This window comes from Nycticebus coucang, chromosome 1, assembly GCF_027406575.1.
Source record: "Nycticebus coucang isolate mNycCou1 chromosome 1, mNycCou1.pri, whole genome shotgun sequence".
Taxonomy (NCBI): domain Eukaryota; kingdom Metazoa; phylum Chordata; class Mammalia; order Primates; family Lorisidae; genus Nycticebus; species Nycticebus coucang.
In genome coordinates this window covers 182,187,424-182,475,781 of record NC_069780.1, presented here as the reverse complement: position 1 = coordinate 182,475,781, position 288,358 = coordinate 182,187,424, and the positions used below count along the sequence as shown (strand labels likewise).

Here is a 288,358-nt window from a genome sequence, read left to right as displayed (position 1 = left end):
AGCAGCTATTGAGGTGGAGCTTTAAATGAAGGAAGAGAAACCCGGGGTCGTGAATTACACAGGTCCTGAGTCTTATCTTCAGATCTGTTGTTGGCAGAACCGACAACAAAAACCACAATTCAAGAAGGCACCCTTGAATTGTCCTTTTCACACAAGTCTAAGTATTCATGTCTCTGCCTCCTAAATATTCCTCAAATCCATCCACTTCGCTCTCTCCTCTGTTTTCTGCACCTGTAACACCCCCACTCCCGTTACTCCTCAAAGCAGTCAAACTCACAAGAACATTTAGAAATCACAATGGTGATGATTTATCTGTTGTTTTACATCATGAGAATGAACCACATCTGATACTTGCTTAGGACATCCTCTCCTAGTAGGCAAGAGATCAAGAGGTTATTTCATAACAACAGAATTAAATTTAAAAGGGTTAGATGTATTAAGGTAGCAGTCCCCAATCTTTTTGGTACCAGGGACAGGTTTCACAGGAGAGGATTTTTCCATGGATGAGGATGTAGAGGGTAACATTACATTCTCATCAGGAGCACACAGCCTAGATGCCTCCCATGTGTCCTTTGGGGCTCCTATGAGAATCTAATGCTGCCCCTGATCGGACAGGAGGTAGAGCTGAGGCAGGAATGCCAGTGCTGTAGAGCAGCTGTAAATACAGATGAAGCTTCACTTGCTGGCCCACGGCCCACCCCTTGCTGTGCAGCCTACATTCTAACAGGCCATGGACCAGTACTGATCAGTGGTCTGGGGGGTGGGGACTGAAGTTTTAAGGGTTATAAGGGATACCTCCATCAATCCAGAGTCACTGGATGCCTTGTAGTCCCCTTGCTATCTATTTATAACTGAGGAAAATCGAGGAGGACCTATGGCAGGAGATTGTTCTGATCTAGATATATCCTAAGACGTAAACAGACTTCCATATTGCTCCTCAATGCTCAGTCCTTTGAGGAAGGATGTTTGTTTATGGTCAATGATTGAGCCACAGTTTCCTATTCGGCAAAGCAAGAGGTTAAGCTATAGGCTCTCTAAAATCTTTTAGACTAAGCAACCTTTCAAAAGTAAAAGAAACTAAAAGTTGGATAAAAATAATAACCTTTACCACTAAAGAATGCATTAATATATTCCTGTCCATAACCAGAACTAAAAGTCCTATAACTAGGAGTCTTTCTTCTTTCTGTGGTTTTCTATATACTCGAGGATGGTCAATGGGAGTGTCTTAATTGTTCTAATTAGAAGCCAGAGTATCAAGAGGCAAAATACAATATTCTTACTTTTAGGTTTAAGCATTGATTGTAACGTATCATTTTTCTAGAAAATTAAAAAAAAACAAAAAAACAACTTTTCCCTAAATGCTTACAGTGACCTTTTCCTTCTCTCTGAATGTCCAAAGCTAAAATATGACCTGGTAGACAAAAGAAGTTGGCCTTGCTTGTTGAGCAATTTTCTTTTCTTTTTGTAATATAATCAAGTATCTGGAATGATAAAGGAAAATGCTTCCCTTTATTATACGGGGAGATGAATTTGGTGGGAGAATTCTCTAGAACGTAGACGCCTACATTACGTGTTCCGTCTTTCTTCCTCTGCCTCTACTGTGTCAACAACAAGGGCTGATCTCAGAATGTAGCCAGACCAAGGAAACCCACCTAAGTAGGTTTCCTTAGGAAACCTTCTTCCTTAAGGAAGAAGAAATTAGCTTAAAGATAGAGCAGATTTCAGGAGGGCATAAGGAAACACACACGATCATTGCCATGATGAAATATTGAAATAGGCTAATCAGAGTTCATGAAGTTTCTACACAGTATCTTTAAGGAGTTTCCTATAAAGATTTAAAATATTTTCTGCACAGGGTCTTTCACTCATTCATTCATTATTTTGATAGGAATGACTAATTACCTAAAGATGTACAAAGCATATTTCTCAGCCCAAAGGCAGGAATCAGCATCATTTTAGTCTCCTTAAGTTTGTGATGCTTCTTAAATGTTATGAAGTGTTCATGAATGTGAATATGGAGAGAAAGGCTAAGAGAAGATTATCCACAGAAATATTTTTTAAGCAAAGAGAAACTAATCCTGTTGTTGACTATCATGTGGCTCTTTGTGATAAAGAACATACTTCTGAGAAATGACTGTAGGTTGTTCTGTGTAATTTACTTCAGAGGGGGGAATGGCCTCCAGGGTAGTCAGCATTTCATTATCAAACTCATCCAAAAATTGCATGATTATCTGTCAAATGCATACTAGCTCATATTTTTGTTTGAGGAGAAGACCTGTGAAGGGTGCCTTCTGTGAAAACAAAACCACTGGCCAAAAGGCAAGTAGCCATATTAATTGGAAACATCCTAAAAGATAGATAATGAGTTAGGCCCATTACTACATGTGCACGTACACACACACAATCAGAAAACAATTAAGCTCATTTCCAAAGTACTAGTTTGATTTCTATTTTTAATTGTGGAAAGTCATGCCAAGTTTGTGGGGGTTGTTTAAATTGCATATTGTTATGGGGTTACATACATTTTGGTTACATAGTTTGCATCTATGTGGATAAAGTCAGAGTTGTGTGTCCTTGTCCCAGAAAATGTGCAATCTACCCCTGCAGTGTACCTGTTGGGTGGGAAGTTACCCGTCCCCTTTTCCCACTGTCCAGTACTCGAATTTCATTGAGTTTTGCTTCCATATGAACTTACGGGTGTGATGGACTAGTTCCAATTTAGTATTGAGTATATGCCGTGTTTGTTTTTCCATTCTTGCGATACTTTGTATTTAAGGACCTTGAAGAGGAGATCATAATACTAGGAGTGGTAGTCAACAACTTCTATGGCACAGGCACCAGCTACTCAGAATGTCCTACAGCAAGGTCTAGTAGCCCTTTGTTATGCCAGAAGCTGACCCTTATTTTCTGGGTCTGGGACATCCAAGGATGCCTAAGAGGAGAATCAAAAAAACTGGGTACAGGATAACTGAGAAGAGTTGGGGACTTTTATTCACTAATTGGTTCAGAAGTATTTTCCTATTTTAACAAGCATTACTACAAAAATTGAAGACTCTGGGTTAGTGGTCAGTCTTGGAAACAACTACTCAGGTGAATCTAGGCATTGCCACAACACTGTCCTTCTTGTCTGACAGCAAGTTTGATGAGGACTAAAGGAGAGAGGTGATCTCTTTTGACTTATCTGTTTTCTTCCTTCTGTTCTGAGTGACATGGCATTAACAAATGGGGATACAACACACAAGGCCCTACACCTTGGTAGGGAAGATGTGGTTGGAGGCTCACATACAAAGCGGGTTTTCCATGACTCCAGGAACAGAAGAAACTGAGAAACAGCACCTCACAGGAGTTTGTTTTAAGACTGCTGATGTTTACCTAATTATCAGTTCTATCTCACATTATACAGTAATGTCTCCAATAATTGGCAATATGACAGATGCTGGAAAAATAGTTTGAATTAGAGGTTAAATAAAGTATGAATTAGGAGTTGCAGGGAAGTGTCAACTTTTTGAAAGACTGACATAAGTTCAAGTATCATTATCCACTTCGAAAAAGGCAAGAATGAAAAAAGTACCATACAATAGAGTTACTACATTAGGTAAAGGGAAATGTACAAGATATTGCTAATTTTTGTGGAGCTAACATATCAATGTCTTTATACTTATCATCCCAACTTCATCCATTTCCTCATCTGTTTCCTCACAAATATACCCTTTAACCCTTTAAAAAAATACTTGCAGAAGTCTTCTGTAAGCTGCAAAGCACCATGTTGATGTTTGTGTGATTACTACAATCCATTGATCCTGCTTGGAGGGAAAAAATTGTCTTCTAGCTTTCTACAAAACTAATTTTAATTACACGGGTAACAATAAATACATTCCTGTTTTTAAAAAACAACAGAAAATCCCTGAACATAAAGAAAAAGTATAGTGTCCATATGATTTATTATCCAAACTAGGACACTCTTGAGAGTGAATGGACAGACAATTAATAGACTACTGGGACCTTAGGCATAAGCTGGGATGGGCCAGACAAATTGGGACACTTGGTAACTGTACAGATAAGGACCATAAAGCCTCTTGAGAACATGATACCTCTCCCCAAAATCTAGCCCTTCCAACTCTTTCTAAAGACAACTAGTATTACTATTTGGGAAGGATGATAGTTAGAAAGCATTTAAATTTCGCAGGACACATCATAGAAAGCCAGAGAACTTTTGTGGCATCAGGAAAGATAAAGTTAGAGAAGGAAAACACCAGTGAAAGTCCTTCCGGAGTGTGACGCATCTTCAGTTCACAGTTTTCCTGGGAGATGGCTCTGACGCTCACTCCTACCCTTCTAAGTTTGAAGCACCTCCTTCTAGCAATTTTAGCTCTACCTACATGTGTCTGATTCTCATCACTTGGCCTCAAGAGATTTTTGGCAAAAGAGATTCTCCTATCCATGGGCAATCTCACAGAAATTTCCCTGACCAATTCTTTGCCTTCCATGGTGTTGATGGACTGTTATTTCTCATTTCTGAAATAAGCCACTCAAGATAGCTCTCCATCAGGATGGTATTTAATTGTATTAGATTAGAGATTCACCTAAATTTGGGGGAAAATATTTGATTTCTAACTACTTAATGTTCTCAAAAGAGCCCAGAACATGCATCCGGCATCCCAGAGGGAAAATGAATGGGGACAACGGCTCTCCGCCCTTCACTCATTCTCCCCTTGGGAGGAGAGAATATCTGGTAGGTGAGATCCAGAGATAGCAGAAGTGAGGCCAGGTCAGCCACTTCAGAGGCAAGGTCACCTTCTGCAAAGTAGACCTTCCTGTCAGCTGAGGAGAAGGTGCTCACCTGGGGTTGTTCTGCTGGGCCCAGGACAGCATAGCAAGTCTTTTTGAATTCAGGGGGAGTATTACTAAACCCATTTGGCCCACCTTTAAAGCCATGTCTTTCCATCAGCTTCATCAATAACAAAAGTGACTTCCTTTTTATCCCCCATCTCTCCACTGGCTCCAAAATCTGGAGAGAAAGATTAAGCATCATTTCTTAGAGTTCCACATGTTGCTCTGATTGATGAGATTCCATAACAACTCCTTCCTATTGGCAGAATCCTGTCGAAGAGAGATGATAGGAGATCCTGACTCGTTATACCATTTTCCCGTGTTCTTCTGTGACTAATCACACACATTTGCATGCAGTCTTCAAGGTTAATTGTAAGGCCTATGATTACAAGACAGAGTTTTTTCTATTTACAGCTAATAGCCATGGAGAGAGTGGAAATTTATAATCTTGGATTTTTTTAGCGTCACGTACTACTGCATTGGTTCCCAACATTTTTAGAGACATAGACTATTTAGATTATCATGTAGATATGAAAACCTACTCAAGGAAAATATAGCTATTACCATATTTTAAAAGTTTGGCATCTAATTTGACCAGCTTCTTGAATTCCCTGAAATAAATGGTTAACACATCCTGAAGCCTGCTCAGATGAGTGTATGATCCAGCTGTTTCACCCAGAACTAGTTGGCAGAAAAAGAAAAAATCTAGACTCTTAGGTAGAGCTCATTAGAGCCAACTTCTCGTTTTAGGCTAAGAAAACAGAGCTAGAATAACATTTAAGGTTGTGACATGCAAATCCCTTTAAGCTCCTTGGGAGCGTTAATATTTTAAGTGCGTGAGGCCTGTTTTCCCTTGGACAGAAGCCCCGACAGTCTTTCTATCCTAAAGCTGTATCTTTTCTGATGTAGGTCACTGTTTTAAAACAAAAAGAAACTAAATGTGAAAAGTTTTAAAAAATATATTGAACACAGTGCCAGAGTTCAGGAGATACTCAGTAAATGATAATTATCTGGCAATGAAAGAAAGCGATGCATTAAAAATAAAAAAGAAACAAAAGGTGGTCCACCATTGTTTGCATTTGTTACAATTACATTATGTAAAGACAACTTTACATGCAAATCAGTGGCAACCCTGAGACTCTGGGCAGGTAGCCAAAGTGACTCTACACCACATAGTCCAGATATCTGTCTCCTGACTCCACACGCCAGACAGGAACAGTAAATCACCTTGTCACATCTCGCCTCTTCTTGCTGTTATTTCTTTCCTTCCTTACTCGGCAGAAATTAATCCTTCCTAGCTTTCTATTAATTCTTCCACGACCACAAAAATTGATCTTCCCTTCCAGGGTTTCTCAATCTTGTCACTCTTGACTTTGGGGGCCAGATCAGTCTTTGATGTGGAGACCATTGTGTACCTTTGAGCATATTAGCAACATCACTGACCTCACTGAATGCCAGTGTCCCCTCTTCCCTCCCCAGTTGTGACCAAGATGTCTCCAGACATTGTCAAATGTGTCCTGGGCAAAAGTCACTCTCAGCCCAAGTTGAAAACCCCTACTTTAAAGGAATCAGTTCGAAATCAAAAACCCAAATCAAATGTTAATGTCAGGAAGTGTGTGAGAGTTGAAGGGCCATCAGAGGACTCCTTCTCAAGGTAGGAGACGTCAAAAACACCCACAAAAGATGCTGCCTGTTCCTCCCCACTGATTTCCTCAAGAAGCTGGTAAAATTAGATACCAATTTTACCTGCCAGGCTACCTCACACGCCGTTCTCTGCAAGTTCTTCCTTATGACCCTCTAACCTTGTTTCTTTGCCTTAGGGCTGTTTCTTCCTGTGGTATCCCAGGCTACCCACTCTAGTTCTAATCTATTTTGTAATAGAAGCACTCAATGTTCATAGGGAACACAAAATTTATTTCATTCAGACAAATAATCAATGGTGGGGTTTTCATAATGAAGGCAGATGAGGGTGACTGGCAAGGGAATGGGAAAGCGGCTTAAGTAAATATGCCTGGTCAACATTAATCTACATGTTTGGCATAGTTGTTGGCCAAGGATTCTAGAAAGTTCTTTGCAAAGTTGGGTAACTTGGAGATAGCCCACAGGATGCCAACCGTTTGTTCATGGACTCAGAATCCAACCAAATGAAATGTGGGGAAGAGGTTTCCAGCATGTCTGCCTCTGCAATCCTCTCATTCAAATTCCCTCCATCTCACTAATTTATGGCAAAGCTCCACACGACTCCAGAGCCAAGACACAATAATGCAGCTCATTAATAGCCACCAGGGAGTATTTGAGAAACATGCAAAAGGAACAGTTCCTTTATTTCCTTTCCCTAGAGCCTTATTTCTAGTCTAAGTTTTCCTCCATTTCTTCCAGTTTGAACAACTACAAATTGGCTTGGAAAAACTTGCCACTACAATTCATCTCTGCTTTAGTTTTTCTTTTAACTTTTATGTTTCCTGATTCAGTTCCAATTCCAAATTCCAAGTGAGCAAAATGAACTCATACTTTTCATCTGCCATTAAATAATTCATTTCTCTCATTCTAAAGCATCCAATTCACATAATCAAGTTGACAGGAATTCATCTAGTGTATTCATTAGAATCCACCTTTCTTTCTCCCTCCTCACTTACGATGTTGCCTTCCATAATTTCGGTAGTCGTTTCAGAGTGTGCTGAACAGACACAATCAATACCTCATTAAGGTATTTCAAATTGCAGAACTACAGCTGTTTCAGAGCATGAACATGAAATACAGTTTCATCAATAGAAACCCAGGCTCTGTATACCCAAAGACAAAACAATTGGGTAATTTAGTCAATTTCAAAATAAATAAATAAATAAATATGTTGTTTGTATGCTAAACAATAATTTGCCCAATTTTTAAAATTATTTATTATTATTATTATTATTGGTCAGGTACACAGGCTATAAAACTGATAGAAACTATCATAATTTTCCTAGTTCATTTCTTTGATTTATGCCTATAATTAGAAGCATGCCTATTTTTTCTTTAAATCCTTAAATGCTACAAAAAAAAAAAAAAATCCTTGTCAATTGTCCACAATCAGTCTCTTTCTGTATCTCACCAAAGCATGAAAGTGACTGGCAATTCTCAGTGGAAACTGAACACTCACTGTATGTAAAGTCCAAGGTTAGAGAATTTTTGGAAAGATTTTATTTATTTATTTATTTATTATTAAATCATAGCTGTGTACATTAATGTGATCATGGGGCACCATACACTGGTTTTATAGACCGTTTGACGCATTTTCATCACACTGGTTAACATAGCCTTCCTGGCATTTTCTTAGTTATTGTGTTAAGACCTTATATTCTACATTTACTAAGTTTCACATGTACCCTTGTAAGATGCACCGCAGGTAATAGGTAATAGGTGATAGGTAATCCCACCTATCACCCTCCCTTCACCCATCCTCCCCCCTCCCTCCCCTCCCTTTCCCCCTTCCCCCTATTCTTAGGTTATAACTGGGTTATAGCTTTCATGTGAAAGCCTGAAAAGATTTTAAGACATGAATCCTGCATTCAAGTAGTTTATGGCCTAGATGGGGAGTCAAGACTAGCACACATGGGGAAAAAACAAAACTTGCCAACCCCTCAAGGCAAAACATAACTTATTGATAAACACTATGGATTTGGGGCTAATATAAGAAGAGTTCCAAGAAAAAAGGAAGTCATCAAAGGCTAGCAACATTTTTTTAAAACTTGTTAGTTAATAAACTTTTTACCTACATTCCCGATTAGTCATGTGGTACATGCTATATCTAAAGCAGTATTTTTATACAATAGGAGAATGCGTTCACTTGTTAGTGAATTAGTCTAAGTATCACAAATGAAATGTATGCATCTAAGATAATGTGCTATCTAGAGATAGAAACGAATTCACAACTGTAATATAAAATCATCCAAAAACCAGAAAAGGTCAAAGACTTGACCAGTTTGGGTTGAAGTAGTAAAAAATAATTTATACCTGAATGTGTATTTACTTCAATGAAAAGAGCATTTTAAAAATAATATTTTAAAAATAATTTTAAAATAAATTATTCTAATTCTTTTAATACAAATAAAGGTAGGTTTTATACTCAACAACAGTAGAAAACTGCCAAAGCCCAGACTGAAGATGAATCTATAAAATGTTATTAAAAGTTACAGGTGATATCAAAGAGCCCTCCCACAGCATTATCTGGGATCTCAGGTCCCTACTGGGCAAATACTACCCTCCAGGACTAGTTTTCCTTTGTGCTACTCCACTATTTCTATTCCTTTTTTAATGTTGATATTTCTTCCTATCTTATTTTTCTTTTCTTTCAATTATTTTTACAATGTTCTTTTCATTGATGTCAATATACATTCAGAAAAAGTATATGAATATTAGCAAAGAAATCAGTTAATTTTAAAACATAAAGTGAACACAGCATATTACAGAGGAGGAAAAATAATTTTCTTTCTACTCTTCTGAGTTCTTAGCTGAGATGTTTGTAACAAAACAAAGATTAAAACAAAATTTAAAACTTAAAACAAATCCACATATTTACAGTCAATTGATTTTGGATAAAGTTGCCATGAATGAACAATGGGGAAAAGACTATCTTTTCAATAAATATTGCTGGAACAACAAGATATCCACATGCAGAAGAATGAAAGTAGAGTCTTAGCTCACACCATATATGATAATCAACTCAAAATGGATTATTTCTTAAACATAAGATCTGAAACTACAAAACTACTAGTATAAAACCTTGGAGAAAATCTCTATGACATTGGTCTGGGCAATGATATTTTCTGGATACAACCCCAAAGACCCAGGAAACAAAAGTAAAAATTGCCAATTGGGATTATGTCAAACTAAAAAGCTTCAGTGCAGCAAAGTAAACAATCAGTGGAGTGAAAAGATAACCTATAGAATGACAGAAAATATTTGCAAGCCATGTATTTGATAAGGAGTTAATACCCAGAATATATTAGGCACTCAAACAACTTAACAGTAAGAAAACAAATACCAAGTAACCTAATTTTTAAAATGGGTGAAGGACTTGAGTTGCCATTTCTCAAAAAAGACACACAAGGACGGCGACTATGCCTCAGTGAGTTGGGCATCAGCCCCATATACCAAGGGTGACGGGTTCGAACCTGGCCCTGGCCAAACTGCAACAAAAAATACCCAGGTGTTGTGGCAGGTGCCTGTAGTCCCAGCTACTTGGGAGGCTAAGACAAGAGAATCACCTAAACTCACAAGCTGGAGGTTGCTGTGAGCTATGATGCCACGACCCTCTACCGATGGCAACAAAGTGAGACTCTGTCTCAAAAAAAAAAAAAAAAAAAGACATACAAATGGTCAACAGATACATAAAAAATACTTAACATCACTAATCATCATGAAAATGCAAATCAGAAACCACAGTGAAATGTCACCTGACAACTGTTAGAATGTCTGTTATCAACAAGACAAGGGGTGATTTTTTATGAAGATATGGAGAAAGGGAATACTTGCCCATTACTGGTGGGAATGTAGATTTGTACAACCGTTGTGGAAAATAGTATGGAGGCTCCCAATTAAAAAAAGAACTACCATATGATTAGTAATCTCACTTCTGGCTATGCAGCCAAAGGAAATAAATCAGTATGCCAAATATATGTCTGCACTCTCATGGTTATTGCAGAATTCACAACAGCCAATATTTGAAGTCAATCTGTGTCCATTTGCAGGTAAATAGAGAAAATGTGATAGATACACAGAATGGAATATTGTTCAGCATGAAAAAAGCAGGAAATCTTGTCATTTGTGACAACATATATGGACCTGAAGGACATTATGGAAAGGGAAATAAGCCAGGCAGACAACCTCCTTGCTGTGGTTTGAATGTTTCCCCCAATGTTCATATGTTGGAAATTTAATATGGGGATTAAATTTCCAATATGTGTTGGTGGGGGGGGGACTTTAAGAGGTTACTAGGTCACAAAGGTTCTGCCCTTATGGATAGATTAATGTCAGTATTGAGGGAGTTATTTAGTTATCATGGGAGTGGGTTCCTAATAAACAGATGAGTTAGGCCCCCTCCACTGCCCTCTTTCTCTCCCCACAATCTCTCTCCTTTCTAGTCTCCACCATGAGATGGCAAGAAGCCTTTTCCAGAGTCAGTGCCCTTGACCCTGGAATTCCCATCTCCAGAACTATAAGAAATAAATCTCTGTTTTTGGTAAATTACTAGTCTCAGGTATTCTGTTTTAGTAACACAAAATAGCCTAAAACATATGTGATCTCACTTACATGTGAAATCTAGAAAAGTTAAATTCATGGAAGCAGACACCAGAATGGTGGTTACCAGGGGCTGGAGGTGGCTATGAAAGGGAGGTTTTCGGGGAGATGGAGGTCAAAAGATACAAAACAACTTTACTTTGAAGAAATAAGTTCAAGAGATATAGTGTACAACACAGTGACTATAGTTAATAACAATGAATTGCATACGTGAAAATTGCCAAGAGATTAGATTTTAAGTGTTTCCTCCACCAAAAATAAATAAATAAATAAGGTAATTCCTATGTTAATTATCTCAATTTAGCCATTCTATAATGCATATATATTTTTTCAAAACCATATTGTTGTATACCATAAATATATACAATTTTCCCTTCTCAATTAAAAATTAAGTAATTTTAAACAGAAAAAGCAAAAAGAACAGATTAATAAGATAAAATAAATAGAATTTTATTAACATATATTTCATATAGACAATGAAGAAAATTAGGGAAAGTGTAACTCTCAAAAATGTGGTTTAGAATTCCAGCTTATATAACATCTTTAATAAAGAATATATTTGGACAGAGCAATCAAGCAAAAGAAAAGGATGTTGGGTCTCTAGGGGTGGCAAATTGTGGGAAGGCAAATCCACAGGAAGCTAATGGTAGGTGGGGGCTAATTAGGAAAGAGAGCTATGTAGATTCCTCTGGTGCCTTCTACAGGCTGATAAGAGCCCAAGGTCATCTCTGATGATCAACTGTTGCCCTTTCTGGCACAGAGGGGAAGAGGGACATCTTTGTAAATTTATGTCCTGATTCGAGGCAAATAGGGGGAGAGCAGAGAGCTTTTCTTCTTTCTACTTCTCAATTGACTTCAGCTCAAAACATTCCTCATGTCAAAGTGGAATATTTTGCTCTCTTCGTAACCAAAACCCATGTATCAAGAAAGAGAACATTGCCAGCACCAGAAAAACCCTTTAGTACTTCCACTCGGTCACCACACTGACTTTTAAGAACAGAGGTTAGTTTTGCACTTACAGTGATGGAATGTATCCACGTTGCTGTGTATAACGGTAGTTTGTACAGACACATTGTTGTTTAGTATCCCATTGTATGAATACACCATAATACATGCATTCATTCTACTGCTGCTGAATATTTGGGCTGTTTCTAATTTGAGATTTTGCAAAGAGCTTTGCTATAAGTACTCTTGTTAAGCACATGGCCATATTTCTATTAGGTGGTCTCTCTGAGTGGAATTGTTGGTTCACAGGTACAAAGGTCACTATGACCGTTTTTTTGAGACATATTATGTTGTGGTTCCTTATTTCATTTCCAAGAAATGCAGACAACAGGGTTCTTTCTGATTCACCCAAATTTGCTCAGCTTATTGGTGTTACTGCACAGATTTTACATTTCTTCATTTTTATGTATCTCAACACTTTCCTAATGATCCATGTATGCCTTATTTCAGCTTTAGCAGATCTTGTCAAAGAGTTTCCAGGAATGGTTGTATCAATTTATTCTTCCAACAACAGTCTGTGAGAATTGCAGTTTCTAAAATCTTCATCACCACTTGGCCTTGTCAGTCTTCTTAATTGCACTGTTCTCGGGATATACAGTGGTATCTCACTCCAGTTTTAATTTCCATATATCAAAAAACAATGGTGTTACCACTATTCTATATATTTTTTTTGTTGTTGTTGTCTTAATGTATTTAAGACATGGCTGGTGAAAGCATAAAGACCTTTACAGAGACACTGCGCTGCAGAGGGAAATCAAACAAAATCAAACACAAAAGACTGAAAAGAATACATGCCACGTATCAGTAAGCAAAGCTTAATCTTCACACAGTTCTTGGAAATCACAAGGTATCCAAATGCGTGCAAGGTTTTAAATAAATTGTAGAGAAAACAGGGTCTTGCCAGCTTCAATTTTCTTGTAAGTGAAATCCACCACAGGGTGCTAAAGGAAACTGTTCCATGCTTTCCTTCATATATTGGCCACTTCGTTAATGTTTGTTTGGTTGTTTTTTTTTTTTTTTTCCTTTCCAGAATGATGAAAACTTAATCCCGTGCTCTCTGGAGATGTGCTTGTCAGTGCTTGCTATTTGATAGACTTTTGCCATAACTATTGTTTTTCCCAAAGGCCCGCATGCTTTCTCCAGCTTCCGGTTGCAATCTCACATTTGGGACGGTAAAAATAGAAGACATATCCGTCAGTTCCCATAGCCGTGGGGGCAGGTCACTGAAATACTCATGGCTCAAGGCAGCCTGTGCAGATAGTCTGTTCTTTGGGGAACACTGTAGGAGCTTGGAGGCCAGATCCTCTGCATGATTCACATAGCTGAGCTTATTCCACGCTTGTCTAAGGTTCTTAGAGCTGTACAGGGTAAAGCGTTCCGGCTTAAAATGTGGTAAAGAATGAACTCCAGGCCACGTGTCCTCATTTGGCGTTCCAAGAACGAGGAATATTCGTTCAAGTTGATCTTGAATGTCTTTCATTCCTGGAAAAGCAGCAACCCCTTGGATCATTTCAACGAAGATGCAGCCAACTCCCCACATGTCAAGGCAGGTAGAATATTCTGTCGAGCCTAGGAGGACATCTGGAGGTCTGTACCACAAGGTAACCACTTCATTGGAGTATGTGTGGCTAGGGACGGATTTTGCTCTTGCAAGACCGAAATCTGCCAGCTTTAACTCCCCCGTGTCACTGATCAGAAGGTTCTGTGGTTTCAGGTCTCTGTGCAAAATATAACGCTGGTGGATGTAAGACAGCCCTCGCAGCAACTGAAATAAAAACAACTTCACATTATCTGGATGCAGCCCCCCGGGGTGCTTGTCCATGTACTGACATAAATCAGTGTGCACATATTCAAACACAAGTGTCAGCGTCTCCTTGGTATGAATGATGTCATGAAGTAGCACTATGTTAGCGTGTTTTAGTCCTTTTAAAAGAGAAGCTTCCCTTATAGCTGTGAAAGGTGTACCTTCTTCTTCTTGCAGCCTGATCACCTTCAGGGCTACCAACTTCCCATTTACCTTGCTTTTCCCTTTGTATACTGTAGCATAAGATCCTTCCCCTAACTTTTCCAGTTTTTCATATGAGTCAGCTTTTCCAAATTTCGGACTTGTTGGCGAGCTGGGGCTGGAGTGCCGCCTAACTTTAGGGGACTCTTTGCCAGCAGAGGAGGTCTTAAAGTTAATACAAGCATTATTCTCAGAATGCACCCTCTTTACTTGGTTCGCTGGCTTCTCAAATGGGTCAAAAGTGCTCTGCGTCCTCTGAACTCTGACTTTTTTATCCTCAGGAATTGTGTCCAGGGGTTTGATCACTGAGTCCATTCCCTGGCAGTTCCGTGTAGACATCTTTGTGACACATATCTCGTCAAAGGTGGTGTCGTCTTTTTTCAAAGCGATGCGGCTGAAACTCTCCGACAAAGTTCTCCGCAACTTCTTCATCTTGCCGATCTTCTCCACTATTCTATATTTTTATATCAACTTGGATATGTGATTGTGTAACTGCCTATTCAAAGTCTTCTATTTATTTTTTATATCTCTTTTTCGAACTGACTTATGAGAGTTCTCTATAGTCTTTGCTGGAACTATATTCTCCTATACCTCAGCCACCTTTTTACTCTTGTAATGATGACTTTTGCACAAGATAAATTTAAAATTTGAATGCCTTTTTATTCATTCTTTTGCTTTATGACTATTATTTTCTGTGTCCTGTGTAGTAAATCTTTGTCTACCCCAAAGTCATAACAATATTCTTCTATTTTCTTTCTAAAAGCTTCATGATTTCATCTTTCCATTCACACCTATACTCCATCTAGAACTGATTTTTATATGTGGCATGAGATAGAGGTCAGTGTTCAGTTTTCTCTGTGGATGTCCAATTGCCCCAACACCAGTTATTTCAATGGTTTTTAAAGTTTTGTTGAATCAGCTCAGCGTCCGTTGCTTAGTGGTTAGGGTGCTGGCCACATACACTGGGGCTGGCAGATTTGAACCCGGCTCTGGCCTGCTACACAATAATGACAACTATATCAACAATAACAAAAAAAAAATAGCTGGGCATTGTGGCAGGCTCAACAATGCCCGTCTCTTGGGAGACTGAGGTAAGAGAATCACTTAAGCTCAAGAGTTTGAGCTTGCTGTAAGCTGTGATGCCATGGCATTCTACTAAGGGTGACATAGTGAGACTCTGTCTCAATAAATAAATAAAGTTTTATTGAATCAAGGACAAAAATTTTAAGTTATGTTTTAATAATTAAACCAAACACCAGAGTCTTTATAGCATGTTACTCTTTCCTATTGAAAACAATGGTGATTCTTTTGCTCAGGGTTAAGACTACATAATAATTCATACATAAAAATTATTTTCAGCATTAATGTCCATTTCTTTTATCCAATTGAATATCTCAACTTTGAAAGAGGAAAGAAGATATTAGAAATAACGAATTATGTCGATGGTGGCACACACAGAAAAGTAGCACTATTTTTCTGAATTATGTTTTGGGATTTAAAAAATAATATACTACTGGCAGGTGAATCCCACAAAAAGGTGAAAGAATATGTTTAACAGGAACCTTTCTAATCTAACTGTATCAGTTGGGATATTTTGAGATTTATAGAATTATTGTTAAATAATAGGACACTGTTATTGCTACAAACTTTACTATTATCATTTATTTCTATTTCTTCCGAGTAATTGGAGCTTGTTGTCTAAAATAATAAATAACGAAATAATGAAAAGTCAGAAGTAAGCAGTTACAGGTTGATTTACAGTCAGATGCTTACCAGTGTCAGCTTCTCTGTAGTCTCCTGATTTTTCCTTCATGGTTTCAGGATGGCTGCCACAGTGCCAACCATGACAACCTCTCAGAAAAATATCCCAAAATAAGAAGGACGGAGGAAGATGGCTTATCCTTGCACATCTATTTCCTTCTATCTAGGAAGCAATCTTCTCAGAACACCCTCCACCCTCCACAGACTTGTCCTGAGTTTCATGAGCCAGATCTGAGTCATAAGCCCACCCTGAAACCAGTCACTCACAATGAGGAGTGGGAATCCTATGATTGCCTTAGGACAACCCTTATATAGCCCCTGGGCCTGGAGAAGGGCTGGCACATCATGTTGTGTCAAGTTCCTGAGTGAAACTGGTATTGTGTGATCGAGAGAGAAGAAAAAAAGAGAAAATGGCTGTTGGCTAGGCAACCAACCACATCTACTCCCTTACCAAGTGGACTTCAACGGAAAATTTGAGAGTAAAATGGAGATAAAAAATAGCCATTAACAACTTTAAATTGAGTTTCAAATTTAATTTTAATTTTAATTAGAAAACATAATGGAATGTTCAAGGTATTTATTTGTATGTAAAAGTAACAAGGATTTTGGCTTAGAAATAAATCTGTAGCTCAGATATCTCTGACATACAGGGTATGAATTTAAATGACTTTGCAAATATTCATATGAAAGAGGCAAATACAGTCACAGAGATAGTGGTGGGTCTTGGTATGATTTCACTGTAGTGATAGAAAAAACCACCTGATTAATTGTAAATTACTAAAGAATAAAATTATTGGGGAATAGTAGTCATCTGTATTAATACCAGTACTGTGCAATTATAGACACCTTGACCTTTTTGCATAGAGGTCTCACACATATTTTCTCATTTAAACCTCTTAACAGCTCTGTCATGTAGACAGAGAAAATGCTATTATTTTCATGTTTGTAAATGGTGAGATTAAGAAAGAAATCAACAAAGAGAAATGAAATTGACAAATGAAGAAAATTTATTTTTTAAAACCACAGAGTTGTTTCACACCAATGACTAGAACTCAGGTCTTCATTTCATAGACCACTTACCAATCTACTACATCCTTCTATTTATCAATTCATCTACTGACATATGTAATAGCTACAGCTCATTATGATAAACAGATTGGTGCTAAGACAGCTCTTATTCTTCCACCTTGCAGTAGAGATTTAAAAAAAAAAAGTTGGACACCTCGGCTCTACTAAAAAATGTTTTTAAAAACTGAGGAAGGAAAGAAAATGGAATCATATGTAATGCTCAAGAAAAAACATAAAAGACCAGATATAGATATATAAAATAAAGAATAAGGCAACAAAATGAAAACAGTAACAAATATGGTAGATATTAATCCAACTATATCAATAATCACTTTAAATGCCAGTGGTTTAAATACACCAAATGGAAGATAGAGATTGTCAGAGTGGATAAAAAAGCAACACCTAAGTATTCTGTCAAAACCTGCCTGATATGATCCATTTACTTGTACATAATGTGGGATATTGGAGGTAAGAAACACATAGAATTGGAAAGAGAGCCACATTCTCTTCTGCTTTACATCAGAGCTTAGTAGAACTTTGAAAGCATATTGAGGAACAGAGTTTCAGTGGTCGACAGTGCTATATCAGATGTGGGGTAGACATTGTGGCTCTAGGCTTCATGATAGTGATCCCAAATTTTTCATCTCCTCACCAGATTCTTGGTTTCAGGAATGAAGCAGAAGTGATAGAGGATAGTTTATTAGAAGGTAGGAAAACTTCCAAAACAATTGAAGTGGTCCCCAAAGGGTTGCTGTTGCCGCTGTGCTGGCTTTGGGCATTTATGCCTTGTCTGCCCTCCTAAACATACTGGCAAACGCTGACTGGATCCTTTAAACCTAGCTGGCTTTCATTGACTGGTTTATTTAAACCTTAACCCACTGGCTTCTGTTGATTGGCTCTTTATTTCTGTAGCTGCTTTTACTGCCCAGTCCCCAAAGGAAGTCCCTCCCTCCCCTGGCATTCCCTGCCTAGCAATAGCCAGTGACCAATGGATACACAGGTCACCCTAAAGGAGTCCTTCCCTTCTCTTTTCCATGCCCGTTTCCCAGTCCCTGTTTAAAGCCTTCTAACTCCCATCATTAGGGCCAGACAGATGCGATGTTCCCAGCAGATATGACAGTAGTACCCATTAGGAGTTCTAATCCAGCAGAAGCAGCTCAGTGTCCCACTGACATGGAGGTGTGCTATGGACAGAACTGTATACCTCAAAATGTATATGTTCTATTCATCCATTAAAAAAGATGGAGACGTCACATCTTTTGTAATATTTTGGATGGAGTTGAAATACATTCTTCTTAGTAAAATATCACAAGAAAAGAAAAGCAAACACCCATTCTACTCAATACTAATGTGAAGCCAGTAGCCTATCCAATGCATGCCTATATAGGAGAAAAACTTATTTCAATTCAAGTTGGGGGGAGGGATAACGATGAGTGGGAAAGGTTGGGGTGGTCTCACTGAATGGGCAAGGATTGGGGAGGTTGGCACACCTTTTCTGTGTGGGACATAACAAGATGAACTCTAACCTAACTAAATCAAATATTTTGACCTGCTTTTCCTTCACATTAATCTGAAATAAATTTACTTTAAAAAAAAAAAATGTGCCCAGCTACTCGGGAGGCTGAGGCAAGAGAATCGCTTAAGCCCAGGAGTTGGAGGTTGCTCTGAGCTGTGTGAGGCCACAGCACTCTACCAAGGGCCATAAAGTGAGACTCTGTCTCTACAAAAAAAAAAAAAATGTGTATGTTGAAGCTCTAACCTACAGTATGATTGTATTTGGAGCCTTTGGGAGGTAATTAGGGTTAGATGAAGTCATGAGCATGGTACTCTTCTGTTGAGATTAGTGCTTTATAAGAAGAGAGAAATAAAGAGATCACTTTTTCTCTTTGCCATGCTCATACAAAGTGAGAAGGCAAACCTGTGCAAGCCAGCAAAGGAGCCCCACCAGAAACTGAACCCTGCTATACTTTGACCTTGGACTTCCCAGCCTCCAGAATTGTGACAAATAATGTCTGTTGCTGAAGCCACTCAGTCTTTGGAATTTTGTTATAGCAGCCCAAGATGATTAAAGCAAAGTACGAAGGAAGAGGAAAGCAAATCATGAAGACCAGCCAGGCACAGTGGCTCACACCTGTAATCCCACCACTCAGGGAGGCTGAGGTGAGTGGATTGCCTAACCTAATAAGTTCAAGACCAGCCCAAGCCAGAGTGAGACCTCATCTGTAAAAATAGCCATATATTGTGGGAGCTTGTAGTCCCAGCACCTGGGAGGCTGAGGCAAGAGAATCGGTTGAGCCCAAGAGTTTGAGGTTGTTGTGAGCTATACGTCATGGCACTCTACCAAAGGCAACATAGTGAGACTGTCTCAAATCATGAAAGACCAGATACTGAAAATTCTTGCCCCTGGGTAGTTAAGATGATATCCAGAACACTGAGAAATACTTTAGGTCAACTGTGCAGGGAAATGAGATTCTACGTTGTAAGAGGAGAGTCAAAACCCAATAATACAGAAGTTAATAAAGACAACATCAGCAGTAGATAACACATTTTTCTTGCCCTATGTCAGGCATTTGTCTAACAGTTTTACCTGTGCCAACTCATTCAATCCTCACAACAACCCTCTGTGAGAGATACTATTATTTTTTCCATTTAATTGATCAAGAAATCAAGGCACAAGATGGTAGAGAAATTTTCCTAAATATCCATAGCTATCGGTAGCAGTACTGGCCTTTGAATCTAGACAATGTGATTCTATTTTGCTCTTAATTCTGATGCTCACCTATGTCTCTGAGTTACTAAAAATAGCTTAGGACATGAGTCCTGGCAGCCAGATTATACTCACCTCTGGCTGCCCACCGGTTGACTTGGAGTTGTTAAGTAGATAAGGAGGGATTCTGGCTTTCCTGGGGACAAAGGTGGCTGCCCCCCCTTTGGGTGGTGGGTGCCCCATCTTTGTGCTGCTTTGAGCAATTGACACATCCAGGAAAGAAGAAAAGGATGTCTGCCCAGTCTTGCTTGATCCTGCCCCAAGCAACTGACACACCTGGAGGAAGAAGGAGTGCTTGCCCATCTTCAAACAAGTACAAGGAAGTCCCCAGCCCAAGGGCAAGGCAGCCCAGAAACAATAGGATCTGAAAAGTAACCCAGAGTAACCTGAGGTTAATTATCATGTCATTAACTGTCCATCAAAGTGGTTAAATGAAGATGTTTGAACCAGGAGGTGGGCCCAACCTAGACAGTATAAAACAGGACCTCAGATTCTAACCAGAGCCCCTTGTTATGATAGGGGACCAATTTGTCCTCTGTGTACACATATCTTGCTCTTACTCTATAAGCCTATATTGCTCTTCCTCAATAAACTTTGCTTTGTGCTTGCCTCGCTTTTGGTGTGTACAGTTATTCTTCAGGCAAAAGCACACCAAGAACAGAGAACAGACAACTGTTGACCTGACAGAGTCACAATTCCCTGAAAACCTGCCTGCCCCTTTCTCTGAAGTATCCTGCAGAGGTGAGTCTCGTTTTAGTTATCAAGAGCCGAACTTCAGACATATCCACATTTGGCACTTAAATCATCAGAAACATACTACTTGTCCTAATGCTGAGGCTCAGAAAATGATGTTCTAAAACATGGGGCTTTGGACTTCACACTGAGAACACCTTGGGAGCAGCAAATTCAGGGAAAGACTTCCTCAATATTCCCTTATCTGACTAAGGAAAGTTCCTTCAGAAGGAATGAAATTTTCCTGAGCCTCCTTCCCATAATCTTACCTAACAGGTGTGGTAAATTCACAGGAAAGGAGAGGATTCCTATCTGAGAGACTTAGTCTGCATGAGAAAACAGCTTTTGTTCCAGGCATTTCCTCCTCTCAACCTTCCATAACTTGTCACCACCTCCCCTTAGAAACTGTAAGTCCCTATTTCTTTCCTTAGTTCATGATTCTATAAAATCTTCAGTCATCTGGCCCTCCTTTTGAGTTTCAGTTTTAGTTTTTTAGTTTTAGTTTTTTTAGTTTTTAGTTTTAGTTTTTTAGACTCTCACAGGTATGCATGTAATAAATCTGTATGCCTTTTCTCCTGTTAATATATCTACTGTCTGTTTATTCCAGAGACTCAAATTATTGAACCTCAAGGAGTAGAAGGAAAGTTCCTTTCATCCCTACACAAACATAACCTTCTTTTAAAAATTTAGCTTCATGAAGTTGAGTTTAGTTTCATCTAGTTTCTTGAAGTATCTCTAGGAAAATTGGTGTCCCATCTGATTTTCAGTTATTCATCCAACAAATATTATTGGGCACCTGCTAATAATGAAATGAAACTCATCTCTGACAATGAAACTCATCCTGGAAAAAGTGCTACATATCTCATTGCTGAATATCACTATGGTCATCTTTGAAATACTCCCCTTGGGAAGCTACTTACTGACACCAGTGTCTAGACCAGGCGTCCTCAAACTTTTTAAACAGGGGGCCGGTTCATTGTCCCTCAGACCATTGGAAGGCCAGACTATAGTTTAAAAAAAAAAAAAAAAACTATGAACAAATTCCTATGCACACTGCATATACCTTATTTTGAAGTAAAAAACAAAATGGGAACAAATACAATTCACACTGCTTCATGTGGCCCGTGAGCCACAGTTTGAGGACGCCTGGTCTAGACCATCCTTCAAATCAAGTTGGACTCTTTTTCTGGAATGACCATCAGAGCTGTCGTTATCTTATGAGATCAGGCAATAAAATTTGTGTACTTGCCAATGTGTGCTTATGTTGGCAGCACTGTACAAACAACTCAGTAAGGTTTCATAACCTTGGTGTATCAGTGTTCGTGTGGCTGTATGGTGGTGTGTTACTGAATGGCAATCAGTATTATTGTTGCATGTTTTTGTGTGCTGTATAATGATGACTCTGATGGTCATTCCAAAATTGCTTTAAAGGGTGGACTAGGCACTCTCTTCAGTGTATACTTTCCTAAGGGGAGGACTTTGAAGGTGATTGTAGTGATATTCAGCAATGAGGCATGTAGTACTTTTTCTAGGATGAGTTTGCAAATTTAATTTTCAGAACTTGCATACTATAGACTAACATATATACCAATCTCTGTTCCAGGCACAGGAATTCTAGAAACAATAGAATAGAAGTCCTGCTCTCATGGACTCACATTCTAATTGCAGGACTTTACTTTTCAGAGGAGAAATATACAATAAACAAATACATACATGTCAGGAGAACATATGAACCAAGGAGAAAAATGAAGGAAAGAGTATTTATGACCAGAGATTAAATGCAGGTGCAAGACAAGCTTTCCATATTTGACATTTTCCAGAGTTATATAAGAAAGGGCAAGTAATAAAATCCCAAGTTACATAATTAAACTTTGGTACAATGTTACTATAGATTCAGAAATTTCTCAGATCAAATCATGACCACTGTAAAAGCCTGCATACAAGAGGTAGCCCATACTACCTCATAAGGAGATGTTATTCCCACATAAAATCAGTATGAAGCCATAGCACATAAAAATAATTATAGCAAGTATGCATACTATTTCCAAGTGTTTATTGTATATAAAATTTGTATTTATCGGAGGGGGGAGGTGGGCAGAGGAAGGGTAATTGGTGGGATTACACCTGTGGTGCATCTTACAAGGGTATATGTGAAACTTAGTAAATGTAGAATGTAAATGTCTTAACACAATAACTAAGAAAATGCCAGGAAGGCTATGTTAACCAGTGTGATGAAAATGTGTCAAACGGTCTATAAAACCAGTGTATGGTGCCCCATGATCACATTAATGTACATAGCTATGATTTAATAAAAAAATTAACTAATTAATTAATTAATACTTTGTATTTATCATGGAAGACTTAATTGAAAAGAAGCGTAGGTCCTTGTATTTTGAATCCATGGTGGCCTTCATATAAAAAAGTTATTTGAAAAATCTACTGGCTAATTAGTCACACACACACACAAAAAAAAAACTCTTAAAAATATTAAAATAGTGGCTCGGCCCCTGTAGCTCAGGGGCTAGGGAGCTAGGCCATACACCGGAGCTAGTGGAGCAGGCCTGCCAAACAACAATGACAACTATAATCAAAAATTACCTGGGCGTTGTGATGGGCACCTGTAGTCCCAGCTACTTGGGAGGCTGAGGCAAGAGAATGGCTTAAGCCCAAGAGTTTGAGGTTGCTGTGAGCTGTGACATAATGAGACTCTATCTCAAAAAAAAGAAAGAAAGAAAGAGAGAGAGAGAAGGACAGGACAGGACAGGACAGGAAAGGAAAGGAAAGGAAAGGAAAGGAAAGGAAAGGAAAGGAAAGGAAAGGAAAGGAAAGGAAAGGAAAGGAAAGGAAAGGAAAGCTCAGCACCTGTAGCACATGTGCTTACCAGCCCATACACCAAGGGTGGCAGGTTCAATCCTGGCCCAGGCCAGCTAAACAACAATGACAACTGCAAGATAAAATAGCAGGGGGTTGTGGCAGGCACCTGTAGTCCTAGCTTAGGGAGGCTGAGGCAAGAGAATTGCCTAAGCCCAAGAGTTTGAGGTTGCTGTGAGCTATGATGCCATAGCACTCTACCAACGGTGACACAGTGAGACTCTGTCTCAAGAAAAAAAAATTAAAATAATTACAAAAGCTTGAACTGAAGTTTTTTACAAGTAGAAATTGCTCTTAAAAAAAGCTTTGCAACAAAATCTCTCCACAAATGTGTTATTTTTTCTTATTTTTTTTCTTAGAGTCTCATTATGTCACCCTCGGTAGAGTGCCATGCCATCACAGCTCACAACAACCTCAAACCATTGGGCTTAAGTGATTCTCTTGCCTCAGCCTCCCAAGTAACTGGGACTACAGTTGCCTGTCACAACACCTGGCTATTTTTTTTTTTGTAGTTGTCATTGTTGTTTAGCAGGCCTGGTCTGAGTTTGAACCTGCCAACCTTGGTGTATGTGGCCGACACCCTAAACACTGAGCTACAGGCCCTGAGCCAACACACTTGTTTTTTTACATGAATAGGCATCTCTGGTTTCTGTGTCCATTAGGCTGAAGAGTGCTGTGTACTTTTAATACCCTCACTGAATTTCTAGGCAGAATTTCTTAGAAGGCACCCCATGATTCCACATTCTAATGCCCCAGAACCTGGGAACATGATATTGCTCTTTTTTTTTTTTTTTTGAAACAGCGTCTCAGTTTGTTGCCCTGGGTAGAGTGCTATGGCATCATAGCTCACAGCACCCTCAATCTCTTGGGCATGAGCCATTGTCTTGCCTCACCTCTGGAATAGCTTGGACTGCAGGTGCCCACCACAACATGTGGCTATTTTTTAAAGACTGGGTCTTGTTCTGGCTCAGGCTGGTCTTGAATTTGTGAGCTCAAGCAATCTATCTGCCTCAACCTCCCAGTGTGCTAGGATTGCAGGTGTGAGCCACCGTGACTGTCCAATATCAATCAGTCTCTTGATTGTGTGATATTACATGGTACAATTAAAGGAAGAGAGATTATTTGGGTGAGCTTAATCCAATCACATTAGCCTTTAAAAGCAGAGAACTTTCTTCTGATGGTGCCACAGGAGGAAGGCAGAAGACAGAAGGGGAAATCAGAGAGATTGAGGTATGAGAGGAACTCAACACACCATGTTTGGCCGAAGATGCAGGGGCCCCATAAAAGGGGTATCAGTCCTACAGCTGAGGGAACTGGATCCTGCCAGCAACCTAAAGGATTTTTACCCAGAACCTCTGAAAAAACACATGACCCAGCTATGTTGCTGACCTTCCTTATGAGAGTCTGCAGCAGAGAATCCAGCCAAGCCCCCAAGACTTCTAACCAACAGAACCAAGAACTAATGAAATAGGTGTTATTCCAAGGCCTTAAGTTTATGGCAATTTGTTGACACAGCATTAAAAATAATAACAAAATAATTTTAAAAACCTAATACACCCACTTATTCCATGTCATGGCAGATATCTCTAAGCAGTTTCCTATTCTGTTGCAATTATTGTTTCACTGGGTTCACTGATGTGTTTGTCATAGTATTTAAAGCACAATGTTGTCTCTTCATATTATTCTGACCTCGTCTGTCTTTTCTGTGGCAGTGTTGTTTTGTTAGTTGTGCTGGTTCAACATCCATTAATTAGTGACAGACATTTACTTGGGGTCACTCTACGCTCTGCGCTATCTGGTTCCTTGTAAGTTGTGTTATTTGAGGATGCTTGAAATTTTGTTAGCCTGGTCTATCATTCCTTTAGCCATCTTTGCCTGTATCTACAGTTCCACCATTTTAAGCTAAATGTGATATACCAAAGTCGTAGAACTACCAATGAAATTGTAATTTATTGTTTTATTTTTATTTATTTTTATTTTTTTTAGAGACAGAGTCTCACTTTCTCTCCCTTCAGTAGAGTGCTGTGGCATCACACCTTACAGCAATCTCCAGCTCTTGGGCTTAGGCAATTCTCTTGCCTCAGGCTCCCGAGTAGCTGGGACTACAGGCCACCACCACAATGCCCGGCTATTTTTTATTGCAGTTTGGCCGGGGCCGGGTTCGAACCCGCCACCTTCCGTATATGGGGCAGGTGCCCTACTCACTGAGCCACAGACACCACCTTTGTAATTTATTATTTTAATTGTACAATTAGCTGTTGTTTTGATATCTGGTAGGTTGTGTGTCAACTGGTTGAAGAAAAATGTTTGCCTTACCGATCGTTATTGGAATCTGGTAGCCTTGTTGCTATAACACATCAATTACCTCTCCGTTGTGCTAAAGTATGAAAATGTTAGTTCTTTTCCAAAGTTGGGTCATGATTTATTAACTGGACTAGGTAAAAATTGCCTCTTCTTTCCAAACAGAGTGACCAGGCCTCCTAGAACTACAAACTCCACTTATGATACTTTTGTAAAAAGACCTTAAACTCCAAAAAGGAAATTATCGTAACTGGACAGGACAAGAAGTGGATGCCTATGGAGTAGATAAGGATGTGTAGGAAAGGAGAACTAGCAAATTAAAATGAGGAGGGATAAAAACGAAGGTGTGCAAATGAAAGAAAACCTTACACACAAAGTCCCACCAAAACAGTTTGAAGATAAGGAATGCAGCCTCTAAGTCTGGAGAAAGTTGGACAGAAAGTTTTCAAGATGTCAAATAAAGGAAAAAATGGAGGGGCCCATTGTCACATTAAAAGGAAATGAGGAATGGTTTTTAAAGCAGAGCAGGCAAGTATCTGGCTACAAAGATGGTTTAAAACAGAAATACAGTAGAACCTCCATCATTGACCACCTCCCTACACTGACCACCTCCTTAAGTTGACCTAATTTTCATAGACTGAACATGCACCCCACACGTACATACCAGTACCGTAGACCTAGTTCCTTATGTTGACCACCTCTGTATGTTAACCAGTTTGTTGTTGTCCCTTGGGTGGCCAACTTACGGAGTTTCTACTGTAATTTTAAAAGTCAGTAGCATTTTTAGAAATTTTTCTTAAAAAGTAAAATTATGCCAAAATGTATATATGAGAATTTCTGTCCCAGCTTTGCTTATACTCTAGAAAAATACTGCAAACAAGCTAAATGTTGAATAAGAGAAATATCCTATTCTCCCTCTTAGCATATCAGGGGGCTCTCAAATATGAAAGTGTGGACCTATGTCTATCTAGAAAATAATGGAAGACAGCTGTGACCCATTGCCAAGTGAGAAGTAGAATAATGGTGACATTTTAAAAAATGTCACCAGTGCCAAGTGGGTGCTAGTTACTGTGCTTTTCTCATTTTAATCCCTGCAACAAGCCTCCAGGGCAGCAGTTCTCAACCTGTGAGTCCCGACCCTTTTTTTTTTTGCAGATTTTGGCCAGGTCGGGGCTTGAACCCACCACCTCCAGCAAAAGGGGCCAGCGCCCTACTCCATTGAGCCACAGGTGCCGCCCGAGTCCCAACCCCTTTTTAACAATGAAAATACATTGCAGCATTAGGAAGGTTGAGAACTGCTCTAGGGTGTCATGCTATTGATACCTAATTTCAAATGAGGAAACGGAGCCATGCAGTGGGTAAGTACTTTGTAAAAAGCGAAGCTGTGGTTCAAACGTAGGTTGTCCAATCCAAAATTCATGCTCTAAATCACTTTATAGAAAAGCATACAGAATATGATCCTTTTTTTTTAGGAGAAAAATATAAAATATAAAGTAGATTCATATGTATATCATGGAGTATTAGCCATTAAAAAAACTGGTCATCGGGCGGCACCTGTGGCTCAAAGGAGTAGGGCGCCAGCCCCATATGCCAGAAGTGGTGGGTTCAAACTCAGCCCCCGCCAAAAACTGCAAAAAAAAATAATAATTGGTTATCTAGTATCTTTTGTAACAATGTAGACAGATATGGAAAACATTCTTCTGAAAGAAGTATTGCAAGAATGAAAAAACAAACACCACATATATTCAATACCAAATTGGAACTAACTGATTATCACCAACTTGTGCATACGGAAGTAAATACTCACAGCCAGGCAGGAGGGGATGGGTAAGTTCACACTTAATGGGTATAAATGCACACTTTCTGGGTGAAGGGCACACTTTTACCTATGACTTAAAATGTACAAAAGCAAACTATGTAACTAAAATTTGTGTACCCTCATAATATTCTGAAATAATTGTATAAAAATATAGTCAAAGTAAATTATTTCATCTTTTCTAGGATGATTTTTTTTTCTAATTTGTTTGCATCTTACAATCAAGTGTGCCCTATGATTGCTGACAGCCTGGAGTAAAGAGGTTGAATCCTTCCAGAGAGGATTTGGAATTGCTTCTGTTAGCTTTTTAATTAAATTAAATTATCTTCTTTAACATTTTTTGGACCACATGGGAGCTGTAAATTCAGACCACAAACCTGCATATAGGTACCAGCGTGTGATACAAATTCTCAAGGCAGAATGTTTTTTCTTCCTCTACCCAGCATTAACTTAAGAATAAAAGTTTCCTTCTGTTCTTTTCTTCATGGTGTTTAAGGAGATTTTGTGTCCAGATTTATTTGGGAGACACGGCTATTAGTCTCCCTACTTGGTTGTTTTTAATCTCTCTTTGTGGTATATCTTATATTCAATGCCTTTTTAAATTAGATAAAGTGGTAACAGTGATTATTACAAGTAGTTTTCTTTTGCTAATTCTGTTTCCAAAGTTTTCTGCATAAAAAAATTGTATTTTAGGGCAGTGCCTGTGGCTCAGTGAGCAGGGCGCCGGCCCCATATACCAAGGGTGGCGCGTTCAAACCCAGCCCCGGCCAAACTGCAACCAAAAAATAGCTGGGCATTGTGGCGGGCGCCTGTAGTCCCAGCTACTAGGGAGGCTGAGGCAGGAGAATCACCTAAGCCCAGGAGTTGGAGGTTTCTGTGAGCTGTGTGACGCCACGGCACTCTACTGAGGGCAATAAAGTGAAACTCTGTCTCTACAAAAAAAAAATTAAAAAAAAATTGTATTTTAAAGAATATTTAAAAAATGAGCCAATATATTGTAATACTGAAGAAAAACAACTGATGTAGCTGTATTCTCTCATAACAAACATCAGATAAATAAGAGAGAAGCATACAGATTTATTTCGCATATGTTTTATGTGACATAGGAGCTGTCATAAAGAAATGAAAACTTAAAGAAAGAGTTAAACCTGAGTGTTTTTATACTAGGTTTAATGAAGGAAGAGTATAAAGTCGTAGAAAGGTATGATCAGATATATCAGGACATCAGCCCGGAGGAGTAACCCAGGGGAGATTTAGGCAGTCCGTGTAGTCCAGCTCCTCTCGGTCACTCTCCTTCTTCAGGGACGATGATGCTTTTATCCTGTGAACCTAGGGACGACACCTCTCATGTAGCGATCCGAGTATGAGTGACGTGAGGCTAGTTGACATAGGTATAAGCTTTTCTCCAAGGTTCTTGTACCCAGGGGTTGAAACTGAGAAATGGCATGATGGCTGTTCTCCAAGGGTGGAAGTTAGCAGATCAAGTGTGTTCCTCTTCCCCCGCCCATCCCCAGTCTCCGTGACCACTGTTCTTTCTGCTTCTGTAATGGCAGCTGTTTTTGTTTTAGATTCCGTGTTTAAAGTGAGATTATGCAGTATTTCTCTTTCTGTGCCGGGTTTATTTCATTTACCATGCTGTCTTCCAGTTCCACCCACGTTGTCACAAATGACCGGCTTTCGTTCTTTTTTTTATGGCTGAATGGGATTCCATTGTGCACATAACCACAGTTTCCTTATCCATCCATCCACTGGTGGACACTTGGGCTGATTCCATATCCTGACCGTTGTAAATAGCACTGCAATAAACATGGGAATGTATATATCTCTTTGATAAGATTTTATTTCTTTTGGATATATACCCATTAGTGGATTGCTGTATCATATGAAAGCTACTTCTAAATTTTTGAGGGAACTCCATACAGTTTTCCAGAGTGGCTGTTCTAATTTACCAATAAGACACAATGGAGAAAAGATAGCCTCTTCAATCAATGGTGATGCAAACGTTGGATTTCCTCATACAGAAGATTAGACTCTTACCTCTCATCTTGTACCAATATCAACACAAAATGGACTAAAGGCTTAAATTAAAAGCCCCAAGCTATGAAAATATTAGAAGAAAACATAGGAGAAATGCTTGAAGCCAGGATTTTAACCCAAACCTTTCTGAATCGGAAGATTCCCCACATCCTGTGTAAAGGCTGAGTAACCAGTATGTTGCAGGCACCCAAGGGCTGCTGCAAGAGATGTGCAAATGGGCACAGATAATGTGGATTCTTGATGTCCCTTTCCAGAGAGAGAAGAACTCTAATGCCAAAGGTGCCAAGAGACTTCAGTGGCTTCAACTGATGAATCCTGCTTCTCAGGATGCTCCTAGCACAATGTGATACTAGTTGACGCCTTAATAAAACTTAGTATCCCCCCCCCCAAAAAAAAAAACCCCAACTGCACACCTGTGCAGCAAATCACCTCCAAAATCAAACATCATTCTCCTTTTCTGGAAGATTCTGACAATCTCCTCTTTTTCCAGCTCTTATCTCGTTTCCTGCTGCTCTTGGGCATTTTAGAAGAGTCCGGTGCCTTATCTTCAGATGTGGTGCCCTTCTTCAGAATCAGGCCATTCAACCAAAAGCTGAGCTCTGAGACTTCAACAGCTATTCTTCTATTCAGCTGGTGGCAGGATAAATACCTCAGTGTCTGGCTGAATAGTCAAGTGCTTGACTTTCTTCTTCACTCTACAGGATGTTCTACTCTGCCGCCGTCTTCTGTCTAACTCAGGCTTTGTCTCATTCCACACGAGGAAAACGCTTGAAAAATACAGAAACTCTCAAAATGGCAAATATGTACTTATGGGGCTGAAATGGGGGTATCCAGTTATAATTGTGTCATGCTGTGAGTCCTGTACTTTGGCTTAATAGCTGATTCTCTTTCTCAAAGACATTATTAAAAAAAAATCAATTTTGTGGAAGTTGTTTTGTACGTGGAATTCAATAGACAGTTACCTCTTGCTTTCAGTGGAGTTAACTATTCTTATGCCATTAGATTAGAGGCGGTGTATGGTCAGAACATACAAAAGACAAAAACAGCCTAAAGTTTACAACAAAGTGAGCTGTTTAATGCAGCTGCAGACACACATTTCATGTGCTCTTATTTGACACTGGAAGCAGGAAAATTGACTACCTTTCCAACTATGGCAAAAATGAAAGCTCCCCCCCCCCCACCAAAATACAGTGAAAGTTTATCACACAAAGTCAAGAAGTTTAAGATCCATTTTTAAATGTATCTCAACTGTAGATTTTTATATAACCACCAAGTTCATCCAAAAATTATAAGCAGAAAATGATCTTTAGATGTAGAGATTCTCTAGTGCTCCCCACCCCACAAACAGAAGATAAGTGCAAACAAGCCCCTTTATTTTTCTGTTGCAAGGTCTCTCCAACTGCCTTGGTTTTGTAGCCCCCAGGAGGGAGACACTCCTACTCTCATGGACCACACCTGCTGTGAACCAGCTTTCTCAGGAAGTTTAAGGGATTTGGGAACTGAGCAAAGAAAAGCTACATAACCACTATAGCAGTAGTGCACACAAGCCTTATCTGAGTGTCACTGTGACAAGTTTCCAGGCAGGATGAGACTGTTCAGAGGGTATGGTACGAGGGCCACTTTCCAGGAGCTGGGTGGGTGAGGGAACTCCCATGGGAGAAGACAACGGAGAGGGGCTTACACATATGGGTGATGTCACTCAGTAGCACAGCAGGGCGTCTCTGGGTTAGAGAGTGCCAAGGGGCAGCAAGCGGGAGCTGGGGGTCTGTATAGCCCCAGGGTTTATCTTGTGCATGGCGGGCAGATAGATGTTGGGCACAGTTTCGAGGGGTATGCAATACAGGCAGTTTCTCAATGACTAAAATTCTGCTTAACAATCGGGTGTGTAAAACTTTGAGTTTGGCACTAGCAGTCTTTTGAACACTAATGATCATTCCTCTGCGGTGAATAAGAACACAGTCTAAGAGTCAATCCACCGCAGCTATTGTTGATGTGGTGATGCAACACCATCTTTTTCTGACACATTCTCTCTCTACATGGAGCTGCAGTTCCCACTCAGCGGCACCTCATCCCAGCCAGCTCTCGGGCTGGGCTACCACCATGTGGCAGGCCCAGCCCAGCCCCCTCCTAGCCTGTCATTCCTGGGTAATGGTCATGTTCTGCCTGGGCTCCTGTCCTTATATCCAGCAACCTGGCTCTTCCCTCTTCGTTCCTTTTTCGTCTGCCTTTACACACTTATCTCAGTCTTGTTTGTTACCTGCATTCTCCCCTTTTCTCCACTAGGTAATGAGCCTTATGAAAACACACACCTCACCAGCTTTGCTCACCCCTGTATCCCAGAACAGTGCCAACACATTGCAGGTGTAGAGCTGTTGGATGAAGGAAGGCATGGCCTACCTCATGGCCATGTAGTGTAAACCTCTGAGGAACAAAGTCTATGAACTCAAAGCCACTTATTTAAAGCATCCATATTCATGCATGAGTTTGTTTTAAAACAAGTTGATTATTGAAGTCTCTTCTTCCCTACATTTAAATAGCTAATCTTCATGCAGTGATCACTTTATGATTTAGCTTCGGTTTAGGGTGAGAGTTGCTCATACCAGTGACTGTCCAAGAACAGTTATCATATCATGAAGGTTTATGAATCATCTATTTTTTGGATATACAACTTTAAAGATAGGTAGGCATTGCTTATGTTTCACTTATTAAAAAATTATTTTTCTTTCATTTTAATTGACACCTTTATTGAGGTATAATTGATATATAAAAACTGCACATAATGGGAGGCGGAGCAAGATGGTGGCCGAGTAACAGCTTCCTTGCATCTGGGCACCGTGAGTCTGGGGAGATAGGACTCCAGGCATCTCTGGCTGGTGGGATCTGTCTATCATCACCCCTGTGAGGATACAGGGAGTCAGCGAGAGACTTCTGGACCCCAAGAGGAGGACTAAAACAGTGGAAAACCGGCAAGTGGTTGCGTGTGTTCAATCCGTCTAAACCCGCCCGCAACTGTAAGTTCAGTAGCAGCGAGACTGCAAACCAGAAAGGCCTTACCTGTGAACTGTTTTGGTGTCTTTGGACTTGGCACTCAGTTGAACTGCCTTGGGGAGAGCCTGAGTGGGAGTGCGGAGAACTTTGGCCATTGTCTAGGGCCCCAGTCTGAGCCGCTGAGCTGACGGAGCTAATAGTGTTTGGCTGTGGGTCACAGGGAGCCATTGTGAGCGATCTGCCTGGCAAGCTCCGCCCTCAGGGTTGCAGAGCTAGAATGGGGTGGGAGCTGGTAACCCAGCGACCGAGTAGCCTTAGGGTGGGGTCTGAGCCGCCTTGCAACCCCACTCAGCCCACTCAGGGGCAGAGTGAGACTGGTTTTGGCACACTGGGTAAGTGGATAGCCACTTCAGCAGTGATCCCAGTGACAAGCACTTTCCTGGGAAAGCTTCTGCTCAGCAAGTTTACAAGTTCAAAGTGCCTTTTAAGTGGGCTGAAGAGAGATTTAGGGTGTCTACCTGCTGGGGTTTGAGAAATCAGCAGCCTCCAGTCGTATCAGAACTGTGATTAACATCTCATACCCCAGAAGACCATGTGTTGCCCAGACAATATTCAATAACATATACATACTGCTTTGTTTTTGGTTGTGTTTTTTTTTTTTTTTGGTTTGGTTGTTTTTTTTGTTTATTTTGATGTTGTTGATGTCGTTTTGTTTTTTAATTTCAACATTTTCCATACAGATCCTTTTTCTTTCTCAATTTTTCTAGTTTAATTATAATTTCCCATTGCTGCCTTTTTCAATAACTAGAACTTCATTTTTGCTAGTGTTTCTACTGCTATTATTTGGTTTTTCACCCAATTTTATCCTGTAAAGTTTTCTGTTTGCTTCTTTTGGTTTGATTTATAGCATTTTTGTCTTTCCTCTAACTTGGTGGAGGTGGGGTACTGTGGCTGATCAGGTTAGCAAAGAGCTGCTGACCTCAAGGGAACCACCCAACTGGGCACCCCCAGAAGGTGGGTTTTTTTTAAGGTTGTGTCAAAGTACCCTACTGTACACCTATATTGCTCTGTCTCCCTCTTTCTGTGCCTCTCTTCTTTTTGTCAATATTCCTTTTACCCACCCCCTCTCCTTTCTCTATTTTTCTTATCACTCAGTCCTCCTTTCTTTCATCCCTTTCTTGCTCTTCAACCTTCTCACCCTTCTGGTCCTGTAACCCTTAGTCCACAGGCACGAGAACTTAAAGAGCAAGAGGAAGTGAAAGTAAAATTAGGGCAAGGAAACAGATAAAAGAAATCACTCATGAGGAAGAATCAGCAGAAAACTCCAGGCAACATGAAAAACCAGTCCAGAACAAACCCGCCAAGGGACCATGAGGTAGCTACTGAAGAGGATTCCACCTATACATAAATGTTAGGAATGACAGAAAGAGAATTTAGAATACACATGTTGAAAACAATGAAAGAAATGATGGAAACAATGATGGAAACTGCTAATAAAGTGGAAAATAACCAAAAGGAAATCCAAAAACAGAATCAAATCAGAGATGAACGATATGAAGAATATAAAAAGGATATAGCAGAGCTGAAGAAACTGAAACAGTCAATTAGGGAACTTAAAGATGCAATGGAAAATATCAGCAACAGGTTAGACCATGCAGAAGAGAGAATTTCAGAGGTAGAAGACAAAGTTCTTGAGATAACTCAGATAGTAAAAGAGGCAGAAAAGAAGAGAGAGAAAGCAGAACGTTCACTGTCAGAATTATGGGACTTTATGAAGCGTTCTAACATACGAGTTATAGGAATTCCAGAAGGGGAAGAAGAATGCCCTAGAGGAATGGAAGCCATACTAGAGAATATTATAAAAGAAAATTTCCCAAATATCACCAAAGATTCTGACACACTGCTTTCAGAGGGCTATCGGACCCCAGGTCGCCTCAACTCTAACCAAGCTTCTCCAAGACACATTGTGATGAACCTGTCCAAAGTCAAGACAAAAGAAAAGATTCTGCAAGCTGCCAGGAATAAGCGCCAGTTGACCTACAGGGGCAAATCCATCAGAGTGACCGCAGACTTCTCTAATGAAACTTTCTAAGCAAGAAGACAATGGTCATCTACCTTTAATCTACTTAAACAGAACAATTTTCAGCCCAGAATTCTGTACCCTGCTAAGCTAAGCTTAAAAATTGATGGAGAAATCAAATCATTTATGGATATACAAACATTGAGGAAATTCGCCACAACAAGACCAGCTCTACAGGAAATACTTCAACCTGTTCTGCACACTGACCACCACAATGGATCAGCAGCAAAGTAAGAACTCAGAAATTAAAGGACAGAACCTAACATTCACACTGACGCAAAAGATAAAACTAAGCAATGGACTCTTACAAAATAAGACGAATAAAATACTACCACACTTATCAATTATCTCAATAAATGTTAATGGCTTGAATTCCCCATTGAAGAGACATAGATTGGCTGACTGGATTAAAAAACACAAGCCATCCATTTGCTGTCTGCAAGAAACACACCTGGCTTCACAAGACAAATTAAAGCTCCGAGTCAAGGGTTGGAAGACAATTTTTCAGGCAAATACAACTCAGAAGAAAAGAGGAGTTGCAATCTTATTTTCAGATACATGTGGATTTAAAGCAACTAAAGTCAAAAAAGACAAAGATGGTCACTTTATATTGGTCAAGGGAAAAATACAACAAGAAGACATTTCAATTCTAAATATTTATGCACCCAATTTAAATGCTACCACATTCTTAAAGCAGACCTTACTCAGTCTGAGCAATATGATATCTGATAATACCATCATAACAGGGGACTTTAACACTCCTCTTACAGAGCTGGACAGATCCTCTAAACAGAAATTAAACAAAGATATAGGAGATTTAAATGAGACCCTAGAACAACTGTGCTTGACAGATGCATATAGAACACTCCATCCCAAAGATAAAGAATATACATTCTTCTCATCACCCCATGGAACATTCTCCAAAATTGATCATATCCTGGTACACAAAACAAATATCAACAGAATCAAAAGAATTGAATTTTTACCTTGTATCTTCTCAGACCATAAGGCACTAAAGGTGGAACTCAACTCTAACAAAAATGCTCCACCCCACCCAAAGGCATGGAAATTAAACAATCTTCTGTTGAATAACAGATGGGTGCAGGAAGAAATAAAACAGGAAATCATTAACTTCCTTGAGCATAACAACAATGAAGACACAAGCTACCAAAACCTGTGGGATACTGCAAAAGCAGTTTGGAGAGGAAAATTCATCGCTTTAGATGCCTACATTCGAAAAACAGAAAGAGAGCACATCAACAATCTCACAAGAGATCTTATGGGATTGGAAAAAGAAGAACAATCTAAGCCTAAACTCAGTAGAAGAAAAGAAATGTCCAAAATCAAATCAGAGATCAATGAAATTGAAAACAAAAGAATCATTCAGAAAATTAATGAAACAAGGAGTTGGTTTTTTGAAAAAATAAATAAAATAGATAAACCATTGGTCAGACTAATGAGGAATAGAAAAGTAAAATCTCTAGTAACCTCAATCAGAAATGATACAGGGGAAATAATAACTGATCCCACAGAGATACAAGAGATCATCTCTGAATACTACCAGAAACTCTATGCCCAGAAATTGGACAATATGAAGGAAATGGATCAATATTTGGAATCACACCCTCTCCCTAGACTCAGCCAGGAAGAAATAGAGCTCCTGAACAGACCAATTTCAAGCACTGAGATCAAAGAAACAATAAAAAATCTTCCAACCAAAAAATGCCCTGGTCCAGATGGCTTCACTCCAGAATTCTCTCAAACCTTCAAGGAAGTGCTTATTCCTGTACTGCAGAAATTATTCCAAAAAACTGAGGAAGAAGGAATCTTCCCCAACACATTCTATGAAGCAAACATCACCCTGATATCAAAACCAGGAAAAGACCCAAACAAAAAGGAGAATTTCAGACCAATCTCACTCATTAATATAGACACAAAAATTCTCAACAAAATCCTAGCCAATAGATTACAGTTTATCATCAAAAAAATCATTCATCATGATCAAGTAGGCTTCATCCCAGGGATGCAAGGCTGGTTTTACATACGCAAGTCCATAAACATTATCCACCATATTAACAGAGGCAAAAATAAAGATCACATGATCCTCTCAATGGATGCAGAAAAAGCATTTGATAAAATCCAGCATCCTTTTCTAATTAGAACACTGAAGACTATAGGCATAGGTGGCACATTTCTAAAACTGATTGAGGCTATCTATGACAAACCCACAGCCAATATTTTACTGAATGGAGTAAAACTCAAAGCTTTTCCTCTTAGAACTGGAACCAGACAAGGTTGTCCTCTGTCACTTTTATTATTCAACATAGTGCTGGAAGTTCTAGCCAATACAATTAGGCAAGATAAGGAAATAAAGGGAATCCAAATGGGAGCAGAGGAGGTCAAACTCTCCCTCTATGCTGATGACATGATCTTATACTTAGAGAACCCCAAAGACTCAACCACAAGACTCCTAGAAGTCATCAAAAAATACAGTAATGTTTCAGGATATAAAATTAATGTCCACAAGTCAGTAGCCTTTGTATACACCAATAACAGTCAAGATGAGAAGCTAATTAAGGACACAACTCCCTTCACCATAGTTTCAAAGAAAATGAAATACCTAGGAATATACCTAACGAAGGAGGTGAGGGACCTCTATAAAGAAAACTATGAAATCCTCAGAAAGGAAATACCAGAGGATATTAACAAATGGAAGAACATACCATGCTCATGGACGGGAAGAATCAACATTGTTAAAATGTCTATACTTCCCAAAGCAATCTACCTATTCAATGCCATTCCTATCAAAATACCAACATCGTACTTTCAAGATTTGGAAAAAATTGTTCTGCTTTGTATGGAACCGGAAAGAAACCCCGTATAGCTAAGGCAGTTCTTAGTAATAAAAATAAAGCTGGGGGCATCAGCATACCAGATTTTAGTCTGTATTACAAAGCCATAGTGCTCAAGACAGCATGGTACTGGCACAAAAACAGAAACATAGACACTTGGAATTGAATTGAAAACCAAGAAATGAAACTAACATCTTACAACCACCTAATCTTCAATTAACCAAACAAGAACATACCTTGGGGGAAAGACTCCCTATTCAATAAATGGTGTTGGGAGAACTGGATGTCTACATGTAAAAGACTGAACTGGACCCACACCTTTCCCCACTCACAAAAATTGATTCAAGATGGATAAAGGACTTAAATTTAAGGCATGAAACAATAAAAATCCTCCAAGAAAGCATAGGAAAATCACTGGAAGATATTGGCCTGGGGAAAGACTTCATGAAGAAGACTGCCATGCAATTGCAACAACAACAAAAATAAACAAATGGAACTTCATTAAACTGAAAAGCTTCTGTACAGCTAAGGAGACAATAACCAAAGCAAAGAGACAACCTACACAATGAGAAAGGATATTTGCATATTTTCAATCAGACAAAAGCTTGATAACTAGGATCTATAGAGAACTCAAATTAATCCACATGAAAAAAGCTAACAATCCCATATATCAATGGGCAAGAGACATGAATAGAACTTTCTCTAAAGACGACAGACGAATGGCTAACAAACACATGAAAAAATGTTCATCATCTCTATATATTAGAGAAATGCAAATCAAAACAACCCTGAGATATCATCTAACCCCAGTGAGAATGGCCCACATCACAAAATCTCAAAACTGCAGATGCTGGCGTGGATGTGGAGAGAAGGGAACACTTTTACACTGCTGGTGGGACTGCAAACTAGTACAACCTTTCTGGAAGGAAGTATGGAGAAACCTCAAAGCACTCAAGCTAGACCTCCCATTTGATCCTGCAATCCCATTACTGGGCATCTACCCAGAAGGAAAAAAATTCTTTTATCATAAGGACACTTGCACTAGACTGTTTATTGCAGCTCAATTTACAATCGCCAAAACGTGGAAACAGCCTAAATGCCCATCAACCCAGGAATGGATTAACAAGCTGTGGTATGTGTATACCATGGAATACTATTCAGCCATTAAAAAAAATGGAGACTTTACATCCTTCGTATTAACCTGGATGGAAGTGGAAGACATTATTCTTAGTAAAGCATCACAAGAATGGAGAAGCATGAATCCTATGTACTCAATTTTGATATGAGGACAATTAATGACAATTAAGGTTATGAGGGGGGGAGCAGAAAGAGAGATGGAGGGAGGGGGGTGGGGCCTTGGTGTGTGTCACACTTTATAGGGGCAAGACATGATTGCAAGAGGGACTTTACCTAACAATTGCAATCAGTGTAACCTGGCTTATTGTACCCTCAATGAATCCCCAACAATAAAAAACAAAACAAAACAAAAAAAAAAACTGCACATAATGGCTTAGTCCTTTTGTGTTGCTGTAGCAAAATACCTGAGACTGGGTAACTTAGAATTAATAAAATTTTTTTCTTGCAGTTGTGGAGGCTACTCGGAGATCAAGATTCCAGCAAGTTCCATTCGGGTAAGGGCTGCTCTCTGCTTCCAAGATGATGCTTTGAATGCACTTTCTCCAGAGGGGATGAATGCTGTGTCCATGGTAGAATGGACAGAAGAGTCAAACTGGCCCCCTCAGGCCCTTTTATAAGGCATTTATCCCACCCATGAGGGCAGAGAAAGGGCCTCATCTCATAATACTGTTGCACTGGGGAGTAAGTTTCAATGTGAACTTTGACGGGAACCTGAACATTCAAACCACAGCAACATGTGCAACGTATATACAATTTGATGACTACAGACATGTCTGTGTATAGACACTAGAGACACCATCGCGACAACCAAGGAAATACACTTATGCATCACCTCTGAAAGTTTCTTCATGTCCCTTGGTTTGTTTTATGTGATCAGAAGACTTAACATGAGATATGGGGTCGCCATAAAGTTTGTGTGCAATTTAAAATAGACACAACTCTATGGCCACCCTGTATATCCAACCCATCCACTTGATAAATTTTTAACTGCACGATGCAGTATTAACTATGGCCACTATGATGTGTAGTAGATCTGTAGAAGTTACTCATTTAATAAATATTTGTTGAGCACCTAATATGTGCCAGGTGCTGGCTAAGTCTTAAAAACAAAAAGGTAAAGCAAAACAGATAAAATGTGAACTATGGTATTTTCTATGCCAAGATTCCCCAAAAAGTGTTTCGAACAACAGACCACAAAAGTTATGTATTTTAAGAAAGGTAATGTCTCCTACGGTCAGAAAGGTTTGGGAAGCTATGCCTGCCAGGCCTCTTCGTGAAGGCCCATGCAGATAAGAATGGAAGTGGTTGGCTTGGCGCCTGTAGCTCACGGGCTAGGGCTCCAGCCTCATACACTGGAGCTGGTGGGTTTGAACCCAGTCCAGGCCTGCCAAACAACAATGAGAACTACAACCAAAAAATGGCCAAACGTTCTGGTGGGCACCAGTAGTCCCAGCTATTTAAGAGGCTGAGGCAGAAGAATTGCTTAGACCCAGGACTTTGAGGTTGCTGTGAGCTGTGATGCCACAGCACTCTATCAAGGGTGACATAGTGAGACTCTGCCTCAAAAAAAAAAAAATGGAAGTGGCTTTGAGCAGTCATGTCATTTAGCAGCAATTCTTACCCAGGATTTTTCAGACTTGTGTTTGACTATGGAAGTCTTAGTAATAGCCATCAGAAATACTCTTTGGCAAAATATGTCACCCTCAGTAGAGTGCTGTGGCATCACAACTCACAGAAGCCTCAAACTCTTGGGCTTACACGATTCTCTTGCCTCAGCCTCCCAAGTAGCTGGAACTATGGGTGCCTGCCACAAAACCTGGCTGTTTTTTTGTTGCAGTTGTCATTGTTGTTTTAGCTGGCCTGGGCTGGGTTTGAGCCCACCAACCTTGGTGCATGTGGCTGGCACCGTAACCACTGAGCTGCAAAATACTTGTTGAAAAACATACTTCTCGCTAGCTCTATTGTAAATAAGCATATACCAGTCAGGGCAACTGGACATATGAGAAACTTAAGTTTCAATACAGGGAATAATAGTAGTAAGATTCTGAGGAACCTCCAGGTAGTCAGTAGAACAGTTTTGTAGCATTTATGTTTTTGCACATTTGTAATGGGTTTTTTTAGTATAATCACCTCCACTAGCTTATCAGAAGCTGCCCTTGTCATTTCATTAATTCCAGTAATAAGTTTGTGTTGCAGTTGTTTTATTTTTATAGCACACAAGAGTAGGCAAAGTATGTGGCTTACCAGGAGTTACGTAAAGCTCCAATGGTTTGAGAGATTGAAAACTCACCAGTGCAGCCATGTTTGAGATTTGCAGCTAATGTTTGAGATTTTACTATGTGCTGATGTCTTTACCTAAATTATTTCTTAATCCTAAAAAAAAATCCATGTAGAGTGATTACAAAGATTATTTCCAGCTGACATGAAGAGAGTAACACAGCTAGAGGCCTCTGTGTGTGTATAAAATGATCTAAATTCCAATCCAGGCAATCTGACCCACAGCCTACTTAATCCTGATACTAATTATATAAATGATCTCTTCAGATTCACACTGTCCAAATTCAGTAGCCTCTAATTCCATGTAACTATCATGCACTTGTATGAATTAAGATGTGCTAGGAGTGTCAAATACCTGCTGAATTGTGCAGATGCAGGATGGCACGTTAGGTTAAGTAGTTAAAATTAATTAGTGTTAATTTTAATCTCAAAGTAATCTCAATCGCTTCTCGGCCTTTTGGCTAAGATCAAGTGTAAAATTAATCTCATGTATGCTCGGTTTATTTTTTAATGTGGCTACTAAAATTTTTTTTTAATTATATATGGGCTTCACATTGTAATTCTATAGGACAGTGTACCCACGCATTCATTCAACAAATATTTCTCAGGTGCTTACCAGGTGGCTGACATACAATAGTGAATGAGAAAAACAAAACACCTCTTGTCAAGCAGTTTATATTTTAATAGCAGAGACAAAAATTCATCAGAGTGAATTAACCAAATAAATATTTGGGAAATAGTGACAGTGATTCAGGGAAAAAAACAAGTAGGCAAAAGGGATATTTAGTATGGAAAGTTCAATATGGTTTGTGGTGAGAAAATGGTATTTATGTAAAACCTTAAGGAATTTGGGGAGCAAGCCATGACTATGTAAAGGAAGAAGGAATAGCGAGGACAAGGGCAGTGGGCAGAAGAACGCTGGCCTAAGAGAACACAGTGGGGCCGATACAACAGGAGAGGCGTTCTCCCATGGAGGGAAGTGGTGACGGAGGGGTGCTGGGGAGGTCAGAGGGAGGGTTTTAATTTTTACTCTGGGTGATATGGGAAGTTTTGAGATGACTTATAACAGCAGAGTGACACAACATGACCTACATTTTAACATAACCCCTCTGGCTGCCATGTTGACAAGAGACTCTTTCAAGTGAGCAAGAGTGGTGAGGCTGCCCAACTATCCAAGGAAGAGAGGACGGTGGCGCTGGCTGTGAGAAGCAGCCAGATTCTCTGTGTAATTAGAGAAGCCACCAGGGTTTGGCCCCGGATCAGATTCAGGTTCTGAGACTGCAGGGTGTGTGATCTTAACACCCGGAGTGGTGGAAATGGAAAACAGGAAGGCTAAAGACAGAGCGGTCTGGGGAGGGCAACATTTCTGAAAGGTTAAACCCCTTGGAGAGAGGGTGGGGACCTGCAAAACCTGCATAAAGATGAAATAAATGTGAGGCACTGACCCACTGACCACGTGGGCTCTGAACAGGGCCACAAAGGTAATTTTCCTCGTTGTACAGGGCAACAACATAGAATAGCCAAGTATCTGATCTGGAGCAAGTGTGAGGTGCTTGTTAGTTATCTAGCTGAGGGGTCCAAAACTGGATAGACAAGTTCAGAGGCCAGGGCAGAGGTCTGGCACGCAGATCCAAATGCAGTTGATACCCCCATATCAACAGATTATGAGTTATTAACATAGGTGAGTCTGTGACCCCATAGGTACTCAGAGGGCATGGAAACTTAGAAGAGGAAACGAGTTACATCTTTATTAACCACTATTTGAAATGTAGCATCCCCCTTTCCTTTGTGAAACTAGGCATAAATCCCATCTATTAAAAGAGTCTGTGACTCTGGCACTGACAGAAATCACTGGTGTCTTCATATTACATTACAGCCGTTATCATTTCTTGCAATATCAATTATGCTAATTATGCATTCAAAATTACTAGGGTTATTTAGATCTTGCTACTCAATGTGTTGATAAAGCATACATATTAGTACTGAACCTTATAAAAACGATTTGGATAAAAAACATATTATAATTATTATATAATTATAATATATAATTCTACATATTGTATTATCAATATATTTTTAAATGTTATTCTGAGAAGGGGGTTCATAAGCTTTTACCAGTTTGCCAACTGGCTCCATTGTATAAAAAAAGGTAAACGTCCCTGAGAGAGGTAACATTTTAAACCACGAAACATGGGGAAATCACCCAAGTGGCAAGTACATGTAGAAAAGCTAAGTCCCAGGACCGGGCCTAAGGGGACTTCCATATTCAGAGTTGAAAGATGAAGATCCTGGGCGGCGCCTGTGGCTCAAAGGGGTAGGACGCTTGTCCCATATGCCGGAGGTGGCTGGTTCAAACCCAGCCCTGGCCAAAAAAAAAACAAAAGAACAAAAAAACAAAAGATCCTGAGAAGGAGGGGAGCAGGCAAGTGGGGTGTCCTGGATACCACTGGACTTAGTAATGGGGATGTTATCGATGACTTTGGTAGGAGTCATTTGTGTACCATCCTAGGGGTGAAAAACCTGGCTGAGGTCCGTTCAATGGGAGAAGAAAAATTGGAGATGGAGAACATAGACGAAATTTTGCTTCTCTTTAGGGAAGGAGAGAAATGAGGCAATAGTTGGAAGATGAAATGGGATCAAAAGCTTCTTTTTTTTTTTTTAATAAAGAAATAAGGACAGCTTGTATGCTGACAGGTGTGACCCAAAGAACAGCCCGTGTATTAGAGAAGGGTTTAAATTCCTGGGGCAATGTCCAGAGCAGACACCATTGAATGGGTTTTTCACAGTTTGTGTCTGATAAGGGGAGAAAAGATTACACGGGTGCAGACACAGGTGTGGCGTGGGAGCTTCTGACAATTCTCTGCTAATCATTCAAGCTTTTCATGAAAATAGGAAGAAGGTCATTGTAGAGGACACCAAGAGCCAGCCGACCTCTGAGCAAGATGATTTGCAGCTGGAGAACGGACCCTCGGGCAATTCAACCGCAGGTGTTCCTTGCGGAGAAAGAGCCTGACTTTACCTAACAATTGCAATCAGTGTAAGCTGGCTTATTGTACCCTCAATGAATCCCCAACAATAAATAAATAAATAAATAAATAAATAAATAAATAAATAAATAAATAAGCACAAAAAAAACCCCAAGGAAATAAATCACCCATTTTAAGTAACAGAAAAAAAAAAAAAGAGAAAGAGCCTGAGCCCTTGGCGATCCTAAGGTATGAATTCATTGTCTAACACTCCCCTCACCTGTCTTGTGCTGTGTCAATAAAAGGCTACTGCAGAGGTTGCTCAGGCGATCCTGCAAATTAGGTTAGCACGCCTCCTACAAGCGTGTACTTCTAATCCGCGTCACGCCTGGTTCCTTTCTGCAGTGATAGAGTCCAGGGCCATAGGGGCCAGTAAGGGCTGTGACATCTGGCATAGTTGGCAGGATCCAGCAGGGACAACAGGACACCAGGGATGTGGACCACAGTGGAAAGTGACACTCAGAAGTAAGTGAACGCTTTGGTAGACAGTGGAAGGAAGTCCAAAGGGAAACTCCGCTCAGGGCAAGTGGGACCTTTGGCCAGTCTAGAATCTAGGGAACCTCACTCAGAATAAGTGAGCCAAGGCATTTAGAGAAAACAATGGGTAACTTCCCGTTTGAGGAGTCGCGAGAATTAGAAACTAAGGAAGAAAGTGATGTTCAAACAGAATTTGAAAGTGAGGAGAATAGTGAGGTTCAGAGGGAAGCTGGACCTAAGGAGAACTGGGAATCAAGAGCATATGATACAGACACAAATAAGCAAGGAATTACCTCTATGGCCAGTATGGCTGCTCGGATCAGACAATTGGAAGACAGGTTAAATAGTCTCACAGTTAAAAATGCTAACATAGCCCTCAACACAAGGGTTTGTCCCAGCATGTACATGAGTGCACACCTGGCGCCCAGAGCGCCTTGAGTCAGGTCTGTCTGTCGGACCCACCATGGGCCGTCCTCCCCTCTCCCGCCTGCAGGCGGTGGGAAGCGTGTATGGGGAGCAGCGGCAGTGGCAGAGTGTGAACCGGGACTGGTGGGTGGCCTCCCTGCCTGTGTTCCTTGAACTCGGGGACCCGCCGCCTCCTCACATCCCAGCCAGGACCAGGGGCTGTGGTGAGTGGCAGCGTCTACTGAGCCGCTGGGTCTGCAGCCACCCCTAGTCCCAGGGATGGTGCAGGCTGGTCCAGGAGTGCCAACCTCGGCGGGGTGGGCAGGCACCCTACTCTCAAAAAAAATAATAATAAAATAAAAATAGTTAAAAATGTTAACATAAATCACTCAACATTCCCCTCAGTATGTCCCTGTGTAGATGATCCGTCTGTGACTTCTGTATGAAGGCTGTGTTAGAAGGGCATAAAACTGGTGACTTTTCAGTGGGAAGACACTTTGGGGCTTTTTCGGGTTACAGTCACTGATATTCCTCCTGATCCACAACACCCTCAAGGGGGCCAACGTTTTGATCACCGTATGATCACCTTTGTGGTTATGAGAGATTTGAAACAGGCCGTAGCACAGTATGGTACGCAATCCCCGTTTTCTAGAGGTCTGTTACCAGGGGCTTGCACAAGAGCAGTGGCTCATTCCTTATGACTGGGACATGATAGCCAGAACTGTTCTTGAGTCTGGACAGTGTTTACAGTTCAAAACCTGGTGAGAGGAGGAGGCTGACCTGATGAGTTGCCAATACCAGCAGAGAGGAGTCCCCATAACATCAGAACAGCTCACGGATTCTGACCAGTGGCTGGGAATTTCCAATCAACTTCAGTACGATGACATAGCCGTAGTCCAGACAAAGTTGTGCTGTCTTAGGGCCTGGGAAAAGGTTCAGGCTCCTGGAGATAGCTCTAAATCTTTTATTAAGATAATGCAGTCGGGGAATGAACCCTATACTGACTTTCTAGCCTGACTAAAAACTGCAGTCAATAAGGCCGTTGCCCAGCCAGAGCTAAGAGACATGCTATTCCAAACTTTAGCATTTGAGAATGCTAACTCTGAGTGTCAAAAGGCCTTGTGACCTTTGAGAGCACAAAATGCTCCTTTAGAGGAATTTATATGGGCATGTGCTGATACAGGAACGGAATTCCACAAGGCTAATTTGCTTGCTGCCACTTTAAAAGAAGGGGTCAGTCCATACTGTCCTAAATGTCATAACTGGAAAATTGGGACATAGGAGAAAAGCTCAATATTCTGAATCTTAGCAACGATGGAAAGACAACTGCAGAACGCCATTGGACATCTCTCATCATCCACCATCCTCTCCAACACAACAACCTATTTTTTTATAGAAAACCTGACATGTCAGTGGAAGCCTGGTTATGTACTGCACTGGGGTCAAGGTTTAGCCCATATTATTACAGAACACCAAGAGAAGCAGTGGATACCAGCCCGCTGGATTAAGCTTCGACACGATCAGGACACCTTGCCAGCACCTTAACAAATTTGTTTTCACTAACTTTTCTTTTATTCACAGGATTTTTGGAGGCTAGGTAATTTCATAATAGAGAAACCCTGGATCAATCTCTGTGGGAACTGTAGCTGCCTCTCCCATATCACCATCCATCTTCAGCAGGAAGCAGTTAAGAGCAGTCAGTGTCCTATTTCCCTAAGAGGCAGTTGGAGCTTCTATGCAGAGTGGGAAGATTGATTCAGGATTTTATCATTTTGCGCTGAATAACAAGCCCCAGGTAAGCTTAGTGTGCATCTTCTAATCCTTTGAAGGGTAAGACAACAAAGACCTCGAGCAGGAGGCTTGGAGGTAATGGTAAATACTGGTATTGGCTAAGGTAAGAGAATTTCACTTGTTGGATTTATATCTGTTTCAGTTGGGCATCTGATCTTTAAGTTATACTGTTCTTTGGAAAGGGTCTGAGTCTGATACAGCTCTTTCCACACCTAACGTTAACTTCGGGTGGTGGTTAATACTTCTATGGAAGCATTATAGGCCCTATGGGTGAGCCCGTAGCACATAGTTGGGTGGTGATTAGCACAAAGGGGACATGTTTTCCCCTATGACTAGTTTGGCTAAAATAGTTTCCCTTATGCTGGAATTCCTTCCGTTGGGGTAATTCTGTGTTCTGCTTATATGCCCTTTTGTTTCTTTTACTTAGCAGGAAGGAAAGTTCCTCAGTGAGGAGAACTGAAATAACCAACGACAGATTTTCTCCATGGCCTATCCAGAAATGTCTTTAATACACTAGAGGGGGGAAATGTAGAGGACGCCAAGAGCCAGCCGACCTCTGAGCAAGATGATTTGCAGCTGGGGACGGACCCTCAGGTGATTTGTCTGCAGGTGTTCCTTGTGGAGAAAGAGCCCAAGCCCTTGGCGATCCTTAGGCATGCAGTCATTGTCTAACACCCCCCTCACCTGTCTTGTACTGTCTCAATAAAAGGCTACTGCGGCGGTTGCTTGTGGCTATCCTGCAAATAAGGTTAGTCCGCCTCCTACAAGCTTGTATTTCTAATCCGCATCAGGCCTGGTTCCTTTCTGCGGTGATAAAGTCCAGAGCCATAGGGGCCGGTAAAGGCTGCGACAGGTCATCAGCTGAGATTTGGAGGTCTGAGGAGAAAGGATGAAACTGTCCACTGGATAGCGAGAAGCTGATGACCTTGGGAAAAAGCACAATTGCCAAGCAGCACTTGTGGGCTGATTTAATGTTAGTAAATGTGGTGTTAGAGTGAGACCAGTCCACATCACTGGGTTTTCCATCTGTGTCCAGGAAACCAAGGAAAGGTTTCTACTCAAGACAGGGAAAAGGGCGCTGAAGATGGAGGCCAGGACGTGATTTTAATGATGGACCTTAGAAGAAACAAAGTGAGGACATGAGAGAAGTGAGGGGTAGTGAGATGATGGTAGGACCTTTGTGGATAGGGAGGTTGATTGTTCTCTGATTTTGACAATCAGAATAGCGAAGAGTTATAAAGGTAGGAGGGCGGTGAGATGCAGAGTCTGTAGTTACCAAATGACAGCAAGAAGGGGGGGGGGGCTGAGAGGGAGGTGGCTAAGGTCCCTAGCAAGTGAAAGTTACGGTCCTTTGAGGGCACATAGGTACTGAAATCCTCAAGAATTCAGTCAGAATAGTATGGGACAGAATGGGCCAGAGCCAAAATCTTTAAGGAAGGGGAAAGAGTGATGCCGTGATGAGGACAGGGACCTGGCCAGCTGCCCCAGAGGACCATCATTGGGTTGGTTCAGCTGCTGGATCTGCCGTCAGAGTTAAAGTCGGGAGACGTGACCGACCCAACCACTTGATTCAGCCACATGGCAGCCAGCTGTTCCCTCTGTGTGTACATGACCTTGGGGATTGAAACAATGAGAGTTCATCCAGCAAATCTGCATAGAGGGCTGCCTGCAGCCTGTAAAATCCCAACTGCCAAAAGCACTCTATAATGTTGCCTTCCACTTAGTTCACAAACACATCCACAAAGCCTCTGAGTAAAATGAACAACTCGATCATCTGTCATTCTTGGGGGAAGAACATAGTCTTTCCCCAAACCCTCTGAAGCAGTTTCACAAGCCAGATCTTTAAATGCTCGACAGTAATTGGAGAAAAGTGTTATTTTAAGTATTTTCACATGAAACATTTTCTTTTCTTTCCTTTTTTTTTTTTTTGAGACAGTCTCACTATGTCACCATTGGTAGAGTGTCCTGGCGTCACAGCTCACAGCAACCTCAAACTCTTGGGCTTAAGCAATTGATTCTCTTGCCTCAGCCCCCAAAGTAGGTGGGACTATAGGCACCCGCCACAACGCCCGGCTGTTTTTGTTATTGTCATTGTTGTTTAGTAGGCCTGGGCTGTGTTTGAACCGCCAGCCCTGGTGTTTGTGGCTGGCACCCTACCCGTTGAGCTATGGGCACCGAGCCCACGTGAAAGATTTTCAAAACGTCTTCATGGGATTGCTGTAACATAGGTACATAAAGGTATAAAAGCCCATAATTGTAGCCTTTAATTATTCATCTTTTTGTTTCAGTTACAAGCTTTCTCCGGGCAAGACGATGCCAACATTCCCAACTACCACTTCCCTCTCCAAATTTGGGATATACATTTCTCAAGCCCTGGAACACCATGCTTACTAAAATTAATGGTCAATGGAACAAGAACTCAAAATCAAGAAGCAATTTAATTCCACGTGTTCAATACCCGAGAGAGTTATTTTGAAAAGGCATTCTCAAGAGTAAAGAGTAAATCACACACTCTTTATTAAGAAACACCCATCATGTTCTCTCCTGGAAGTCTTTGTACATGTTCGGTCTCCCTGGAGCCTTCATCCCTCAGACACCTGCTTAGCTCATTTCTTACTTCATGCCGGTCACCAGTCTAATGTTGTGTCATCACAAAGTCCTGTCTGAAATGCCTTCCTTACCCAATGCTCCTACCACCAATCAAACCACTCAATTTTATTTTTCTTTATCAGACACCTGCTACCGTGTCTGCTGTGGTCCCTAGTGAGCACCCAGGGCCTATGACCTGGATCTGGGACAAGGAAGCCACTCAATAAATATTTATTGAATGAGGGAACAGATGAACACAAATAATGTCATCCTGGGGAAAGAAAAGTTTCAGAAATGTTTTCAGTTCATAGTAAGAAAGCAGTAGTTTCAAATATACTTTCCGTAAGCTTAAATCATTAAACTATAGTAATGTCACAAAAGGGGCTAAAATGGAACTTTCTGTTCAGGAGAGAATTCCACTTAGACGGGAAAATGAAAGGAAGAAATGTCAGCCCAGAGGATAATTTTATTTGAAAGGTAAGTACTCAAAAACAAAGTCTTTAATGGAAACGTTTCATCAGGAGTACTGCACGCTTGACAAAGCAGTTTCATTAGTGTGATTTATGCCATGGTGGGTTTGAGCACGTCAAGATACGCACATATTAAACGTAACAACTACACAAAAAATGTACACATATATTCTTCATATCTAGTTCTGAGAAATAGGTGAGTCCTACTTCTGGCTGATTATCACATTGATATTTATGGGAATTGCTGTGTTAAGTTCTATGAAGGATTCCTTGCCAAAGGATCAATTTAATGTTCTGCCCTAAGGAGCATCAATCGTCTGAATAATTTCCTCCTTATAGATTCAGGCAATGTGAGACAGCATTTTCAGATATTCTTGGCCAAATTCCAACCCAGTGTTCACAAAGTCATTGATTTGGTTGGAGCAATAAGAGAGGAGGTTGAGATGGGGGAGGGGAGATGGAGAGGCGCAGATGCCAAAGTGAAGTATCTGAAATGCTACTTCCATTTGTTGCTCAGACCTACAAATAAAATACAACTATAGCTCCATCTCAGAAACTGCACTCCCTCACTTTGCTTATTTTCCATTTTACCTTTTAAAGAAAGAAACCCTGCTAGCATGGAGATATTATATATAGAAATTTGTTTATTCATTTGTAAATATATATAATTCACTCAGACCCAAAATACTATTGAATTCCTTTATTGCATCTATTTAAGCAGAAATCCACAAATGGAATTTGGACTTCTGGAATTCTTGTTTGGACAACCTAAAAGGTAAATTTCATAAAAGTCAGAGGGAAGAAATAGTCACATCTCTTCAAGACATTACACCCAATCAGCCTCCTGAGTTAAGGCATTTATACTCTTTCATTAAAATATCTATTTCTTAAAACACTTATAATTTGCTTTCCGGAGTTTAATCCGCATTCCTGATACAAAGCCCTGTGGTGAACTCCTAACCTTACCCAAGTAGGGAGGAGCTGCACACACAATTTTAATCTGGTAGAACTTGGATTTGACTCTCTTCTGTCTCAAACACAGTGCACAGTCTTCTAAGACTAAGAGCTTCAGAACAAAAAGAAGTTGAAATATGTGTTTAACATTTGGACACTCTCATGCTCTGTGCTGGGAAATTTCCCTTATATACACTGAAAGTTGCCACTAGCTTTCATTCATTAACTGACAACATTCACGTCTCATTGATCAATTTTTTGTTGGTACCTGCTAATAAGGGGGTGTACCAAGTGCTCAGAGAGCACCGTCTTCAGGGATGACTCCTGACTATGTGATTTGTCCAGCATTTCATATTCACCTAGTCAGGTTCTCAGAGATGTCATCAGCTAACTGGAAGAAGCAGATGGTTCTTTGCGATTATTACACAAGTGGATGCATATTAGTCTCTTGAGGAAGATGCTGTCTTTATTTTCTAGGGTATTTCAGGATGTCTATGTAAGATACTGAACATATTCAAAGAATCTTGATGGGCTCATTTCATTATGCTATGCTGGACCCAGGAAATGCTTCCTCTCAAGAGGGTCAGATCGGATGTACTACAGAGTCTGATGTTTTCTTTACCTTCCACCATGAATAATTTATCAAAAAGCATTCTCAAATTCTGAACAACACAAATACAGAATGAATTATTAACACGAGCTTCCCCAACCTAATCATTTTCTCTTCCTTTTCAACTTCATCCTCTTTGCCCCTCTCGTCATGACTCAGTAGAAAAGTCCCTGCTCTGGGCTCTTCTGTCAAACAGCTGTGCACTCAAAATGTTTGCATCTTCCTCCAGTATCTGTAAAATGAAGCGTTGGATTAAATGATTTTATGGCCTGTCAGCTCTGATAGTTTGTCATTTTTATATCAAGATTTAGGAGAAGGAGTGATTCTTTTTCACCCAGTCCAAGCCAGCTGCTTCTCTGAATGAGGATTTGAGAAACCACCCAGCTTTTGGCAGAGATCAATGCCTAGAATGGGAGCATAACTTTTTCACTGGCTGATAGCATAATAATGTATCCAAGTCATTGGTAGCACTTGCTTGAAATTGGGAAAAGATAAGGAGAAAATCAAAAAGAATAGGGAAATTATGGTTTGCTCATCAGAGAATTCTCTGCCAGATTCTTCCAGAGCACCCCCAGTGGCTGCAGGCTTCTCCCTTCATGTCACAAGTTCTAAGCTGGTTGACATCCATTACTGTTTCTTCCTTCTTGCTATTTTCCATCTTCATTACTCCTCTCTCCTCCCCACACTCTCTCCACTCTTCTTTTTCTTTCACTCTACCAACCAATCACGATTTTATACCATCTAAATTGGAGCTAAAAGACAGTGGAGAAAGAGAAAGATCAACATTGTCTGGTAGAGAAATACAATTAAGAGCAGAGGTACATTTATATCCCCAGCTTCTCCTCATTCCTGGTATGAGAACTTTTTATTCAATTAATGTGTACTCTGAGTCCCCTGGGCATAAATGAAACCTGATATCAATGGTGATGGCAGATGTCTAGCCTCAGTGCATCCTGGAGTGAGTGAGTTGTCTAGCAGGATGTTGTGCCTCCAGGGACACTGGGTGGCTGCTGCAAAGTCAGCAATCTGACAAAGCAACTGGGGTAGGGAGAGGAGGGGTGAGACGGAAAGAGCAGGAGAGGGAGATAAGGGGAGGAGAGGGTGTGCATGGGGCTCGGAAAGAATTTGTATATAGCTCAGTACCTATCAAAACCCAGGAATATTTGGCTTGCTCTAAGGGTAGATGACACATCAAATTTCAAAATTGTTATTGTTTTTTTTTTTGAATCCCTTTAAAAAAAAAAAAGAGCCACATCCAAAAACACTGTATTTACAGTCAAATTGGATCCTGAATGACGGAGTGGTATATTGTAAAATGGAAAATACATTATGCACCACTGGGAAACGTTATATCTGATGTATAAAAAGTCTCACAGATGATTTCTTAGAGATTTTTAAATTTTAGATTAAACCTTTTTCATTTGGGTTCAACATTTATTGTGTGTAAACCTATCCTGCACCATGGCTTGGGGGAAATAAAGGATAAAGACATGATTCCTACCCTTGAGAAGCTTATCATTCTATAGGATAGGGTATCAGTCAATAGAAACTACTCTGGTGATTTTCAACAAAAAGGTAGTTCTTCAGAAAGTTACTGAGTAGCTCAAAGAATCAGCAGAACAGCAGAACACGCATAGCAGAACTAAGAGAGACTATCCTTGACAAAGGTATGTTGAGAAGCAATCTTGCTGGGCCACTTCTGTGTCAGAATTGGTGCCTGGACACCGTTACAGTGGTCTTCACTAGCTGCCACTGTCATCACCTCACCACCACCACCAATGGAGAGCAGATGAATTTTGAGCTCTCACTATGACTTTTTATTAGTCTACTAAAAGCTCCATGTCCAACCTAGTGATTTTATGTTTCTAGGACTTCATCGAACTTATACAGAGTTGTTAGCTCTGGCAGAGGACGAACAGGTGGCAAATAAATGGCTAAGGGCAGAGAGTGGGAACCAAATTTTAGCTAGGAACCAAATTGCAGCTGGGAATTGTTCCCTAATGGGAACATACATAGTAAAGGGTTCCTAATGACCTTTAACCGACCTGCAGCTCATTACCATCTAATTAGCATAGCATGAGTAGAGCTTTAGTAAGCAACTCTGGTGAAGAGCATGTAAAGAAGGGGAAACTGTTATGTAACCCATTATGTAATCTGTTATGTAACTCCAATCTACCAATCACCTCAAAGGCAGGGAATGACAGCCAATCCTGTCAGGAGAAAGGTGGGGCAAACTAGTGAACAGATGAAAGGCAGGATGTGTTCAGACTTCCAGGACTTTCTCCACTCGTGGAGACTGACCCCTTCTTCTCTCTGGAACTATTTTCACTTTGGGTCACTTTGTGTAGCTTCCTTCTTCCCTTTCATGTCTCATACTTTCTTTTTCCTGTAATAAACCATTTGTGTGGGATTGTTCTATGTCTGTTATCACACAGTCATCAGCTGGACTTGGTACCAGGACTCAGTCTTGACACTGGGAACCTGGGGGCCAGGAAACAACCAGACAGACCTAACAGTGAAGTTTACTTCCCACATAGAAAGGGGAAATGGACACTGCCAGGAAAAACAACAAAAATGGATGAAAATGCACTGAGTGGATATAAAGTCATTTGGTATATAGTGGATGGCACTATAACAGCAAAAGAGAGTCTGCTGGCCAAGAAGAAAGTTTCTAAGGAGAAGCTAAGCTTAAATGACCAGGTGGAGATTAGAAGAGGAACGATACACAGGCATGGAACCAGATGGTAAATTGGACGAGAGCAGAAGTTTCCAATCTTAGCTTCTCATTAGAAGTCACTCAGAGGTGGCGGTGTGGGGGGTAGCTCTGGCAACCTCCAGACCACTCACATCAGAACCTTGGGTGGTAGGGCTAAGGTTGAGATGCAGAGATAAGACCAAAAGTGCTTCTCTCCTGCAGGTGGAAAGGGACTTCTCCCTACATCTCACATAAAAGCTCTTATCCATCACCACCACCACCATCTTGTTCTGGGATATTTTGTTTTTCTTGTTTTTTTTCCCCCATGAGGAAAGTCAAACCCAATCCCACTGAAGGTGTAATTATGGAAGTAAGCAAAAGGGACAACAAAATTAATTGATTTTGAAATGCAATTCACTTCGGAATTGTAAAGGATTCTTAGGAGCAAAGAGAGTATATTAGCAAGACTTTTTAATTGACATGTATGAAGACCCAGTAAACAAGCAAGAAGTGATACCAACTCATGAAAAGAATTCTACATAATAACAATTTAAAAGTTGGGTTGGAGATCCATGAGCTTTATCAATTTTTAAAGAATATTTTATTAAATTCTGCATAGGAAGATAAATTATGCTTTCTTGTCATGGAGTTGTCTAAAGACAAGATTAAAAATTGTCACAAGAAAATATCTGCCTACACTGTGAAAATACACTAAGAACGAGTGTGAGTCATTCAGTCACACATCACCATAAAGAAAACAAATTGGCAATGAAATCTGCATATTTAAGAGCAGCCAATACACAGCCACTGATAGCGTGTCTTTTGGTGACCAACCAGCCTGGTTTTCCCAGGACTGAGGGGTTCCTGGGAAGCATGATGGTCTGAGCAAACCAAGATGGACTGGCTGTCCATTTCCTGAGCTTCTCCTGCTCTGCTCCTAGGAAAGAAGAAAAAGAAACCTGGGACCTCATCTGACATTTGTTCAATGGCTTCATCCCTAGTCCGTGTTAGAAGCAGTTGACTTGTACAATTGCCAGCACCTGTTGCCTTGCTGACCCACAGGACTCTCCAACCCTTTTAGGGTGTTTCTGAGGGGTGGCCGATGTCATAGCACAGAGAACCATGTGTCAGTGGTTCTTCAACACTAACTTACAGATTTCAGTAGAATGTCTCCAAGACAACATTTCAAATGGCCTTTCTGTGGTGCTGGTGTTTGCTTTTCACTCTTTTGAACCTCTGAAGAGAAGAATACTGAAGAGGGGATGGCTTTGGTCATCCTCTGAGCTCATGGCAGCCACGTGCCTTTCTGCAAGCAACCTCTTCCCTTCTTCCCGCAGGGTGATTGGGGTATATTTCTCAGAGTTTAGGAATATGCATCTCTTCTCGGTACTCATCCTACCTTGATCCTGTCTCCATCCAGATTTTTCACTATCTGGAGATGGTAGAAAAAGTACCTTCTGAGAGCATAAAATGAACATCTATGTCCTGAAGTCCGGCCAGCACCCAAACCCTGCTGGAAGGCTTCCAAGAGCATTATGCTCATAGTCGGCATCCATGGTTCCCAAAATTTATGGGTGTGGAGGTTTGGAAACTGTCCCCTCAACTCTGCATCTGGTGAAGGACCAAAAAGCAAGAAGCCTTCTTTGTCATCTGTTGTTGAAGGATTTCAGTGAGTTTTCACTTATTCCAGCAACACTACCATTACTTAAAAATGTTTAGCGTTCAGGGGCCCAGCAGGAAGAATATGGCTCACTCAAAGATGGCGCATTGGAAGAATTTAGCAAAGGGACTGTTTACAAAGAGGGGCCCGGCAGGAAGAATATGGCTCACTCAAAGATGGCGCATTGGAAGAATTTAGCAAAGGGACTGTTTACAAAGATGGGGGCAGAGTTTATGGAAACCAACAAGGGCCAGTGCTGTAGCACTCTAAGACCTAAAAGACGAGGAAGGAAGTAACAAAGGCCACCTGCCACGAATGGTGACCTTCAGTAGGGAGATACAAAAACTCCTTGTGACTTGGCAGGGACAGAGCTGAAGGAATAAATGCTTGGTCCCTCTCTCTCCTTCTACCATTTCCATCCTTAGCAATGCCCACGTACTATTCGTCAAAGCAACCCAGAAGCCAGTGGACAGAGGACCAGTGATGCAGCCCACACGGATCACTTTCCTGGGTGCAGAAAAGGGTACAGTGGTCCTGCAAGGGCAAAGCAATCCACACAGTTAGTCTTATTCCTATTGCCACTCTGGGAAGCCTGAAGAGTTGAACTTCCCCACTCTTGACATGCAAGAAGCAGTCTGAGGGTCAACTCAGTCCAATCACATTAACTAAAATGAAAGCTCAGGAGGGCAAAACCTGTGTCAAGTCTTGTTCTTGCTCTATCCCCCCTCCCTAGGATAATGCCTGGCACATAATAAGTGCTCAATTCATATTTGCTGACTGAATGGTTAACATCACAGCACTAATTAGTGTCAACCTGGAGGAAAATCCAGATGTCCCAACTCTCTCCTTTTATTCCTTTTGTGACTCTAGCATAGATTTTGAGCAGTTTTTCCCAATTATTGAAGGATTTGTGTGAACCCGTTCATATTATTTGCCCCGATTTCCTTTGAGACAATGATAGGCCTCTCTTATTTATTATTTATTCTCCCTAAACCTTCTTGTCCAATGACTTCAACTCTCACTTCTATGCAACCAACTCCCACATGTTCCTCTCTAGCCCTTAGATTTCTCGGGGGCATCAATACCTGAATTTTCCTCCATTGCAGAGGTTTTCACCCCTGACTGCACATTGCAACCATTGTAGCAAAATACCAGCCCCCCTGGCTTTACCCCAGAAATACTGATTTAGTAGGTCTGGGTGGGACACAAGCATCTAAACTTTTTAACAACTTAGGGGATTCCACTGGGCCCCAGAGTCAGGAAACATTAGCTACAGTCTCTTGGACTCTGCATGCCTGCAATGGAATCCCCACGAATCAGGGTTATTTTTCCCGATTTCCCTGTTTCTGTTATAAATGTACTATTTGCCAGCTGCCCCTAAGCAGAACCTTGGTGTTTTCTTTGACTTCTTTTCTCACCCTCTTTTAAGCAACTATTTGCCAAATCATGAAGCTTTACCCTTGAAAGATTCCTCCAATCCTTTCCCCATCTCCCATCTCCATGGTGGGTCCCCAGTTCAGACCAGCAGCAGCACAAAGTGGAGCCTCCCTCGGCCTCCTCAGGTGCCCAGACCCTGGCCATGGCACATGTAGATATGAGGAGGGTGTTATCAGTACTCACCCCTACCCCCATTCATTGTCAAACAATATTGATTCCATTTTCTGCACCTTTGCTAGGATATTATTACCCTTGTTTTATTTATAAGCTTCCCATGTGAAATAATGGTAAAAATCAAGTTGTTTTCCTGAGGCAACAGAATCATGGGTAATTCTTTTCCTCCATTGTTTCCCCCTTGTTGACATTAAACTATTGTTTTTTCATATAAAAAAGAATAAAGTCAGTAGGAAACTCAAGGACTTATCCCATCCATCCCAACTGTTAAAGCAATAGAGGAGAAATTTTTAATTATAACCCCAGGACTCTGAATATAAAACCCCAGAAATATTGTCCACAATAGCCTCCAGGTCATCACCTCTGCCAAGAAAGCAAACAAATTATTGAGGTCAGATCTTGCCAGACACCTTTACAGTGACCTACAAGGTTCTCTAAGACTCTTCTCCATCACCCTCTTTATTTCATAATCTCCCATCTCCCTCTGCAGCCATATTGGTCTCTAGCTGGATTTTTCAAAATGCCTAAATGACCTCTGAGCAAGAATTTTTACCTTTGCACCTTCCTCTAGATGGTGGGCTCTTCCCCGGGCATTACTCAAGTTTTAGACCTCCTCGGGCTTTTCTCCAATCTGCCCTTCTCAAGGAGACCTTCCCAGATGGCTCCATCTGAAACTTCAACCATATTCTCTCCTTCCCCACCTTTGTCCTTTCATTTCTCTTTAGAGAACTTACCAGCGTGTACCATGACGGAATCCTAGCACAGCCTTCTAGAAGGTTCATTACTTGCTGGGCCTGTTTTAAGAGCTTTACATATGCTGTCTCATATAACCTTCAAGGCAGCAAAGCAGAATGGGTCCACTATTATTACATTTCACAGATGAGGAAACTGAGCCACAGAGAAGTTAAGTAGCTTGCCCGAGATTACAAAGTAACTAACTGGTGGAGTCAAGATTTAATCACCAGGAGTCTGGCTGTAGAACCCCCAGACTCATCTGCTGTGCTTTCATTACTTAACCTATTTTTTGTTTGTTTGCTTGCTTATTTTGAGTCTCTCCTTTTATAGTGTGAGCTCCACAAGGTCAGGAATTTTGGCTTTGAAAAAAAATTGCTATATCCCTATACTTAGCACAATGCCTGACTCGGAGTGGGTGTCTAATGTATTTGCCTAATTCATCAATTTGTTAATTAATGTACATCCCTGTTACCCACTTCAAATCAGCTGCTGGTAAATTCCTGCATATCCTGAATATCAGTGCCAAGTGATTTTTTTATTTTTTTTCAGTTTTTGGCCGGGGCTGGGTTTGAACCCACCACCTCCGGCATATGGGGCCCACGCCCTACTCCTTTGAGCCACAGGCGCCGCCACCAAGTAATATTTTTTAGCATGAAGTAAATCCCCAAGGTACATTTCCTTCACCATTTACCCCATTCCCCTGCTCTGGGAGGAAGCACGTACCCGGATGATAGAACAGAGCTCTTTTTGCCTGTTGTCCAGAGTCCCAGAGGCCAGGAACACAACGGTCAGTGCCCAGCACCCCTACCCCAGGTGTATGGCCAGTAGCCCAGGATAAGCGAAAAAGGATTGAGGCTCCTTCCCGAGGGCAGACAAACACAGGAGGCCATGGGAGACCTGGGTTCTACTCTGACGTCTGGTAGACTTCTCTCTACTCCAGAAACCAAAGTGACAGGACAGGCTGGTTCTGAGAGATGCGCGTCATCTTTCTGCTCTTTCATGGGGTCAGGCCTGAAAAAACAGGCAAGAGCCTCTTCTCAGCGCTTAGCCTCAGAGGAGTGCAACTGTCTCAGCCTGGGAGCTGGGAAGCCCGCATGACCGGGAGGCACCTCCTTCCTCACCTTCCGCACGCACTCCAGGGTCACACTCTGCTCCTCCAAACACCTTTCCCTTAACCCAGTTGGCCAGAAAGCCATCTGAGCTGAAGGTCTAGGCCCCCCATCGTCTCCATGAAACAAACCCATGCTCTTCAGTCCTCACCCTGCAGACAACACCTAACATGAAATGAAGCTGATGCTCCCTCTGTTTGTCCACAGGACATGAACCTGCTTTGAAGGCACTCTGGTTCACACTCACCCTTGATCTCGGCCAGCCTCACCCAGGCCCTGGGGATAGACTATGACACCCACCCCTAACAAAGACTGAATCACGATGAAGACCACAGTCACTTTTCTGCAATGCCTGCCACCCCTTGGAATTGAGCAAGGTCAAACCCTAAATCATAATGCCTCCAATCCTCTTCATTAACATGTTTGGTTAGCCACCAGATACTTCAGCCATGCAGCCTCTAACCTTTGCAGAAGAGCTCAGGTTAAATACCTGGGCAGCCTGCCCTTCCCCAGCACAGCCCTCTAGATGCAAGTCTTCATCTTTGGGCAGCTGCCCACCTGCCTCACCATTTGTCAGGCTGGCCCTCTGCCCACGAGGGATAAGGAACCTGTGGTTTATTGCACCAGTAAAAGCTCCCAGGAAGGCTGGGCTTTGCTAGGCCAGAGACATTGCCTTTTCACATTCCGGCCCTCTTGCAGGAAACCTTTCCTGATCACACTTGTTGCCAACTGTACTTGTGGGAGAATCTGGACATCTCACAGTATAAGAAAGTGCCTGCCAACAAGGAGGTAGCTACAGCAATTGCTCCTAATGGCAGCCTCCACGATTATTCTGCGCCTGATACCTTCTGAAGGTGAGGCTTCAGAAGCTCAGCTCCATTTGTGTAGTCCAATTGGACCAAGCTGACCTGGTCGCCTCCTTGCAAGCTCTGGCAGCATATCTGAATAATGGAACTAAATAGAACACAATGTCAGCTACAGGACTGTGTGGTTGCTTTAATTGCCAATTTGCTTCTTGTGTAACTGCTGGAGTGTGGGAAAATCAGTGTATGGAAATGACGCTGCCCAATTAGCCACGTTGCTGTCAACATGGTTTCTGTCTCAGGGCAGAATGTTTGCCATTCTGTGAAAGGAGGGGCCTTGGAGGTAAGAGGGGAAAATAGGGATAAAGAAAGGATAATTAATTAAACAGAACAATTTGCAATCAAACAGGGAGGATGATGAGCCTGTTCCTATGCACCACTGAATAAGAGAAGAGGGAAATGTACATTTTGTGGGATACCTTAGATCCTCAATGGAACACCCATGGTGGGCACTGCAACCGTATCTAGACAGGCAGGCAGTGTTTAGAACATGGGATAGAAATTTACACTCTCCCACAGTTGGAGAGGAAAGAGTCAAGTAGCATCAGAGTCATTCTTACAAAAACACATAGTACCAACTCAGAGGTGTGGAAACAGTCCACCAACGGGTCACTCCAGTCACACACACTCCCTTGTAGGGGGAGACTGCAGTGAACCTGGTTTGGCAGATTTAGGGTCCCACCTAAGGGCCTCTGAGAGCAGCCCTTCTGGAAGACTAGGGAGGCCCCAGGTAGGTTGTTGGCCTTGCTCTATTCTGGGGCCACAGGAAGTAACTCACACCCCAGCCAATTCTCTGTGAATTTCCACTCCCACCTTGTAGGAGGATTAGCAAAGTGAGTACCAGAAATCACTCTCCATAACCTCCTTCCAAAACACTGGTGGGTCAGTGGAATTGGCGTCTGTACAAATAGCCCATATTATTTTTAGGGGAACACCAGGGACCAGAGAAGATCTGATTCAACGCTTGCATTATCCAAACCACTGTACTATAGAGCACTCTTGATCTTGCAGCAATTTTCTACTTCCTTTTCCTGTTATATACTTTCAAGATACTAATTTATTTATTCGTGCTTCAGTGAGACTTATTCTTATGATGGTCAATAAACGGACATTGCTGTAAAAGGCCGCAGGGCTCACAGGGGGAGCATTGCCAGGCTGGGGAGAGAGCGCTCCTTTCTCACAGCCCAGGGATGCTTTTCCCGTTCCATGCATGAGTCCCCAGTCACAAGCTTAATTGTGTATGGCACAGACTACTGTCCACAGTTTGCTGAGTCAAGACCATGCAATTTACTTTTCTCTGGGTTTCTGAGAAATCTAAAACGATGACATTACAGGCCACTAAGCATATTTCCACCCATTCTGTACACCAGGAAATCATTTATTTCTTTCACTGAACTTCTCTACACAAATTGAAATACTCACAAAGTGGGCATAACTGTAAATTATGAAATAGTATCGACTTTCCAACTTTAGTTTACCTACTTGAAAACATGTTCATTCTCAAACATAAGTGATGGATCATTGAAATATCATGTTGTGGTCTCTTTTTCTCTTTACAAGAAATGGGTCCTCCATCACTGGCAAACTTTCTGTGTGGTCAGAGAATTTGTGATAAGGCTATGATTTTAAAGATCTTGGATGTAAGAGGGAATATTACAATGGGAAGGAAATGGCTGTATAGAGCTAGGAAATGGCTTCTTTCCAAAACACCTGCTCCCGTAGCCCTATGATTCTGAATTCTTCAGTGTAACTTAGCTGTCCCTACAGTACCAAACTTCTCCAGAGGAACCTCCTAAAATAGTCTTCTTTATTCTGACCACATTCACTGCTTTGCTCTCTTGCCATACCCTTAAATAACCCAGCTCCCAAACATTTCTCCCGTCCCATTCTTCCTTGCTCTGATCATTAAGGCTTCCAGCTTCTGGAGAGCATGTCAGATGAGCCCTTCTACACTGTCCTCCCTGCATCTCCTGCCCAAACCCAGCATGTAGGAATACAAAGCAGAGACTCGGGACTTTGGATTATTCTTGTGTCTGTAAATACTACAAATGTTACAAAATATCAACAACAGAATTCTTGAATCTATAGATCTCATTGGGAAAACTATCTCTCTGCCTCTCTTTCTCTCTGTCTCTCAGAGACACAGTACTTTGGGTAATTCTGTTGTCCTTGCTGTGCATACACTTGGCGGGGGGGTGTCCTAACTCAGGCAACTTTACCAAATACCACACACTGGGTGGCTCAGAAATTTATTTCTCACAGAGACTGGGAAGTTCTAGACCAAGGAGACAGCAGATTCAGTGCCTGGTGAGAACCCACGTCCTGGTTTGTAGATGGGTGGTCTATTCTTTCTGTGTCCTCTGGGGGTGAAGGGCCAGGCAACTCTCTGAGGTTCCTTTAATAAAGGCACTAATCCCACCCATGTGGGCTCTGCCCTCATGACCTCATCACTTTCCAAAGACTCCACCCCCTAATACTGTCTAATACCATGCCCTGAGGGTTAGGATTTCAACATGTGAATTTGGCAGAGAGCCATAGCTCTCTCTGTGTGTGTATGTTTGTGTGTGTGTGTGAGAGAGAGAGAGACAGAGAGGTGTTTTCCCAATGAGGCCTACAGATTCAAGAATTCTGTTGTTTATACTTTATGTCTCTGCTGGCCAACGGCCTCTCAGACAGTGAATGACCTTGCTTGTTGGATGAAGGGAGATGCCCTCATAAAATTTTAAAAGTCAGGTCCAGAGCCATCTCTCTCCTAAAACTCATACAAAAACATGGAAGTTAAATAACCTTATGCTGAATGATAGCTGGGTCAGAGATGAGATTAAGAAGGAAATTGCTGAATTTTTGGAACAAAACGACAATGAAGACACAAATTATCAGAACCTCTGGGATACTGCAAAGGCAGTCCTAAGAGGAAATTTTATAGCACTGCAAGCCTTCCTCAAGAGAATGGAAAGAGAGGAAGTCAACAACTTAATGGGACATGTCAAGCAACTGGAAAAGGAAGAACATTCCAACCCCAAACCCAGTAAAATAAAAGAAATAACCAAAATTAGAACAGAATTAAATGACATTGAAAACAAAAGAATTATACAACAGATCAATAAATCAAAAAGTTGTTTTTTTTTTTGAAATGGTCAATAAAATAGATAAACCTTTGGCTAACCTAACCAGGAAAAAAAAAGAGTAAAATCTCTAATCTCATCAATCAAACAACAAACACGAAATAACAACAGACTCCTCAGAAATTCAAAAAATCCTTAATGAATATTACAAGAAACTTTATTCTCAGAAACATCAAAATATGAAGGAAATTGACCAATACTTGGAAGCACGTCACCTTCCAAGACTTAGCCAGAATCAAGTGGAAATGTTGAACAGGCCCATATCAAGTTCTGAAATAGCATCAACCATACAAAATCTCCCTAAAAAGAAAAGCCCAGGACCAGATGGCTTCACGTCAGAATTCTACCAAACTTTTAAAAAGGAATTAGTACCTATATTACTCAACCTCTTCCAAAATGTAGAAAAAGAAGGAAGACTACCCAACACGGTCTATGAAGCAAACATCACCTTGATCCCCAAACCAGGAAAAGACCCAACAAGAAAAGAAAATTATAGACCAATGTCACTAATGAATATAGATGCAAAAATATTCAACAAGATCCTAGCAAACAGAATCCAGCAACACATCAAACAAATTATACATCACGACCAAGTCGGTTTTATACCAGGGTCTCAAGGCTAGTTCAATATATGTAAATCTGTAAGTATAATTCAGCACATAAACTAATTAAAAAACAAAGACCATATGATTCTCTCAATTGATGCAGAAAAGCTTTTGATAATATCCAGCATCCCTTCATGATCACAACACTTAAGAAAATTGGTATAGAAGGGACATTTCTTAAACTGATTGAGGCCATTTACAGCAAACCCACAGCCAATATCGTACTGAATGGAGTTAAATTGAAATCATTTCCACTCAGATCAGGAACCAGACAAGGCTGCCCATTGTCTCCACTGCTCTTTAACATTGTAATGGAAATTTTAGCCACTGCAATTAGAGAAGAAAAGGCGATCAAGGGTATCTATATAGGGTCAGAAGAGATCAAACTTTCGTTCTTTTCAGATGATATGATTGTGTATCTGGAAAACACCAAGGATTCTACTATAAAACTCTTAGAAGTGACCAAGGAATACAGCAGCATCTCAGGTTACAAAATCAACATTCATAAATTGGTAGCCTTTATATATACCAACAATAATCAAGGTGAAAAAACAGTTTAAGACTCTATTCCGTTCACAGTAGTGCCAAAGAAGATGAAATATTTGGGAATTTACCTAACAAAAGATGTGAAAGATCTCTATAAAGAGAACTATGAAACTCTAAGAAAAGAAATAGCTGAAAATGTTAACAAATTGAAAAACATACCATGCTCATGCCTGGGAAGAATCAACATCGTTAAAATGTCCATACTACCCAAAGCAATATACAATTTTAATCCAATGCCTATTAAAGCTCCACTGTCATACTTTAAAGAGCTTGAAAAAATAATACTTCATTTTATATGGAATCAGAAAAAACCTCGAATAGCCAAGACATTACTCAGAAATAAAAACAAAGCAGGAGGAATCACGCTACCAGAGCTCAGACTATACTGTACATCAATAGTGATCAAAACAGCATGGTACTGGCACCAAAACAGAGAATTAGATGTCTGGAACAGAATGGAGAACCAAGAGATGAATCCAGCTACTTACCATTATCTGATCTTTGACAAGCCAATTAAAAACATTCAGTGGGGAAAAGATTCCCTATTTAACAAATGGTGCTGGGTGAACTGGCTGGCAACCTGTAGAAGACTGAAACTGGACCCACACCTTTCACCATTAACTAAGATAGACTCTCACTGGATCAAAGATTTAAACTTAAGACATGAAACTATAAAAATACTAGAAGAGAGTACAGGGAAAACCCTTGAAGAAATCGGTGTGGGCAAGTATTTTATGAGGAGGACCCCCCGGGAAATTGAAGCAGCTTCAAAAATACACTACTGGGACCTGATCAAACTAAAAAGCTTCTGCACAGCCAAGAACACAGTAAGTAAAGCAAGCAGACAGCCCTCAGAATGGGAGAAGATATTTGCAGGTTATGTCTCCGACAAAGGTTTAATAACCAGAATCCACAAAGAACTCAAATGTATAAGCAAGAAAAGAACAAGTGATTCCATCTCACGCTGGGCAAGGGACTTGAAGAGAAACTTCTCTGAAGAAGAAAGGCGCACGGCCTACAGACATATGAAAAAGTGTTCATCATCTTTAATCATCAGAGAAATGCAAATCAAAACTACTTTGAGATATCATCTAACTCCAGTAAGATTAGCCTATATCACAAAATCCCAAGACCAGAGATGTTGGCGTGGATGTGGAGAAAAGGGAACACTTCTACACTGCTGGTGGGAATGCCCACTAATACGTTCCTTCTGGAAGGATGTTTGGAGAATACTTAGAGACCTAAAAATAGACCTACCATTTGATCCTATAATTCCTTTACTAGGTTTATACCCAGAAGACCAAAAGTCACAATATAACAAAGACATCTGCACCAGAATGTTTATTGCAGCCCAATTCATAATCGCTAAGTCATGGAAGAAGCCCAAGTGCCCATCGACCCACGAATGGACTAGCAAATTGTGGTACATGTATACCATGGAATACTGTGCAGCCTTAAAGAAAGATGGAGACTTTACCTCTTTCATGTTTACATGGATGGAGCTGGAACATATTCTTCTTAGGAAAGTGTCTCAGGAATGGAAGAAAAAGTATCCAATGTACTCGGCCCTACTATGAAGCTAAATTATAGCTTTCACATGAAGACTATAACCCAACTATAGCACAAGACTATGGGGAAAGGGCTAAGGAAGGGGAAGGGAGGGGGGAGGTTTTGGTCGAGGGAGGGTAATGGGTGGGGCCACATCTATGGTGCATCTTAGAATGGGTACAGGCGATTGCACTAATGTACACAGCTATGATTTAACAATTAAAAAAAAAAAAACTTCTATCTCAGTTTCTCTTAGTTGTTTTCTTGCCTTTTTTCAATATATTTTAAAAATTATTTAATTAAATTAAATATTTTAATAATAAAATATTTGTTAAAATAAATTAAATAATTATTTAATTAAAAATTATTTAATCTAAAAAAAAAGAAAAGGGAACACTTCTACACTGCTGGTGGGAATGCAAATTAATACATGCCTTTTGGAAAGATGTTTGGAGAACGCTTAGAGATCTAAAAATAGATCTGCCATTCAATCCTATAATTCCTCTACTAGATATATACCTAGAAGACCAAAAATCACAACATAACAAAGATATTTGTACCGGAATGTTTATTGCAGCCCAATTCATAATTGCTAAGTCATGGAAAAAGCCCAAGTGCCCATCGATCCATGAATGTATTAATAAATTGTGGTGTATGTACACCATGGAATATTATACAGCCTTAAAGAAAGATGGAGACTTTACCTCTTTCATGTGTACATGGATGGAGCTGGAACATGTTCTTCTTAGTAAAGTATCTCAAGAATGGAAGAAAAAGTATCCAATGTACTCAGCCCTACTATGAAACTAATTTATGGCTTTCACATGAAAGCTATAACCCAGTTATAACCTAAGAATAGGGGGAAGGGGAAAGGGAGGGGAGGGAGGGGAAGGGGAGGAAGGGGCGGGAGGGGTGGAGGGAGGGTGATTGGTGGGATTACACCTGCGGTGCATCTTACAAGGGTACATGTGAAACTTAGTAAATGTAGAATATAAATGCCTTACCACAATAACTAAGAAAATGCCAGGAAGGCTATGTTAACCAGTGTGATGAAAATGTGTCAAACGGTCTATAAAACCAGTGTATGGTGCCGCATGATTGCATTAATGTACACAGCTATGATTTAATAAAAAAAAAAACAAAACAGTAACATGGTATTTTTGTTGCTGTTATTGACACTTGCACTGATGGTGCAAAAGCAAGGGTAGGTAAACTCCTGGCTCTTAGCACAAATCAAGGCACGGCACTATCAGGGTTCAGGACACACTGTCCCCAAATGTAGTCACTTGGCATTTGAGAAGATAGCAGAAACAAGAGAGGAGGTTCTCTCTGACCTCCTCTCAGCCTCCTTCCCTAAAGCAAGCCAAAAATTTAGAGTCTCTGACCTTCTTATAAGGCAGACAGCCTCCCGTACCTAGAGGACAGGTACATTCTTACCTCTGAAGACACAAGGACACAGAGAAGTTGGACAGGCCGTGCTAAGTCACCACAGTTTACTACTGTTGGATCACACCCCTTTTATTCAATCATAATTCTCCATGACTACCCATCTCCTCATCAAACTTTGCATAAAAGTACACAGGTGTCCCTGTTTCTTCAGGTCTTCATTTCCTTATGAAGGCTCTCATGTCACATAAAGTAAAACTTATTAAATAAATTCGTATATTTTCCTTTTGTGAACCTGTCTTGTGTTATAGGAACACCAGCCATGAGCCTTGAGATGGCCAAGGGAAAGGCATTCCCTTCTCTCTCCAGCAGCACCCAACTGTACTAGCAATCACTGAATTCCTCACCACAGTGCCTCGGGGCAAGTGCTACAACACATCTGTGGGTGGTTTTGGAGTAAGGAGTTATTCCCCTGTGGCTCTTAGTCCTTCTCTCCTGGAAGTGTCCAGAAAGCCTGGGTTCTCTTCCATCCCAGCCCCCAGGGAATGATTAGTGGAAGAGTCTGTCTAATTCTCAAATTCAGAATTAGGATGTCAACTTGATCACAGATACAAGCCACCTTCTCCAAAATCATCCCACTGGAAACCCATAAGAAAAAGGGGTAATATGCCACTTTTTTTTTGCACTCACACAAAAAAATTTAAAGCCACTTTCACTTAAGAATGTCCTTGATGAAACTATAAAAAAAATTAATTTTATTAAATCTCATCCATTAAGTACATGTCATTTTAATATTTTATATGTCAAAATGGGAAATTCACACAGACTACTTTTGCAGTTTACCAAAATTAAAAGATTGTTTTGAGGGCAAGCACTGTGCCATTACTTGGAATAAGAGCTGAATTCATCTTTTTTTTTTTCTTTTGTTTTTAAATGAATATCTTTTCTACTTAAAGGAACCAAGTTGATAATTATGGAAACTTGGGTACTTGACAACTATTTGCTCCAAAATGAATAAGGAGAGCCTGTCAGTTCCAAGAAAAAAGCTGACAATAATTGTTGCCAATAACAAAATTCAAGCATTCAAGTGAAAATTCAAACTTCAAAAAGTGTACTGCCACACCATGAGCTTGACAGTTCCCAATACTTAAAGACCTTTCTGAAGAGATGTGTGGTGATATTAATAAATGTGATTTTTCAATATTATATAATGAAATGTGTCACCATTTGTGAGATCAGCTTAACTCAGTGACTCAAATATTTTCCAACATCTCCAAGGTTAACAAAATTATACATGGGTAAGACATATTTTCAAAATGTGAGATACTTCAATGGACTTTAATGTAGTAAAAAGTAGGAAAAGTTCACTCGTATAATTTCAGATTCGACATTGCAAGTAACCTTTAAGACTTTACCACTGGCCAAGTACCAGCATAATATTGAAGAAGAAAATCAGTAATTACCTAAACCAAGTATAAAATACACCTCCCTTTACCAATAGCATATCTGAGTGAGGCTAAATATTCTTCAGATTCTTCAGCTGAAATAACATATTGCAACAGATTGAATGCAAAAACAGAATACAGCTGTCTTCTGTTACACCAAACATGGAAAAGATTTGCAAACATGTAAAATAAGTGGCTTTTTCATTATATGTTTAATCTATTTTAATTGACAAATGATGACTATATATTTATAGGGCACAACATGATGTGTTTATACAGACGGTGCTATTTTTAAGACAGGAAAATACTGTGTTAAATTTATAACACTCAAGTTACATTTGACTTCTACAATTACAGAAGGTGTTCAACATGACTTGTGTTCATCTTTTTCATTATTATATATTGAGTATTATAATTTCTTTTTTTTTTTTTGAGACAGAGTCTCACTGTGTGCCCTGAGTAGACTACTGTGGCATCACAGCTCACAGCAACCTCAAACTCCTGACTCTTGTCTCAGTCTCCCAAGTAGCTGGGACTACAGGTGCCCACCACTACACCCAGCTAATTTTTTTTCATTTTTCAGTAAAGAGGAGGTCTTGCTCTTGCTCAGGCTGGTCTTAAACTCCTGAGCTCAGGCAATCCTCCCAGAGTATTAAGATTACAGGTGTAAGCCACCGTGCCTGGCCATATTACAGTTTTAATACAGTTTTTTCCCTTATTACAATGTGTATACTTTTTTAGCATGCTCTGTTATATGCCTGTATAGTGGAATGATTAAATCTAGCTGATTAACATATCCATCACCCCACCTATTTAACATTTTTTATATTAAGAACACTTTAAATCTCCTCTTTTCATAATTTTGAAATATATAATACATTATCATTATAACTATAGTCACTATGCTGTGTGATAATTGACCACTAAAATTTGTCATGTCTAATACTTTGTACAATTGACCAGCCTCGCTCCTTACCTCATTTCATACTGTTAGGTATGTTAAATTGTGGTGGGTTTATTTTGTTTTGTTTAAATCAAAAAATATTTTTAAATGTCTCTGTTTTAATTTATAATATAATAAATATTAATAAGTACTTTGGTATTCTCAATAATTATTCAGAGTTTAACAAAATCCTGAGTTTACAAAGTTTGGAAACTGCTGACACAGACAATGAGAACCCTCTGGCTAAAACAGTCAGAACAAGAAATTGAGGGAGGAGGGGACTGTTGTCTTTGCATTTTTAACACATGCAAAAAATAGAATTTGCTTCCAAATGTTAATTCCTGTGTGTGTTTAAACTTTAGTCTACAAGGGGATTTAATCGTTCAACTCTAATCTCTTGCTGGGAAATATATAATGGGACAGGGTTTGGAGTTAAATTTGAAATATCTTTGTCATTATACTATATCATTGTACTTTACTGTTATGTTGTCATTTAATTTCATCTCAAAATCTCTCAATTAGAGACCCCAGAATGAGCTGAACTGGTCAGTATGGCTAATGATAGTTTAAAATAGAAATAGAAGAAGTATTGCATTTTCATTGTTGGGTTTGTATTTACTGATTTCACAGTGGCTTTGGCTTTGATTTCACTAATCCACCATTCTGACTCATTCCAGAAACTTCTTTGCACAAAATCTACACTTTCCTGGAGAGGGCAGTTGTTATGGGAGCAGCATCAGAAGCATGAGAGTGGGTGGCGCCCAAGAACCAGCAGTAGAGAATGACCACACCCCTGCTGGGCTCCGGGGCCAAATGCTCCTTCTCCACTCCTGGAGTTTCCCTTCCTGAAGTCAAACTGCCCTTAGCACACACTCTGCCCTCCATCACCCTAGTATTCGCTATGCCTCGGGGCAGGTGCTATAACACATCTGTTGGTGTTTTAGAGTAAGCACTTGTTCTGTTGTGGCACCTAGTCCTTCCTGCCTGGGAGTGCCCAGAAAGCATGGGTTCTCTTCTATCCCAGCCCCCAAGGAGTGATTAGTGATTAGTGTAAGAGTCCAATTCTCAAGTTAAGTATTAGAATGTCAACTTGTTTGTGGATATAAGCTACTTTCTCCAAAATCATCACAGTAGTAATCCATCAATAAAAGTGTGACATACTGGCTCCCACACATTGTCCCACTATTTTGTCTTAACTCTCAGAAGGCCAGGTAGGGAAACAGAAGTTATTTACTGGGTTGCCTCAAAGCTATAAGACGGCAGTCTACAACCTCTTTGATGCCAGGGGACAGTTTCATGGAAGACAATTTTCCACAGATGAGGATCTGGGAGTTTGGCAGGGGGTGGTGGTTTCCAGATATGTAAGCTCATCACATCTCCACCTCAGATCATCAGGCATCAGATTCTCATAAGGACCCCACAACCTGGATCCTTCACATGCAGTTTACTGCAGTGTTCATGCTCCTGTGGGAATCTAATGCTACAGCTGGTCTGACAGGAGGAGAAGCTCAGGCAGTGATGCCAGCAATGGAGTGGCTGTAAATACAGATGAAGCTTTGCTCACTCACCTACTGTTGTGCAGTTGGGTTCCTATCAGGCCACAGACTGGTATCAGTCCACTGCCCAGGGGTTGGGGATGCTGCTATAAGAGACTGAACTTAAGTCTATTGGACTCTACCATGCTCTTTCCACTTCATCACTCTGATTTTTCCATAGAGCTAGGACAGCACCTTTCACTAATGAATACACATGAGATGTGTGATGGTGGCGTGAGTGAACTAACTGGTGAAGAGACACTCCCTAGCACTGCACCATCTCCCACTGTGTGGATTGGTATTCAAAATCAGGCAGAGTATTTCTTTCTGATTTCAAGTGATGATCAGCTTATAAAGGAAATGCTTGGATTTATTAAAACTTAGTGGCTTTCTTTACATTAAGAAGTGTATAATCTTGAGAAGCAGGAAAACATAACATACTGGGACAGAGTAAGAGTAGGTATGGGAACCACATGACCTCCCCCAAATTCATTAACTTCATTTAAAAAAATATCTCTAATAGGAAACTCATCACTGTCCACAGACCATCTGAATCCTACATCTGCTGTTGACCATAGCAGTGCACCTTTCTTCTTCAGCTGCAATTCAAAGAAAACAAAGCCTTACCGCAGCTATTTCACAGGTAATTAGATCACTACATGCATGTTTCTTATATTAAAAAACATATTTAGTGTTTATTTCCTATATGCAAAGATATATACTGAGATACACAGCAAAATACGGTAGCTGCTAGATGGACTTGAACATATGAATTTGCGGAGGGTGGGAGGGGGACACAATTCAACCCATATGAATGGTTAAGTGAATACTGGTGATTATTTGGGTATGGGAGTAGAATTGGTTTGGAAGGAAAGGTGAAGTTTACATTTTTACCCTGCCCACTTCTGTATGTCTGCAGGACTTATGATGGTTCTCATCACAGGAACCACTTCATGAGGCTGTTTCAGTGTCCTCATGACATATCAGCAGACTTCCCCAAGAGCAAGAGGCTGGAACCACAATGTCTTTTATGATGTGGGCTTTGAAGTCACATAGTCATTTTCACAACATCCTATTGATTACATAGGTCATCCCATTTAATACAGGAGAGAACTACACAAGGAATAAATAATAAGGGTGGACATCACTTGGAGCCATTTGAATACTTGTTACAATAGTTCTTATCACTTTCTCTAGTTTTATCATGAAGAAAAATGAACCTTGTGAAAAGTCAGTAAGTAATATGCGGCAATAATACATGAGGTGGGCTTGGCACCTGTACTTTAGTGAGAAGGGTGCTGGCCACTGAAGCTGGTGGGTTCAATCCCGGCCTGGGTCTGCTAAACAATAATGACAACTACAACCAAAAAATAGCCAGATGTGTGGCGAGTGCCTATAGTCTCAGTTACTTGGGAGACTGAGGCAAGAGAATCGCTTACGCCCAAGAATTAGAGGTTGCTGTGAGCTGTGACAGCACAGCACTCTACCGAGGGCAACACAGCAAGACTCTGTCTCAAAAAAATAATAATAATACGTAAAGTGTCAAATGTCAGGGTCTGTCTTTTCTGAACTTGGTTGGTGCATTACAGGCACTTTGGGAACGTCCAGGGTTTGAAGGTCAACTAAATCCTCAGAAAAGATTAATTGAAGAAGGTCCCACTCTCAGGTCATTGTGTCTCAGAAGAAGGGTGATAATTTATCCATTGAGCAAAATTCATTGACCTCTTAATAAGTGCTGGGTACCAGACCGGCTCTCTTGACCCTTAGATAAGCATGGGTCTCACAGGACAGTGAGGAGATCAAACAGTGAACACATAACTGTAGTATAATTTGCTAGGACACCGACAGAATTGTATGCCACCTGCTTGAAAGGACTGAGGGGCCTCCTAATTCAATAGGAAATGGGAGTATCAGAAAAGATTTCCAAGAAGAAGTGATATCTAATCTCAGTTTCAAATGATAACTTAGAATTAGCCAAGCATCAAGTCAGAAGAGACAGCATTAGAAAAGGTATAAAGATGAAAGAGTCATGATGTGTAAGAGACTGAAATTGCAGTGTTGATGAAGGCAGGAATTTGTAGGATGGAGTTAAGGAAGTAGAGCCAGTAGTCGTGTCCCTTCAATTATAGGCTATGGGGAACCTTTGATTTTTTTTTTTTTTTTTATCAAGAGGTTCAGTGAGCAGGGCGCCGGCCCCATATACCAAGGGTGGTGGGTTCAAACCCAGCCCCGGCCAAACTGCAACAAAAAAATAGCCAGGCTTTGTGGCGGGCGCCTGTAGTCCCAGCTACTAGGGAGGCTGAGAATCGCGTAAGCCCAGGAGTTGGAGGTTGCTGTGAGCTGTGTGAGGCCACAGCACTCTACCAAGGGCAATAAAGTGAAATTCTGTCTCTACAAAAAAAAAACAAGAGGAATAGTATGGTCAGATCTTCATTTGAGATAGATCATTCTAATAACTTTGTATAGAAAGAACTTGAGCCAAACAGGACTAGAGAGAAAGACCAATTAGAAATCACTTTCTGAAAATATAAAGGGGGTGGTGAGGGCCATAACTGGGGCAATGGAAATAGGAAAGGCAATGAAAGGACGTATTTGTTAATAATGGATCCAGCACAAAGGACATCCAGCTACAGACAACAGGCACCATTTCCAGTAAAGGGAAAGTACAATGAGTATGATAAAGTGAGGAAGAGGAAATTATCCTGGTGATGTGTGCACAGATTCCAAGAGTAAAAGAAGGGACAGTGCAGAGGTTGTTCCATTTCTGCTATAGCAGGTCCAGTTTGAAGGAATGAGTCCAGTGGTGATTACCTAGACTCTTAGTTACCACTAAGGAGGAGAGAGAACTTTCTTGACAATAAACACCAAGCCACAAAACATCTGTGGACTGCCTCTTAGAGTAAGTCAAGTATCAGGATGTATTTTTTCATTGACTTCCCTGATTTGCCTATTTCCCCTGAAGAGAAGGCAGACATATAAATGTATACAGGGAGATCACGAATTCTCCTTCATGTGGCCAGATGCCCTTAACACCGAGGCTCTGTGTATGGCAGCTCTGCTCTCCAGTTTTAATAGTATTTTTATTATCAGAAAGTATATGAGGTTTCTTATTAAACCCACCTAGTACACTTCATTCTATTTTCAATATTTTTTAAAAACATATCAAACATACTTTATATTCTATTTCTTATTTTTGTGTCTGTTGGCTTTGCAAGGCTACTTATGTACTCTGGTTTTTTGCTGCTGACTTTTGTTTATGATGGCTAGTTTTTGCTTAATTTTTAAAACCCAGTTTCTTTGAAAGTTTATCTATAGGAAACTCTTAAGGCCATAGATGAAAGTGTGTTTGTTCATTTGGAGAGTATTTGCATTTGCTTCTTCCAGCCTTCTGGGAGTGCTATCAACACAAGACTGGAGTAAATTAAATCTACAAACAAACAGGCAGAAAGATTTTGGTCCCAAACACTGCAATTGCAGGCCTGTGGTTAGAAATAAATGGGAAATCTTTTTCCTCCAGTTCTCTGACCCAAGAATGAGGCAATCTGGTGTATATCTCCAATGTCTGTATCAGCACGGCAAGTATTTTTCCTATTTGTCCACGTTACACGTGCTAGATTTATATGGGAACTCTGATATGATGCCACTTTCCCAGTTGGGGCCCAGGCTTTTGTCTCCTGTCCCTGTGCACTTGTCCCACTAACAACCAGAAAACAGGTGCCAGGTTTTCCTAAATACCCCTGGGGCAAACACTGGCTTCACTGCTACCTTGCTCTTTTAGATTTGTGTTTTCATGAAGTCTCCCGGATCCTGTGAAATTCCTTTACTTTTACTCATATTTTAAAAGACGGGAGAGGTTGTTTTTTTAATATTGCATTTTTAGGTGCACCGTATGGGGAAAGTTCTCTCTGAACATCTAAACTGCCACTTTGTAGAAATTGGGAGTTGGAGCTAATCTTGTATTATGTAGCAAGGAAGACAAGTCATTTACTTATGTCTTATGCTTGAGATTCAACCAATAAAGAAGATGGCTGGAATAAAGACTCAAGAAGACCAAATTGTCTCTTGTTCCACATGGTTTACTAAAAAGGGAGTTAGAGGAAGGCAAAATGAGCATGAGGAAGTCAATACCTGAGTACAATTAAGAAGCAATAAAGTGTTGAAGGATGAGACCATTCCTCAATGTCTTAAACAACAAAATACCCACAAAACTGAATTTATTACTTAAGTGACAAAGAGTTTTGCTGGATGGAACAATCTCTCAGAAGAGAATAGGTACCTGATCTTATATAGGGTGTTTGGAAAGTGTGGGATCCAGGGATTGGTGGGCTGCTGAGGAAAGGCTCACTTTTAGAAGCCTGTTTATTAGAATGAGTCCATTACTGTTGGACTTCCCAAGGCAAAAGGCTGATGTGGATTAGCCAGCTTTCAGAAGTACATTCATTGAGAGGAGTTGTTGGCTGATTTAATAGGTTCAAAACTAGTTCTGATGCTATAAAATTGTCTTTTTAAAAAAAAAAAATAGGCAGGTTTAAAATTCATTTTGGTGGTTACTTGTTACCATGGCTACAGAATAATTAAGTCTTCTCCTAAGAGTATGAGTACTTTTTTGTTGGCAAAAGAAAAGTCATCAAAAAAAAAAAAGCAATAATTTGTAGAATTAAATCTCAACCAAAGTTCTATATTTTTAGATAGGACTAAAATCTTCAAATTCGATTAACTGCCTATGTGCATATAGATACAAATTCATTCTATGGGAAGAAGGCAATGGTGGGATCGTTTGGCTGGTTGGTTGCCAGAAGGTTTATTTAGGCTTTCACACCTACAGTGATGACACTGCTGTACAATTCAAAGTAATACTCAGAGTTGTTCAGAGGTCATAAAACACAGTTCCCAATCATAAAAAAATATTTCAGTCATTGTAGCAAAGTCTATATTATAAAGGATGAAGGGATTCATGCAGCCTAGGATATTTTCAAGCAAAGTATGAAATCAAAAATATTAGGCTTGATAATGAATTAGAAAAAAAATGAACTGAGACATCTAATTTTCTCATTACTTTAATTAACATCAGTTACATAGAAGTTAAAATACAGTGAGATAACAAGCATTGGTACTGCATTTTATTCAAAGTACACTGCTATGCAGTAGTCAAGAGTGTAGCCTCAGAGTCTGACTGCCTAGAATCACACCTCAGCTCTCTAACACCTGTTCCCTCATCTGCTGTTATAGACTGAATTATGTCCCCACCCCAATTCATACGTTGAAGCTCTAACTGTGACTTTATTTGGAAGTAGGGTGAATTTAAGATTAATTGAGATTACAGTGGAATATGACTAGTTTCCTTACATGTAGAAGAGATTAGGACACAGACAGACCACCAGGTGAGGACCCAGCAAGAGGGTAACCATCTTCAAGCCAAGAAGAGAAGCCTCAGAAGAAACCAGTTCTTCTGATATTCATCTCTTGGGGTGTCCAGCTGCCAAAGCCATGACAAAATCAACTTCTATTGTTCAGGGTACCCAGTTTGTGGTATGGCAGTGCATGCAAACTATCACATCTATTAAATGGGGTGAAAGGCAACTCATGTCATAGGGTAACTGTGAGGTAGTGTGTTTTGTGTTGCTATAAAGGGATACCTGAAGTTGGGTCGCTTATACGGAAAAAAAAAAAGTTTATTTTGCCCAGGACCCTGATGGCTGAAAAGTTCAAAACTGGGTGTCTGCATTTGGGGAGGACCTTGTGGCAGAAGGCAAAGGGGAACCAGCATGTTCAGAGATCACATAGCGGGAGAGGAAGCAAGAGTGACAGAGAGGCAGGTGCCAGGCTCTTTTTAACAATCAGTTCCCTCAGGAAATAATATAGTAAAACACGCTCACCATGCATTAATCTTGCATGAGGGATCTGCCCCCATGACCCAACCACCTCCCATTAGGCCCCGCCTCCAACACTAGGGATCAAATTTCAACATGACGTTTAGAAGAGACAAAACATCCGAGTCGTAGCATGAAACTGACAAGTGCAAAGTAATAATAGGGGCTAACATTTAGTGACTACTAACCATACGTCCTACACTATGATCAACACCTGGCACACAGCTGCTGCTCAATCAATGCATTTACTGGGTATTTTTATTATTTTTCTTTTTAATTAGTATTTGCTCAGTGAGAACAGAATGCAATTCTAACTATAATTTTGGATTTGGATTTTTTTTTATTTTTTTGTAGAGACAGAGTCTCACTTTATGGCCCTCGGTAGAGTGCCGTGGCATCACAGCTCACAGCAACCTCCAACTCCTGGTCTTAGGTGATTCTCTTGCCTAAGCCTCCCAAGTAGCTGGGACTACAGGCACCCGCCACAACGCCCAGCTATTTTTTTGTTGCAGTTTGCCAGGGCCGGGTTTGAACCTGCCACCCTTGGTATATGGGGCCAGCGCCCTACTCACTGAGCCACAGGCGCCGCCCAGGATTTGGTTTTAAATATTAACTATTCATGCTCACTTGGGAAAAACCCTCGTACTCTATTATGGGCAGCCGGTGTGTGTAGTTCTTCATTAGCACATGCCTAAATTGCAGGTCAAGGAGTGAAAATAATTCATTTAAACACATCCAGTCTATGATATCAAGTAAGAGCAGAGAAACTTATGCTATTTTAGGTGTCAGGCAATGATTCACTATAGTAAATGAGATTATCAGTTTTGACCTGCTTTTTTCCTCTTCAAAGGTCGTAACCTAACTCTCCCTTTACTTTATGCTTTGTGGAGTGGCAGGGAGTTGGATATAAATTTTTAAGCGCTGTCAGAAAAGACATACATTTCAGTGGGAGGTAGAGGCAGCTAGAATAAAAGCATCATTAAGGAGGATGCAGAAAGGAAGCAGGGAGAGCAGCTCATGAATTTGCCAGGATTGAACAGAGAATGAAGACAGGCAGATGGCTACGCTGAGCGCCTGAATGCAGGTTGTGACACAATCATAAATGAGCACGTTTGGGGGAGTGTTTTGAGCATCAGTGTGTAAGAACAACTGAGAGTTAAATAGCCTCCAAGTTGATTCTAGAAAGCCTGGACCATTCCTGCAATGATGGTGAAGGAGTCACTGGGCAGATTCACTAGCAACTTCTTCTGGAGCTGTAGAAAGACATTGTGGAACCCAGAACTCCATGGAAGATGGAGGTGGGAGGGTCACCTGAGCCCAGGAAGTGGAGGGAGTAGTGAGCTGCGAGTGTGCTGTTGCACTCCAGCCTGGAAGACAGTAAAAAACCCTGTCAGAAGAAAAAAAGAAAAGAAGAGGAAAAAAGAAGGAAGGGAGGAAGGAAGGAAGGAGGGAGGAAAGAAGGAAGAAAAAGAGGGAGGAAGGGAAAAAGAGGAAAAGGGAAGAAGGAAGGAAGGAAGGAAAGAAGGAAAAGAAAGCTCCAATACAGTTGTGAAAGTAACTTTCATTTTGACTTGCACATAAAACCAAAATGATAAAGACATCCCCTTTACAGTCACATAAAGAAGAAGTTTGTACCTATTGGATACAGTGAACACTACTCTGGTGACTACACCAAAAGCCTTGACTTAAACATTATACCAGGTATCTATGTAACAAAAATACTTGTACACCCTTAAATAATATTTTGAAATTTTAAAGAAGAACAACTTGATGATTTGCAAACTTAATTAAATTAGCTGAGTTGAACTTTAAAATGCATCAAACCAATTGTTTTACTGAATTGACTGTTGATTTAGAATATGAGTGAGTTAGCCCTGTATGTCGAATTTTAATTGCTTCTCTAACACGTCGTTGCTTTCTAAGATAGGTACCATAGGCCTGCTACTCATTCGTGGTTACAATTTCTATTTGCATGCTCTCTGATCCATCTCCGACAAGCCGTGTAAACCACATGTAATCAATGAGGAATCATTGTGTTGTAATCAGTAGTAATGTCAGAAACTGTTATGAGACACTGCAACCAGCCCTCTCAGGATGGGAATGGAAAATGAAAATAGGGAAATAAAGGTGTCAGTTTCCAGACGGTAAGGGAGGCCTCTCTATTGTCTCTGCTCAATGATGGAAATTGTTATTACCCAGATGGATATTAACAAACAGCAGGAAAGTTGGCCTGCCTTACTACAATTAATGGATACAGTGACTTAGAGTGTTAATTTGTAATCAACGTAACTGCATCAAAGTTAACATAATTTCCTCTGACAAGTGACTCATTCTAGGAAAAATACAACGAAGTCTCTGCAGCTAGTTATCAATAAGCTGTTTTCTTCCTTCTCCTACCCAATATGCAGGTATTCCAGGCTGACTGAAGAACACAATGGCATACAAAGGGAAGGCTGTGATTTACTGAGACATACCCTCTGGTATAAATAAGGCAAGGTTCATTATCACTTCTAGAAATTGTCTCCAACAGAGGTGACAACTCATGTTATAAATAGTGCTTTCTAAAGATACAGAAACAAAATGAGCTGGGCTTGGGATTTGAAAACACACTGAAGACAGACCAGAGCGAATTAGTATGCACCGCGGAATTATCTCAGCCTCCTAATGATGCTAACATTTATTTTTACTTAATCGCAGAGAATGATAACGAGGAGTGGAAGACAGTTAAGTATAAAAGGATAAAATCTGCCAGATAGAATTCAACATCCTGCCCAATTTCAGCATCTCCTGGGAGACCTTTGTGCCAGCACTTAAAAGAAGGAGGAAGGCACCCTCTTCCTTCTATGCTTTTGTTGATCCATTTGCTTGCTGCCTGGGCCTCAGACTAATCCATGAGTCATCCTTCCCAGAGAGGGAGGATGGCGGTGGGAGGAGCGGAAATGGAAGCAGTCCTCTCTTATCTATTTGAAGGGCTTTATTTGAAAAAGGCTAAATATAATTGAAGCTAATATTATTAGCATGCATCAACTCTCGGATTTTTTTAAAGATCCATTTGTTTGATACATTCATTTTCATAAAAGCTTTTGCATGAGTTGATGCTTTTAACTTCCACTCTATTAACTGAAAGTGGTCAGGAAGAAAATGAATATTCCATAACAGCAGTGGGATCTTGTTTACAGGTCTCCACCAAATCTGTGCCGTATACCACTAGTACCCCTTGCTGTTTGTGGGGGGTGCTGAACACGTAACCCTTAGAAGGATGCCCCTCCTCAATGCCCTACATTTAGAAATGGAGAAGGGGCTTGGCCATTTTAAAAGTGTTTACTGTCAATCTACCAACAGTTAAGCATCTGCCTTAATATTTCTGGAAACTTCTTTACTTGAAAGCAGCAGGTGGCATGTCTCACCAGCAGAGCAACTGGGTTTCACACAAACACATGTCTTCTGCCAAATTTAGTTGTTGAACAGAGGAGAAAAGAAATGAAGACAGTCATCCCTTTCAGGAAGGAGATAAAGGAAAGGATTTGGGGGGTGGGGCGGTGCTGAGGATGTGTTTTCAAATAAGCCAAGTGCTCAGGACACGGAGGTAGCATATTTTTGAAGTCAAATGAATGTAAGCTATCTGCAACTGCTGCTTTTTTGAGGCCAGGAGATTTTTAAGGATAAAATCTGGCCCTCTGCTTTTCATCCTTAACTCTCACCTTTACTTCGGCTACAGACACAAATTTAAAACAACATGATGGGAACCTAAAGTCCAAGACCCTGGGGGAAGATAAACATTTTTTTCAAATAGTTGGAAAATTGTCAGTATTTCTAACCCTGTTTTCACACCAGAATTGCATCACCACTAGACTAATGCTACAAGGACATATGACCTAACCTATACTCTAATGCTGGTTTGGACCCTGGGGCACTCTACGTGGGAGCAAACATCTCTTTCCTAACTTAGCAATGTCACTCTCAAAACATTTTGAATATGTGAGTTGCACAAATTCAAACGTGAACTTAGAAGTTCCAACTCATAGTCAGGTTCAGGGAACTGTTAAAATAAAGCCCATGTCTGTATTTGTCAAACATTTGTACTCTCAGGCTCATTTCTAAATGTGTTCTTTAGCTATTATACTCTGTAAAAAAAAAAAAAAAAAAAAAAGAGGGTCTGTGCCTGTTGGGCTGGAATATGGGGGAGAGCATAAGATTTTGAAAAGAAAGTCTTGCCTGAGGACAGAGAAGAGAAAAGGAGAAAAAGCTAAGAGATTCTTAGATTCCCATAAGGGACCTACCTGTCCCTTCTACTGGCTGAGAGGGAAGAAAGAGGCTGTCATTGATATCACAAGGCTACAGAAAGAAGAGGACAAGAAAAAAAGAGCAACAAAGACAGAGAAAGGGCAGGTGCTCCAGGGGAACATATCAGTGATGCCCCAGCATTACCCATGGACGTGCCACCTGTCCCCTGGCCTTTCTCCCTCCTTCCCTTCCACAAGCATCGTTAAGCCCCTACTAGAGTCCAGACAATGCCAGGCACTCCGGGTAATCACGGTGAGTAAAGGGAAGCTCTGGTTTTCTTCAATTCCAGCAACTACACAACACTGATACATTTGGATACTCTCTTAAGAAAAATCCCATGGTTGGGCGGCGCCTGTGGCTCAGTCAGTAAGGCGCCGGCCCCATATACCGAGGGTGGCGGGTTCAAACCCGGCCCCGGCCGAACTGCAACCAGAAAATAGCCAGGCATTGTGGCGGGCACCTGTAGTCCCAGCTACTCGGGAGGCTGAGGCAAGAGAATCGCTTAAGCCCAGGAGTTGGAGGTTTCTGTGAGCTGTGTGAGGCCACGGCACTCTACCGAGGGCCATAAAGTGAGACTCTGTCTCTACAAAAAAAAAAAAAGAAAAAAGAAAAATCCCATTGTATCAACCAGGGTCTAGAATCCTACTGGCAACAATTATGTTCCTTTCTTTTTTTTATTATTTATTTATTTTTTTTGTAGAGACAGAGTCTCGCTTTACCGCCCTCAGTAGAGTGTCATAACATCACGGATTCACAGCAACCTCCAGCTCTTGGGCTTAGGCAATTCTCTTGCCTCCGTCTCCCGAGCAGCTGGGACTACAGGTACCCGCCACAACACCCGGCTATATTTTTTGTTGTTGTTGCAGTTTGGCCGGGTCTGGGTTTGAACCTGCCACCCTCGGTATATGGGGCCGGCGCCCTACTCACTGAGCCACCCTGTTCCTAACTTTCAAGCTCCTTGAGGGCAATGATGATTCTCCAGACATGAAGCCAAGTGCCTCTCACATAGCACATGCTGACAATATATTGTGAATAAATAATGTTTGAAATGGACATCTCAATGTATAATTTTTTAATATTTTGTATTTTAAAAATATAACTCGAGAGTCTATATAATACTATATAATTTACATGTAAATATATATAAATTCTTTATAGTATTTATTATATACAGACTCTTGATGAGTCTATATATCATATACACATCTCTATATTTTTTAAGACTCTGTTGCCTTGGGTAGAGTGCTGTGGAGTCATTATGCTCACAGCAACCTCAAACACTTGGGCTTAAAAGATCCTCTTGGCTCAGCTGTGACTACAGGAACCCACCACCATCAGGCTGGTCTTGAACTCCTAAGCTTAAGCAGTCCACCTGCCTCTGCCTCCCACAGTGTTAAAATTACAGGCATGAGCCTCTGCTTCTGGCCAAAGAATTTATATTTATTTATTATATTTATTATTTAAGAAGAATAATACTATGACAAATAGTTGAGATTCAGTTAAAGAAAGGACTTTCCCAAGTCTTTGAAGCCCTTCATGTGCATTTCCCAAATTACCCCTCCAAGTCTACCAGCCCACACTGCAATAACTAACATCATGAATTTGGTGTTTATCATTTCCTTGCTTTTATTTATAGTTTTACCACAGAGAGTTGACCATTATTTGGAAATTCAATATTTGTGAATTTGTCTACTCTCTAAAATTTATTTGTAATCCCAAGATCAATACTTGTGGCTCTTTCTGGATCATTTGCAAACATGTGCAAAGTGGCAAAAATTTTGAGCCATGCAATGTGATGCCCTTGCCCCAGCGAGGCTGAGCTCTGTTTCCCGTTCTAGCTCCCACGCTGCACGCTGGTGTCCTTTCTGTGGTCTTTAGTGCTGTAAATTTCACAACTTTGGACTGTTTCTTTTTTTTTTTTTTTTGGCATTTTCATTGTTTAAAATGGCCTGTAAATGTGACGCTGCAGTATTATCTAGTGTTCCTGAGTCCAAGAAGGTTATGAGGGGCCCTTCTGGCAAAAGTATATGCATTAGACAAGCTTCATTCAGGCAGTAGTGTGCTGCCAGTGCATGTGATGTTAGTGACAGGCAGACCCAGGAGATGCTGCAGTTCAGCCCCAGACCACCACAATGAAGCAAAGATCACAATGAAGTGAGTCCATCTCATAATCTAACATGGGCATAGTTTGTGGCGCCCCAAAACAGTTACAATAGTAGCATCAATGATCACTGATATCAAATCACCATAAAAGATGTAAAAATAATTAAAAAGTTAGAAATATTGTGAGAACTACCAACACGTGACACAGAGATGTGAGTGGCACCAATGGAGGTGTTCCACACGGGGTTATCAGAACCCTTCAACTGGTGAAAAACACAGTATCTGTGAAGTTCAATGCAGCAAAGCATTATACTAGGGATGCTTGTACATTATACATGGGGTTTTAAAGAGAAACACATCTAAGACAGAGTTATATATAGCCCAACTGACAAAAATGTTGTGACCAGAGGCTCACGGGAACAGAATTCTTTATTTTCCCTAGGAACGATGGTGCAATGTATTTTAATCCAGTGTTTCTGTGATTTATCGACCATAACTATGGCAAATAATGAGAATCAATTCTAATTATACAGCCCTGAGCATTACATTTTTTAGTTTCATACATTTCTCAATGTATATGAAATTATTTTAAAATAGGTATGTACATTTCAATATACAACTATGCTTCATCTTTTTTCACAGTCTTGGCCGTGAAATTAATCTATGTTGATGTACATAACTACAGTTCATTTATTTTCACATACCTTGGTATATCCCAACATATGAATATACCATCACTGTTCAGCCCAACTTTTTTTGTTTGTCATGATCTTATCTGCATTTTTTTACTATTATTAAATCAGAGCTGTGTACATTAATGCAATTGTGGGGTACAATGTGCTGGTTTTATATACCATTTGAAATATTTTCATCAAACTGGTTAACATAGCCTTCCCCGCCTTTTCTTAGTTATTGTGTTAAGACATTTATATTCTACATTTAGTAAATTTAACATGTACCCTTGTAAAATGCACTCAGCCAACTTTTGTGTAGTTTTTGCTTTGAAGGGCAGACATCTGTACTTGTGTGCACTTATCCACATAAGCTGTGTGTTGCCTGGAAGTACTCTTAGCAAGTCATTGAATTATTGGTTCTTGAGTGCAGCATATTATCACGTTTACTAGACTATGCCACACTGTTTTCCAGTTAGATCACACCAGTATATGCTTCCGTTGATACATAATTGATGATATTGACCACCTTCTTGCAATTCCTGATATTGTTAGAATAATTTTTACCAGTTTGGTAGGTGGAAAAAATGGTATCCCACTGCATTCACATTTCCTTGATTACTAGTGACAATAAGTAATGTTTCAGAAATCTACTGGTCCCTTTTGTTTCTTCTGTGAATTATCTTTTTCGTTTTTTTCCTTTGCCCATTTTTCTACTGAGTAAATAAAAATATTTGGACAGAAATTATTGTCTGTACAATTATTGTCCAAATATTTAACAGGAAATGCATTTTTCTTCAGAAGTATTTTTCTCTTTGGTGGTATTTTTCTTATGTCTCACTGTTAGATATTTTTCAGGTATGAATTCTTTATCAGATTATGTGTGCTTAAAATATCTCTTCCCTAATGATAGCTTATTTTTTAGCTTCCTTTTTTAAGAACAGAAATTCTATAATTAATATAGCCTGTTTACCAATCTTTTGAGGTATCTTTAGATATAAACTCCTACCTAAAGTTCATAAAGATATTCTTCAATACTTTTTTCCTAGAAGTTCTAATTTTGATTTCTCTAAACCTGAATCCAAATGAAATTGATTTTTACATGACGTGAAATACTTTCTTTTACTTCCCTATTTTTCTTATAGCTAATCAATTGTCTTAGCACCATTTGCATTGTTCCTCCTTTAAAATGTGATAGTCAATGTTTTCATAGGTGTAAGTCTTTCTTGGGTTCTTAATTCTGTTTTATTGCCCAACACTGTCCCAAACTTCATTTAAATAACTAGAATCTTTCTAAGTCTTGACATCTGGTAAAGCAAATCCCTCAAATCTTAGTTACCCACGGCCCTTTGCACTTTCATAAAAATTCTATAAGTAACTCATCAAGTCTACCACAAATGCTATTGAGATTTCGATGAGAACTACATGAAATTCATAAATCAATTCTCTAAGAAGCAGCCACCATGAATATGGTATATCTCTTCAATTATGTCTTGTTTAAAATCTTTAAATAAACTCTTAATAATTGATTCACAAATGTTTTTTAATTCCTTTATCAGTTTTAGTTTTAGGTACCTTATATATTTTTGTTAGTATAAATGATGCTTTTCTAACTTCCTATTACTGATATATAAAAACATAATTTTTTGGTTTAATATTCTATCATATTCTAATCATTTGTCTTTTGTGTTTTTGAAATTGCTATCTACAAATAATAACAGATTGTTTTCTCTTCTTCTTTTTTTTTTTTCCTCATACGTAATTTTCCCCCTAATCTTTTGTCCTTTGGCTAGAACCTCTAGGACAATGTTGTATGTAAGCAGTGGTATGGGCATCCTTGATTCGATGTAGATTTTTCTCACAGTTAACCAGACTCCTTTGGGAGTCACCCTGTGCTCCACCATTGTACAACTCAGTGACTCTAAGGCAAAGATGCCTTTATGAGAAGGCACAGGAAGAACCTGTGTGGTATATCCTGTATTGAGTCCAACCATTTTTTTTATCCTTTCCCAAATTCTATTGTCAAACAATAAGATTACATCTCCTAACTGCCAGTGTTCACCTACGTACTCTGACTAAATTTCAAACTTGTTATACTTAGAATATAAATTATCATCTCCTCTTCCAAAGGAATAAAACAGTCTTTCAGGCTAACTGGTCATTGCCTAAAACCTTCGTATCATTTTAGACTCCTTCATCTGCTTTACTCCCAAATCTGCATGGCTTCTCAATCTGATCCTGATGGTAGAAATGTAACCCCTCCTCCAAAGGACACATCCATGTCTCTATTTTCACCTCCCACTTTCTCCCCTAGATTATTGCATCTACCCAATTAACCACCTATTTTTTTAATTCACATTTTACTATTGAAATGAATCTTTACTATGGTTTAATGTATGTGAAAGTGAGAAAAGTTCTGTGTTTGCTTAAACACATTTCTAGGTTGTTGATATCATACTGGCCTTTTCTCCTGGGTACGTACAGCACACAAAGGAAAAGTGACAATAGACTTCACATTTCCCTTCATTAGTTTGTACAAATTAAACCTGTTGGCCATATGTCAACCACTGTTATTGATCTTGTTAGTACAGGGCACTGGGTGAGGAGACGAGGGGATATAAAGATGTGTAAACGAGAACCTTGTAGTATAAAGCTGACACAATCAATTAGTTCCATTGGTTGAAATAGTGACTATTTGAAATCCTTGTTACATTTATAGAGACTGGCAGCCAAAATTGTTAATCCTCAGATCATCTCTCTTACCTTTAGTCCTTTCACTGGACTTACTGATCCACTACGCACACCCAGTTCATAAATCTTAGTCACAGATACAGTCATTTTTGTATCTTCATTCAAGAGATGTTTTCTTTCATTCCACTTCTAACTTTAAATATAACATAACAGATAGCAAAGGAACACCTTGAGAACCACCCTAAATGCTTTCTCCTAACCTCCTTAAGCACGTCACATATGCCCAAGGATAATGATTTTACCAACTATTGAAAGGAAAAACTTTGAAATTTTTGCTCTCAAAATATGTTGACACATTCCATAGTCAAATGAAATGTTAAGAATCATACTTTTTTATGTTGAAAATACACTATTTTGTAAAGCTAAAAGTAAATAATTTTAATGTACTAAGAGTGATGGGGCCATTTGGTTCTCTTGCATTACTAGGGAACAGGTAATGAGGAACAGTGAGATTATTACTGGTTGGGGAGTAGTCTTGGAGAGGGAATAAATTATGCAAATGTGCTTGGTCTCCAAGGCTGGTGCTAGTCCACCTGGAGACAAGTGTGGCATGTCTGCTTCTCAGGGTGTGTAGGAGCTCACAGTTGTGTCACCTGATAAAAAAAATTAGGCCTTTTCATTTCTTACTACATAGTCACCAAAAAGAATGAGTCATCACTAATGGTATATCCACTAGAAAAAAAAGTAAGGGGTATAAGAGGTGAAGACTAATCAGAGCAATCAAAATTTTGGAATGCTTTTTGCATCCAAGACCACCTTTATGTGTCTTCTATTTCTTACTGTGTTCAATGGGGCTTTTTGTTTTTGTTGTTAAGGCAAATATTTCTGACTTGGAGGCTAATTTGTAACTAAAAGAGAAGAGCTTTGGGGAGTGCAGTCTACTAAGAAATATAAACTGGGGGGCGGTGTCTGTGGCTCAGTGAGTAGGGCGCCGGCCCCATATGCCGAGGGTGGCGGGTTCAAACCCAGCCCCGGCCAAACTGCAACAATAACAAAAAAATAGCTGGGCGTTGTGGCGGGCACCTGTAGTCCCAGCTACTCGGGAGGCTGAGGCAAGAGAATCACGTAAGCCCAAGAGTTAGAGGTTGCTGTGAGCCGTATGATGCCACGGCACTCTACCCGAGGGCGGTACAGTGAGACTCTGTCTCTACAAAAAAAAAAAAAAAAGAAATATAAACTGGTTGTGCTTGGTAATCTCATGCCTGTAATCTTAGCACTTTGGTGGGCAAAGGCAAGAGGATCACTTGAGGTCAGAAGTTTGAGATCACCTAAAATGACATGGCAAGGCTCTGTATCTACAAAAAGAAAGTTAAAAATTATTCAGGCACGGTGTGATGAGCCTGTAGTTCCAGATACTCCGGAGACTGAGATAGGAGGATGGCTTAAGCCTAGGTGTTTGAGTTTGCAGTGAGCTATAATGATAACAACTGCATTCTAGCTTAACCAACGGAGTAATCCCTTATCTCAAAAACAAAAGAATAAAAAATGTGCTGGGTGCAGTGGCTCACATCTCTAATCCTAGCACATTGGGAGGCTGTGGTGGGTGGATCGCTTGAACTCACAAGTTCAAGACCAGCCTGAGCAAAAGCGAGACCCTGTCTCTACTAAAAATAGAAAAACTGAAGCAAGAGGATTGCTTGAGCCCAAGAGTTGGAGGTTGCTGTGAGCTGTGGCGCCATAGCTCTCTACCCAGGGTGACAGCTTAAGACTCTGTCTCCAAAAACAAATAAATAAATAAAAGATGCAAATTGATTATAGTTTCCCTTGCATGAGATTTTCTCAGCTTTGGCACTAAAAGTTTCATATTCCAGAAAACCCCTCTGTCCTAGGAAAACCAGGTTAGAGTCATATTAAGAGGTATAGATCACCAGTTTGATACGAGAATTCGAAATTGTATATAAAATCAGCACATTGTACCCCATAAATGTATTATTAATATACACAGTTATGATTTAATAAAAAAAATGAAGAGTTAAAAAAGTATACTTAAAAAAAAAAGAAATACACTTTCTTTTTGGAAAAAAAGAGGTATAGATCAGAACTTAGAGGCTCAGTGACTCAGGGTTGAATTGATTGCTTTTTCCTCTTTTCTTTTTAACTGATAAATAATTGTGTATATTTATGGGGTACAATGTGATGTTGTGATATACATAGAATAATTAAATCAGGGTAATTAACATATCCATCACCTCACATACTTATCATTTCATTATCTTGAGAACATTTAAAATCTCCTGTTTTTACCAATTTTGAAATATATAGTCCGTTATTATTAACTACCACCACAATAGATCACTAAAACCTATTATTCCTGTCTACATGAAACTCTGTATCCTTTCAGCAATCTCCCCTGGATGAAGGTGAGGACATTATGCTAAGTGAATCAAGTCAGGTACAGAAAGACAAATACTACATGATCTCACTTACATGTGAATCTAAAAAAGTTGAACTTAAAAAAATAGAGAACTTCTTCCTTGTAAAGTGAAATCAAAGGGTAACTTTACAAAGTGTAGAGAAATTAATTTGGTAAATGAATTTAGTGTTCATTCATCAACTTCCTTAGCAGATCCAGAATGACTTCTCTCAAACAATCTGATCTGAAGCAAAGCTGTGGTCAGACCACCTATGATGGAACTGACACGGTGGGAATGTGGCGTGGAAGTTCTACAAAGAGTTCGCCTCTGTGGAGGAGATGAGGCTTTTCTGACTTAGTTCACATACGCGTCTGTTGAATATTCCAGCCTTTGTGATTGAGCCCAGCACTGCCATTTATTTTTCTTCTCCGAAAAAGTTCTTTAAGGACTATTTCCTTGACCGTTGAGCAATTAATCAGTTGCCTTTCAGTCACCACATGGCCTATGTGAGTCAGGGTTCTCCAGAAGAACAGAACCAATGGAATGTGTATAAAGAAGTTTATTTTGGGGACTCTCATGTGATGGTGGAGACTGGCACATCACAAATCTGCAGGGTAGACTGGCAGGTTTGGAGACCCAAGGTAGGATGGCAGCCTAAGTCCGAAGCCTGCCCACTGACAGAACTCCCTGCCACCCCAGGGAGGTCAGTCTTTTTCTAGTACAGCCTTTGACTAATAGGATGAGGCCAACCCACCAACTTTGGAAGGTAATTGGGTTTACTCAAAGTTTGTTGATTTAAATGTTAATTCTATTTAAGAATAACTTCACAGAAACATCTAAAACAAAGTTTGGCCAAATATCTGGGTACCATAGCCTACCCAAGTTGACACATAATATTAACCATCCTAAGCCACGGGGCTTAAGCTCTCATTGGGAGACATTTATTCAAGGTTCCAGGAACAATGGCTGAAAACATAGCATCCTGCCAATACCGTGACTGCATCCAGGTATCTGTCTTCAGTGAAGACACTGTTATCATCTTTATGTGGGTCGCTGCTTCCAAAATAGTGTGACCCTAAGTCCCAGGAGGACCTTGAGTAGGAGCTGTGAATCTTCGATCAATATCAACTCTTCTCAACTCAGTCTACTTTTCCAGAAATTATACTCGACTTGATATTAGCCAATGACAGGCAGAAAACTTCTGCTTTGTTTCCTTAATTTTATCTTATCATATTATAACAGAGGAATATTACGGCTTGCAATGCAAACTTGCATGCATTTTTAAGATAGAATAAGAGACTTCAAGGAAAAATCTTTCCTTCCATAATCTCTTTTGGAGTATGTATCCCAGTCTTTCTCAGTGATAATTCTTCTTAAACTAACAGATAGAAAAGTTCAAGAGGAATTGCATTAGGTAGAAAAGTTCAAGAGGAATTGCAGTGACAGCTTCAAGTTGGTCATCGTAGAGTCCTTAACCACCTTGAATAGGAAATTTTCCACTGGCTATCCCAAGGAAGCTGAACTTCAGCCTGAGTACTTGGTGTTGCTAGGACAAGACAGTTGGAATTCCCTTTAGTGAAGAAAACAGGGGTGCAGTTGGGCTAATTCATTCTAACCTCTGCTCTCTGTTTCTCTTCCTGGTCACTGGAAGACAACAGACACGGACATGAGGAAGCCTGCATAGCAATTTGTCACTGATAAACAAGCTTAGGGCAAGCACACTCAGCAGCAGGAATCGTTCAATGGATATTTCCACCAAAAACAAACAAACAACAACAACAACAACAACAAAAAAAACAGCCTAGGACATTTATTCATTCAACAAACATTCACAGACCACTAACTATGTATTGATAGCCCTCCTCAAAGCACCTCGGCTGGGTGGTGATTCTTGTTTGGCTCTTACCCTCAAGAGGTTTGTTGGCTTTCAAGCAAACACAGAGCACAGGAAAGAAGCATCAGCTTCATCCTAAGTACATTTGTTACATAATTGAATTTGATCATCCATTTTAAGGCTTAGCGAAAACACAATTGTTAGAAAACCTGTCATTTAAAATGGAAAAACTCAGTGATTTCCTCCAACTGGAAATTTACAGGGGAAAAAAACTTATTATCTAATAAATTATCTGCATTAAAAATACATTAGTAATCAATCTTCATAACATCTGGTGACAGCTACATTGCTTATTGAAAAACCACAATCTGTTTCTCTAGGCAGGTTTTTGTGGTTCTTCTGAAAGAAACTTATTAAATGTAACCATGGAAGAAAGTAAACTGCTTTACAATAAATTAGTATATTATGAATAAAGGAAGGCCTAGCATAATATTTTAATTGCTGTTTTAATTTAAGGTTTAATATATTGCTGCACAAAATGTCTATTTTTGTAGAAAACTGGAGAATATAGTTTTTGCTATTGGTAAATGAACCCTAAAAAGAAGACTAGACACAAAATTTATGTTTCCCATTCTTCGAATTGAACAAGAGATAGTAAAGTGCTCCATGGACTCACCATAGCAAATGCCATTTTCCTTCTGCTTTTGAGAGCTCAGTGAGCCTGGCTGTCCTAGAATCTCTATCACACACAGTTGCATTGGCCATTATAAATATATATTGATAATGTGAAATTTTATTCTTTCAGAGAGCTCTACATGTTTCTAAGGTTCTCAGCACAAAGTATCAAGAGATCCAAAAAGTATCAGAAAAACTAATTAGTTATAGATTTGTTTTGCCTAGTTTCAAACAAATGGGTCATTTCTATATTTGGCTGCTGAAGAGGCATTATTTGTCAAATGGAAGATGCCAATACCCCACAAAGCAATTCATAACCCTGCCCAGAAGCCAAAAGTTCATGTTACTCTCTGAGTGCCCAAAGGAACAGAGTTGGGAAAAAGTCCAAGTACCAAGACGGTGATGTCCAGCCAAGCGACAAGAAGGCTGTGAAATGGGTTTGAGGATAACAAATGACTTAGGGCTTTTGGGGAAGAAGGATGATTTCATACAGTTGGGAAGATGGAACTCAGAGGAAGGATGAGTTAAGGAAGTAAGTGATATTTGTGGAAATAATAAGTTATGAATAAGTGAACTTAAGCAAAGAAAACAAGAGAATTTTCTCTCGTTTTAATAACTTTCTCTCTTTCCACCATGCTATGGTTTGAATGTGAAGCCTTCAAAATTCATGTTGAAACATAATTCCTGCGGTGGTGTTAAGAGGCGGGCCTCTGGGAAGTGGTTAAGTCCTGAGGGCTCTGCCCGCACCAGAGCCTTACCAGGGGGCTGGAGGGACAGCACTGAGGTGCCTTGTGCCCTTCCACCTCCGACCATGTGGAAGGCCCTTGGTGAGGGATGGGAAGGGGCCTCGGGGAAGTAGGAGAAAAGTCTGGCCTCCTAGATAAGAAGGCTGAACGGGCCCTGCAACAAACAATGAGTTATGGGAATACTGTGACTCAATTGACCAAGCAAGTCCTGTTCTCCACAAAATACAGTTCCCGGCATGCAACACGGAGTGGAGTCATGGTCACAGTTACAAAACAGTGCACACAGCAGATGTCACAACCAGCACACCACGCTCAGGAAAATAGCAGGGAGCAATTACGGTTAAAAGTGAAGGAAAATGGGCCCATGTGGCAACTGAGGTGAGCTGTGACCAGTGAGAAGAAGACAAGAACACCTAAAGACCTAGGGGACCAAGAAAAGCTTTATAGGTGCCTGGAGGAAGAGCTAAGATAAGATCCTGACATCAGTCTCCTCCCACTCACCAGGAGGACCCGTTCCTAGTCCCTCGGGAAAACTCCACGCTTCGCTTCAAATAAATTGGGCTTTTTTTTTTTTTTTCTTTTTCCTGCTACGTTGGTATCCCAGCCACTTTATTTCCACTCTGCTTTATCTTACTTTCAGTTTAACTTGGCTGAACCTGCTAGCTCTGCCGAGTGACCAGACCGGGTCAACTAGACAGCTCAAGGCTCTCAGAGACCCCTGACAGCCCTGATTTGGGACTTTTTGAGTCTCCAGAATAGAACCATGAGAAAATAAGTTTCTACTGTTTATAAATGACACAGTCTGTGATATTTTGTCTTAGCAGCCCCGACTATGACGCCCCGCATTGCGCTCATTCTAACCAACCCCAGTGAATCCTTCCCTTCTTTCTTCTCTCCTCTCCACTTGCTGTGTTCTCTGAGTGCACACAGTCAGTCCCCCGTTGACGTTTGAGGTCACCCTCACATAGTTACTGGCTAAATAAAAACCTGAGTCCACTTCCCATTTCCACCACTTACTGGGCTGTGATCTTGAGCAAATCTATTACCCTCCGTGCACCTTTCATCATGTGTGAAACAAGGGCACCAGCACAGACCTCGTACGATGGGTATAGATAATAATTTCCCCGGATTGCTGACATCAGCCCACCATGGAGTAAGCCTGTCATTTCTCGAGAAATTACATTGCCAAGGAATGGAGTTCACATCCTTGACCCCTGATCCTGGGGGACCTGACTGCCTGTCAACCTCAATACATTCACCACCTGGCCCACGCCTTTCTGTCAACACTGACACTGCTCATTTCTGAAGTTTCCAAACCTGTCTGGTCATCAGAATCACCTGGAAATCTTTCTAAAAACATAAATTTCAGGGACTGATTAAGGTAGAATTTCTCAAACTACTGAATAGGAATTTCAGGTGTAAGAGTGGGATAGGGCTCAGAGTGTTTGTATGTTTTTTTTTTTTTTTTTTTTACAAAAGTTCTCCTTCCAATAATTCTGATATATTATCAGGCTTGGCCAGTATTCATTTCTATTTCCCTGGGTAAAAACTGGCCCAAGTCAATGCTAGCTTTCTGCAGCGAAACCTTTGGGGGACCAGTGCTGTTCTGGAAGCCCGCCTTGGTGATCCTTCTCACACTAGAGTTGAGCAAGTTCTCTTCTTTCACATTACTCTGGTCTCAAGCCTGCTCCCAGCTGTGCCCTTCCTCTGCATTTAACTCTCCCAAGTCCAGCTTTCACATAAGTCAAAATAACTCCAGCATCTTACATATGATCACCATCTGATGTCCTAACGTCCAGAGCACATGTCTGACGATGTCTGGTGGGCCTGTGCTTAGCTCTTCCTCCAATATCATGTGGTTAGTTTCTCCCAAAGCTTCTGCCCTTTGCACACCATCAAGGAGTCCTTCTGATAGTCAAAGAAACCCAGAGTAGTGGTTTCCTTTTCCTGGCCCCACTGTAAATGCCCCCATCCTTCATCACAAACCCACTATTTGGGCATTTATAGTCTTAGAAAGTAAATCTGAGCTGTTCTGGGTTTTCCTACTAGTGTTGAGTCAGTGGAGTGCAGATGCTCCTGTGGGAAATGCCTCAAAGAAAGCACAAATGACCACTGGCCAGAGATAGGCTGCTACCCACGTGGCCATGGAGCATTCCTGCCACTTGAAACTTTTATCTTTTATTCCTTTCATCAATATTCCCTGTTCACTTAAAAATATATCACACATACAAATACACACAGAGAGAGAACTAAAGAAGTGCATCAAGGGATTGTGTGTGTACACCTGCATGTGTGTGCACAGGCACACAGCTTTTAAGCCTGGTGTCAAAAGAAGCATGCCTGGTACTAGGTCAGTGTTTTCGTGGAGGGCACATCTCCAGGGATGATGCGTGTCCAGGGGAGGTGGAGGCAAGCCTATATCAGGACACTTTCACCAGCAGATTAGCAAGTACCAAATTCAAAAGTAGCTCAAAGCAAGAGGACCATAGAAAGGGTAATTAGTTAGATCAGGCTGCTACAACAGAAATACCTCACTCTGTGTGGCTTAAGCACCAGATATTTATTTCTCATAGTTGTGGAGGCTGGGAACTAAAATCATGGTGTGAGCATGGTCAGATTCCGGGGGAGGGTCCTCTTCATGGCTTGCAATAGTCATCTCCTTGCTGTGTCCTAAAATAGCTGGAAGAGAGCTAGCCAGCTTTCTGCCTTCTTCTTAGAAGGGCACTAATCCCATTCATAAGGACCCCATCCTCATGAACTGATCACCTCCCAAAGGTACCATCTCCTATATTATCAAACTAGGGATAAGCATTTCAATAGATAAACTTGAGGAGGACACAAACATCCAGTCAATAGCAAGGCCAAAGTAGAATGAGAAGACGAAATAGCTAGGTATGGCCCAGATCATGGTGAGTGGGCAGCATCCACCAAGCACACCGAGTGGCATCTGGGGCTCACCTGGGTTTCTACTGAGGGCAGCTGAAACTAAAGAAAGTGAATTAAGGCATCAACCATTAAAGAAATTAATTTCAATCTAGTGCTTGTAAAGTCTGCAAATTTGTGGATAAGTAGAATTAACAAGGATCATCAGCTAGTAATGGCTAGAGCAGGGACTTAGAAGTCAGAGTGTGGGCTTGAGTCTAGATCCTGGCCATGGATCACAGTGCAATCTTGGACAAGGCTCTCTGGGTGGTGTGAGGCTGCCACAGCATCCTGTACACAGCATAGGGCATGTTCTGAGCCATCAGTGAGAGGAAACAGAGATTACTCACAAACAGAGGGCACTGACACACCAGGCAGCTCCAAAGTTGGGACTATTATAATGCTTGCTGGCACTAGTGACAACTAGGCAAGACACTGTAATGTTTGGCTGTTCTACAAACTTCCACAGCAGCGCTACCTCCATGGAGAAGAGAAGGGACCCTCTGGATGTTTCCCACTAATTTTTCTCCCTCCTGCTCAGCCTTCATGTACCCAGTAACTGTATGGGGTCTGGGTCCCTCATCTTGAACGCTCAGGCCCTAAAGAACTTTGCCTCCTTGGGACTGTCTTCTGTGCCCTGCCTGTTCTCTAGTCTTTGCCCCTCATCAAAACCTACCTCCCCTATATACCATTATTCCTGGAACCAAGAGGTCACCTGAATGCTGCCAGGAGAGGTGCTACGCATGGATTCAGGTCAAGAAGTGACTCACAGCTTCTCCCCTCCCCATCTCCCATGTGGCCTTTTTGCTTTGCAGGGATCTTCTGTGTCTACCTGTGGGAAACTGAAACATGGGAAGACGTCTACTATCCTTGAAATCATTGGCCTGTTCTGCCTGTGGCTAAGGCGAGATTTCTCTTGCAAACCTGTCATCCCTTTGCATCAGAGGCAGCAAAGTGGATGAAAGGCTGGCTCTGAGATCAGAGCCCCTGCATTCAAATCCTGGCACTTTAGTCTATTTTGTGCTTCTCTAACAGAATACCATAGACTGGGCAACACATAATGAATAGAAGTTTATTTGGTTGATGGTTCTGGAAATTGGGAGGCAGATGGAGGTGCTGTATCTGGTAAGGGCCTTCTTGCTATGTCACAACCTGATGAATGTGTGCAGGAGAATGAGAAAAAAAAAAAAATCCCGTGCTCTCTCTTCCTCAAACACACACTTCTGATAACACATTCATTCATTCATGAAGGCAGAGCCCTCCTAACTTAATCACCTCTTAAAGGTCCCACATCTCAACACTGTTGCACTGGCATTTAAGTTTTCAGCTCCTGGACTCTGGGAAACACTTTCGAACTATAGCACTGGTTCTACCACTTGCTGGCTGTGTAAACTGACAAGTTATTTAACATTTCTGCACCTAAATGCTCACTCGAGAAAGAAACAGAGATGGTGGGGGGAACGTTGATAATAAAGACTTCACTGGGTTGATGAGAGGTTTTAATGGGTGTTATGGATCAAATGTTTGTTCACTCCCCAACCCCCAAATTCATATGCCAAAGTCTTAAACCCAGTGTGTACTATTTAGGCATGGTTAGATTTAAATGAGACTCCGAGAATACAGCCCCCATGATGAGATTAGTGTCCTCGCCAGAGGAAGAGACACCAGAGCTGTCCATCTCCACCAGGAGAGGACACAGCAAGCAGAGGGCTGTCTTGAAGTGAGAAAGAGAGCCCTCACCAGAACCAGCCATGCCAGCATCCTGATCTTGGACTTCTAGCCTTGAGAACTGGGAGGAGAAAACATTTTGTCTATTGTGTAAGCCACCCAGTCTGTCAGATTTTGCTGTGGCAGTCAAGCTAACAGAGGTGATGAGTTAGTGCAGAAATAGAACAGAATAATGTGGGGAAAGTGTGTATATAGGCTCCGAGTGGTGCTAAGTCTTTATTGGTGATAACAAGAGGGACAGAGTTTGCTAATTTCATTTTTTAAAATAAAGCAACTAAATATGATTCCTGAGCTTGTTGAAACCTCCTTCAGTTTTGTTCCTAACAAAGTGCCTTTCTCAGCTCACCTACTCCCAGCCCTGGTTACCACTCCCTGATAGTCAGTGCTCAAGGACAGTTACTGGTTATTTAGGGAGCAGCAACTTCAGGACAAAAATATATTTAATAATGACATTTTTACAAAGAATTTTATTGGTGTTTGTTTTCTAATTGGTCTGGTGAGAAAATCTATTTACGGATCCCTTTCCTGGTGTTTCTGGGTTGTTGCTTTGCACTGTGGTTTATGAACAGGTCAGAATGCAATTAAAAAAAAAAAAAAGCTCAAGTTGTGCCACAACCTGACCCAGAAAAACATATGACCCATAGTAATGTACCAGCCTATATTCAGGTGGAAAAGGCTTTGCCAGGTCATCGAACTCTGTCCAGGTTGGTCTGAAGTACAGAATATGTTCAGCCTGGTTCTTTGTGTTGCTGAGTCCCATCTGCCAATGTTAGGGATGACTCCTTCCCTCGTTTGCATTGGAAAAACTTCTCACCCACAATAGACACCCCACTGAATGTGAGGGGTACTACAATAAACATTACCAAAAATATTTCTCCATATGCCACCCCCCCCACCCCCCCAGTTCTGATTTCTATACCCTCTTTCTTTCAGGGAGATTAAATCACTTTCTAACCTCCACCTACCTTTACAGCGTTCCTGTACACCAGGCAAGGGGAGACAGTATCTCTTCCACTCGGTAAGTGCCGGTGTGGGCAAAGCAAACTCACACTTCACCTAATCCCTGAATCATGAAGCAGTCCAAGCAATTTTCTGAAGCCATGATTCTTGGTTTGTTTGTTTTTTCATTCATCCCTCAAGTCCATTTTCCTTTTCTTACTGGGATTTGAGTATTCAGAGTTCAGTTAAATCTTTAGCAAAAACAGAACCAAACATGTATAAACTAGGGATCCCATTCCTATTCCTCATGTTGATTCCACAGTGGGTAGAACTCTTCCCAGAAGGTGTGAATCTTTATGTGATACTCATGACACCATGACCATCACCACTGTGAGGTCATGAGGTTACATGAGTAGTTTTAAGACAAAGTTCATTGCCCCTGGTAGCATCTTATAAGAACCTTTCAAATAGAAAGTGTCAAGGGTTGTTAGGTAGGACTTAGAATCTTGAGTTATGGTTAGACCCTTTTATTTTTGGACTGGGCTTTAAGACAGTTTTTGAAATAGGCATGTGTTCTTGCGTAAGTGGCCAGCTGTCCTGTATGCTGCTATCTGTCCTGTATGACTCACATAGTAAGCTAAGGTCTGAAAATATTTCTTGTGTTATTAGTTCCAGTTACCAGGAAAACGATGTGTGAGAGCCGTCCCTCATGGCCAAGGGTTTCACACGAGTGACTCCATCTTGATTCTGATAATATTCACAGTACAGTTGAACCCTTGAACAACATGGATTTGGGGCACTGACCCTCCAAGCAGTTGAAAATCCACATACAAAATTTGATTCAACAAAAATTCAACTACTGTTAGCCTACAGTAGACCAGAAGCCTTACCAATAACATAAATGGCCAATCAACACATATTTTGTATACGTATTACATACTATATTCTTATAGCTGGAGAAAAAACATTCTTGAGAAGGTGATAGAAAAGAGAAAATGTTTTCACTATTTATTAAGTGGAAGTAGATCATCATGAAGGTCTCTGTCCCATCATCTTCACATTCAGTAGGCTGAGGCGGATGAGGAGGAAGAGGAGGGATTGGCTTTATCATCTCAGGGGGAGCAGAGATGGAAGAAAATCTGCATATAAATGGGTGCCTGAAGTTTAAACCTGGTTGTTCAAGGTTCAATTGCACTTTAGACCTTTACAGAGGGCTGTTGCCACCTTATTTTATTTTATTCTTATAACAAGAGTCAGATAATAACTATTTGCAAAATGAAGACTAAAACTGAGCTGCAGAGAAGTCAGCTGAACTTTTCTGACGTGACCCTGGGTGTCTGCTGGTGGTCCAGAGTCTACCCACCTTGGTCTCCTGACTTCCACTTCGCTAAGACTCCTTTCCCAGAAGAATAAAAGCACCACATGGCTGTTAGCCACCACCCACCAGGTCCATATATTATTTTTAATCCCTCTGCTCTAGCAGATAATGGTTCCAAATTCCAGGACTGGAGCGACAACGGCTTAGCCAGATGCCGTTTCACATGCCTGGAGCTGCCGATAACTGATAGACTCCAGTGCTCCTGCTAAATTTAACTTCCCCTGCCTGCGCCTGCTCTGTCCCGTCACCTTCAGGAGGATGGTGTCCAGACAGCCCACCTTGGTTCTGATGAGCTTCATCTTGTCCTCCTGATTAACATTCCATTAGTATGCAAATATGCACTTGGCTTCGTTGCTCCCTAATTAATCACCACGATAAATCAGAGCCCTTGTCTTCGGAATCCAGGGAGTTATGGAATATAAAGGGTGGAAATGACTTTACAGAATCAGAATTCAAACTTCTTCATTTTAAAGATGAGGAAACTAGGGTTAGGAGTGACCAACTGGATTTCCCAGAGGTGTATTGCTAGTAAGTGCAGCCAGACCAGAAATTTGGATCACCAAAGCCCAAAAGTCTCTACACTATAACCCCAATTCAGCTGGAAAAAGAAAGAACAGTTGCAGATTACTGATTACTATCAATTATGCCGTACGCATGTACATGTGTGTGTCAGAGACACACACACCTCCCAAAACAGAGTGGGTCTTTCCGAACTGTGGGACTCACCTATTTAGAGATTGTGCTCAGTAAATAAATGTAGCCCATCAATGAACTTCTATTTTATAAATAAAAGATTTTTTAGTGAATGTATATATGTACATTATTGACTATTCTTATTTGGTGAATAGTTTCATCAACTGGTGCTAAAAAGTACAAACATATTATCAAATGAATGACCAAGAAAAATTTTAATGTAAAAAGAGAGAGAACTTCAAGATAAAGAAGATTGAGGGAAAGGCTGTAAGTCAAAAAGTATCTCAGTTGGGGATGAAAAGGATGGGAATGAGAACCACAATTGCTTAATAAAAAAGTAAAGCACTGTAACGGACAGCCATCTCTCCAAAGTAATGGCAAATTAGCCATGGATCTGACCCCCCCACACACACATACACTAGGGAAGGACAGAACATACCTAGGGACAAAACCCAAGAGATGTAGCCCAGCCACAGGACAGAGAGAACAGAAGTACCCACGGCACTCCCCTATATTGGAGATTCAAGAGTTCTGCTGCTGTGGGGATAATACCCACCAACACTCAGGGTGAGTTGTTACATAGTTCTTCTGGAGGGGAATAGCCTTTTGAGGCATAGCTGGTGAATGTTGGGCTCAGGTACCCTGCAGAAAAACTGACTAAACAGCTGAGAATATGTGTAGCTTGATCATCTTTACCCCAAGCTTGGGAGTCAGTTTGATGATCATGGCAACATGTTCAGAAGCGACAAGATGGCTTTTTTTGGGTGAAAGGCCCAAAAGGCTGTCAGTGGATGTGCAATAGGCCTGCAGAGGCCACCTCATGGAAGCCAACAGTGCTTCACAGGGACCTAGTGAGGCCCAGCTGGGTTCACACATGCAGTTTGCAGAACTGTGACCCCTGCGAGCACCCAGGTCCATAAGTGACATGCCTGGGAGCTTTCAAATGTTCTGGTGTCAGCATGAGGAGGGGAACTTTGGGTGTTCAAAAGCAAGAGAGGAGGGAGAGCTTGGGACACCCTGCAGTTGTCGATGCCGACCTGCTTACCCATCTGTCCCACACAGACTAGATTTAAGCCCCAGGAAGAGGTCTTAGGTCAAAATGTGGAGTAGCAATGTTTAAGGACTTGGACAAGGTAGAGGGGATTCTTATACAAAAAATACCTTTCTAATCACTTCACACTCATGATATCACTTAATTTTCACTACAATCCAATGAAGTAGGTACTACTATTATCCATATTTTACAGATGTGGAAGCCAAGCCACAGAGAGGGTAAGCAGTCCCCCCAAAAGCACACAGTAAAAGGTAGAGCCAGGATTCTAGGGAGATGTCAAGTGTTAACCATTGAGCGATACTGCCTCAGCTATGCAGGCAAAGATGCTTCTGGAGTCTAGATAACAGAAGAGTATCTCATATCTTTCCAACCCACCCTTCCTGGAAGCTGAAGGCTGCTCTGCCCCTTAGGAGCTAGGAGGTAAACAGCCTTCACTATGTGGAGAGGGGCAGGATCTCACAGAGGTCTCAGGGCAGGGCCTATGGGTTCCCTGAACCAGGAGTGTGGAGCAGACATGGTGGACTGGTGCCCCACCCAGACACACCCATACCACACACCCAAGGTGGTTTTAGGTGGATCAGCCAGCTACCCAGGAATGCCCTGGAGACATAAGTGCTAGTGTCAAAGGAACTCATGTGGACTCCAAGCTCTTGAAGGGATGGCTAAGAAGGGGAAAAAGAGAAACCTCACAGTATTCTTTCTGCCTTCCATCTTCCTTCGTGCCCAGACGTGGCCCAGTCCAGCCCTGGGATAATGCCAATGTCCTCAACATTCAAATTATGGGCATTCAGTGGAAGGACTTAGCTGTTCTTATGAACCAAGTTAACTACTTGATGTCAAAAACCTATCTGGAATAACTACCAACTTCACTGACCCCCAGGGACTTAGAAATATCCTTTTGGCTCCCAAGCTCAAGTAGGAAAACTGGGCATTAGGTAGAATGGGAGGCATAAGTTGTGAAATCATAGGTTGCATGTGCTATTACAAAGGCAAAGCCACTGGCGCAGTGTGCCTCTCCTGGAGCCTGGGGTTTCTACCAGGTGTGTCCATCAGCAGATTATAAAGTCTTCTGGCAGAGGTAGCTGGATGGAGGTGCCACCAGGGCCCAACAGCCTAGCTCTGCTCCCCCTGTGGACCCATAACAATGCTGTCCGAATCTTGCTTCAATTAGGAGAGATGAACTCCTGACTGCGGTCTTCTTTGTGTCCGCAAAGAAAACCAGCACATTACTATTCCTCTGTCATCCTCCAAGTTGCTGAGCCTTGAAAGCTCAGGCAGAGGCAGCTGCTGGAAGGTGGCTGCGGGGGCAATGCCACATTTAATTGCTTCACACGTGAATGCCCATTTATGGGGCCTTCGCTCTGCATTTAACATCGCAGAAGCTGATGGACTTTCGCTGTTGGAAAGCATGGCCTGGTCCTCTGTGCACTGTTTTAGAACTGATGGGGGAAGATGCCCTTTCATTTGGTAAATTGTTATCTGGCCTTTCCAGCCCAGTAGCCATTAATGTTTGTTCTCATCCAATGGGCAGATTCAAAAGAAATACAGTTCTCATTAGCTCCTGCTCAATTAAGAAAAATGCTCATCTGCCCTCATGACTCAAGCTCTGCTACCAAGCTGGAGCTGTCTCAGTTGCATAGCTGGAAAGACTATCCAGCCCATTTCCCTTGCTTCAGCCCTCAGGCCCAAGGACAACCAGACTGCTAATCTCCTCCTGCCCTGCCACCCCACCCATGCCATTCCTAATGAACAAGAATGACAATAGACTTTGCCGGGTACTCACCTAAACAACACACCTAGTTAGCTCACTTAGGTACAGTTACAAACCTACAGTTCCCAGGGTCACAAGAACTCTCTATAGTAGAATGTAAATTCTACTCCCAATACCCATGAGCCGAGTAAACTTGAGAAAGTCACAAACAAGAGATCTATTATATTTTTGTACTTGAACCAGGTCCCAATATTAATAAGGTGAATCTATGTGCCAGTGCCTCCATGAGCAAGCTGCCTCACTTTGTTGCCTTCCTTTAGACTGAACCCAGCCAGCCAACTTCCAGTACTGGCAAATGGCCACGAGGAGCATGAGGGAAAAGGAGAGAATGGATCACCAAATCCATCAAGATCATTGAAAATAATGCCACGGGATGTTGTGTCTGCATATCTCTAAGTGAAGCTAAAGATAACCAGTGATAGGTGTCTCAACTCCAACAATCTCCAAGGAGCACAATATGCTGATATGTCGAAATTTCATATGGACATGGCCCTTGACCTAACAATTCTACTTCAAGGAATTTTTCCTAAAAGGGGGGGATGGGGGGAAGTGTATGTACAAGGATGTTTATGCCCATATTGTCCTACTGGCATAAGCCTGGAAATAATCCAGATGGGGACTAAGTAAATTATGGTATACAGTAGACTCTCTGTAAGTTGACCACCCAAGGAACTATAACATACTTGTCAACATAAGGAACTAAGCCTATTGTACAGATGTGTACATGTGGAGCATATCCAATCTATGAAAATCAGGTCAATTTAAGGAGGTGGTTAACCATGGAGGCTCTACTGTATTTGTACAATGGAATATTATACAGCCATAAAAATGCAACTTTCAGTAAAGTCAAATGAAACAATCTCAAACATGCTTTGTTAAGTGAAAAACAGCAAAGTGTTATTGGTCTGTGTTTTAAAAAGTACTTATGCTCAATTGCTTATGTATTACAAGATAATATCTCTAAAACCAAATCAGTAATATAATAATAATAGCTGTTCCCTCTGGGGAGGAACTTTAGGTGGCTTGAAGTCAGGTGTGAGATACTGAGTTTCATTGTATACCCTTGTACCACAGGAATGAATTACATATTTAAGAAGGAAGTAATATGTAATTAAAAGAGAAAATACTCATGTAAGTAATTAGAGAAAATGCCTGTGTTTTTAAAAGGAGAGAGAGAAAAAATAATCAATTACAAACGATGAATCTGCAGAGGACAAAGAAAAACTAATAAGGTAAACATGCAGAGAAAGGAAGCTGTATCTCTAAGGCGGTGAGGCCAGGACTACACCAATCATATTCCCTGGAGCCTCTGGGGGGAGTTCTGTCCCTCTGCTCAACAGGTACTCACCTAAACAACACACATGGTCAGCTCACTTAGGTACAGTTAGATAGATGTGGCAGATAGATGTGTACTCACTGCTGGGGAAGAGGTCAGTGTGGATCACTTCCACAGGATAGCCTCCTCATTTCTGATGTGCAGTTGATTCAGATACTTTGGGAGCAAATAAGCACCCAAATTTTCAGGCTTCTCTGAATATTGGTTTATCTCCTAACTAGCATCTCCCTGTGAAGTAGCTCCCTGATTGTGATAATTAATTTTATATGTCAACTTGGCTAGACCGTGGTGTCTGGATGTCTGGTTGAACACCAGTCCAGAAGTTTCTGGGAAGGCAGTGATTAGATGAGACTAACATTTAAATCAGTAGACTTTAAGTAAAGCAGATTCACCCTTCCTCATCTGGGAGGCCTCATCCAGTCAGTAGAAGGCCTTAAGAGAAAAAGACTGAGGTTCTCTGAAGAAGGAGTTCTAGCTGGTGGCTCACACCAATAATCCTAGATCTCTGGGAGGCCAAGGCAGGTGGATTGTTTCAGCAGAGACCAGCCTGAGCAAGAATGAGACCCTATCTCTACTAAAAATAGAAAAAGTAGAGTTGCAGGTGCCTTCTCTGCATATTGGCCTATAGTAGTCCCAGCTACTCTGAGGCAAGAGGATCACTTGAGTCCAAGAGTTTGAGGTTATAAACTGTGATAGCTGTGAGCTATGATGACAGCATGGCACTCTACCCAAGAGCAACAGAGTGAGACTCTGTCTCAAAATAAAAGAAAAATGGATATAAAAACAAAGAAAAAAGGAAGGAATTCTCTAGATTTCCAGCCTGATGGTCTGACCTGCAGATTTTAGACTTGCCAGCTTCTACAATTGCAAAAGCCAATTCCTCAAACCCATCTCTTTTGAGAGAAAGAGAGAGGGGAGAGAGAGAGATCCTATTGATTCTGTTTCTTTGGAGAACCCTGTCTAATCCACCACTCGTGGGAATGGCTCCCCTCCACACATCACACACTCGGTGTAGGCTCTGCTATCGTCTCATTTACCAGTGTCCTTATGTCCAGTCCCGCTAGCCAGGCTACAAGGTCTTCATGAGCCAGCACTATGTCTCCATCACCAATGAACTTCTAACATTCGACAGATAACCTTCCCCAAGAATAAGTGCTCAACCAAGCTGTGTTGTGGAATGAAGCTGCAGTGTCAGGGACAACGGTCCTGATGCTGAACGCTGGGCTTTGGCTACAGATCAGTATCCAAATCACCTAATCAATTAGGAAGAACATGAAGGAAAAAAAAAAAAACCAATCTCACAGTTCTCAGTTATCAGAACACTTTATTTTATAGGCTGCTTCTTACACAGCCACCGGAAGACCTATCAGTGGCAATTCATTGTGCAGAACTACTCAGGCAGGCCACAGTGGTCAAGTCCCCACAATATAGGTCTTGGCCTACATGTTTTCAAAATGAAAACCAAGAATTATCTTTTGAAATAAGATATATTCAAATAAAAAAGTATCTAAAGGAAAGAATTATTCACAAATATCAGTCTCTCTTACTCTCCAAATGCATGTTGAATTTTATAGTCCATTTCAAGAGGATATTATGACCTTTGATCAGAATTAAAGTACCATTTCTGAAAATTAGATTGAATCCTAGATTAGAAACTCCTGCAGACATCTTCCACAAAAGTTTTTATTATTGTTTCCCATATTTTTAAAAGATTATAAGATGAATCAATCTTTGACAAGACAATATGAATCCTTGAGTGAATAAAGAACTACTTGGTTTAGTTTTGTGATCAATAGACTATTTTCAGTGAGCACCCAACACCACAATTCTATGCCATAGGAAAACTAATTTATAATTACGTCAGAGATTTTTATTTTACCCTGCCTTCAGCTATCAACCAAGAACTCAGAGGCTCTCCCCAGGGAGCAAGGAGGCAGAGCAGTGTGAGGCCTTCAGAGGTCAGCCCAGCCTTGCAAACAGGAAACACTCAGCTTTGACCTGGCCTATCAAAATCAATACAACATGGCATAGAGAAAGGAAGCAGATGGCAGAGTACAGTTACATCAATATTTTTCTTTATTATATAATTTGCATTAAATTCTGCTAAAGGACAAGTGAATTAAGTTGACCATGAGAAACACAAAAGCAGTACGTGATGAATTCAAATCTCAAATGAATTTTAATCAACACTAGGATTTGCAGTAGAGGCATATTTTTCTTTTCTTAAGTTATCTTATTTCTTGCCATTCTATGAGATGTGGAAATGTACAGTATGAGACATAAAGAAGAGAAACAGAACCTGTAGCTTCCCCATTAAAAGATGCCACCATTAACATTTTAACATATTTGATCATAATGATTCTTCAGTGCATTTTACAGTATTGTGAATCCTGCTTTTTGTACTTAAAGTAAAATAATTTTCTATGTCACCATAACTTTTTCCTAATAGCAGTTTCTATTATCATCAATTTGTGAGATTAACCCTTTTCCAAGACCTCAAAGCTAGTAAGCAACAGAGCTGGGCTCTACCCCTGATCTGCCTGCCTTCAAAGCCCATATTCTGTCCATAGTGTCAAACTACCTTAAAAATAGTTATTCCTTTTGACCCAGCAAATCATCCTTTGGGCATCTATATAGAATCTGAAATGTACAAGATGAGTTTGGGATGAGATATCTTCAGATGTATAAAAGCAAAAAGCTATCAAAGATTAAATAGGTCAGGTCAAAAGGAAGCCAACTTGAAAAAGACCCCACTAAGCCAAAATGATAGTGTGAATATCAGAAAGAATAATAATAAAATACTCTATTAAAATATTGAGTACAAAATTATTCAGTTCATAATGATACTTTTTAAAAAACTTACATTACTCTGAAATTGATAATAGAATCAAGCATTTGTCCTATCTTTCTTGTACAAACTATTATTTCAAGACAGCCAAATAATTGATGAGGATAAATTTTCTTTATAGAAGAATTATGGCTAATGCAGAGGGAAGGACAGAATAAAAATGAAACACTGGATCTAGGCGATAGTTGTCAGTAAAGGCTAAAACCACAGGTGCAATGTTCCTGGGAGATTTGCGGAGCATGGAACATTCTAACAGCACTTGGACTGATTACTGGCATTAAAGAAAGTGGAGAAAATAGACATCACTAACTCATGGTGTGACTCCACAGGAAGTGCACAGCATAGGAAATATCATGATGTAAAAAACATTTGAACCTTAATTAAATCAAGGGCTCAAATCTAACTATCAGTTTATAAGAAATACAGAAAACAAAGGAACAAGTTTAAAATATCACAAAGAAACAATCAAATGAATCTAGAATATAGGACCTAAAAGATAAACAGTCTTATTTCCCCAACAAATTCAATGGCATGAGTACATTGGAGGAGAGGAGAGGAGAAAGAGCGTAGACTAAAATAGTTAGGAGACATGAGGGTTTTATTGGTCCTTATGATTTGAGTAGGCCAATTGTAAAAGGAACAACTTTAAGACTACTAGAGAAATTTGAATATAGAATGAGTATAGAATATCTTAGATACTGTTATTTTGGGGGTAGGAGAATACCTAGGTAGCTTTTTGTAATCTTACTTCTTAAATGCATATACAGGATTTATGAGGAAAATTATAAGATCTTTAGTATTTACCTCAAATATCTTATGTGTGCATATGTGGGGGCTGTAATGAATGTGGTGGGGGGAGGGAGAAGGTGGAAGTGGGTGATGAAACAAGAGTTGCAAAATGTTGATAGTCATTGAAGTCCTAAGATGGGTACATGAAGCCTCCTTATACCATTCTCTCTACTTTTGTGTATATTTGGAATATTCCTTAATTTAAAAAATTTAACATTACAAAACAATGCTCACACGGGCATTAAAACATGTAGTAGTGGAATTCCATACATGCCACAGACAGAAACGACGTGGAATAAATAACTGAAAGAAAATCTATCAGAAAAACCTACTCCACATGCTGATTTCTTATCTATGTTTGAAATGAAAGTTTTTAAAAAATATTTTAAAAACTCAAATATTATCTTCATCTTGAAATTGATGATGAAAAAGAAATTAAACACTACTACCTTCCTTTGGCCACTAACACTATCACCAATTTAAACAGAAGGAAAACTAATACTACCCATCTAAAAAAGAAATTTAATGAATTAAAAGGTCACTTGAGGTCAGATGGGAGGATCACACCTATGGTGCATAATGGAAGGGTACTTGTCGGATCTATTAAGTATAGAGTATAAATGTCTTAACACAGTAATTAAGTAAACAAGATGAGGTATATATTAACCAGTGTGATGTAAACACTCCTAATTCTATATGAAATCAGCACATTGTACCCCCCAAATGCATTAATGTATACATGATCTATGTGTTTATGATTTAATAAAAAAAAAAGGTCTCTGTTATGCTCAAGGAGTATGTCTTTTCCGTGGCAAAGAAATAACTTGTAGATGGAAAGATGATATAAATTCCGACAATCAGTTTTCTGTGATCCTCTTTAACAGAGTTAAGGTGGTAATTTGGTGTTTCAAAAATCTGATGCCATGACTTAGATAATGAAACAAAATTAGTTGTGAGTAAAGGGAGGAAAAGATCACTTATAATGACACTTCTTTTCCAGGGATACTGTAAAGCGAGCTAATAGCATTCGGGGGTAAAAATAAGTCCACTCACCATATGCCCACACACATTCCATATAATGACAGATGGAGAGCTAATTTTAAAAACATACTACATCTAAAAAAATACTTCAGAAACATCTATATAAACAATGGATTAGAATTTGATTAAAAAATAAATAATTGAAACTCCAAAAGCTCATTAATGGAAAGATGCTATGTGGAGATGCCTTCGGACAGAAACAAAACCCTTTGTGTCCAACAAAAGGTTTTCTGCTGAATAAAACTACTGAATTTTTTTTATTATTATTAAATCATAGCTGTGTACATTAATGCAATCATGGGGTGCTATGCACTGGTTTTATATACAATTTGAAATATTTTCATCAAACTGGTTAACATAGCCTTCCTGGCATTTTCTTAGTTATTGTGTTAAGACATCTATATTCTACATTTAGTAAGTTTCACATGTACCCTTGTAAGATGCACCGTAGGTGTGGTCCTACCAATTACCGTCCCTCCACCCCTCTTCCCCTCTCCCCCACCTCCCTTTTCCCATATTCTTAGGTTATAATTGGGTTATAGCTTTCATATGAAAGCTATAAATTAGTTTCATAGTAGGGCTGAGTACATTGGATACTTCTTCTTCCATTCTTGAGATACTTTACTAAGAAGAATATGTTCCAGCTCCATCCATGTAAACATGAAAGAGGTAAAGTCTCCATCTTTCTTTAAGGCTGCATAATACTCCATAGTGTACATATACCACAATTTAGCAATCCATTCGTGGGTGGATGGGCACTTGGGCTTCTTCCATGATTTAGCAAATATGAATTGAAAAACTACTGAATATTTTAATTTTCACCTTGTAAGGGAAAAATTAATTGCTCTTAATCATTAATTACAACAAATAGGAGAATCAGGGCATTTATAAGATGCTTAGCCCAGAGCACACTCTTGCTGGGAGTCAGGCTCTGAGGTGGAAGGTCGCCTGCAAGAATGTTACTGAGGAGTATTCTCAGAAATGTCACCTGAGAAGGGTGAGGAAAGCAGGACTGGGTGCAGAGAACTGCGGAACTGTGATGCAGTTGCAACAGGCCTGAGAAAACACTGCAGGGAGGCCTTAGTTGAAAGGCCCTTCTGTTTTCCCAACTGAGGCAAAGGGGCCAGGCCTTTGTATCCTCACATAAACCCAGCAGTGGATGCCAGTGGAAATGGGCATTGGGCAAGGTAGCACATTTTGGCCGAAGAGCCATTCCCAAGTGAGCCTCACTGAGGGTGAAGAGTCCCTTTGTAACTCTTCTTACTGCTTGGGAAATGCACACTTTGATTGAAGAGGGGAGATTTGGGGAGCATACCTCCCCTTCTATCACAGCCCACCCCTGGAGCCTCCTGGATCTATTTCCTTCACCAGAGAAAGTTAATCTCATCTTAGACTAGCTCCATGTGGTTCTAGACGATATCTTTTTTATGATCTTCCTCTTCTGCTATCCCATCTAATAGCACAACTGCTTGTCTGGGTGGCTTACCTGGTGGAGTGACCCAGATTCCTATCCTTGAGGACTTGAGTCACTATGAGGGCACAGCTGGGGTGGTAAGTGGCCAACTTCAAGCTGTGGCTACTGCACTTGCTCATTTACCATCAAGATCTGGCAAAGGAGCAGCAAGAGACTTTTGTGAAACAGAACAGGGAAGGAAAAGTAACTTGAGTGGGAATGGTGGGAAAAGAGAAAGAAAGACAAGAGACGAAAGATGGGATTAGGAGGTCTGGTGCAGCAGATGACTACAGCCAGCACTGAACTGTGGAAGCAGATTTATATAGTATCTTTAACCAGGTAAATCTAAATACCTGGGGTAAAAGATTAACTTTAAGGAGGAAAAGCTGTGTGCTTGCCAATTATAAGGGAAGTATGCATGGGCTATGTGACTTCTGGCAGGTGAAAAGAATGTTTGATGTTGAAGGAGACGAGCTGCACCAGTCCTTCCGATCCCATCTTTTGTCTCTTGTGTCTGTCTGTCTTTCTCATTTCCCACCATTCCCACTCAGGTTATTTCTCCTTCGTGCTGGTTTGCGAAATCATCCTGTCCCTTACAACACTGTGTTCTAGTAAACATCTTCATAGCTCTATAGGGGAGAACCCACTCCAACCTTGCCACTCATCCTAATGATTGCATCCTCCTTGTTTCTGCTACCTAAACCTAAGTTCTGCCACTTGGCCTCTATCACTCTCAGATCTTATCATCCTTATGGCCTTTAGGGAGCCCAGTCTTACAACACACCATGTGTAGCATGAGCCTTGCCCCACGGAGGACAGCCACCAGCGAGCTTCTCAGTGATGCTCTCACCTGCTCCTTCCTCATAGCTTTGGTCACAGTATATCTTCTGGGTGCCTCTGTGAGACATGGTGAACTGGTACATTTCCCAATCTTCTAGAGTAGAGAATACATTCCAAGAGCCACCCCCAAGCCCCTTGCCATGGGTGGATGTCTGAAACCTTGAATACTAAACCCCATATATATGATGTTGTCCCCTCTGTAGGCACTGTGGCTGTAACTTCTGAAGTCTGAGGATACGACAGCAAAACCAGCACACAATTATCCTCCTTCACAACTGTAGACATAAAAGACTTTTTCTTAACACAGATCTTAGAAACCTCAGTGTAGACTGTTTTTCTTAAGTCAAGAACTTTCACCTTTTCACTTAACAGAAGCACTTCACAGCTTCTCTTCAGCATATCCAAATTGCCAGCACTGCTTCTCCTGCACATTGGGTTCATTATTGAGGAACATGAGGGTGACCCAAATACACACACTGCAGTACCTTGACAGTCAATCTGATCGCTGAGATGGCTAAGTGACTAACAGCTTGGTAGCAAAGACAGCAAGGATCTGCTAGGAAAAGGGATGTTCACGTCATGGGCAGGACAGAGCATGATGGTGTGAGACTTCACTGAAATACTCAGAACGATGAAAAATTTTAAACTTATGAATTATTTCTGGCATTTCCCATTTAATATTTCTGATCTGTGAGCAACTTAAAGTGTGAAAAGCAAAACTGTGGCTAAGGTGGGGACTACTGTACAGTTGTCCCTCAGTATCTACGGGGAATTGGTTCCAGAACCTGCCTTGGATATCCAATCTGCACATACTCAAATTCCTGATATAAAATGGCTTAGTATTCACATTTAACCTATCCACATCCTCCCCTAGATCATTTATGATACCAAATACAATGCAAATGCTTTGTAAATAGTTGTTATACTATATCATGTAAGGAATAATGACCCAAAAGAAACCATACCTGTTCGGTACAGATGCAGGTTTTTTTTGAATACTGTATTTTCAATTCCCAGTGGCTGAATCCATGTGCTATGTGTATGTCCACCCTGGCCTACTTGCTTCTCTGAGTCTTTTGATCTTGTTCTTCACTGTCTGCTGAGGCATTTCTCACATCCCTCCTTCCACTGGTCATTGCTTTTCTAAAAAAGGAAAACTAAGAGACTCTAAGAATTAAACAAGCAGAGTGCTAAGTCCTCTCTCAGGAGAGTGTTCCTGGGTAGATAAACTCTCCATCATCCAACTGAATATCCCATCCTTCTTAATCCAGACTCCTCGGGATTCAATCCCACACACATAGTTCCAGCCCTATCAGCACTTGCTTGCTCAGTCTTGCATCTTCTTTGGTGTTTCCCTTTTCTTCCTTATCAGGACCTGCACTTCTCCTGCTAGGTTTTATTATAGCTCTATTCTAGTTCAGGGTCAGCAAACTTTGCCTGTAAAGAGGCAGAGAGAGTAAATATTTTAGGTTTTGTGGGCCATATGGCCTTTGTCATGACTACTCCATTTCCCCCTTGTAGCATGAGGGCAGCCACAGAGAATTTGTGTCACTGAATTGGCATAACTGTCTTCCAGTAAAACATTATTTACAAAACAGACCACAGGCTGGACTTGGCCAGGGGACTCCAAGTTCTGTCCCCATTCTAGAGCCTAGTCTGATGCCCAGGAAGGGAGCCACAACTGATCCTAAGTTGGGAACATGCAGTTTTGCAAGGCACAGGCTTGTGCCCATCTTCAAGCAAGGGGTCAGCAGTAGCTTTTAATAGGGAGAAGGGTTCCAGGGAACCAAGGATTCAAGATTTTGGGTGCATGGAAAAGTGTGTCCCCATCTCAAGTCTCAGCATCTCATTCCTTTCCAGTCAGGACTCTGACCTTGGCACAGTACACTTGCCAGAGTTGAAAATTTAACCTTCTCTGGAGCTCTGCTGCCCTATTAATTAAGTCTAAGGCTCAACTCTGGCTTCTATCTGCTCTGGCTACAGGAGATGAGCGTCTCTTCATAAACTGCCATAGGTTCACTGGCTTTCATGCTTAGCCTTAAATTGGTGATTAATAGCTGCAACCTTTCAGTGCCTTCCTTTAATTCATTTTATAGTACCCAGCAACAGCCTTCCACTTCCATTGCACTTACAATTACCACTTCCCCTAAACCTCTCTAAAACCCGCCAAGGCATCCCCTTCCAGCAGTCACACTATGAAAGTGAAAGTTGCAACAATTACACGGCTATGGCCTGCCAGGGCTATCCTCTCTAAGGGCTGGCAAGCTGGTGACCCAGCTGCAGACCCCATTTCAGAGTGTCTCTCCTCAGACCATTGTTGGCATGCAATGGTTTAGGTGTGCCTCCCTGAGAAAGAAGCTCTCAAGTGGAGATTTACACGCAGTGCTTTTACTGGGGGGATCAATACCTATAAAGAAGTAAGAGCAAAAGGATTCCACAGAGGAGAAGTTGAGCTATAATCCGGTTGCAGGAAAGGCCTGAGGCAGGTCTATGGGTTGCTGCCAGAGTTGTTTGTTTAGTTGTAACGGACCGCCCTGTCGGTGGCCTTCAGTCCGAGGGAGTGCAGGGAGAAGGAACGAGGAAAGTTGAGAGGTCGGCGCAGGAAAGACAGTCTGACACACTACGGGTTGGAGTATGCAGCTGTGAATTTATTGGGTACACATGTTGGTATTTATACATTTTTACAGAGCTTACATAATGCAATCTTTTTGCTTACGTGTGCGGGTTATCTTTGCGTTTACAAGTGTGATTTATCATGCATTGTTATGTTTTAACGTTCTGCTTCCGGAGGGTGGCGGTTATTAGTCAACTCTGCCCACTTTCTCCTATCTCAGTTTCTTATTATCTTTTTAGAACAGCTTGACATCTTCTTTATGTTAATGCTTGACTAATTCTACATTTACTATTTGATCTTATTGTTATTGATAATTATAATTTTGATTTAGAGTAAATTCCTTGACAAGTATTATTTTTCCTATTGATTTTTATTATGCGTGACAATTGGTGAAACAAGATGTTCTGAACAGGACTTTATGGTGGGTGGATGTGTTTCAGTGACTTTGTAACTTATGTAGATAATTTGTATTTCATGTCCTTGGGCTTATCGTCTTAGCTCACTGGTGGGAAAACATCTTTATGTGCTCATTGTTGGTGCCACTGAGTTTAGCAGCTCACAAGGCTGTGTTCTATCTGGATTAGTAGTGCATTGTGCTCATTCTTAGGAAAGTACATATTGACAATTTATCAGAACAAACAGACTTCTGGTACAGGATGACAAACACATGAGTAGACGCCACAATCTTTAAACTTAAGCGGGTAACCGAGCATGCTAGACAACATTTCTGATGCTGTGCATACTGGGGGCGCTGGGGGCAAAGCTCCGGGGAGCACAAACCACCTTCCCGTCGTTCTATAACGCGGACAGCACTGCCTCACTACGGCTATATGCCGTGGGCGCGGCATTTCCCCCTTTTTTGTTTTTAAACCGTAGTTCAAAGACTTCTTGGCGTATAGAGTTAATAGAGGAAAACAGATACTGTATGAGACATGGTAACAACAACACAACACAAAATGACAAACAACTAATAATGGTTATGAGTACAATATACTGGATCCAGTTAAGAGGATTGAGTGTTCTAAATCCATTAGTTAAAGATTGAGCTAATGTGTTAAGAGAAGTTATTGGTAAATGAGCTTGACTCATGGCTGTAATATCTTGTTGTAAGTTGTGTAAATTATGTGTTATATTATTGTTTCTCTAGACATCTTGAAGATGTGCTTGTACTTTGTTCTATGAGTTAGATACATTATATGGTAAAGGTGTAATGTAAATGGCTTGAAATGCTGAGTGACATTTTGTTTGTAGTTTCTGTTGTATGTACTTAATGTTCTGACCTAAAGTTAAGACTATCCTTTTTAACACATTTAATTTAGTTTTAAGCTTGTGTCATTAATGTTAAAGTTATATTATTGCTAAGAGTATTGATATAGTATGTTGTATGCATTTGTTGCACTAAAGCTGTAGTAGCTACAGCAAAAGTAGTGATTATAGAAATTAAAGTTGCAATGCCTAAAATTAAAGCTGTTACAAATTTTTTAGGTTTAATTAATTCATTAAGTGTTTTTAACACTTGTAATGTTGTATTATCATACTATGGATTGCTTTGTAGATTTACAGGTAACATCACATAAGAAGGTTTTTTTATAATTAACATAACATTTACTTGTTTATCATGTTGAATATTAAAGGACGCAATACAATTAGTTATTTTTACAAGTTAAAAGATTTTAAAGGAAATACATAGTTAACTGGATCACATGTAAATTCTTTCATAAATTCTCTTTTATGAGTTTCATTTAACCTGCACAGACCATCTACAAACATTCTAAACTTTCTTGAACTTTTGCCCTGCCTTTTACTTTCTTACATAACTATTCTGTTTCAGGACAAAATTTATCACACAAGATTCTTTCTTTACACAATGTCATTCTCCTTTCTGTTTAATTTCTCTTACTCTCAAAAACTCACTTTCCACCAAACAGGATCCTAGTTTACTATGAAGTCACTTATTCACTCAGCTAAACTGATAATTAGAAGGTTTAAAAGGCAAGAATTTTATCCGTTGACAAAGATTCAGTTTGTAAAAATATTTTTCTTATTTATACAAATTACTAGTGGCAAAGGGTCAATAATAAAGGTTCTAAATCTCACCCTTGGGATTCTGCCAGTGCTGCTGTCTGGGGGCTGTAACACTTGGGAGGCAGGCCCGCCCCACGAAGGGCAGGGGGGCCCCCAGCTTCCTTCTCTGCTGGGCTTTTTCAGCTGTCTTGGAGCCAGTGGAAATGCGCCTGGTGGTTTTGTTTGCTATCGGCGAGTGTACTTTCATTTTCTTCAAGCGGCGGGTGAGATCTTGCAGCAGCTGCTGGCGCCTCCTTCTGCGTTGTTTTTTCCGAATCTGAGTTAACTACTCCTGGAATAACTTCAAAGTTTTTAGTATAATTTGAACTTCTACTAATTGTAATTCCAACCGTTCCAGGTAAAAGTTGCCTTTTCATTGCAGTGGGGATTAAAGTAACACCGTCCTATTTGGATAATAAGACATTCTTTTCATTTGCTAAATTTAAACCTGCACTTTCAGGAGTGCCCCGTGAAAGGTCATGAATAGTAAATTCAGGGGCTTGAGGATTCAATGTAGATAAAGGCTGTGTGTTACAAGCTACAGCCTGTTCTCCCTTGGGGCCTGGGCTGTGTTTCAGTGACTTTGTAACTTATGTAGATAATTTGTATTTCATGTCCTTGGGCTTATCGTCTTAGCTCACTGGTGGGAAAACATCTTTATGTGCTCATTGTTGGTGCCACTGAGTTTAGCAGCTCACAAGGCTGTGTTCTATCTGGATTAGTAGTGCATTGTGCTCATTCTTAGGAAAGTACATATTGACAATTTATCAGAACAAACAGACTTCTGGTACAGGATGACAAACACATGAGTAGACGCCACAATCTTTAAACTTAAGCGGGTAACTGAGCATGCTAGACAACATTTCTGATGCTGTGCATACTGGGGGCGCTGGGGGCAAAGCTCCGGGGAGCACAAACCACCTTCCCGTCGTTCTATAACGCGGACAGCACTGCCTCACTACGGCTATATGCCGTGGGCGCGGCATTTAGTCAGGGCAATGGGGCAGCCACACGATACATACTGCCCCTCCCTTCGAACTGCAGAGCCGTGTAGACTTGGCCAAGGCAGGATCCTCCACTGGCAGGATCCCCAGAACTCCTCTGTGAACACTCCTGGCATCTGGGGGAATAATGCTCGAGTCCTGGGAGGACACAGGAGCTGTACACCACCCCATTCACTATGAGCACATATGGAGTTGTGGAGCTCATGTATCCACAGTAGGCAGATCACATGGGCACCCAAGAGCCTACCATCAATCCAAATTACTAGGAATCGTGGGGGACACCCTGGGGAAAGAAAGAAGGGAAGGGAGGATGGGAGGAAGAGAGTGACGGATGGAGGAAGGAAAGAGGAAAAAAGAAAGGAACAAAAAAAGAGAAAAAGAGAAAAATCAAGTACTCCCCACACTAGAACAGCTGTATCTATTTACCTGGACACAGGTATTATAAAAAGTTGGGCTATTTCCTTGCCTTTAAACAAACATTTCCTGCTTTTTGCCACAGACGTCTGAAGTATCATGATGTGCAATGTATGACAATGGCACAGGTCTACGACAATTTTAAAATACAGAGTGGACATAAAGTTTGTGTGCAATTTACTATGTTAAACTACTTTAAATTGCACATGAACTTTATGTCCACCCTGCATATACGTATTTAAGCTGGAATCAACAAAGAGCCTATATGTATAGATGTCCAAATAAGTGTAATTTATTTGTCAGAATAATAGTGTAGGTACAGTTGAAAGATCATTTTAAATTATTTTACCTTTAATACTGCAAATTATTATAAAATCCCACAAAAACCAATAGGTGAAACGGTTTCTCAAGATCCTCAAGCATTGTCATAATACTTGCGTAATTTGAAATTCTGATGAATTCTACAGAAGTTTACTTCCAAGTACCTGTAATCCCTTCATATTATTCAACATTAACTCATAGCCAGGACTTTTATTTTCAACCAACTTTAGGGTTTATTTCTCTGTGAAATTTTGTAGGTTGGAGATTATAAACATGAGACAATCAGTGTGGGCTCCTGTTTATAGATTTTGAAATGTTGCCATGTGGTCAATTTATATTCCTATGAATGTAGTAGATAATGGATCTTATTGGTATCCAAAATCTATCATCTCACCTTATATTTATTCTTCAGGAAATTAGGCTTCTGGCTAAGTAGTTTTTTAACAAGCTAAATATATACTCATTCTGCATTCATTAAGACACTATTGGCTTCACTTTGAAACACGCAAACAAGTACAATCCAACTGTCTATTTCCCACACACACACCAAATAAATGTTTGTACATTAAATTGCAGGCAACAGCCACAAGCAGAGAGTCAGAGGTGCTGCTCCAAACCTGAAATCTGTACAGCCGACTGAAGGGCAAAAATTAGGTCAAGATGTTTCTGGATCCTTAGATGATCTGCTTCTTGTCATGGAGCTGAGGAGGAAATGAAGTAGTGTGGGCACAGTCCCTAGCTTGGTGCAGGCGCATTCTACAAGGTCCACAGTCCCTCACCTATAAACCCCAATCCCAGAGCCCTGAACACTGAAACATATTTTGGTGTATCCTTTGGCATCAAACCCTGGCCTGAACAAAGAGGAAACTATTTCTAGGCCAGGTGTTGAGTGGAATGTGTTCCTCTCTAGAAGTATGAATGTCTTTGATTATCAAGTGGTCTTCCAGGTCCAAACGAGGTCACATTCTATATAGTATATGCACCAGAGCAAATAAAACCCAAATACCTACCTCTCTGAGCACATCTGGTTTTAAAGGTTTATCGATAAGAGTGCATGGACCTGTCTTTGCTGGCTCTCTCCTTCCTTGGGCTGGTCATGGCCTTTCTCCTTCCTCCCCTGGCCATCACTAGCCCATCTGAAATAAAAGCCACTATTGATCAGATGCCCTTTATGCATCAGCACCTGTCAGGCACCTTCTCATGTGTTCTTGGGAAACCTGCAATGACCCTTCAAGGGATTGGTGAGGAGCCTTAATTTAAAGATGAAGAATCTGAGACAGACAGAAATTAAGTAACTTGGTGAAGGTCAAAAACTCTCAAGTGCAGAACTTGGCTTGCATCCCCATCTTTGACTACTCAGTCTCTAATCATTCTACCAAAGCAGGTTGGGATTTACTTGGAGAAACAATGTTTCCTAAGAAGCATTACTCAGCCAAGCCGTTTTGCCCAGGTATCTAGAGATAATAAAGCATAGTGCAGTAGTCCCCAATGTGTGATCAGAGACCTCTGGATGTCCCCAAGACCCTTTCAGAGGGTTTGCCAGGCCATAGGAATGAAAATAACATCTAGGATGTTATTTCACTCTGTTTTCCCACGAGGGAATGGGGGAGTTCCCAGAGTTAACGTGACATGTATTACACAACAGATCAGATGTGGAAACGGAGAAGAGAATCCCATTGTTTTCCATTAAGCTGGCTATTAAAGAGATTTGCAAAAATGTAAAACAAACCCTCATTTCACTATAGTTTTTGAAAGGAAAATAATTATTTTTCATAAAAGTATACTGATATTCACACAAAATAATTTTGTTACTTTTAAATGAGTGCAGAAACCTTTTAAAATTTTCTCAATGTTAATTTCTAATAGGGTGTATATCGATAGATGTAACGAACAACAACAACCAAAACCCAGAAGATCTTCAGAGTCCTCAATACTTTTTCAAAGTGTGAAGAGGACTTGAGACCAAAAAATGTAAGAACTGTAAGAACTGCAAAGGCAGTGCTAAGAGTAGAAACTCTGGATCCAAACTACCTGGATTCATACCCCCGTTTTAACACTTGCTCACCAGGGTAGCATCTTGTGCCTCAGTTTTCCCACCTAGAAAATGGAAATAGTATATTACTTACCTCAGAGAGTTGATGTGAGGACATTAAAAGTTAACACATGTAAATCACATACATCTGTCATTTTAAAACACTTTGTTTTTGCTGTTACTATTACTGAATTTGTACATACTCTGAATATCAAAACAATTTATGTGTTTATTTCCAGGAATTCCCCCTCCACACACACACACAAGTTTCAAGATGAATAAAGTACTAAATTGTCCAAATAGATTTCTTTTACTTGAATTAGAAATAGGAAAGATAGCTTAGTACCAGAGCCATGTTTCAAGCATAAATGTTAAAATTGTTTCCATTTACTCCATTTACAATCAATTTAATATTCTCATTCTTTGGAGCTAAACATAAAAATCTCAGAAAAGCTAAAACCCATGACTTTTATAAATAGTGTCTTATTTTCTATATTTGCAGATGCTGTGTTAGAAAATGGGTAAACTAGGGCAGGCCACATAGCTGGGACACATTACCGCAGGTGAAAATGGTATACAAGATTGGAATGCCAAATTGGTGATTACTAACAAAACATAGTGCCTTCAATTCAGAATTCAGGGGTCTTATTCCATAAAATAAAAATTGTAGATTTCTTTAAGAAGCATAGATTTGGTGTTAATATAGTTTTAATGCTTTTAATATAGGTTTAGGTATATGCTAAAGACAGATGTGTTATTTTCCTCTGTAGAAATGCATCATGCTGACTCAGTGTCTCAGTTCATTTTGTGCTGCTATAAAGAAATGCCTGGCCAGGCGGCACCTGTGGCTCAGTGAGTAGGGCGCCAGCCCCATATACCAAGGGTGGTGGGTTCAAACCTGACCCCAGCCAAACTGCAACACACATACACACACATGAAAAAAAATAGCAGGACATTGTGGCCGGCGACTGTAGTCCCAGCTATTCAGGAGGCTGAAGCAAGAGAATCACCTAAGCCCAAGAGCAGGAGGTTGCTGTGAGCTGTGACACTACCGCACTCTACTGAGGGTGACAAAGTGAGACTCTTGTCTCTAAAATAAATAAATAAATAAATGCCTGGCCAGGCACCTTGGCTCACGGCTGTAATCCTAGCGCTCTGGGAGGCCAAGGTGGAAGGATCCTTTGAGCTCAGGAAGTCAAGGCTAGCCTGAAGAAAGTGAGACCCTGTCTCTACTAAAAATAGAAGAATTAGGCAGTGTAGTGGGTTCTTTGTAGTCCCAGCTACTCAGGAGACTGAGGTGCAGGAGGATCACTTGAACCCAGGAATATGACGTTGCAGTGAGCTAGGCCGACACAATAGCACTCTCGCCTGGGCAACGAAGTGAACTAGGGCAGTCCACGTAGCGACACATTACCGCAGGTGAAAATGGTATGCAAGATTGGAATGCCAAATGCAGCTATTATTCAAGAAGAAAAGAAATGCCTGAGATGGGGTAATTTATAACGAAAAGAGGTCTATTTGACTCACGGTTCTGTATGAGAAGGATCATGTCATCATCTGCTTCTGGGCCTCTGGTGAGGGGTTCAGAGAGCTTCCAATCAAGGTGGAAGGTGAAGGGGGAGCAGGTGTGTCACACGAAGAGCTCAGGAGCAAGCAAGGGGGAGCCCGCAGTGCCAGGCTCCTTTAAATAACCAACTCTTGTGAGAACTAAGGAGTGAGACTCATTGTGGAGGGAGGACACCTGGCCTTCTATGAGGGATCCGCCCCCACGACCCAAACACCTCCCACCAGGCCCCATCTCCAGCAGTGGGGTTAAATTTCAACATGCAATTTGCAGAGGCCAAATGTCTACACTGTATCAGGAAATAATAGTTTATACTAAATTATTTTTTGAAGTAGTTGAAAATAATATGACTTTGCAGAGTAGCAGAGTGACTAAAACACTACATTTTGGGAGAAATGTTTTTCCTTGCTTCTCAATTAACAACACAGACCATGGATGAATTATGTTAAACCATCCTGAGCACCCAGATTCTAGTATGTCACCACACTGGGAGGGAACTGGTCTAGATCGGAGTGTCAGCAATGTCTCCAATTCTATGACTGCAGAAGGCTCTCATTTTCCAGCCTAAACAAGAGAGTATTGTCATTGAGAGCAGTGTGACCTTGCGCTGTTATGCAGAGTAAAAAGGGAATAATAATTGTATCTACTTCTTAAGAGTGTCGTGAAGATTAAATAAGGTAATATAATGTATATAAAGCCCTTTCCCTTAAAACAATATTGGTAGGAAAACACCCCAAGGTGGTAAGTAGAATCCAAAAAATTCAACCATGCGAAGAATGTGATGATGTAATGGTGAGGCATTCCAGTTACTGCTGCTGTGTAAACTTAGTGGTGTGAAACTATTCTAATATGCTCACGGACTCTGTGGGTCAAGAATTTTGGAAGGCCTCACCTCAGTGCTTGCTTGGGGCTACCATGGGGTTGCAGTCAGATGTTGGAGGGCCCGCAGTTATTGGAAGGCTCAACTGGACTGGCCATGTAAGCTGCTGCTCTCAGTTGGTGCTGGCTGGTGATCGAGACTTCAGCTGGGACATCAAACAGACCACCTTCTGTGACCTCCCCAACTACGAGTGGCCTGGGATCTCCCGCAGTGGGTCTCCTCTCCTCAGGGCAGTCAAAATTCTTACAATGTTAAGAGTCCAAGGAAGCAGGGTTGGAGGTGAGTTGCATTTTGTAACTATGCTGGGAAGTCAGCAGCATCACTCTTTCTGCGTTTTATTGGTTATGAGCCAGTAATTAAGGCCCACCAGCATCAAGGGGCGACAGACCCTATCTCACCAGGGAAGGAGTGTTAAAGAATTAGCTGGCATCTTGTAAAGTTGCCACCTGAAGTTAATGAAAACGATTACTTTTCAGTCTGAATTGTCTCCAAAAAAATTTTAAAAAGAAAATATTGAAACTACTGACTTGCGAAAGTCCCAAATGATAACTGTCCCCAAATCCAACCTTGTGTAAGAATTTAGCCTATGTGTATGAGAACATGGGCAAAGGAGAAGATAATAGCAGCTTCTGAGAATTCCATCTCAAATTTGCATCATGCCAGGTCACAGCAGCATTATGTGGGTTTTCACTCTAGTATAAGCTCGGTTACTGTCACTGAAATGCCAAAACACCAGGGCTTCGATTTATTTCATGTAACAGTCCAACCAGCTTGGGTTGGCAGGTGAGCTCTACCCGCTAACGTCATTTAACCACCCAGGCTATTGCTCTGCCATCTCCTACTGATGTCCTTATGTGCACAGGTAATGCTGACACACCTCACTTCCAGCTCCAGAAGAGATAGAGGCTGAGTCTAGAAAAGTAGCTTGTTTCAGAGCCACTCATCCATCACCTCTGTGCCCACCCACTGCCCAGATTTAGTCATAAGACATCTTGCTGGAGGGGAGACTGGGAATACAGTTTCTGGCTGGGAAGCCACATGGGAGGAAGGAGACAACTGATTAGGGGAACAGCAGTCTGCCCCACAGACGACCGGTAAATTATTATTCTAACATTCAATTGTTTGCAATATTCACAAGCTAATCAAATCTTCTTAATCTCCATCAATCTCAGTGTCATAAATAATTAAGGTGTCAATTGCAAGTGAATTTGAATTAAACGACATGTATTCTTCAAAGCACTGACAAATTTCTTTAGGACTGCCAGCAATTCTCTTGCAAAAATCTCTGCACATGGAGAGTTGGCAACACAGTTCTTACCTGGACTCCTGCATATCTATTACTCTGACGTCCAAGGTAACACATCCAATGAAATCTTAACAGAGCTTAGAAATGATAATCAAGGTAGAAGAATCCAGAGATAATCAAAATTAGCTGATGGCAAAATTCATTCACATTCAAGGGAAAAGGTGGTATTTTCTTTTATTAATGTAAACATTAGATTGTATGTATTTCTAGATTTAGAGATTATTTTTCACAGCTGCTACAAATTTAATGAACTTTTAGTTTTTATATTTTGACCACCTCCCTCTGACCTCATCTGTGTCCCTTCGGATGGGATGATGCTAAAGACAGAACACAAGTGTGTTGCAATATTAAGATTCTGGACAAGAAATCATCTCTAGGTTCCCTCTGCGTCTCCTTAAAAAAGTTATTGAAATTCTCTGAGTCTACTTCCTCATCTGTAAAATAGGAATACCACCTACGTCTAATGGTGGAGCATAAAATGGCGCTTTTTACTCAGTAAAACACAAATTCATACTGTGCAAAGCAGAAACAACATGCTGGTGAAGTGTCTAGCCTGTCGATGGGCAGCATGCGTGGAGAGGGACAAGACTTCTCTCTCACTTTCAATCTCAGTCTTGATGTTGTAAGCTAAAGACACAAAACAACTTGCCAGGGCCATCTGGTTGTGGGATGACTCCCAGGAGGAAAGATCCCACATAGGTCACTGGTGGCCAGATGCAGCAGACAGGGCCCACTCAGTCCTGAGCAAGATCCTTTACCATGATGACTCTGGTGACCCCTGTTTAGACAACTGTCTTTAAAAACAACAGGTATTGATGGGACATACCGATAAAGATTGGACTAGCTTTTCCAATCAAAAAACAAAATGTGGAGTATAAAAATTTGGAGAAAGAAAACCACACTGTCAACGCTGTATTATAAACAGGTAAGTTTAAGGGTGTAAGCATTCTGTAGGCCTTAGGCTTGTAGCTTTGTCTGGCAGGTCTGTCTGTACGCGTGTGCTCACGTCTTCAATGATACAGGCAGGAGACACCATGAAGGGAACACATAGTTATGAAAAAAGTCCAGGAGCGGGAGAACCAACAGTAAATTACTATGTGAGAAAGGAATCCTAATACAAAGGACGCAGTGGGGAACAAAGTGTACCTAGAGGAAGAAAAATAAACACCAATGGAATAGTAAGCAAATAAGCTATCAAAGACATTTCTACACTTTCCTAGGCAATACCAGGTAGCAGTCAGAAGCAATGATTCAGACACTATTAGATGTTGAGTGTAAAAAGGTTGGAATGAAAAAGGAAACCAAGAGCTATGGCTCAATATCATGTACAGGTAAGTATAAATTAAAAACATGCCGCACTCAAAGCACTATACCATTTTCTCAGGATACAGATTAAAGACATGTCAAACACAAGAGGTTGGGAACTTATATGGGGAGAAAAGACAGAAAAAAGAATGAAGGAGCAAAATTAAAACCATAGCATCCTCCATTGTTGGGTAATAGTGAACCTAATTATCAAGAGACTGTAATCCAACTCTGTGTTCCAAGTTTTAAAGAAAAAGATGTGTCTCTAGCAAACAGGGGCTGGTTAATACATGGGAATGGCAACCACATTCTGGGATCTTGAACCCACTACTCAGAACACTGTGTTGCCTAGAACATCGGTCTTATTGCTGGTAGCATCTCTTTGCTCTGTACAAACTGTAAGCACTAACTTTGCTTACAGAGACCCAGTGAGGGATGGCTCCTTTGACAGCTTTATTTAGCCCCCACAACCACCTTTGAGACAATAAACACCAAGTCGTGTTTCCAAAGTCACACAGGTCAACAGATTTAGACTACATGTTTAGCTTCATTTCCAACATATAAGTACTGTTCCCTAAGGAAATACACTGACACTCTCTTCCAAGATTAACCCTCAGGTAATCTATCCTTCCAAAATGATGTCTTAGCCTTTTACTTCCTTCCCAAGCTAACTACTCCTTTTAAAGCAGTACGGGGTCTGAGTGCACAGCACTGTCACCCCGCATGTGTTCACATCTGGAAATAAAAAGCCTTCACCACAAGCCACTGACATGCTCTTCAACTTTGCCTGTCTTTAATGAAATTGCCCACACATTCAGCACTCCGAACCATGAGACGTTGAAAGAGCAACATTCAATTTTGCTATCATATAAGCCTCAAAGCCTCCATACGTAGGTGCCAGTGCCGTGGCGCGGTAGGCAGTTGTGAAAGCAGACAAGTCACTCCTGAGTTTCCCACATTATTCAACAGCCATAAGTCATTTAAAAGCTGAAGCAATGAAGCAGCTGCCAAGCAGCAGAGTGGGTCACAGGGCCCAGGAGAGTTACTCACTTGGTGAAAACATAACCTTCAAACACTGTTCAAAAATGGTATCTGAAAACCAATATGATTCTGATTTTTTTTATTAGGTCAGAACAAATGAAATAGCAGCAAAGGGGCCCATCACACAATCTGGAGGTCACTCGTCCTCTGACAAGGAGGAAACGTGAGCAAAAGAGTGATCATTCCACAGCGCAGATGCTCAGAATCTCACTTGAGCCCTAAAGTGCATCTGCTTGGTGGCGTTGTTCTTCATTCCCGTCTTCAGCATCCACTTGGATTTCATCCTTTGCACATACTGCATGTCTCGCTCTCGCATCAGAGCTGCTCCTGTGGTTGCAAGGGGGTTAGGAAATGAGGCACAGTCAGTTATTTGTGATCAGAGAATACCTAATCTTGGCAGAGAATCTGAAAGTCAGTTTGTGGTAACTGGTTCTTTTATTTAAAAAGGAGTTGCTAACCTGCGGTCTAAGAAGTGGGCCTAGGGATCTCTGTGCCTGTCAGAACCGCATGCTAGAACTTTTGTACATATACATTTTTCTGGGATGAACATCTTTAGTTTTTATCATCTGGAAGACTGTTAAGTCCAAAAGGTGAAGTTCCACTCATTTAAGGGGAAAGAGAAAGGCAGAACTGAGTCAGGCAATTATTCCTGACAAGAATCAGGTGACATCAGTCTCTGCCAGATTCAGCTGGCCAATGAGTAGTCAGAATGACGGAAACCACATATAAATCCAGTGGTATTTAAAATGGATTTCAGTCACCAGAGCTTTTCAGGCCATCAGAAGGCAGATCCCTCTTATGCTCTCCATAGTTCCCTAATAAGATGGATGTTTTCCCTGAAGATCGAAGGGTAACCTGCATCACACAGCAAAAACATCAGAATAGATTTAAATAATATCACAGTGATGAGGTTTCAGAGCATAAGTTTCAGTGGCCTACTTTACTCTTCTGACCCTAAGCTGTCTGTGGGAAAACTATAAAGACGACGACTGACGGCTGACCTTCACGTGTGTACGCACGCATCACACACATCATGTACCTGTGCTGCCAGTCCATCCCAGGGCCCTGTACTGCTGAAGGACACGGCCCACAGCCTTCCGATTTTTAGCAACTGCCACAGCTCTTGACAAGCCAAATCGCTGTTTGTAGTATCTCATCAAGGAACGATGACCCACTCTGGCACCTGATTTTCAAAAGGGCAATATTTAAACCACTGGATAGTTTTTTTTCAAGGCAAAGCTACGAGGCAAGGGCTTTTCAAATCACATCTTTAAGTATATTTACTAGATGGAAAAGGATATGCAGAGAACCAGCATTCTCCTACTAAAGAAAAATGAAGCAGCAAAATAAAAGTGAAAAAGTAAAAGAAAGCCAGAAAGAAAAAGAAAACCAAAGAAGAGACAGATTTTGGCTCAGTGGGTAGGGCGCTGGCCCCATATGCTGAGGGTAATGGGTTCAAGCCCGGCCCCAGCCAAACTGCAACAAAAAAATAGCCGGGTGTTGTGGTGGGAGCGTGTAGTCCCAGTGACTTGGGAGGCTGAGGCAAGAGAATCGCCTAAACTCAGGAGTTGGAGGTTGCTGTGAGCTGTGATGTCACAGCACTCTACTGAGGGTAACAAAGTGAGACTCTGTCTCTACAAAAAAAAAAAAAAAAGAGGAAAATGTCAAGTCACTGTTGTTAAGTGAAAAACAGCATCATGTACTTACGATATGCCTCTCAAATAGCACCCCTATTAATACAGACAAAAGGGCCCCCTGGGACATAAGGACGTTTTAGGCTTTTTTTCCCCAATATTAAACACAGAATAGTCCTAATGTGTAGGTCCACAAGCCACAGTCATTGTCTAAAATAGAAATCAATCCACCCTTCCTTTGCTTAAATTCTCTATTGCAGTGATTCTCCAAGGGGAGTGGGGGATTTTACCCCGCTGGGGACATATGGCACTAATGAGAGACATTTTTGGTGATTATAACTGCAGGGGTACTACTGGCATCTAGTGGATGGAGGTCAGAGATGCTACTAAACATCTTAAAATGCACAGGATAGCCCTCCATAAAAAGAACAATCTGGCCCAAGCTGAAAAATTCTGCCCTATTGCTTCCTGAATCATGGAAGTCACCTGGTGAACTAGAATATAAAAAGATGACTAAGTTGAATTTTTTTCTATAGCTTTTGCTTATTAAGAAGAATTTGGCAAAACTATGAACTTCTAATTTTAATTCTAACACATTCTGATTCCAACATATTGTATATAACCATTCATGCAAAGGCCCATTATCAACTTGTAACATAGTGGAAAAAAGAGACCCTGTACATTTCAAGTAAAAAAACTATGGGACATAGATACTGTCCACCAAATACATTGGAACTTCCATAGAACAGCTAAGAAAAACCCAAGATAAGACATTTACTAGAGGAACAATCCAAGGTTCCTCTATAAGGGTGAGGCAAATCTGGTATGTGAATAAAGTGGTGGCAAACTACAGCCAGAGGACCAAATCTGGCCAACGGGCCTATTTTTTTTTATTACTTTTACTGGAACATAGCGATGCCCATCTGTATAGGCATCAACCTATATAGGTATAGGTTGATGTACAGGTATCAACCCTGGCTGTTTCTGTGCTATAAGGGCAGAGGTGAGTAGCTGCTGCAGAGAATAGCGGGCTCAAAGTCGAAATGATTGGCTTGCTGGCCCTTTCTAGCTTTCAATGTCCCCCCTCTGTGTCTTGGTTTCACAGCAGAGGAAGTGAAGGGAGCAGGCCCCAGGCATGACTAACTTCAGGCTCCATGAGAGCAGTGGCTCTCAAAATGTGGCCCCCGGGCCCCTGGCATCAGCATCACTTAAGAGCTTATTAAATATAAGCTGTGCTTTCACAAAAATATTCACTAGGATATAAATAATCAAATACCTTCCCAGACATAAACATGTAGATATTTAACAGCAGCATACACACAAGGCATCAAACAGTCATTTCCAGTGAAAATGAATAAAGGAAATATGGCTATGAAACCCTATGTATAGTTTCCAGGGAAGTTTTACATTTACATATATAAAACCATTTCTCTCAGAAACTTTAGTCTAAAAAGATGAACATGATACTATAAATACTATGGAAGGCTCTACTTGCTTTTAAGATCTATACCTTTAATTTATATGAGAAAATGCTGTCAGGTTATTTTCAGTCTTTATACCTGGCAAGACACCTGGAAAATAATTTACTTGGTACATGAATATAGAAAAGCAGTTATTTTCAGTTGCTTATTTTGTTATCATACTCAAGAAATGACAAATTCAATTCAAAGATACGGTCTTTGGATACCAATATGGATAAAAATCATGGTTCCTCAAACCTGACAGTTCTGGCAGCATACAAGTTAACAAAGCTTCTTGCCCACAAGAAGTAAGTGAGATGGAGCTGATGGATAAAGACACAAGCTTAAATGGAGGCTCTAGCAGGAAACCCTAGCATTGATAAAAGTCATTTTCTATGTATAATATTAGGTCTAAATGCTTCAGGTTTACAAGGACCAAACCATGAAATGGTAATACTGGTCATTAATACATAATAAATCAATATATGTATGTATGTGTGTGTATATATATATATATATATAGTCGGCAAAATCTGGAAATACATCTTACTAAAGGTTGGCCTTTTAAAACATCCCTGAAAAGACTTCATTGCTCAATGCCAAGGTTTCTGACAGCTCACAAGGGAGAATGGAAAACAGTGTTTTAGAGCTATTCCTGCCCTATGTCAATGAGTGACCATCTGACATTAACACCAGGTATAATGTGTTCCATTTGAAGGTCATCATCAGGGAAAAATATCTTGTAGAGAAGCATGACTGCCCAATAAGAAACCAGTTATGTCTGAATCATGGTGAAGCATACAGCCTGTCCACAGCTTTCACCACGCAATAACTGCTTATGTAACTGTCCACACTTTCTTAACAAATAGCTTTACAATTTATGACATCAGGTACTGGAAAAGAAAATATCTTGAACTATAATTTTCCAGAGAAGATTAATTATGTATCTCTTGTGGATCCACCAACAGTTTTGTCTGGCTTGACAGCAGCTAACTGAATGGGTCTCTCACTGCAAGTTCCTCCATATGAGCTGAAGAGCAATGAAGGAAAGACAAAGAATTGAGCCAGACCACAATCTTCAGAATAAATGACTACGGTGCCCTCTGGCGGATGCTTTTTGTCATTGGCTTTGAGATAATCAACTTGAAGATTTTACTAAAGTCCAATCTGATTCAGGGTATCAAAACGTCTGCTTTGAAACCAGTTTAAAGCAGATTCCAAGCGTAGTTGATTACATATCACTAAGCTGTACACATCCTTTCCAAATTAGTTACAAGCTAATATTCATCCTAACCCAGTCATAAAAAAAGCACAATCAAAGAGGTTTGTGAATGGCAAATTTGTTCAGATATAAACAAGTGATTAAATATGACAATGGTATATTTTTATATAGTGTTTGTTCAGAGGCCTCTCATTTTCTTGGTCATCATAAACCCCCCACACCCAGTATTGAGCACAGGTACAAACCAACAGACTGTCATGTCTTGTGGTAAACATGACTGATTAACAAAATATGGGTTTTAAAATCTAAGATGGTAAAAGTATGGGTGACATTAGAAGATACAAGACATTTCAGAACACTGATAGATTTTTTATTCCTCTGAATCTGTTTGTTGCCATTTAAACACATTCTACTGTAAGGTCTCAGTCATCTGTGATGATAGTGATAATCCCAGAAGGGAGTAAATAATTTGGATTTGAATATTTTTATGAGTGGGCTCTTAATCTTCTCCAGGTCACAGATGCTTTAAGAAACTATGCCTTTTCCTTCCAAAAATATCCATTCCCACAGAAAAAATATGTGCATGACAATGTTCATGACCTAGTTCAGAGTCCCTGGAGTAAGATCTGGCTGGTTGTTGGTTAGGTCCTTCCTGAGTCTACCTGGAAGTACAGCATTTTGCAGTACCTGTTTCCTCACTGCTTCCAAATCTATGTCAAAGACGTGTCCTGAAGTTACTATCCAATCCTTTCAAATAACCTGACTCAGTAATTATACCTGTGGCGGTGAGCAAGGCAACTCAGGCTTTAAGAGAAAAATGGACCTTTGATCTAATTGCAGGCCACTTTCTTCTCTGACCATATATGATAGTGGCAAAGCAATCTTCTTCATGGACTTAGAAGGGTACTGTAGGCAAAAAAGATTCCAAGCCCCCAAGAACCGCTCTGCTCTCCTTTTCCTTTATTGCACAGGCACAAGGGAAGCAGCCTTGCCTGCCTTTTACAAGTCACCTCCACCTACTCAGCCTTGTATGTCTGAGACCCTGTAATGCAAGGGTCCTCAAACTATGGCCTGCAGGCCACATGAGGCAGTGTGATTGTATTTGTTCCCGTTTTGTTTTTTTACTTCAAAATAAGATATGTGCAGTGTGCATAGGAATTTGTTCATAGTTTTTATTTTAAACGATAGTCCGACCCTCCAATGGTCTGAGAGACAGTGAACTGGTCCCCTGTTTAAAATGTTTGAGGACCCCTGCAAAGGAGATGAAGAGAAAAAGAACCGGTCTTTCTTTTCAAAGTAATGGAGGAAGCCAGGCAACTAAGTCAACAATCGCAAAGGAGTAAGGTCAACGTCCTAATAGATAAGCAAGTGTCCTGGGTGCAGAAGAGACACTAATCACCTTAGCAAAAGGACTGGAGATAAGTTTAGAAAGGGCTTCCCAGAGGGCTGAGCCCAAGCAAACTACGTGCTACTGGAGCAGTAGGAGTAACAGAGAGGCAGCACACACGCAGAGGCCCAGAGGAGGAGAACTCCAGGTGGGTGCGGAAAGGAACAGCACAAGACACCTAAGGCAACGTTCCCACTGAAGAATTCCAGAGGGTAAAGAAAATATCCTGGCATTTAGAATGTCCTGGTGGCATGTGGAAACCAGATTAGAGAGGGCCAGACAGGACGTTGTAATGGTGATACAGACAAATAAATAAAGAGGGAGCAAAAAAAATATTCAAAAGACACTTATGAACTGCCAGATCATCTTAACGTGGGAGGTGAAGGGAGTATTCTGAGAAAATACCTAGTTTTGACTTTGGCTAACATTAGAACACTCAATCACCAGAGGAAAATGTGTTTTCTACATAGATTTTCTATGTAGCAGAAGAGTCTTTCTTTTAAAAGTTTTAAAAGTTTAAAGTACAGATGAAAACTTCTCTCAAATATACTGTATTTCTTAAATAGTATATGTTTAGTATGCACACTTTAGTGATATAATGTACTAAAGTAGATGCAAAGTAAAGCAAACATTAGAGTGATCCTATTACATGACAGACACTGCTTTACGAGGATTATCTTATTCAACTTATTTAAAGTCCGTCATTATTTCAACCAAAAGTTAAGAAGTGGAAGCTAATGAGACAACAGGCTAAACAAGCAGCCCTGGAAAATAAGTCATCAAATATATTTCTGATGTTCTATATTGGTACCTTCACCAGAGAAAGACTAGTTTTCTGTGACTGCATTTAGGTTTTACCATGGTGTTTTACACAGGCCACGGTATCGAGCTGCATTGTAACTTTATTAATCAATGTAGGAAAAACTGCATCTTCAAAACAGGTTTGTCTGCCCTTTCCTTCTACTGTCACACTCTAAAAGCTGCTTTTAGCCTTCACGGGTTAGTGTTCTCAGTTAAGGACAGCTGTCTGTCCTAAGCGGGGATATTCTACATGGAAAGCCCTGTAAGAGGCTTGTTCCAAGCAGACATCTCTGTTGACAGGGTATTCCTAGCTGCACCATTACTACAAATCTCCTGAGAAAGTGTAGGAAAGAGAGGAAAAGGATTAACTGAGTAAGTTACTCAACCTCTCTGAGCTTCACACCTAAAATGAAGATGTTAAATCTAACATACAGGTTTGCTGTAAAGATAAAATATCTGCCTGAATATGCTAACTGCTCAGAAAATACCATGTATTATTAGCATTTTATCATCTCTACTTTTGTATTCTCTTTCAGATCTCAAATAATGTCTTCTGCAGCTTCTCCTAATCCTATCAGCTAATTGTAACAATTCTTTCTTTCCACACAATAAATAACAGTGGGTGTTTTATTTATATTCATAGTTATTCTTCACCTTTTCATACCTAAGAAAAATTTCCACCATGAGTCAGATACACCCAGGCCAGACTACCATCTGGAAGTCTAAGCAACATAAAGAAATAGAAATCAGTTCAAATCACTGATTGATAGGATAAGATTGACAAGAAAAAACTAGATGGGAAAAAAAAAAAAAAAAAAAGACTAGAAAAGGTCTATTTAAAAAAAAGAAGAAAATTGCCTGATCAAAACATTCTGAGTCATAACGGAGCAAAAACACTGATCCAATTTAAACAAAACAGGCAACTGAGAGTTAAATGGTAACTTTCAGATTTTATTATATACATGAGAACACAAACATACACTTTTAGTTTTATGATCTGTTTCCCTCAGTATGGAAGGTAATTGAGGGGGATATGCCTCCCACTAACCCCACTGGCATTAAGCTACTTATTTCTGACAAATATACTTACCAGAAGGCAGAACCAGCTCCATGGTTTCATCATCATATTCCAAGTTCTTTTCCAAGGGCAGCTCCTCAGACTCATTGGCATCCTCCCCTCCCTTGTGATCTGGGTAGCTACTCCTGTTAACAGTGAAATGGCACTAATAAGTTCACTAATACCACAAATTGAACTAAAGAAACATACACTGTATTTGCAAATGTGGCAACCCCAATAACTACCTAAAGGAACCAGCTGAAAGGTTTTGAGAAGAAAATAACTTATTAGCATTTTCTCTAAAGTAAAAGTGAACAAACGACTTATAATAAAATTCTTTCTCCTATTTTTTTGTCCTTAGGAAGGCTGCCAAATGGAGGAAGAAAAGAATGTAGAGATGGACATGCTTTATTCAATTTCACCATTGTAAAAACAAGTTCCAGAACAGTGCTGTCCAACAAACTCTGTGATGACAGATATGGCAACTCTAGTCACCCAGGCTTTCAAACACTGAACTCTTAAATGCTAGTAGTGTGACTACCATAGAAATGAATTGTTATATTTTTAATTTAACTTTAAATTTATTCAGCTAGGCATGAGTACACCTGGTAATTGCCATATTGGACAGTGCTGTCTAGAACAATCTCTATGTTCCTAGAAATGTTGACAAATTCATATTCACACATATACATGGAAAACTGAGAAAATGCACATTAAAATATTAACAGTAAGCTAGACTACCCGAAGACTTGATCACACACTTTGTGGCTCAAAGGAGTAGGGCGCTGGCCCCATATGCTGGAGGTGGTGGGTTCAAGACCAGCCCTGCCCAAAAACTGCAAAAAAAAAAAAAAAGATATCCATACAAATGGCCAATTAATACATGAAAAGGCTCCTGATGACATTAGTCATCATCAAATGCAAATTAACACCACTACACACTCCCCAAGTGGCTAAAGCAAAAATCTCTCTCTCACTACAAGTGGGAGTACAGAGAACCACTTTAGAAAACAATTTGATAGTGTTTCCTAAAACCAAACATATGTACATCCTCTGGTCTAACTCCTACATATACACAAAACAGATGAAGTATACACATTTGCCAAAAGACACATACTAGAATGATGTAGCAGCATTATCTGTAATAGCTCCAAACTGGAAACCACCCAAATGCACATCAACAGTAGACTAGATATTCTGGGGCACTCAATAGAATACTCAGCAACAATGAGAATGAATTATCTACAACTATATACAGTAATATGAATGAGTCTCTCCAATGTAGAGGGGAAAAAAAGAAAGCCAGATCCATACATTCTTTGTGATTTCATTTACATAAAGTATAAAAACAGGCAAAACCAATCTATACAGTTGTAAGTCACAATAATAGTTACTCTCAGAAACAGGAGAGTAGTTCCTGGAAGGACGCACAAGGGAAATATCAGGTATGACTAATGTTCTGTTTCTTCATGTGGGTGCTTATTATGTTTAAAACTTCACTGGACTGAATTATGATATAAAAAGTACAATCATCCCTGGTAACTATGGAGGATTGCTTCCAGAACCTCCTTTGAATTCCCAAATCTGCAGATGCTCAAGGTCCTGATATAAAATGGCATGTATCTGCATATTGCCTACACACATTCTCCCATATACTTTAAATCATCTCTAAATTACTTATAATACCTAATACAATGTAGTGCTATATATAGTAATACTGTATTTTTAGGGAATAATGAAAAGAGACTATATATTTAGTACAGATTATGTGAAGATTTTTTACTTTCCATTTATTAAGCATTATCAACTTTTCATTTTATTTAGAGACAGGGTTTTACTATGTTGCCCAGACTGACCTTGAACCTCTAGGCTCTAGGAATATCAAGTGATATTCCTACCTCAGCCTCCCTAGTAGCTAAGACTACAGGTATTTATCACAGAACCCAGCCAACTTTTGTTTTTTAAGGTAAATAAATCATTTAATATTCATTTTTAGAAAGACTCACACAATTTCTAATTTCTAGGCATCAACAGAATATAACTGTATAAATAGAGAAATGAAGTCTAAAAAAGCATCATTTGGACTAAAGGAAATTTACTTCTTGAACCATTTACATCAATTACATATTTAATTTAAACTAACAATTTCAGCAACACCTAGTAAATGATGACAACAAAAGGCCCTATCATTTTGAAGGCTTAGACTCTAGGGAGAAAGTAATAAATAACATACAATACGTAAAATGGCTGTAAGGGATGAGCAAAAATAAAACAGGATGAGAAGAATTGGGTAGGTGTTGCTATTTTATGAAAGATGGTCAAAAAAGGCCACAAGAAGGTGAAATTTATACCAAGCCATGCAGGAAAGAAGTCAACAGGTGAGTCACGTAAATATTAGAGGGAGGATTATAGGCAAAGTGCAAGGGCAAAGGTTCTGAGAAACACACTTCATGCATTAGAGCAACAGCCAGGTATCCAGAGAGCAAGAAATAGAACACATAGGAACCGTAACTGAGGCCAGATCATGCAGGGCCTTATAAGCCATTACGCTTTGCCTTTTACTTTGAGTAAGACAGGAACTCTTTTGAAGATTGAGTTGTTTTGACTTGACTTCATGTTTTGGAAGTGTCTCCACAGTTCTCAGAATGTAGGAGATGGTAAAGTCAGGTGAAAGGTAATGATAACCTGGACCTAGGTAGTCACAGTGAAGCAGTGAAAAGCAGTCATACTCCAAATGTGAAGGTAGATAAACAGAATTTGGTGATGGTTTTAATGTAAGCATGAAAGAAAACAGAATAAAGGATGACTGTGTGGCTCCCTTTTGGCTTACGTAACTAAAAGGACAAAGATACCACATAGTTAGGGAGGAGCAAGTTCAGATGCACAGCAGGAGTTTAATTTTGGACCTGTTAAGGATGCTTTGTAGACACTTATTTAGACACTCCAAGGAGGCAGTTGGATATCTAAGTCTGGAGCTGAGGTGAAGGCCATACAGGAGCCTGCAGATGTTGACATCTATGAGACTGAATGCTACGACAGTCTAAGCCAGCTGCTGGTTGCAACCACTTAGTTTCATCTATAGTCTGTGCTTTGACTACTCTGATTACAACATTGATCAAAAGGTCCTAAATACTACTGCCTGAAAGGGATAAATACTGCCTCTTGCCTGGAAGAAGATGCTTTCCACTTCCAGCAGACACTTAAATCATCTTCTCTACTACCACCACCTCTAGCCCACTAACAAACCTCAGTGACACCTACTGATGGCAAGTCTCCAACTGAAAATGTGAAATCAGGGTGACAATGCAAAAGACTTAAAAGACTAAGACTTTTCTGAACACCTATATCACTTGGACTATGAGTGCCTGGCATGGTAATTATACGCACCACTTATATCTTGCAAGTTAAAGGAATTTTAACAGTAGGAACTAGTTGTTCATGAACATATAGCATATATTTGTTGAATGATGTATAAATTACTCAAGGTTCTAGTTAGAAGTAAACCACCTATGGGATAATCTCATCACCAAATGCTTGGTTCTGGCCTAGTTTAGCATTTCAATTCTCCAGGAGATAGCTTGTGACTGAAGGACTCTCAGGGAACCCAAAATGTAAAACCTAATTTGTGTATCTTTGTTCATGAGGTAACTGACAAAACTGAAATCCTGACAATTTAACCACACACATGCACCCGAAATAAAAAATAAATAAAAACCCCAAAACAAGTCAGACAAACTTCAGTTTGGGCCTGAGATCTTCTCTTTACTAGATGTGATAAAACTCTGTTAAACTGAGTTTCCGACTTACAGGTAGAAAATAACTACCTTAGATAGAAGAGTTATAAGGGTTATAAAGATTAGACTGCCAGCCTGGGCAACAGTGAGATCCCCATCTCTTAAAAAAAATAAATAATTAGTGGTGCATATACATGCTTGTAGGCCCAGCTACCGGGGGAGTGGGGCAGGAGGATTGTTTGAGCCCAGAAGTTTGATATTGCAGTGAGTTATGACTACGCCTCTGCATTCGAGACCAGGAAATAGAGGAAGACTCTGCCTTAAAATAAATAAATAAATAAATGAATAAATAAAAGTTAAAAAATAAAGTACAAAGAATATATTGTACAGTGCCAGTCATATATCTGTCACTCTGGTACAACTACCATCACTTCAATACAAAGAGGACCTTATTCACTTTATAATACAAATCACACTTACCTAAAATCATAGAAATCTGCAAATTCCAAAGCAGCATCACCCTCTGTGTAGAGCTTGCAGTGGCTTTTGTCATTCATGTGTGCCTGTACAGCCTCTGTGGAGTAAAAGGATTTCCCTTTCTCATTGCACCACAAACAAATCTTCCCAACACCAACTTTTTCTCCTGGAAAAATAATTTGAGGAAAAAAATTATGAAAGAAGCTTTTTGCAACCAGATTAAATCTTACCACTTCTCTCCACAATTCAAAAAACATTCATTAAGTTCCTGGTTTTTGTAACATAAGCAAGAAATCAATTCAAAGATTGGTAAGAAACGCAAAACGAATGTTTCCTTGGGACCAGTCCCCCAATGATATTTCCTCATTAAAAGGAACATTAATGTACTTACCTAAATATTTAATTAGTCCCTTAAAATCTGAAAGATATTCTATATCAGGAATAAAGAAGCTGTGGACTTTTGTCATATGAGCAACGTTCTTCATGAGTGAGCTTGAATGATGGGAACAAAATAAGCAGTCTGTGATAGGGATGGCACCAAGGGATGGCCTTTCTGCAGCCTCTTCCTCCTCTTCCTCCACACCATTCGTTGCTTCAGTATCTTCACATTCCAATTCTTCATCAGAATCGATATCTTCCCAATCTTCAAATCAAAATTTTGACAAAGTTAGGATAACTGTTAATCAAAATTAAAGATACCACAAAGATTCATATGAGATAGCACAGTCCTACACTTGGGGACATGGGGTCCCAATTTCATGTCCCTGGGGACAAATCCTCTTTCAAGATCTCAATTTTAGCTATTCATTTTACCAGACTAGTTTGCATGGCTAAAAAATTCCTAATCTGTCCCAGTACGCAGGAGTCCTTTGTTCCTTTCCTATGCCTCACAGCACCTAGCCTAGCGTGAACACATAATTATCTCAAATCTGGCTGAATATTTTTTATAAACTGATAGAACAATGTCTGAATCTACGATTTCACATGAACAGTTCCTACGGCAGCCACTGTACTGTGTACATGGTGGTGGCTGCTATGAACTACTATGGTTTGACTGGATGTGTCCCTCCAAAATGAGTATGTTAAAACTTAATAACCGGCTCACGCCTGTAGCTCAGTGGTTAGGGTGCCAATGGGTTCCAACCCAGTGTAGGCCTGCTAAAACAACAATGACAACCACAACAAAAAAACAGCCAGGCATTGTGGCTTGTGCCTGTAATCCCAGCTACTTGGGAGACTGAGGCAAGAGACTCACTTAAGCCCAAGAGTTTGAGACTGCAGTGAGCTCTGACGCCGCCACACTCTACCAAGGGTGACATAAAACTCTGTCTCAAAAAGCAAACAAACAAAAAAAACCCTTAATAACCAATGAAGTAGAATTAAGAGGCGGGAACTTTAGGAGGTGATTAGGTCACGACAGCAGAGTGCTCATAAATGGATTAGCGTCCTTAAGAAAGGGCCTGGGGGAAATGGCTAGCCAGCTCTTTTCCCTCTGCTCCTTCTACCATGTTAGGATACCACATGAAAACTCCATGTATGCAACAGCCCATCACCAGACACTGAATCGGCCAGGGCCTTGATTTTGGAATTCCCAGCCTCCAGAACGGTGGAAAAATACACTTCCGTTGTCTATAAATTACGTAGTCTTAGGTATTTGCTATAGCAACACAAAGATATAAACATATACAATACCAGCGTTAACAGGATATAGGATGAGGAAAAGAAGTAATAAATAGCTCATAAATGGCCTACGTGCCACATTTCAGGCTTTCCGGCTGCCCTTTAGACCTCATTCCGTTTTAGTCAACTATTAAGTACAAAGCCACCTACCCATCCAAAACAGAGAGAGCATCAATTCATCCTACAAATATGTATCAAGCACCTATTCTTTTTCCACGTAAGGCCTGCGGCCTTGAATCTACAAAAGTAAACAGACAAATTTCCCTGTGAGGATGCTGGCCAGATACTTAACCAATCTTCACTTACCACTTTCACTTAAAAACTGAACCGACATCCCCTCCTCAAGTGTAAACCTGGAAACTTAAGAGATGCCAACTTCTTCTCTCCCTCCCCCCAAACAGGGCCATTACCGTCTCCATCCAGGTCTTCCTCGTCCTCACTGTCTTCCTCCTGCTGCTTTGCAAACTTCTTCGCCTGCTGTTCAAACCACTGAAGCCGGGGCGGCTTCTCTGTCGGGTCTCGATCGTGAGTCACACGGCCACTAGCAGCCATGGCCACGGAACCCCCGGACTCCTCTATAGGAGCCGGGGGTGGCCTCTTGGGAGACATAGACGGTTGAGCCTTTATGGCCTGCTGGATGGCCGCGTTCATGGCATCCTTGTCCAGACCGTCCCCACCCAGTCCTTTCTCCAAGTTCTTTTCATTCATCATTTCCACTTTCCGATTCACCGCCTGCACAGCCTTCTTCTCCAGCTCAACATGCCGCCGGGACTTAAGATGGTTTTCGTAGGCGTTGAAAGAGGCAAATTTTTTACTGCAAACGGTGCAGTAGGTGGCCGAGCCCTTGCTCTCCTGCTCAGCCACGGCCCGCTGCGCCCGCACTCGCTCCTGGAAGCCTTCGGCGGTGACTGGGGCCATGCTGGCCACTTTTCGCCGCAGGTTGTAGCGATGCCAGTCCGTCTTGTAGTGGGCCCGCTGCATCTCCGCGTCGCAGAACGCCACCCGGCAAGTTATGCACGTGTACGTCGCCATCGCCAGGCGAGAAATCAGAGACGACCACCAAGCTAAGAACCTAATGTCAGCGTCTAGTTTACACAAGACCCGTGGACCTCAACTCTCCCATGCCACGAAGTGCCACACACCGCTCCGACTTCCTGATTCTCACTGAGGGAGCTTCCGGCACAGCCCGGAAGTTTTACACAGCTGAACAGGAAATCCCGCCTCTCAGCCTGTGGCCACGCCCCCGCCGCAACGAGGTCTGCGAAAGCCGGAGAGGCCTGTGATTAAGTAGGTTGTGGATCCGCCCTATCCACCAGATTTGGGTGTGGATAGAAGGGCGTAGTGTCCTCCCAGTTACCTTCCTCCCTTGTTATGCCGTGTGGTGTGACGCGATTAAGGCGACAATTGCGCGAGATGGGGGAGTGGGGCGCCCGGGGCTGCTCGCGGCCCTGGGAGGCCCCGGAGGAATGGTCGGTCCGGTAGCGGAGGCGAGCGGTGGGTTTCTCTGAGGGCCTGGAGTCCGGTGAATGGACGTTGCTAACCGAGGAGGACCAGAGGTCTAGCCCGGCCACCTGGGACCGATTCACCGGGAAGCCGGAGACTGGGTCTTCTGAGGCGGCCCTTCCCGCGAACCGCACAGGCGAGACTTGAATGAAAAGGGAGCCTGCTGGGTGCGAATAGATCCAAACCAGATAGGTAATTTTAAATCTAACTGTGGGTCGAGCACTTTATCTGCAAGTGGAAAAAGGGAGGTGGAACAGGTAGAAGAAGTACTGTGGAGTGAATCAGAGGACATATTTAAGAAGTCTGTGTCTAGTTTGGGTGACTGCTAGGATACAGGCAAACAAGGAAAAGTAAGACTGGAAAGCGTTATGGTACCATTGGCTAGAAACTTGAACTCTATAGAGTTTGCTGTTCATTCTTCATTTGGTCATCAGTAGGGAGTGACAGTGTGTGTCGGCGTATGTGGGCATCGGGAATGGAATTGGACCTTGAGTAGATCCAGTACCAGTATCTGGAACTGATTAGAGAAATACAGGGAAGGACCAAGTCTATATCTGCATTGGTAAATGCAGACCAAGGCGCTGTTGAGTTAAATCTCTGCAGCAAGTCCACAGCCCTGTCTTAACGTGTCTAATCTCTGCCAACAGCACTACTTTCAAAAATACTGGAGGGTAATGGGTGGGGCCACATCTACGGTGCATCTTAGAATGGGTACAGGCGAAACTTACTAAATGCAGAATACAAATGTCTACATACAGTAACTAAGAAAATGCCCTGAAGGCTGCGTTGAACAGTTTGATGAGAATATTTCAGATTGTATATGAAACCCGCACATTGTACCCCTTGATTGCACTAATGTGCACAGCTATGTCTTAAGAATAAAAATAAATTTAAAAATATACTGTTATCAATAATGTGGTTCCTGTTTCAGTCTTGGAAGTCTTTGGGATATTAGTCTTTGATAATTATAGAATTTTAAATAAAAATTGATATGGTTGTCTCCAAGTCAGTTGATAGACTGGTCACAATATTCTACTTTTAACAGTAATATTTTTCACATTGTTATATTGCAGAGGACATACTTTCTGGGGTTTTTTTTGTTTTTGTTTTTTTAAGAAAACAAAGATTGGGTTGATCGAGGTTATCTTTTGGGGGATAATATAAAAGAAACTAGCATACATTTATCAAATGGTTTACAATTTCTGTGAATTCAGCATTCATAAAAATGTTAAAGTTTAGTGCAATGAAAGATTTTCAGTCAATTGTTTTTGGCTATCTAGATACATAGTGTTCTCTTCTTAATTTAATAAGGCATTGCAATTTACAGCAAAGCCTGTTTTATCGCTGCCTTTACAACAATGTAGATCCAATTAATTTCTGGATTCTTTGAAAAAAGAAAAAAAGATTTTTAATGAGATTATGATCATTTTAATGCATCAAAAAACAAAGCCAATAAATATTAAATAATGTGATGTATTGGAAAGAGAATTAGGCTTTGGGATCTTGCTGGTTTTTCTCCTTACTAGCTAGGTGACCTCTGGGGATTTATTTATCCTGTTCTTTGGCAAAATGTTCTTAATCCCACTTAACTACAGAGTCATGAGGATTAAGGAAGATCCTAACTATACGGAGTGTTTTCTATGTAAATATGTTAGGCTTTGTAGGTCTGTCACAACTATTCAGCTTTGCTGTGTATAACATAAAAGCAGCCACAGACAATACATAAAAGAATGAGCATGGCTGCGCTGTAATAAAACTTATATATAGATGCTGAAATTTGATTTTTGTTTATTTTTAATATATCATAAAACAGTTGTTCTCAAGTACAATTGAACCTTTGTAAGTTGACCACTCAAGGAACTGTAACAAACTGGTCAACATACAGAGGTGGTCAACATAAGGAACTAGGCCTCCTGCACTATTACATACATGTGATACATGCCTGGTCTGTGAAAATTAGATCAACTTAAGGAGGTGTTTAGTGTAAGGAGGTGATCAACTACAGAGGTTCTACTGTATTTAAAAATGTAAAAAGACAGGCATGATGGTGCATGCCTGTCCCAACCACTTGGGAAGCTAAGGTGGGAGGATTTTGAGAGCCCCCCTCAGTGGGCAGCACACCCACACAAAAAGAAAGATCATTCTTAGCTTGTATTCCATACAAAAACAGGTGGCAGGCCAGACCAGATTTGGCCCATGGGCAATAGTTTGCTAATCCCAGCCTTAAGACATTTAATCCATGCAACATCTAGTATATCTTTATTTTATAGATGAGGGAAACAGGTATGGAGTTGTTAGGTTTTTTTTTTTTTTTTTTTCAGAACTAGGTGTTATAACCATTAAAACTGACTAGTACAGAAACTTACACATGGTCCACAGATTCAGTTGAAATAATAAGACATTTTTGCAACACTTTCCATCCATTTATTCCACAGGCATTTATTGGACAATGCGGCTGATACAGTGCTAAGCCCATTAAAATAACCTTACAGAGTTTTATTGTAAGCAATTACTTGATGATTTCCTTTCATGTTTAAAAGGATGGCTTAGTTGAAACACTGGCAGAAAAAAAAAAATCAGTATCTTGGTTTTATGTAAGACTTTTTTTACTCCCCTGAAAGTGCTTCAGATACTTTTTATCATTCAATCTCAAAACATTCTCGTGGAAAGGATGAGAATTAACCTTATAGATAAATAATCTTGGGGGGAAATTGAGGCTGTGGGTTGGGGATATTATATGACTTTGATGTTGTATCTTAGGGCCATAACATTAACATCAGAACCAGAACTCAAATTTCCAGCATTCTTTCCTAACATAAATGCTGTGGTAGAAATGGAGGAATAACACATAAAAATGTGGTTCTAAACCTTTCTAAGTTAATCATGATACATGCCACATGTGATAACAGTAATTCAGCAAAGGTTTTCAGAATAATTTCCTGTCTTGTAACTAACACAGCTTTAAGAGTGTAAAATACACCGATCTAAATTATAAACAGGTCATAGAAATGTTAAAAGTCACTTCTTTTTCTTAAAACAAATGTAGATTTGCTTCTTGCCTAAAATCAATGGCATGCTGGCATTTCCATCTTTTTAAAAGGAAGAAAGTTGCACTTATTTCAAACATAAGAGTGAGATACCTAAATATGTTGAATATTTTTTGCCAATTACAAAACCTTATAAAAATTTGTTTTCTCAGTAGTCCATTAAGGTGGAGAGGAGGCAGTTTTTAAGAAATCGATTTTGTAATTTTTAGGGTGAGAAAAAAGCAAAGGTCTTTCAGAATGAGAGTATCCAAGCCTAAATTGACTTTTCAAAGCAAACTGCAGCTTCTGAACCCTGCTTTATTGTTTTGGACCCAAATGCATGATCAGTGAATGTTATTCCCATTATATGATTTCCTTAGCAGGAACTATGTAAAACCTTTCTACAGCTCTTAATTTAAAAAGAAAAATCATGGTTTATATTTTAATGACTACATTCCAGTTATATCTTACAAGCCATTCTTTATCAGTATTGGGGGAATATTATGATTGATGTAAATTCTTAACGGTAAAAAGGATATTGGGTCCCCTAATGTACTTGATCAATCACAGGTTTGCTACTACATCTTAAAACCAGAGACAGTGCCTGCCCTACCAACAAACACACACTCCCCCCCCTTCCTTAACATTCCCATGTTCGTTTGAAGTAAAAGTTTTTGGAAGGGCACCATTATTGTATTATATAAATCTGTAATCATACATTCTTATACAAATAATGCTATTAAAGTACATGTGTAGTTACAATGCTACTGTCCAGAGAGCTGGCGTGTCTCTTCCATTGTGCTGATTACACAGTTGTCTACCCTACCAACCCACCTTCATTCCCCAGCCTTTTTTGATTTTTAGTTTATAACATTTTATTCTAGATTTATTGTTCATACCATCACACATTATCATCCCTGAGTTTATTTTCTGGTAAACTTGCCTAGTGAATTATAACACATTCTGTAATTGCTTGGATCATTTAACTTCCTGTTTTCTCCTCAGTGAAAAACTGAAATGACTCCTACTTTCTGACTTTATGACAAAGGAGATTTTTTTTTTAATGAAGAAACATGCATATAAATAAAAGAATCCTGGTAATGACTTATAAACATGTGACTGTATTTTTCTTTATGTCCAGAAACTCTTATTGAATAGAATTCAGGGGTATTCCTCCAAAACCCACATAGTTCGGAGATTTTCTAACACCAGGTTTCCATTTGTATTTAAATGGGCACATTAATGAAGACACAGGCTCACTTCATCAATAAAGGTCATTAAACACAGTCATGAGGCACTAATAACACAAAAGCATAGTCAGTCACACAAAAAAGGGTTCAAAGACTTCAGTCACTTGTCTCCCTTTAACATTTGGCAAAATTCAGTCTAGATATTGTAATACCTCAGAAAGAAAAAATAAATAAGATGCTATGTTACAATGTCAGATTACCTACAATTAGTTAGAAATACCAGAAAAGGGATAGAATGAAAGGAGGAGAACACAGATTTCCTATATTCTTAGGTTATCCTTCCTTTCTGAGGGTCTCAGATGTCTGTGTGCACCTGCAGAAATGCCAGCTATACCTGAAGATTTAAGAGATTTTTGGTAGTTGCTGACATGGTCCCTCAACACTTAAAAGTTTATATCACAAAAACAAAACTAGCTTGATTTCTGCTTTAGTCCTTTGTTAAGAACCATAAATCAAATTTGGTTCTTTAAGTGATCTAAAAACGTTTAAAATGAAGAAGAATATATGCTATCTTCCAAAGAATAAACAGATTACATATTTAGACTTCAGTGGCAAATCAATATACTTTAAAGCTAAGCAAGTTCCTCTATCTATACAGACTAAGAAAACAGAGTTCTTATTTTTTATTGTTGATGCCCAAGTCACTCAGAACAGCAAGAACTAGTAGGAGACTTTTTCCATGACACAATCTGAAAGATAAAAGGTTTAACTTAAGTCTGAGCAGGTAGGATACGTCTGCAGTCACAAACATGACACATGAGCAGCGGAACAGCTGAGTCTGTTTACGTCGTAGCCATTGTCTGTGTGATACATAACTACTTGTTTTCTCTAGGTTAATACCACCCATTGTAAGACTAGAAATGGCCATCAAGGAAGCATGCCACTTTACGAGTAAGCCTAAGTCTACAACTGCTGAAAAAAACATGGAAATGTTTCAGCTTGCTCATAGTTTAAAAACTTTTTTCCTTGGAAATTAATTTTGATAGTATTTCCCAAGTCCTTCAACTAAAGGTACCTTGATAAATTTGTCTTTTTACATCAAAATCTACCAGTTAAAAAGAAAATAAAAAAACTTTTCCAGGTATTAGGAATAAGGGAGCCAATACAACATGGGTTTCAAATGTTAGTATTTTTCAATGAATTGTAATAAACTGTTTCTACATGCTTGAAAAATTAACTGTAAAGAAAAAATAAAGAATAGTTATGGGAAATTTTTAATAATTTGGTGGTTTGGGTTTTTTTCTTTTTTCTTTATAAAAAATCCCTACTATTTATCTCTGACAACACTGTATGTGTGTGTGTGTGTGTATATAAAGTTCATTTCCATGCCTGTTACATAAAAATAACTATCAGAAATATCAATCTATAAGTGTCATCTAATATATATCCAATCCATTGCAGGAGGGAAAGTAAAACAAAAAAAATCTAAAATAATAATTAAAGCTTATAGTTCATTTTTTTTCCATTTTTTTGTTTTTGTTTTTGTTTTGTTTTTTCCTTGTTTGAAATTTTTTTGGTGGTTTTTTGGTGTTCTGTTTCCAGCCGCTGATTCCTAGATTAATGGCCTCCAAGTAGATTTGAAAGGAAGCCGGAAGATTTCTTGTTTTGCTGTGCTTCTGCCTCCTGGTCTTGTGTAAGTCCCAATTCACTCTCAATTTGATCCAGCTCTGACTGGTCAAGTAGTTCAAAGTCATCACCTTCTTCGGTGTCTGTGTCCTCTCCTGGGCTGGGTGCAGCCTGAGAAAGTGCTCGCTGCACACCCCCTAACTGGTCTTTGATAGCAGTGGTCATTGCAGCTGTGATGACGTTCCCAGCCAGGTTGCTCATCAAGTGAAAGGTTTGGTCACTGTTCAGAGGAAGGGTGAGACCAGCTGCTGATTGCTTCTCTTTACTTGGTTTGTGACCACTGTCCAGCTGTTCCTTTTTTCCCCTTAGCTCAGTGGGCAAGCCAAGGCTTAATTCATCTTCATCATTTGTACCCGTGCCATTTTCTAGAGATGGAAAATCTGAAAGATCTCGAGAGAAAACTTCCTCACTAGGTCGGTCAAGATCTGTGAAAGGCAGAACAGAAGTTCACACTTAAGCACTACGACAAATTGAAATAAAAGCTATCTCAAAGATAACTGACTTCAATCTGAACCCTCTTGGCAACTTTGGTATTTATCTATCCAGAGACAACTTGAATTAATTTAATCACATATTTGACCCCTCCCAGATCTGCAGCATTCCACAGTGTCTCTGGACAAACACATCTCCCTGTGTCTTTAGATCTCCTCTTAAGTACAGAACAGTATAGGTAATGATTTAATTAATGTTCAGCCTTGTCTAGTATCAGCTTGAGGCTTTGACTGAAGTTTAAGCATTCACTATAAAAATTCCATCCTGTTCCTAGGGTAGTAATTATCTTAAGCCAATGGGAATGTGTATTATCATGAAATAAAAAAAAATACTTCAATTGGAAGTTTTTGTGGGTTCTGGCACATCAGATGGTGACTATTATCCAACTTCAGTATTTTCATACATGGAGATCTAAGTACCTGTAATCTGTGTTGTTTAAAGCAATGAAAAGAAGATACTGCTGTTCCTATTTCATACTCAACCCAACAGCTATGAAAACATTTGGTTCTCTAGAACTACAGCTGACACTGACCATAGTAAGATTCAGGACATTTGAAATGACAAATTAGGTGGTAAACTGATGTAATTGGTTTTATTTTTCATAGAAAATCTTTTAGTCTGTTAACTCCTCATGACAGTAATTGAAATCTTCAGTTAATGAAAAGTGTTATCTGGGATGGGTTATTGTCCCTTTTACTGTGTAAGTCTTAGATAGGGTGCCTCAGAACAACGACCTTATTATCCTGATATTTAAAATATGGCCTCATTTGTAGATATTGAATGAACTTGAACTTGTAGAGCGTGGGCGAGCTTCGGTCATCATCTTATTCTAATGTACTTTAAAGACCCAGAAATTGAGGCTCACAAAAATGTCAGCTAGTGATAATAGGCAGGACTCCACTCGGCTCTCCCAACCTTCAAACCCATCTTTCTAACACTGCACACTCTCACTATCTCCTTGCTATAGAAAAGAAAGAACGTTCTTGGAAAATAACTATGAAACAGTTTGTCCATCCAACCTGCTCATGTGTTTAGTATAAGGTTGCGACCACTTAATCCAGTGAGACTAACAAAAGTTATCTATTGCACAGCATTTTCTCTCAATTTAAGTTATGGATAAAATCTGCATTAGTAAACAACACTGTGCTCTCCTATATTAAATTGTATTTAATCTAAGTATGAAAATCAAAGAAGCTTTTTTAACTTTGAAGACACATGAGAACCTTCAGAGTTGTACTCAGGGAACTTGCCTTTCATACTCCAGTTCCTTTTAATAGGGACAGTCCTCCAGGCACAGGATTAGCTTTTGTCTTTACCTCCTCTCATTATTGCTACAAGCATTGCTGCCAGACGGTTTCAAAATAAAAGCAGATTTGGACATTGACTTAGATTTTTTCCCCTCATACTTTTTAACAGCTTGTGAGCCAGTTCATATACCAAAAAAATTCACTCTTCTAAGTATATAATTCAGTGATTTTTAGTGTGTTCACAGAGTTCTACAACCATTACCACTATCCAAGTCTGGAACATTTTCACCACTCCAAAAAGAAACTCAGACCAATGAATAGTCACTCACTATTCCCTCTTTCCTCCAGTTCCTGGCAACCACTAACCTTTATCTGAATTTGCCTGTTCTGGACATTTCATGTAAGTGGAATTATGCAATATCTGGCCTTCTGTGTCTGGCTTCTTTTCATTTAGCACAATGTTTTCAAGGTTGATCCATGTTGTACCAAGTATCAGCACCTCATTCATCTTTATAGTCAAGGAATACTCCACTGTATAGATATGTTGCATTTTACTTATCCATTCAGTAGTTGGTACAAGTTAAATAGTTTTGTATGCACTCATTATAATAAAAATAAGACTACCCAGAAATATTTTAGCATACCATCGGAAGTGTCTGTCTGTGGAGTGTATCCTTCTGAAAGGTTGAAGGTCCCATTATCAGTCCAGGTTACCTCTGAGATGTCTGTGTCAGACACAGATAACTCTTTGGCGGCAGCAGTGAGGCTAATCTGTGTCAACATAAATACCATGGCATGTTTTAAACTGCTGAAGGAAATATCTTGAAAAATACACGCTAACTCCAAAAATGTCAAAATACTAAAAGTTTAGATAGAGGCTTTTCCTTTTGAAATCAGTCATCTTACAGAAATAGAAGAAGTCTATTAGGAAAATCATTCAGCTTTGGTACAGGTAAGTATTTTACAGTGAAACCACACAGGAATTGAAAATTAAACAAAAAAAATACCTTAGGACAAAGAGCTGAAAAGTCTAATTCACTGTCATCTTTGTGACTTTTTTCTTTATCTGCTTCTGTTGAGAAAAAATTTGGAAGCTTTCAGTTCCTTGGCTAGCGTCGTAGACACGGTGTAGTAATTTTATTAGATATTCTTACCCACGTGCTTCATAATCTCCAATACCACCATATAATTAACAGATTAGCTTCATATTATTTGTAAAATGTTTGACTTAAAGAAAATGGTTCACATTTGTGGTTCTCATAGTGTGCAACTTGAACCAGCAGCAGCATCCCTGAGAACTTTGTTAGAAATGCCTCTAGACCTACTGAATCAGAAACTCTGGGGTGGAGCCCAACAATCATGCATTAATAGCCTTTCAGGTGACTCCAATGTGTAAGGTCACAGGCCAAGTTAAAACGTAAAAAAACGATCATACAGTATATATTTCTCTTTGATGTTCTTTTCCTTTCTCTGTTCTTTCAATCCTTTCTCCCGTGGCTCCCACGCACTTAGCTCTGTGTTATTTTTTATTTACAGTACTCCAACCCAAAATAAAACCAAGTAAATCATAAATAGAAAAATATAGAGTGTTGAGGCCTTTTCTCCTTTCCCTGACAATTCAACATTGGTTCATTTAATTGTGTACTTGACCAAAGAACAAAAGTCTAAATAGGAAAAGGTTACATATTTTTTTATTTGGGGGGATTTGCTTTCAGAATAGTATGAGTCAAAGGCTAAAGGTAAGCTGAACAGTATTAAAGGCAACTTCATTAAAAAAACAAACAAAAAAAACCCTGTTTATGTCTCATTTAATGCATGTAATCTAAAATTCAAACTTTACCCACCAGATCGCTCACGTTTCTTCTGATTTATATATTCTCCAATTCCAAAATCTAGTTTCAGCAGAACTGACTTGATTTTGCTGTATATTTTTTGTCCAATATCATTACATTTAAACAGTGGACACAAAAATGCGCACAGTACTGAAACAGAAAGAGGAGAGTAGAAGTAAAATGCCCTTCCTTTTAAAAGGCGACATCTTAGCATTTCTCGAAATACTATGATACCTTACTGAAAAAACTGAAGTTTTTTTTTTTTTAGGGAAATGCCTCTGTAAAATAAATTAATTCAATTCTTTTCTCGCGACCATTTTCTACTACACACGCACGTGTACACACACACAGACACATACACCATGCTCATAGTTATTGTTTTTAGGCTTGCAATTAGATCAACTTTCTCCCCTCAAAACTTATAGAAAGATTACATGCTTTCTAGACAATAATCCTAGATTAAAACTTCAACTATATTTATTAAATGTCATTTTACCATGGGAAAGTTATTGTCTCATTAGCTTCTCATCAGTAATATTGGGATAATAATGTTATTTCTTGGGGTTGTTGTATAAATGAGATTAATGCAAGCCATCTAAATAATACCTTGCCCAAATTAGACTGTCATTCCCCAGCCCTCTTTTCCTTTAACTCCTGAACAATCAAAGGCCTGATGTACATTGTAATGAGTTCTAGCTGGGAGAGCGGATTTTAGCTTCAACCCCTTGCCATTTATATCATGCCTTAGGAATACAAAAAGAAATGCAGATTGTCACATTGCACATACTAGATTCCTGATGTTTACTCCTTTGTTATTGTTAGGAAATGTCCCCTATTCCCTTTTTAAAATAGAAGTTGCAAACTCAAGTATCTCTAGAGGCCAAGAAATTATATGTAAATATTAAAAGCCAGTGTAAGAAAAATAAAAAAATTTGAGGGTTAGTTAGGTGGAGAGTTACTTCCCATCAAAAGGTTCTGATGCCAGATCTTCATATTTTGCAGAAGCAGCAGAAATTCCATACTTTTTGAACATTTTTATAGCTGACATGCAATAAATCGTGTATGTAAAGTGGTAACAGTATAGTAAGTTTTGATTCATATATACAACTATTTCCACCATCAAGATAGTGAACATATTTGCCACCCCACAAGTTTCCTCATGTTGTTAGTCCTCCCTTCCTGCCTCTCCTTGCACCCACCCACCTCATCCCCAGGGAACCACTGGTCTGCTTTGTCATTAAAGATTAGTTGGAATTTTCTAGAATTATATATGATAGAATCATACAGTGTATGCTCCTTTAACTGGCTTCTTCCACTCAGCTTAACTGTTTGAGGATTTATCCACAATGTTGCATGTACTAATTTTTAGTGTTGAGCAGTAATCCACCATTATATGGATATGCTACAGCAGGCGTCCTCAAACTGCGGCCCGTAGGCCACATGAAGCGGTGTGAATTGTATTTGTTTCCGTTTTGTTTTTTACTTGAAAATAAGCTATGTGTAGTGTGCATAGGAATTTGTTCATAGTTTTGTTTTCTTTTTAAACTATAGTCCAGCCCTCCAACGATCTGAGGGACAGTGAATTGGCCCCCTGTTTAAAAAGTTTCAGGACGCCTGTCCTACAGTTTATCTACTCATCTGATGGTGAACATGTGGACTGTATTCTGCTTTTGGCTAACCACAAATAAATCTGGTATGCACGTTCACGTACAGGTCTTTGCTTTCACTTCTCCTGGGTAAACACCCAGCTGGGTGATGGCTGGGTCATATACCATAGTAGTTAAGAGATGCCAAGCCATTATCCGAAACGATTTTACCATTCTGCCTTCCCACTGACAATATGTGACAATTCCAGTTGCTCCATATCCTTCCCGATTTGGGATATGGTCAGTATTTCTAATTTCACCCATTCAGGTGAGAGTACAGTGTATCTCATTATGGTTTTAATTATTTTTTTGAGCCCCAGAACATGCAAAAAGGCAAAGGTCTTGATGTACTGGGGGGGGGGGGGCAGTGTAGCTTACTTATGGTTTTTTTAAACATAATTTAACATAAAATTATTCACTACCTTTTACAGCTATTCTTCCTATTTTAGAATATAAAAATATCTCTAGGAAAAAGGAGAAACTTTATAGAACAGGAAATTAAAGAATAGGTATCTTGTTTTATAATTAAGACCTCAACCCTCCTCTTACAAACTGATACCATATATACATCATGCAAATTAGCCAAATGTTCTACTAAATATACTTACATAGTAGATAGCTGAGTATAACCCCAGGAATGTAACTCCCCAGGATTGTAAAAAATGTGCATACACTGCAGACCAGGAGACAAAACTGGAAATAATAGAAAAAACATTGGACAGTTACGCACAACACTGACATTTTGGAGCACAGGATACACACACAATTATATATTTAGAGGTGACCTATCAGGTTATGACAAGTGTTTCTAAAACATCATTCTTCTGCATTTAGATGTAATGACTGCTGCATTCAACTAGGCTTAGTCCATTTCAGTGCTTAGTAATAGTCATTTTGAGGCCACAGGAGCTAATTTCTGACACTGATGATGACAATGGCCATTGCTCCTGTCCACGTCTGAAGACTAGTATGTCCCAGAAACTCTTTTTATTCAGCCTTTTTTAAAAAAAATAATGTAGCCAGATAACTAAATCTGCCAGTTCAAACTATCGCTATAAGCCCATCAAAATTCATAAAAACACAAACATGTTACAGAAATTAGAGGCATCTACACAGAACGAACGCAATTTCCATAGCTGGCAAGCTTCTGGGATAAATCTATGGCCATTACTATCCTCCCTCCTAACCACATCCACCCCTCAAATTGACCTCTCTCCTAGGTCCCCTAGAAATGAACTGCAAATAAATGAAAATCCTGTAGCGAAATCCTACAGCAATTTTCCTTCTCTCTGTTATTTACAGTTTAAAAATCTGGGCAGTTTTAAGAAATGAAAAAGCAACCTACAGAAAAATCTCCTTAATCCCCATTAAAAACATCAAGACAGAAACATTTTCCCATAAATTAATTTCCACACTCCGTTATTCAGCTATCTTAGCCTTTTGTGTTTATATTTAAATGGTGGTATTGAATTCAACTGACAAGCAAGCAAAGAAAAATTTTGGGAAAATTAATGGAATTTCCAAAAGACACATGAAGAAGGAATAAATGAATCTGATCAATAATTGATTAAGAGAGAGAGAGCCAGGGCACCTAAATTTAAGGTTAACTAATTTTTTTCCTTTGGGAGAGGATTAATAAATTCACTAGTCAAAAGGAGAATTAATGAACTTCTGGAACAAAATTAAGCACTACTTCTCAAACAGCAAGAGCCCTTGAAAGAATCTGGAATTCTAGAAATGAAATGCAACAGGAAAGGCCATAAAGTCAAAAGAACAAATAAGTGAATAAAAGCATTACCATATCCAGAATTTTGTTTTATAAAGGGATTTCTTATTATCCCCTAGATTTGCAGCATTATCACCTTAAGCTAATTGACTTGGGGCACATTAATGCAACCTAATGCAGAAGTCTGAAGTTTAGAATCTTCCAAAAATATGCTTAATTACTTCAGTAAAATAGGCATCAACAATACATCGTGCCCTCCCACATAGACATCTATTCTGAAAGTTACCTTCAGTGATTTAATAAAATCCAAATACAGCACTGCCATGTTAATATGTTCAGAATGTCGCCAAACATAGTTCTCATTATTGAATACCAGTAAAGTTATGAGATTGCCTACACATGGTACAAAGAAAGGGGTTTTTGTTGTTGTTGTTTTGTTTTTTTGAGACAGAGTCTCACTCTGTTGTCCCTGGTTAGAGTGCTGTGGTGTCATTGCTCACATCAACCTCAAACTCTTGGGCTGAAGCTATTCTCCTGTCTCAGCCTTCCAAGTACCTGGGACTACAGGTGCCACAACCCCCAGCTAGTTTTTCTATTTATAGGCACAGGGTCTTGCTCTTGCTCAGGCAGGTCTCAAATCCCTGAGCTCAGGCAGTGCACCTGCCTCGGCCTCCCAGAGTGCTAGGATTACAGGAGTGAGCTACCATGCCTGGCCCTGAGAGGGATTTTAAACGCTGACATTCCGGGGTCTTCAACTACAGCTGCATAAAACATGGAAGCAATACCTAAGCTATCGAGACAGGCGATCAGAGTGCGAGCTGCCTCTACACATCAAATAAAACAAGTGTGTGCACTGCTCCTGTAATCCCTTGCCAACCACTCAAGACTTCCTCTCGTGGGTTTTTATCTCAATTAGAAAAATACTTTTTATTTATATAGTCCCTATAGATGTTTTGCCAAAAGTTTTCCTTCTTAAATGAATCAATAAAAATCTCCACTTTTTAGATTGAAAGTGAAACTCAGTTATCTCAGAATGTGCCCTCAAAGGACTATTATATTCATTTCATCTCTCGTTGACTTCAACGCCAGGCTAACTGTGATACCTGAAATTCTTAAGACTTTCTCCTTGGTCTGGGTGATCAAACCAATCACCATTCATTCTACTTAATGAGCTAGACAAATACATGTATGTATAAAAAGCAATCCAATTTCAAAATGCCGGGTTGAGGATTCTCTGGTGCTCATACGCTGACATTTCTGAACCTTGCTGATTTCAGCCTGTATGGTCTATGTTGCCAGTGTAGTATACTCAGAATTGGACAACTATTACAAGCTGATAAAAAGGGTTAGCTCATTTTTTCCCCCAAGTACACTGCATATTTTAAAACACACTTGAAAACTTGCCTTGCCAGGGCTCTGCTGTTTAAAAACAGACATTTCTTGTAGAAATATGCTGAAATTCATCCAGGATTCTGCAGTGCAGTGGCTGAGTCTGGGTCTTTCATCTGGTTTGGAATTGATAACTTCCCAGCTAAAGAGAGGGGGGGAAAGGTAACCAAATTTGAGACGATTCAGTCAATATTCATGACTTCACCAAATACTTAATGAGTTAACACTGTTGACCACACCTTCTGGAAAAGCTCTGTGAATTCAAAAGTTAACTAGCCAGATACTGCTTCGGGAAGCTCACATGCCAAGAGAAATAATTAGCTATACAATTAATTATTCAATTATAAGGAAAATGCTGAGAGAGGACAGGATGAGGGCTTTGGGACATCTTTTCTGAAGTCACTGTTTTAAATGTTTTATTATTATGGGCACATAATAACTGTATATAGTGTACACTGGATATTTTGATACAGGCATACAATGTATATTAATTAAATCAGGGTGACTGGGGTATCTGTATCACCTTAAGCATTTATCATTCAAGTTAAGAACATTCCAACTCCACTCTTTTGGTTATTTTAAAGTATACCATAACTTTTTGTTGACTATGTTCACTTTGTTGTGCTATCAAATATTATTTATTTTATCTAATTATCTAAGTATATTTTTGTGAAGAAGTCATTTTTAAACTCAGACCTGGAATGGATTAACAGTTCACCATAAGGCTTCCAGTAGACTAATGTACAATATATGTGGAGGCCCTGGAGTGGGAAGGAGCTAACTGCACTATCCTGTCTGTGCCCCAATGTGGCTCCAGCAAAGTGAACTAGAATAATAATATAGGAAACTGGGGAGGAAGGAGGGAGCTAGAACATACAGGGCCTTATAAGACTCATTAGAAACTTTTTAAACCTTAAGGATTGGGAAGCTAAGAGATTTTAGGATTAAGCATGTAATGATTAATAAACACCAATATATTTTCAAATAGGGTGGGTGGTCAACTATATAGAAAACTGTTAAACTCAGACTTGGGATTTCACAATACTCCCAATTTTTTCAGAGTTATCTTTTTCCAAGCATCACGTAGGATGTGCTGGATGTGACCCATAAGCCAGGAAATGGGCTGTGACCCTGCCTTCATTTTTTAATTTTTTAGCTCAGCAAGCTAAAAACTAGAAACAACCACTCTAGGAAGAAGACACGCAAATACATGTCATTCCCTAAAACTCCAAGGACATCAAGCTTAATTCTTATTCATTCTTAACCTTGAGATACCACCTAACTCCAGTGAGAATAGCCCACAAAGTCCCAAAGCCACAGATGCTGGTGTGGGTGCAGAGAGGGGGACACTTATACACTGTTGGTGGGATTGCAAATTAGTACAGCTTTTTTGGAAAGAGGTACAAAGAATCCTCAAAGAGCTAAAATAGACCTTCCATTTCATCCTGCAATCCCATTACTGGGTATCTACCCACAAGAAAAAGAATCATTTTATCACAAGGACATTTGACTCAAATGTTTATAGCAGCTCAATTCATAATCACAAAGATGTGGAAACAACCCAAGTCCCCATCCACCCATGAATGGATTAATAAACTATAGTATTTGTATACCATGGAATACTACTCAGCTATAGAAATATGGAGACTTTACATCTTTTGTATTTACCTGGATTGAGTTGAACGTTCTCCTTAGTAAACTATCTCAAGAATGGAAAAGCAAGGATCCTATGTACTCAATACCAATTTGAAACTAGTAGGTGAACAACTACTGGCCCCCATGAGAGAAAAACACAAATTCAAGTGGGGAGGCAAAGGAAGGGGGCTCAGTAAACTCCTACCTCATGGGTTCGATGTAGGGGTATATGGCACACCTCCTGGGTGGAGGACTCAACTACAACTTGAACTGTACCTAACAAATGCAAACAATGTAACCCGATCATATGTACCCTCATGTTAATCTGGAAAAAAATTATATATCCATAGCAGAGTTTAAACATTTAAAAAAAATGCGTGTGGACTGCTGTTTGTGATAGTACTATTTACATTTAAAAACAAGACAATTAGTGCCTATCGTGTTGAAGACACTACCATATAGCTGTTGGTATGGCAATAAATGAATGCAGAGAAGTTTCCAGCACAGTGGTTCTCAACCTTCCTAATGCCGCGGCCCTTTAATACAGTTCCTGTGGGTCACAACCCACAGATTGAGAATCACTGTTCTAGCACATAGCAAGAATTATCCACAAACTCTAATCTGAGCTACAACTGCTCAAGTATCCCAGTGAGGCTGACCTCTGGATTAACTCCAGTAGCCCGAGGATAAATCAAAACTACCTGGGCCCTTGGAAGCTCAACTACACAGAAATTGTGTACGTAGAGAGATTCTGCTATTTTTAACATATTTTGAATAGTAAGGAAATTTGTAAAGCAATCCATTTTCTTTTTTAAAATATAACTTTTAATCCAAGTTTAAATGAGCACAACAGCAGTAAAGCAGAGGGCGTACCTCATTTTTCCTCCTCCTTTGTTCTGGCAGCCTCACCTATGGCCCTAGACGGTCACTGCGTGACTAGCTGTCCGGGCTGATGTTGCTTCTCCAGGTAGACCTTTGCCAAAGGATTTTCTGCTTGTTATAAAAAGTGCACTTTGGGGGATTTCTAGCGGTCCAAAAGCAGGTGATGTCTCCATTAACTCTACCTCCTCTTGAATGACTGAGCAAACTTGTTTCCATTGGTGACTAAATCTGGCACCAGGTTTACAGACCCCATGAATGATTCCAGACCTATTAAAAAAAATCCACTAAGTGCTTGGCCAAGAAGCCCACATCTGTAATGAATTGTTGCTAAATACATCTGCTTAAAGGGAAAAGATTCTGCACAGGACAGGAAAAGCTACATAGAAAAGGAAATGTAAGGTTATCAAACTGTGTTCTTTCCTCAGAACAGCACAGATTTGGGGGCAAATTCGTGCACACAGGCTAGGCTACTGTTCTGCTGAATGAGATCATAAAGATGACAGAAACGCAGATTTTTATTTCTATTTTCTGTGCATATTGAGTAGTTATTTAAGGATTCAGTTAAACTGTATGGCAAATATAATTCTAACAAAAATCAATCAAAAACTTACAACGGAAGGATTTGATTAACATTCTTTAAAGGTTAGAATGGTACTGTTATCAAGAAAGAAAAAAAGATTAAAATAGAGTAAATGAACATTTCGTATTTTGAAACATTTAAAATATACTTTCATCAGGACAATGAAGAAATTGGATGATTTGGGTTTAAGCAATGAGACAAAACAACACTGAAAATGAACCGTGTGTGAACCCCGCTATCATAATATTGAGAAGAAATCACAGAATAATATGTGCAGTGTTATTTCATTTATATAAAGTTTAGAATCATGGTAAGCTAAACAGATTATTTAAGCAGAATAATAAAAATAAAAATAAAATTCAGGAGAGGGCAGTTAAGCAGAGAATGTTACTTGAACACGACATGTAACAGCTTAGGCACTGGTCATGGGCTATTTCTTAGGTGACAGATACACAAGAATCAATTTCCTACTGTTCTTAAAGCTTCACGTGTGTGAGTGTATATACATCTCGATGTATGTTGCACTTTACAAATCTTTTGATACTCAACTGTATAATGCTTTTTATTTCATAAATAACTTTTCTTGAACATTCACTGTTTTATTTTTACAATACAGAGATAATCTTGTGCATAAATAACCTTCGTACATGAGTACATCCCACTTTAAATTCTATTGTTAAGATACAAATGTTACAAGCTTTTGCCTACTTTTTTTATTTGTAAAGTAAAAATAATATTTTCGCTGGCTAGAAACATGGGAAATCTTTTTTTTTAACGAATGATACTTTGTATGGATGCTGGAGTTTTGTTCTATTACACCATAAGGAATCATGGCCAAGAAATGACACTGTTATTTTATATATACTTATTATTATTCTAGTAAGTAAAATGTCCTAAAATTGGATAGGAGCCTAGTCTAGTACCACCTATGGAGATAATTTTCAAGTGAAGAATTCATATGACTCAATGTACTTTATAGAGATCACAATAAAATTACTAAAAATTCTCTTTTGCACTGAAGGATCTCATGTATTTTCCATAGTGGAGTTTAAATGAACACTGTCTATCCATTAATTTATTCATTTATTCAATTAAAAGTTATTGAGTTCCTTTTTGTGTCTTGCATTTTTTTATTTATATATATTTTTTATTGTTGGGGATTCATTGAGGGTACAATAACTCAGGTTACACTGATTGCATTTGTTAGGTAAAGTCCCTCTTGCAATCGTGTCTTGCCCCCAAAAGGTGTGGCACACACCAAGGCCCCACCCCTCCCTCCTTCCCTCTCTCTGCTCTTCCTTTCCCCTCTTCCTTTCCCCACCCCTCCCTCCTTCTTTCTCTCTCTGCTCTCCCCTTCCCCCACCTCCACTGTGACCTTAATTGTCATTAATTGTCCTCATATCAAAATTGAGTACATAGGATTCATGCTTCTCCATTCTTGTGATGCTTTACCAAGAATAATGTGTTCCACTTCCATCCAGGTTAGTACAAAGGCTGTAAAGTCTCCATTTTTTTTAATGGCTGAGTAGTATTCCATGGTGTCTTGCATTATTATACTCAAAGTGTAAGAAGTTACTACTTCAAAAACTTGAATACCTGTAGCACCATTCCTTTCTCTTGTCTATAAATAATACTACTTGGTGGGAATATATGGAGAATATTCACCTTGTGACTATTTTCCATATTCATAAAAAAAACTTTTTTTTTTTTTGCAGTTTTTGGCTGGGGCTGGGTTTGAACCCGCCACCTCGAGCATGTGGGGCCCGTGCCCTACTCCTTTGAGCCACAGGCACCGCCAAAAATAAACCACTCTTAATCAAACTTTTTCCCTTTGCAAAAACCTCAAGTGAAAGTTTTTTTAACAATACATTCCATTGTTATATTAACGTAATAAAAATTATAACTGAGATTTGAATTGTTAATAATCACAACAAAAGAGAAATTCATTGTGTGCAACGTGAAAATTTATCTAACCAAATGGGCTTTGGAAGGACTAATAAATGTTTGAGATAAAAATAAATGTTCAAACTGTGCTGAATAAAATTTAATGGGGATATATGTGATTTAATTTGAGTAATACAGTTATATAATTCATAAGGAGACAGGACTTTGACATCAACTTTTCAAATTCTCTTATATAGGATGGTCATAAGTTCATGTGCGATTTTAAATTTCACCCTATTTTAAATTGCACACAAACTTTATGGCCACCCTGTATGTATGTGAAGAACATAAAACCCAAGTTTTCTCAGCTAGTTTGAGACAAAGCCAAGAGCCATGGCTCTAACTCCTGATGTCCAATATAATTCAATTTCATTTAAAACAGGTGCCCTCTTCAAAGGATAAATTCAATGACATCCGTTGAAGAGACCACGTTGTAACTGAGAATGAGAAGCGACACGCATGTTCCTCCTTACTCCTTCCTAGAACCAGGAAGGATGAGGCATGATTGACCAATGCCGATATGGCATCATGTGAAGACCAACCCTTTCCAGGAAAATGAGCACTTCATGTGCAAAATCCAAATACTCAGCAGGAACTAAGACCCGTGCTGGGTGGTTGGTTGACGTTCAACACCGGTGACGTCTCCACTCTGCAACAGGCAGAGTTGCTCCATAGTGAAACTCTAGGTTTTCCTGGAGAGCCTTGTTTGGAAGACACACAGCCAGAGAAAGGCTCTTCTGTGAATGTTGCGTGAGGCTTCGAAAACATCTCTTTTCCCTGGCGTGCGGCTATCTTCCCACCATCCTCAGCATTGATCAATGTGCCACATTAAGACCCAGCTAACATAAAAGGAACTGAAACACACCTAAGGCACCTAAGGCAAACTCAACCAGTTTGAGTTTTTACCAATTTCTTAACCAAGCGGTTCAAGCCTTTTGTGACTGAAGCTCATCTAAGAAGAAATTAGTTACCAACGGCTTCATTATTATTATTTCCTCCTTAGTTTCAGAGGGAACATGCATGCTCCAGGTTCAGAGGGAAATAAGATTCTTTAGTTTGTCTTTCCCATCCTCTCTCCCTCCCCCTCCCCTCTTCTTTCTCTCACACTCTTGCCTTTACTACTGAGCACCTGCTGCACACTCCAGCCACAAGATAAGGAAGCCGTTAAGACACCCCCCATGCCCCGCCAGTCCAGTCCGCGAGGCATTCCCAGGGGCATTCACTGTAACTCCCAGCCCCTCACAGACATGCCGTCTTTCAAATGGGCTTCGCCCAAGGATCTGCAGCTGTAAATGCCTTCTCCAAAGGCATCAGCTGATGCCATTTCGTTAAGTTTTCCTTTTTTTTTAGAGACAAGAGTCTCACTTTGTCACCCTTGGTAGAGTGCCATGGCATCACATAGCTCACAGCAACCTCTAACTCCTGGGCTTAGGCGATTCTCTTGCCTCAGCCTTCTGAGTAGCTGGGACTATACGTGCCCGCCACAATGCCCAGCTAGTTTTTTGTTGCAGTTTGGCCAGGGCCAGGTTTGAACCCGCCACCCTCGGTATATGAGGCCAGCGCCTTACCCACTGAGCCCCAGGAGCCGCCCAAGTTTTCCTTCTTAAGAAAAAACAGTCAAAGGTCATCCGCAGTCAAGATAAGCAATTATTTACCAAAGAACACTGAGCCAGAGCCAAGTGCTTTTTCAACAGCCGAAGAAGTTATGGTTTCACCTGCTTGTGAAACTCTAAGGGAAGAAAAATCAAATAGATGGGGCCTCAGACAGGTGGCCTCGCTTCACCCACAGAAAGCAGCCTTGGCCTCTTGACAATTTCAAGCCAATATCCCTTCATCCTGCCTCCACATCCCTATTAGAATACAATTAGTTGCATGCACCAGGTGGCTGGGTCCAGGTAAGCCTCATGCAGTTCCTAAAGAGTGCTGAGCCTCCCAGGGCACTGTTCAAGCAGCAGGTGGCAGGGGTGGGAGGGCTCGCTGGAGAGACGCTGACAGAGCAGGCCTGGGTGAAGCTCAGAGATCTGCACTTTTAACAGGTGTCCCAAGGGATCCCGAGACAGGCATCTCTTACCCTGAAAGTCACTGAGAAATACCCTCAAGAGAATTACATAGAATTCCTTTCACAATGAAGAGGGAAGACTTCTGCTTCTGGGCAAGATGGTGTGACAAGGAGCCAATAAACCTTCCCACCTGAAACAACCAAAAAGCAAAAAGAAAGCCAGACAAAACATAGGAAGCAATTATTTTCAAAACCCTGGGCATTAGGCAAGGATGACAGGAACCCCTGAGAGGCAGGAAACCCAAGAGGGAGTCCTGTGATTGCCGAGTGTTCCTATGACCTGGAGCAGGGTGACCACCAGGGGGAACCTGGTGACTTGCTGAGTTGAGGAGACAGAGCTGAGGGTCCAAAGAGGTGACCCAGGAAGCTAGAGTTTGCAGGACAGAGTCTAAGTGCTGTGTAGAGAGCATGTTCTGTCCTCCTGGGGGAGTGGGGATCCCCTGGAGAGCTGAGAACTGACTGGGACGTGTGGGGGAGTGACGCAGAGGCTGGAAAAGAGCCATCAGAAAGGACTACAAGGGATAGGGTCTTGTGTCTGGTCCCCACAACTATACTAAAAAACCTCAAAAATCCATGAACAGGGCAGCACCTGTGGCTCAAGGAGTAGGGCGCCAGTCCCATATGCCAGAGGTGGCGGGTTCAAACCTAGCCCTGGCCAAAATCCAAAAAAAAAAAAAAAAAATCCACGAACATTGGTAGAGTACTCAGAAGGGTCTTACTTCAGCAGCTGAGTATAATGAGTCCTAAACTAATGCTGCTCTGGTCCTAACAAGTCTTTTTTTTTTTTGGTAGAGACAGAGTCTCACTTTATGGCCCTCTGTAGAGTGCGGTGGCCTCACACAGCTTACAGCAACCTCCAACTCCTGGGCTGAAGCGATTCTCTTGCCTCAGCCTCCCGAGTAGCCGGGACTACAGGCATCCACCACAACGCCCGGCTATTTTTTGGTTGTAGTTTGGCAGGGGCCGGGTTTGAACCCGCCACCCTCGGTACCTTACCGACTGAGCCACAGGCGCCGCCGTCCTAACAAGTCTTAAAAGCAGGCCCTGAAAGCAGCGAACTGACTTTAAGTCAACTGTCACTTGTAGGAATAAAAAGTGATGAGTTTTTGTTATAAACCAAATAACCAAAGCAGTCGGACCGCAATTTTACTTATTTTCATGTATTTTATCTTTTAAATTATTGTGTACCTGTTCTCCTTTAAAAACACACTTATCAAAAACAATGTTTAAATATATTAAAAGGTGCATCTTTGTGTAGCTTGAAGGCCACACAAGTGGAACTCAAATGCGCTGTTTAGCTTCAGAATGCAGCACCCAATATTCGCCACTAGGGGGTTCTGTAAGATTAAGAAATCTGACACGCTCGTGCTCTTTAAAAATAGATTGTAATTCTGTAAGACAGAACAGATGCTAGCAGCCTAGTCCTCTCTTTCACCCAAAGTGTCTTTGAGCACTAGAAAAAATAATTCGGGAATAAATGAATCTTGGCATAGAAGAAATAACATCTCTTGGTCTCGTTTCACTTCGCTTCCATTCATTTCAATAACTGTGCACTGAGTGAATGTTAACTGCCACCATTCTTGGTTCCAGGAGTTTAGAAATGACTGAAGCACAGCCCCCAATCAAATGAAATTTTACCTGTGACCCCAGAACAATTCAGAATACACATACATATATGTACACACATACACTCATTATACATGAAACTTGCCTTTTTAAAATGGCATCTAATTGTATCTTGGGCTATGGGTGGGGGGAAAAAAGAATTTGAAAGCTAAGCTGGGGGTTGGATATATGAGGACAACCTATTAACTCTAAGATCTTTTACTGCACATCTTACAGGGCAAAAGAACCTTTTAGCTTCTACTAGTGAACTTAAAAGTCAAAAGAATGCAATGACTTTAATGGCATATATTCTGGGTAACGGGTACACTTATACCATTGATGCAAAATGTACAAATGCAAACTATGTAATGAAAAGTGTATACCCCTGTAACACTCCAAAATAAAAAATAAATTTAAAAAGAAGTACCATTAAATACACTAAGGTTCTAAAATCAATCCTCTAAACATTTCGCAAACATTACTTAAAAATCACCTTCTTGTTTTCTATAAGCAAAGCCTAGATTACTAAAATGTTCTACCAAATATGAAAAAAAAAGTCAAAAGAAGTATTATTACAACTGAATATTTATTTTCAAGGCAAAAATTTTTATTTTTTAGGATATCAAAGCTCAAAGCCTTTTACATGTTTCTTGAGCTTTCGATTTGAGGAGATAATCACCAATGAGACACAGGCAACCTACAGTGGGTGGGAAAAGGAGTGTGTGTGTGAGGAGACTGCCAAAGAATCCTGAGGGTCTGGCTTCAGGTTTGGGTCCTGTTAGGCCAAGAGGCAAGGTGCAAAGCAAATCCACCCGTGGACACTCCCATAATTGGAGCCAATTCCCTTCTGCCTTTAGCCAGTCTCAGGTATTTGTAACATAAAATCAAGCACTACATTTTTCAGTGGCAATAATGGAAAACTGTGTAATACATTTTAAATTATGAGGTAGACATGACTATAAAAATTACAGAATAAGATTACATAGTTTAATATAACAGTTTCATTTAGGTGGCAATTTTTAGTAGAAAGGAAAGCTGCAGATAGGTTGAATAATTCAAATAAAGGCAGTTGATTAACGACTCAAATAAAGGGGGTTAAAGGCAGCATGAAATGTGAATAATAGCCAACACTTACCAGAAGCAGGCACTCTTCTGCATCTTGTAAACTGTCCTTAACAACCAACGTGTAAGTCAGCTACTGTGTATTATTCCTGTTTAGTAGATGAGGACATTAAGGCCCAGATACATTAACTACATTTTGTTCAAGGTCATGGAACAAATGCACAATGGAATAGGGAAGTAATGCATGCAACTGAGAAGGCTCCTAATGTGAGATAAGATACAGAAAGAACACGCTGGATCGGAACACGGAGACCATTTCAAACATGAGGGGGAAAGCACATTAGGGCAGGATTATGGATCCCTAAATGCCAAGCTGCATAAATAGAAACAGCTAACAAGCAGCTTTGGTTTCCAGGTGAAGCTCTTTGGGCCTAAGGAGTTTAGATTCCTATTTTCTCTCCCCATCCCTTCAACTGTTTCTGAATTCGTACTCACAAAGTGATTCCATAATCTCATGAATCTCAGCTTCTCAAACTGAAATTACTGCATGTGCTCACAATGATCATGACCATGGCTACCATTTGGTGAGCTCCACTGTGTGCCAGGCACTAAATTAAGCTCTCTGCGTGCACGGTCTCACTTAATCTCCACCACGTGAGTCCCCTCTTTCCCCCTCCCCCTGCGAGTAGGGACTAGTGTGATCTCTGTTGCAAGCAAGGGAAGATTAAGGCTGTGAAGACTGTGAAGCCCAGCAGATCTCATCACTGACCACCACGGCATCTTGTAATGTGCCTTTGTAGCAATTATCAATTGCAATTAATTTATGAATTTGGTAATACTGACTCCCCATTAGACTTTAAATTCCGTGAAGAAATTCTTGGACGCCACTCTGTCTTCAGTAGCTAAGAGAGCTTGATTTCTAGAGGCATATAAAGACATTGAATGAATAAATGAATATAAACAGTAAACATCCAAAAAATATAAAAAATTATCAAAGGTAGTTATTTCATAACACCATGATTTTTCACTTATCTTAATGTTTCTATATATTAATGCTGGCATGCATAATTAGCATGGATGCCTTTAGATGTATAAAAAAGATAAAATAATAGACAAGAATCACTTTGTGGGTATGAATTGAAATGTATCTTAATGTTTCTATATATTACATATTTGCACGTATAATTAGCATGCATGCCTTTACACGTATAAAAAATGTAAAATACTAGGCAAACATTCTCTTAAATTTTTGAAAACCGATTTTCATCTCTATGGAAAAGTTTCCTTTTTCTTTCTTGCAAATGGGCAGTAAACTGCCTTCAAAATTAGGTAATTAAGAATTATGCCTCATAGATACCAAGACTTTCTAGAATAGGACATTTGTATTTCATGCGGGATTCCTTTTGGCAAAATTTGGGCCTTAATGCTTCACATCAAGGGGAGCTCTGAATCTTGAGTACTTTGTCTGGGCATTGCTCCCACAGGCCCTGCCAGTATTTGTGATACCAGTGAGAACAGGATGGAGCCTCCCTCAAATGCATGGGACAGGATGAGAAGATCAATGGCTAGGGTTAGAAACTCAACCTTCACATAAGACACCAGAGAAAAAGAAGTCCCTTTTGTTTTGTTTTTCAAGTTCTTGTAGGGCAGCCTCACTCCAGTGGAGAATACTTCAGATACTGTTATGTTCTCTCAAACACAAAAACAGTCAAGGACTCTATTCCGTTCACAGTAGTGCCAAAGAAGATGAAATATTTGGGAGTTACCGAACAAAGGATGTGAAAGATCTCTATAAGGAGAACTGTGAAACTCTAAGAAAAGAAATAGCTGAAGATGTTAACAAATGGAAAAACATACCATGCTAATGGCTGGGAAGAATCAACATTGTTAAAATGTCCATACCACCCAAAGCAATGTACAATTTTAATGCAATCCCTATTAAAACACCACTGTCATACTTTAAAGACATTGAAAAAATAATACTTTGTTTTATATGGAATCAGAAAAAACCTCAAATAGCCAAGACATTACTCAGAAATAAAAGCAAATCAGAAGGAATCACACTACCAGACCTCAGACTATACTGTAAATCAATAGTGATCAAAACAGCCTGGTACTGGCACAAAAACAGAGATGTAGATGTATGGAACAGAATAGAGAACCAAGAGATGAATCCAGCTACTTACCATCATTTGATCTTCGATAAGCCAATCAAAAACATTCAGTGGGGAAAAGACCCCCCATTTAACAAATGGTGCTGGGTGAACTGGCTGGCAACCTGTAGAAGACTGAAACTAGACCCACACCTTTTACCATTAACAAAGATAGATTCTCACTGGGTAAAAAATACTAGAATAAAGTGCGGGGAAAACACTTGAAGAAATTGGCCTGGGAGAATATTTTGAGGAGGACCCCCCCTGGGCAATTGAAGCACCACCAAAAATACATTACTGGGATCTGATCAAACTAAAAAGCTTTTGCACAGCCAAGAACACAGTACGTAAAGCAAGCAGGCAGCCCTCAGAATGGGAGAAAATATTGCAGGTTATGTCTCCAACAAAGGTTTAATAACCAGAATCCACAGAGAACTCAAACGTATTAGCAAGAAAAGAATAAGTAATTCCATCTCAGTGTGGGCAAGGGAGTTAAAGAGAAACTTCTCTGAAGAAGACAGGCACATGACCTACAGACACATGAAAAATGCTCATCATCCTTAATCATCAGAGAAATGCAAATCAAACCACTTTGAGATATCATCTAACTCCAGTAAGATTAGCCCGTATCACAAAATCCCATAACCATAGATGTTGGCGTGGATGTGGAGAAAAGGGAACACTTCTGCACTGCTGGTGGGAATGCAAACTAATATGTTCCTTTTGGAAAGAAGTTTGGAGATCACTTAGGGATCTAAAAATAGACCTGCCATTTGATCCTGCAATTCCTCTACTAGGTATATATATCCAGAAGACCAAAAATCACTTTATAAGAAAGATATTTGCACCAGAATGTTTATTGCAGCCCAATTCATAATTACTAAGTCATGAAAGAAGCCTAAGTGCCCATCGATCCACAAATAGATTAATAAATTGTGGTATATGTACACCATGGAATATTATGCAGCCTTAAAGAAAGATGGAGACTTTACCTGCTTCATGTTTACATGGATGGAGCTGGAACATAGTGTTCTTAGCAAAGTATCTCAAGAATGGAAGAAAAAGTATCCAACATACTCAGCCCTAATATGAAACCAATTTATAAACACCCACACTTTCATATGAAAACTATAACCTAACTATAGCCCAAGATGAAGGGGAAAGAGGAGGGGGAGGTGGCGGGGGGGGGGTTTGGGGAGGGGGGTGGGGAGGTTGGTGGAGGGAGGGAAATTGGTGGGACCACACCTATGGTGCATTTTACAAGGGTACATGTTAAATCTACTATATGTAGAATATAAATGTCTTAACACAATAACTAAGAAAATGAGGTGAAGGCTATGTTAACCAGCTTGATGAAAGTATTTCAAATTGTATATAAAACCAGCACACTGTATCCCATAATTGCATTAATGTACACAGCTATGAATTAATAAAAAAATTAATAAAAAATAAAATTCCATTAAAAAAAACACACATAGGGTGGTGCCGGTGGCTGAGTGGGTAGGGCGCCGGCCCCATATACTGAGGGTGGTGGGTTGAAACCCAGCCCCAGCCAAATTGCAACAAAAAAAAATAGCCGGGTGTTGTGGCGGGTGCCTGTAGTCCCAGCTACTCAGGAGGCTGAGATAAAAGAATTGCCTAAGCCCAGGAGTTGGAGGTTGCTGTGAGCTGTGTGACATCACAGTATTCTACCGAGGGTGATAAAGTGAAACTCTGTCTGTGCAAAAAAAAAAAAAAAAAAAAAACACCACCACACACAAACACACATATATACCCCTTTCTAGTCACATTTTAGGTTTTTCACATCCCTATGAATTCATACTGCAATAATTGTTTCCAAAGGTATGTAGATTTATATAATATCTCCAGAGAATGTACGTTATTTAATTACTTATAATTTTTAAAAAATCTATAGGAAAGGGGAAGTGAACCCAAACAGTATTTTTCAGAAACTTAGCTCTGTCAATGCTCCATATTGACAAATTGAAAAGTAAAAAAGGATCTATAATAACCTAAGTTGTCACCTGGCAACCATGGCAAACAGCTGCTGCAGCGATCTCACCTATAAATATACTTTGGCCTGGAGATGTGTATTCTCATCTCGTGACTAAAGGTCTCATGCTCCATGTTGGTAGTGGACATCTGCTGATGCTAATTCCTGTCGAATTTTTCTTAGAAAGGTCAGTCGGTATCTGGTTGCAGATTTTAACATTTCTTAGCATAATGTGCTAGAATTTTTTTTAATCCTGTGAATACTTACATACCTTGTATGTGTTTGTGAGTGTATGTGTTTGTGAGTGTATGTAGACAGAGAGAGAAAATAAAAACAGAGCTATGTTTCCCTGCCTGAATGCTCACGGAATTAGAACCATGACAAAGCAAATAACATTTGTCAAGCTGAGGATTAAATAAGCAAACACAAGATTAAGAAATTACATAGCACTCAACTTGAAGCCTTCACTTTCTCCCACCAATTAGCCACGTAAGCAACTCGTCCCCAGGCCTTAGAGGCGCCAGTTGAGCAGCCAGAGAAGCCGAGCCCCACCTTCCTCAGGGCAGCTTAGTATTCTATTCGGGGCCCTCTTCTGTCTTTATACCAGGTTTGAAACAAACCAGAGATCAGTTATTATGTGAGACTATCCCTGTCCCCTTCCACCTCAAACTACTATGTCCCTGAGTGGTCATCAACTATCAGATCCACCTGGATCATTTGGAAGGCTGACACTAAATTGCCCATCACATCACTTATGTTATTACAGCTTCAAGATTCTATGAATAAGATGCCAGTTAAATAAAGTCACTTTTCATCATTTTTAATTTTGTTAACATTTTCCTTTCTTTTTTTTACTGAAACAGAGTCTCAAGTGGTCACCCTGGGTAGAGGCTGTGGCATCACAGCTCACAGCAACCTCCAACTCTTGGGCTCAAACGATTCTCTTGCCTCAGCCTCCCAAGTAGCTGGGACTACAGGCGCCCACCACAAAGCCCAGCTATCTTTTGTTGTAGTTGTCATTGTTGTTCTAGCTGGCCCGGGCCGGGTTTGAACCCACCAGCCTCAGTGTATGTGGCCAGTGCCCTCACCATGGAGCTACAGGCGCTGCCCTTCTGTCAACTTTTTCTTTAATAACTAGATTTCATAAGCCCAGGGCATAAACAATGTAAATTCCATTACTAGCATGGGACAAGCACTTACTTGAGACAAGCAAGAGATTAAACACCTTTGCTTTTGGGAATGCCAAGATTTGCTTCTATCACACTATCCCTGAGGGAAGGAAAGATTTCTGCTTTATCCCTGAACAGATAGTGTTGGATAAGTCAAGAAACATTCCTCAAGGGAAGCAATTTGTTAATGTGAAGCAAGTTTGCTAATTTGAATTTAAACCTTTTCTCCTATTCTAATTTTCTAATTTCAGTGAATTACAATCCAGTATTTACTGTAGTTGGAGTCAAAAGTAAATGTCTCCCTATTATTTTACCTTCAGCCTAAATATATGAAACCCATGACAACAAAAAAAAATAGGTTTTTATTTTATTTTATTTTTTTTTGAGACAGAGTCTCACTATGTCACCCTTGGTAGGTGCCCTTGCATCACAGCTCACAGCAACCTCAACTCTTGAGCTTAAGCGATTCTCTTGTCTCAGCCTCCCAAGTAGCTGGGACTATAGGTACCTACCATAATGCCCAGCTATTTTTTGCTTGTAGTTATTGTTGTTTGGCAGGCTTGGGCTGGATTCAAACCTGACAGCTCTGGTGTATGTGGCTGGCACCCTAACCGCTGAGCTATAGGCTATGAGCCCAAAAAATATGTTTCTTAAACTGTAAAGCATTTCATTAGTAACACAGTTTCTAACATAGTTTGCTTTTTAGAGATTGTACCCATCATACTGAACCTAAGCAGGAATGTACCATCCAAACAGAATTGAACTATCAAGTTCTTTCCAATTCAAATCAATTTTGTCTGGAGAATAACTTGAATTATGATAAGCCTGGAGTGATTACCACACACTGAGACAGTCAATAAGGATATCAGATGGTTGAACTATAGGCCACATTCTCACCTTCATCCTTTGAAAAGTGAATTTCTTATTTATCTTCGAATAATATAATCCTATAAATCAGCCATTGAATGAGTTAATCAGTGGCTTTCAAAAGACTACACTCTTAACAAAAGGAACAGATCCTTTATCGGTCACAGAAAAAATGACGATCTCATCATGATGAATTTGAGCTTGCTAATTTTGCCCTCAGCCTCCCTCAAAAGCGGCTTTTGAGAACAAGCTGTTGTGTGAACAGTGCAGGTATTAATGGTAAGTCGATCTGATGCGACATTCAGCAACAGCACGCAGGGGAGATGGGTATGGGCACACGCCTGCCAGTGCAGAGGGCACAAACAAGAAAGGGGATGGTGGAAAGTCACAGCACTGAAGTATTGGCGAGAGGGTGGAGATAATTTTTGAGGTCTGACTAGTCCATGTAAGGAGCCTGAGTTTCCCTCCCCATTAAATAAGGAGCTGAACGAGATTGCAGGTTAACCCTTTCTGTCCCCTGTGGAGCATGTGGAGAGTCTGGGGTGAGTACTACCAACACCACCTTCTGCTCAACGGTTTTATAATCTGGAAGGGGCCTATCCAGTCACATGTTTACTTGAAAATATGAATTGAGAAAAACTCTGAATGCTTTAAGCCCTCTATTTTTAAGAAATAAACAATTACTGTCTCACATAACGAATGGATTTACAAATTGGTATTCATGTGAGAGAGAAATATTTAACTCCGACAATATCCCTTAAAACATCCCTAGTGATAAAAAAGGGGAAAGAGAATCTTAGAAGCTATCAGTGACAATTCTAGCAACAGTACTGGCATAGTGTCAAATCTCGGGACCAAAGTGGTTCCCAGCCAACAGCCCTCCTACTATGCTGAGGAAGGCTCAGTTTACTTCCATTTTCTGATGCTGAGGATATTTAAAATGTAAAATGCCAAACCCAGGCTATTCCAATGTTTGGGGTCCTATAATGGAGAAACTTAAAGCCATAAGGACTTTCATCTTTCCTTTGAAATGGATTGCCGTGATGTCACAGACTGATGTCCCCTTCTGCCGTGCCTTCTGTAGGCTTAGCCAATGTGATCTGTGAGCACGCCCTAGATGCTGGGATCTTCACTTATCTTTCCTTGGCAATGTCAGTAAAATATAGAAGTAGAAATTCGGTGTTGAATCAAGGCAAGGATTGCTGAGTTATTGGAAACATGCAGCTGAAGATTCCAGAAGTGGGAGTTGGAAGGTAAAGGCAAATTTACTAAAAACAATGGGTGCTGCTACAAGTCAGGGCCTAATTTCCTGAGAGCAATAAATATTAACTTATTAATAAGTGCTGAAGAAGTTTCAAGACTGCCAATTGATTTAGAGCTTGGAACAAAGATTGGTGTTCTTGTATAAAACACACCCCCATGTACTATGCATCATGTCCAGTTTCATTTATTTAAAAAGGAGCAAGAATGTAATGACACAAATCAAACCCAAGCAAAGGACCATTTTAAAGTTTAGCTTAATAACTACTAACCTTTTTAGTTGTTTTGGGATGCACATTTTTTAAAAAGGAATACTAGCAACTTGCCCTTACTGACTGCTATTCATCAACTTAGTCTTCACAGAGATAAATAGCTGTATGTATTAAAAATAAGCTCACCTATATATAAATGTCAAAGCAACAGTGGTTTAAACCCAGAGTCGTTCATTTCTCCCTCTTGTGACAGCGGAGCCTAGAGGTCCAGGCTGACATGCAAGAGAGACCCAGACCCTTTCCATCTAGTTGCTCAGACACTTTCCAATCACACTGCCACTCCATGAATGGAGACAGTTACTGCAGCTTCCTGCTACCCCATCCTTATTACTACTAGCAGGAAGGGGGAGAGGGAAAGGCATTCCCCTTTCTCTTTAAAGTCAGGGCCTGCAAGTTGCACATACAACTTTCCCTTACCTCCCCCTGGCTGGAACACTGTCACATAGCCAAGCCTAGCTTCAAGAGAGTTTGGGGAATATAGTTCAATTGCTGATGGCCATAATCCAGTTGAAACTTGGGATTCTATTACCCAAAGAAGAAAAGGAAGCTGGGTATTTGGGACACAGCAATCTGTGACACAGGTATCTGCCACAACAATACTCTCTTTGATCTTATTTCACCACTTTATGTAATTTATAATTACATTACACGATTGCAAGAGCTACAGCAATGGGCACAAGAGATCTGAGAATAAACACAACCGACTCAGTAAGTTCACAACTCAAGTAGGGGAAGCAGTTATACACCAGAGTAGGTTAGGCAAATATTTCCTATAAAGGGTCTGATAGTCAATGTTTTCAGCTCTGCTGCCCATACATATGGCCTCTGTATTCAACTCTGCCATTATAGCAAGGAGGCAGCCACAGACAATTTTGAAAATGAAAGAGCATGGTTTTAATCCAGTAAAACGTGATTTACAAAATCAGGCTGCACGGTGGACTTGGCCCTGGGCCACAGAAGTCTGCTAGTTCAGAAAGTCATGGTTTCATATGTGCAGCTATTCAGAGAAAGAGAGAGGATGGAGATCACTGATTAACCTAGCAAGCTAATAGGAACGCTATGAGAGCATCTACTATAATAGTACCCCTCATTTACTAAGCACATACCAAACACTAGAAACTACATTAAAGCTTTATTCATCTTCTCGAATCCTCACAACAATCTGACAAGGTATAAAATGCTCCCATTTCCAGGTGAGAAAGCAGACACAGCCACAAAGTCACAACACCAGGACCAGAGCCCAGTGTCTCACCACCAATCCCCAAGCCTGTTCTCTTCCTGATGAAATATTGTTCTTCAACAAAAGTCGAATGAGAGATGATCCTTCAGCTAACAATAAATGAAACAAATGCGTGTAATTTCTTGTCATCTTACTAGCAAAGCTGTGGGGCCAGATTTGACTTGTAAAGTATTACAATGGCAAAGGTTTCCATCTAATCTTAAAAACAGCCTTTGCCCTAGACGTTTATCCCAAATTTAGCAAAGAAACACCTAACCTTCATATTTTCCTAGGTAATGCTGCCAAGATCTTAAGCATCAGAACATCAGAAAGGCAAGGGGCCATGAACACCACGGAATATTGGTAGGGTCTTCCAAAGTTTATCCAAATAAGCAAGAAGAAAAACTATTCCCTGGCCTCACCCCAGGGAAGGCATGTACCAGGCCACTCTTCCCACACATGGCAGACTGTGCTAATGTGTCATCACAGTCTTTCCAGAATCTTCCCAACAAAGCCTCATGATCCTTATCAGAGCTCCAGGCACCATTTCCAGTTTATAGGAGTTGGCACACGAGAGTAACACTATATGCCATCAGACGCTCAACACTTGCCTTATGGGACACAACAGCTTCAATTTTCCCCTCTATCATGCCCCCAAAAAGGATTATCAGTTACTTCCTTTATCACTGATGCCAATGTTTATTGTATCTTAGTTTATTGAATAAATCTCTTCTTGTTTCAGCAAGTCTGTTCATTCTAGGTTTATCATTTCTCTTTGCATGTAATCATTTTATAATGAAACCTGTATCTCAAAGCCTTCCTTAGCACCACTACTTACACTTTTCAAAAGTAGTTTTCACAGTGTTTCAGGATAGATAAACTATAACTACAGTCATGTGCCACTTAACAATGGGGATACATTGTAAGAAATATGGCATTAGGCGATTTCATCATTGTGTTATACACAGGTCACAGAGCCCGCTTCCACAAACCTAGATGGTCTAGCCTACCCACCTGGGCTGGAGGGTACAGCGTGTTGCTCCCAGGCTACACACCTGAACAGTATGTTACTGTACTGGATACTGCAGCCAGTTTTAACACAATGGTAAGTATTTGTGTATTTGAACAAATCTAATCACAGAAAAAATACAGTAGAAATACAGTGCAAAGATGAAAACTGGTGCCCCTGTGTAGTATGCTTACCAGGAGTGTCGCCTGCAGGACTGAAAGTTGCTGCGGATGATCAGTGATTGAGTGGGAAATGAATGTCAAGGCCCCGGGCATTACCGCACACTACTGGGACTTTAGAAACACCATGCACTAGGCTACGCTAATTTTTTTTAATTTTTTCTTTATTCAATAATGTTAACCTTAGTTTTTTATAATTTTTTTTACTTTACAAACTTTTAAATTCTTTGAGTTTTTTAATTTTTTAATTATTTTATGTTTTGTAGAGATGGAGTCTTGCTATGTTCCTCGAACTCCTGGGCTCAAGCAATTCTTCTGTCACAGCCTCTAAAATACTGTGATTATAGGCATGGGCCCCGTGACCGACCTGACTGTTTCGTAAATATCACTTAGCTTAAAACAAAAACACATCGAACAGCTGTATAAAATGATGCTCTGTGTTTATTTCTTTTATTAACTTTTATCTATCTTTTTTTAATTTTTTATTTTATTTTTTATTTTTTTTAGTTTTTAAACTTGGTTGTTAAAAACTAAGACACAAACACATACAAGCCTAAACCCACTCTAGGCAGCCGGGCGTGGTGGCTCATACCTGTAATCCTAGCACTCTGGGAGGCCGAGGTGGGTGGATCGCTTGAGGACAGGAGTTCAAAATGAGTCTCAGCAAGAGTGAGACCCCCATCTCTACTAAAAATGAAAAACGGAGGCAAGAGGATCGTTTGAACCCAAGAGTCTGAGGTTGCTATGATACCACGGCATTCTATCAAGGGTGACAAAGTGAGACTCTGTCTCCAAAAAGAAAAAAAAAGACATCACTAGGCAACAGGAATTTTTCAGCTCCTTTATAATAAGATCATATTTATAGATTTTAGATGTATAGATATTATTTACAGATACGTGATCTATCACTGATCAATACATCACTGTGCTGTGCGTGACTGTATTCAGAATCTTTGTCCAGTTTGGTCCAATCATGGAGTTTACTCCAACTACTTTGAAAGTTATCCACTACTAATGTTATAAGCTACTCCAGAAACATGATACCTATGTCACACAATTTGTGATTCCGGCATAGAATACTCTAAGCAGTAGAAACTAGCAGTTTCTAAGAAATATAAACACACTTAAAGTCCCCTTACCTAATCTAAAGATGGAATTTATCATTTTTATAGGTATAATTCTAAGATGCTCCACTGATAGATAGGTTTGTTTTCTTCCCAAAAGAAAGCACTTGCTGATAGTTCAACCACAACACTACACAGTGGCCATGCCACTTCCTGAGTCGGAGTCCTATTTGTGCACAGCTGCTTTTGTTTTGTTTACACAACTAGCAAGGAGGCCGTGTTCTGATGGTAATTACTATGTGACACTCATTAATCACCACCCCCATCATGTGTAGGTGTGCGCCCAACTCTGGGAGTACCAATCTCTAGTCACAAAACACTTGCATATTAAGGCCACAGCAACCCTTCATAAATCACTGCTGCCAAGGAAAGAGAACTTTCTAGGCTTTGACCCTTTCTGCTCATCTACCCCTTCTCAGGCACTCTTAACTGCACTCTCCCCTTCTAAAGCAAAGAATCCACAGTCCTGTGATGCCTCCTTCAGACACTACTCAGCGCCACAGAACATAGCCCTGCATGGCATTTACTAGGGAGTGACAATTACCCCCAGGACATGCTAACTGTACAAAAATGAGGCTGAAGCAGAGGGGAAAGGGTGTAGCTGGCCTGAGGCTCCCCTGACTCTCAGGAGACTCTGTGACACTCTGTCTCCCTGATGCGAGGGTTAGTTCATCCACATGAACTCGGGCAACACAGCAGTGCTCGTGGTCATCATGCACCCTGTGTGTACATCTCCCAGGGACGGCTGGGACATTCCCTGCCCCACCATTTCCCAACTTTGGCTCCAGGACGCAGTGACCAAGACGTAGTGCACTGCACTGCTGTCTCCAGCATTTGCCTCTTGCCTTTATCAATTTGGGATCCAGAAACGGCAGGTGCCACTGGTTTGAGGAGGCAGCTCACTGGTGTGAAGACACCAGGGGAGCAGAGAGAGGAATGAAAGAGCAATGGATGGACAAGGGTGTGCGAGAGAAATCAGAAAAGAAACAGGCAAGAGCCGGCGACGGAGGGCTGTCTTGGCCCACTTCATCTCCCTCACAGAAGCCACTAGATGAGCTCATTCCCACACAGGCCCAGGACATGAAGCCAGTGCTCCCACAGGAGGACATTTTTATTTCCCCGTTGAGAGTTTACTAGTGTTTCACAAGAACAGCTGGAAAAAACGTAAGCGGAGTTTTAAAACTCACTTCTGCCTGAAGGTCTTTCTTCTAAGTCATGGCTGGTTCATATTATCCATTAAGAATGTGGGCTGCAATGGGGCCAACAGCCCACAGAAACAAATCCAACTCCCTGGATTTTAGCTGAAGGAGGCATTTGACTGCTAAATAAAATATTGATTTTCAAATCAACCTTTCAGCTTTGTAGGCTGATGCCCTACTTAAAGCACCATCCTTATCACCAACCCTCACCTGAACTTCTCTGGAATGGAACTGCTTTTTGTGCCCTAGCCTTAAATTTAAAACAGGTGAATATTTAATTTGTGTGTGTGGCAGAGGCTATTCTTTCAACCATAGGATGTGATTGTGCAGCCTACAAAATGGTACCCTTCACCCAGGAGTTGAGCCCCAGGCCAGGACTTTACCCTGCTCCTGGGTCAGACCCTGGGGAGACTGGCAGCCCCATATTGGCTATCTCTGGTGGACACTTAGTACACACCTATGCAACTGGGTCCCCCACGTATGCAACAAGGAGGGTGCTACAAGGTGATGAGACCAAAGGACCTGAAGGGAAGAGAATAATAAAGACAATGCAAAAGAAGAGGGCCTGGACGTGAATGCCAGAGAGCTCTACACACCTTCCAGAGACGAACCACAGTGTCAGCTCCAGATTTCCAAACAGCTCAGAGATGGAATCAGGAACCTTGAGAAGATTCCACAGTGCCCATAAGATTAAAGCAAGTCAACTTCACAATACACACACACATCCTGAGGCTGAGACACAGGGGAGGGAGGTCATCCTCCTGTAATTTTTTTAGGAGCAGGAAAGAGGGCCAGATGGCAAATTTCACCATCCTTTCACCTGACAATTGATAAAATTTTCTAACAGCAAATATTAAGTAAACATTTTTCTCTTTTTTTTAATTTATAAAATAAGGCCCCCAAATTCTTTGATATTATTCCCAAGGGAAAAGTGAGCTCTTGGGCTGCTCAGCCAATGGAAGGGGGAAAAAGGGTCCTGAGCCAGTTTCTGGGCCAGGCCTTAAGAAACCAGCAGTTCATACTTCCCATCCTATGATTCCATCATTCCCCTAATTTAAAAAAAAAACAAAACAGTATCATATTTCACTCCCATTTATAAATGCGAAACAGTTTTTACTAACAACGATTAATAAAGCTGGAGAAGGCCAAAGCATTTGCAGGCATTTAAAAACGCAACTAAAATGTTGAGAGGCCACTGGGAAATGCTCAGGAGAGAGAAAAGCAGCACCCGAAACTGTATATATCATATACTTGCTACAACTTTGCCAAGAAGAACTAGAAGACAATGTAACAGCATATTTTTGGGGTTTTAAGATTATAGTTGACCTTTTCATCTTTATAATCTTTTCCCCGATACTACTTTATCTCCCCAAATGTACAGCTATAACATCCATTAGTGGGAAGCTGTTTAATGGGAAATGTTTTTTAAAACATATGAATGACAAGAGTATGAGATGTGCACTCAGACAAGCCTATGTGTGCACATACCTTCTGCAGGACCCAGATTAGCCTGGTGTGGAGGAGAAGCAAAACACCCAATGCATTTAGACACAGATTTTCCAAAAAGGGACAAAGGCAGGGAGTTAAGGGGAAACCCACACAATTAGGCTTTTGCCCTATCAGGGCTAGGGACAGACCTTCCCAGAGCCCACCAAACAGCAGCTGCAGCCCTCCTTGGGTACTGTAAATCAAAAAGACCTTCGTCACATTTTAGGGATGGCAGCAAAGAATTAGTCACCCTGTGTTTATAAAACAGGAATCAGGTTTAACAGGGGCTTGACTGCTAGAAACCAATTGGGGAGCTACAAGGTTTAGGAAGCACACCACGTATTAGCTGGTGATTAAGATAGCTCTCACATTCCCCCCTCCCTCCCCCCAAAAAAGATAGCTCTCACACAACCAACTCTCCGGCAACAAGGACAGATTGCATTGTTCTACATGTTCTTAATCAATTTCAAATATTAGCCCAGCTGGGTCAAAATAGGATTTCACAAGTGGTACATATTTTCCATAACCTGATAGACATTTTCCATGATTGTACAGCAGAATGGAAGAAAAATAAGCCATTAATTCCTCCCACAAACCTTTACTGGAATGTCTTTTATGCCCTAAAGACATGTAAATGCAGAAGACAGAACACAGAATTAATTTCCAACTCTTGTCTTGGCCCTCAATCAGTTGTGAACTGAGTCTGACCACGGGCTCACAAGCGTCAATATTGTGATTCTCCTTCCAGCTCTGTTCTCAGTGACCTCTAAGGGTGGGTGGCTTATAGTCAACCATAGTGGGAGTATTTACACCACAGGAATCAGCGAGTGCTAATCATCAGGGCTTCCCTCCCCCAGAGAGCCGGCTGTGTAACTTTCACCAGCACACCACTGCCTACAGGGCCCAATGAGAACTTCCTACCTGTGTCTCCCACTTACCTCCAGACGCTCTCTCCTTTCTCCTGTGTCCCAATCTAATGACCTCTCTGAAGCCATACCAACCTTTCTGAGTGTTAAACCCACCATGTAACTACTGCATACATGTCTAATTGCAAAGGCTCAGGAATCAGCCACCTGCCTTCAGACTGCAATTCCTTTACTGAAGAACTTAGTTTATTTACTTCCTCTCTCTGTGCCTATTCAAAACCAAAGGCAGCATAAGAACTTTTTTAAACATAGAAAAGCTGCAATGTGCTTGTTCGGAGGAATCTGTTTACTGGAGGTTGAAGCACACAAACTCGAGTTAGCATGCCTGGGTTGGGTTTTTGTGGGAGGCTTTTCTCATCCTCACTCTATATTTTAAAGAAATGGTATCATTGCCATGAGGCTTTATCAACAGTGTAAAAGCAAGTCTCTAGCCTGGCCAACTGGAATTATCAGAACATCTGGATGAAAGAATACCTCAAAATCAATTTCTTTTAAGCCTTCCAAGCATAAAACTCAATGCAATTACCGATGACATCTCCAAATAGTAAACAGACCACTATGCTTTAAAAGAGCTTTGGTTTTAACCCTTCCTATAATCCTGAACAGAAGCAGATGGCAACCTCACCACTCCAGAGCAAAGCAGTAACTTCTCTGAGAGGTCAAATTCGGTACTACGACGTTACAGCTTCACAGGCTCAGTGGGCTTCCACACAGACCTTTAAGTCTTTACCATATGACAAGTCAAAGAATACTGTTCTCAGAGTCCTGAATTAGCTGCCAACATTTTGCCTTTTACCATCCTCCCACCCCAGGTCCTCTCTCCCACCAATTTAAGTTTTATTTTCTTAGCCCTTATTGTCTGCAATACTTTCATTTCTACCTTGCAGTGTGTCTTTGTGACAAAAGAAGCCAAAGCCATTGCTCTGTCCCCTGGCACAGCAATTGGCTTAGATTCACAGCTCCATAAATACCTACTGAGTGAACCAATGGATGTGTGAACCCAATTCTCTGCTTCTTGGTGCCTGGGCTCCTTCCACCCTCGGGGCAGCGGGCGCAGGGAAGGCCCACTCATTCACACCCCTCTGCCCAGGCTGCTGAGGACCTGCTGGGTCAGGGTGCCCAGGGGGGACCCCAAATGAGGTGGGACAAGGAGGCACTGGAGAGCCGGGCCTCGGGCCAGGGTACGATGTCCCCTACCCCGTGATCACGGCTGCCTCCCATCCACTGCCCTATTGCGTTTCTCCTTTCCTGGCACCTGATGCTCCCTCACTGGTTTCTGCCTCCCTCGCCTGCTTCGCAGTGGCTTCTTTCTCTCCCTCTTGTCTCATCTTTTGACCTTGAAAATGGCACAGAGCCTCTGAGTTTCTTGCTGTGAATGTTTATTGCTGGTAAAGATAAACTGCAAGGAGAAGGTTCTCTGCCCCAACTGCCCTCCCCCCAAACAGCTGGTCACTCCTGTCCGATTAGTGACTAAAATGGTACCTCGGAGCCCTGGACCTTTGGTGTGGGCTGCCTGCTGTGAACACCCAGAGGCTCCCTATTACTGGGTTCCCAGTGATTTTCTCAAAGACCAAACTCAGATTTAGCTCACTGGCAGTTACAGAGCAATCAGGTCGCCAAGTTCCAAATGAGACTAAAGTAACACGAACAAGCCTCTACATGAGATTCAGTAGAAGCTCCCGCAGTCGAGCTCTGCAAGCAGGCTCTGTCAGCAGACTTACCACAGTCATGTCTTTTAGACACGGCACCAAAAGGCTTGCCCAGTCACGTCTGATCTCAAATTTAGCAAGAGTAAAATTTCCTTTAAATTGTGATACGTTATTTCTAGCCTAGCTGTAAACATTCCCAGTCCAGGATGCCCTTTCTTTCTGAACAAATAGAGAAAAAGCAAACAAATGTATGAAGTAAAGCAAAACATATCGAAAAGAAAACCACCACTGTTAAGAGCTGAAATTGATCTCATCAAAATAAAAGGTGGGTGGGGGAAACAGAATATGCTACTGCAAAGGAGGGTGAGTTTCCCTTTTCAGTCACATAGGTTCCTAATCCCTGGTGCTAGCAATCAGTATACGTGTATATAATATATATTTATACGTGTATACATTCTCATTATTTGTTTATTCTTTTTAACCAATAAAACATTCTTAGAAAAATTCTTATATTTATTTACTTTATATCACAAACTGTTCAAAGTATTTATTATCAACAATTAGTTACTGTCTAATTGTGATACTACTGTACCATTAAAGCAATCCTCATCACATTTCTGTCCAATTTCTCCTTTTCAATCTGTGTAATGATCAGTCTCCCTGGATGCGAACTGCAGGTGTAAAATGGCTTATAAATACATTTCATTCAGTAAGTATTTGTTAAAAATTCTATTCTGTGCAAAATTCCACATAGACAGCTGGTGGAAATGCCTAGGTGCCCAGAGAAAAAGAGAAGTTCTGCTTTCAGAAATATTAAAATGTCATAGAGAGAATACACACACACACACACACACACACACACACACAAGGCGATCAACCCTTCGCCTCCAAATCAAACCTGACATTCACGTTTCTTAAAAATAGTTTCTTAACTAGTTGGTTAATCCATAGCCCTCTCCAGGCACTTTATATAAATGTCATCTTCCAGGAATGGATTTAATGTCTCATTTTATGCAGAATGTTATTTCATTGTTCAATTTAACGTCCACATACTGGGAAGGAATTTGTAAGAAAATAAAAGCTAGAAAACTAAAGCAAAAACTACTTTTTATTTTTTTATTTTTATGTTTACATATACATGTGTTTATTAGATGTGACAATGTGCATGTTACTTTCTTTGCATTATTATGATTATTGCTTAATATTTTGATGCAGCAATTCTCTGATTTCTTTTCTGAATGTATTTATGTTCGTTCATTCTTTACAAGGTTTTTGTTTCTAGTCTTATCTTAAACATTATTATTGTTATTAAATTTTAAGCCTCTTTAATTTTGTGAAGGCAAAAAATGGAAACCTAATAAACCCAAAAAATTAGTTTTTAAGGACATTATTACAACTGACCATAATCACCACCCATACAAACATACCCCACATGCCATAGCTGAACATGGATGCTTGTCTTTAATACAATGACAAAAATATATTTTGGTGCTTTTGTTCCTAGAGAGTTACCAGTTTCCACTTTCTCTGACAATAAAATTGTCAATGACTGCTTTTACTTGTTTCATAATTTTCTTTTTACTTCTCCATATCCAAATTTCAATGATCCCAATTAGAATTCCAATGAAGACATCTGAGTTTTGTTAACAGCAATGTGCTTAAAGGAAGACTTCCAATATGGGCACAGTTATCCTCAAATTAGCAGGAATTCATTACCAGTTTCCTTTACCCTCTCTTAACTCCCCCTTCTCAGAATTAGATATAAATAAAAACACTGATTCAATTAATGGAACACATAACGGGGCCCAATTGATCATATTTTCAAAGGTTAGAAAAAGTTCTGAAATATCGAGATTGGTTACGTTAGTCCATTATTTAACCTTTAAAAATATTTAAAAAGTCTTTAAAATGCAGACAATTTTAAAAATATTCACTAGCATAGATTTCTAACAACTGTCATCTAATGTTAAAAATACAACATCAAAAAATTCAAGTAGAATTTACTTTAAGTATGAAGAACCACCTTTTAAAAAATAACTTCAGACCACTACCTTCTCAATCAAGAAAAACATATCTGCATAGCTGTTTATGAGTATATTAAGCTATTTGTATCTCTTCAGGAAGTTCATGCCAAAGAAAAATTCAGTTTTCTGGAATTAAGAAATTATATTCTTATTTTTTTTATTTAACTACTTTTTAAATTAGTGATAATGCTTTCAAAAACATAACTCGCCAACAAAACAGACTCAAGAAAAAGTAAGTACATATATATCATAATTACCTTTTGCCGGGTCCGAAGTCCTCACCTTCAGGCATTTCTGCCCTTTAAAAATAAAAATAGCAGAGAAGGCTGGAGCACCTGCTCCCCACAGCTAATGAGACCAAACAATAGTTTCTTTTGTGCTCTAAAGTTGAATATCAGGAGAGGAAAAATCCCAATAGTGAAGAAGTTCTTTCCTTTCTGGAAGAAAAGTGCTCCTCCCCTACTCGGAAAGTTGGTGTTTACAAACTTCCAAAGAGTCTGCCTGCCTTGAATGAAGCTGGGAGCCGGGTTATTATGACTGCTCCCTTCTAAAAATAAATAGATCACCTCTTGCTCCCAGGACCGTGACAGGCAGCTGGGAGCAAGAGTGCCCAGCTTCCAGCACTCTCTCTCTCTCCAGTTGTGTGAGAAGGTGCCCTGCCCAGCTGGTAACCTTTCTGGGATGACTTCACCTAGGCCCGCTGCCCTTTCTTTTTCCTCTTCTTCCTCTCCCTCCCCGCCGCATGACCAGGCACCCACCCATCGAGAGGCTGATGGCAAAATGATCATTCTCAGAAAGATGAAAACAAAGGCCAATACACAATCGGCTTTTCAGGCGTACTGTTTTGTAAGAAAATCTTTCTTCTGACCTGTGGTTTTCTCAGCTCACAATCAGCCTGTGCACAAATGTCAAGTCCATGTGTTCATGTGGCCAAAACGCTCCTGATGTCCTGCCGCCCGGTGCGGGGTTTTCATGCCTTAGCAAGTCACTGCATAGGGGTTGTCCACTACCTCTACCCTCCCTTCCTGTTCCTAAGTTAAGCACAGGACAAAAACCTTTAGAGCTTGCCTCCAAAAAGGCCCAGAGATGGCCAGCAGGTGTGGTGGCTCGCACCTGTAATCCCAGCATGTTGGGAGGCTGAGGAGGTAGGATCATTTTGAGGCCAAGCATTCAAGATGAGCTTGAGAAACACAGCAAGACCCCGTCTCCAGAAAAAGATAAAATTAAAATTAAAAAATCTATCCAGCATGTAGCAGTATATGCCTGTAGCCCCAGCTACTCAGGGGATCACTCGAGCCTAGCAGTTTGAGGCTGCAGTGAGCTATGATGACATCACTGCCCTCCACTCCAGCCTGGGCTGGAATAGAGACATTGTCTTTAAAAAGAAAGGGGGGGAAAAGGCCAGAGAAATATTACTGAGATTCTGTTAGGAATATTCCCTGAAAGCTTTAGATAAAAATTTGAAATCCCTTTTTTTCCCGGACTGGGAATATTAGAGGAAGCAGAAAGCAATGTCTAATTATTAAGAAGCTAGACCTAGTATCCAATGTACTCAATACTATTATGAGACCAAAATATAAACACACACACTCATACGAATGATAAAACACAAATACAGTCTAGCAAGGGGGAAGGGAGAGGAAGAAGGGAGAGAGGAGGGGGAGGGCGATTGGTGGGATCTCACCTAATGTGCACAATGCAAGGGTATATTTCAAAATAACCAAGAATAAATTTTAAATGTCTTATCACAAAAAATAAGTGAGCTGATTGTTGTGCTAATCAGCTTGATTTAAGCATTCTCCATTGTATAACAAATCATCACATTGTACCCCATAAATGTACAGTTATGACTTTAATTCAAAATTAAATAGAAAAAATGGGTTTCATTGACATGTCACAGCTAATCCTAGCAAGATATTATATCTCTATTTAATGTTTTACCTTTTAGATTTGTCAGAGTTCTTTTCTGTACCATTAAAGGAGTGAAACATCAAAACAAATAATAGAGAAATCAGCTTTCTTTTGGATAATATTAGCTATTTTGTGATATATGTCACAATTAGAAACAATTCTTTAAAGGATTTAATATTCCACACAAGACCTAACATTTTAGATACTTCAAAGTCTAAAGTTAAGGCTCAGCACCTGTAGCTCAGCGGCTAGGGCGCCAGACACATACAATGGAGCTGGCAGGTTTGTATCCAGCCCAGGCTTGCCAAACAACAATGACAACTACAACCAAAAAATAGCCAAGCGTGGGCGGCGCCTGTGGCTCAAAGGAGGATGCTGGGCCCAGAGGTGGTGGGCTCAAACCCAGCCCTGGCCAAAAACTGCAAAAAAAAAAAAGAAATAGCCAGGTGTTGTGGCGAGCACCTGTAGTCACAGACGCTTGGGAGACTGAGGCAAGAGAATCGCTTAAGCCCAAGTGTTGGAGGTTGCTGTGAGCTGTGATGCCACGGCACTCTACCCAGGGTGACAGCTTAAGACTCTGTTTCAAAAAGAAAAAAGAAAAGTCTGAAGTTAAATAGGTACAGTTACTTAGACACACAACTTAAAAGAAAACAATCAGAAGCTGAGTTATGAAGATCAGAGTATGTGGGAGCCTCTTAGAAGCCAAGCAATGAGCTATATTGTTAGAAATTCCAGGTTTTTATTTATTTTTTTTATTAAATTATAGCTGTGTACAATTCCAGGTTTTTAAATAACTGCAAAGTCGAAATATGGAAAATATTATCAGTGATACTATTTCAGCAATTGTATTAAACCCTAACAGCACAAAAGGCTAATCCTCTGTCAGTTCTACGATTGCAGCCTGTGAATTTTACCTTGTTTTCTTCCTGAACTCCTATTACTATGTCTTGACTCTCTGAATGTGACTGGGGTTGAACTTAGTTGCTGGTTAAGAGCCAACTATATCCCTGAAACCTGCCTCTCAATGTTACAGGACATTTACCTGATTAGTGCTGTAACTGATGAATTATTTATTACTACCATGAAATTTTTACCAATACAGATGGTCCCCGACTACAATGGTTCAACTTACAATGGTTTGAAAGCAAAACACTTTCTGTAGAAATTGCAGTTTGAATGTTGACCTTTTCCGAGCCAGCGCCATGTGGTGGGATAGATACGGCCTCTAGATGCAGGCCAAGCGCCCAGCTCCCAGTCAGCCCTACAAGCACAAGGGTAGACAAACGGCACCCTACCGTAGACTGTGTGGCCAATTTATTTTGTCCCCCTATAAGCTGACACAGTGGTCCTTGACCTTTTTAGCATCAGAGACTGGTTTCATGGTAGACAATTTTTCCACAGACAGAAGTAGGGGGCTGGGGGATGGTTTCAGGATGATTCAACCTTATCACATTTATTGTGCACTTTATTTCTATTACACAGCAGTATATAATGAAATAATTTATGCATCACACCACAATGCAGATCAATGGGATCTCTGAGCTTGTTTCCCTGCAACTAGACAGCCCCAGCATTAGCATCAGCACCTGAGCTCCACCTCTGATCACCAGGCATTAGATTCTCCTAAGGATACACAACCTGGTCCCTCACATGCACAGTTTACAGTAGGGTTCGAGTTCCTTTGAGAATCTAATGCAATTGCTGATCTGTTCCAGAGCTCACATGGTGATGTGAGTGATGGGAGTGGCTGTAAATACAGATGAAGCTTTGCTTTTTTTGCTTCCTGCCCGGCACCAGTCCACAGGGATCGCAGAGCTAATGCAAATGTTTAGAGAGCAGATTTAAGGTAGGGGAGGCTTACCCATGCTGTATGGTAAGTTAGGTGCATCAACACATTTTCTATTTACAATATTTTCAACTTTTGATGGTTTTACCAGACTGTAACCCTGTGGTAAGTCCAGGAACATCTGTACTTTCTTCAAGCATTTTAAAATTGCTTGCTCCAACCCCTTTGGGTATACCTGTGGTGACTTCTAAAACTCCCAAGGACAAAAAAAGGAAAACACGATTTTCTAAAATTCACGAGGATGACACAGACGAAACCAGAGTATAGCAACATGATTGGCAAGTGTTCCCACTGAGGTCCTACCTGGGGCTTCTTCCTCACCCAGATGACATCTTCTATCCTCCTGGGACTAAGGTCCTAAAGGTTCCCACACCCCTGCTGACCTGAAATCTCTACTGAACATCCAGAAGTTAAAGATTCACAGAATACAGATGTGGGAGAGACCCATTGGGTCAATGACGCTATCACCAGGATTTTCAGATGCTGAAATGCAGCCCAGCAAAGTTAATGGATCCACCGGTGAAAAAGCCAAAAGTGTCCTTGAGGCTGACTATGCCTTGGCTGAAGGATCATTCTCTCCAACAGAGCTTACACATTCCAGGAAAAGCCCACAGAACTTGATACTCCCATGTTTTAAATTTTCTTGTATTCACACTCTTGCAAAGTATGTGAGCATTTAATTTTAGTAATATACTTTCAATGAAGATTTTGCTTTCCTCTGCAATTTAATCAAATAGTATGGCCTAAGGAAATCACTGCCATTTCAAAGCTAAGTGTCCGTGTTCCTAATGCCATTTTCCTCTTCACACAATCCTGGCTCTGAGTTTTGTTTTGTTGCTTTCTGTGTCTTCTACAGCAGCTTTAATTGAAGCTCTGTAACTTTCCATCTCAGACACTTGGAGGGACCCTCCTGCTCTTGGTGATTACAGGACAATATTAGCAATTAGTGCCCAAATGCAGGTGCTATAGAGACAGGTTGTGTCTTCATATCCCTTCCCACCTTTGTCAAGTAACAGAAACCTCAGTTTCCAGCTGTATGCATGGCCTTCCAGAAGAAATACTGTATTTCTCAGCATTTTGGGAGCAAAGTGAAGCCTTGTGATCTAGTTCTACGATTGAGGGGATGTCAGCTGAAACATTAAGTTGCTCTAGGAACCTTTTTTAAAGGACACTTGGTGCATCCCCTTTACCTCTTCCACTTTCCTGCTGGCTGGGATGCAGATGTGATGGATGGATCCCCAGAAGCCAGCTTAGGCATTAGGTAACTTGTATAATGGAGGTCAAGCATGGCAGAGCCCATAAAAGCAGCAGCCTGAGGCCGCAGGTATTGAGGGTGTCAACAGCCCTGGACATCTCTTACTTCCAACTTTCAGGTAAGAGAGAAAGATATATCGTTTGTATCACTATTATTTTGAGACTTCATTATTCAGACCTGAACCTAACCCTAACTATTTTCCCCAAAGTATAAGCAACAATCATTAAAACAAAACAAAACCCATTAAAACAAAAAGTACACTGGCCTTCCATCTTAGGTCACATGGTGAGATCAATCTCAGTGTGTGAGAAAAAAGGCCAGATTCCCTCTCCTGCCTGACGACAACCTCTAAGAAGTCAGTAGTTTGTTTGCTGTTGTTGTTTTCAAGGCGTGTGTTCTTGAGAAGACATAGGATAGAGAATTAGATTACAAAGGTGACAATTCACATAAGCAGAACTCAGAACCCCACTAAGACAATAGCTCTGCTCAAAGATGCAAAGGGCTCCTGCAGAAGAGTGATTAAATCTACTCTACAGGACCACAGGGGGGCAGATATAAGATGAGGGGATAGAAAATCACAGGAGAATAGGGTGTTCGTTCAAGAATTCTGAAGGTGCCTCCCTCGGTGCCTCCGGACTGGCCTGGGTGCCTTATGCCTTTGGGGAGTTGACTGGTAAAAGACTGGGAGAAAGGAGACTGAAGCAAAACTTCTATCCATCAACTGAAGACTATAAGAATTCCTCCTCCTCCCTTCCATATCCTACCCAAGACTTCCAAAGTCACAGAATTTGCTTCCTACAAGCATCCAGGGTATGTGTTATACACTGTGAGAAAATGGAATAACAGTATGGAACTGGTATTAAACCCAGTGTATTTCTGGAAAAAAGTAAACAAAGACATTTTTCTACTTAGATCAAACAACAAAACAAATAAACAAAAAAATTAAAAGCATGAAATAGGCGTACATGTCCATGGTAGAAATGGTGCCATGCGTTACTGATGATCTGGTGAACACTCCGTCAACCACCCTACAGAGGGAGAGATGGTACCCTCCTCCCTGGATTTCTGGCTGGCAGAATCAGACTAAGACTTGTCAAAGCAATATTAACTTTTTTCCCCAAAATGTTATGTTCTTCTAACCCTTAATATGTGAAAGATACAACCGCCAAACCAACAAGAGTGACTCAGGTGTAAACAGGGGAGGGCACTGAACTGTGGCCTCAATCCCCCGAGGCAGCCCCAGATTCAGGTCCTTGCAAACCCAGAGATGTGCTGGATACACCTGGAAATAGTGGCCTGGATAATCAGGACAGCCAGCAGGCAACTTTTTCAGTCGCTTCTTGGAATGATTAGATCAGACTTACCCCAATTCCCCATTTTATCTTTCTACCTTTTTTTAAGCTTAGCACATAAAGTGTTTTCCTCAAAGTTCTTTTCATCCCAAAATATCCAGAACTCTCTAACCAGCACACTGAGCCTCTGAAGTTTCCCCCTCCCCAGCTCTCCTATCAGCCTCTTCTATCCTTTTTCTGGAAATATCACTGTGGTCCTGCTATTTCCCAGTCAGCCTCGAACAGTCCCCAGTTGCTCCTCTTGTCCTGGTCTAACTATTAACAAATCCCTTTTACACTCCTCCGTGTCCCCGTCTAGGCCACGAATTGCAGGGTAACCCAATAAAACACCTATACTCCTAATTGTCAGAACTTCCATTTTGTTCATTTGTGTTGGAATGTCCTACCCTGACTGTCGCATAATCTGTTACGGTCTTGGTTGGGACCAGCAACTGGTACCACATCTTTGCCACAGACCGTTCATTTTGACCAAATGCCTCTCACCTTCCCTGCCTGGTCCTTCCCACGCCTGCTGCCAGACCCTGTTATGGGTGAACTGTGCCTCCCCAAAGCATCTGCGGAAGCAACCCTATCTGGAAAGCTCAACGCCATGGTCCAGACAGAGCAGCGGGCAGCCACCCAAGGGATGCTGGCCCAGGAAGTCCAGCCAGCCCAGTGGAAGTGAAAGGCCAGGAGTGGAGGACACTGACTTGCAGAAGATACGGATGGAAGAGAATGTGAGGAAGGACAGACATATGAAGGAAGAGTCGGAAAATAGTAGGAGAGAGAGGGGGAGAGGAGGAGGCTACCAGGGAGCACAGGAAAAGATTCGGGAGCTGCAGGAGACACCTGAAGAGAAACACCTTGGTACTAAGGGAATGGGGGAGGGACTGGTTAAAGAGCAGGAGAGCACGTAGCACGTAAGAGCAGGGGAGAACACACATCATTGCTTGGTCGTCTCCACACCTGTGGGGTAAGTAGCCACAGGATCGCTTCTATAATTAGCCATGGGAGAAGTTAGTCGAGGCTCCTTCTAAGACTGACTGCTGCACCTTTGAGGTGCTCCAGCACCTCTTACCTGACTGAAACAATGTGCTCCCCAGCATCTATGGCAAGCCATTACCCAAGCAAGCTAATGCAGCCATCCTCGTCCTGGCAGTTTCATGGGCCAGGCCTGGCAACCTAGTGTCCCAGCTCCAACAGGGAGCCTCTAAGGACACGTTCCTGTGCCAGCTAGATTTTGTCACGCTGATCTCTGTGGAAGCATATTTTATGTCCTAACTTTCTGATCAAATATATTTCTGAATAAACTTTCATTGTGCATCGCAAGTTTTTAAGTTATGATATTTAGGAGTGCATGATCATCTGAGTATACGTGATACAAAGTCTACCTTGACCCTAGGAAGGGTGGGGTGACAGCAGGTGGGGAAGAAGAACCAGAAGGCGGGGAACTCCGAGTATAGGAGTAGCCTCAGGACACATGGAGAGGAAGAGGAGGTGACCTGGCAACAGCGTGAAAACAGGGCAGGTGCTCAGGCCTCACGCATCACGTCATCCAGAATCACCAGACCTGCGTTTACTGAGACCCATTTCATTGCACTCAACATGGTCTCTACAAACTCTGGCTGTGGCTCCCTCACAACAGAGCCAAAAGACCTGCTGGCCGCCTAGGACTGGTTCCATTCCTACCTCTGCATTTCTCTGTCTTTAAGACACAGCTTCTACCCCTCTGATGTAAGACAATTTCTTTATCTCTTCCTTCTTAGCCTCCCCCATTCCATAAAACCTCCACTGAGTTTAAACACTTCTAGAAACCAAATTCCCTAGGGGGCCAATATTACCAGTGACTCAAGCTTCCCTCTAGGAAACATCCCTGTTCTGAATAATCTCCCTACCTGCGGTTTTTTTATTTCAAATTCTCTTCCACTGCTACACAGTATGTATGTGTATTTCAGGGGTTAATTCCCTTGACAGAGAATCTTTGCTTCCAAGAAATTTAGAACAAACAGCTACAGCAGCGAAAGAAGTCTGGCGGGTCTCTCTCTGCTCTCAGCAAACATAAGGAAGTGGAAATTTTCTAAGTCCACAAACAGTAGGGACAAAGGTCTTTAAGGATGATAAAAGCAGGAGTGACTCAAAGGAAAAGTGCAAAACAAACACCAACGCAAAACAAACCACATCTCTTGTGTTTAAAAACACAGGGGCAATTATCTATAACCTAGGTATATCTGTGTCTATCTATTAACCTGCTGTTTAACTACGGTTTATGCAATTCTTTGGGTACATGTTGATCTTCCTTATTGCATTTTGCTTGTGTCCACGTTAAATTTTGTTTCATTTCTTGAATAGGAAATGATAAAATGTTCCTTGGCTATACCTTTACCCAGTGGTCTGTGGAGAAGCCAAATGGAAGGGTAGACTTTTCAGCCTGACAGCCCTCTCATTTAATCATTATGCAGAAAGGGAGACTTTTCGGCCCGACAGCCCTGTCATTTAATCATTATTTCCACATTCCCCTTGAGGGAGCACCTCCTCTGGTCTCCCGTTCACATACACCATGTTGTGACACTATGGATAGAGTGAGCCTTGGACAGAGATGAGTGATCTCCTCAGACACTGAAGTTCCTTCAGACACTGAAGGAACTTCTCCTCCAGGCCATGGGTGTGGAGAAGTGCACTCCCAGGCCAACAGCCCCCAGCCCCTGGGCATCTGTGAAGAGGACCCTGCGCCTTTAGAAGCATTTGTTATAAGAACAGCTGAGCACCATGCTGATCTGGTAAGTAGGAAGAAGACAGCCTCAACTTAACAGACCTCACAACTGCTTCTTAGGAAGGGCAGGTCCTTCCACCGATCTAATGGCTGTCACTTCCTTATTGCCTCAATCACTTTCTGGAGATAAACATGTCTCCAAGAAGCATAGTTTATCACATGTCCTCTCTGAAACGTGGTCCGTATGTCCTTCAGGACGCTTCAGAGTTCCAAATGATACAGCAACTTGAAGGTGTTGTAAGGTGTGAGCAAAAGGCCAAAATGACTCAGAAAAGTAATGAGCTTTAAAAATAGAATAAAACAAACCCCAAATGGAATCCTGAAGAGCCAGAGAAGAGAAACCGAGTCCAGTGTGACTCTGCTTTTGTTAATCCCTGATCCGTGGCCTCCACCCCAATTCCTCTGGGACTTTGTCCAGAATCCAGCAGCACCCCTCTCCGCTGTACAAGAACTTCTTGTATTTCAACAAAAGTTTTATTTTGGAATAGTCTGGGGGTTTACAGAAGGGTTACAAAGGTAGCCCAGAGAGTTCTTGTGTCCCCCCACCCCATTTTCATTTTCCCCAGAGTTAGTATCCTACATGACCACGGTACATCTGTCAAAACCAAAACCAGCATGGGCGCATTACCAGGAACTGAACCTATAACCCCTTTGTGCTTCGCTAGTTTTTTCCACTAACATCTTTTTTCCCCTCCAGGATCCCTCCAGGGCACCACTCCACATTCAGTCATCCATCTATTCAGTCTCCTGTGACCTGTGAGAACTGCTCCGTCTTTCCTTAGTTTTCACAACTTAACGGTTTTGAGGAGTTTTTTGTAGCTCTCCCTCAATGTGGATTTGTCTGAATTAGGCTGAGTATGGGTTTCACCACGAGGTGAAGTGTCCTTCCCATCTCATGATGCCAGGGGGTTCACAAGGTTCCCGTGGTGTTAACTCAATCGCTTAGATAAAATAGTGTCTGCCAGGTGTTCCCACCGTGAAGCGATTGTTTTTCCCTTTCCACACTCAGTTCTTTGAAAGCAAGTCACTAAATACAACCCACTCTCACAGAGGGAGGGTGGGTGGCCCATGCAACAAAACTCTTAACTCTTGAGCTGGGGGTATCGACGCACAGTATTGGCAATCCTTCCCTAATGAACGCGTGTCTCCCCCTCACCCCATTGCTTAGTTGTCAGTTACTTAGACTGTAAAGATGAATGTGTTTACCTTACACTTTGGGTGATAATCCAGTGCTACATTGTTTATTGTGTTGCTCAAATTATTCTCCGTATGACCTTGTTTTTACTTTCTCTCTGCCCTGCCAACCCCTTGGGCGATCTGGAAGGGCCACCTCTCTGCATCAGTGGCCCCCTTCCCTCTTAGCAGCGCTCCCCTCAACTCTCCCAGCCCTGCCCAGATGAGCTGGCCTTCACCATAGAGCATCTTGCTTTCTTCCCACTAGTGTCAGCACCAGACAACAGGCCACGCCAAGACCAAGCACAGAAGTGTGGGTTGAGCTCACACAGCAGGGTAACAAATGTCTATGCTGCCCGTGTGCACCCACCTCTGAACACACATGAGACAGGGTGACCCTTCTTGATACCTTGACTGCACTCAGAGCAGTGAGGGACGTGTACCACTCCCAACGTGTTCTTAGGAAACCACGAACAATAACCCTCCAATTTTTTCCGTCACTTTGATAAAATCGCCAAGACTTCAACCAACTCCAGATTTCCTTTCTCTGTGTGCCACGAGTCCTTACCTTTCATCTTTCTTTCCTATTTTGAGTATTAGAGGAAGCCCAAGCTTTAAAAATAGAAGGGAGACTTGGCTTCTTTATATGCACCTACTTTTAGATCAAACCATGGCAACCTCACACACACAGTTCATCATAAATTTTCATGGTGGATTCACACTGCCAGACACTGCTTTCAAGCCGCTTATTTATAACCCAGGTGAATTTTTTTCTATCAAACTTGGTTTTACATTATTTTTTTAAAGAGATAATGAAATCAGAACTTGGGTTGAAAACTATGAAGAACCCAAGCTCCTGTTGAAGACCCCTCCCCACCAGCCTCTGTGCCCATTACAAGCCACTGAAAGCCTCAGTCCTAAATATAAGTGAGGAGAAAGAGAGATGCTGTGTCAGAAACCACGTGAGAGGCCAGGCAGTGACAAGTTGGCACACCATCTGCAGAAAGATGCACCAGTGGGGACATTATGTTTATATATGTCCTCTTGGATAACTGGGTCCCCTTGTCCCCCATGAAAGCAAAGCTGGCTACACGTGCGATGGACAAGCAATCCCTACCACCAGTGGGAAACAACAACTACACAGAATTACAAACCCTACAGGCAAAGGCGAGGCTCTTCTTAGGCAAGTCAGCTGGGAAACAGGCTTAGACAATGCCCTGCAGAGGGGCACTGGCAGCAACTGAGACAAAATAAGGGGTGGAGACTCAGCAAACCCTGGGTTCTTAGCAGTATTAGTCAGGGTTCTTCAGGAAAACGGAGCCACTATGATGGAAAGAGAAAGATTTATTTTGAGGAACTGGCTCGTGTGATCACGGGGCTGGACAGCCTGACATCTGCAGGGTAGATCAACGTGCTAGAAATCCTGGAAGAAGTTCGCAACTTGAGTGTGAAGGCAAGTTGGAGACACAATTCCTTCCTCTCTGGGGATCTCAGTCTTTGCACTTAAGGCCTTTGAGGAGGATAACATGCTTGACTCAAACCCTTCTGATTTAATGAGGTTAATCACATCTATAAAATACTTTACATCTAGACTGGCATTTGACCAAACAACCAGGCACCATAACCTGGCCAGGTTGACACATAAATTTAGCCATCACACTGGGGAAACCTCCCAATGTTCATGAGGGCCATCACTCCATGATTCAAAGTATCCAATGGTTCAAAGTGATTCCGTAGAAAAATATTTTGGTTCCAAGAATAACCAATCAATCTTGATCTACAGGCATGCTGTTGAACAGACCATAAAATCTCAAGCCTCATTTGTTCAATCATCACATACTTACTGGGGGCATAGTCTGTGCAATCCCACATGGTGTAACGAGTCCTAAGACCAGCTCCTGGCAGTGTCAAAGCCTCCATTAGGAGCAGGGGCAGAGCGGGAAAGCCTTAGACACCACTCTCAGAGCTTCCCTCGTGCAATACACGGGAAAATGTAAACCCAAGAAGAGAAGTCCCAAGGAAGGAGTGAAACTGCGTATTTCAGAAATAGGGTCTGGAACCTAGGAAGCTAGTATTGTAGTTAAGAAGACAGCAAGAGAAGAGTCAGGTCCCAGATTTTTTGTTTAATGAACTCAGCTCAGTGACTGTGAGTCAGACACTGTTCTGACATTTCTACGTATATTAATCAATTTAACCGTCAATATCAACCCTGTTAGGAAGGGACTGTGATTACCTCCACGGTGTGTCCTGGGATGTACTGCCAAGCCCCACTCCAGCAATGAAGGACTAACTCTGCCAGCTGTGGGAGCGCCCCAGAGGAGGCCTCACAGCCGTCAGCCCTCTTCAGGTACCATCCTCCTTGAAGCATACTGCCTCGCGGATGCCACGCTTCCTCCCAGGGCCAGCCAGTGGCTGACCAGCACAGAGGTGCAAAAGAGTGGCATCCTGGTCCGATTTGGGACAACTCAGCATGGGACTAGCCATGGCCTTTGTTGGGATGGCATCACAGTTCAGCTTCTCCCTCTGCCCCATGCTGCCTCCTCCTCTTCTCTTCCCTGCTGGTGATCCCAAGAACACCCCCCACTAAATTTATCACTCTCCAACTCAGAATCTTGGGAGAGCTTAGACACGGGGACAGAGCACCTATATCCCTTGGGCAAGGTCATGGGGCTGGTGTACAGGGGAGGTGGGATTTGAACCCAGGCCATCGTGCTCCAGGGTGGCGCTCCAATCCACCAAGCCAGGCTGCCCCTCCAGGCCGACAGGGCCACCTTGGGCAGCGCTGTACAGAGCTGGGTGGAATGGAGATTTCATCTCACACATCCGAATTCAAGGCAAAGTTTCTCTGTTTTGCTCTACTTTACCAAAATTATCCTCCAAAAGGAAGGTGTGGTCAGACACTGTGATGTGATCTTACAAAATCGATCATAAACCAGGGCTATACGTTCAATTTATTTTGAATAGAACAGTACCAGGAAAGAAGGAATGATGGAAATAAAGTCAACGCTAGTTCAGGGGATCTTAGATGTCAGAGAGGTTACCTGATAGAATTGTTATAAATCATAATAAGAACAATAATAATAATTAAACATAAAAAAGGTTATTACAGATTTCATAATTCTTTGGGTGTGTAGCCTCACAAGTGAAAAGGCCTTATAGATAGGCTTTCAGAAGTTTCTTCAGAAAGTAACAGTAAGTGGCTATGTGATGAACACGGATCCAAACAGTTGTTCACAGCTTAGTACAATTTCAGTGACTTTAATTTTTTAACTTTCTCTATCTCAACTTATTAGTGAAGACAATTTGTTCTAGGAAACATGTTAGACTCAAAAAGTGGCCCCTGTTTCAATAAACAGAGAGAGCATACACAGAGAGATACAGAGAGAACAGGAAAAGCTGCATTTTAAAACTAAGTTAAGTAATTTTTATATATCTTAACATAATTATATTAGCAGGCAGTGAATTTACAGAGAGTATAATTAGTATTAATAGAAAAAGTGACTCTTTACATACATATTTCTGGAAGCCTATATATTCAAGATGGCCAAAAGCTTTACTTAGACCTTGGCAATGGAAAGGGCATGGTTGCCTCACGTTCAAGGTCACATTGTGTTGGGCATATACCGCACTGGGAGTCACTAAAATGATCAGCTTTTGACTACATGGGGACCAGCTTCTTCAGGGGCAAAAGAAGGAACAGGGCACACAGGACATGCTGTGGAGACGGAACCGAGAGGGAACACCCTCCCCACAGACAGGCTGTGTGCACTAAGGGACAAGGGGAGGTCAAGTGTGACTTCAAACCACTCACCTGAACACCATGCACTTCTTGAAAGTATGGTTTTGAAGAGCATCTGATGGCATAGGATCGTTGACATGTTAAAACAGGGACTGGGCTGAGCAAAGTAGCTCATGCCTGTAATCCCAGTATTCTGGGAGGCCAAGGCAGGTGGATCACCTGAACTCAGGAGTTCGAGACCAGCCCGAGCAAACATGAGACCTCATCTCTACTAAAAATAGAGAAAACTAGCCGGGTATCCGTAGCAGGCGCCTGTAGTCCCAGCTGTTCGGGAGGCTAAGGCAAGAAGATCTCTTGAGCCTGAGAGTTTGAGGTTGTTGTGAGCTATGACGCCACGGCTCTCCACCCACGGTGACAGAGTAAGGCTGTCTCAAAAACAAAACAAGAAACCAGGGATTGGAAAACTTCTCTGTAAAGGCCTGGATAGTGCTTTCGGCTTTGCAGGTCATGTGGTCTCTCTTACTGATACTCAAGTCTACTGTTGAATGAGACAGCAAATGAGTGTAAGCCGCAGTTTATCTCCTCCTGTGTTACACACACACCCGCGCCACACACAGACACACTTTATATAACTTATAAAAAATGTTACTTATTTTGAAACAGATTAAACAAACAAAAAAAGAAACTATACGTCCCCAATCTTAATAGTGATAATCTCTATGATTCTTATTTTAAGTATTTTGAAAAATTTTCCCACCTGTGTCTTCCTTGTATAATCAGACAAAATCTACAAATAAAAGAGAAAGATTCAATCGTTTTAAAAACTGCAAATGCAAACAAAGTCTAGGATTCTGTGTTCCTGTGTCCTGTCATTAATCACACATTTTTTATTCAGACTATTTAATACAAAAATACTTACCAGTAAGGTCATCCATAAGTCATTTTTAAAAGACAAAAATAAAAATAAGCTATGGTTGTATTTGCTAGACCTGGAGAGTATCTCCAGAGTGTGAGGAATGGGGAAAGTTGTTTTTAATTGCACTGGCTATGTCTCTGGAAAAGATTGCATCTTGAATTAGCAGCTTGACTGTTTTCGGTACAGATAAATATTGTGTTGCTAGGACTGAAAGTGCCCTGCCACGTGGGTCACCCTATCATATAATTAGCTTCTTATCATATCAGGTGCAAATCAAACCAGCAGCACTCGCTGTTAATGTGGTAATTTAACAAATAAGAAACACGGTTCTCATGTACCGACATCTGATTGAGTATCATCACCATGCGCCAAACACACACCAGGGTCACTCTGTATCACTGAATGGCAAGCTGCACCTCAGTTAAGTCCTTGGCTCCGTCAGCTCGTTTTGGCCTAACTTCTTCCATCTCTAATTGCATTACTTCGTGTTTTGTCAGTCCAACCCCGTGTGCTATGGGGAACAGGGTAGAGAGTGAAATTTAATGTGAGATGTCCTTTTGGTGCATAAATAGTATGCTCAGCCTCTCCCATTTGGGTTCATCTTGCACGGTCATCATTAGGTTAGTTTTCAGACTCTCTGTTTTAATCTGCAGCAAGTCAAGTCTAGGCAAAGCCTGATGTAGGTTGACCTGCGTCCAAAGAGTTGGGCCCTTTGTTCTCCATATTGTTCAATAACATTCTCCCTGGCCCAGGAGGCCAGGGCGGCATTACAGCCCCACTTTTCCTTCGCTCCTCTGTTACTTCTCCTCCTCCCTTCTCAGGTATTGATCCAGATACACATCCTACAAGCCCACCTCTAATCCACCATTCATTTCTGCGAAACACACCCCGGCTACAGGCCACTCCACTGCTCAATGCGATCGTAACCCTTTGCCTAAACAGTCAACCACTAAAGGGCAGTGTCTCTGGAGTCCAGTCCTCTCACTGTGTATGTGTTCCCAGGGGCATTTCTGCTGAGTTGACTTGCAGAGCCAGTCTACCCGGGGGCTGACACTGGTTTTACCACCTACTGGCTGTGTGATCTTGGGCAAGTTACTTAACCTCTGTACCTGCTTCCTTATCCCTAAAATGGGGATAATAACAGTACTTCACATAGTTGCTGTGAAGATTTAATGTATATGTATGTAAAGTGGATTAAGTAAATTACCAAATTGGATTAAGTAGACTGGATGAGAATATAACCATAGGCAAAACATAATATAGTTCATGGCATGCTGAGTGTTTCACTGATGTGTCTGCTCTCAAAAATGCCCAAGAGATAAAGAGATCTGATCTCATCTGCTTCTTATCACTTTCTCCAATCACAGTGATCTTTCCTTTCTCCGACTTTCATCAGAATTTCAACATAAGAAATGAATGAATGAATTAAAGAATGGAAGGAAGTCAGGAAGGAGGGGAAAAGGAAGGCAGGGTGGGAACTATTTCTTAGATTTCTTAATCTTTCATTTTGGGTCCCTCACTCCTGCTGGCCAGTTCACTCCCTGATGACAGATAATAATCATAGCAGCTAGGGTGTGTTTCCTATGCACCCTACTCTTGATGTTAACTGTTTTATATAAACCTTACAATGTCTGGAGGAAGGTGTTCCTTCTCATTTCACAGGAAAAGATCATGATGTTGAGAGAGGCAAAGTACATATCTTGCCCGAGGTCACAGAGATCATAAATGGCTGAGCTGGGGGCTATTTTTCTTCCTTTGAATCTTTCATTGCTCACAGTACAGTTCTAGACTCATCATAGACACTTATTAATGACATAGCCTGGTTAAACAACTGACTCATTTAACAACTACGTATTGTTGCCAATTGCAGGCCAGGCACCGGGAGAGCAGAGTTTAGAAATGGTCCCTGTCATCACCAAGTTTAAGTCTAGTGGGGAACATAGACAAATCAACAAGCAATTACAAAGCAACATGACAACAGCTATTAGGACAAGAAAGTACAGAGTGATGTGGAAATCCACAAAATGAGCCCAGGAGACAGCCCTGGCCTTGGGGGTCTGGCAGCTGCAAGGAATGGACACCTTGGTGAAATTAAAGGTTAAAGATGTGCTGGGCTGGGGAGCAAATTCCAGGCAGAGGCAAGCAGACACCCGACGCATCTGAGGACCTGAGAAGGGGGTGGCTAGACAGAGCTGGAGGGGGAAAGAGGGGAGTGACTGCTCACCAAGCATTCATGAAACTGGAGTTGATGTAACAAGTCAGCCTGTGGCCATCACCAAGTTTGGCTGGTCTTTCATGGCACTCACAGGGAGAAACTAATTAGGAAGGTTTCTGTACCCTTCCTCAAATTGCAAGGTTCCTCTACACCAGTATTACTTGGGAGAGGTGCTTGGAGGTGCCGGGCCAGCATCTCCTTGGCCCTGGACCCTTCCTTAAATGACAGACACAGGAAGGCAGGCTCAGGAAGGCACACACTGAGATTAAACAACAGCTCCTGATATCCAGCGGAGATCCAATGATATCAAATGTTAATAGCTTGTATTTCCCTCAGGTCTGTGGGGACTGAGGTCCTCCCTATAACACACGATTTTCTAGAACATCCAAGGTCTCTTCTTACTTGCTAACATTCAGAAGGTTTCTCTGTTTGTTTTTGCCCATTTTGTTAACCTCACATTGAATCTTCTGAAAACAATACAGGGAAAGACTAAAGCAATTACCTGGATACCATTTAGTATTTACAGAGTGTGCCTCAAGAAACTTTCACAAACTCCCTGCACATGTAGGTTACTGTGTGAATTCTCCGCAATTTAGTCTTAGAAAGGCGGGCTGGGTTCCATCAGTGTTTCTCAGTGTCTTTGTTTATCAACTACGAGAACTCCTGTCCCAGAGAGCATATAATAGTGATAGTGAAATGTAAAACAATAACAACTTTGAAGAAAGATAATTTAGAAGAATTACCATTCCCCACAAAATAAATGGCATATCCCAATGCAGATACCAACATAAACTTATATCATATGCTGTCAGTTCATGGCAGGTGGCACTTTGGAAAGATCTGAAGGAAACCCTTGTAGGAAGATGTACATCCTCAATTCTAGACTTTAGAAATGGAGGGAATTTGCAAAGGACTGACTTGCACACTTTAGCAATTGATAAGATAAACCCAAACTCTGAGTTATCTAAGATTCTCTTAACTGCTTAACCCAAGAGTCTAACCACTGCCCCTTCCCTCCTCATCTCCCCGGAGAAGCTCCAAGTTTCAAGTGGGGAGGAAGCACATCCACAAACAGACCAACCTGGAGGTCTCCAGGCCTGAGCCTTTCTGAGCTGATGCTCTGGAATGAAGACAACGTTCTGTGGGTAACCAGCAGGGGTCTGACAGGGAGTCCCAAAGTGATTATAGTGATAATTCACACCTCTGTGGGTTCTGGAATGTGAATGGCCCACAACATCATCGAGGGTTCTTGGTGGTAAATAAGATTGACTACGCTGACTGATTTAAGCAGAGAAGGAATTCACTACAAGGTAGCCCAGGGAGTTTCCAGAAGGCCAGAGGACCAGGTCCCAACTGTTACTCAAATCACACCACTGAACAGCTCCACCAGAAATACCAAAGGAAGCAGGGGTGCAGCTCATTGAAGTCTGCTTATTCTGGAACCTTCCTCACTGCAGTTGTGGAAAATGGACGTACTGACCACTACCCTGGCCAGAATGTATCCCCTTGAGCCTGCTTCCTCCATTAACGGTTCTAAGCAAGCCTGGCGAGAATGCATCTGGTTGGTGGAGTCTGGAGTTTCGTGCTTACACACTACCTACAAGGGAGGCTGGGGAAGTGAGCTCAGCTCCTCCATTGAAAAGTCATGGACTCCTAAGTCAGAAAATTCCCTGTCGTGGGAAAGGCCTTCAAAGTGTCTGGGCAACCAAAAAAAACAATGTCTTTCCCTACATCCACTGGTTTACCTGGATGAACATTTTACCAACAACGAAACCCCCAGCATCAGAGTGTGTGCACGGCAGCTAAGACTTCAATTGTGTGTGAGAACCACTCTTGTCTACACTTACTCTCACAACTGAGATAGGCATTACCCACTGAGTTGGGCCGTGTGAGCAGATTTGAGGGGGTGTCCCCAAGGTTATCGCCTTGCAGTTGCAGAGAGCTGCGCACTTGTCCAGCCTCTCTGCTGAGTGAGGATGTATAGAGTGGGGCTGAGAGGTCAGATTACCAAGCTTATTTCAGTCAACTTTATCAAGGCGAGGCAATCATGTGGTAATGTGTGAATAAACCAGAAGGGGTAGCCCGGGCATTTCTGCGCTCTTACCAACATTCACACTTCAGTTCCAGCCAGCTGCCATCTTCCTTTCCTGAGTCTTCACTATTTTTCACGTGAGACTCCCAGAATGGTTATCTTATTAATTTGCTGAGAGTAGAAGCCCCCTCAGAACTGTACTTTGTACCAGAGATAGCAACATCGATCATAGATCCCTGCCAAACTTTCAAAGGAAACATTCTCTGCTCCCATTTTTCTTCTTCTGTTAAATAATGGTCTCTTTTACGGAAGCCGATCACTCATTCACTCTTCAAGTATTTTTATAGAGCATTTACTAATTGCCAAGCACCAAGGAAAGCCCTGGAGACCCAGAGATAGATAAGAGACGGTCTCATGGAGCTCCTAGGATGGCAGAGAAGCTGGACATAAAACAAGTGAAAACACAAATTAATATTCAAAGAGCTGTTTTGTTAAGAGGAACAAGAGGTAGTTATGGAAAGTTCAACTCCTAAAAAAGTAGATTTTAAACCATATTGCCTGTATAACCTTTCCTGTTCTTTCTACTCCCTTTAAAATACATTTATTTGGCATACAGTATATGTTTTATAAACATACAAACAAACATATTTTCAGTCGGCTCACTCCTACACTGTCTGGCTGGAGTCAATCCTTGCAAGTTTTGAGCTCTCTCCTTGATCTCAGCAATGCCAAGTGCACAGAGAATCCTTCTCAAGATGAGAGTTGGAACCACTACACGCAGGCTGCCACAAGAGTGCAGAAGAACCCCCTGCCTCGTGCACCTGCCACATATAAAACTCCACAGGAACACACAAAGCCAAGAGTCTGGCGAGTTCTTTTATGTCCTTTGGAGCCTCCCTACCCACCCACTTAACTTCTCTTGCTTATAATGGACCTTCCAAATAAGGGCCGGGATGGACCAGAATTTCTAGGCTAGCTTTCACAAAGGAAGAACCCTTCCTGTTCCGGGCTGGTCCTGAAATCAGGGAGCCCACTGATTTATTCCCAGAGAGAAGCTCTCACAAAATGCCCTGATGCTGGACAGCATTGATAAAAAACCCAAACTTACTCCTTATTTTAGCAAACATAAAGAACCCAACTATCCACAGGGACAACGAGACCGACAAGGTTGTCCGTCAGTACGAGCGGATCAACTCACAGACATGAATTGCCAACCTGGCTCACGCCCTGGACCTGGACATGCCAACATCTCAACACGGTTTTTCACTCCTCCTGCAAGGAGCCACCAAGAGACCCAAGGACAGAAGACAAACATACATCTCCCGTTTCATTTTCTCATCACTCTGACATTTGTTCCCTAGTCCAATGCACTAGGAAACACTAACTCCACAGACGTGTCCAATTGCATCGGATGGAAAAGTCACAAATCATCGTGGGGTGGGACGGTTGTTTGCCGAAAGGTCGGAAATCCAAGCAAAGTGCTGATGGCACCAAAGTAAATGAATGCCTGAGATCATGTTTTTACAAATTAAAATTAGGGTTGGAATGTGTTACAAACGAATGGGCTTCAGAGTTCGTGTTCGACTCCTGTGGGAATATTGTGGCAAATTAAAATAATATCATTTGCTTGAGGGCCATCAGAGGAGAGCGCCCGGTGACAGGAAGAACACACTCAGGGACCAAGGACACCTCTGCATCGCGTCTTATGCCACCGTAGTCCTGAGATGGCAGGAGCTACTTACCACAGGCAGTGGGTCACACCAAAGGTTCACTGACAACCAGCTGCCCATCCCTACTCTTCCTCTGGCCAGCCCCATGCCAACCCCACCTTTTCTGTCTCTCCCCTTCCAAGGACGAGGGTCCATGTGCGCTGGCTGTGTCAAAGAGCTCTCTGCTGTTCTCAAAGGCTTTCCAAGGGCCAGCCCCGTGACAACCACCAATAGCTTTCCGTGAGCTTTAATCTGTACCACGACCTCCCAAATTAAATACTATTTTCCACATATTAAAAAAGGAGAAATGAGGCTTTGAGGGTTTGTGACTTGCCCAGGGTCGCATGCCCGTTAAGAGAGGGAGGAGCTGGCTTGAAACCCCAGGCCGAGTCTTGGAGCACCCACTGGGAAAGACTCCTGGCCGCTGCCCGCAGATGGCGCCAAGGCAGCCAGGGCCCAGAGAGACTGCCAGCTGCCGACAGGGGCAGCAGCTACCAGATGCCTGGCAGTGGGAATGGGCCCTGTGTGGAGTGTGGATTTGGCCACCGATCCAACAAAGCCTTCAGTTCTTTAAAGGGAAGGATGGGGGGTGGGCAGGAGAAAGAAGGTCTGCCCCATCCAGCGCGCTGCCATTCCCAGACACGCTGGCCTTCACCCACAAGCAGAGAGTAACATCCCTGCCTGGGCCAGCCCTCATCTTATACTCAAGGTCCATAGCTTTCGGAGGAAATATGCCACCAATGAAGCCCACTTATCTCAATTCTCAAGTATGATCCGAGAACCAAAGGATTTTAGGAGAGGAGGGAACTTAGGATTAGCTTCGTCCATTCGCTGTGGCCTGCACAAGAGAAATGATGTCCTCAAGGTCAAACACCAAAGTCAGGCAGGGTCTCCAACCAAACCAAGATTTCCAGAGGTACATTGCAGCCCTGAGCCTTGGAGAAAACCCAGAAACTGAAGTCTCCACCGCACACTACCTGCCAGAGCTAAAGCAGATGGAACCTGGCTCTGACTCTGGAGACCAAGCCATCACCCTCAGGGGACACAAACGAAGAGCCTGCTTTGGACAAAAGGAGCGTGTGATGTGACTGCTTTGGGCAGCTGCAGGATTAGTGCTCACTCCTGGCTCCCCTCGAGTCTTGCTCTGAACATGTAAGTGGTTTTAAATCAGGGGCTTTTTAATTTCTCAAATAAAAAGAAGATAACAGATGACAATAGTGGTGATCACAAAAATGACCCAAATGTTTCCCTTTATTAAGTGCTAGACAGTCAGGTTCTCATTTAATCTTCCCCAGAGCTCTGTGATGGTGTTTCCATTACTACACCTGTTGTAGAGATTAGCCTGGTAAGACAGAGAGGAGTCTGAATTCAAATCTGTCTATACCAGGGGTTCTCAACCTTCCTAATGCCACAACCTTTAATACAGTTCCTCATGTTGTGGTGACCCCCAACCATAAAATTATTTACATTGCTACTTCATCTCTGTAATTTTGCTACTGTTATGAACTGTAATGTAAATATCTGATATGCAGGAGACCCCCCCAAAGGGGTCGCGACCCACAGGTTGAGAACCGCTGGTCTACACCACGACGACCCCACCTCCCAGTGCAACAAGTGACCTCCTGAGACATTGTGTACCTGGCTGGGGCAGGGGAGGGAGGTGGCAGACATAACCTTAGATATAGGAAGAATGAAAGCACTCTCTTCAGAAGAGTAACACCAACGGTCATTTGTAAGATTCTGTTACAGAACAGCCTTACATTCCAAGATTTTGCAGAGGTGACCAAATTGTCTCTTCGGACATAAAGATCACATATCACTACAAGAAGCCTCAAAGAACTCTGCCTTAGAAACCATTTCCCCTATGAAGAATCAGAATATTTCACTTCTAGATGGCCAGGTACCTCCACTAAGGGTGACACCCAAGGCAGGAGGGAGGGTCTGACTCCATGGCCTGTTCAAAAGAGCCTGGAGGAATAAACAAGTTAATTTTGCTTCTGCACTCATGTGCTCTGACCAGAAGCCAGAGGGAAAGTCCTTAGAATTCAGTGACTAATCAGATGATGGGCCATGAAACACACCCCTGCATGTCATCAGAGTCCAGGCATTTGCACCAGGAATCCAGAAATAAGCTGTCACCATATGGACATGTGCCCTCTGGAAATAATTTCCAGAACATGTTTCGTAATCTAGGGCCAGGACCGAGCCAGCCAGGAGACAAGGAAAGGTCAAAACAGCCCCTCATCCTGCCCGGTGCAGCCTCCTGTCCCGCCGCCCTCACGAGCTACTCCACCCTCTGCTACATCTAATCCTCGATGTCCTTTCCAATCAGCCACCAGGAAAGCCAACTATCCCAGCACCCAGGTCCTGCCGTCTCTCACTGCTGCTGACAGCAGACTGTGCGCTTGTCAGAAGCCGTTCTAGTTTATTCACCAGACACTTCCGTGTCAAATAATTACCGGTACCCAATTCTCTAGTTATTAAATATGACTAAATTGAATGACATGTTTTAAAGTAACTTTGCTCTTTAAATGTTGCCTCAGCATAGAAAATGAGAGAATGACATTTTTTAAATGAACAGGTAGGAAGGCTTCCTGAAGAAAGTGCACTCTCTGATAAGATTCTGCAATGTAAAGCTGTGGTTACCTCACTGATATTCTTGAGAGCTTTCTGGTTAGGACAAAGCATTTGGCAGCCGATGAGAATACAGACGAGAATACAGATGAGAATACAGTGAGTAAATTCAACAAAAACGGTGCTTTTGGAACTCTTTTTAAGGGATATCTGGGAATCCAAAGTGAATTTCTTAATCTAAGCCTGGATCCCCCAACTAAAACTTACCCACAAAGCAGATTTGACACAGCAGTCTTATTTCCTGTGGCAATCATCTCTGTCCTACTGATGCAGTTGAAGCACTTGTAGATTTCTTAATAGCAAATCAATTACCTTTATCAGCCTTGTTTTTTGAGCACAGCCACTGTCAAGTCAATAACTGATAAAACTTGGAAAGGACACAATGTACTTGCCTATGGAGAGAACCCCTGAAGCTTGCCTAAGAGCTCAGGAAGGAAGAGAGGGTTAATGTCACCCAGGAGCCTTCTGCAGGTAGCAGGCCAGTGTTAAGTAATAGATTCATTTCCACCATGAATTCAGTTATTAGCAAGGATCTTAAACACTGAGAATCTCAAGCCCCTGGATTCTGTCCTTTTCAGGAACTTCACACATGTACCAGTGAACGATTCATTTCATCACTGGAAGAAAAATCAAATCTTACAGGAAAAGATAGAGTTGTTAATGAGTAACTTGGAACTAATGGATGATTTTATAAATGGGACAGGATGGAGAGAGAGAATGGTGTGACTATTCCACATTAACACAGGAGCCAGGCGCTCTGCCTGCCTTAGCATGCTCGTCCTCCAAAGAACCAAACGGGAAAGGACAGGTGTCCCTCACTCCAACCAGAGGCTTCTCAAGGACCTGACCACATAAAGGAGGCAACATAAAGGGAGACACAAAGCCTCCTGTGAAGGCATGTTCAAGGACAGGCTTATTTGTCCCAGGCATCTTTTCAGCTGTGCCTATGTAAACTATGGGACTTGGGGAGTAGAACAGTTGTGGGTAATTCACACCAACTGGGGTGGAGGGAGCAGGGATTCAGTCAACTAACAAGTATCTTTTTTTTTTTTTTGAGACAGAGTTTCACCAAGTCACCCTCCGTAGAGTGCTGTGACATCGCAGCTCACAGCAACCTGAAACTCTTGGGCTCAAGCAAGTCTCTTGCCTCAGTCTGCCAAGTACCTGAGACTACAGGCACCCATCACAATGCCTGTCTATTTTTTTGTTGCAGTTGTCATTGTTGTTTAGCAGGCCCAGGCCAGGTTTGAACCCACCAGTCCCAGGGTACATGGCTGGCACCCTAACCACCAAGCTATGGGCGCCAAGCCAAGTATTTATTATTCACCACAACTATGCTTGGTCCCTGCACTGGGAGGGCCACCACCTTGATCCCTGTACTGCCCCCGAGCTCACAGCTTGGAGGAGACAAGACTAATATTCACTTTTTTTGCCATTTTCAGTGTTAGAGTTATGTTTGTGCTCCTCCAAATTTCATACACTGGAACCTAATATCCAATGTGACAGTATTAAAAAGATGGGATTTAAGAGAAGCTATTAAATTAGGAAGGCAAAACCCTCATGAATGGGATTAGTCTCCTTGTAAAAGAGGTTGAAGGGAGCTACCTTGTCCCTGCCGCCACATGAGGACACAGCAAGGCAGAGCCATCTGTGAGGAACCAGCCTTCACCAACCATTGACTCTGCTGGTGCCTTGACTTTGGACTTCTCAGTCCCCAGAACTGTGAGCAATAAAAAATTGCCCAATCTCTGGTATATTGTTATTGCAGCCAGAATGTACTAAGACAATGAGCTGAAAGAAACAGCCTCAATTTCACACTTGATTTTGCCCTTAGAAATGCAGACGTAATTTGAGTTCTTTGAGAATTCTCCATACTTCTTTCCAAAGAGGTTGTATTAGTTTGTAGTCCCACCAACACTGTAAAAGTGTTCCCCTCTTTCCACATCCATACCAGCATCTGTGACTTTGGGATTTTGTGATGTGGGCTAATCTTACTGGGGATAAGTGACATCTCAGAGTGGTTTTGATTTGCATTTCTCTGATGATGAGCATTTTTTCATGTTTGTTAGCCATGTTTTTTTTTCAATATAGATATATAATATTTGTCTGTCTTCCTCAGAGAAGGTTCTGTTCGTGTCTCTTGCCTAGTGATCAAGCCTTTGTCAGATTCATAGTCTACATCCTAGTTAACAAGCCTTTGTCAGATTTGTAATATGCAAGTATCTTTTCCCATTCTGAAGGCTGTCTACCTGCTTCGATTGTTGTATCCTTAGCTGTGCTGAAGCTTTTCAATTTAAGTCCCATTTGTTGATTTTTGTTGCTGTTGCAATTGCCACAGAAGTCTTCTTCATAAAACCTTTCCCTAGGCCAACATCTTCAAGAGTTCTCATTTGGCCCTGAAACCCCACTACTAAGCAAACTCAGAAGAAAAAAAGTCATTTTATCATAAGGACATATGCGCTGGATTGTTAATTGCAGCTCAATTTACAATTACCAAGATGTGGAGACAACCAAAATGCCCATCAACTCAGGAATAGATTAACAAACATAGTATATGTATACCATGGAATATTATTCACCCATAAAAGAGAGTGACATCACATCTTTTGTATTAACCTGGATGGAATTGAAACACATTCTTCTCAGTAAAGTATCACAAGAATGGAAAAGCAAATATCCAGTGTACTCAATACTAATATGAAGGCAGTAGACAATCTAATTCATGCCCACATGGAAGACTCATTTCAAGTTGCGCGGAGGGGAAGGTGGGGGTTGGTGTGCTCCCACTGAATGGGCACAGTATAGTGGTGCATTGCACACCTTTTGGGGAAAGGACATAACTACTAACAAATTCAAGTATTGTGATTTGGTTGTTTGTACTCTCACATTAATCTAAAATTCAAAAAAATACAGACATAAAGAAATAACATCTGAGTTTAACAATAACAACTAATCTATAGGAGTATGGTTGAACAACTAAAAGAGAGGTTTTAAGTCTTGTTTCCTAAGGATAATTACTCAGGGAGGCAATGATGCAATTATTTTATTAACAATTGCGTGCAGGTCCACTTTGTTCTACGGCAGAGAGCAGAAAGGTGTGGAGTTTGAAAAATAACAACTTTATTAAGGTAGCTTTTATAGAGAATAAACTGTATCCATTTAAAGCAAAAAAGTTGGTGAGTTTTGACAGATGTTTACACTTGTGAAATCACCATCACAAGTAAGATTCACAACTTTTTCTCAGCCGCTGCAAAAGAGACACCCACCCACCTTCTTCACCGCAGGCGCCTCTGCAGCTCTGGGCAACTGCTTTTCCACTTCCTCTCACTACAGATTGGAATAGGCAGGTGCTTTAAAGGCACTAAGGGAAAATATGTACAAAAACAAAAAATCCGCCTGACTTCTGCCTGCAGCCTTTTCAGCTGAGGGGAAGTTAGAGCATTGCATAGCTCATTTAGCTCATTTACATACAGCAGCAGCAGGTGATCCAGCTTTTGAAAATGAGAAGAGAGTCAATAGAACCTGTTTTCCTCCAACAAACCACCCCCACCCCCTTTTGGTTTTTGTGTTAAAGACATGCAAACACAGAGGCCAAAGCCATCCCTGTAGAGTAAACTCAGCTCATAATTCAGATCCTCACTTACCCATCCTCCTACCAGGAATCTAAAAGGCATCTTTTAAAACCAATTAAAATAATGCATTATTCTCAAAAGCTAAAGAGCCTTTTAACCATCTTGACTAAAGGAAATGGGTGCCACACAGCACGTGTGACAGTGACACCTCAGCAGTATGAGAGTTTGTCAGAACTAGCTCTGGAATTACCTGTGCACGGTCTGATGAAATTCTTGGTTAATAAATATTCTGATACAAATATCTTTGTTATGGTGTGATTTTTGGTCTTCTGGGTATATGCCCAGTAGGGGGATTACAGGATTGAATGGCAGATCTATTTTTAGATCTCTAAGTGTTCTCCATACCTCTTTCCAAAAGGAATGTATTAATTTGCATTCCCACCAGCAGTGCAAAAGTGTTCCCTTTTCTCCACATCCACGCCAACATCTCTGGTCTTGGGATTTTGTGATATAGGCTAGTCTCACTGGAGTTAGATGATATCTCAAAGTAGTTTTGATTTGCATTTCTCTGATGATTAAAGATGATGAGCATTTTTTTATATGTCTGAAGGCCGTGCGCCTGTCTTCTTCAGAGAAGTTTTTCTTCAAGTCCCTTGCCCAGCCTGCGATTGGATCCCTTGTTCTTTTCTTGCTAATGCGTTTGAGTTCTCTGTGGATTCTGGTTATTAAACCTTTGTCGGAGACATAACCTGCAAATATCTTCTCCCATTGCAGCCCTATTCATAACTGCTAAGTCATGGAAAAAGCCCAAGTGCCCATCGATCCACGAATGGATTAATAAATTGTGGTATATGTACACCATGGAATATTATGCAGCCTTAAAGAAAGATGGAGACTTTACCTCTTTCATGTTTACATGGATGGAGCTGGAACATATTCTTCTTAGTAAAGTGTCTCAAGAATGGAAGAAAAAGTACCCAATGTACTCACCCTTATTATGAAACTAATGTAGGACCTTCGCATGAAAGCTATAACCCAGTTACAACCTAAGAATAGGGAGAAAGGGGAAAGGGAGGGGAGGGAGGGGGGAGGGAGGGGGAAGGAGGGGGATTAATGGGATTACACCTGCGGTGCATCTTACAAGGGTATATGTGAATCCTAGTAAATGTGGAATGTAAAGGTCTTAGCAAAATAACTAAGAAAATGCTACAAAAGCTATGTTAACTAATGTGATGAAAATGTGTCAAATGATCTATGAACCAAGTGTATGGCGCCCCACCATCATACTAATGTACACAGCTATGGTTTAATAAAAATAAATAAATAAATAAAATTAAAAAAAAAAAAAAGAAAGAAATTCCTGGTTAATACGACAGTGCTCGCCTCTGCATTAGTGTTGATGGCTGGGCCCGATCTGCTTTATTTTAAACCACTTTCCTGATGTCTGACTAACCTGCAATGTAGTGTGCATAGCTGAAGTACATTATTTGATAACTTCTGACCTATATATGCAGCCATGAATCCATCGTCAAAATCAATATAATGAAGAGCTCCACACCTCCCAAAGTTTTCTGCTTTTAATGCTTCCCTGCACCCTCCACTCACAAGGCAAAGACTACTCTGCCTTCTCAATACAGATTAGTTTGCATTTTAAAAATTTCATACAATTTATTAATCCATTCGTGGATCGATGGGCACTTGGGCTTTTTCCATGACTTAGGGGGATCGGTGGGAACACACCTGTGGTGCATATTACAGGGGTATTTGCGAAACTTGGTAAATGTAGAATGTAAATGTTTTGGCACAGTAACTGAGATAACGCCTGAAAGGCTATGTTAACCACTGTGATAAAAATGTGTCAAATGGTTTATGAAGCGAGTGTATGATGCCCCATGATCATATCAATGTATACAGTTATGATTTAATAAAAAATAAATAAATAAATAAATAAATAAAAATTTCATACAAATGCAATCAGACAATAATCACTCTTTTCTCTGGCTTCTTTCACCCACCATAATTATTTTAAGATTCATTCACGGTGCTTGGTAGCAATAATTCATTCCTTCTTATTTTTGAGCAGTGTTCCATTGCATGAATACACCACCATTTACCTACCCACTTGTTGACAGTTTGGGGCTAGTATAAATAAAGCTGCTATGATCCTTCATGTGTGGACACACTTTCACTTCTCTTAGGTAAATACCTAGGAGTGGAAGTGCTTGAAATGCATGGTATGTGTTTATCTTCTTAAAAGAACTGCCTAATTGTTTTAGGAAAGGGTTGGATCATTTGATACTCATTCCTACCAGGAACATATAATAGTTCTGATTGCTCTGTGTCCTCATTAGCCCTTGGTATGGCCAGTCTTTTTTTCACTTTGGCCATTCAAATAGGTGTAGTATTATCTCATTGAGGTTATAATTTGCAGTTTTACTGACTAATAATGTGGAACATCTTTTCATGTGTTTATCTTCTTTGGTGAAATGTCCATTCAAATCTTTTAAACTTTTTTATTGGATAGTTTGTTTTATTATTAAATTATATAGTTCTTTATATATCCTGGTTACAAAGGTTTTTTAAATCAAATACATGACTCAAAAATATTTACTCCCAATTTATGCCTTGACTTTTCATTCCCTTATCCATGTCTATTAAGGAGCAAAAGTTTTCATCTTGATCATGTCCAATTTTTCAATTTTTTTTTATGTGCAGATGCACGTATGGGTACTTCAGGGAAAAGTCATATCTTTTTTTAATTTAATTTATTTTTATTTTCACATACACATGTGTTCATTAGGCTTCCACTCTTTGCCTTCACAAGATTAAAAAGGCTTAAAATGTAACCACTATAACCATGTTTAAGACAGGGACCAGAAACAAAAACCTCACAAAGAACGAACGAAGACAAATACATTCAGAAAAGAAATCAGACGGAAAGAAAAAAGAAAGAAATCAGACGGAAGAGTCATATCTTGATTTGCCTGTATTGCTAGAAATGATTTAATAAGCTTAAAACCAATATTCAATTGTTTGTTGTCAGTAGGTTAGGAAATGAATTAAGAAAATGATTCCAGAAGATGGGCAAAAGGGAACAGGACAGGAGAGAAGTGGATCAGAGAAACCCAAAATCTGATGCAAAATGCACTGCCTGGAAGCCTTGCCCTTTAAGACGCTGACACTACCTTGCATGAACTTCACCACTCCCCTAGCTTGACTGCCCTGTGAGGTCACGGAGAGAGCAAAGCTCACCTGGTAGGGGCTGCCCTCTCTGGAGGAGTGCTTTTGGGGGGTTAGGGAATGCAGAATGTTTCAACCTCATTAAGAGAAAAAGGGTCTCTCAGGACTAGATAAGGAGAAAAATATCTCCTTTTTTCTGTCACCTCGGTATAGTCAGAAGGGTCAGTCCATCTGAGCACAAGGCTTCTTGAGTGTTAATCGCCATTCCTGTGATTTGTGTGCCTGGCCTACTTGGGGTCTGCTTTGACATCCTGCTCCTGGACTGTGTTCCCTGTCCCATGCTCTGTTTGTGTTTAGATCATAAATAACTTAGAGCAATAACAGTAAAAGGTAAATCAGTCTAATTAACATAGTTAGCTAAAGAAATAGTTTAGTTAGAAAATGCAAGCCCAGCAAGAACCATGACATAAGGGTTAGCCTTAGTCCATTAGATTGATGATTAGAACAATGGTGTATGCAATAAAAACAGAGTTAGCCCAGAACAAGGGGCTGTCCTCTGGTCCTCAGACTTTGAAGGCGGTCAGCTACCTCACCTCGACCCAGCTCTTCCCTCATCCTCTCATCTCCACCAGCCCTGGTGGAGGGAAGTCAGGGCATAGTTTGGAGCTGGTACCCAACATTATGGATCATCCTTATAGTACTATATCTAAGAAAAGCATTCCCTAAGCTGGGTTTGTGAAGACTTTCCTATGATTTCTTCTGGAAGTTTTATAGATTTAGGTTTACATTTAGGCTATGTTCCCTTTTGAGTTAGGTTTCATATATAATACAAAGTATGAATCAAAGTTCTTATTTTCACATGAGTATTCAATTCTTCCGCACTATTAATTGAAAAGACTATCCTTTCACCACTGAACTGCCCTTAAACATTTTTCTAATTAGTTGTCATATATATGTAAGTCTATTTCTGGACTCTCTAGTCTGTTCCACTGATCTATTTACTACACTGTTTTGATTACCATAGCTTTATAATAAGCCTGTTTTGTTTTTTGTATTTTCGTTTTTAATTTCAGATTAATAAATGCATACAAACCATTAGGTTACACTGTTTGTGTTTGTTAGGTAAAGTCCAAGTTGTAGTTGAGCCTTTCACCCAAGAGGTGTGCCATATACCCCTTCCTTATACCCATTAGCACACCAATTCCTCCCTCCTCTCTCTTCCTCCTCCCCCCACTTGAATTTAATTGGGTTTTTTACTTGTGTGGGCATGTATTTTTTCATCTCCAAATTTCATATTAGAATCAAAGACATTGGATACTTGCTTTTCCATTCTTATGACTTCACTTAGGAGCATGTTCTCTTAATCCATCCAGGTAAATACAAAAGATGTAAAGTCTCCATCTTTCTTTATGGCTGAATAGTCTTCCATGGTATACATACACCACAGTTTATTAAGCCATTCATGAGTTGGTGGGCACTTGGGTTGTTTCCATATCTTTTGATTATGAACTGAGCTATGATAAACATTCTAATGCAAATGTCTTTGTGGTAAAATTATATATATTTTTTCTTGTGGGTAGATACCTAGTAATGAGATTGAGGGATCAAATGGAAAATCTACTTTTAGCTCTTTGAGGATTCTTCATACTTCTTTCCAAAAAGGTTGTATTAGTTTGCAATCCCACCAACAGTGTAAGCCTACTTTGTTTTACCAACAGGACAACTGAGGCCTAGAGGGTTGAACTGGTTTGCTTAAAGTCCAGTTTCTTCCATTGGTGCCACATTCTCTCCTAACATTTCATACTTCACATGTAAAGAAAAAATTTATGCCAAGAAAACAATCAACTGATAAGATAGAGCTCTACTTAAATTATTATTAAAAATACAACTCTACCTTTATGATGAAAGCAATCTGCAAACCTATTAAAAATAAGCTTTAAACAACAGAAAAGAAACACAGTTCAGGCACAAAAAGAGTAACTCGTCTCTACAGTATCTGCAGAGTCCCACAGGGCTGGGCTTCTCTGCACCCGGCTCAGGTCTCCGCAGGGGCTCTGACCATCTCTTATTCCCTAAACACCAATGACACCAACATTCTGTTTGCTTCCCCATTATTGGCCTGTGATGAAAACATTTTGAATTCTTGTTTTAAATTTCTAACCATACTTTATTTTCCTAAACACCAGTTAAGAAGCTATGTTCTGGAGAAAGACACATACGCCATAGAGTATCGCAGGGAAGGCCACAGGCACGGGAGGGGGACACACAGGAGAGGAATCCATCACTCTGCTCAAGTTACTTCATTAAGCTTTGGTGTCCTTGTCTTTTACTGAGGGCTCCTCATTCTTGCCTTGTGGAATAAGTGTCTTGAGAATAAACTAGGTAATACGCAGGAGCATTGAGCACAGCGCCTGGCAGATATTAAACACCAACACTGGCTGTTAATTCAGAGTTTATCATCCTCACCCACCTCTGGGTGCCACCTTCCTGAGTGCCCCTCACTCTAATCCAAACTCCCCATCGGCACCCTCTCATCCTGGGGAGGCGTTCAGCTGCCTCAGTCCTAGTAATCGCCTTCTTCCCGCTCCTTGCATTTCTTGCTCTCAGCTTCCAGGAGATGCCCCGAGCCTACATCATAATTCCTCCTTTCTTTCTGCTAGGCTGATAGAGTTTCTGTTCGTTGTCATCACAGAAACTTCCTGGGAAAGACAGGTAAATTCGTTCCTTAGGCTCCTGGCTCCTCCTGTCCAGGACTCCTCCTCTGGATCATGGAGCCCAGTCAGTCCAGGCAGCCAGGAAGGAAACGCCTGAGAGGATGGCACACTGGGTCACACCAAGATGCAGGCACTGGGCTAAAACCCCTTCTCCCTCCAGGAGAGAAACTAAGCAAGCCCAGTCTGCACAGAGCACAAAAAGCTAAGTGGTAAGACACAGTGGTTGAAATGCCGAGGAAGAAACAAACACTAAAACGGAAATAAATTCCTTTGGTATATCTGTTTGTCAAATCTTGAAATTGAAATTTCACATGCTCAAGTTCAATTAACATTCAACTGTTGAAGAGGGATAAGTCATTAGAAGCAACACATTGCCCTGTGCTTTTACAGTTTAAATGGGAGACCTCATAATTATGACAGGTGTTGGAATACAGAAATAAAATAGAAAGCTGATTCAATATAAATAAAAATTAATGCCATATTCCAATTGAAATAGTAATCAATAGGTACAAAATAAATGTGGTGGCCTTCTTCAGTCACCCCCCCCACCCTTTGTCTTTGCATTAAAATTATCATTTCCATGAGCAAAATAGAATCTGTCTAAATATAACCATGGACTTGTTCCCCTCAATGCCTGATGGGCCAATGAAGACTTTTTCTGATGATGTAATACTTCACAGCTATTTTTATTCTAGTGGCACACGCTCTGTTTCTTTATGTAGAGCAAAGAGCAGTGGAATCTCTTTAGAATCAATTGAAAAGTGAATTCCACAGTTTCCATGAAGCCCAACAATGTCCATCTCTGCTTCCATTTCTACCACCTCTCGGACTTTTGAGACCTTTCCCCCATCTTCCAACATCAAGGGAAATATGACAAAAATCTTAACATAAGGTGAAGTACTATACTATGTGTCCAGCAGCGTCTCCCTTACACTGAACAGGTGTTCTATAAATGTCAGAAGAAGGGGTCCACTGACTGCAAAAGCCCGCTGCAGGGAAGGTGGCCCCCACATTTAAGGAAGAATCCAAAATAACAGCTCTGTTGGAGACTGGTAAGGGGACCACAGGAAGTGGAAAGCACCACCTCTTTTTCTCTATTCACAAACAAAAAGATTGACATTGATAATGTGTTTTTACACATTTCACAAGAAATTCAGTATCACAAGAAATTTTTTCCACAACTTCTCTTGAAAAATATTTTTTTCTCTTTACAAATATCACAAGAAATTCAAGAGAACTTCAGAGATAAGCCCCAAGATAAAAGATGTTTTACCCAAGAAAAGCACAGATGGCTAATAAACTCTTGAATAGGAAACAGGGGAATTTGGTTTCTTCAGAATAAAAGGAGCATCTTTAGTACACGTCACATTCCTGCAGAGCCTAGAATTGTTAGTGCTCTGTTAACTTGTGTTGAACAACCATGAGCATTACCAACCATGGGAATTTAATTTACCATCCAAAAATAAATAATACACAGTTCAGTAGCATTCATTTAGGCTACAGAAATAGATGGATGATTTTGCCAAAGAATATGTCTGATTCTTCAAAGTACCCCTTTCGGTGTAAACAATGAATCCCTTCCATCAATACACAGGTAAAGGGTGTGTTCAGAGCCACTTAACAGCAGGTTTTACAAAGCCCTTTAGCCCAGAATATATGAACACATACAAATATGCCAACAATTTTATATCCTGAAATCATTAATGGGTAAAAGTGTTCTGGTTTTAAAAGAGAAGAAAATAACAAGATATTGCCTGAATTCCTTGCTATTCAAGCCAGCTAAAACTAATAATTATGATAAAAATTTTCAAGCAACATCTATAAAATATTAATGTTAGTAAAAGGTATTTAAACTTGGTATTCAATGTTAGTAAAAGGTACTTCAAGTAGCCATCTGCAGGCTTGGTGCTTGTAGCTCAGCAGCCAGGGCGGCAGCCACATACACCGGAGCTGGCGGGTTCGAATCCAGCCCGGGCCTGCCAAACAACAATGACAACTGCAACAAAAAAATAGCCAGCGTTGTGGCAGGCACCTGTAGTCCCAGCTACTGAGGCAAGAGAATCGCTTCAGTCCAAGAGTTTGAGGTTGCTGTGAGCTGTGATGCTACAGCACTCTACCCAGGGCGACAGCTTGAGACTCTATCTCAAAAAAAAAAAAAAGTAGCCATCTGCAGTGGCTCACACCTGTAATCCTAGCACTCTGGGAGGCTGAGGCAGATAGATTGTTGCTTGAGCTCAGGAGTTCAAGACGAGCCTGAGTAAGAGCTAGATTCCATGTCTACTAAAAACAGTAAAACTGGCCAGGTATGGTGGCAGGAGCCTATAGTCCCAGCCAGTTGGAAGTCTGAGGCAAAAGGATCTCTTGAGCCCAGGCATTTGTGAGTTATAATGTCACCGCATTCTAGCCTGGGGCAACAGAGTGAGACTGTGTCTCAAAGAAAGATAAAAATAAAAAACAAATGAACATACCCTGGATGGAGTTGAAACACATTCTTCTTAGTAAAGCATCATAAGAATGGAAAAGCAAATATTCAGTGTGCTCAATATGAAATATGAAGTCAGTAGACAATCTAATTCATGCCCGCATAGGAGAAAGACTCATTTCAAGTTGAAGGGAGGAGTGAGAGGCGGTTGGGGTGCTCTCGCTGAAAGGGCATGGGGTGGGAGTGTTTGATACCCCTTTTGGGTGTGGGCATAACCACAAGAGGGACTCTAACAACAAACTAACAAAATAAAATATTTTGACATGGTTGTTTGTACTTTCACATTAACCTGAAATAAGTTTACTTTAAAATAAATAAAATAAACGAGCAAAGGCAGTATACACCAAAAATGGCTTAGTCCTCTAAGATCTAAGACAAAGTATCTACAACTTCTCTTGAATTCAGGGACCTCAGAGCTCAACAGTAGTAACAGGCCGTAGCAAGGGTCTAAAAGGAACATTTCCTCTTCGAATCTAAAGGGTTGTGAGATGCTAAAACTATTTAACTAAAGGCATCAGCAAATAATCCCTTCCCAAGGAACATGAGGGCAGGGCAGATTATCTTTATGATGTTGTTTCACTGTGAGCCTTTCCAGAGGTTTGGATTACCTGCAGCATCATCCTTCTCTCCAACTCTGCATCCCATGAATTGTATCAGCTCAATTAAATCTCTCTACTTAGAGTGCTATGGACTCAATGTTTGTGTCCTTCCCCCAGATTTATATGGTGAAGCCATTCTTTACCAGTTTTCTGCTGCTGTAATAGAATCTCTCTGCCTGGGTAACTGATAAAGAAGAGAGTTCTGTTTTGTTTGTTGTTGTTGTTTTGTTTGTGACAGTCTTACTTTGTCACCCTGGATAGAGTGCTGTGACGTCACAGCTCACAGCAACTTCCAACTTTTGGGCTTAGGTGATTCTCTTGCCTCAGTCTCCTGAGTAGCTGGGACTACAGGCACCCGCCACAATGCCCGGCTATTTTTTTGTTGCAGTTTGGCCAGGGCCAGGTTTGAACCCACCACCCTTGGTATGTGGGGCCGGCGCCCTACTCACTGAGCCACAGGTGCCGCTCAAAAAGAGGGTTCTTTTCGCACATCATTACAGAGGCTGGGGAGTCCAAGATCAAGGGGCCACATTATGTGAGGGCTTTTTCGTGACCTTATCTCACGATGGAAAGGCATCTGTGGTGAGCAAGTGGGTCAGATAGAGAAAACAGGGGGCCAATTTGTCATTTCAACTGGAGCCCACTCCTGGCATAATGGCATTAATCCATTCCAAAGGGCTCAGCCCTAACGACCTAAGCCCTTCTTAAAGGTCCCCCCAAAGTGTCAAAGGGGACATTCAAACCACAGCAAACCCATAACGCCCAATGTGATGGTATTTGGAGGTGGACCTTTGGGAAGTGATTGGGTTTGAACGAGGTCACAGAGGTAGAGAAGCTCCCCCCAACACACACCATGGGAGTGGTGCTCTTATGAGGGGAAAAAGAGACAAAAGCATTCTCTCTACCACATGAGGATATAAGAAAATGGCCCTCGTAAACCTGGAAGAGTGCCCTCATAAACCTGGAAGAGTGCCCTCACCAAGAATCCAAACATGCTGTCCCCTGTCTCAGACTTCCTGCCTTCAGAACTATGTAAAATAAACACTTCTTGTTTGGGCCTCCCAGTCCGTGTTATACCAGCCCCAAAAGACTAAGTCAAAGAGAATCCCAGAGGTCACACACAGCCCCAGCAGTGGGCACCAGCTATGTTGCTGACGCAGGAGAAGAGTCAACCCCCCAGCGGAGCAGCCTCACCACCCTCTCACCAGACTCCCTCTATTGCTTTATATCACTTGCTTGCCGGAGAAGAGCTTTTTTTTCTATTCTAAAAATCAGCTGGCAGTATCCAGAGGAAAAGCTCTCTCTATAATTTAGCTAACCACTTTCCTGGTAGTGATTAAATTATCAACCCCATATTCTAACTGGCATGAAGAAATTAATTTATGACAGCTGTATATTCTTTAACCATTGGAGGACTTTCCTGCCTTGGTAAACAAGCAAAATTTACAACCGATCTCTAATTTTCCAATGCCCTACACAAAGAGCACAAATTCCTCAAACCAGGACCATTTCCTCCCTTCCATTAGGCAAGAAGAAATGGTCCGACTCAACCACCTACACTAGCACTGAACAGATCATGTGTAAGACAGACTGCAGAAAGTCAGGCGTCTCTATTCTTGTTTCATAAAAACCTAGGACCGTTCTGTTTTGGCCGCAAATCAGCTTTAGACCCTTTTCTCAATTTAAAAATACAAGTTTCTGCTCCAGTTAGAAATTCTCTCCATTACTGAGTCTCTATTATATATTCTAAGCATGACACATCCATTAAAAGCCCTTTGAAGCAAGATGATTTCTTTCCAACTTAGCTTCAGGGGGAAAAAAAATATTTAAATGTTTAAAATATTTAAATATTTATTTATTCAAAATAAACAGTAATTCTGATTTGAAGATGTTCAGCCTGATAAACTTTAGAATTCAACAATTTTCATTGCACAACAGATGACTCCTGAGTCATGATTGAAAGTATCATCACTGATCTTAATAAAGAACAATAACTGAACCCCACAAACAAAGCAAATATCAAGGAAAAGATCTAGAAAATGTGATTACTGGGGAAGTAAAAAGAAAAAACTACTCAAAACCCTAAGCGTATGGTTCAGGAGAAATAAATGCTGAAAGCATTTCTTGGGCTTTCAAGTGACACGAGATGGCTCTGAATGTTATAGTTTAAAAATACTCTCTAAGAATACAAGCCAAATGACTGCAGGATTATAAGTCCTCTCTCCCAGTTGTTCGGGTATTAAAAACAGGCACAAGTAAGAATAGCCTTCAAAAGCACTAATAAACAGCACATGAGTAATAAAGCACCCCAGTCAGGTGCCACCCCACACACCTTTTCCTCTTTGTACCAAATCCCCCTAAATAATAACATTGACCCCCTTCTGTCTCCACCTTCTTGCAGCCTCCTGCCTCTACAGAAAAAAAATTTAAAAGAAATCAAAACTGAAATGACAAATGAAGGGCAAATTCTTGGGTTCCTCCTCTAGACACAATGATCTTCCCACTGGAGGTGCCTCGAATTCAGCTTCCCTGCTGACACTCCAGCACCTGCCCAGTCCCCTAACACAATCTTCAGTTTTCCAATAGAGATTCATGCATGATGAGCTAAGCCAATCACCAGCACCCGACCTAACCCTGCCCTGGCAACAAACCAGACACTCTCCGCAGTTCCCCCAGCGGCCTGCAGCAGGCAGGAGGCGCTGTCGGGTGGACAGAAGACTTCTAGGCTAGCTGCCCTCTTCTTCTCCACCACCTGCGTGGCCACATCTGGATTTTGAAAATGAAACCAAACTGCTCACTAGTCACTACAGCCAGAAGACGGGAACAACCTCAACGTCCATCACAAAGACAAAACAGAATGTGGTATATCCAAACACCAGAAGGTGATTCAGCCCCGGAAAGGAACGAGGTGCTGAACGGAGCTGCAAGGCGCAGAGCGATTTCACTTACATGAAAGCGCTTACAGTGTTCTCAGAACTTACATGAAAGATCCAGAACAGGACAAAGCCATAGAGAGAGCGGACTCATGGATGTCAGGGTCTGGAGGGAAGGGCAAATGGGAAGTGACTGCTTAAGGGTCACAGGTTTCTTTGAGAGGTGATAAAAATGTTCTGGAACTAGACCATGGTGATGTTTACACCGCATTGTGAATGTACCAAATGTCACTCAGGGTAGATTTAATGTTATACAAGTACTTTATCACGTTTTAAAAAAATCTTTATTGGGGCCTTGGTGTGTGTCACACTTTATGGGGGCAAGACATGATTGCAAGAGGGACTTTACCTAACAATTGCAATCAGTGTAACCTGGCTTATTGTACCCTCAATGAATCCCCAATAATAAAAAAAAAAAATCTTTATAACAACAATAACAAACAAGCTGCTTCTTTTCTAGGGCACTGTTTCCCTCCATTCATTACCCAGCAGTTATTTTCCATATGTGCTTCACACAACCTTCCTCCATTCTCTCAAGCCACAGCTCATCATGAAGCCACTACATTTGGGGTTTTACTCGTAATACCCTCTCCCTCCCACCTATAACAAAAAAGCACTATTTATAAAGGCCTCTAAAAATATGTGTATGCACACCAGCAACCTTGCTCAGGGCTCTCAGAACCCCAGTTGATGGCCATCTCCTTGAAACACTGTACGGCTTCCAGGCATGGCACCTCCAGGACCATCCTCCATCCTGGCCACATGGGCCCCTTTTTCAAACCCTCTTCTTACACTTGCCCAGTGGGAACATTCTTCCAGAGCACCCCCTGTCTCCCTGCCCTTCCCTTTGCTTTGGTGAATTGCCAGTCTGTCCTAAGCGCTCAAGCCTTCCTGGCTTCAGGACGCACTTCTCTCACACATTGGGTTCAAACGTCATTTCTTCACGGGATGAAGATGTGAGTCGGAAAACTGTCCTTAACATTTTCAAATGAAAGCTGGTTCTTTAACAGTATAAAGAACACTATATTAATTTCCTGTTGCTATTGTAATAAATTACCACATATTATATGGCTTAAAACCACACAAATTTAACGTCTTACACAATTCTGATGACCAGACTCTCAAGTAAAGCTGACGGAGAGTCTGTTTCCTGGCCTCTTCCAGCAACTAGAGGCTGCCTGCATTCCTGGACTTGTAGGCCATGTTCCACGTTCAAAGTCTGCAGCCTCCAGCATCTTCTTCCCTCTTTGACCTGCCTATCTCTTGAAGAACCCTGTGATTACACAGGGCCCATCTCCCCATCTCAAGATCCTTAACTTCATCACATCTACAAAGTCCTTTTGTCATGTTAGGCCAGGTTCTGGGGTTAGGGCATGGACATCTTTGGTGGGGGCAGAAGGATTATTCAGCCTTTCCGAAGCACACCAGGGTCCTGAGGCCATACTTTGGCAGCCACTGCTCTTGGACACTCTTCTAACCAGCAGAGACTTTTGCCCTCAATACACAACAGTTCAACATATGCCTGGGAGTCAGTAACTCACATACATCCTCTTTTTTTTTTTTTTATAAAGCATTTTATTACAAAACTTTCAAACATATACAAAATGCACAGCATAGCAATATTGAGCCCCAGGTTTTACTGCCAACTTCAGCAATTAACATTTTGTCAATATTGTTTATTTTTATTTATTTATTTTTTTATTATTAAATCATAGCTGTGTACATTAATGCGATCATGGGCACCATACACTGGTTTTATAGACCGTTTGACACATTTTCATCACACTGGTTAACATAGCCTTCCTGGCATTTTCTTAGTTACTGTGTTAAAACATTTACATTCTACATTTACTAAGTTTCACATGTACCCTTGTAAGATGCACCGCAGGTGTAATCCCACCAATCACCCTCCCTCCGCCCATCCTCCCCCTTTCCCCCATTCTTAGGTTATAACTGGGTTATAGCTTTCATGTGAAAGCCATAAATTAGTTTCATAGTAGGGCTGAGTACATTGGATACTTTTTCTTCCATTCTTGAGATATTTTACTAAGAAGAATATGTTCCAGCTCCATCCATGTAAACATGAAAGAGGTAAAGTCTCCATCTTTCTTTAAGGCTGCATAATATTCCATGGTGTACATATACCACAATTTATTAACCCATTCGTGGATCGATGGGCACTTGGGCTTTTTCCATGACTTAGCAATTATGAATTGGGCTGTAATAAACATTCTGGTACAAATATCTTTGTTATGATGTGATTTTCGGTCTTCTGGGTATATACCTAGTAGAGGAATCATAGGATTGAATGGCAGATCTATTTTTAGTGTTCTCCAAACATCTTTCCAAAAGGAATGTATTAATTTGCATTCCCACCAGCAGTGCAGAAGTGTTCCCTTTTCTCCACATCCACGCCAACATCTCTGATCTTGGGATTTTGTAATATGGGCTAATCTTACTGGAGTTAGATGATATTTCAAAGTAGTTTTGATTTGCATTTCTCTGATGATTAAAGATGATGAGCATTTTTTCATATACATCCTCTTTCTACACAATCACTTAAAAACTAAGCTATTTTCTGGGATTCATGATTCGAGGTTACTTAAGGGTTTTCATTTCCAAGAGAAGAAAAGTACTAAGTCAAGGGCCACGGAGAAGGAAAGACTTTTGGGAGCACACAATAAATAACATTCAGAAGATTTTAGAAGGCAGTGGATTGAAACAAGCAATAAAAGGGTCATGAACTAGTTCCATTATGGTCTTAGAGGCCTTGGAAATCCTAAGCTTATTTCTCAACTGAAAAACACAGCCATTGGTCATTGATGCCGTTCAGTTGTGAATTTCCTTCCCACTCACGGTCTCTGTCTGATTTTCCATCAATGCACCTTGTACCACTTTCTTAAGTCCCTATTTATTTTTCTCATTACCCCACAACAATAAAACATGTGTATCCATAAGTCTATGTACACACAGGTACAGGTAGAGATGTAACCTTTCAGTGGACTTTCTTTTTGTAAATGGATTAATACTAAGGTATTGGGGCTGCAGAACTGTGTGGATACTAAAAACACTCTGGAGCCACCAACCAGGTCTGAGCCGGAGCCAGGTTATTCTCAGCTTCTGGGACAAAGGGAGTGGTCCCACCTCTCACACACCCCCTAGTGGTGGCCGCCCTAGAACACCAGTCTCAAGGAAAACTTGAAAGAATGCCTGAAACGTTCTGTAACAGTTGTAGGACCCCACGTACTGGTATAGATTCCACACAACCTTTCAGATGTACAATATTGTGGCTTTGGAAACTGTTCACTTTGTGCATTGGGAACGTAACCTATTACCTTTCTGTGATCTTTTGTACTGCTGGACAGTAAACTCAGAAACTCACGGGAACAGTGGGCAGTAGGAAAACAAAACAAAACAAAATAAAACAGAAACCCAAGTCCAGTGCAAACAGATAGGATAAGTAATTTATGGTATAGCCACATCATGGAATGTTATAAATGCCAGAAAAAAAATGAGTGAATCACAGCTATAAACAGCAACATAATTCATCAGATGTTTAGGGTAAGACATCAGTCCTAGAAAAGTACATAAACACAGTACCATTTTTTCCTAGGCCTCAAAAACAAAAATTTTATTTAGGGATACGTATAGATCATTTAAATACATAAGTATTTAAATTTTATTTCAATATTTAAAAGTTGAATTTATTTACATATAGTTGGATTTTATTTAAATATGAGTATCTAATGTATTTAAATATATTAATGTCTTATCTATTTATTTTTGGAAAAGCAATGGAATGAAAAGCACCAAACTCAAGACCACACTTGCCTTTGGTAGCAGGACGGGAAGGGGAGCTTGAGGCAACCGCATCAGTCCCGGATGGGTCTTGGGTTCTTGTATATTCATTTCATTATGCTTTAAACTTATGTACACACTACATACATTCCTCAATATATGAAATATGATCACTAAAATATAACTAGGGAGCATATGTAGGTAGACAGACAGATCTGCCCACTGATAGAAGCCTGGGACAGCTGTTTGGGAAGAGAACATGACATCCTCTCAAGTTCACTTTTGTTCACATTATCTAAAGACTGTAAGTAGGAACATAAAGCTAGAAATGAAAATCTCATTCTGGATTATACAGTGTTTCCAAATCATTACCTGAAAAATTCTAAGGAGTGTCATTATATCACAAGCAAAAGCATTTAGGCCACATCACCTATTCCTGGAGGCTCAACTCTGAGCTTGCCTCTGAGCCTTCAAAAGGAAGAATTTATGACCTTTGATCCCACTCCTTGGGGACATCATCTGACCTTAGAAACGAATGTTTTCTTTCAACTCAATTCTGTGATACTTTTGTGTCAAGCGACACCTGGACTGGTTGAGCCCAATTTGTAACGTCTTTAACTTATTTCCGTCCAGGAGTCCCTCCTTGGAGCCTGGTATACTTGTTTGGACTCCGGCCTTAGTTTCCCATGACCGGGCAGTGCCAGTCTCTGTCCTCGTAACCACACCCTGTCTCCAGACAGCAGCTAGAAACTCATATTCTTCCTACCTGCTGGGACACTTACTCTTCCACTGGATGTTTTTTATTTCCCCTCTTAATGTTCCTTATGGGAGAAAAATGTAGTAAGAAAAAACAATTTTAAGAAAATTAAGAATACCTATATTCCTCTCACACCGGAGATAATCACATTTATATCATACCAACACGTAACTGACATGCTGTGCATTAAACCTAAGTGTGCTTACTTTACATTTACAATGTTTCATAAAAACCTAGCAATAAAGAATGACATTCTCCATCCTTAAATATTCTTCTACAACATGATCATTATTTTTTTTTTATTAAATCATAGCTGTGTACATTAATGTGATCATGGGGCACCATACACTGGTTTTATAGACCATTTGACACATTTTCATCACACTGTTTAACATAGCCTTCCTGGCATTTTCTTAGTTATTGTGTTAAGACATTTATACTCTACATTTACTAAGTTTCACATGTACTCTTGTAAGATGCAGGTGTAATCCCACCAGTCACCCTCCCTCCACCCCTCCCCCCTCCACCCCTCCCTCTTCCCCATATTCTTAGGTTATAACTGGCTTATAGCTTTCATATGAAAGCTATAAATTAGTTTCAGGGTAGGGCTGAGTACATTGGATACTTTTTCTTCCATTCTTGAGATACTTTACTAAGAAGAATATGTTCCAGCTCCATCCATGTAAACATGAAAGAGGTAAAGTCTCCATCTTTCTTTAAGGCTGCATAATATTCCATGGTGTATATATACCACAATTTATTAATCCATTCGTGGATCGATGGGCACTTGGGCTTTTTCCATGACTTAGCAATCATGAATTGGGCTGCAATAAACATTCTGGTATGAATATCTTTGTTATGATGTGATTTTTGGTCTTCTGGGTATATACCTAGTAGAGGAATTATAGGATTGAATGGCAGATCTATTTTTAGATCTCTAAGTGTTCTCCAAACATCTTTCCAAAAGGAATGTATTAATTTGCATTCCCACCAGCAGTGTAGAAGTGTTCCCTTTTCTCCACATCCATGCCAACATCTCTGCTCTTGGGATTTTGTGATATGGGCTAACCTTACTGGAGTTAGATGATATCTCAAAGTAGTTTTGATTTGCATTTCTCTGATGATTAAAGATGAGGAGCATTTTTTCATATGTCTGTAGGCCATGAGTCTGTCTTCTTCAGAGAAGATTCTCTTCAAGTCCCATCCCAGCCTGTGATGGGATCACTTGTTCTTTTCTTGCTTATATGTTTGAGTTCTCTGTGGAGTCTGGTTATTAAACTATTGTCGGAGACATAATCTGCAATATTTTCTCCCATTCTGAGGGCTGTTTGCCTGCTTTACTTACTGTGTTCTTGGCTGTACAGAAGCTTTTTAGTTTGATCAGGTCCCAGTAGTGTATTTTTGAAGCTGCTTCCATTGCCCGGGGGATCCTCCTCATAAAATACTCACCCAGACCAATTTCTTCAAGGGTTTTCCCTGCACTCTCTTCTAGTATTTTTATAGTTTCATGTCTTAAGTTTAAATCTTTAATCCAGTAGAGTCTATCTTCTTAATGGTGAAAAGTGTGGGTCCAGTTTCAGTCTTCTACAGGTTGCCAGCCAGTTCACCCAGCATCATTTGTTAAACAGGGAATCTTTTCCACATTGAATGTTCTTAATTGGCCTGTCAAAGATCAAATAACGGTAAGTAGCTAGGTTCATCTCTTGGTTCTCTATTCTGTTCCAGACATCTACCTCTCTGTTTTTGTGCCAGTACCATGCTGTTTTGATCACTATCGATTTATAGTATAGTCTAAGGTCCGGTAGCATGATTCACCCTGCCTTGTTTTTATTTCTGAGTAATGTCTTGGCTATTTGAGGTTTTTTCTGATTCCATATAAAACGAAGTATTGTTTTTTCAAGATCTTTAAAGTATGACAGTGGAGTTTTAATAGGGATTGCATTGAAATTATATATTGCTTTGGGTAGTATGGACATTTTAACAATGTTAATTCTTCCCAGCCACAAGCATGGTATGTTTTCCCATTTGTTAACATTTTCAGCTATTTGTTTTCTCAGAGTTTCATAGTTCTCTTTATAGAGATCTTTCACATCCTTTGTTAGATAAACTCCCAAATATTTCATCTTCTTTGGCACTACTGTGAATGAAATAGAGTCTTTAACTGTTTTTTCAGCTTGACTATTGTTGGTATATATAAAAGCTACTGATTTATGAATGTTGATTTTGTAACCTGACATGCTGCTATATTTCTTGATCAATTCTAAGAGTTTTGTAGTAGAATCCCTGGTGTTTTCCATATATACAATCATATCATCTGCGAAAAGCGAAAGTTTGATCTCTTCTGACCCTATACGGATACCCCTGATCACCTTTTCTTCCTTAATTGTGGTGGCTAAAACTTCCATTACAATGTTAAAGTGCAGTGGAGACAATGGGCAGCCTTTTCTGGTTCCTGATCTGAGTGGAAATGATTTCAATTTAACTCGATTCAATACGATATTAGCTTTGAGTTTGCTGTAGATGGCCTCTATCAGTTTAAGAAACGTCCCTTCTATACCAATTTCCTTAAGTGTTCTGATCATAAAGGGATGCTGGATACTATTAAAAGCTTTTTCTGCATCTATTGAGAGAATCGTAAGGTCTTTGTTTTTCTCAATTTGTTTATGTGCTGAATTATACTTATAGATTTATGTATATTGAACTAGCCTTGAGACCCTGGGATAAAACTGACTTGGTGGTGATGTATAATTTGTTTAATGTGTTGCTGGATTCTGTTTGTTAGGATCTTTTTGAATATTTTTGCATTTATATTCATTAGTGACATTGGTCTATAATTTTCTTTTCCTGTTGAGTCATTTCCTGCTTTGGGGATCAGGGTAACGTTTGCTTCATAGAACATGTTGGGTAGTCTTCCTTCTTTTTCTATATTATGGAACAGGGTGAGTAATATAGGTACTACTTCCTCTTTAAAGGTTTGGTAGAATTCTGACGTGAAGCCATCTGATCCCGGGCTTTTCTTTTTAGTGAGATTTCGTATGGTCGATGCTATTTCAGAACTTGATATGGGCCTGGTCAACATTTCCACTTGATTCTGGCTAAGTCTTGGATGGTGACGTGCTTCCAAGTATTGGTCAATTTCCTTCAGATTTTCATATTTCTGAGAATAAAGTTTCTTGTAATATTCATTAAGGATTTTTTGAATTTCTGAGGAGTCTGTTGTTATTTTGTCTTTGTTGTTTCTGTTTGATGAGATTAGAGATTTTACTCTTTTTTTTTTCCTGGTTAGGTTAGCCAAAGGTTTATCTATTTTATTGACCTTTTCAAAAAACCAACTTTTTGATTTATTGATCTGTTGTATAATTCTTTTGTTTTCAATTTTATTTAATTCTGCTCTAATTTTGGTAATTTCTTTTATTCTACTGGGTTTGGGGTTGGAGTGTTCTTCCTTTTCCAGTTGCTTGAAATGTCCCATTAAGTTATTAACTTCCTCTCTTTCCATTCTCTTGAGGAAGGCTTACATTGCTATAAATTTCCCTCTTAGGACTACCTTTGCGGTATCCCAGAGGTTCTGATAATTCGTGTCTTCATTGTCGTTTTGTTCCAAAAATTTGGCAATTTCCTTCTTAATCTCATCTCTGACCCAGCTATCATTCAGCATAAGGTTATTTAACTTCCATGTTTTTGTATGAGTATGCAGATTCCTTTTGTTACTGAGTTCAACTTTTATTCCATGGTGGTCCGAGAAGATGCAAGAAATAATTTCTATTCCTTTAAATTTACTGAGGTTAGACTTGTGACCTAAGATGTGATCGATTTTGGAGTAAGTTCCATGGGCTGATGAGAAGTATGTGTATTCAGTTTTGTTGGGATGAAATGTTCTGTACATGTCTGCTAAATCCAAATGTTGGATGGTCAGGTTTAAATCTAAAATTTCTTTGCTCAGCTTCTTATTAGAGGATCTATCCAATACTGCCAAAGGAGTGTTGAAATCTCTGACTATTATGGAGCTGGAGGAAATCAAGTTGCTCTGTTAGAGTTTCTCTTATAAATTGAGGTGCATTCTGGTTGGCTGCATAAATATTAATAATTGAAATCTCATCATATTGAGTATTACCCTTAAAAAATATGATGTGACCATTCTTATCCTTCCTTACTTTTGCTGGTCTAAAGCCTATTGTGTCTGCCAATAAAATTGCAACATCTGCTTTTTTCTGGTTACCCTTTGCCTGAAATACGGACGACCACCCTTTCACCCTGAGTCTATATTTATATTTTAAGGTAAGATGTGACTCTTGTATGCAGCAAATATCTGGCCTGAGTTTTTGTACCCAGTCAGCTAACCTGTGCCTCTTTAGAGGACAGTTTAAGCCATTCACATTAATGGAGAATTTTGATAAGTCTGGTAAAATTTGGGGTATCGTGTTTTTCGAAAGTCCAGTGGACATTTTTAATCCTTTTGCCACTGTGGAAGTTGGAGTTTGATCAAAAGTTTCTGAGTGAGTTTACTTTTGTGGTAGAGGATTGGGCTGATCATTATGGAGGATAGGTCTGAGAATACCCTCCATGAGATAGGTCTGAGCTTGTTTGGTTATGGCAAATTTCTTCAACATATCAATGTCATTAAAGTATTTAATTTCTCCATCATAAATGAAACTCAGTTTAGCTGGATACAGGAACCGGGGTTGAAAGTTATTTTGTTTTAGGAGATTAAAAGTCAATGACCACCCTCTTCTGGCTGAAAAGTTTCAGCAGAGAGATCTGCAGTCATTCTAATATTCTTCCCTTTGTAGGTAATGGATATCTTACGTCTGGCTGCTTTCAGAATTTTCTCCTTCATATTAACTTTAGTGAAGTTAATTATGTTATGCCCAGAAGATGTCTTATGCAGACTGAGTCGTGCCCCTTGTGAAACTGCCTGCTATCTGAATTTCAGAGTCTCTTGGCATGTCTGGAAAATTCTCTTTCATAATTTCATGGAGAAGGGCCTCTATGCCTTGCGAGGCCACTTCATCGCTTTCAGGGATTCCAATGAGGCAGATATTAGCCTTCTTCGAATTATCCCAGATCTCTCTGAGAGAATGATCCATTTTTGCTCTCCATTTCTCTTCCTCTTCGAGAGTTTGGGAGCGTTCAAAAGCTTTGTCTTCAATTATCAGAAACCCTTTCTTCTTCTTGCTCCACTCTGTTACTGAGGGATTCTAGTGTATTCTTAAGATATTTGAGGGCTGCAAATTCTTGCTTCAGTGTGTCAAAATCTTTAGTGGTTTTGTCTTTAAATTCTTTGAATTCTTGAGACAATTTTTGAATTTCTCCTCAAATTTCTAATTCCGACTTTTGAATTGCTCCTCGAATTTCTAATTCCAAATTTTCCTTCATTCTGTTAATCTTGTTTGCAATCCAAATTCTGAATTCGATTTCTGACATCTCAGCCAGCTGTTTATGAATGGGATCTTCAGTTACATCTGGCATATCTTTCCTTGGGGGCACTGATCTATTCTGGTTATTCATGTTACCAGAGTTTTTCCACTGATTCTGCCACTACTTTTGACTTTTGTATACTATATATTTTGAATTTTCTCCTGGAGATTTGTCGAGGACCCGTACAGTGCTACAGCCTAAGAAACTGGGGACCTGTTTGGTGTGGTGGGGCTAAGTGGTTCTGTTTTGTTTTCAGCTGGGCTCTGTCCAACCATAGTGAAATAGTTACTCTGGGTTGAAGTCTCAGCTGTGGAGAAATAACAGCAATTAAGTCACCCCGCCCCCAACAGGTAACAATTGGAAAAGGAAAGTCAAATCTTCCTACAACCACACAACCAGGGCACCACTTGGATAGTCCTCGGGGGACTGGCTCAGTTCAAAAGGTCCAAATCAACTGTCTCATTCAGCACCTGTCTCAGGTGGAAGAGTTTAAAAGATCTCTGGCAACTAGATCACATGGAACTAGAACTCAAATATGACTTGCTCCGGTGCTCCGTGAAGTCAGGAGGACCCACCCAGCAAATAGATTAGTCTGGGAAGGTTGATGCCTCTTTCCCCACCTTGCACCTCTGTCACACACAGTCATTGATAACCCCGCAGAGCTGTGACCCAGTTGCCTCCAATGAGCAGCTACTCCAGGGGTTTGCACCTGCCTAAATCACAAGGAAATCTATGTCTGCTCAGCCAGGCCACTGATCTCTGTCTCTATCCAGCAGGCAGATGTGAGGCTTGACAACCTCGGGCGCTTGATGGAGGCTGGGGGGTTCACTCAGTTCCAGCCCCGCCCCTGATTGATGTTACTGACAGAACAGAACAACTTTGCGGGAATTTGTTTCTGTCTCTGCTAAATTCCCCTGCAGAAGAGAAGCTGTTTTCAGTTCCCAGGCCCTGTTTGTGCTGCTGTACGATCTCACCGTTTTATATTTGCAGCGCGGTTACCTGTCAGATCCAGCGTCTACCTGCCCTCCTTTGTTTAAGCTGATGATCCCCTGGGGGCCGGGTGCATTTTAGGCTCAGTAAAGCGGTCTTCTGGGTCAGCCCCACCATGGGAATCTCCCAGCTCTGCATGTGTCTTTTCTAGTCCCCGCATTCCACCCAGGCCGGTACCGCCTCAGGCAAACCCCTTACTCACGGGGCCTGTGTTTCTGTCCCAGATCTGTTCCAAGGTGGTTGCCACCTGAGAAGATGCCCAGCCTCCTCTGGTTGCCCAGAGAGACAGGGGGTATGACTTCAGAATACCTGGGGGTGAGCCCTATTGTTGCCAAAAATAGCTGCTGTTCTGCGCCTCAGGGCACCGCTGCTCTGGCGTGGTTCCCTCTCAGCCAACTGTCCTCTCCTCACTCCCGTGCCACAGAATCAGCACTGACTAGCTGCAGTCCAGGCCCAGTTCACATCCCTTGAGAAATCACCCACGAATCTGGACTCCTGGGGGACAGGCCTCCAGACCTCAGAGTGAGAGGGGAGGGGAGTGCTGGAAGCTCAGAATTCCAGGTAGAGAATATATACATTTTTATGCCTGGCAAGAGAGCACCATGGCACCCTAGTGGGGGAAGTAAGTCCAGTTTTTAGAGGGTCTCTCCTGAGGAATATAGTGGGAGGACCTTTGAACTCTGCTTGTTTGTTTGTGGGGCACTCTGAGCCGTTCTCATGGGGGAGGGGACTCCCATCTGCTTGGTGATGGATTTTGTACTTGTTTGTATCCTTGGGGTTGCAGCTTGCCTCAGCAGGGCTGATGTGCGTTCTTCAACTTTCTCTCTTGGTGCAGCTCTAATCTACCAGGTTACTTGCTAAATTTCTGTCCTTTAACTCTCCTTCTGGACGGGAGCCTCTGTGGAAAGCTGGCTTCAGTCAGCCATCTTGTCTCTGCCCCCGCCAACATGATCATCATTGGGTACATAATTTTTCCATTCATTCCAGTCACTTTGGATACAAAAAAACCACAAAAACAAAACAAAACAAAACAAAACTTACTGCTGTAAACAATGATCCCTCACACGCAGCTCCTGCCTCAGGGTTTCTGCTCCTGCCATTCCCTCTGCCTAGAAACTCTTCATCTAGACGTAATTCATAACCTCACTTCCTTCAAGTCCTTGCTCAAAACTCTTCTTCAAAACTCAAGTATTACACAAAACTCAGGTCTTTCCTGACATCGTACTACAAATTGGACCCTCCCAGCCCCTCACTACCCCCTACCCTCTTAGTTCACCAGCTAACATTATTATCACTCACTAGAATATAAAACTCCATAAAGACAAGGATGCTTGTCAGTTGTTTTATTTTTCCCTCTACGAGCACTTAGAAGGTCTGGCAAATAAAAGTACTCAGGCTGGGTGTGGTCACTCATGCCTGTAGGTCCAGCTTCTCAGGAAAACAAGGCAGGAGGATCACTTAAGCCCAGGAGTTTTAGACGAGTCAGGGCAACATAGCAAGACCTCCGTCTCGACAAAAAATATAGCCAGGTAGGGTGATGCATGTCTGTAATCACAGCTACTTGGGAAGCTGAGGCAGAAACATCACTTGAGCCCAGGAGTTCAAGGCTGCAGTAAGCTATTATCCTATCACCAAACTCTAGCCTAAGTGAAACTCTGTTACAAAGAAAAACAAAAAAGAAAAGGTACTTTATGAATATTTATTGAAAGGATGGATGGATGAATGAACACACACATACAATTTTACAAAAAGACTGGAAGAAAATATACTAAAAATTGAAAATGAGTTTAATGCTGGGTAATGGGTTTGTAAACAATTTGGTTTTCTTCTGTAATGTTTCCTTTACTTTCAATTTTCTGAACTATGTCAAGTTGAAACATACATGTTACAAGCATATCTGTGCTTGGGGAAGTCTTCAACTGGTTGAAAATCCACCCTTGTCAATGAAGCAGTTGGAATAGGAAATGTACCTCCTGTTTCGTTTTATTTTTAATGCCCCAAAGAAATACATCTATTGTGGTCATGGAGATCCACATCAATTTCCTAGAGGGCTTTTCCCTTGTTCTCACATTCTAAGCATGTACTTACTACAGTTCTCTCCAGAGAGTAAAGAATGACCCTTAAATGTTCAGCATGAAATTTTTTTAAAATTCGGGAAAAAAAAAATTTAGGTAGGAATACCTCTAAAGGTAAGAGGAAGTAACAAGCATAATTTTCTATATCATTTTCCAGCAAAACAGCTTTAAAACCCGCTTCTAGTTCCCTGCTTCATACTTGTCTTTGATGGATCTAATTTTCAAAGCACAACTTTTAAAAAATGAACAGATTGGAATCTGGATGTAGAACTTTGAGAAATTTTTAGACCAAAACCCAGCAGCTCTGGGTAAGAGCTTGCTATCCGTTCCACAATGAATGGATCTGTTCTTTCGTCAGGGAGAGGAAGAAAGGGGCTTTGACTTTCCATTGTGCAATATATGACTACAGAATTGTATTCAATTATTATTTTTGAAAAAAAGAATAAAAGGCCCATTGGGGTTGTTATTTTGGCAAGGGTACAGACTTTAAAAGTGGTGCTTAGTTCCCAGGCTTGCCTGGAACATTGGCCAAATCTCTTCAGTCAAAGACTTCCCTAAGCACAGATATGCTTGTGCTTAACACTTATGTCCAGGATCTTCTGGATTGAAGTGCCTTTTTTTGTTCTGATGAAGATAATTATTTTTTCCTTTAATTCAATTGCTACTCTGATTTGAAGGTCTCCTTCAAAACTCATTCTAAAATTTAACTGCCATTATGACAATATTAAGAGGTGGTACCCTTAAGAGATGATTAGGCCATGAGGGCTCTGCTTTTATGAATGGATTTACGTTGTTATCTGAGGGGGGGGGGGGTGTTATCCCAAGAACGAGCTGTTACAAAAACAAGGTCAGCTTTTTCTTGTGCTCTCACTTTCTTGCTCTTCCACCTTCCACCTTGCACCTGGGATGATGCAGCAAGAACGTCCTGGCCAGATGTGGGCCCCTCAACCTTGGACTTTCCAGCCTCCAGAACTGTAAGAAATAAATTTCCTTTCTGCATAATTACTCAGTCTCAGGTATTCTGCTATAGCAACATAAAACGGACTAAGATACCAATGAATCCTTCAAAGAAAGATTTTCCTTTTAAGACTCACTGAGATGTATGTGGCTGTCTGTAGTTCTGACTTAACATAAAGCTAACACTATGTCTTATTAGCAAGGTACAAATCTTACTGTACAAGATTTACAAAGATTTATAAGATTTACAAAGTACAAATTATTTTTTTATCTTTTTTTATTGTTAAATCATAGCTGTGTACATTAGTGCAATTGCCTGTACCCATTCTAAGATGCACCATAGATGTGGCCCCACCCATTACCCTCCCTCCACCAAAACCTCCCCCCTCCCTTCCCCTTCCAAAGTACAAATTAAAAGGCAATTTTATGCCAAGCATAGTAGCTCAAGCCTCTAATGCTAGCACTTTGCGAGGCTGAAGCAAGAGGATCACTCAAGGCCAGGAGTTTGAGACCAGCCTAAAGCAACATGGCAAGATGCCATCTCTACTAAAAAAAATACAAAAATTAGCTAGATGGTGATCGGCGCCTGTAGTCCTAGCTACTTAGGAAGCTGAGGCAGGAGGATAGCTTGAGCTCAGGCATTTGAGGTTGCAGTGGGCTATGATGATGCAGCTGCACTGTAGCCTAGGCAGTAGAGTGAGACAACGGGAAGGGGAAGGGGAAAGGGGAAAAAGGAAAAAGGAAAGGAAAGGGAAGTGAAAAAGGAAAGTAAAAAGGAAAGGAAAGGGAAGTGAAGGGAAGGGAAGGGAAAAGGGAAGGAAGGGGAAGGGAAGGAAGAAAGAATCAACTTTAAGACGTGTTAGAAAGAAGTAAAATTGTAATTAAAACTATTTCAAAATATCAGAGTCAGAATGTTTGTTATACTTAAAAAGGAAAGAGATTAAACCTGCTAAGACATCAGGGAAGTATTTCACAGTTGTAGTTGTTGCCTGTGAAATTTTGACATGAATAATGATAAGAGCCATAAACATAAACACAGTTTTCTCACAAAGTTCCATTCATCAGAGGAGACAATTTAGCAAAACAGTGGATGAGTTTTCACTTTTGAGGGTGGTATGACCTTGTGCTCAAGGACTTCACTTCTCAGACATCTCTGTTTAAACGCTCTAATTCTGGCTCGGCCTGTGAGCTCGGCAGGACTTGGGTTCTACAACCAGTGGTTCCTAGCTCTCCTCTACCCCCCACCCAAAATACAACCACCTAGGACATTTTCATTGGTAGTTACCTGGAAGCCCACAAAAGCAAAAAGGCATTTCATGTCAAGAACTGGGGCCACATGACTGGTTCTCTTACAAGTTTGAGAGAGACAGAGAGACAGGCTAAGGCTAAGGCAGGACTCTCCTGCTAATCCCTTCTGGCTCTAGAGAGACTGACTGTTAATTCTGTGCCCCCTCCCCCCACCTCCCACCTGCCTCCAGAAGTCAGCTTAAGGTAAGACCATGAGATGCAACTGCCTCGTTTCATCCTTGGAAAGCCACGACCCACTTCCTTCAGACAATACTCTGCTGGAGGGATCTGCATTCCTGGAATATCTATCAGAAGATCCCACGGCTCTCAGCCATCATGCTCAAGTTTCAAAATGTAGTTACCTTAGAACACAATGCGTTTTTTTTTAAATCAGCACTCAGCAATAAAATTAGATGTATGATGAGACAGACTCCTTCATCTGTGTTACAATGTACCAACTATTAAAGACCTAAATAAAGACATTTTGAATGATTATTATGGTAAGTAGTGTTTTTCCCCTAATTTATACTTACTTAGAAAAACATGGCAATCTTACGTTTTTTTAAGGTCTCCCACACACACACAGAGAAAAGTAATGTGCATATTTTTTTCATTCGTTAACAGAGGACTTTATTCAACCAACTGCTATACTTTCAGGCAGAAATGAAAAGCTATTATGATATTATCGATATCGACTGATATCAATCAGGTTTCGATTTAGAACTAGGAATGAGCCATCAAAGATGTTAATTTGGTTTAGTTGACGGCCCTGTATGAATCCTACTCACAGATATTATAGCCTGTGTTTATTTAAAAAAAAAAATAGGCCAAGCATGAGTCCTTCTCAGAACACACACACTTTGAGAATCATAGTTTCACAAATATTGACATGTAAATTGCACATAATTATATTCTACTGTTGGTAACACCATCAGAAATCAGACCCTGGCTTTCATATTACGTACTAGTTCAGCATAACACTTGTGAACTTTCCTCTTTAACTGTTCAGAGAAACTATACACACGCCTAAATGTACGTATCCACCACTATCTTCACACTAAATTTTGAAGGAATTACATTAAGCTAAGTTTAGATGACAAAAGCACATTTTCTCAAAGAGTAAACAACGGTCTCTGAAATAAGCCTTTAGGGTTGTAGAAAAGCAAAGAAGCAGTTCCTTTTCAATTTAAAAGCTTAACAAATAGTGGCGAATGGTCCACTATTTGATCCACTTTTCTAACAGTGAAATGAACGCTGTGAATAGTGCTCAAAGGTACCAATCAAAGCCACAGGGAGAGAGGGCTTGCTTATTCTGAGATTTCGTACAAACCAAAAATTGATCTAGCACAATGCTGGAAAGAGGAAAAACTAACCCTTGCTGACTAAGCTGAGAATCTCAGATGTGGGGCCAAAGGACGGTGGGAGGTGATTCCTAGCTCCAACCACAAGAAGGTGAAGTTGCTGAGCTCAGCATCTGTGAATGTGGACAGGACAAGAGAGGCTCACGTGAGCAAAACAGCACCTCTCTCCCGCTCTAAGGACCTGTGTATCAGTTACCATACCTCATCCTTAAGATAAAGTGTTTTTTCAATTTCTCAGTGTTAACATAATCACTTTCCAGTGCCAGATGCTAAGAATCACTGCACCAAATCATCATCAAAGAAATTCAAAGAATAAGTCTTTTAATTTCACATTGCCAGTGTGATGAATTGTATTACATGTTGGAAACTGAAATGGACTAACATAGGAAAGTATGTTACCCGCGGGCATAAACAAAATCACTTTGAAAGAATCACTGACCAAACCAAAATGTAAAAGGATAACAACAAGAAAGAGACCCGCAATGCCCTCAGATTGCACCAGAATAGACTTTTCAGGCTGGACAGGATATTTGAGAGAATCCACTCTCACCTCCCACTAAGCAGATGAGGAAACGGAGGCCAAGAGAAGTGAACGTAACAAGATCCCCAGCTGCAGGGAGGACCAGGATGGAAATTAGTTGGACCTGGATATAGACACAGATGATTCTGGTGTAAATGAGACTTTTCCTAGGAAAGGTTATTTCCACTAGCATATGCCTTCTCTCAGGCACAGGAGCAATTGCCCACAGGAGACAAGTATCATTAACAAAACCAAACTGTCAGTGAAGTAAGTCCCCACAGTTGCTAATATTTTTTCGCAGTCATCATCCAGCCCAGAACGGCTTCTGTATTAGGAAAAAGCACACAGCAGAAATCCTTGCACCCAAACTGCAGATGCCCTGGGAAGGACGATGGATGGCGAGGACACCAAGAAAGAACGGGAGATGGTGGTACCACGGTCTCTCTGCATCAGAGAGCACAAAGCGCTTGTTAGAAATGCAAGTCACGTAAGATCACTTGGTCTAATCTTCCCCCAACCCCAGTTAGAGAGCAAACCTCAATTTCCTCACCTGACAAATGGGGGAACGCAGGCACAGAAAGCCTGAGACACTTACCCAGCATCTCTGCCGTGGGCCGAAACTGTCAGGCCAAGCCAAGGGTGGGAGTGTGACTAGCATCTTCAACAAACTTCCAGATTTCTCTCTCTGACTCTTTTTACTGATAGCCTTCTGATCTTAATTTGAACCAACTTGGAGAAACCTCACACACACAACTTCAGCCAGGTGACCAAGGTTAAAATCACATGCTGTGATGGCACATAAGCTTGATGGGATGTCATGAAAATGACACCTTACCCTTGTGGTCTTTCTCCCCAAACACCCATAACCCATTCTAATCTTGAGAAAAAAGTCAGACAAATTTCAAGGGGCAATGTACCTAATATTCCTGACTAATATACCTGCAATGTACCTGATATTCATCAAAACTATCAGGGTCAATTTAAAAAAGAAAGAAAGAAATTCTGAAAAACTGTCAGAGCTAAGAGGAGCCTAAGGAGACACGAAGAATAAATGTAATGAGGCATTCTAGATGAGATCTGGGAACAGAAAAAGGACATTGGATAAGAACTAAGGAAATCTGAATAAAGTATGGCCTTTATTTAACACGAAAGTATTACTAAGTGCCTCATTGATTGTTACCAATGTACCACACCAATGTAAGACACCATGAATGGGGAATCTGTGTGTTTGGGGGGGTAGGGGAGAGTGAAAGTAAACAACATTTAAAGAAATTAGAAAAAACTCTTTAAGCCTTCAGAGAGATGTGACTGGGATCAGACCCATGTAGCATGTAGTTATAACCACTGCTTCTTAGATTATAGATTAACTCTCTTCCTCCTTGTTCTTACTCTATAAATGACGAGAAGAGAACACAAACACGGCCTCCCCGTTCCAATCGCCGATCCTTGCTGGAGATTAACTGCCTGCTTTCCTGTCTCATTGCCAGGCCAGAAGGCATAACCCCCACAACTGTCACCTCTTCAGTGTAGAATGCTAAATATCCCTTTCCTGAAAGAAAAAGACAACCTCGACGAATCAGACCATCATAATTATGCATTAAACCTTATATAAAAAGATGTCTGAAATTCTGTCAAGCTTCCCTAAACTTTGCCTATACTATTAAGGAATCTCAAACTTCTACGCTTTGAAAGATTGACTTCTCTTCTGTGTAATTCCGTGTTTTCTGGACTGCTGTCCTCAAACTTTTCTCTTAAACCATCTTTAGACTAGATTCTGACCTTTTGGATTATTAACCTTTTGGATTATTATTATTATAGGGGAATTCTGTACTATATTCTCAACTTCTCTGTAAAACTAAAACTGTTTTAAAACATAAAACCTGACAGGGAGAAGAGAGACACCAGTTAATGTGAGATTCGAATCTACTGGACAGTTTAATTTCTCAGCAGAGACAGATCCATTTCTATTCACCTTCATAAATCTCTGTCTTGAGGTTTAGTTGTTGGCAGGAATTGCTCCTCAGAGCCTGTAAGAACTAAGTAAATGTCTCTAACATACAAGGAACTGAAGAACATGTGAGCCCTTGCCAGCCCTATCTGGTTTCTATCCCTTATCAAGTTACTAATTCCTAAATTAATTTATGAAGATTTGTTATTAAAAGATGAACTTTTTATGGAAAAGCGTTAAAATATTAATCTTTATTTCTACCAATAAGGCCTAAGACAGGAAATCTTTTCCTCATGTATCTCAGACTTTATTTCTTGAATAAACAAAAATACTGGAAAAGAGGAAACTTTTTTAAATGAGTTCCTGAACACATTTTATCATGATTGTAGAAATTGTGTCATCATACTATTGATAGTACAGCTGAGATTTGTTTCCAATTATACAAATTACTTTAGTAAACATATTTAAGCTTTCTCGTTATTAGTTTTTAAAAGAAATCTACATTTTAAGCATATTTCTCATTGGCTCTATTTATCCAGCTGCTGAGTTAGAAATGTATTTTCTGTTAAGGAACCACGTTTTAAGTTCCCAGGTTGCTTTTCCTTCTTTTCTTAATCCTCCCCTTTACTACTGGTAAGACTTTGATAGTGAAGAAAGTTATTGCCTGCACATTTGTGATTTGCAGTAATTCTAGAAATTCATCCTGGACAAACTATGTATGAAATTCCTTGTCTTTGCCCTTTATTGATTTCCAACACTCTGTGTAACCTAGGTGTTATTCCCAGCTAAGACTTTCTCTTTCAATCCTCAATTTAAATGCTTTTCCTGAAAGATGGCAATGTAGAAAAACACCAAAGAGGGTGGAAGCAGACAACAGCAAAATCCAAACACATTTTAACCAATTCCCAAATGCATAGCTACTTCTCTGTCTCGAAAGAGCAATTTAGAGTTTTCTTTGTATTTACACTCCTATAGGAAATTTCTATAAAATATAAAGAGAATTTTAAACTGCTTGTTCACAGGACACAGATCAGAAATACCAGGTAAGACAAATGCCCATCAGATCCGGTGCTGGCTCCTGGGGCCAGATCACCCCTCCCAGGCAGCCCCCCCACCTCCGTGAGCACCACCAGGGACCAGATTTCTCTCCTTATAGCCAATGTTATCCTCTCCTGAGTCCCCTGGCAAGTTCCCATTCTCCCATGAAAATTTGGGATCCAAAATGAAGCAACTAGCAAAAAGTCGTAAAGTGATCATAAAATTAGTCTTTACACCTGAAAAAAAAAGCATTATTTCCACAAGCACAGCTTCCAAAGGCACATGATATAAGATATTATGTAAAAATCATAGGACTTTTATGGCATTATTTTGTCTTTTTTTGCATAGTCATTTCACATTCCTGCCCACTTTAATACAAGTCAGACACCTCAATCATCCTTTTTAATACAAATATATTTTTAAGGCAGAATTTTAAAAACTCAATCCCTACAAAAATTATTTTACTGGAATATTAATCCTACTATTTTCTCTATTTTTCCACTTCTCATGTGCCCAGTTGGTAGAGTGAATGACGTTCCCTAACCAACTGGCCCAGCTCTCTTTTCTTCCTCTAGGATGGACGGACAAAGGACGTCACGTGAAGAGGGAGCTCATGTTTGCCTCTGGCTGGGCGAGCAGACAAGTGGTCAGTCAGCAGCTATGATCCTCATCCCTAAGGGCCCCTCACCCCACAGCCCTCTGAACTGGAAGCAAGGGCAGCCCTTTGGGAAGATTCCAACAGAGAAGATTCCCCCGGCCCAGTGGAGCCCTGTTCTTCCCCCATTATAGCAGTGTTGCTCATGCCTCCAAAAATAACTCCAAAAGGAAATCCCAAATGAAAATGCCCTCTTCCCTTCATTTCCAAATCCTCACACATTACAAACCTCCCAAATTCATGTTGCCCAATATTGTATCAAAATACGAACCATTTCCTAGAATGAGTCCCAGTTTTAACCTTGTCTTCAGTTTGATCATATGGATGTTCGTTTTCCCACTCTTGTAAATTAATGTAGGATTTGGGTCCCTGTCACTAAGGTATCAGTTCAGAGATACATGTTGGTGGCTCAGTCCTCTCCCCACCTTGCCCTCCATTAGCCGCAACATTGAAGGAAAAGTTCCCTACCTTTCACTGAGACTCCTCCACAACTGTGCACCTGCAATGAGAAGTGAAATGTGAAACAAAACCAAGGTATTTTTCTCCTAAGACACTTTTCAACTTAGAAATATATCCCAAGCTATTGAAAGTGGAACACTTAGAATTCTAGACACAATCAAATTATACTATATACTTCTAGAACCATGACTAATACAGCAATAGCCCAGAAATATTTACTGAGATTCTACAAATACAAAACACTTGGGTAGGTACTGTGGTGGATGCAATGCTCTGTAACACCTGGTCCTTGTCTCAGAAATTTTACTGTCCAGTGGGGCAGACAAAATACGCCCTCGAGTGATGTGACCCAAGCTAGGCAGCAGAGGAATTGAGCAAGAGGTGTAAGCCAGAATAGCTCAGGGAAGAGAGAAAACGTGGCTGCTTAAAAAGGGCCAAAGTGCACTAAGGTGAATCTTGACATGGTGCTGACAAAACTAAGACAACTATTATTTGAGGAAAAAACAGAAAATGTTTATTTATTCATTCTGTAGATATTCTAAGCTTATATTTAGGATCAAATGAAATCAACGGAAAAAATACATACACCTAAATTACATATGCTTTCTTAATTTTCCAATGAATGTTTTTATTAGAATATGTTTTGATATTATACGCCCATCTGTCAGCTTTAATGAAACTCAATATAAGAAATGACCATGAGAAGATTTCTGCATTTTATATCAGACAAAAGGCCCAAGGTGTTGTTCCCTTATGTTCTTCTATAGCCCCTTTCAAAGATCTAGGTTATAAATTCTTTTTTAACATTTATTTCCAGGAATAAATTTCTCAAAATTGCTTGTTTCATTGCTTTCAGTCGATTAGAATTGTGCAATTAATCCAATTGCTCTTTTTGGCTCAGCTACCAGTAAGCATGAGGATAAATAAACAAAATCTATTGCTCAAACATGGTCACTATGTTAGACTCCTACTTATCTACTTGACCTCTTTTCAACGGTTTTGTGTTTTATGTTCCTAGTAAGCAGCTTCAAACATTTTGGAGTTAAGTGGCATATAAAAACAAATCAACAACTTAAAAGGACCCAAGGAATTATGAGCAGCAGTGAGGTCTCAACTAAAATTGGAAGTTGAAAAGACTAAATTCCAGAGGATCAACTCGTCACGTCACCTGACATTTCTCTAACAACAAAGAAGTCAAGAGTGGAGAAAGTAGAAATGCTGTGGGATGTCTGTTTGCTTGCTTCTTTTATTATTAAAAATTGTAGAAACCATTACTGTTGATGGGTAAGGAAACAAGGACCTCTGCAATGGTAAGGACAGCAACTCCATAATGAGATGAGCTGAGACCAGGCAGGGGCTGTGTAGAGGGAGAAAGGCAGGCCAAAGGCAAGACTGAGGGACGGTCTGAAAGGCAAAAGGCTGAACAGGAAAAGAGTCAAGCTGATGGTCAAAGAGCTGGTTCAACAGGAGCGAGAGGCTGGGGAGGAGCAGACAGAGGGCACACTGAGAACCAACTCTCCCATTCTGTAGATATTAGAAACAGGGAGCTTCCAAAGGCCCAGGTCAAAGATGAGGCTACCTTGTAGGCGACCAAATCCAAGCTGTCAGACAAGCCTCTGGGGTACAAGTTGGAACGGCAGAAGAGTGCTGGAAAGTCTACAGTTCATGGGCCACCATCTCTACTGGGTCTTCAATCAATAGCAACTGGGTGCTAAGGATGGGGCATAAGTGGACAGTGGAGATTTCACAGGAGGGGAGGCATAAAGAGGCAGTGGGTGCAAATGCTCCACACGGGACTGGGAGAGCCATGGGGCCACCTACTGAACCTTCCTCTCATGACAGAGGGCAATAGTTGAACTTCAACAGAGACAGGGGCAGAAATGACTGATTTTATTTCAATGAGAGAGAGAGAAAAGATGATTAAGGAAAAGTTTAAGGATAAAGGATTTTTCAGCCCACTGAAGAATTCCTCAGAACCAAAACAAAGAGATTCATGCAGGGAAGCAGGCACTCAAGGTGCACACCAATGAGAGAGACCCCTCGCAGCTAGCAGTTTGCACAGGAGGCTCACAAAATAAGAGACTGGGTTCCTGTAGCCTTCACAAAGTTAACTCCCAAGATGGTATCCTTTTTTTTTTTTTTGCCCATCTATTTCCTATTAAGCATCTAAGATGCTATAGAACAGTGATTTTCAACCAGTGAGCCATGAAAATTTTAAAAAATCATTTAGTAAGTTATTTTTGAAAGAAGTTCAAAGCATATATTCTTTTTTACTCTTTTTTTTTTTATCAACATAATTTAAGTATGCCGTGGAAGTTTAACTACAGGTTCACGTGTGCCATGAGATTGAAAAAAAGGTTGAAAATCTCTGGTGTAGAAGACAGTAACTGGGGACAAACTCAGGGGAGTCGAAAGTGAAATAGTGGCTGCCAGGGGCTGGAAGAAGGAGAAAGGGAGCCTTGGCTGTTCAATGTGTGCAGAGTTCCAGCCTTCAATGATGGTTCCAGGAATCTGCTCGACAACAAGGAGCGTATTGTCTATAATACTGTGCACTTAAAACTTCATTAAGAGAGTAAAAAAAAATGGTAACTGGGGGGAGGGGTATAATGAAACTCTTCAACATAAAAGTTGAATATCTTTAGCCAAAAAACACAAGAAGCAGAGAAGCTGAGATCCTCAGGCTGCCTGAAGAGATGGAATGCGAGGCTGTCCTATTGTCATCGTCACTGCTGTGTGCTGAGGTGTCTGATGAGAGCGGCTGGCAGTTCTGACTGAGGCCATGGCATTGCCATAACTGCCTGTGGTCCTGACTTGAGGCCAAACTGTGCCTTGCAGAGACCAATTCATGGCAGGAACGCTCAGAGGCCTGCAAATTCAGCCTCCTGCCAACTATTCGCAGGGCTCAAATGGGTCTTTGTCCAAAAGACTTTAGTAAAGAAGGACGAAGCCAGCACCAGTATTTCTTCAGTCAGAGACTAAAGAGGTCTGGGAAAGTAGAGTAATTATTCCCCTTTCTCTTCTCCCCCCACCCCGCCCCCGGCCTCCATGCAGTAGAAATGCTATATTCAGAGCAATGTCACCCAGTGAAAACCCTGACAGAAAGGCTGGCCTCCAACAAAGACCTGCCTCTGGAGTGTGAGGGCAGAAAGAAGCTGGCTGTGTCCGGATCCCACTGCAGGCCCTGGTGCCCAGGAGCGGCCTTGACACAGAAGGGCGCTCAGCACAGACGGACCATCAACAAGCAAACCCCATGTGGTCCTGGCAAGCAGCCCATCACTGTGCTGAAGGCATTTATTTTATGCCTTTATTTGACCCTTCTAAAGCCCTGTGGTAGGAGGAGGGTTTCTACAGTTTTACAAGACAAAAAGTTTCGAATGGAAGAGTAGGCTGAGTAAGTAGCTCACAAGGATATCAAGTCTTAATTCTTGAAATCTGTGAATGTTATTGTATGTGGAAAAAGTGTCTTTGGGGTGGCACCTGTGGCTCAGTGGGTAGGGCACTGGCCCTATATACCGAGGGTGGTGGGTTCAAACCCGGCCCCGGTTTGAACAGAAAAATAGCCGGGCGTTGCAGCGGGCGCCTGTAGTCCCAGCTACTTGGGAGGCTGAGGCAGGAGAATTGCCTAAGCCCAGGAGTTGGAGGTTGCTGTGTGCTGTGATGCCATGGCACTCTACCGAGGGCAATAAAGTGAGAGAAGAAAGGAAGGAAGGAAGGGAAGGAAAGAAAGAAAGAGCATCTCTGCAGATGTGATCAGGCCAAGACACGTGAGACATGGAAATGATCTTGGATGATCTGGGGGGCGTCCCAAATGCAGTCTGTCCTTAGAAGAGGGAGACACAGCAGCCAAGGCAGTGTGACCACAAAGACAGAGTCTGCAATGACGCAGCATAAGCCATCAGAGCTGAAAGAGGCAAGGGACAGACAGGTCCTTCCCTAGGGCCTTGGAGGGAGTGCAGCCCTGCCAATGCCTGGATTTGGGCCCAGTGATGCCGACTTTGAACTATTGGCCTCTAGATATATAAGAGAAGACATTTCTGTTGGTTTGAGCCGCAAAGTTGGCAACAATTTGTAACAAGAGCCACAGAGTCTATTTGGAAGGAAATGAAGTGAACTATCTCAAGAATCAGACTCTTTAGGCTAATGTTCTTTTAACTCTACCACCTTAATTATTATAGAGGACTGAACCTTTTTAATGGGAAGGTTTCCTGCAATCTGTAAGTATGAGATGTCCACATTTGTAATGAATATCAAGCCAACAGAGCCACAGTGGAAACGATCCCCGTGTGAGAGGCCAAGAGTGACAAAAGGACAGTTCTGAAGTCTTTCAACTTCATCCTTGGCCTTTCACATTTGTCTATTCCGTATAACTTGTGTCCCGACTACGGTCAAATATAACATACCCAGAAAAGACTTAGGTGCTCGGTCTGCTTTACAGTCAACTTGCTCTGCTCAGCTAAAACGGCTGCTAATAAACATGTGGGTGGCTTTATCTTCTAAGAGTCCCATGAGGAGGTACCAGAGGTTCAAACTATTACGAAGTCTAAACAGGCTCCCCTCTACTGGTCACAAATCAGACTGAGGCAAGGTGATCGCCAGGGATTGCTCAACAAAACCCTATTGCACAGAGAGGCACCACCTCCAGGTGGTTTCACACATCCTTGGCGGAGGAGTATCAGAGCAATGCTCTGCTATGGCCTGAAGTTAGGGAGCTAGATATCTGCTCTCGGAAACAGAAAAATGGAAAGTGAAGGGGTAGGGAGGAGGATTGCACACAAGAATATAACCTAAATCCACGGATTCATGATAAAACACTATCTGGACAAAATCACGTGTGTGTATCTTCCCAGAACACTGGGAAGGAATTACCTTCAAAGCTGGAAACGCACTCATGTAAAACAATTTTTCTAAAAATGGTTAACATGATAATTTAGTTTAAAAATGGTAGGGACTTAAATATAAACTGCATTTAAAGTAGACCCATGAAAGAAGAGGATAGGACGCCCATTACAGCTCATGCCCCTGGTCTGGAGCTGCCATTAGGAAAGACAAGCTGCTGCCCACAAAGCTGGCCTCAGTATCCCCACCGTGTCCAGAATGCTGGGCAGTTCTTACGCACATCAGCACACATGGACCTCAACCAAAATAATCCCTCCACTTTTCGGAGGTACATCTGCCTCATTGTAACCTCCTCTGGAGTATTTTTGATCAAATTTACCTTCTCACATTTAGGTTCATAGGGTTCAATTACTCCTAGGAAGGTTTTTGTCCAGTTACCAAAACTAACTCAAACACTGGGAGAAGAGGCCCATCCAAGTATGGAAAAGCTTGACTCAGAACAGTAACACACTTAAATCGCTCAAAAGCAAATTAAGCAAATTTTAAAAATAATTCAAGCTCTATCTTCTAAACTTTATGCTTAAAATTAATACGTTTTCATCATTAACTCATTTTTTAGAATCTATTTAACCATTACTTGTTTTTAAACCCTAAATTAATTGTTTTCTTCTTCACTGGGGCAAAGAAAAATTTTATATACCAGTCCATTTCGCAGAAGCCCAGTTTCATCAGGTAGCATATAATAAATACTTAACTGTTACCTTCACTCTAGTCTACATAAACATCATAATGGTATTTAAAATACCATTTAAAGTCAAGAAATGAATCAGCATACACAAACCTCTGCCCGGCAATTATGATGACTAGAGAAATATCAGTTAAGTAAATTATCATATTTTAAAAAGACAAGTCAATGCCTATATAATCTATTACTTTGCTCCTGTTCAAAATACTAATTGTCTACTCAAAGATCAGAAATTCAGGATCTAGAAAATTAAATATACATAAAAATGAAATCTCAGTGTTCTTACCTCTTGTTCTAGACAAAACCATATCCTTTATTATTTGCATAATAACACGCCCAAGCATCATGATGGAAATCAGGTGATACACTCTCCATGGAGTCAATGCAAGAAACCTATAAACAGCAAAACAGGCAAATTATTATTTCAATTTGAGGATTTTAATCCTTTTTAAAACTTAGGCTTACTTCCTGCCACAGAAATAAAAAATGCATTGAATACTGATTTCACTTTTCAAAATCACCCCTATGTGACTGCTTGAAAGTTATTCAATAGGCATCAAAATCAACAAAATAAAAGTACTTGAATCATGTGCACTTTTGTGCTAGGCTTTCTGCTCTACCGTCTAATTTGAGCAGAAGATTTGCTATCTTGGGTATGGATATTGCACCCAGGGCTAACACATGCTAACACATGAAGAATGGAACTGACCTGAAACAGGATGGGCAGCAAAGCTGAGCTGCAAAGCTTCCTAACAGACCCAGGACAGCAGATGCCCTTTGTTCACTGTCCTCTGTCTTGTTTTTCTTTTATCCCCTATTCACTTTATACCTCACCCCCACCTCTTAAAAACAGCTGGTTTTAAGGATCCAATTTGCTAACTCTTTCTCTTTAAGATCATTCCCCTTTTGTCCACCTGTCCACTTCTTCTCTGGAGAGAAACAAACTAAAAATGCTCTGCTATGAATAGCACAGAAACCCTGCATTACTTTTTTTGGGTTGGGTTTATGAAAGAATAAAATCACAAAGAAGGGAGGCGCCTGTGGCTCAGTGAGTAGGGCGCCGGCCCCATATGCCGAGAGTGGCAGGTTCAAACCCAGCCCCGGCCAAACTGCAACAAAAAAATAGCCGGGTGTTGTGTTTGGCGCCTGTAGTCCCAGCTGCTCGGGGGGCTGAGGCAAGAGAATCGCTGAAGCCCAGGAGTTAGAGGTTGCTGTGAGCTGTGTGACGCCACGGCACTCTACCAAGGCGGTACAGTGAGACTCTGTCTCTACCAAAAAAAATAAAATAAAATAAAATAAAATCACAAAGAAGTCACAGAACCTTTGCACCTAGATGTCGAACAGAGGTTGAAACTCCTGTTTTACACAAGTTAATTGGCCAAGCTGCTGATTGTTATTAACTCTGATGAAATCAGAACTCATAGAAAAGTTAATTTTAAAAATGTTTAACACCAGTTGCAAAGCTAGATAGAGAAGTACACATGAGCCTTCTGTGAACTTGCTTTCTCATCAGGCAAACACAGGCACAACTTACAAAGTCCAAGGTGCTGAAATAGCATTGTGAGCAAAGAGTGAGGAGAAGTACAGAGGGAGGAATGGTTAACTCCAAAGCAGGGAAGGACTTATAGATCTGGGGCTCCAATAGAGTCTGGAAGGATGGATGAAATTAAAGGATACAACATGAACAAAAGGTCAGAGTCAGCGGACAGGGGAGGCACCTGAACCTGGCAGGCTGTGGCTTTTGGTCCTATACTACAGGCAACATCGAAAGCCCAAGGTATAGGGCAAGAAAACGAAATGTGGATAATTTAGGAAAATTATCCTAAATAATTTTAGGATAAAATTATTATCCTAAATAATAATAGGTGGGGCAGCAGAAAGCATGAGATGAGTGGAGAAGAAGCGCCAGAGTCAGGCATCACCTAGAAGATTATGCAGTGTGTCTGGTGGAAGTGGCTCTGCTGAGATGCTGGGTAAAGCTGAGAACCACTGGCTCTGCTCTAATGCTGACTGCATGTGTTGCCTAGACCAGAAAAATGAGTGTATAGACTAATTCAGCACTTCTTATTTTTTTTTGCAGTTTTTGGCCGGGGCTGGGTTTGAACCAGCAACCTCTGGCATATGGGGCTGGTGCCCTACTCCTTTGAGCCACTTAATTACTGGTCTACAACCACTGCCACGTTGGGGAATGCAGATTCCTAGCCCCAAGGCTCCTCCCCCCGGGTCCTCTCAAACAAGTGGTCTAATTACTGTGTTTGCTTCCACTAGAAAGGTATTTACAGACTGCTACAGGGGCCAAGTACAATGCTACCAAAAAGGAATAAATGGCATACAGAGCACAGAGAGATAAAATTGACAAAATTATTAAAATGCCATAATCCATGCCTTTAGCAATAATTTGTTCCTCCACTAAGGAGCTACCATATTCTGTTTTCATGGCCCTTGTGCTTATTTTACCCAAGACTGGGGCGTGTGTTCTGTTTGGGGCCTATCTCCGCACACTCAGTTCAGGATAAATTCTTGCTGCTGTCCATATCTCTCCATTTTCCTCACCTCACATGGAAGAGGCCATTTTCAAAATGCGGATAGTGACCCACAGTAAGAAATGCCTTTACATCCAAATATGTATAAATAAAATAAGTTTTAAAAAATATTATCTATCCTTGCTAGTCACAGGGCCTTTTGGTATTTTCCATTCTCTTCTATGATGTACTTAACTGCTGGCCCTGACTCAGTAAACTGACTCACTACCCACTAATGAGTGGCAACATGGTGCGGCTCACTGCGCATGAGAGGGAAATGGTACTTTCCCTTAGAACGGCCTTCAGTGCAGTGGCAGGCAAAGGCCTAGCAGACACAGAAAATTCTCTCCAGTTTAAGGGTCCTCAGAGTAAGCCAGAAAGCCATTTAAGTATCTTTTTAAAAAACAAAGAAATATAATACCAACTGAAGTATAATACTTTTTCTTTATTTCAAGAAGTAAAATTACCTTGATTATTTTCTTAGTGAAAGTTACAAACTTTGAAGAATGAAACAATTAAGTAATAACAGGACTTCGACCCACAGACCTGGCTGCAGACCTGATTGGGAGGTCAATGCCATAGCAACTCCAAAGAGCACTGGGATGGCTGTTTCCTTTGTGTCATAGGCAAGGGTCAGGTGGCATCTTGGCCAAGGTCTTCTTGGTCATTAAGAATTCTCTGTCATCTAAGAAGGCAACCCCAACAATTGCCCAGACTGTATGGGACTATGTAATTGATTCTTGGTAGTTTACCATTTTTTAGCCTCGAAATGATGTATAGAAACATTTGAGAAACAAATTCCTAAGATGAAGAATTTCTACTTAAACAAACTAGTACAACCCCTGTGGAAAATTGTCTGAAGATACCCCTAAAACTTAAAGGAGACCTACCATTTGATCCAGCAATCCCACTGGTGGGTGTACACCCAAAAGGAAGAAAGGCAATTTTATATAAATAAAAAAAACACCTGCACTTGAATGTTTATAGCAGCACAATTCACAATCACAAAGATGTGGAAACAACCCAGGTGCCCACCAATACATGATGGATTAGTAAAATGCGCCATATGCATACTATGGAGTACGACTCAACCATAAAAAATGGTGATCTAGAATCTTTTGTGACAACCTAGATGGAACTGGAGACCATTCTTGTAAGTGACACATCACAGGAATAGAGAAACAAACACATGTACTCAATACCAAGTTAGAACTAAAAGATCAACACTCAAGTGCACAGATGGAAGTAAATCTCAATGAAAATCAAACTGAGGGAAGGAGGGGAGAGAGATGGGTAAACTCACACCTACTAAGTACAGGGCACACTATCTGGCTAATGGGCACACTTGTAACTTTAACTCAATCTGTACAAAAAACTAAGTATGTAAATAAAACATGTATACTCCTAATGTCCCAAAATTAAAAAAAAAGTAAATTAAAAATGGAAGGTTAAAAAAATACTTGTAGAAATATAGATATTTAAAGATGTCATTCAAAAAGAAAGACTTTGCATACTTGGTATTTTAATTATTTATGAGTAAGATCATTTGTCTCATGGTTCCACTTTAAAATATCTGGTTGTGTCAGGTGTGGTGGCTCATGCCTATAATCCTAGCACTTTGGGAAGCTGAGTCAGGTGGATATCCTGAGTTTAGGAGTTTGAGATTATCCTGAGCAAGAGTGAGACCCCCATCTCTACTAAAAATAAAATACTAGCCAGGCATTGTGGTGGACACCTATAGCCCCAGCTACATGGCAGGCTGAGACAAGAGGGTTGCTTGAGCCCAAGAGTTTGAGGTTGCTGTGAGCTATGGTGCTATGGCACTCTGCCCAGGACAACAGTGTGAGACACTGTCTCAAAAAAAAAAAAAAAAAATATATATATATATATAAAATATTTGGTTAATTAATATAGGATTGGGGTTTGAAAAGAATAAAATCTTAGATATACTTATAAGTCTAATGTATTTATTTTATAGGTATTATGTAATTCTTGAGCAGGATGGGTTGTTGGACAATTAACATAGTTTATAAAAAGCTTTTGTTTCTGGTTAATTTCAAACATATACAGAAAGAAAGGCCAGAGAATGAAGAACCAGCTTTACACCTTCATGTACAATCTCGTATCTTCTACTACACTGCATATTCCCACTGCTAAAAACCACCAAATTACTGGGAGCTAATTCCAATCATTTTATAATTTAATCTGTAAATATTGCCATTTATTTTCCAAGAATAGTCTTTTTAAACAAACAACAATACTAAAGGAGTATTTTAATTCTTAATGTCATCAGATATTCTGTCAAGGGTCACACTTCCCTAATCATTTTGACTCATGTACACACACACACACACTGACACAGGATGGAAAAAGACATACTTTGAAATTGGTAGATGTTTATTTTAAGTTTCCTGGATGAGGCAGGTCCCTGGCCATCCTTTTTTTTTTTTTTTAATTCTATTAATTTTTTGCAGAAGAGACAGACTCATTTGTCCAACAAAGTTTGCCTTGCGTGCACGGTCCCCTTGTGATTTAGTTTAACATTTTCCGCTATCTTTCATGTAGATTATAAATCGGCATCTGGATCCAGAGGCTTGATCAGATTTAGGTTAGATTTCATTTTTTCTGTAAAATCTTACGATAGGTGGTGATACGTGTTTCCACCAAAAGTCATACATACTGTCGGGGTGTCTGGTGCCTGTGTTTTTGTGACATGGTAGCCACAGGTGATCACTGCCTAGTGATTGAGTCCTCAGAGGCTACACGGGGTGAAAGCCCTTCATTCCTGCTTCAGGTATGAGCTGGATCACATCTAGAGACAGAAACTTGCCCTCATCAATGTCTGATTACCCTGAGGGATGGAAGCTCGTAAGAAAGGCTCAATTCCATGATCCCGCCCTTTATTTACCAGCCTTTTCCCAAGATAACGAGGCCATATCCTGGCATCCTCTAAAGCAGTGGTTCTCAACCTTCCAATGCCACGGCCCTTGAATATAGTTCCTGTGGGTCGCGACCCACAAGTTGAGAACTGCTGCACTAAAGGTAACTAACTTGGTTTTTCTCCACCTTCTTGTTCCCCATTATTATGGACAGGAATTTGCCCATATTTGATGTGCTTCTGTCCACACTGTCATCCCTCCTGACCCTCCAGTGTCCCATGGGAGCTTATTCAAGTTGGCTCCCAAGTCCCTGTGACACACAACCTTAGTTATTTTGATAATGGAGTACTTCGCATATAGAAAATATAAAATTTACAAATACATTTTTTTGGTTTTGGTTTTTGGGGGGTTTTGTCTGTTCATTTTTGAGACAGAGTTTCACTCTTTCGCCCATGGCTATTACCAGAAGGAGGGGAAAATTCTGCTTCCATTCCTTTCCCAGGCATCTTTCAGACACTGGGTTGGTTGCTGGGAAAACACTGGTGACTAAACCCCAGCCTGCCCCAGCAAAGTCAGCAAAGCAATCAGGGAATGAACTACCTTAACCCCAGTACTAATCAAAATGCTGCGGGAGCAGAAAATAGAGCTGATTACCGCATAAGGATAATGCATAATCCTTCTCTTGAGAGAAGGGGTCATCTAAACTTTGACTTCCTAAAGAAGTCAGATTTGGCCAGGTAGGAAAAGAGACAAAGCATTAAAGTCTGGGTAACAGCATACACAAAGGAACTGGTGGGGAGCAACAAGGCTAGAGCCTAAGCCTTAGAAAGTTTGCCCTTGACTTTGCCTCCCTCCACCAAGGATGCCAGGTCTGCCCTCCAGAACCAAATCCAGAACGAATAACAGAGCTGAAGTCCAGGGAGTGCAGGCACTATTCTCAGAGGTTTATATGTGTTCACTCATTGATTCCTGACAAGACCTAGAGGGAAGTACCACCATCATCCCCATGTTACAGTTGGGCAAAGAGGTTAAGAAATGTGCTCAAAGCCCCAAACTATGGAAAAAGCAGGACCAGCACATGAATCCAGGCAGCCTGGCTCAGAGCCGGCTGTCTCCACTCTGCTAAACGGCTGCTGGGCACCAGTTTCTGCCTCTTGGTCTGCCCACTCTCATATGAAAAGAGCTGGAAAGACTGGCCCCAATTTACGGGTTTTTCTTTTTTTAATCTGAATTTTTTCGTTTTTAGTGCATTCTATGGATTCTGACAAAGGCATAATGACATGCATCCACCATTACTGTGTCTTACAGAATAGTTTTAGCTGCCCTAAGAATCCCTTGTTCCCACCTATTCTTCCCTCCTGCTCCCAAGCCTCTGCCAACCATGATCTTTTCATTGCCTTCATAGTGATGCCCTTTCCAGAATGTCATGAAGTTAGGGTCACACGGTGTGCAGCTTTTACTCTTGGTTTCTTACACTTAGTGAGATGCACTAAATGTTTCTCTGGGGTTTCTGTAGCTTGAGAGCATATATTGTTTGATGACTGAATAATATCCCACTGTATGTTATACTAAAATGTATCTACTCACCTATTGAAGAACATCTTGGTTGATCCCAGTTGGGGACAATCATGAATAAACCTGCTATAAACATCTTTGTGCAGGATTTTCTGTGGCTGCAAGTTTTCAGCTTGTTTTGGGACAATCTTTCATTTTTTTCTTTTAACAGTTCTATCAGCATGCTAGCTTATGCTGAATTCACAGGCAGTTAAAAATCCCAAGGGTTCTATTTATCAGACGCCATTTTTCGATCCAAGTATATCCTGTTCAATTTATTCTTGTGTGACACGGCCCATCATTCAAAGCTGCAATTTAATGGTGGCATCAATCACATCTGTTCTCCTGTCCAGCTTCAGGACACCCATACATTTGATATCTGCACAACTTCAGTCCTCATCAACACTACTAATCAAAGACATTGATCAGTCTAGATTCCTGTCATTCTCCATTAGCAGTTGACCTAGAAATATCATTCAGCACTTCATAAGCACAGAAGACAATCCACTCTGCCACTACGTGCTTATTCATATCACTCCATTTTATTCACAAAGACAAAACAAGAGCTTTTCCTAAATGCTTTGCTGAAAACTAGGGCATTCCTGAGGTCTAAGTGTCTGCAAATGATGATGTGCTTGACTGCTGCTAAAAATTACTTGGAGGTCTGTAATAGTTCTCTGTAAAAGAACTAAACACCACTAGACTCTGACAAAAATATCATAGGACACAGTTGGAGCCCAAGGGTAACCTTGTGATCTGCTCCTTCACAGAAACACATGGTAACCATGGAGGAATTTGGAGGCAAAAAGGGCCAACACAGGGTGCTTCATTATCAGGGGGGTGTTGTGGTCAACACACAGGATGCCCAGGAGATGAGAGCACAGCGACCGAGTACACACCCTGAAGTGGGGGCCCTGGATACGCTCAGGGAGTGCCATGTTCTTCAAGGTCCAGGGCAAAGTGAAAATGCAGAGACCTCACCTGGGCCAGAGAAGTCAACAGCTGCCTCCCCACTCCACTGTTGCCCCAGTACACAGACAGGAGATCCCCAACATATGGCAACCAGCAATCCAGGCGCAATGAGGACCTGGATCTGGGGCAGGAGGGAGGCCCCTGCCTACTCGCCCAGTGAACGCAACACTTCCCTGCTAGCCAAGGGGAGGACAAATACCCACTGCCTGCTGTACAACCACAGGGCACTCAGCCCCTCATGCTTCAGCCCTTCCAGAGACAGATGGCCAAAGTGGAACACAAGCTTCCTCCCCTGATGATAGTCAGCCACTGTCCTGGGCCGTCACACAAGGTGGGTCTGGGAGGGAAAGCCTGGGCAGGGCCAGGCACCAAGTGTCAGAGAGTGGGTGGCCAAGGACCCACACAGGCGTGGTGGGCCAAAGAGAGGCAGGACTAAATGCAAGCTGAAGCTGAAGACGCCCATGCAAGCTCCAATGTCCCACTACACTTCACTTACAAAACATAATACAGAAAAGAACATATTAAAAATTGCAAGATGACAACCAGAGAATAAGTTCCCAAGTGCAGGTGTCCTAAAGCCCAGGCCTATGAGCTGTGCCAGGTCCTTCTATCTCTGAGGTGAGGCCTCATCACAGTGACCAATAAAGGCCTTTCTTCTCCTTAAAACAGTTTTCAATTCAGTAAAAAAGCCATTGACCCTTGTCATTATCCAAATTAGCCTGGGGACCTGATCCACCTCCATGGATCCCAGAGCCAAGACAATTCAGAAGCACCATTTTCATCAGTCCCTAAGTCTCCAGCCATCAGACACATCTTTCTGTAGATTGAATGAATGAATGAAAAGAGAAAAACTATTACACCTTTTTAAATTAAAATATCATTTACTATAAGAGTTACATGTTCTTTTTACTAACGTAGAACATAAGATTTATCTAATAAAGGAGATTTCAAATATTGGAAACTAAGGCAGCATCATGATACACATATAATGGCATGATAGGTAAATATTACATGTAACAATTCTATGCTCTATATAAATATATATATTATATGTGCATCATATCCCATTTGTCTTAAAGACATACAATGTGGTTTGGCTGCTACTAGAAAGATAGTTTGGAAATCACTATGTGTACCTTCTTTTAGCGAGTTAGGGCCTATTTATACATCCTAATGTGTTAACTGCCTTAAAAAAAAAAATCCCATTACCCAGTTGACTCATGTTTAGCTTGTTATTACAACAGCCTACATTAGCTAAATCTGTCTACTTGTTTTTTCCTTACTTTTTATTTCTTCTATTCTTTTTTCTATTCCATTCCTAGATTCGGTAACATTATTTTGAAGTTTTACCTGGTCTTCAAGCAACTGATTGCTGGGATAGTTTATGGGATGAGCCTTTCTTTACTTAGCTGGGTGGGCTAAGAAATAAGATCCAACCCATATGCTCAGAGAGAAAGGAGAAGAGAAGGCTCAAAGGCTGTGAGGGTCAATCTCTACTCGTGGTAAAAAGACGGCATCTGGGCAATCCCCAGATTGTTTCCATTTCTGAATGCTCCATGACTTTAAAAAGAAAATTTTCATATTGAAGTATGGGCTTTTGCCATTATCAAAACTAATCTGCTTTAGTGACTCCTGACACTCACTCCACAACAATGCTCAGTAAGGAAAATGACAAGCTGGGGACTGAATTACTCTTGGAACCTATGATCTTCCCTTTCTGTGCTCCCTTTTTTGATATTCAAGCATTTCCAAAATACGGGTGTGGAGCTCTGGGCGGGGCTGCTCCAAGCCAGTGCCTACTCAAGCTCAGCAGCGGAGGAAGTCACGACAAAGTGACCAGGCTGGCCAGAAAGTGGGGACAGTTACTGTGCTATGTGAACAACTGTGACATGATGAACAAGTAGGCAAAGGTACTAGAACAAACCATCAGCGGAAGTTCACTCAGTGTCTGAGTACGGAAAATGTTTTTGGCTAGTTGTGTTTCCATTTGACAAGGAAAATTTTCTGTTTATCCCCTGCTGAGTTTTGCAAGGCTAAATCAAGGGCTCAAAAGGATAAATTTATTATAAAGCAAAGCAAAGGACACATCACCTCCCCCCAAAAAAGAAAAGAGAAAACCTGTTTGGCAAGGGATAAAAAGGACAAGATTTAGTTCTTCCCGTGTGTAAAAAACCTAACACTCATCTCTAGGTAAAGTACAACTCCCTTTCTACTAACTCTGTACCAACAGCTAAAATATAAATCCTTTTTGTCACCAAAGAATGAAGATCTTATGGATGAAAGCACTGGAACCCTTCATAATTCTGATGTGGGAGTTAAAATTCCATTATTCACTTTATAACTCTTTTAAAGTACAGATCCAAAAATGAGGCTTTGTGTCCCTTTCCTGAAATACCTATAACTGAAGAGTTAGCCTAAACAGAGTCCTTAACATCTACTGGCTGCATATGATTTCACAATGGCTCTAGTCACAAAAGAAAACAGGGTCTTGTAAGGCATAATGATTTACCAAGTATTATTCAAGGTCCAGACCATCACATTTTTCTAGAAAACAGCCATCTTCTCTACAGTTAGGCACACTGACAGTGATCTACCTTAATACCACAAAATTCTAAATTTCATTTTTTCCCCGCCCCTCCCTCTAAAATTCTAAATTTCAACAAAAGTTGGTCTTAATGTTTTCTGGCCTTTTATGCAGATTCTGCAAAAGTAATGACTGAAGCTGGTATGTGAAAATAAATGATATGGCATTAAGAAAAAATACTATCAAATAAATGATCCTCCCAAATGTAGTATGCATCCCATTTTCAGAGCTGTTTAAAATATGTATGTGTATTGAGAAGGGGGATATATAATATTTCTCTAAAATCAATAAAATACAGTTTTAGAAAGAAGAAAGACATCATAAAATGAAGCAATATCAAGTAATATCAATTAATTATAACTCAGAGATTAAATGATAGTTCTTTTCTAGAGAAGTACTTCCTTAGGTGGGATGACCAAAAAGGTGAGTTAGAAACCTGGTAAGAGAGGGAAAGAAGTCAAGGGAAGGGGGTGGGCTTCTTTCTATACAGGGAGGTGAGAAGTGTTGGAAGACACTGATCAGCAGGGAAATGCTGGGTCTTAGCAAATCAGCAAGAGGGAAACACTCCTGCTCTAGGAGAAACAGGTTGTGATAATCCAGTGAATTCAGAGAATGTGCCCAGCTCAGCAAGGCGTGGTGGAAAAGCAGACAAGCCAGTGTGGAGGAGCCGTGGGGAGCTTGTGTTCTGTTTGCCTTCTTGAGCCCATGGAATGGGAGAAGCCACAGGCACGGCTGGAGCGGAACCAAGGCCAGTTGAGGTCAAGGTCAAGCAGAATCGGGCATGGTCTATCTTGCCACCTCATGTTGGAATTGTGGGAAAAGCACAGATAAGTCAAGTCAGCATCACCCAGGAAAGTGCAATAGGCTCCTTACTTCACCTTCTGTATACACTGAATATCTGCCCCCTTGTATTGCCAGGACCTGTTCCCTGGCAGATAAAAGAGACTGCCAAGCTGGACAGGTCAGTTAACCCTGCAGCCCCCTCCAGCTGGGTTATCAGTCAGTTAAATACGACCAGATTCAGTCACAGAAAGGAGCTACTGAAGAAGAGAGAGTATTGGATCAAAGTCATGCCTTACAGTATACTGAACGGTAGTTAGAGGGGAGAAAAGGGTAGCCAGAGTTACACAGAGGAAAAGAAGGAGTAAACACATGAAGGTCAGGAAGCCGTGATCATGGGCAGCCCAGTTAGTTTCTCTGGATTTTTACACAAATGGCAAGGAGATATTCCATGTATATTCCCCTGGGAAATTATAACATGAATTTCAGGCCCTAATCACAGAAAGCTGAGCAGAGAGGCCCCAGCATAGCCAGGGAGAAACACCTTCACTTTCTCCACCTCAGTATTTTCATCTTTAAGTTGAAGCATTGATTACATAAGCCCTTCCCCAAACTGCCTTGTCATCAGCATTATCTGGAGCACATTAAAAAGTGATGGATTCCTGTGCTCCACCTAGGACTTGGCAGATCAGAATCCTAAGGGCAGGTTCAGGACTCTTCTTGTTAATAGTCAGGTTTCCGGACCACTGGACTGCAAAGATCCCTCTGGGCATTTCCCTTTCAACCTTCTCTGAGTCCATAAATCCTAGTTCCAGAGCATCCATGTACCCAACTCAGCATCAAACTGAGCTTTGGGGCCTCTTCCTGCCCCAGAGTATTTGTGTGCACTGAGAACACACTTTTTGGTTCACAGGTAGTACCCACTTCCTCTGTCCTTACTTGGCAGAAGGGGTGAGGGGTCTCTCTCCGTCTCTTTTATAAGGGCACTAATCTCATTCATGAGGGTGCCACCCTCATGACCTAATCACCTCCCAGAGGGCCCCCCTCCTAATACTATCATATTGGTGAGTAGGCTTCAACATGCATTAATAGACAGGGGGTACATAAATATTAAGTTCACTGCAACTGGGCTCAAGTGATAGGTGCCTAAGAGGCTCCTAAAAGAACAGCTCTGGGATGGGTGGGACATTGGGGAAAGACACACACTAATGAATTCAAGGAACCTTGGGCATACCCACAAAAGAAGGAAGCTGGGCATTTCTATATCTCTATCTCATTTAATGTTCCTAAACAACATGATGGATTTAGATATATGGCAATTATATATTCGTAAGTAGATTAGGTTAGGCAATGTGTCTAAAATTATGCAGCTTGTAATAGAAAGAATCAGACTATAAACTTGGGTCTTCTTAATGCCAAGTCCACTGCTCAATTTATACACCACTTTTTTTTTTTTTATTGTTGGGGATTCATTGAGGGTACAAAGATCCAGGTAACACTAAATGCATTTGTCAGGCAAAGTCCCTCTTATAAATGTGTTCCTCCCCCACGAGGTGTCCCAAACCATTTATAAAGCAATCAATCTTAAAGTGACAGAATGCTCTCAAGAGCAGAACTGAAAAAGCAATTTCCACGTCAGCTCCTACCTTTTCAATTCCCATTCAGTTGCAGTCAGCTACTCATCAGTTTGTGAACACAGTCTGTTCAAGAACCCGTTCCAATGCACCTGACCCTGTCCAGGGTCCCAGAAAAGAAATTCAGCCACTTTGCAATTCTAAGATTGATGACATTGCCACTGCTATGGAAAAGCCTCTTGTTTCTCCAACTGCTCCACTCCAAAAAACCAACAACGCGAAGAACTAGACTTTGGCACAGGTGCATCCATGTGGTACCCCCTCTCACCTTGGTTATGCTCAGTGGTTCTGCCTATTTCTCCAGCCCATCCTGACTCTGACCTTGCCAGAAGCCCTACCAGGGGTCTGCTCACCCAGTTCTACCTAATCCCTTCCCATGTTGATCATACACTAGTAACCCACTGTCCAAAATCCAGCCCACATATAGATGGATCATTCCTTGCCAGGTTCCCACCTGGACTCAACAATGAGATTTCACACTGGCCAGACCTTCGCTCTCCCAGTCTGAAACCACAGGACTCATGATGCAGGACAAGGTGGCACCACAACCTGCCACCTTAGCCCTGGAGATGTTGATGCTGCTGCGGATGGAGGAACCAGCTTGCTGGAGCAACCAGCTTGCTGAAAGGGGCGGACAACTGCAGGGAAGACACTGGCTCCCCTGGCGCCTTGCCTTCTCCTCCCCATGCACTTCTGGCTGGTCAATTTCATGGAGGACACAGGAGAGGTGCACTTCTGACTGGTGGATTTCATGTAAGTTTCCAAATCCTGAGAGTTCATTGGCCAGCTGGCCATAACTGAAGAAGACCCAGGCCCTATAAGTCAACATGGAGTTGGCAAAACAACCCCCCTGCCACTATATAAACCCCTGAGCAGAGAGGCCGAAGACAGACCTGGAAAAGGGAGCAGGAGAGCTTGTTTCCTTCCTGGGTTCTCTCTGCCAGGAGGTTTGGTTTTCGTAGTTGTTGTAATTTTTGTTTCTGTAAATAAATCCTGACTTACCACTGATCCTGTGGTCCATGGGTTCATTCTTCCGATCGCTGAGACCAAGAACCTGAAACTCCGGTATTACTCACTTCTAGAACTAGGGCTAAGCCTTTTACATCTCTTACGCCAAGTTTTTCTAATAATAAAATACCACAGATTGGGTGGCTTAACACCAGAAATTTATTTTCTCACAGTTCCTGAGGCCAGTGCCCAAGATCAAGGGGCCTGCAGTTAGATTTTCCCTGAGGTCTCTCCCTTGGGCTTACAGACGGCCACCTTCCTGCATCTTCACCTGCTCTCTCCTCTGTGCATGAGGATCTCCAGCGTCTCACTCTCTTCCCATCAGGACATCAGTATATTGGATCAGGGTCCACTCACATGACCTCATTTAACATTGATTGCTTCTTTAGAGATCTTGTCTGCAAAAACACACAGTCACATTCTGAGGTCCACTGACGGTTGTGACTTCAACATTTGAATTTGGGAGGAGTACAATTCAGCCCAAGTGTCTGGCCCACTCAACTGCCAGCTCCAAGGTCACTCTCATGTCAAGGTTAACCAGCTCTGTGTTATGCTCTGTCAGTGCCACAATGCTAAGGACACATCCTGTTTCCTCCCAGCTCCCTGCTAGGAAGGCAAACATTCTCTCAGGCTGCTACATTCAGTAAACAGAGCTAGAGCAAGGCTGAAATATCTGAATTCAAACTGTAGATTAGAACGAGCAGGTTACTTAGCTCAGAAAGGCCATTGTATCCTGGCCTACCTAGTTTGGAAAAAAAGTTATATGTTCATCCTACGTAAGATCAAAATGAACACATGACACAGAGAAGCAACTATCTTGTTTCAAAAGCCCAAAATATAAAATATACTGAGAAGTGAATTAGTAATTTTGTCATCCTATGGGGTCAAGTGTGCTTTATCAGTCTGGTGAAGCTGTCTTGCTCAGCAGAGCTGACCTGGGGTGCCCGGTGAACACACATGCCTCTGTCTGAGAACACAGCACCCTTGGGATGCAAGCAACCCCCTTACACACACCTTCCTTTAAGTCTGCAACCCTATAGTTGTTCCTGGAAAATATCACCTACTTTTATTTCTTATTCAATGTGAAAATGTTGAAGAAACCATATAAAACCCAAACTGGATAGGGACTTCTTGTCATCACCATTTTCACGGACATATTCAGTGGTGACACTCTTGGGCATCTATCTGTGCCTATGGAAGGCAGCCCTGGGATAAGGAGTTCAAAGCTGGGGACTATAATCCCTCTGGGTGCAGCTGTCCTGACCAACACAAGGTGGGAGATATTTTCAAAACTTGAGTTTAAGGGAAAAAAGGAGCCTGCAGTGTATTCACTGAATGTCCTTCTAGAGGCTAGCCTGGAAGAGGAGAACCATGGCCCATCATCGCACAGGGAGCTGTGGCTACTCTCTGGCCAAACCTGAGACAGCACAAATGGTGACAAATATTTAGGCACCAATACTGAGTATCAGGAATGTCCACTCTGGGCCTCATGCCAATGGCCACATTCCGGTTAAACTTTGACTGGCAGGACCACCTCAAGCCAGAGATTGTGTTGCCTGAGGAAAACCCCTTTTGATTTTTTTCCTACGGGCCAAATGAAAAAAGACAGACAAAGAGAGAGAGAGCACATCCTGTGTAGGAGTGCCTGGGTGTGACAGAGGACTGGAAGTCGCCTCATGCATCCCTCTCCTTAAGTTCCCTAGAGTCCTTGTTTCTAGAACATTCTCAACTGACAGTGAACTTGGAATGAGAATGAATCTTTTTTGATAATTGGCAATTTCTTCCCCAGCCTGTCAGCCCTTGATCCTGGGACCTCCAGGATCCCTCAATGGTGTGTGAGGATAGGGCAAGAAGTGTCCATCATGAAAGCAGGTTACAGTACCCACGCCGATGAGAGAGGCACAGGAACGCATGCTCCCGCCGACACAGAACAGTCCTCAAACCCAGACCTCGAAGTACAAGCAAGGTTACAAACTAGGCTTGCTTCCGCTGCAGAGGGACTTTTATTTGAAAGAACATTTTAATGTCCTGGTTCACATTTTGCAGGTTTTTAAAAATAACCTTCAGTAATTTTACGTTTTCCATAATAAACAATTTAATGAGACATCACTAAGTGGGGAATAAATGTGATTCTGGAAAACCACATAACAAGGGCACTCGCCTGACTCAAGGAGTTGGCTGTGTGCCAGGGCCTCACTTATTCTGTAAGGTGATGGCATTACCCCTTTTTGTATAAATAAGGAAACTAAGGCTCAGAAATACCAAGTCATTGAACTAGCTTTATCCAGCTAGAAGGTAGTTTACCTCTTGCCAGAAACCCCTTCTCCCAGGCCACACACACACATACACTCACATGCACACCCATGTGAGCACACACACGCTTGCCCACCTCTGCAATCATTGATTTCTAAGACACCTCAGTCCAAAACCCAATTGAAGAGCTTAAATCTTATATCTTATATCTATTATAACACAGGCTAAATAGTAAAAAGAAAAACATATCAAGGTACACAGCTATGATTTAATAAACAAAAAAAAAACTAAGGAAATTGAGCAAAGGGAAAACAGACCAAGGAAAAGAAGATGACTCAGGTTGAAGTTCAACCCACAAGAATTCAAGCCATGAGTTGAGATGCAAGAAGACAGCCACAAATTGGGTTCCAAGATGAGCTCTTTAGGGTAAAAACTTGACACCTCATGATGAAAGGGACCTTGTTTAACCCAACAGGAGAAGACAAACTAACACACTGAAACTTTCCATATCATTTTGAAAGACTCAATCACTAAAACACAGCAAGCCTACATACAAACTAAGTGAATGTCCCAGACGGCACCCCTCAGGGTCTGAGAACAGCAGCAGTACCACCCTGATTTGTTAAAAGTGAATCTCTTGGGATGTTTGTTTATAATGCTTTTCCCTGTTTGCCAAAAAGGAGCTGTAAAATAGAAGAACAAGGGAAGTGGTGGTGGGAAGTATTATCACCCTCTCCAAAATTCCCGTGGGTTTGCTAGAAGGTGTTCCCTTTACCCAAAGAGGCTGGCTGTTCACTGGTCCCTCTGTGAATACACATGTGCAGTACCCAGGGGCACAGACAGCCCTAACAATTTTCTCTAATTAAACAAAGGAGACAAGGCCCTCCCTTAGCACTGGCCCTAACCAAGTCCAACGGAAAACATATGTCTCTCTTGATAATTCCACCTGAGATTTCCATCACCACATTTACTCTCCAAACAAGACAGACAAAGCCATGAAAAACAATGCAGGTAACCAGAAGAATACATCATAAGAAAAGATGGCAGTTTCTCCCTAAGCTCTCCAAATGAGTGGCAGTCTTCTGTGCTTGTAACATTTGACATTAAACCAGAACAATCAAAGAAAATGCTTCTGTTCAACCACAAAGTACTCCATTTCATAATCAGACCTGTGAACTTGGAATAAGGGTCTGCATTTTAATCCTATGCTTATTCTTCAATCAGATGACAAGTGAATAGGGGGGTAAAAACAATGACAGAGAAATACTCTGGGTCTGGTCAAGCAATCTGTTTATTTAAAATAACCCCAGTGGTGTGTTCAGCTACATCAGAACTTCAAATCCACTGTATCCAAAAAGAACTGATGATCTGGAGAAATGAAAATGTGAGTTCTTTGGCAAAAATGCATTTGTTTTCAAAAGCTTGGCAAAGGCACAACAGTGAGCTCTGGACCCGCCACCCCAGGCTCGGTAGCCACAGGCAGCACAGCTCAGCAATGAAAACGATCCAGGTGCCCTGGCAGCATGCAGTCAAATTAGGTCACCCCTCTGCTCCCCCAGAGTAATGTGCTTCTTCTTCATAACACCCCTGAATTCCCGCTTGTACGTTTGGCTGCTTGTTCATTTCCTTCCTGTCTGGCTGACCTTCCCCAGCCCAAAGTAACAGCTTTGTGAATGAAGGGCCCATTCTTTCCTGTTTGCCAATGTCACTCCAACACCAGGTCACCACCTGGCCAATCGTAGGAGCTCAATAAATACTTTTTTGTGTGTTGCTGCCCATTCAATACTTGTTGGGTGAGTGATTCAATTAATGTAGCTAGTTAACCACGCATGTAATCTACATATTCATTAATCATGAACTCCCTAACGCACACTATCATAAGAGTATTAGCTTACCAAATTAAAAAAAAAAAAAAAAAAGGTATGGGCAGCATTAAAATGTCTATACCATATCTGAAGACCTTTTGTGAAAAAACAGAGGACAGGAATGGCCCTCAGATCTTGGCTTAGAACAGGCGTCCTCAAACTTTTTAAACAGGGGGCCAATTCACTGTCCCTCAGACTGTTAGAGGGCCGGACTATAGTTTAAAAAATAAAACTATGAACAAATTCCTATGCACACTGCACATATCTGATTTTGAAGTAAAAAAAACAAAACAGGAACAAATACAATCACACTGCCTCATGTGGCCCGCGGGCCACAGTTTGAGGACCCCTGGCTTAGAACAATATGATATCTTCTTTATCATAAGACCTGGCTTAAAAGTCAGTCCCAGGGGCATGGTGCAATGCCTCAAGTTGCAAGGGCGTGGCTGGTCAAGTCAAGGGAGATGGCAGTCTGCCCACCCATGCAGCCTTGTCACTAAAGAAGTTGTAGCAGACATTATCTCCATCAGATCTAAGCAACCGTGTTGACTTACGAAAGCCACACCAACAGAGTACAATGTAGGTCTGGCCTTCTTTCTAGACATCTGGTAGTTCTTCTAACTAAAAGCCAAGAATCATCACTGACTTTGGGAGGATAGTAGCCCAAGAATGGTTCATTGGCCAATAACCATACTCTTGAATGCCACAAGCCCTCAGCAAACATGTAATGGATCACAGTCTCATAAGACTTAAGAGACCACTTGTCTGCACCAGACAAAACCCACATACAACAAAGACTATGGTCAACACCACCGCGGAAAGCTGGCATGTGCACAGAATCAAATGCCTCAGTCACGCACAGCTGCAATGCACAAACAAGTTGAACTTCTCTGCCATATTCAGTGATATATCAAAACTTGTCCGTAAGTCCAATTTTTCATTTTGATAAGTGAAAGCTACTGTTCACTAATACTAGTGAATTAAAAAGAACAGAAAAGCAATTTTTAAATCTTATTTTCCATTTCCATTCAATTATATTTAAAATCTGTTCTAGGTTTGGCACCTATAGCTCAGTGAGTAGGGCGCCAACCACATACACCGAAGTTGACAGGTTCAAGCCCAGCCCAGGCCTGCAAAACAACAATGACAATTCCAACCAAAAAATAGCCAGGTGTAGTACCAGCTAGTGGGGAGGCTGAGGCAAAAGAATCGCTTAAGCCCAAGAGTTTGAGGTTGCTGTGAGCTGTGATGCTACAGCACTCTACCAAGGCTGACGTAGTAAGACTCTGTCTCAAAATAAATAAATAATTAATTAATTAAAAATAAAAATCTATTCTAACACACTTAGAAAATGGGTCGAATGTGAAATTTCATTGTTACATATCTTTAAATATTAAGATAACATTTGTAGGATAAAGATGAAAAGTTTAACATATAATTTCTTATAAATTATGATAATAAATTGGTTGAAAATCTCCCACTAAAAATTACAGGAAAAAAAACTTATAGATGACATAAGGATGCAAGTTACTGTTTTGAATTTACCCAGAAGATATTTGCAAGTTAAATTCAGAAGGTATGTTGGGAAGATACACATTCATTCCTAGAAAAAGATGAAGAAATAGAACAAATAAGGTTGCTATCCGATAGTCAACACCCCAAATATAGCCATTCAGGTTGCAGGAGCTCAGCTGCAGAAGTTTTATATAATGGCTCCCTTTCAAGCCATTTCCTCATAAGCAATGATGGATCTAGATTTTATGCAAATCACAGGCAATGAGGCCCAAACGAGAAACCATGCCACCATCTTCTGACTCCTGGTGAAATCCCTATCAGGGCACCAGTGATGTGCAGTCTTATACTACATCGTGAGCACTACATCTTGCTATCCTGATGGAGTTCTTCAATGGTCTTTGTTTTTCTATTTTGCTTTCCTATTTCCTTTCACAAGAAAGGTTGAATTTTTAAAGCACTGAGAGAATGTATGCTTTTTGTTTGTGAACACCCTATATTAGCACAATAGCTTTGAAAAAGCTTAATGAAAAGAGGTCAACAGCTCTTTCAGACAGATTTTATTAATCAACAAAAGTCCTTTAGTTGTATTATGATAACTAATATAACTACAGTATTGAAGTGACCATGTCCGTTTTAAGAGGCTTTGATGGTGTTTTAGCAAACCTAGGTATCAATTTGTAGTTAGGTGCACGTTAAAATGTTTCCTTTGAATGGTAAATGCATTTCAACTGCCAAGAAGTCCTCCTATGAAAGGTTTTCCATGACATGGAGTTGCCCTCATCATTTGAAAGAAGCCTGCATTTTCATTAGCTGAAGGTTAAACACCTTCTTTCAAGGCGATGTGGTCAAACATAGCCATTGCTACCCAGAGCAGAAGAAAGCTCCTGATTGTCTCCTTGGATCAAAGTGACTTTTAACAAAATTTGGTGCATTTGCCAGGGTAGCAGGAAGGGACAGTGAAGTCTGAAGTAAGGGCCTTAATCTCACAGCTCGAGCTCTTTAGGGTCCTGCCAGATCATGGGGACATTTGTCAATACAGCCACCTGTCATATCCCCTCCACCAAAGATGTGGTTGGATTAATTGAGCAAAGTTCTATTGAACTACTGACCTGAAAATTATGATCACTGATTCTGGAACTTAGAAACAATTATTCTTCCCTCTTAAAATTTCATCGTGTTCATTGTACCAACAATTGGCAACATGTAGTTTTCACAGAGGGCCAGAAGATGCTAAGAAAGGTCATGTCACCAGCTTACTGTGGGACCTCAGGACTCAGTTTCTTCATCTATAAATGAGGTTAGGGATAAAGGTTTCCTCTCCTCTCAATTCATCACACAGACACCTTCTTTGGAAAGGTCTCAGCCACTATAAAACAATGACTATAGTTTACCAGGTCAGAGCTGGTGCAACTTGATCATAGAAGTAACGGCTTTCCATTATGCATCTGAACTACTGAACGCAGGTCAGTCCTGAGGGACTGGGCAGCTCAGGACGACTTAAACGTGATTCTTGGCCTGAAATCTGCCCCTCCAGGGGCAAATTTCTTTCAGGGCCACAGACTTGCAAAACACACACAAAACTGCCAGGGTGGCTTTTTGGAAGTTGACAAGGAAATAAGCATCTATGTAGCAATGAACTCCAAACCAAACCTAAATGTAAACAGCAGGCACACTCAACTGGTCAGTGTCAGGTTGGGATACTTGTGCTGAAAGTTGTGCTGCTAAAACCAAAGCATGAATTCTCTCCGCCTTTTGTTTTAGTTCCCACAAAGAAAAGCCAATTACTGACCTGACACTCATCCATCCCCAGGGCAAAACTCAGCAAAGCCCACAAGATCCAGCCAGGGCAGCCCCCAGGATCTGGCTGCAGCTCATGCTGTTGTCCCTGTGAGTGTCCTGGAGATGAGCAGCACAGAAGCCCTGTGTTCAAGTCTTAGAGAACACCCACAAAATCCACATGTGCCTCTTATGTGGCAAGCAAACGCTGGGTCTTGGAAGTACACAAGACAAAAGGAAATGCTGTAAGCTTTCCCCTGAAGATGGAAACATGGCCGAGTCCCTGCTTACCTAAATACTGGAAAATGGACAGTCGGTAGCTGGCCCAGCTACAGAGAAATGCAACTACACCCTGTGACTCAGGGAAAAGACTGAACAAGCAGGCTGGCAAAGGCACTGAACGGCAAAATGACCAGGGAGATGAGGACAAACTCTGTATCAGACTACCCAGCTACAGACCAGCCACCACCACACGAGCTGTACCTCCTGGGAAAGTCATTTCACATCTCTGGGCATCAGCGTCATTGGGAATAGCGGTGATTACCCCTCACCTCCTCCTGCAACTGTTACCTAGATGGAGTAGGGGACACTGCAGGTGGACTGCCTGAAACATCGGCACAGGCTAAGCCCTCAATATGTTAGTTGAGAATAATATTATTCTTCATGGTCACCGTGTCATTCTGGAGGGTCTTAGATGGTGTCTCCTTCTCACTGCCCTTAGGACAAAGCCATCCTGTCACACTCTGTCCCCTGCCTCACTACATCCCTCATCCTTCCACCTCCTGGCTCTCACAAACACACAGATTTCTCATATGTACCTCAGCCCTCAGCCCTCACCCCACACTCCCCCATCAGGATTTTTGCTCCCTTGCTTTGGAGCAATTTATATTCCCTGCATGCCCAGCAACCTGGCCAACTCCTCCTGCCCCTTTAGTTAGGTCTCAGCTAAAACATCACTTATTCTAGGTCTTCTGTGACCGCCAAGCACTGTGGCTGCCCCCCTCCATGCCCTCAACATGACCTTGGTAACAATATATTTGAAAAGGTGCTTTGACATGAGTTTCTTCCCCAGATTGTGAGCTTCATGAGGAAGGAAGACATGGTGTTTGTCCCCAGCGTTCAGCATAGTGACTCCTACCTGACATGTCCTCAGTGTGTAGAACCAGGACCAAGTCACCTACTGTCCCCTTCCTGTAACTCCATGCCACTGTGTCAGCCTGGAAGACCTCTCTCACCTTTACTCACCCAAAGCAGTTCTTTTCATCATTCAAAAGTCTGCAAAAGCATGACCTCCAGGGGGTCTCCAGATTTAAAAGACCAGCCTGGTACCCATTTCTCAGGACTATCACATCAAACTGTAATTGCTGTTTACTTACCGCTCCCAAGATGGAAAGATGTTCATAGGTCTAAAGCTATAGGAGTGACCAAAACTGCTCTTTCCATCATTTAGAAGGGAGGGACCCCAGCAAGCCCCCCAGGTCCACTGCCAGTTAAAGTCCAATGTCAGATCCAGGCAGGCTGAAGCCACCTAGGATTTACAGTTTGATACCTTTATTCACCAAATTATCCTCTGTTGGTTTAGTTCACTTTTAAAATTTTTACAGTTAAAATGTTTTAATAAAGTATCTTTCTCATGTTAACAAGACTGCCTAGAACCAAATATACACATACCTCATTTACGAATATTCTACTTCATAATCTTTTCAAACTCCAGACATGTATTACTCAGTAATAAATTATCATCAAGACAATTTTTAATTTAAAATCTACGAAGTGCTATACTTGGGTTGAGTAGGATTTCTCCTGACTGCACCTTTAGTGTTTGGGAAAGAAAATGGGGAAAACACAGAAATTATCCTTCTCAAGGGCAGTGAGCACAGGACTTAAACACCTACTTCGACCCACAGCACGGGAGTCCTGAGGAAATGGATTAAAAAGCTCAGCGTGTCGCTGCAGTTTTACCCACTCTCTTACTGAGTGCCTACTACCTGCCACACAGGTGAAGTGACAGACAGACTGGTCTCCACCACCTGGAGGCATCAGGCAGGAGGGAAGGACGGACCAGTGGCCAGCATGGCACACTGAACACAACCTTCCTCTTCTTTGTCTCCAAACCACGCAGGGTCAGGAGTAAACCAGGGACAAAGACATGGATGCATGAGGTAAAAAGAGGGTGGGAAAGGAGTCGACAGTCAACACAGCCACGACGTCTGGAGCGGAAAGTAAACAAGAGTGATAACCGAGCGCGTAGTGAGAAGAACACGAGAAGTACAGGAAGGCAGAGGGGACGCCTCTCAAAACCCTGTGTCCCTGCTACGCTGCAGACCAGAGAAGTATAGGGACGGAAGGCTCCAGGAGAAGGCGGGGCTGCGGGCAGGTGTGAGAACGGGAGGGTTGCATGAAAATCCGCACGATGAACAGTTAGCACTTCAGCTCTTACTGTCCACCCTGAAGGGGCAAGGACAGAGGACCCCCAATCCACCGTAAGAGAAAGGGGGGGTGTTCTCTGGAGAAATTAAAGCATTGGGGGTACCAGCACTGAAGGGAGCAGGGGTGAGGGGCCACACTGAGAACACGGGAGCTGACACCATTCAGCATCTTGAATGGGCATCCCCTGTCCCCGTCTCCCCATTTTCACCACCTCCCTTGCTCAGTCCCCAGAGCACTGGCAGTCAGGCTTCTGTTCCCTGTCCCACCCCCACAGGCGATGCCAGCATGCAGGCCCCCAAGGAGGTGGATCCTCATCTGATGAACTACAGCGACTCCCATGAAGTGGTCACACCTCACCCCTGCCATTCCGCTTTAGTCCTTTCCTGTCAAATAGGAACAGGAACCTAAGGGCCCCTTAGATATTTAAAGCCTCCAACATCTAACAGAGCACAAAACACACAGAAATAAGGAACTCGGGGTAAACATAAGAAAACCTTAAACTACCTTCTCTTTTGTCATCAAGGAGGAAAAATACTGAGAACAAATAGAAGTGCCTTCTAAGAGGAAAAATCAAAAATGAGAAAAAAAAGGTTTTAGAACTAAAAGTGAGACCATAAATTTTAAACCAACAGGATGACTAAAAGATAGAAGGATCTTTATGAAAAAAGAATGGAAAACAAAGATGAAAATAGGAACAAAAGCTGAACACATCATATAGTATGATCTATTTTTATAAATACGTAACATTAGTCATTACAGTCTGAAAGATATGTAACTAATGACCAATGGTTTTCTCTGTATAGTACGTTAAGTGACTTGTATGTATGAATCTGCATTGCCTCATTTTTCTGAAATTAATATAGACTACTTATCTAAGAAATAACTAATTTTTTAAGCTAAGAAAATCTAGGAAGTTCAATGTTTGATCAACAAGATTTCTAGAATGAAAAGAAAATGGAGAGGAGAAAATTATTTTCAAAAATATTTTAAGAAAATTGTCCAGAACTGAAAGACCTGTTTCTAGCTGAGAAGGTTTATGAAACCCAGAATCAATGAAAAAAAAGAACAATAGAGGTCTATCAATTTGAAATATCAAAATATAAAGGATAAAGGGAAAATCCTGGAAGCTTCTAGGGAAAAAAAACAGGACATCTATAAGAGACCAGGTGTTGGCAGGTGAAAGCCTTCCACCTGCCCAAAGGCAACACTGGAAACAAGCAAGAAAATAAAGAAACAATGCTACAAATTTCCAAGGGCAACTACTCCCAGCCCAGGATTCTAAATCAAGCCAAACTTGCAATCCACACCAAGGGTGGGATAAAGATATTTTCTGCGTGCAAGTTCTCAAAACATGTATTTCCTCTGTACTCTCTCCAAGCTAGACAATATGCTCTCCCAATACAGAGGAGTATGCCAAGAAAGTATGTTTCTCTTCAGGAACAGAAGAGAAACAAACTGAAATCAAGAACTCAGAACAAACTTAAGAAAACCCTGACCTACCATGAATATTCTCAAGGAGAAGAAACCCCATTCAGGTGCTGACCCCATTCAGGTGCTGACCTCTGAGTCCAGTAACAGAGGTTCCAGCTCAGGAGAGAAGGAAAGGGATGATGACACAGATGTCCTAAGTGGACAGCAAACCCAGCAGACCATCAGACAGAGACCAAAACAGGAGGACAAAGGCTCTGAAAAAGATGAAGATTGAGAGCAATGGTTCCAAAGGAAATAAAAAGAAAGAACCCGAGACCTGACACCAGAAAAGATAACTAGCTCGTGACAGCAGAAATTGCTAAAGTTCATAGTAGCTGTTACTTTAACCTATTCAAGAAATAACATGTCTGGCTGACCTGTTATTTATCAACGTAGAAAAACCAGAAAGCTCACATTGCTCGTACAGGTGATGTATTGCAACTGTTTGCCTTCACATGTATTGAACAGAGAGGCCACTCTGCTGAGCAGCAAAAGAATTTGCATCACTCAAATTCAGCTCAAGCTCAGGCATAAAGAAACTGCTCTCAGTGAGAGGGAGGCTGGCAGTGGGCAACCTCACTGCTCTCAAACTGCCCTGCTCTCCTGCTCTCCTCTCCAGACTCTAGCTCTTCCAACTCAGGCCACTGGCACATAAAACATGCTTGATCTGAGGATGGCAGGGCTTAGAGCTCCCTTAGTGACAGTTACAACTTTCCTTACCAAGAAATCATGTTCAAGAGACAAAACCCTCCCTCACACGTGTAGGTGCCAAGGACAACCTGCCCCACTGGCTGCCGACCCAGGTGTGGCACCACAGCCTGGCCACATATCAGAAGGAAAATAAACTGAAATTCAAACTGGGTGTTCTAAGTCCATTTTAATCCTACACCTCTGTTTCTTTAACAGGAAAAAGAAAAAGTTAAAAAGATAATTTTTTTCTAAAGCTAAGTGGAAAAGCAAAGTAAACTTGCATAGGAAAGGAAATGTAAACATTGTGCTCTGCTTAGCTGGTATATGAATGAGAGTTACATAGTAATAAGGATTTAACCAAAACCAATGGTGCAATTATAGAGCATAGGGATGGGAAGAACTTATCTGAATTGGTGAGCAAGGAGAAAATTTGCTAAATCAAGAAAGGCATTTTAAGAATATTATTTAGAAAAGTCTATATGGACCTAACAGAGTAACATAAACAATAGTTGGAATTAGCAGATCTAGATAGGGTAGCTGGGATGACCTTGAAGAGGAGGTGACAGTAGGGCCTAATGACAGAGAAGAGCAGGGAACATGGAGACAGAAGGTGCAGGCCCCGGGTGAGGAGCTGCACGCGGAGCACCAGCTTTGAGAAGTGACTAAGGAGGCCTGAGCCCTGCTGACACACTCTTGGGCTCCTTCCTGGAAGGTGCCACACCCCCAGCCCACCCCACAACCAGTGTGGCAGGGGTGCCCCTTCGGGACACACTGTTACCTCTCCAAACTCTGGATCCACGCAGGCTGGCATCCTACGCCACACACATTCCCCACGTGTAGCAGATTCTACCACAAAGCACGGGAGTGATCAGCGAAGACTCAGCAATAGCCTACATGACATCTTACCTGTACAGAGAGCACCAAGCTCCAGGTCAAAAGGGCAGACACAGACGGGAACTGAAATATGATGAACTGGGCCACTTGACAACTCAGCAAAGTGCACACTCTGTCTTGGCAATTAATGCCTAAAAAGGAAAACAAGGGCCACGGCATAGAGGCCTCTGCAAGGATGAAGCTATGCACCCCTCCAATTTTACTTGGAGAAATAAATTAACTCTTTTTCCCAGGCAGAAAGAGAAAGAAGTGATGGGGAGACCACTGACATTTTAATTTGAGAAGTAAATTAACTTTGTCCTCTAGAAGCAGAGGGGAGAAGTTATACAGGATTATGCTCTAATCGTATACTGCAACCTCCAGCTGCACTACAGTCTAGTTTATTGGGGAAAACACAGAAAACTGGTTGGAATCCCTACTCTGCCACACAAGGTTAACCAGGGCCTAGTTACTCAAATGCCTTGAATCTCAACATAACCCTCTGCCACATGGGGCGATGGGGTGAGACTTAAATAAGATATCTCTGCCAAGTACTAAGCTAAGTGGGAGCCCAGCAAACTGTCACTGCCATTACCAACAACCACTGCAGCGATCAGAGACGAAATTACACCAGGCTACTAAAGGAACGCACCAACCTGTCAAAATAAAAACATGTGGAAGGGCCTGAGCCTCACCCAACACATTTTCACTGAGGTGTTGCTGTCTTTATCCTTGAGACAAAAATCTTTCCCAATAAACTGAACCCGGCAGAGAACAGAGCACAGCCCTACATCTTCGGGCTGGATCTTAAGAACTGTGAGCTTCTAAGAGCACATCTGTGCTGACGTGTGGACCTCGCGAATTCAGGTTATCATTAGCAAATGAGGAATTTCCCCTAAGATATTTTACTGTTAAGCTTATATAGTATGGAGTGGCCACAATACTCAGTTTAGTACTAGTCTATTAAAAAGTGGGACTTGAAAAAAATTTTTGGTTTGTGAGGACAAAGGAGAAGATACCAGAATCTGATACAAAACGTGCTCACAGAAGAAACGGGCAAACAAAAAGCAGTGTCATTCCAGTGTTCCTCCCCATCACTTGTGCTTTGCTGATGTCCTTCCCCATCAGCACGACAGTCAGTCTCTGTGGGGAACCTGTCCTGCTTCATCCTCCCCGACTGTGGTAGATGAGCATCTGCCTCCTTCAGAGAGAATTCAACACCACTGGGCCAGCGCCTAACTCCTCACCGTCTCTGCGATGGGCACATCCATCCTTCAGGGATCAGAGAAAAAGGTGTACTTCCCAGCCCACTCCCCACTTCCTCAGAGCCTTGTGCCATCATACCCTCCAGGTTATCCACCATCCCTTTCCACTGCCCCTTCCCCACAAATTCCAGTGTCTTCTGGAGTATCCACCCAAACTGAGAATAACACGGCAAGGATATTAGAGAAAGACTGTAAATACAGCTCTGAAAGTTGACCACCCAAGGGACTATAACAAACTGGTCAATATACAGAGGTGGTCAACAGAAGGAACTAGGCCTACTGTGCTGATACGTACATGTGGTGCATGTCAGGTCCATGAAAATGAGGGCAACTTAAGGAGGTGGTCAGTGTAGGGAGGTGGTCAACTACAGAGGTCTGCAGATACACAACTGAAATGCAGCTTCTGACATTCAAAACAGGGTATGTCATTGAAGGTGAAAGGCAGGCATTAGAGAGAGGGTGTCTTAGTCTGTTTGGGTTGCTATAACAAAAACACAATAAACTGGGTGGCTTTTAAAGTAACAGAAACATATTTCTTACAATTCTGGGGGTTGTGAAGCCCATGATCAGGGCACCAGCAGGCTTAGCATCTGGTGAGGACTCACTGTCTGCTTCACAGATGGCATCTTCTAGCTGTGTCCCCGCATGGTGGAAAGAGTGAATAAGCTTCCTGTGGGCTGTTTTATGAGGGTGCCCATCCCATTTATAAGGCCTCCTCCGTCATGCCCTAATCACCTTCTAACACTCCACCTCTTTTTTTTTTTATTAAGTCTTTTGTACATAGATCATAAATACATTTATGCCAATTTCAGTGTGTTGATTATTTGTACAAATTGGAGTGCTTACATCATACTAATCAGCATAGTTTTCACCTCATTTACCCAATTATAGCATTAGGACATTTGTGTTCTACACATGATAGATCCAAATTATGCTTGCAATGTGCTCCATAGTTGTGGTCTCCCTACTATCCCCTACCATCCCTCCCACCCCCTACTCCACCTCTTAATACTCTTGCTGGGTGACGAGACTTCAACATATCTATTTTGGGTGGATACAGATATTAAGACCACGGCAGAAAGAAAAGATTTCCTAAACTACCTGTTGGCCAAGTCAAGAGCTATCCTGAGAACCAAATCACAGAGGGGTTCAGCAATAGAGAGGAGGGAGCCCGGTCCTGCACTAAGCCATCGTCCCGCAGCATGGTACCAAGGAGGAAGGGAGAGCCAATCTTTCCCTTGTAGTGCAATTTGACACCACCTGGCTCCTGTGGAACCGGCCTCAACTAAGGCCAGGAAGGAACAATTGCAAGTCAGTGCTAGGAAACTTTAACAGTCACTGCAGGTGGCTTCTGTGGAACAACCTTGGGCTGGGACTCCCCCACGCTGTCAGCTATGTCTCCAACCCTTTAGTGATGCAGGTGGATAATTTGCTTGATAAGCTACAGGTACATCCAATTCAACATCCTCAAACATAGCACATCACCCTCCACTCCCATGAGCCCCGCCTGCGGCAACCTCAGTGGCCCTCTCACTGGTAGAGGACGGTGCCAGCTGCTCCTCATCTATCCAGCCACTCATCTGCCCACTGCCTCTTTCTTCCCCCACCCACCCAATCATTCAGTCCTTCCATTTTACCTCCAGAGTCACCCAGAACCCTTCTCCTGGTCCCCATCCCCACTGTCACCACCTCAGTGCAATCTTCCCATGTCACCGTGTGGTCCTGCAATGGCATCCTCACTGATCCCTGGCCCTGGGATTTTGCTCCCCTAACTCATCCAGAGAGCCCAACAGGAAGTGACAAGCAGAATCTGGCACAGTCATGGCCTGAAATTCTGAGCTGAACTAATGCTACCTCCCCCAGCTTACCCAGCCCAGCCACAATAGCCTCCTTGCTATTCTGAAAACACCCCAAGCCTACTCCCACCCCCAGGGCCTTTGCAAGTGCCATTTCCTCTGCCTGGGATGCTCCACATCAGAGTTATCTGCTTGTATTATTCCCTCACTTGCTTTTCAGCTGTCTTCTTGAGGTCATTTCATGTAAAGCCCAGCAAAGCAGCACCTCGTGGCCACTTTCTGTCCCTTGACCTTACTTTACTACTAATATACAACTTTCATGAAAATAGGGACCTTAACTGTCCACTATCTCTTAACTATCCCTAGCACCTAAGAACAATGTCAGCATATAGTAGACTGAATAAATACTTGTTGCGTTTGTTTAATGGAGGTCTTGAAAGAAAGGGGGGGAATAGAACGGTATTTATATTTGGGTAATAAATGGAGACTACTTACTGATACAATCCAAATTCCTTAGCATAGTCCCATAGTAAACTCTTCAAAATTGGCCTAAAGCTTTATCTTTCCCACCTCCCATCTGCACGTTTCCCACCTCAACTTCCCCTCTACTCTGTCTTAACCTAGTCCCATCCATGACAGGGAAATATTCTCCAGTTCAGCTCAGTTCACCAAAACTTTCTGAACATCTACAACATTTCAGATCCTGTGCTGATCTAGGCACTCAAGATTAATTCTCCACTCCCTCAGGGTGAACCAGGTAAGTCTCCCCATCGAGACAACATTTAGCCCTCATCCCACATTTTCCCCTTGGTTTGACCTACGGGGAAAGCTTTTAACATTAACCTCACTCTTAAAATTATACCTCTTCTTTCAGACAATAAATCACACAGAGCTTTCATCAACTTTTCCAAAACCCCTATCTTGCCCGGCGCAGTGTCTCAGGCCTATAATCCTAGCACTCTGGGAGACAAAGGTGGGTGGATTGCTTGAGCTCAGGAATTGGAGATCAGTCTGACAAGAGTGAGACCCCCCATCTCTACTAAAAATAGAAAAACTAGCCAAGTATCATGGCAATGCCTGTGGTCCCAATTACTCAAGAGGATCTCTTGAGCCCAAGAGTTTGAGGTTGCTGTGAGCTATGAAGATGCCACAGCACTCTACCCAGGGTGACAGAATGAGACTCTGTCTTAAACAAAAAAACCTAATTTCCACTTTTTCCTAACCTGAAAAGCCCTAGAGACCATTAGCATGTAATTTAGAACTTTCATGTACCATCATGAACATTTCAATGAACCAGCCAAGTCCCCTAGAGGGTAGGCTCTCAGTGGCAAGTTCAGATACTGGGCTTTTGGTGTATTCCCTCGACCCGGCACCGTGTTGGGCATGGAACAGACACTTATCCCCTGCTGCTTACTCTCCAAATGGAGCAGAGATACGGCAAGGAACTTGGACTAGACTGTTTAACAGACTAAAAAGATCCCTGTTAACACAGAAGCAAACTTCTCCTAATATAATTTGTTTCACTTATGCTGGAATAATTAAGCTTAATTCTGTAATAATGAAAAATGTGGCCAGGCACAGTGGATCATGCCTATAATCCCAAGTCTTTGGGAGGTCCACTAGCCACATGTCATATGCTCACCAGCCACAAGAAGCTGCTTGGGACACTGTGGCAGGAAAAATGGCAGACATACCAGACAAAGGCAAAGTAGAATATTTCCATCACTGCACACATTGTAGTGAGCAGTCCAAAGTCACTTTCTGTTGTTCAATTAACTTCTACGGGCCTCGTTTCCTCTTGTGAAAATGGGAACTATATATATATATATATATATATATAGTGGGTGTATACGACTATGCAGTTACAGTTTGACGAAAGTCCACCAATGAGCAACCACAGCGGCTGTCAAAGGGAGTTACTATCAACTGAAATGAAATTCTATCTCAGACTATGTGACGAGAAGGCTGCTGCCCGTGGGGAGGGGAGAAAGTCCACACCGGTCAGACCATCTCCAGAATGCTACACTCAGGGAAGAATCCACATCAACTGAAGCAGGACCAGAAGAGCCTTCAAACCACACAGGAAGACAGCGGGTGGACAGAACCCAGGATTTCTCAGCCAGGGAAGGAACAGAAGATTCAGCAGAAATCAAGAACAGAATGAATCATGTAACACACAATGGACTGTCCTGGGCAGGGACCTGGATCCGGGGCAGTTGCAGGGATAACCAAGAGATGGTCTTAACTCAATGTAAGGAGAACGCGGACTAGCTAGTGTTGTCCAACAATGGAAATGCTGCCATGTGGAGGAGAGAGGTCTCAAGTCCAGAAAGTGCTCAGACACAGTGGCTCTCAACCATGAACGTGTGTATCACCCTGATGTCATGACCCCACTTCCAGAGATTCTATTCAGTAGGCGTGGGAGAGGACCATGAATGTGGGCCTCTGAGAAAGCTCCTAGGTGATACTGGTGACAAGTGTCCAGGACCACACTTTGAGGGACACAGCTCTAATGCAAGCTGGCAGAGAAGGGGCACATGACACCAGTTTGGAAGTTGGAACCTACAAACTTCCAACACCACTCTACAGATAGTGCTCCAGATGCTGCTGGGGCCCAGCCTGAGATGCCCAGAAAGTCAGAGTGCCTCAGGTCTCCTGCTAGGTGTGCCCTGTGCAGTCACCTGGAGCAAACCACTTTCTTACAGTGTTACTACTTATACAAACAGAAAGTGATGTCATGGCCTTATAATGGCAGATACACTGTGGGATAAGGCCTATGCAGAGAGGTTTCTAAACGTCGCGGTCTCCCACTGTGGGTTCAAAACCAAATCACATCACAGTGGCTTTCTAGGCTGCAGGGGTAGATGTCCCAACAGAGCAGCTGTTTTCTACGCCATTACATTTCAGTATTATGACCAGCAAGAAGACTTAAAATATAGGCGTTCTGCTCCATTAACTAACTTGCCTATCCCAGGCAACCAACATGTAGCCAGACAAAACATGCGTCAGAGCTACTGCTTCCATCACCAACAGACACTTCATACAAACACTGGTACTTGAATTTTTCCAATAACTTTATCCGTAATAATCAAACACGGAAACCACCCACCTGAACATCAGGTAGCCAATGAATAAACAAATTCTGGTATATCTCTGAAATGGCAATAAAAAGAAACAAATACCTGATATGCACAGCAAGGATGAAAGGTCTCAAAAAGGTCTGGTGAATAAACAAAGCCAGACGCAAAAGACTTCATACTACATGATATTATTTATATGAAACCTTAGGGAAGACAAATCTACTCCACAGAGATAGAAAAAGATCAGTCCCAAGGAGCAGATACTGATTGGAAAGAAATGCTAAGAAACCTCCTGGGGTGATGGAATATTCTAGATCCTGACTGCCATTGTAGTTACACAGGTATATTCACTAGAAAGTACGCTTACAGTATAGGCATTTTATTGAGAGTAAACCACAGAAAGCTGATTCTTTAAAAACAAAAATAAACCCGACATTTTCTATTTCATTGGGTTCATTCTATTTCCGGATGTGCTTACAACTGTAACGTCAGTTGCCTCTGACAGGAAACTGGGTAGTCAGGGACAGGCACGAGAAAGAGATTTTCAAAATATTTACCCTTTGTCCTTTTAAATGTTGAAGTGTAAGGCTGTGTTTTGTTTTGTTTTTTAATAAATAAAATTTTAAATTAAGGGAAAAAATTCTAAAACAAATTCCTCATTGGTAAAATGAATGAGATAATATAATCTGTGGCCCTCAGAGCCGCAAAACTATTGAACTGTCACCCAATCTATTTCAATTGTGGAAATCCTACTTTGTGAGGCAGGTACTATAAGTGGTCTGCATTTAATCAAGCTCCTCTGAGGTCTTGGGGACTATCCCTTTGTTAGCATTTTTTCATAAGATACAGAAGAGGAACAGATAGGAATGTGTGTGTGTGTGTGTGTATCCAAGTCAAGAATGTCTTTTATTTTCTTTATAGTTATTCTCTCTCACTCTCTTTTTTTCTTTTTTTTTGGGGGGGTGGGAGGCATAGTCTTGCTCTGTCATCCTGGGTAGACTGTAATGACATCATCATAGCTCATGTAATCTCCAAATCCTGGGATCAAATGATTCTGCTGCTCCAGCCTCCTCAGTAGCTATGACTACACCCATAAGCTACCACAGCCAGCTAATTTTTCCTATTTTTTGTAGAGACAGGGTCTCACTCTTGCTCAGCCTGGTCTCCAACTCCTGGGCTCAAGCGATTCCCTGCTCCTAGCCCCCTAGAGTACTAGGGTTATAGGCATGAGCCACCTCTCCCAGCCTTTCATTGTAGTTTTATCTCCTATGTGTACACCCTTCATCAATACTCTTTAGTTTTACACATTTTAAAGTGTTTTTTAATCATTCTGGATATATTATTTTGTGCTTCTTTTGCCCGAAATTACATTTATAAAATTCATGTTGTTGCCAAAGCTACAGTTTATTTTCACTCTTATACAGTATCCACCCCATGGTAGGATTAAACAAACTGCTATTTACTTATCCATTAAAATATGTATGGACACTACCATAAGGCATTTTCTGGTCCCTGTTGCCCACATAAAACACAGATTCAAACATGTAGCACAGCATTCAAGGCTACTACAATCCCCCAAAGTGTCTCTAAACCAACTAGCCAACCCCACTGTGTTCCTCACCCAACTTTTGCCACCACTGCATCTGTTTATGGCACTGCGGTTGAAATATTAAGCATACCTTTAAGATGCTATTTGGTTCATTTTATTCTTTTGGGCCATAAGGCTCTTCATTTACCCAAATTATTCCTGTGCATCAAATTCTACTTTTAGTGTGATCTCCCTACGAGGCTCTCCACAGCCTTTTCCATCCACACTGCCACTGTCCCCCAAAGCCGTATCAAAACCATATCAAGTGACTCTCCCAGCACACTTGCTTCATGCTACCTTGAGTTATGCCCATTTGTGATGAGCCGACTCAGTTTTTTCCTTTTAGTGCACAGCAGTAAAATCTTACAGATAATGGACAATAAATGATGAAACGGTTGAGTCAAACTCAAAATCCTAAGTGTTACAGCTAGTAACAGGTGCTAAATTGTTCAAAAATATATGTTTAAAAAGCTTATTTCCACAAAAATGAAATTACACCAATTAAAATGAAAATAGCAATATTATTGCTTAAGATAGATTTGGGTTCTATTTTTAATACTGATTTTTTTTGTTACCATTTTTCTAACAGAAAATACAGTACTTTCGAGTTTCTGGGACAGAAAATGTTCATGCATCACATAATTTAAAAGGGCACGGTGGCTCATGCCTGTAATCCTAGCACTCTGGGAGGGCGGGTGGATCACTTGAAGTCAGGAGTTTAAGACCAGCCTGAGCAAGAGCAAAATCTCATCTCTAAAAATAGCTGGGTGTTGTGGGAGGCACCTGTAGCCCCAGCTACTTGGGAGGCTGAGGCAAGAGGATCGCTTGAACCCAAGAGTTTAAGGTTGCTGTGAGCTATGATGCCAGGGTTCTCTACCCAGGGTGATGAAGTGAGACTCTATCTCAAAATAATAATAATAATTTCAGAAGCAATACAGTGTTTAAAAAAAATTTAACATCCTTGAAGAGCATTTTAACCCCAAAGTAACAAATAAAAGAGGGAAATCTCCAAAATTTTAATGAAATTAATAAATGAGCCATTTCCAATGGATTATAACACAAAGCAGCAACAGATATTTCAGAATGTAAAGAGCAGGACTACTATCTTTCTCAAAGAAAATACATGAATGGAATGAAGACACTACAAACATGCTAAGTCATATAAGGAGAAGAACAGACCTAGGTGGGATGTCTGGCCACTGGTCAGTTCTCCATCACATTTATTAAAAAAAAAAAAAAAAAATGGGCAGAAAACGCATTCTTGAGTAATACCAAATATGGTTTTCAATTCTTTTATGTAAAACATTATTTTCAATAGGTATTATTAAAGAATATACAAAAAACATTTGTAACTCACAGAAATCAGGCAAAAGTCCCTAATATAAAAAGAGTTCCTATAAACCAATAAAAGATCCATAGCCCAATTAAAAAATTAGACAGCTTATTTACAAACAATGCAGAGAAAAGATAACTCCAGTGGCTCTTGAACATGAGGAAAAGTGCCCAATTTCAGAGAAATGCAAATTAAAGCCATATTGGGACACTTTTTCATCTGTTAGATTTACAAAATGAAAAAAATTAATAAAATACTCTTGGGGAGGGTGTAGTGAAACAGGCATTTAAACATTTTACTGGTGGGAGTACAAATTGGTAGAACTCTAAGGAAGTACATGCAATATGGTGATGCCCATCCAAATTACAAATGCACATCCCCTCTGACCCAGCAATTCCATTTCTGGGAGTTTATCCTACAAAAATACTTGCATATATGAAAAATGATGCATGTACAGGGCCAATAACATTAAAATAGCAAAACCTTGGAAACAACATCAGTGCCTCAGTAGAAGGCAGGTTAGGCAATCTGAAACATCTGTACAATAGAATTCTATGCAGCTGAAAAAGAACAAGGACGTGATCCTGACAATATACTAGGAAGAGAGGGCTAGCCCATATGATACTCCACAGTTTGCATAGGCTATTAGGTATGTGCTAAAGTAGGCCCTATCAGAGAAGGTACACAGGGAACTAGTAACATTGGTTGCCTCTTTGCGGAAACTGGGTGGCCAAAGACCAGCAAGAAGAAAGAGATTTTGAAAATGTTTACCCTTTTGTTCTTTAAACTTTTTTTTTGCAGTTTTTGGCCAGGGCTGGGTTTGAACCTGCCACCTCTGGCATATGGGGCCAGTGCCCTACCCCTTTGAGCCACAGGTGCCACCAAATGTTTTGTTTTGTTTTTTTGCAGTTTTTGGCCGGGGCTGGGTTTGAACCGGCCACCTCCAGCATATGGGACTGGCGCCCTACTCTGTTGAGCCACAGGCACCACCCTAAACTTTTTTTTTTTTTTTTTTGAGACAGAGTCCCATTTTGTCACCCTTAGTAGAGTGCTCTGGCGTCATAGCTCACAGCAACCTCAATCTCTTGGGCTCAAGAGATCTCCTTGCCTCAGCCTCCCACGTAGCTGAGACTACATGCACCCACCACAACACCCAGCTATTTTTAGAGATGGGGTCTTGCTCTTGCTCAGGCTGGTCTGGAACCCGTGAGCTTAGGCAATCCACCCACCTCGGCCTCTCACAGTGCTAGGATTACAAGTGTGAGCCACCATGCCCAGCCTTATACCATGAGACTGTATAAGTTATTTTAACAAATAAATAAAAATTTAAATTAAAAAGTAAAATTTTAAAAACATGTCACTCATTGAAAAAACAAGTGAGACACAGCTGTAAGACTATTGGACAGTTGCTCAGTCTAGCATAATATAATGTGTTCTCCTCATTTAAGTGCTCACATAACTTCCTAACAAGACAGAGACTATGGAATAATTTCTAGATACGCAGGTAGCTAAGAGACCCAAAGTAAAGTTAATTCATAATCTGAGACCTCAACAAGAAACAATTTGTTAAAAATCAGGACTGGCACAGATCTGCAGAAAAACCTTCACATTTGCTGAGGTTAACCTAGAATGTGACAGGTTGTATGTGCTTTATGCCTTTATTAATTTCTCAACTTTGAGAGTAAGAAACCCATGTCAGCAAGGTATCTGTTCCTGAAGCTCTGCTTATCTTGCACTATGTGGGTCATATTTGTGATGAGGACACTTAGCAAACAAAGAAGGTTTTCCTCTGTCCTCAATCAGACCGGCAACAGAGGACAGGGCACATCCTTCCACGAAGGAGCCAGACACTCCCCTATTCTCACCTGTGAAGAGTGCTTTTTGGAGACAAACCTGTTGGCCTGGAGCTATTAAGAGAGAATTCTCTTGTGTTTTTCCTGTACTTCGCCTAAAAATACAACTGTTTTCCACAGTGCCCCCCGGGGGGCGGTGTGCAGTGCACAATCCACCTGTTTATTTGCCTCCTGTCTTCTCATCAGGGAGCAGAGACGGTAAACCCAACTCTCCAGGGGAAAGGAAAACAAATCATTCAGCGCCCATCTCAGGTGGCTGGTGAAGTCGGCGCAGTCCCGTGCCCCTAAGCTGGTCTAGATATGCCTGCTGGGAGTGCAAGAACGAATACAAGTTCAAGCTCGTTTGCTCTGGCTTACTTGGGTGAGCAGGTCAAGACCTGCGAGTTTTACAAAGCGCGGGCAGAAGTTTTCACGCACGCTGGGGACACCTGTAGGTACAGGTGCCCCCGGTCAACCGACCACCTCACTTCTGAGGCTGGATACACACACGGAGGGTGTGTTTACACCGACATGCTCCTGGAGTAAAGCTGAAGTGAGCGTCTACCTGTTTCAGACAGGCGGCCGAGAAAGTGGGGCAGGGCTGGCACTTCTTACCCGCTATGTCCAGCATGCACACACACACACACCCCGCGCGCGCGCGCCCACACACACACACACACACACCCCGCGCGCGCGCGCGCACACACACACACACACACACAGGACCCCCGGGGCATACTCCGTGCGCCCTCCAGCGCCCCAAGGTCACCTGACCTCCGGGGCTCCCCCACCCAGCCCAAGGTCTCACCAGAACACCAGGTTGGCACCGATGAAGCCAAACAAGCTGCGCAGCGGCCTCTTCCAGCTCAGGAGCTCGTCAGCGCGGCAGCCCAGCCACAGCCCCGGCTCCCCGAGTAGCCAGGTCACCGCGGCAGCCACCCGGCCCGCGGCCTCCTCCACCTGCGGCCCCGGGCCTGCCGTAGCCGCCGCCTCCTCTCCCTGAGCTTCCTGGTCCTCCTCCTTATCCGGGGAAGCCGCGGGCGGCGGCGGCGGCGCCTGTTCCCGGGCGGCGGGAGCCGCGCATCCTTCCTCGGCGTGCTCCGAGGGCGCCGAGCTCGCCATCTTCAGCTGCGCTTCCAGGCGGGGCAGCGGCGGGGACGCGCGCGGGCGCGCCTGGGTGGCGGCGCCGAGAGGGCGGCGGGTGGCGGCGGTCCCGGCGCGGGGCGCGCACCGCGGGGCGCAGGCCGCTGGGTGCCTTGTGACGTCTGCCCGGCCGCGGAGGGGGCGCCGCCCCGGGAAGTGGGTGCGACCGAGTTCGCGCAGGGGCGGGGCCGGGGCGCGGAGCCGCCGGGCTGCATCCGCGCGCGGTGGGGGAGAGCGGGGCGGTGTCCCCGGGCCCCCTGGATGGCTCCTCCAGGGACACAAGGAAAATGACCCCCTTTTCCCTCGCAACAGCGGGGAGGGCGAAGTGGAAAACTGCTGCTCGGTTACTTTTCTAAAAGGGGGCAGGGTTACCGGCAAAAATAAATTGGACATTTTCCTGTTCTCAAGCCGGGACCACTGCGCGCTCGCCCTACACCCTTCTGAGGGCGTTATACGGGCTTCACTTCCCCGTGGCAGTGGATTTCAGGGACACCCCTCCCCACCCCATGCCCTGGTAGGGACAGCAACACAGCCACAGCAGAGATCTTTGGAGCCCTGAGAATAACGTGCTGAACATGTTGGGTTGAAAAAGGACGAAAACCCATTTGGGGTCAG

The 288,358-nt window shown here is 41.2% G+C and overlaps 3 protein-coding genes and 1 pseudogene across 8 annotated transcripts; 1 reads left to right on the top strand and 3 right to left on the bottom strand.

Moving 5' to 3' along the window:
- Positions 1 to 12,797: 12,797 nt before the first annotated feature.
- LOC128586802 (cyclin-dependent kinase 14) lies at positions 12,798 to 14,560 on the bottom strand. Of its 2 annotated transcripts, XM_053592937.1 has the most exons (2): positions 14,221 to 14,304; positions 13,187 to 14,131 (listed from the first exon to the last, which is right to left on the bottom strand). In XM_053592937.1, the coding sequence occupies exons 1-2, from the start codon at positions 14,302 to 14,304 to the stop codon at positions 13,187 to 13,189; spliced, it is 1,029 nt and encodes a 342-aa protein (XP_053448912.1). The 2 variants fall into 2 exon arrangements, with proteins under 2 accessions (XP_053448903.1, XP_053448912.1); XM_053592928.1 differs by having other exon boundaries at positions 12,798 to 14,560.
- A 26,687-nt stretch (positions 14,561 to 41,247) lies between these two features.
- On the top strand, positions 41,248 to 41,389 carry LOC128591713 (uncharacterized; annotated as a pseudogene).
- An 84,232-nt stretch (positions 41,390 to 125,621) lies between these two features.
- Positions 125,622 to 140,181, bottom strand: ZNF622 (zinc finger protein 622). The gene is made up of 6 exons (XM_053592916.1): positions 139,422 to 140,181; positions 137,723 to 137,974; positions 137,335 to 137,497; positions 133,154 to 133,266; positions 126,599 to 126,742; positions 125,622 to 125,886 (listed from the first exon to the last, which is right to left on the bottom strand). Exons 1-6 carry the CDS (start codon positions 140,041 to 140,043, stop codon positions 125,759 to 125,761), a joined length of 1,422 nt encoding a protein of 473 aa, XP_053448891.1. The 5' UTR covers positions 140,044 to 140,181; the 3' UTR covers positions 125,622 to 125,758.
- Positions 140,182 to 142,933: 2,752 nt separating this feature from the next.
- On the bottom strand, positions 142,934 to 287,821 carry RETREG1 (reticulophagy regulator 1). 5 transcript variants are annotated; one of them, XM_053592873.1, is made up of 10 exons: positions 287,409 to 287,821; positions 249,188 to 249,294; positions 243,330 to 243,360; positions 197,829 to 197,858; positions 154,764 to 154,890; positions 152,242 to 152,326; positions 150,000 to 150,137; positions 149,163 to 149,227; positions 148,800 to 148,926; positions 142,934 to 146,841 (listed from the first exon to the last, which is right to left on the bottom strand). In XM_053592873.1, the coding sequence occupies exons 1-10, from the start codon at positions 287,720 to 287,722 to the stop codon at positions 146,348 to 146,350; spliced, it is 1,518 nt and encodes a 505-aa protein (XP_053448848.1). In that variant the 5' UTR covers positions 287,723 to 287,821; the 3' UTR covers positions 142,934 to 146,347. The 5 variants fall into 5 exon arrangements, with proteins under 5 accessions (XP_053448848.1, XP_053448864.1, XP_053448857.1 ...); XM_053592889.1 differs by lacking the exon at positions 287,409 to 287,821 and adding an exon at positions 275,612 to 275,659; XM_053592882.1 differs by lacking the exon at positions 197,829 to 197,858.
- Between the last annotated feature and the right edge of the window lie 537 nt (positions 287,822 to 288,358).

Bases quoted from the DNA above. Each gene is read 5' to 3' on its own strand.
- LOC128586802 (XM_053592928.1), bottom strand. From the start codon at position 14,551: ATGAAGAAGTTGCGGAGAACTTTGTCGGAGAGTTTCAGCCGCATCGCT.
- ZNF622 (XM_053592916.1), bottom strand. From the start codon at position 140,043: ATGGCGACGTACACGTGCATAACTTGCCGGGTGGCGTTCTGCGACGCG. The intron at 133,267-137,334 runs GTAAGTGTGATT...CACTGTTAACAG, and splicing joins GCAGATTTCTATGATTTTAG to GAGTAGCTACCCAGATCACA. The intron at 125,887-126,598 runs GTACATGATGTG...TTGCAACCACAG, and splicing joins GGGATGGACTGGCAGCACAG to GAGCAGCTCTGATGCGAGAG.
- RETREG1 (XM_053592873.1), bottom strand. From the start codon at position 287,722: ATGGCGAGCTCGGCGCCCTCGGAGCACGCCGAGGAAGGATGCGCGGCT. The intron at 249,295-287,408 runs GTGAGACCTTGG...TGCTGTTTATAG, and splicing joins GGTGCCAACCTGGTGTTCTG to GTTTCTTGCATTGACTCCAT. The intron at 154,891-197,828 runs GTGGGAAAATTT...CCCTCTCTTTAG, and splicing joins ATTATACAAGGAAGACACAG to CTGGGAAGTTATCAATTCCA.